General features: G+C 47.0%; 2 protein-coding genes and 7 long non-coding RNA genes across 20 annotated transcripts in view; all 9 read left to right on the top strand.

The window, feature by feature from the left end:
* ARL8B (ARF like GTPase 8B) overlaps nt 1-4,110 on the top strand; it is a 14,375-nt gene extending 10,265 nt beyond the window's left edge. Inside the window, exons 5-7 of the mRNA XM_069027852.1 lie at nt 382-449; nt 682-752; nt 2,160-4,110. Coding sequence (XP_068883953.1) covers nt 382-449; nt 682-752; nt 2,160-2,209 — 189 coding nt within the window. The 3' untranslated portion in view covers nt 2,210-4,110. The remainder of the gene's footprint in view (nt 1-381; nt 450-681; nt 753-2,159) is intronic.
* Nucleotides 4,111-9,010: 4,900 nt separating this feature from the next.
* EDEM1 (ER degradation enhancing alpha-mannosidase like protein 1) lies at nt 9,011-22,104 on the top strand. Its single transcript, XM_069027851.1, has 12 exons — nt 9,011-9,447; nt 10,160-10,232; nt 11,764-11,867; nt 12,678-12,849; nt 13,961-14,144; nt 14,659-14,833; nt 15,337-15,457; nt 15,869-16,039; nt 16,627-16,700; nt 17,429-17,525; nt 18,233-18,418; nt 19,321-22,104. The coding sequence occupies exons 1-12, from the start codon at nt 9,068-9,070 to the stop codon at nt 19,408-19,410; spliced, it is 1,827 nt and encodes a 608-aa protein (XP_068883952.1). The 5' UTR covers nt 9,011-9,067; the 3' UTR covers nt 19,411-22,104.
* Nucleotides 22,105-27,230: 5,126 nt separating this feature from the next.
* Nucleotides 27,231-35,260, top strand: LOC138117785 (uncharacterized). The gene is made up of 4 exons (XR_011154856.1): nt 27,231-27,318; nt 27,831-27,936; nt 31,717-31,819; nt 34,192-35,260. It is a non-coding gene; the product is annotated as an uncharacterized lncRNA (long non-coding RNA).
* Nucleotides 35,261-42,981: 7,721 nt separating this feature from the next.
* On the top strand, nt 42,982-48,702 carry LOC138117783 (uncharacterized). 3 transcript variants are annotated; one of them, XR_011154855.1, is made up of 8 exons: nt 42,982-43,103; nt 44,073-44,160; nt 44,564-44,643; nt 45,520-45,672; nt 46,182-46,385; nt 46,589-46,680; nt 47,194-47,370; nt 47,626-48,702. It is a non-coding gene; the product is annotated as an uncharacterized lncRNA (long non-coding RNA). The 3 variants fall into 3 exon arrangements; XR_011154853.1 differs by lacking the exon at nt 42,982-43,103 and adding an exon at nt 43,566-43,656; XR_011154854.1 differs by lacking the exons at nt 42,982-43,103; nt 46,589-46,680 and adding an exon at nt 43,566-43,656.
* Nucleotides 48,703-77,462: 28,760 nt separating this feature from the next.
* Nucleotides 77,463-109,866, top strand: LOC138117357 (uncharacterized). Of its 2 annotated transcripts, XR_011154620.1 has the most exons (5): nt 77,463-77,649; nt 77,765-77,839; nt 107,714-107,793; nt 108,114-108,187; nt 108,822-109,866. It is a non-coding gene; the product is annotated as an uncharacterized lncRNA (long non-coding RNA). The 2 variants fall into 2 exon arrangements; XR_011154619.1 differs by lacking the exons at nt 107,714-107,793; nt 108,114-108,187; nt 108,822-109,866 and adding an exon at nt 92,435-94,995.
* Nucleotides 109,867-115,504: 5,638 nt separating this feature from the next.
* LOC138117360 (uncharacterized) lies at nt 115,505-159,447 on the top strand. 3 transcript variants are annotated; one of them, XR_011154622.1, is made up of 8 exons: nt 115,505-115,630; nt 121,253-121,396; nt 124,979-125,139; nt 145,070-145,282; nt 149,049-149,137; nt 152,201-152,277; nt 156,207-156,447; nt 158,965-159,447. It is a non-coding gene; the product is annotated as an uncharacterized lncRNA (long non-coding RNA). The 3 variants fall into 3 exon arrangements; XR_011154623.1 differs by lacking the exon at nt 115,505-115,630 and adding an exon at nt 120,694-120,805; XR_011154624.1 differs by lacking the exon at nt 149,049-149,137.
* Nucleotides 159,448-167,563: 8,116 nt separating this feature from the next.
* LOC138117359 (uncharacterized) lies at nt 167,564-178,957 on the top strand. Its single transcript, XR_011154621.1, has 3 exons — nt 167,564-168,067; nt 170,369-175,876; nt 177,390-178,957. It is a non-coding gene; the product is annotated as an uncharacterized lncRNA (long non-coding RNA).
* Nucleotides 178,958-190,714: 11,757 nt separating this feature from the next.
* On the top strand, nt 190,715-243,459 carry LOC138117701 (uncharacterized). Of its 7 annotated transcripts, none has more exons than XR_011154807.1 (5): nt 190,715-190,793; nt 190,874-190,981; nt 219,267-219,375; nt 220,430-220,526; nt 223,963-224,591. It is a non-coding gene; the product is annotated as an uncharacterized lncRNA (long non-coding RNA). The 7 variants fall into 7 exon arrangements; XR_011154809.1 differs by lacking the exons at nt 190,715-190,793; nt 223,963-224,591 and adding exons at nt 232,089-232,266; nt 242,841-243,459 and having other exon boundaries at nt 190,818-190,981; XR_011154808.1 differs by lacking the exons at nt 190,715-190,793; nt 223,963-224,591 and adding exons at nt 232,089-232,262; nt 242,841-243,459 and having other exon boundaries at nt 190,818-190,981.
* Nucleotides 243,460-275,154: 31,695 nt separating this feature from the next.
* On the top strand, nt 275,155-275,812 carry LOC138117832 (uncharacterized). The gene is made up of 3 exons (XR_011154883.1): nt 275,155-275,240; nt 275,394-275,457; nt 275,703-275,812. It is a non-coding gene; the product is annotated as an uncharacterized lncRNA (long non-coding RNA).
* Nucleotides 275,813-281,668: the final 5,856 nt, after the last annotated feature.

Consider the following 281,668-nt stretch of genomic DNA (forward strand, 5'->3'; position numbering starts at 1 on the left):
CAACTGAAACTGTAGTTTAGAGGATTCCACAGTATGAGTTTGTGCTCTTGACTAAAGGTTAACCACAGTGTAGTACAGAAGAGTAAGTTTGGGGAATCTCGGATGAGTGTGCTGCAAATGTTCTCAGATTTATCAGCTGATGTGTTCTCGTGCTTGCTCGTTGCACAGAACAGTTTATTTGTACCCCCTCTTTCCCTGGGACTAGGTCTTGATCTGGTTTAACAGTGAATATCTCATTCCATTAGATTTAACAGGCAGATGCAGACTGCTCATGAGAGTCCCTTGATGTTTGTTGGTTTTCTGGTTTTCGTTAGGGTTTTTGTCTGTTTGTTTGGGTTTTTTTTAAGCAAAGCTACAGCCATTTCCTTCTCTGGATTTCAGGTTCTAGTCCTTGGAAATAAGAGAGACCTTCCTAATGCTTTGGATGAGAAACAGCTAATTGAAAAGATGTAAGTCTAACCCTTCCTAAGAAACATTTCTCTTAATAAATTCATGTACATAGGGTTGTTATTAGATCAGGAAGCTCGCATTCATGAGTGGAAAATCCAGCAACAGGAGGTAACTGAGCATTGTACAGAACAAGTTGTGTGGGGAAGGGGAAGGGGAAGAGGAACAGTTCAGATTGTCAGTAAGAATCCTTGTGTCAGTGAAATGTGTGCGGAAATGTTCTCTCTTTCCTAGGAACCTTGCTGCTATTCAGGACAGAGAAATCTGCTGCTACTCTATTTCTTGCAAAGAGAAAGATAATATAGGTAACTATTAACCCAAAATGCTGAAAATTATGAACTGCTATCAGAGGATGGATTGGGAGGGATTGTAACTTCTTAAACACAAGCTTCCTGTCTTCAGGAAACCAGGAACAAATCAACGACCAATGTGTGAGTGCACTGGTTAAATTCTGCATAACTCCTGATGGCAGTGAGGATGCCTGACTGGTGTTAGAGTTGTAGGGGTTGTAGTTACCAAAACATGTCAGTCCCTGTGAAGCCTGCTCCTTTCTTCAGTTAGTTTGCAGGAAATTGCTGTCTAGTCTATTAGCTTGGCCTAAGTGATTTTATACTTCTGTCAGGTGCTCTCACCTCTGCCTCACTGGGTGAGGATAACAAGTACTTACAGCAAGTTTTTCCTCAAGTCATTCCCTTGAAATAATCACCTTCCCTTGCTGTCTTATCAGAGCAGTTTGTGTTGTGGCATCTGCCAGTCCCTGTTCCCTGCAGCCAAACAGTGCCTTTTTCTGGCACAGAATCAAATGCTTTAGAACTTGTGGAGTTCAAAGGCAGAAACCATGTCCTGTGTAGTATCTGGTATTTGCCATAAGCTTTATAAGTAAATGGAGTCATCTCAGCTGAGTGAGAACAGAATTTAACGACACTTTCCATCCTTCTCCTGATGCCTTCCATGGCTGCTGTGGGATTAACACTGGTGCATTGCCAGGGTAACAGGAGTTTACTGATGAGGGTGATGCTCCCAGGAGAAGCTCTAGAGGATACCAGGATGGCTTTATATTAAGGATTCAGCTTTTTTCTAGGAAAATTAAACAGTCTGTGGAACAGCTGTGGCTTTCAAGAAGCCCCTGTCACCTTAGCATCAGTAGGAGGTTCAGACATGATGGATAGAAGCAGAGACTCCTTTCTGTGGAGATGCACACAAGGCTCCCAGCACAGCTGAGCATCACTGAGGCTCTGGGGAAGGAGCTGATGGAGGGGAGCCAGGGCCTTTCCCTTCCTTAGGAGAGCCCCTTCCAGGCAGGGAGGAGCTTGATGCCTTGTACCAAAAGGCTAAACTGGCTTTGCTCTCATCAGGTGAGGAGCTGCAGACTGGCTGAATAGAGCAATGCTGATCTAAAGCTAATTATTGGAGCCACAGTGAAGTACCAGATGAAGGGATGTCTTTTTCCTAGAGATGGACAGAACTGAGGAGCCAGGATGTGTGGGGCAGTGCCTGTCATTGTCACTTCCAGGATGCTGGGCAGTTACATGATCAAAGCACAGACAGCAAGCATCCTTAAAAAATCATTCTGTTCATCTGCCCTGGGCCATCCTCTAGAGAAGGGCTTGGATATTCCTGTCCTGTGTTTGGGGACACTGGAATACCAAAGCTTTGCCACTTACACCAATACAGACACTTGAACATGGAACTTCTCTTCTCTCTCCCTGTAGATATCACGCTTCAGTGGCTTATTCAGCATTCAAAATCTAGAAGAAGCTGAAGTCTTCCTGGAATCTCCAGTACCAGTTGGCCATAATCTCAATTGTCCACTTCCCTCCATAATGAGATACTACCCAAAAATCCTGTATCAAGAATCTGCCTTTTCACGGTTCATTTCTCATGTGCACTGCTGAAGACTTGTATTCCTATTCTGTCACAAAACAACTAGAGTTGTCATGATAAAGTCAGCACAAATATTTATTTTACAACCATCTGTGGTGGGAGGGTTGTGGGGGGGGCTTTTTAAAAGAATATCTCTACCATGTTAACTATGATGGTACACTCTGTTCTGGTTTTTCAGGGCCAGGTTTTTATATGATTTTCAGCAAGTGTTTTATTTCTAGTGTTTAGTGGCTTGAAGATGCTGATGCTTGACAGCATTAAGATTCTGTAAGATGCCACATACAGTAGTTAGAAAACATTTAAGCGTGAGTTGTGGGATACTGATTGATCTCACAAATGCATGTGATGTGTGTATGTAAGCAGAGAAATGGAAACTGTTTGCAGAGGGGAGCACAAGGCATAGATCAGCATCACTAATCTACAGCTGAGATCCTGTCACTTGAAAAAGAAAACTCTCTTGATGAATTAGGAAAGTCATGTGTTTAAAATCATTCTGTTGCTTCTGTTTAACATTTATGTGGGGGATGGGAATGGACTGTTCTGTCAAACTTTCAAAAATTGGAGTATTCCAGCATGAAAACAAACTGCTAGGAACATCAGGCTTTGTTCAAATACATTTTTCTATCTCCAGATACTCGTGGTCTCTCTCTGAAACCAGAACATGCATTCTGAGCAGCTGCATGACACCCAAATTACTGATGCTCTTGTATCGAGGCAGTTGTTGACCTTTAGCACAATCTGTGTGTAATTGTCAGTGTCTCTCTCCTGCTCCTGGAATGGCTGGGCACAGTTTCACCTGGTGCTATGGAATACCTGGGCTATTGTGACAACTCTAGACCCGCCTGCTTTCTTGATGTAACCATGTGCAAAGCCTGTCAGATGCAATGAAATGTTCTGCTGTGTCAAAGCACAAGAGAGCCAATGAATTGATCCTGTCTCTTGACTAGCTCCTGCAGCTTAGGGAAGTGTGTACAAACTCAAGATTGTAATGTTTCTGTAGCTTTACTTTCTCAATGACTTCAGCATATTTAAAGGGACAGCCTTGTTAAGACTGGTTTGTTCATCCAGCAGTGTCAGTGTAGCTACTCGTGTGTGCAGATCCATGGTGCAGCTGCTTGTGTTGCCTCACACTGTGTGTGATTCCTCACCTCTGTGTGGTTTGCATCCCGTGGGAGCCTCGGGTTGGGAACACCGTTCAGTCCCTCTCAGTTCTGACAAGCCAGTGTTAATGCAGACTGCCATGGCCTTACTGTTGTGTCCCAGCTCTGGCACTGTTGCACAGACACTACACGCTGCCTGCCTTCGGTCTGAAGTTGCATTTTAACTTTTTGTCCCCTTTCAGTTCTCTGAAGCATGATTTCAATTTATCCATACTCTGGTGCTGTAGAGGAGAGGGTGTATTAACTTGCTACTGTAGTCCTGAGTTCGCCAGAACTGCTACAGTTACTTTTATTTAGCAAATTTGCTTGTGCCTATAATAAGGAAACTAAACTAGAATGTGTGAATCTTTGTGGGGGACCAGGTCACTGTTTAGTTAACTGGCCTATAGCTAAACTTGATGTGTTTGGTGTTTATCTACTTCACTGCTTTCAGCGTTTATGGCATCCAAACACTACCAATTGTTAACCTGTGCATTACTCTCTGCATGTGAACAACTTATACAATTACTGAACTTTGTAAATACGTGAATTTTTTTATTTAGGTGGATGCATATGTTGGTTTCCTGCTCTTCAGCTTTACTCAATAAACTTATGTTTTGAGGGTTGTATTGACACTTAACTGCCTGACTTGAATTGATGTGGCTGAACTCATGGAAAAACACGATGGGATGTCTGTCTGCTCTGCCAAAGATTACAGTGGGGGAAGAAAGATTGGTAAAAACCTGAGCTGATTTACATTCTGTGGTTCAACTGTTCAGTGAAATGCTCACACAACTACATTTGAGGCCTGGGGCTTGCTCACCTTACCTAGCAAGCTCAGATAGTCAGTTTGAGCAGATTTCAGGGCTTTTTTATGTGTGTGAAAAGCAATGGTCAGTGAATGGTCTGAAGTAGGGGTAGCCTTCTGCAGCTCTGTTTTCAAGAGAGAAATGCATGTGACTGCAAGCTTGGTTCTTGTGTTGAGCCTAGAGTAAAACATTTGTTTTTCTAGCACAAGTGTCAGCTCTTGCAGTGCCTGATCCTTCAGTGCAAATTAAAGCAGAAGGATTCTTATCTCCGTGGGAAGTGAGGCTTTTGTTGACTGAGGTCTTGAACAAAATCTTTGCTGTGAATTTAATCTGAAGTTTCACTGACTGTTCTTCCCAAAGGTTTTTGTTGTATTAATTTCTCTTAGGACACTGATTATTTTATAGGACTGTCTGTCAGCATCTTCCAATTAATGGTAACAAATTGGATGTCTTGTTTCAGGCTTGTCTCCATGTAAGCTTTCAAACTTGCTGAGCTGTATCAGGTTAGTTTGTAAGCCCTGAGTGCAGGTCTTTGAGCATCCTTCACATGTAACTCAGCTGGTGGGAAGGACTAGTGAACTGTTAAAGATCATGTGCCTATTTCTTTGGGAGTTTCCTGCATGCAAAACCAGCTCCCTGCAGTTCACAGTCAAAGTAAGATGCCTCTGGACGCAAATCTGAGAACAGTGTTAGTGCACTAAGCCTTGTCAGTCTGTTTGGTGTGATACCAGTACCAATCACAAAGCGGCTGTGGTATGAACTGGCCCACAGCTCTTTGCTTGGTGTGGTATTTCAGTAACAGTTTCTGTTTCTGTGTGTAAACAGCAGGGAGAGACAGAGGCCTCCCTAAGGTGTGTGTGCTCTAAAACATTTGCAATGCTCCCCCAAATGCCCCCAGCTGGGTTTCACAGCTCTTCTGGTACTGCTCTTCCAGATGCCCTTGGTTATTCCTGTAGCAGAAAGGAGACCTCAGAGTGGCTGTTTGATTCCAGTGCACAGGGTTGCACTTGTTCTGTTTCTGGGCTTGAGTAACTTGCCAGATACCTCTCCTTTGAAACAAAGGAAGTGTAGGAAGTGTTTCCTCCTCAACACCTTTCAGCCTTGGGCTGAAAACAATACTCATCTGGCACATTATGTCCAAGGTTAAATATTTTCTGTCCTAAGAAAGGTGTGGAGCCCAGGACAGGCATTAGCAGTGGTGTTTGCTGAACTTGGATGCTGTAGCTGTGTTCTAGAAATGTAATCTTACCGTGATTACTTGTCTCAGGCTCTGTAGTGAGCATGGACAGTAAAAAGAGGCTGATTAAATTTCCAATTCTCTTAAAAAAAGTTGCTTTCGGGGATGCATTTTAGTTACATAAATTACTGCACTTGACATCAATAGCCATAGTCCTGAAACTCCTCTGATACTGGTCTTGACTGTTGGCATATTAAGAAAAGCAGCTCTTGTGAAAAGGCAGATACTGAGCCAGAGAGAACTCATGATGGTGAATACATGGAAGTTAGACAGCAAGTCCTACCTACCTTTGTGACCTCGTGGGGTGTGGGCACTGGGTGCTGTCCTGGGGTTTGAAATCAGCTCTCAGTCCTTGGTGGTGGCTCTGTTCAGTGCGAGTGGTCCTGGAGCATCAGTGATGAGATGAGGAATGTCTGTGCTTGCCCCCACAGCTCTGGCTGTGGGACAGTTTTCCTTGGAGTGTCCATGTCCTCCCAGCTTCAGTGTGGATGGTGGTTCCTAAAGTGCAATTACAGAGCAGGGAAGTTCTCATCACCCAGGGACAGCTGAGGGGCTGGGCAGCTGCACAGAGCAGGCCTGTCCCACCACTTGGCAACAGGAAAGATGCACAAATGTGGAGCTGTTCCATGATTCATGGAACAATAATCCAGTTTCTCAATGGTTTATGTTTTCTCTTTGCATCTTGATGGAAGCAGGTTGGAAGGATTTTGGGTGCTGACATACCAAACTGCATAATCTTCACCTTCTGGTAAAAGAAAAGGCCAAAGAAAATGCCTTAAACAGTCTCTCTGTTGAATCTAGGAATGTTGTGCAGGGATCTGTAATAACCTGAGATATGGCTTAGCAGGATTATGAAGCTTTTAACTTCCCTGAGGTTTCATTTCTCGTTGCCATGGCTGTGCAATGGCACGTCCTGGTTTGCTTTGTGCAGGAACTGTGCTCCCCCAGCATGCCCAGCACTGCTCCCCTGCCTTGCTCCTGCACTGACCCTGACTAGTGTGGATTCCAAAAAGGGGTGGAAAGCAGGATATTCAAGCTGTGTTTCTAAGCTGACACGGACAGTGAATCGTGTTAAAGGGGAAATGATGTGTGAGTGCCTGAGCTTCAGGGCTTTAGTTCCCAAAAAGTGAGTGCAGAACAGCTTGTCTCACCAGACCACAACCCTTCAGAGAGTGCTCTGCTGCTTTAGGGCTGCAGATGCTGGATGTTAAAGTGTCTTGGTGAAACAGAGGGGTTTTCTCTTATGTGTCACTCCAATGGCAAACACAGAATGGCACTCAGAGGGGCTTTGCACATACTCTTTAAAAGGAGAAGTGAAATACTTGATGTTTTTATTTCCCTCCCAGTGGAAGGTGGGTAAGTAGACCTTTGTGCCAGGATTAGTGCCTTTTAATTACGACATGACAGGTTTTATTCTGTTAAAGGCAACATCTATCATTGTGATAATTTTGAAGTGCTTCAATAAAGTGTTGTTGAAAACCATTTTTTTGCATATTCATCTGTAGTAGGACAACTGCTTTTATTATTGTTAGAAATATCTAAGAACCTTCATTACCTAATTGTGGGAAGCATTTGGGTAGCTTTAACTACGTAACTTCAGCTGGACAGTGCCTGTAAACCTCGTGCTCAGCGGGGGCAACTTTGAGAGGTCAGGCTGTGAAATTCCCATTTCTGATTATTTTTGCTCTGGTACTGGAAGCATTGGTTGGTCTCATTTGTGTTTCTCTCTGAAAAGGCCCATTGGGTTGAAGTTCCTAAACCATATCATTTAACAAACAGCAAATACATCACTAGAGCAAGAAAATGTTGTGGTGTGTGAAGTTTAAAGCTGAACTTGGTTCTCACAGGTCTCAAGAGTAAGTAAACTGCTATGGTGCTTTTGTGTAATTGTGTTAACTTGGGGTCTGGATACTTCAGCCTTTGCAACAAGGAGGAATTTTCCTCATTATTTAGAGTAAATAATGAATCCCCTTCTTAGTTTGAATAACATTTAAAAGATCCATGAATTCTGCAGGCTGAGGAAGGGAATTGAAAGATTGACCAGGCTAGAGGACTTTGTCCAACGTCAGTATACAGAAGTGTGGATGGACCAGTGAGTTGTGATACTTGTTCTGGTTTGGATTTATTCATTCTACTGTTTCTGTTACAATAATTGGAAAACAAAGATCTGACTTCCAAACTACTCTACAATACAGGTTGAAGACAGATCATTATTGTCTGGTTGTCTGTCTATGCATAATAAGTCCTTTATTTTTTTCCCGTGTGGGCATTTTTCATATTCTGTGCCATTTCCTTGGAACGGATCACACTTTGGTAAAAGGATGCAACACCAGAGTGAACAGGGCAGCTCAGTTCAGTGACAAGTGACCTGTTCACAGCCACTTACTCGGATGCTGTTGAGGTTGCTGGGGTAGCTCGGAGCTGGGTCTCCCCTTTACTTCCCCCAGCTGTGGTTGCTTTCTGTTCTTTCGCTTATCTTCAAGGGGTTTGGCACTGCCAGCACTGCCGGAGTGCGTTCACTTTCACACCTACACCTGGCATTTGTCGGCTCTTCTATTGCTGCAGCTTTCCGACCCGCAGCTGCCTCGGAGCTGCTCCGCTCTTCCCGAGCCCGTGCCACCGGCTCACCAGTGCTGCGGTCACACCTGATGCTCCGTTTGCCACGTTGTTGTCCAGTCCGTTCTGGCACTGTGCGATGGAAATCCCTGTGGCCATCTCCTCCACGATGCTGGCCCGGCAGCGTGGCTTGGCTTCCTCCCACCCCAGTTCCCTGCTGCCCGAGGAACGCGGCTCCTGCCCTCGCCGGGGCTTGTTCCCTGCCACGTTCTGTGGCCCCAGGGTCGGCCGAGGGTCTTCTAGTGCCCCGCGTGGTGTGAGCGGGGCTGGGCTGCAGGAGCTGCGGGTCACGCGTGTCACAGAACCGCAGGATCGCTGAGGCTGGAAAAAACCCAAAAGATCATCGAGTCCCAGCTGTGCCTGACCCGCACCTTGTCCCCAGCCCAGAGCACCGCGTGCCACCTCCAGCCCTTCCTTGGGCACCTCCAGGGATGGGCACTCCAAACCTCTCTCCCCGGGCAGCCCCTGCCAAGGCCTGAGCGCCCTTTCCATGGAGGTAAATTCCCCCGCTGTCACCGGCACTCCCGGGGCCTTTCCCAGTTCTGCAGCCGCTCGGCCCCAGCCCGGAGCGCGCCGGGGGTGGTTGTGACCGCAGGGCAGGGCCCGGCACCGGAGCGGCGCCCATCGCCCGGCTCTGTCCGGGGAGGCCGCGCCGCTGCCCGGCCCCGCCCTGACCCTGCGCCCGGGCGGAGCCGCGGCCGCGAGCCGTGCCACGACAGCCCCGCGCGCCCCGCCCCTTTAACGCGGCGGGCGCTGCCCTTGAGTGGCACACGGCGCGCCCTGTGGCCGGCGGCCGCTCCCCCTTCCGCGCCGGCTCCACCAATAGCAGTGCGGCGTGGGCGGGCCGTGCGCCGCTCCGGCCCGTGGTTCCGGTCCGCTCTTAAAGGGGCCGCGGCAGGGCGCGGGCGGCGCCGCTGCGCTATGCGCGGGCGGCCATGCGATGGCGGTCGGTGGTGCTGGGGCTGCTGCTGCTGCGGCTGGGGCTGCAGGCGCTGCTGACGCTGCTGCCCGCGCTGGCCCGCGGGCTCTGCCTGCACCCGCGCCTGCCCTGCCCCGGCCCGCGGCCGCCCGCGCTGCCCGGCCCGCCCGTGGGCTCTGCGGGCCGCGAGGCCCGGCTGTGGGGCGCGGCGGCGGGCGGCGATGAGTACGAGCGGCGCTACAGCGGCGCCTTCCCGCCGCAGCTGCGGGCGCGGCTGCGGGACGCGGCCCGGGGCATGTTCGTGTTCGGCTACGACAGCTACATGGAGCACGCCTTCCCCCGCGACGAGCTCGACCCTCTGCACTGTCGCGGCCGCGGGCCCGACCGCCGCGACCCGTGAGTGCGGCCGGGGGATCGGGGCCGTGGGCATGTCCGTGGGATGCCGGGGTGGGCTCGGGGCGCGGGGCTGGCACCGCTCCGTGAGTGTCTCCCAGGCGGCCAGGCTGGGCCCAGCCTCCTCCCAGTGCTGCCCTGCGACAGGGCAGTTGGTAATGGCCATAAGCTAAAATACAAGAAGTTCCACCTCTGTATGAATCACGGGATGGTTCGGGTGGGAAGGGACCTTAAAGCCCACCCAGTGCCACCCCTGCCATGGCAGGGACACCTCCCACTGTCCCAGGCTGCTCCAAGCGCCGTCCAGCCTGGCCTTGGACATTTCCAGGGATCCAGGGGCAGCCACAGCTGCTCTGGGCACCCTGTGCTAGGGCCTGCCCACCCTCCCAGGGAACAATTTCCTGCTAATATCCAATGTCAACCTACTCCCCTTAAGTTTGAAGCCGTTTCCTCTTGTCCTGTCACTCCAGTCCCCTCCATATTTCTTGTAGTCTCCCTTCAGGTACTGGAATGAACTTTTTTCCATGGTGGGGCAGAGCCGTGGAACAGCTGCCCAAGGAGTCATGGAGCCTTCCCCCCTGGAGACATTCCAAACCCACCTGGACACATTCCTGTGTCACCTGCTCCAGGTGACCCTGCCTGGGCAGGGGATTGGACTGGATGATCTGCACAGATCTCTTCCAACCCTAACGATTCTGTGATTCTTCTCTTCCAGCTCCAACCTGAACATCAATGATGTGCTGGGGAACTACTCCCTGACGCTGATCGACGCGCTGGACACGCTGGCGGTGAGTCCTTGGGGTGAGGACACTGCCCTGGTCACCCTGGGACCTGCCCTGGTCGCCCCAGGGACTGCCCTGGCTGGAGGTGCTCCCCAAGGCGTGGCTGGGTGCGTGGTGGCAAATAGCTGGATCACAAGTTAACAGCTGGATCACAAACCAGCAGTGTCATACAGGGGTAAGAGAATGAGAGTAGCTGGAGATGTGTCAGCAGAGATTTCCAGAGGAGACAGGAAATTTTGAAGCTCCTCCCCAAGGTTCAGATGAGATGTCTTTTGGGATATGCCGTTGTTCTGGTGCTCAGGATGGGTGGATTTGAACTGGGACTGCTGTGAGTTGCTGAGAGCTCCATCAGGAGGAGGGCTCCTCATGTACACAATAACTGGAAGAGCTCTGGTTGTTTCACTTGGCAGAGAGGGCCTGACAGACACACAGATCTGTGTGAAGAGTGGTGAAAGGAAGGAGGGCAAAACCTATAAAGCTGCTTGTCCCCTGCATTTCTGATAAAACTGGAAGATAATGTGAGGAGCAGCTCAGTTTTGTGTTGGTAGTACCAGGGTCTGGGGTCATGAGGAAGAGCCCCCTCCCTGGGCATATTCAGTGACCCCAGTAGGTTTCATTAGTCTCACCTGTGCAGCCAGGGCAGGTTTGTGCCTTCTGGAGTGTCGGCGCTCACTGGTGTGCTGGAGCCATGGGGGATGTGTATCTCCTCTGGTGCAGAAGGTGCTTTGTGCACTTTGGGATATCAAACCCTTCCCATTCTACCCTGGGACTGCAGTAGTGGAGGAGCTGCTTGAGCAGGGCAGCTCGGAGCAGAACTGAAAGCAGAAGTGGGGGAAATGTTGGGTTTTACTGAAAGAGAAGTTTGGGATCTGTGATCAGCTGTGTGGCTGATAATGGTGTCTTTCTGTCCTCCACCACCTGTGGGGCAGTGCCTAAGTTCTTTTCTCAAATATAAAGCTTCTAGTTGCTCAAGTCTCTTGTGTTTGAGAAGCTGCTGCATGGGGGAAGCCTGTTCTGCTCCTCATTGCTCCGATCAAACATGTGGGGCTTCCCCACTGGGTCTGGTAATGGGGAGAGCTGGCACCTGGTGCTTTGGTTAAAAATCTAGGTATGGTCCCTGTAAACCAAGTGTTTTCATGAACTCAGGCAAGCAGGAACCTGTGTTTTCATTCCACATTGCTGCTCCCTTAAAGCTCAGGCTGAATTTACATCTGTCTCTGGATGCAGTGGAAATCACTTCCTAGGTTAGACCTGTAGGAAGCAGGCACAAGGGAACCCTTGGATGTGCAGTGTTGGGTCAGGAACCTGAAAGGACGGACTTGCCTTTGGTCAAATAAATATCAAATCAGACTTCATTGTTCTGCAAGTTATGTTATGCATTAAGCTAAACTTAACTCTTGGATCAATAGTTCAGGCAGTTTGAACACTCAGTGTGCTAAATCTGACTGCTGGTCTAAGATGTGAACTTGCCATTCTCTTCTCCAGCCCTCTTCCCCAAGCAGCAATTGTACAAAATAGCTTTGTTTTTCTGTAAAAGGTGATGGGAAACTCCTCTGAATTCCAGAAGGCAGTGAAGTTGGTGATTGACACAGTTTCGTTTGACAAAGACTCAACAGTCCAAGTTTTTGAGGCAACAATCAGGTATGTGGTGCTGAGTTTCTGTCTTTAAAGCAGTAACAAGGTTAAAGACCTGGTGTATGTAATTCAAATAATGTATGTAATTGAAATCATTGATTATGAGGTCTTTGGCAGGCTTTAGTCCATAATTGTTCCTCAAGTAAGCTGTTTCTTAATCTTCTATGAAAATCTTCCATCCTTTCATATTGGAAACTATTTTAATCAGTGCTGTGTGCCCTGGAGCAGTGAGTCAGTGGTTGTCTCTGTGCTTGCAGACTCTGCTTTTTTGTTGTTGCTCTTGCAGCAGAGACTCAGATCTGTGCACAACAAACAACCCTGGGACAGCTTTTCCCGGGTCTGTTTTTCTTTCGTGGACTCCTGCTCACTTTCGTTTTAGATGCAAAACAGACCCATCTGTCTTGGAAATGGGTTTAGATGCTGTCTGATTTTAAAAGGTTTCATTTTCTGAGTGTCTCAAACAGTGTTTATTCCTGCTTCACTTGGCTAGGCACTCTTTTTGCTGAGTACTAAGTTTATGTAACACCCTTCCTGCCATTTGCAGGGCCAAGGAGCTGCTCACTCCTAAATAGCCTTGTTACAAGAACTCCTGGGTTAGGTAAATTTTGCAGAACCAGGTTTTGGTACACTGTGGCTAACAGCATGACTTCTACGTATTTTCACTACTGGTGGGGGAAAACCCACCATGGATCATTTTCTGTAGTGCCTGTAAGGAGCACAAAGTAATAATTCTGACAGACATGACACCAGTAAGGTGTTTAGGTGACGAATGAGGTTCAGAACAGACTGAAAACCTGAATTTTCCTTTTCCCACAGGGTTTTGGGAAGCCTGCTGTCTGCCCACATCATAATCACAGACACCAAGCAGCCCTTTGGTGACATGACCATTAAGGATTATGACAATGAGCTGTTGCATTTGGCTCATGACCTGGCAGTGAGGCTGCTCCCAGCCTTTGAGAACACCAAAACTGGCATTCCCTATCCTCGGGTGAGTGGACACAGCAGCCCTGGGGGGAAACAGACTCAAAGCAGTTTTTCACCTGTCCTACAACTTAAATTTTGTGCCCTTTTATGTGCACTTGGGGTATTGAGCCTGCTCTAAGTTACTATAAAATGACACAGGGGAAACTGCCCTAAGTTTTGGTGACATAGGCAATGCAAGTTGCTCCTTCTGTCTAGTAAATGTTTTCCCTGGGCTGATTTTTCACTGTGTTTATTGTTCCCTGTGGGTCAGGAGTCATTTGGTTCTGTGCTGTTTGGCTGCCCCGTGTCACACAGCAGCAAACAGTACTGGCATTAACAAGAAATACTGTAAAGGCAAATAGCTGAGGAAAGTGACTTTATTGGTGACTTGCTACTAAAACAATTGTATTGGAATAAAACTCTTCTGAAATATTTATCATACTGGGCTTGGAACTTATAATTTTCCTGAGTGCTGCTCAGTGGGTACTCAATACTTTGGGATTCTTGGATGCTGCAGCCTCTTGTTTTAAGCAGATGCAGTTGGCAAGGAGAAGGCTGTCACTTCTACTGGAACAACCCTAAACTGCAAAACTGTAATTAGCTCTTGCCTGGCTGCTCTTAATTTCTGGAGACAGCAGCACTGCTTTTCCTCCAGACCTGTCAGGCTTTAGAAACATGAATTTTCACTTCTGTTCAGGGCCTGGTAAAGCAGATGAGGGCGGTGTAACTTCCCTTCAGCACTGTGTTCTGTGGGGAAGGGGAGGAGCATCCACTAAGGAAGCTTTTGGTTTCAAGAGCACCAACTGAGGGGCAGCAAAGAAGGAGAAGCCTGAATGTTTAGGGGAAAGCATGAAAAAGTGGAGTGGAGTTTGCAAGGCTTAGCAAGTACAAGAGAAAAAATAGGATTGCCCACTTTAAGCATGATGCTATAAAGCTATGAAGAAGAATTTCAGGAATTCTACAGGAAAGCTTTCCAAGCAGCAATGGGCTGGTTTTCTCTCTCTGTGCACATTCCATGCTGCATATTGTGCAAAAACTACCAAAGAGGCTTGTTCCTAAGTGTGAGGGTGCAGCTGTGAGCACAGCTGGCTGAGGGCCAGCCTGCCTGTCCCTGTTGGCACTGTCGCTGTTCACAGGTGAACCTGAAGAAGGGGGTTCCTCCAGACAGCCACAATGAAACCTGCACAGCAGGAGCTGGATCCTTGCTGGTGGAGTTTGGCATCCTCAGCAGGCTGCTTGGTGACTCCACGTTCGAATGGGTGGCCAGGAGAGCTGTGAAGGCCCTGTGGAGCCTCAGGAGCAATAACACTGGACTGCTGGGTAATGTCTGGGGGCTGCTGTGTCCACTGGCTCCACGTTCAGCCTGCCTCAGGCTGTGCCAGCAGCCTGCAGTTCCTTCATGTGTCCTAAACTTTGTCCTTCTGCACCATCTGTAGCTGTTCAGTCACTTTCTCCTTGTGTGCCCAGGGGCTGTGTTGAACAAATGGCACTGTGGGGGTTTGTAAGAAAAATGGAGTCTCTGAATGACTCCTTAGGGCACACACATTTCAAATAGAATTTTTCACAAAACTGGGAGATGGAACTGAAGGCCCTGATTTGTGTCCCCATTAATGTAATTCAGATTGGCAGATGACTAAAAGTACTTAAAATAACTGCATGTGTGTGGGTGTTCCTCAGCTGAATCCACCACTGTAACACTTTATCTGATGTTAATCTTTGATTCTTCCTCCTTGGGAATTTCTGACTGTGTAATATTCCCCCCAAGTCTTGACTGGATTGGTTTTCTCTGATGTACTCAGCAGCCTCAGACTAAACTTTTTGTTTGTTCTGAAAGGAAATGTTGTGAACATCCAGACTGGTCACTGGGTTGGAAAGCAGAGTGGACTGGGAGCAGGGTCAGATTCGTTCTATGAGTACCTGCTGAAGTCTTACATCCTCTTTGGGGAAAAGGAAGACCTGGAGATGTTCAACGCTGCCTATCAGAACATTCAGAACCACTTGAGGAGAGGGTATGTGATTCGTGTCAGCATCAATTCCTGGAGCAGTGAATCCTCCAGCAAGATGAAACACTGTTTATAGTGCTTTGTGTCATGCCCCAGAAAATCTGTGTTCTCTTTACTTTAAGAAGCAAAATCTCATTTTCGTGGTAGTCCCCTCACTCCTCAGCAACCGATCGGGTGCAGAGAAACCAAGCTGGTTCCTGTCCCATTTATAAATATTAAGGCTGAGAAAAGTCTGGCACTGCAAAGGAAATGTATTAAATTGGCTGCTTTGTTCTTCTGAAGGCCTGATCTTGCCTAGCATGACTTTCTGGTAGAGATTCTGCTGGCAGAGCTCTAAGATAGGATACATCCCTTTATGAATTAACTTCTCTGAGAGCATGACCGATGTTTTGGTTCCTTTCAAAATCAGCCCAGCACAGCAAAGCAGTGGCTCCTTGCCTTTGCTGGTGGCAGTGCACTGTGCTCTCCTCAAGCAGAGGCATTTCCATGTTGCTCTTGTTCCCTGGCAGTCGAGAGGCCTGCAATGAAGGAGAAGGTGACCCTCCCCTGTACGTGAACGTGAACATGTACACGGGCCAGCTGATGAACACCTGGATCGACTCTCTGCAGGCCTTTTTCCCTGGACTGCAGGTAAACTTTCCTGCTGCTAAAGGCCAAGGAGAAAGGCTCATCCTACTCCTGGGCTGGGAATGAGTCTGAGCAGTTCTGAGCTGAGCTCCCACCTGTGGGTTTGCATCTGGTAGCTCTGATAAGAGTTCGGTTCAGCTCTGCATTAACTCAACAGTGTGGGGAGGCCTGGCCTGCTCCCTGCTGGATCTGAGAGACTCTCAATTTCCCTCTTTTAACCTCAGATTTGTATTCTGTGCTGTGAGGCTGAGCTCTGCTAAAGCTTTTGCTGCAAAGAATGAATACATTAGTACTTTTTTGGGGGGGTTATTTTGTGTGTGTTTTATGAGGGGAGAGTTGTGTTTGATGCCACGTTCTCATCTTTGCTGGCTTGCAGCATTAAGTGTGCGTGTCTCTGGCTGCTGTTGTGCCCAGGTGCTGATAGGAGATGTGGAAGATGCCATTTGTCTCCATGCCTTCTATTATGCCATATGGAAACGCTATGGAGCTCTCCCAGAGAGGTACAACTGGCAGCTGCAGGCCCCAGACGTTCCCTTCTATCCACTGAGGCCGGAGCTGGTGGAGTCCACATATCTTCTTTATCAGGTATTTCACTTCTCTGAGTTACAAACCGTGGCTTGGCCAAAATGGTTTTGTTCAGAAGGTCATTTTTCCCCCCCTGACCTCTGGCCAGCTGAAGTTTGGCAGCCCTGGAGCTGCCTGTTGGCATGTGGAGGTCTCTGGGCAGGCACTGCGGTGTTGTGCAATGTTGTTGCTCTGCTGATTGCTTCAAAAAAAGCCTTTTTTCTAAGGCAGGCAAAAACAGCACTAAACAACCTTTCCTAAAAGGTGCTGGCAGATTTTTGCAAGGCAGAGACTTGTGACTGCTTAACCAAAATTGTTGAAGTAAATATAACAGCTTTCCTTGCAACACTGTTCAGGCACACATACAATAAACTAAAATAACTGTCTGCCTACAAGGAAGGTATCAGAGAGTTTGGATTTACTGCAGGTTTAGGATTTGCACTAAAGCAAATGTGAGAAGCTTGCACAGGCTAATCCAAGTCATGCTCCTATAAAGATAAATTTGCTGTGTGATACACAAGACTCTGGTACCAATAGGCCTTTGTTGTGTTATTTTTACAAGATTTCAGAATTGCTGACTCTAACTCTTGTCTGTCTTCCTTATTTAGGCCACAAAGAACCCATTTTACCTTCATGTGGGAATGGATATTCTGCAGAGTTTGGAAAAATATACAAAAGCAAAGTCAGTCTTCAATGTTTTTTTCTTCTCTCAGTGCTATATACCTACATTTTATTATACAAATATTATATAGAATCCAGTCTGCCACATGTAGGTAAACCAGAAAACCCAACCCTCCCTGAAAGCCACAACTGGTGATTTACTTACTGAGCACTTCTTTCTTTCCCATCTGAAAATGAAATTACAGTCCAGTGGCAACTTCGTACCTTCAGAATTTTGTAACTGCCTTTCAAAATGCATTGTTGATGATCAGCTGCTAAAAGCTGCTGAAAATAGTAGTTGGGATTTTTCCTAGGGATCCTGCAAGACTGTTTCTCACCTCGTGGTGTTTAGCTGAACTGAGGGATGCCCCCTAAGCCAGAAGCTGTTGCATATCAGCTTCTAGTTCAGGACAGCAGCAGTGAATCCTGACTTTAATACTGAGTAGCTGAACTTCTTGCAAGACTCAGAGTGAAGACAGTGAATTTTTATTCCTTATTATTAACTGACTCATTTTGTAACAAATGTGTAATGATTGGCCAGGTCAAGCATTGCAGCTGAGTGGGGTTCAGGTGATCACAGACCCCTCAGGACCCCAGAACCAATAAGCAATGAGTGCTTGCACAACACAATTGTTCCCTTTGAACTTCACCCCTGGCAGTTGGAATGGTCTGGAGTAAAGGAATATCTGGGGAGCAGTTTGGGAGCAGGACAGCTGGGAATTAAAGCCAAACCACTGTTCCATGTTGCAGGTGTGGCTATGCCACGTTGCACCACGTGGTGGAGAAGACGAAGGAGGATCGAATGGAGAGCTTTTTTCTCAGTGAAACCTGTAAATACTTGTACCTGGTACGTGTGTGTTCCTCATTGCCAAGATACTGTGCACAGACATGCTAGAGTGAGGAGGTGGGAGGCTATTGATTATTGATTATTAATTAAACTAGGTTGGGTTGGGGGCAGGACATCATTAATTACAACCTGCTGGGCTCTAGGGCTTGTGTATGGGAGGGATTCAGGCTGTGCTCCTCTGCTTTGAGCTCACCCCAGTCTCTGAGGTTGGGCAGCTGCCCAGCTGTGGCTCCTGAACCTGGAGTGCTGGAAAGGAGAGGGGACAGGACTGGAGGAAGCTGCTGCTCAGCTCTGAGCTAACTGCTGCTTGTAGCCCTCCTGCCTGGAGCAGCCTCTGCTTTCTCCCCACCGGGCTTTGGCACTCCCAGGAGAAAGCATTGCCTAAGCCCCTGCTCTCAATCTCCCTTAGTGCAGAAAACCAAATAAATCTATGACTGAGTGGGTGCCAGCCTAGAAATGCCTCACAGAGCAGCTTAGAAAATAAGGGCACTTCAAGTTGTGTGCAAAGTTTTCCTTCTGCTCTCCTCTTCTAACTGCTCAGATCAATCCCTTGCATTAAGACGATTTATTTCCATTTGCTCCAGCATTATTTAGCACTAAAAGGTATTTTTGTGTGATCCTTCAACGCCTGAGTACCTGTTTGCAACTCCTCGGAGATGAAGGGTGCTGCACACCAACAATGACTGTCTCTCCCATCTCTCGTTCAGTTGTTTGATGAAGAGAATCCAGTGCATAAATCTGGGAATAAGTTCATGTTTACTACTGAGGGCCACATCGTGTCTGTGGACGAGCGTTTCCGGAACTCGCTGTGGGAAGACATCCTCCCTGGAGAGGAGGACAGCGCCGAGAAAACCAAACCCACCGAGCTGAAGGCAGCCAACTTCAGCTCCAACGTAAGGAAGGCACAGGTTGCTCCTGCCTTGGGGATGGAGGAGGGGCAGGCAGGACAAAAAGAGCCATTTGGAAGTGGTACCGTAGACAATTTCCTTTAGGAATGTTAAATATCTGAGAAGCTCCCGTGAAAAGCACTTGCAGCAGCAGCAAAAAAGGGATCATGTGAGGGATTGTGGTGAGAGTGAAATCTGTCCCCTTTGAAGTATTTTGCAGCAAATTTTTTGTTCTTTGTTAATTTATTTCCAGTTATTTTTCCCTTCCCCTTTGCCCTTAAAACTCTGCAGTGCTGCTGTCGGGAGGAGAGGGAGAAGCAGAGGGTCATTTAAACCAAGCTTTGTCTTCCTCAGGGTGGTTTTGGGGGTGTAAAGGGGACCTTTCTTAGCAAGGCCTCAACTGAGCCCAGAGCTGTGAGCTCCAGTGCCCATCACCAACCAAAACAGATCTGGTTTTAATCAGAGAATCACAGAATGGTTTGATTTGAAAGGACTTTGAAGGTCATCTCATTCCACCCCCATGGGCAGGGACACCTTCCACTAGAGCAGTTACAGAACAATGTTTTTAAACCTCTGCTGGTAGGTTCTGGTGTGGTTCCTTCCCTCCTCCCCCCAAAGCTCCAGAAAAAGAGCATTATTTTAGACATTCACAGTTGTCATAGTGAAGGAAATCTCAGTTGCACAACAAGCTGTGCTGTATGTTTGGAAGCTGCAGCCTGCACTGAGGAAACACTTGCTGCTCATTTATGGGATTTGTGGGGAAGTCTGCAAAGAATGAGGGAAACTTGGGATAAAAAGTGTTATTTGATACAATTTTCTGTACTGGGAGGATCTGAAAGGATTGCAGAGGGATGGGATTGCCTGGGTTTGGATTTGAGATTTTAAAAATATTTAAATTTTCTTAACAGTGTAACAGAGTCCCTGATGAGAGGAGGTACCTGCTGCCCCTGAAGAGCAACTACATGAGACAGATCGACAGGATGGTGGGACTGATCTGAGGGACTCTCCAGGGAAACTTTGGAGGAGCCTGGGATTCCTCTGCAGACATTTCTCCCCCTTCAGCTGCTCCCTGCACAGGCTGAGTGCCCCAGGTGTCCCCTGGGCCTGTGGTCAGCCATGGACACAAAGGAGATGGAGCTCAGTGCTCCGAGCTGGGGTAACCTCCTGTGCCACCCGAACACACAGCTCTTGTTTCAGGACTTCCTATGAAAAATGTTCTTGCAAATGAAGGCTGAATATGTTTTAAAAGAAAAAGAAGGCAAATTGGCCTGTGCCACTTAGCTACCTCTTTGTGGCTGTGTTACAAATGTCCCTCTAGAGAAGGGTCTGGTTTTTAATTTGAAGTGATCTTGGCTTGGGGAAGGAGGGGGAAAGTGCAATTTTTTACACCAAGTTGAATTATTGAATTTTTCTGACTAGCAATACACAACCTTAAGGTCTACTCAGGTAGGAACCCACTGGGTTTGCTGAAACAAAACTGCTCTATCTACTCTTGGAAAGATAACTCACTCCTGGTGGTGTAAAAGCTGTTGGTAGAGTCTGATATCCCTCACACACACAGCTGATAGAACAGGCAGGGTTGTGAGAGCCTGTAGCTGCAGAAACCAGTGATCAAACCAATCCAGGTGCCTTTTTGGAAGGGAATGGGGGGAGGGAAGGGGGAATTGCAGAGCCACTCAGGCAGAAGTTCCCAAAGTTTCCTTGTTTGCCATGTTTTAGTGCCTTTTCAGGAGAGATGCTGCTAAGAACTGGTGTCACAGTACACGAAGAACAAACTGTTCCACATTCCTGACAGGATTCGTGTGTTAGTGCCTTAAGTTCTCTTCACTAGCAGGGAAAACTGAGCTTCCTTGGGAAGATGGAAAAGTATTTTAGATGAGCTGGTTGCAAAATACAGTGGAGCCCAAAGTCACTTAAAAAGAGATGATTTCCCTTTTTTGTCTTTTAAGATCCTGGAAGAATATCTGTCTATGAACTTTTGGGAAGAAAGCAGTTAAGGGCTTGAGGGATGACAACAAACTGAGGCCAAAACAACATTCTTAAATATAACAAGTTGGGGTTGTTTTTTTTTTCCAGTGGTTCCCCGTTGCTTATATACTTCTAACTTTTGACTACAGTTGAAATAGTAAAATGTTATTTTTGGGTTAATGACTTTTAAATTGAGGCTTAAATACCAGGGCAACTTGATCTGCTGTATTTTCACCTTCTTAGAACAACATTGGTTTTCATAAACCATGTGTTGCAACTCAAAACATTTCTAATAAATACGAAGTTTGTGCTGGAGAGGTTATTGTTGAAATCTTTTAATGTACAGATGCATCTCAGGGACTTTGTTATAGATCTTCTGTTCCATGATAGTTGAATCTTACGTTCAGGCAAAAAAAAAAAAAATCATCAAGTCTTCTTGGTCTTAGTGTGTGTGTTTGAAGGGCTGAAGGGTTGGAGGGGGGAGAGGGAAATAGGTTAAAATTTCCCAAATTTTTGCAGTAGAATGGGTTGCCTTGGTGTTTGAAGCAGCTGGTGATTCCAGCTCCTGTAGAATTGGCTTTGTTAATGTATTATTGGAGTGTCTGAGTCGCCTGTTTAAAGGAAAACAGGAATTCAGGGTGGTGTGATGCAGAGAGGTGTTGGGAGAGGTTCAGGCTGTGCTTCCCAGCCAGTACAGGGTGAGGAAGGGCAGGAGGATGGACAAAGGCAGGGGGGACCTCTGCTCACCCAGGAGGCCCAGGGATCTGGGCTCTGAAATGCTGCTCCTGGGCCAGCAGGGCTCACCCAGCTCTGGAATGAGAAGTGGTGGGGTGGGAGCCCAGCGCAGCATCCCACCCTGGCTGTGTAAACTCAGAGTGGCAGTGCTGGGATGGACAGGACACAGGAAGGAACAGGACACCAGGACAGACACACCCAAAGTGTGGTGGTGGCTTCTGGTCCTGGTTTGTCCCTGACTCCCAGTTTAGCTCCCTGAATGTGTCACACTCACCACTGTGTGTTTGTGCCTTCTGAACTCCTGAACCCAGGGGAGGGTCCCAGCCCAGGATCATGCACAGAATCCATTCCAAAGTTTTCCAGAGAGAATTCCACGACTGTGAGAAAGTTGCAGAACAATTCTGCCATCCTTTTTTCCTTGTTTTTGCCAGGAATAGTGAAAGGTGGCTGAGAATGGGAGCAGCCCAGCCAGGAATTGCAGCTTCCAGCCAAACATGGTCAGCTTCCCTTGGGAATTGCTTTGGAATTTCTGTTGCCAGGTGATGTGACAGTCATCTTTCCACAGAAATGCTCTTTATCCTCAAGGAAGCTGGTGGTAAAAGACTCTGTGTTCCTTCAAGAGCCAACTTTTCTCCCTCTTTGCTCTAAAACTGCTTGGATGCATTTTTACTCTGTAAGGACAGGGCTCCTGTTAACGCACTAAAATGAGAGCTTTTGTACAAGTCAATGGCATCAAAATGGAACTGATAACAGTGCTGGAATCACTTGCTGAAATAGACTCTTGTATTTCTTGGTATCATGTGCAATATCAAGTTTTCCTAACTAAAAGTGCCATGTATGCTCAATTGTTATTTATCCAGGAAGTATTTAACTGAGGAGGGAAACTTGGAAGAGGACCAAATGTGCTTGCATGAAATGTCCTGAATTTTCAACACTTGGCTTGCATTTTGCAGATCCACATTAAAAAGTAGCGTGTTTGACTACTCTGATGTGTGTTTGTCTTGTAGGGTGGTTCTTGCAAGGCTTGCAGGGGATCTCCCTGCACCTTCTGTGCACTGGGATTTCACCTGGTTAGAGCTGGGATGGTTCCTTCCTGCAGGGCAGTAAACCCACCCCAAAACAACAGGGCTCTTTCTTCTCCCCCTGTTCCCCTTTCTGCCCATGAGGATTTGGGGGCAGCTGAGAGCAGGGAGTGATGTGGGATAAATGAAGTGTGGCAGCACCCAGCCTCGTGAGCAGGTCCTGACCTCCCTGCTGTGATTCCCAATCCTTTGTCCAATCAGTCCGTGAAGCACCTGGTTCAGGTGGGAATTCTGCACCAAGAGCCTTGCTGGGCTCTCTCCAGCCTGTGGATAACCACCCTGGGAAACAGCTCATGCTGGGTTTGAGAACAGGAACGTGGAAATTCACTGTCTGGCCATCACTTTGATTTATGGGTTCTCTTTTGCTGCCTTTTCCTCCTGGGTTTGTTTTCTCTCTGATTGGCATTATCTCTTGTGTTGTTTCCTGGTTTGTAGTCCTGGTTCAGAGACTGCTGGAGCTGACAGGACGTTTGCTGTATCTCCTGATCAAACTCCACGTTCCAAGGAAATGTCTGTTGAACATCACTGATGGCAATTTTGCAGTGGTTTTAAAGTTCCTCTGGGTTTTTGGATAATGAGATCTTTGCCTTTTGTTACTTTTGTTGCATTCAGACTTCTAAGTGTCAGTTCCAAAGTGAGTGTAAAGGGGCTGAAATCCTGATTTTGGGGCAAGCACCCCAGCTCTGATGTTTTCACAGTGGTTGCACATTTACCAGTGGAGTCACTGCCCTGAGCTGCTGTTTACTGTCATCCCTTATCTTGTCTTGCTGCCTTATCTGCTCCCAGAGGGTTGGTCAGCTCTGAAGTGGGACTGAGTGCTTTGACTGCAGCTTTTCCAGCCCACAATTAACAAATTACCTCAAAAAAGCCACTCTGCCATTGTTGCTGTCCTGAGAGATTGGAGTGTAGCAAGATCGTTTGTGACACAAGATGTAAAATCCAAAAATGCGCACAAAACCTCACTGTTTGGGGGTAAAATGCATCGGACTGACTGGGTTTTAGAGCAGAGCAGAGGTCTGTGCTGCTGTAGCTCCGGTTTGCTTCCAGCAGAGCCCTCCCTTGTGCCGCGGCTGAGGTTTGGCTGTGCCACAGCAGCGCAGAGAGCTCGGTGTCCCAGGGCGGAGCGCTGGCAGAAGCAGCTTTACAGCTTCCCGGGGAAAATGCGGGATTATCCCTGTCCGGGGAGCTGCCAAGGGTCACCGAGTGGGAGAGGGGAAATGGCACTTCTCACTCCTAGAGATGTTTACCTTTATCCGGCCGTGGAACTGCTTTCAGGGAGGGATTTTGTGCCACTGATCGCCTCTTGAGTGCTTTATTCGCCTAAAAGACCTCAGCAAACCTTCCCTGGGAGCTGCTTTGTGCCCCTTCAGCCTCGTTTGTCCCTCGTTGTCCCCACGCTGATGAGAGGCCATTGGTTTGGAACCATTTTACTGAAAAGCGCCTTTTCGCCCCCAAAGATCTGGGATTTCTGTTGCCTTAGTTCTGCTCGGCTGTGCAAGAACAGCTCCGGGGAGCTGCTCCAGCCCCGGCGGAGCATTCCAGTGGCCAGAGCTGGTCACTCCCAGTTTCCAGGGGGAGGCAGCAGGACTGGTTCTTCCAACAGCAACCCTGGGAAGTTATTTTCCATTTAGGTGATGCTGATAAGGGGGGAAAGGCACTGGTATGGCGCAGTCCTCAGCTGGTGAGGATGCTCTGACCTCCTGCACAAGCCACAGGTGGGAACTGCCCTGGGGACTGGGAGAACTGGGAGAGCTGGGAGCAGCCCCAGTCCAGCCTTGGTGATCAGGGGTGGATTTAGTGGGTCCAGGAAGGAGCACCCGTCTCCATGGGGAGCAACTGGTGGGACTGGGAGTGCCCCAGTGCCCCCCTGCCCTGGGGAGAGCAGAGATTGTGGGGAGCACTCCCTGGAATTCGGAGGTAGTGGGGAGAATTCCCTTGGCTTTTGGAGATCGTAGGGAGAGCTCCCTTGGCTTTTCCACACTGGAGGCAGGTGCTCTAAAAACACAAAAAACCCCCAGACAAATTAAATGGAAAAAAAAATTTCAGTTTATTAATACTTTTGAATAATTGAAATTACTCGCTGGGTAAGGCCCAGAGGCTTTCCAATAATGGCAATCTGCATACTGTTAATTATTTATAATGTTCATTTGGGCTAAGTCATTGCTAACATGAATAGCTCTTGGAGAGCTCCATGAATCATCATCCTCGTGGTGTGACAGCAGTGTGGTTCTGTCACAGAGCTGTGTTTTGTTAACTTCACATGGAATACAAAACTCGTGAAAGAACACTGCTTTTCCCCCTCCTCTGTTCCAGAGGAGAGGGATTTTTTACAGCAGCCTTCAGGAGGAAAAATTAACTCTAGAAGGAGTATTTAAATAAGCATTTTTAATAGATCAAATATCCCCGTGCTCGCAGACGCTGCTTAATGAGAAAACAAATTATGTGGGAGCTACAGATTCTCTTTTTTTAATATTTATGTGCAAATTATTCCCTCTCCTTTCCTTTTGCTTCCCTCCCTGCAGCTGAGTGCACGGATACACCACGGCAGAGCCAGGACCTGGGGGAGCTGGTGGAGGGTAGGAAGGATAATGATCCATAATTTGGTGGCAGAAAAATCAGATTCAACAGAGTTGGGGCTGTTTGGTTTTTTTTTTTTCTTTTTTTTTTTTCTTTTTTCCTTTGCTTTATTTTCCTTCTTTTTCCCTTTGCGTTATTTTCCTGCTTTTTCCTCCCTTCTTCTCTCCCTTCTTTTCTTCCATTCTTTCCTAATTTCCTTTCCTTTTTTCCTTCTTTTTTTCCCTTTCATTTTTCTCCTGGCTGGGAATGTGTGATAAAGAGAAGGAGAGGAGGTCTGATGTCAGATCTGAGATTCCCTGGAATTCAGGCCTTTGGGGTGTGAATGGAGGTCACAGAGATTTGGGGATAATCCCCTGTGTCCCAGTCCTGTTTTATCCATGGCCTCCTCATCCTGGGAAAGTGCAGATGGAACACAGGGGCAGAGCAAGGATGGATCCATCAAGGGGGTCTAAAAGGTACATTGAAAACCTCAGAAATACCATTAAAAATGTTTAACTCATTATTTTAATTTTATTCCTGCACTCTGTCAGCTGGACTGGCCATGATCATCAAAATCACATTTTGGGGGACAAAACCACGCTCAGCCCATCCTTCTCCTTTCTATTCCAGCTTTCTCTCCAGCTTTAGCCTGGAATGATTTCTCCTCAGTGCAGAGGAATGCTTCAGCTCGGTGATTAATTAGTATTGCTATTAATACAAGATGCAATTGCATTGGATTAATCTATCTTATTGGTCAGGCTTTAATTAATTAGGTAATAAAAGCAACCCTTAAAAAGCCCCTTTGAACGCTGGTTAATGAAACCCATGGATCTACTTATTAAGAATTAAAACCTTCCTCTCTTTGATACTTCTCTGCTTTATTAAACTCTGTTGCTTTGCGTGGTTTGTCCCATCAATAACGAGGCTCTTTCTTCTGAATTGCTTGGTGTGAGCCAAGAAATCCCCTATTATCTAATTGGGGACAGCTCTGCCTGCACAACAAATGCAGCAGCAGCAAAAGCCATTTGTTCCAGGCATTTTGTGTTGTTATTGTTATTAAAAAGCTCCGGTCTCGTACACCCCACACCTGTTTCCACATTAAAAAATCTTCTCTGCAGATGAAGAACTGGTTCCACCCCCGGGCTGGGAAGCCTGGGGCAGCTGCAGGCCCCGGTGGGACACAGCCTGCCTCGATCCCAAAGTGCTGGAGGAGAACACCCTTCTGGGGAGTTTGCTCCGTTTGGATGCATCCATCCCCTCCCTCCTCTGGATTCTCTGCTCCACCATTATTTTGGTCCCAACAAGTTGTGAGCAGTGGATGGAGCTGTGCTGCCTCCTGTGTTCCAGGAGGGGTGGGATAAAACCATAAACCAGGCTCCTGCTTTGTTTCCTGCCGTTGCCTTGCCTTCCTCCTGCCCAGGGATTCCACTGGGATTCGCTGTGAGGAAAGCTCAGGGAATTCTCCTGCAGGGGCAGCTTGGAGGTTTTTAATGCTGGAAGAACCCAGGGGTTCTCTGTTTGTGTTTCACCCTCTGTGTCAAAACATTTCTGGTTGTAGCGTGGAAGGAGCTGTAATTCCATGATTTCTGGCTGTGTCCTCAGTGATTCGCTCCAGCTGTTCCCCTGCCTGGCTTCTCCAGCTTTTCCAGCTGATTTAGCCTGTAAACCCATGGTTTTCCAAGGCAGAGTCAACCCCATGCTTTGCCCATTAGGACAGATGGTAACAGGAGGTGCAGGAAAGCTTTTTCTAAGAAACAATGAATTTAGAGAAAGCCAAGGAGGCACAAAGTGATTCTCAAGATCTAATTATTCCAGGGAATGAAAGCCAGCCAGGCTGCTTGAACTTGCCTGCTCAGGGTTATATTAATATGAAGCGTTTAATCATTAGGGAGATGGAATTAGTTCACCCAAATTGATCTCTAAGCTGAGCTGGAAAGTTGGACACAGTAATAATTCCATAAACTTCCTCAGAATAATAATTTTCCTGGACAATTATGCTGAAGGACATCACCTTGAGGGGCTCTGGTATCCACGTGTGCTGCACCTGGGAAGAGAGGTGGAAAATGGAGCTGCTGGTTTTGAGAGAAAAGAATGGGAATGTTTTGTCTCCCATGCTGAGGCTCAGACCTCGTGGGAAGTTTTCCTGGATTTTCAATGTTCCTGCCTCTTTTTTTTGTTGTTTTTAATTGAAGGTTTGGTTGGGGAATATTTAAGGGAAGTGTCTTTCATCTCTCAGTTTTTAATTTCCAGGCAGGAACTGTGATTTTAGCAGCTCCTCTTTAGCTTCTAATCCCAAGTGTAGTCAGGTTCAGCTGCCAGAATTTGTCTGAAGGATGGAAAAAATCGGGATAATAATTGAAGAAAATTGTTGGAAGTTTTTACAATGAAATAATGAGAACCAGGGGACTGTGATTAACAAGTAATTATCACAAGGTCTTTGCAGGTGGTCAGGACCTGCCCTTCCAGATTCTCTTGGTTTGAGGGACTTTTTATAAAGCCTTTTTGGGTGAGATGTTGTAAAACTGTCCCTCGCCACTGCTGCTTGTTGCCATCCATCTGATACAGGTAGACTTGGCTGGACTCTGCTTTTCCCCACCTAAAATTTGGGAATATTACTCTGAGCACGGCAGATTTCAGAGCCTTTTACTGGCTTCAGTGGTTGAAATGGTGGGGAGGAGGGGGTGAAAATGGTTTGGAAAGGTGGTGGTCAGACAAAGGCTGGACTCGATGCTCTTGGAAGTGTTTTCCAGCTCAGTGAAATGGGAAGTGGTGCTGTCCATCAGCCAGACCTGGTGGTTGTGATCCAGGGTCCAGATCCTCACTGGCAAGGACAAGGACTGGAATTCAGGGCTGGCCTCACCTGTGTGCTCTGTGGATCAGGAGAGGGCTCCCAGTCGGAACTGGGAACCACCCAGTCTGCCAGTTAGGAGCAGAGCCTGGTGGTTACCTGACTTACTGAAGTGGTTTTCAGACTTCTCAAATGTGGAGATGTTCGGTTTTTCCTTGTTCAGTATAAGGGGGAAAAAAAAGTCATTTATAACCTAAAAATGACTCAAAGTTTTAAAAAATGAATGCAGGAGAATGCAAACCAGAGCTGGAAAATAAGGGATGCTGTTGCTTGCCGGGATCCCTTCAGGAGAGAACAGCTGTGCAATCTGCAGCAGCAGCCAAAATGGACCCCAGGTGATGCTCTGGAAGAGTTTCATTGCCACAGCGAGTGAGTTCAGGGAAAAAGGGAATGGTGGAGACAGAGCCAGGCACCTGGCTCAGAGGAGGCAGCCCTGGTGAGTGTTCCAGGGGATGTTCTTGTGTGGAGCTTTCTGGAGCAAACAAAGGAAGTCTGTAGCTGGCTATTGCCAGATGACTCAGGGTAATGACAGTGGGAGCAGTAAACAGTTTTAATTTATACAGGTGACATTTAAAATGCAAATCAGACCTTAAGATAATTGCTGGAAATAAGGCAGCCTCTGTTGGTTTAGGGAATATTTCCAGTTTCTATGGAAATTATTTATAATGCAGTGAGATCAATGAAGGAGCCTGTGCCTCACAGGGCTTGGCTGGAGCTGCTCCTCCGTGGAGTCACAGGATTTGTTCAAGGGGAATGCCTGGGGACAGGAGGGGGTCAAGGGAGTTTCTGGGGTAAAAATACTCAAATCTGTTGAAAAAAGATAATTTTTTTTCCTCTTGATGATGCAGATGGACCAAAGTGAGGTGATGTCACCATAGATGTGAGTGCCTAAAGCTGCTCCTGGGGTCTCACGTGTGTACCAGGGCTGGAGGGACAGGACAGGGGAACAGCTTCCCCCTGCCAGAGGGCAAGGTTAGGTGGGATACTGGGAAGGAATTCTGCCCTGGTGGTTTTTGTTGTTCAGTGGATTTTTTGAGAGCTCTGCCCTGACCTCCTCCAGAGCAATCATTTCAGTGAATGCCACCAGAGCATCTCCTGGGGACCTCAGCATCTTTATCTGATTTACAGGAGATTTGTGCTCTCTTTACAACAAACAAGTCTTGTTTTCTTCTCTGATTCCACCTTCCTCTCCTGGAGCTGGACTTCGAGCCAGCGGCTCTGAGGATTTTTTGATGGGAATTATCTGAGTGCTTTTTTTCCCCGATTAACCTCCCACAAACCCTTTAATTTACCTGCTATTAATCCCCCTTTGTACTCAGCTTCCAGGTCTGTTATTCCCTGTTCCTGCACACTCACCCAGCTGCCTGTGAGATGCAATCTCCTCCTTCCCATCTGAGCGGTTTCCGTGGGTGGGAATGTGTAACAACGGATCTGGGGCTGCTCCCCCACCGTGGGTGTAAAAAGAAACCTGTTGGCTGGAGGGAATGGATGCAAATGCAATTCTGGGTTGCAAAAGGACGCCTGAGGTGATTTGGGGCTGCAGTTTGGGGTGTGCTCAGTGCGTCTGGGAAGTGTGAGGGGCGAGGGGCAGCTGTGAGCGCACATGGAGCGGTGCCAGGGCACCTCCTGCGTTCCCTGCAGGAGACAGGGATTATCCTGCTAGGGTTCCACAAGTGGCTGAATGATGCCAGCCTCGGGTCTCCCTCCTCCGCCTAAGCCCGTGCTCCCATGGCTGCTCTGTGTCCCTGGAGTCCCTCTGGGGGTGGCAGTGCCAAGGACACAAAGGCACTGGGAGCTGCAGCTGCCGCCCAAGGAGGATGTGCTGGGTGAGCCCAGCAGGGGCAGAGGGACCAGCCCGTGTGCCCACGGGGCTGGGGGACACTGTGCTACTCCAGTGAGGCCTTTAGGGTTGAATTCCCTGGGAAAAACCCATTCTTTTCCCTAATTATTCCTTTCCCAGCTGCTGGTGTATAAGGAAACACGAACCGGTTCTTTTCCCTTGTTCCTGTGCTTGTGTTCCTCTCCACAGCCACTGACACAACAGGTTCCCCTGGATGTCACCCCCTGGATGTCCCCCCTGCCCCTTTTCCCACCTGGAAGCTGCAGCTCAGCTCCCACCTGTGGCTCTGCCTGACCTGAGCCCTCCCTCACAGCTCCTCCATCCCCCCAGCACTCCCTCAAGTTCTCTTCGTCTCTCTGGGGCCAAGCCCCCTCTCAAAGGTGTGAATTGATGCAATTCCTTAGATTTAGTTTGGCTGCCAGCCAGCGTGGGCTGGAACCTGGCAAGTGCAAGAGGTTCTTGATATGTTATTAATTTTAATGTTATATTTAATTCTTTGTCTCACCTATCCCGGAACTACAGCACAAGCTGTTATGACTTCTCTATCTTTAATTGGGCCTTCTTAGGAGGTTTGAATAGGTTTTCATATTCAGGTTAATAACCTGCAGTTGCACTTCAGTTGGATGTTTTTATTCAGTGATCAGTTGTTGGTGAAGGTTTGAGGACTCAGCAAATCCATAAGTTATTTATAATAAACCCTGTAACCACCTGATAGCTATTACGGACTCTTTAAAATTAATGCCACCCTTATTTGCTCCTGTTTGTGCCAGCCCCAAGTCCTTAACCACTGATAAATAATGCATAAAAAGCAGTGTAAGGAGCATATTGGTGTCTTTATGCACCTCTTCATGGCAGCCTGTGCTGGGGGCTGTGGCAAAGGTGGGGCTGGTGGGAGAAAGGCTCTCCTGCCCCTCGGTGCCAGGGAGGGGCTGGCTGGTGTCCCTGTCACCCACGTGGGGTGGTGCAGTGGCTGCAGAGCCTCCCTGGCAGCCTCAGCACGGGCACAGCTCACAAGGGCAAAGGTGTTAAACTTTGATGTGAACTTTTTACAGTGAGGGTGGGCAGGCCCTGGCACAGGGTGCTCAGAGCAGCTGGGGCTGCCCCTGGATCCCTGGCAGTGCCCAAGGCCAGGCTGGACATTGGGGCTTGGAGCACCCTGGGACAGTGGGAGGTGTCCCTGCCCATGGCAGGGGTGGGACAGCCTCTGGCCCTTCTGTTAGCACCTCTCATGGGCTGTGTGTCCGAGTTTCTCCCCACATGAGCAAAGCCTGGATAAAAATTCCCAGGGCTGGAGTAGGGAATGCAGCTGTCCCTGGCTGGATTTGGTGGCCCTGGCACAGGTGAGCAGCTCTTGGGTGCAGGAAGTGGAGCTGGCTGCGAGCTGCAGATGGGCAGGGGGGTCACGAGCTGAGCCCCAGCCCCAGCTGAGCCCCCCTGCCCCTGCAGGAGCTGCCAGGGCAGCACTCAGGGCCAGGGCCTCCAACACCTCTGTTGTTCCTCTCAGCTGAGCACACACACTGCAAAAGTAATTTAATTCAGGCGTGGCAATTAAGGAAACAATTATCTCTTGTGTCTTGGGCTGATCTCCGGGTCATCCTAGCATTATCCCTTTTGATCTCATTATGAATTTAAAATATGTAATAAATTGGCTCTTAATTCTGAGGGAAAGGTCAGGCTTGCCTTCTACAGGAGACAGGGGTGGATTTAATGGGAAGATCTCAAGGACAAGGGAAACATTTGTTCAGGACTGAGGGAATGAGCACTGGCCCCCGCCCCCCCCCCCCCCCCCGGGAGTGTTGTGCAGGACTTCTGCAGGTGCTCAACCTTTCCATGGGCAAATCCTGCCTCAAGACATTCCCAGGAGGTAAAACCTGCCCCAGGTGGCATCTAAAGGTTTGTGCTTCATCAGAAGTTCCTCTTTGGTGATCCAGTATTGGGGCAGCCTGATTGGGTCCAAAACAGGGACTTGGGACTCAGGGATCCTCAGCACTTCATTCCCTCAGAGATTTTTGGCAGCCTGCTGGGGAAAGTGGGTGAACAGATGGGTAACAGCTCATTTAGTGGTCATTTTAAGGTTCCCAACAGCCTTGGCAGGTGCAGGAGATTCCACTGCACCCATCTGAGCTACACTGACTTACCCGTGTTGAATTCTGATTCAGGTTTTGTTTGGGGTTTTTTCACATATTTATACCATTGTGTCAAAATCAAAGCATCCACTCAAAGAAAGCTCCGTGTAAGCTATAAACAACTCTGTAACTTTGGTTTCCTCTCTCAGATGTGTAATTACAGCAGAGCTGCAGTGCTGGGCAGGAATGGGAGGGCTGTGGCAGCACCCATGGCATCCCCACCTGGCAGTGGCATCTCTGTGAGTAAAGCAGGTGAGACAGACTTGATTCTCCACCTGGGGGATGCAGAGCACAGACTGTGGCTGCCCCTGGATCCCTGGCAGTGCCCAAGGCCAGGCTGGACATTGGGGCTTGGAGCAGCCTGGGACAGTGGGAGGTGTCCCTGCCATGGCAGGGGTGGCACTGGGTGGGCTTTGAGGTCCCTCCCAACCCTAATCATTCTACAATTGGTAGAACATTTAATCATTTCAGCAATTGTGTTTCTCAGGATGGGATGCAGGGAAGAAAATGGTCTGGTCAAAGCTGAGGTTGATAAAATCATGTGTAGGGCTTGGTGGCTGCTGGTCTCCCTTGCTCTGCCTCCCAAGCAGAAAACACATTATAAAGAAAACCACACCAAGAAAGATTCTCTGGTTTATTCCTGCAAATAGAATTAGTTAAATAATAAATCCCACTGATCAAGGTTTTAGTGTGAGCATAAAACCCCTTTGAAGTGTAAAAGGTGCTGCTAAAATGCTGCATTTGTGTAACTGAGGTGAACTTCAATTTGAAAGAAGATGAGAATTTTTATCTTTTACTGGTTATTCTATTCACTTCTAGTTTTTTATGCTTTCCAGGAGGTAAAAAATAATTCAAAACTGGACTTACTGCAGAATTCTCTATTCAAACATTTTAATATACATTGCCTGGCACTGCAGAGGACAGATAATTACAGAGGCCTGCCTTTTCTGCAGAAATGGATTGTTTGGGTGTATGTTTTAAAAAGCACAGAGCACACAAAATCCTGGTGGGTGTGAGGAGCTGGGAGCATCCATCCCTTCCCAGGCCTGGCTGATGCTGGCTCTCTGTGGCTGAGCACAGTATTGATGGTGCCAAAGGTGTTTAGACAATTCTTTCTGGGGACAAACTGCTTTAAGGGAGTTAAAAATTAAACCACAGCATTTTTAAAAGGTTCACTTTTAACCACCTTTTACATAAAACCTTGATGCATTTCCCCAAAGATGGGGTTGAGCCATCACTGTCCTTCAGGGGTGGAAGCAGGTTGGGCCACAGCCAGAGGGATCTGCTCTGTGCCAGCTCCACAACCCCCTTTCCATAAATTCTTTTGAAACCTAATAATAATGAACAAACTTATTCAGGAGATGTTTCACCAAGCTGAAAGCAAGGGAAAGCAGAGATGTGTTCCTATAGTGAGCCAGCCTTAAACCCTGCAGGGACCCTGGGATTTTTATTTTTCAGTAGTTTTTCTCTTTCTTTAAAAAAACCAAAAATCTAGATTCCTAACAAGCTGCAAAGATGAAAAGCTTTCAACCCCCATATATTTATCTGGAGAAATGCTCCGTGAGAGAAATGAACCGGAACAGGCTCATGGACTCAGTTAGCGTTTTCTGCTGATAAATATATTTCTTGGCTGTGCCTGTGGGGGCTGGAACACCTCTTGCTGCTGCAGAGGGCTCAGGGGGCTCTCATGGGCGTTTGGCTCCATGACCACGTCCGGCTGCTGCTGCCGAGCTGCTCTGACAGCGGCTGTGCTTCACCCGCAGCCCCGGGCTGCTCCCGAGCTGAGCCGCGCTGGGGGCCGGGCTGTCGCTGGATGTTTGCTGTGATGAAAGGCAGCCAAGTGAGGAGTTTGCGAGGTGCTCCAGAGGGGAATGCTCTGGTTCCAGGCGCTGGAGCTGGATATGGGATCATCCAACACCGAGGGATGCGGCCGAGCATCCTCCTGGTGCAGCCGCTGAGCCCCTCTGTGCCCAGACCCCATTCCCGGGAACTCCAGGGTGGGAAAAGCCGGCACGAGAAAGGGATTTGATAGAATAGAAACACTGAACAGAGTATGCAAACCCTGTAGTGTTCTCCTTGTGGTTTCCAGGGCAAAAGGCAGGCGGGTCCTTCCCTCCTGCTGGGGAACGGAGCAGGAACTGGGCATTCCGGGGGGCCGTTCCCGTGGGGGTGCAGCCACCAGCCAAAGCCTGGATTGCTTTGAAATTAGGGAGAAGGGTCTGCCCTGCGGGGTACCCCAGCCCTGTGGGAGCAGGGGTCTTGTACTGGAAGGGGGTCAGCTCCAGGAGGCTCCTGGTTTCCAGCTCTGGGACTGTGGCTCTGAATTCCTTGGCCTTGGTCACATTTCTGCTCTGGAAATCAGAGAGCACAAATTTGTTACTGTTCTCAATAGGGTAATAAAAGTGGGCTTGCTCAGACCTCCAGGGGGCCCTCTAGGGTAAGGTGTCCTTTGTGTTAATGCAGAAAAATGTATTTATAATTTTAAATAATTTAGATATATTTTAGGCTCATACAGCAAATCACCCTGTTAAAGGTGGGGTTTGTTTTGCACCTGTTTAGCTTCCACAGAACTTCTGTCTCTCCTTTTGAACAAAATTAATTTTATTTTTCTGCTTTTTTAACAGACTTCTTGCCTCATCCTCACTTCAAACCACTCCTGACTCCAGCCTGGTGATCCTCAGGTGAATTTGGTGCTCTGTTTGTGCTGGAAATATTGCTCCCTCCATTCCTGTCCCCTTCCAGTGGAAAAACAGGAATGTTGGCAGTAAGAAGGAGAGAGAGCTCTGACATTTGGCCATAAACCCCCTGGAACTGTTTAGAGCCACAGCCCTGCACCAAAATGCCACAGGAAAATGAGAGCAGCAGTGGGTGACAAATATGAGATGCCTCTGTCCCACAGAGCTGAGTGATGGAGGGAGGATGCTGCCAGTAATTAGAGCCTCTCTCCCTGCTGCCTGGTGATCTGTGAGCCAGGGTTCCTGGCTGGGCTCTGCAGGGAAAATGGGAAGTTCAGCGTTCTGGTGCAAATCCTGGACACCAGACCTGAGGAACTGGGCTGGGAAACAGCACCTCAGGGAGGGCTTTTTTCACTCCATCTGCTTTCCTTGCTCTGCTGGCAGCGGCTGTCCCAGGGCTTGGCAGAGCAGGGCAGGAGGAGAACTCAGACCCAGCTTTGTGATGGATGAAGTTCTGCCTTCCTGGCATAATTCCAGAGGTTTCAGGGCATTTGGGGGTGGTCTCCTGGCTCCCACAAATGAATGTGCTGCTGAATTTCTGCCTGTTCCTCGTGGGTCTCAGTTCCTGGTGGGAATGAAGGGCCATGGCACCTTCCAGAGGGTAGCAAATACAGGAGAAGTCCAGGTAATTTCCATTCCAGGTAATCTCTGTCCTCTTCCTAAAATGCTCTGGGGCACATTTAAGCGGTGTCCCATCTGTCAGGAAAATCCACCAGCGCCAGAGGTTTATGTCTGAAAAGGAGACAGAGGAGTCCTTCAGCTTTATTCCAATAAAGGGAGAGGCCACAGGGGCACAACCCACGGGCCTTTCTTTCTCAGGTTTCTGAGGGCACAGCCTCCCTTTTATCCCAAACTCCTCTTGCGCTCTTCCTTCCCCTCTGCTGAGGTGCTGGGAAGGTGCAGCCTTCCCGATCCACCCACCCCACATCCCCCCTTGGAACTGGCATTTTCCGCCAAAGTTCAGAAGTTCAGGCTTGTGCAGACCCGTGTCTGGGCTCTGCAACCAACCTGCTGCCCAAAGGCACTGGGGACAGACAGACCCTTCCAAAGACCTTAACAGCCATGGCATTGTTTGTAAAGGCATCAGCACACATCTTTGCACTCAATCCCTCCTCTTCTCAGTTCTCAAGCTGTCTTTACAAACCCAAGTTATTATTAACTTCCCCCTTTTTAACCACCTGCAACACCTGAAACAGCCCCTCCCCACTGTTCCACAGCTGGTCCCTGCCCCAGGGCTGCCAAGGAAATGCAGAGAATGCAGGAAATACGGAGAACAAGGTAGACAATGCCAGCTCATGCTAGCCCATCAATCACTGGAGCTCCTTGTAGATCAGCTGTGGCTACTGAGAGCTGAGGGCTCCCATGTTTCCTTCCAGCCGAAAAGTCCAGAGCTCCGGGGTTTTAGAGGCCTTGACCCAAGTGTGGTGGGTCCATCCGTGTCCAGCTGTCCTGGCTGCTGTTCCTGCAGTCCTGGTTGGATGTTCTGGACAGCAGAGTCCAAAGGCAGCATCCGTGCTCATGGGGCTTCCTGGTCATGTAACCCCAAATGACCTCAAGTAACCCCTGGATCAATTAAAAAAATACTCAAATGACCTCAAGTAACCCCAATCAGGGACTGAAATGACCTCAAATAACCCCTACGACCTCAAGTAACCCCAATCAGGGACACAAATGACCTCAAGTAACCCCAAACACTGACTCAAATGACCTCAAGTAACCCCAAACACAGACTCAAATGACCTCAAGTAACCCCAGTGTCCTCATTTGACCCCAGATCAATTAACAGAGACTCAAATGACCTCAAATGACCCCTATGACCTAAAGTAACCCCAATCAGGGCCCCAAATGACCTCAAGTAACCCCTACGACCTCAAGTAACCCCAATCAGGGACACAAATGACCTCAAGTAACCCCAAACACAGCCTCAAATGACCTCAACTAACCCCAGTGTCCTCATTTGACCTCTGGATCAATTAACAGAGACTTAAATGACCTCAAGTAACCCCTGTGACCTCATGTAACCCCGATCAGGGACTGAAATGACCTCAAATAACCCCTACGACCGCAAATAACCCCAATCAGGGACACAAATGACCTCAAGTAACCCCAAGTAACTCCAATCAGAGACTCAAATGACCTCAAGTAACCCCAGTGTCCTCATTTGACCCCAGATCAATTAACAGAGACTCAAATGACCTCAAATGACCCCTATGACCTAAAGTAACCCCAATCAGGGACACAAATGACCTCAAGTAACTCCAAACACAGACTCAAATGACCTCAAGTAACCCCAAGTAGCCTCAATCAGACACTCAAATGACCTCAAGTAACCCCAGTATCCTCATTTGACCTCTGGATCAATTAACAGAGACTCAAATGACCTCAAGTAACCCCAATCAGGGCCCCAAATGACCTCAAGTAACCCCTACGACCTCAAGTAACCCCAATCAGGGACACAAATGACCTAAAGTAACCCCAAACACAGCCTCAAATGACCTCAACTAACCCCAGTGTCCTCATTTGACCTCTGGATCAATTAACAGAGACTCAAATGACCTCAAGTAACCCCGATCAGGGCCTCAAATGACCTCAAATGACCCCTATGACCTCAAGTAACCCCAATCAGGGACACAAATGACCTAAAGTAACCCCAAGTAACTCCAATCAGAGACTCAAATGACCTCAAGTAACCCCAGTGTCCTCATTTGACCCCAGATCAATTAACAGAGACTCAAATGACCTCAAGTAACCCCTATGACCTCAAGTAACCTCAATCAGGGACACAAATGACCTCAAGTAACCCCAAACACAGACTCAAATGACCTCAAGTAACCCCTATGACCTCAAGTAACCCCAATCAGGGACACAAATGACCTCAAGTAACCCCAAATGACCCCAGGTAACCACTTCCTTCCTCCCCTTTGTCAGGAAGATGCACAAATGCCAGAGGTTTATGTCCAAAAAGGAGACAGAGCAGTCCTGCAACTTTATTCCAATAAAGGGAGAGAGGCCATGGGGCACTGGGGACAGACAGACCATTCCAAAGATGTTCACACCCACATTCCTTCAGCCATGGCATTGTTTGTAAAGGCATCAGCACACATCTTTGCACTCAATCCCTCCTCTTCTCAGTTCTCAAGCTGTCTTTACAAACCCAAGTTATTATTAACTTCCCCCTTTTTAACCACCTGCAACACCTGAAACAGCCCCTCCCCACTGTTCCACAGCTGGTCCCTGCCCCAGGGCTGCCAAGGAAATGCAGAGAATGCAGGAAATACGGAGAACAAGGTAGACAATGCCAGCTCATGCTAGCCCATCAATCACTGGAGCTCCTTGTAGATCAGCTGTGGCTACTGAGAGCTGAGGGCTCCCATGTTTCCTTCCAGCTGAAAAGTCCAGAGCTCCGGGGTTTTAGAGGCCTTGACCCAAGTGTGGTGGGTCCATCTGTGTCCTGCTGTCCTGGCTGCTGTTCCTGCAGTCCTGGTTGGATGTTCTGGACAGCAGAGTCCAAAGGCAGCGTCCGTGCTCACGGGGCTTCCCTGTCAAAGACATTTCACAGGACACAGTATCCTGGCCACAGACTGGTTTAAATATACATCACTTACCTCCAACCCCCCACCACGCTGAGAATGTTAACAGGGTAAGGAATCCCAAACATTCCTTCAAAGGGAGATCACTGAATATCCTCTCTGAATCTAGCCCTGCAACCGAGCGGGAGCGGGGCGAGGAGGGAACCCGGCCCAGGACGGTGCACGGCTCTGGGACCGCGCAGTGCCTGCGGTGAACTTCCCACCTGCTATTCCATAGGGAGGCTGTCCGTCCTTCTGTCCATCTGTCCTTCCGTCCTTCCCTCCGTCCGTCCATCCGTCCTTCCGTCCCTCCTTCCATCCATCCATCCTTCCTTCCTTTCTTCCCGTCCCTCCGTCCGTCCTTCCTTCCGTCCGTCCTTCCTTCCTTATGTCCTTCCTCCCATCCTCCCATCCTCCCATTTTTCCTTCCTCCCATCCTTCCTTCCTTCCTTCCTTCCTTCCATCCTTCCATCCTTCCTTCCTTCCTTCCTTCCTTCCTTCCTTCCTTCCTTCCTTCCTTCCTTCCTTCCTTCCTTCCTTCCTTCCTTCCTTCCTTCCTTCCTTCCTTCCTTCCTTCCCTCCTTCCTTCCTTCCTTCCTTCCATCCTTCTGTCTGTCCGTCCTTCCTACTGTCTTTTCTTCCTTCCTTCCTTCCATCCGTCCTTCCTTCCATCTGTCCTTCCATGCGTCCTTCCTTCCTCCCTTCCATCCTTCCTCCCTTCTGTCCTTCCTTCCTTACCTCCGTCCCTCCTTCCATCCTTCCTTCCTCCCGTCCTACCTTCCGTCCGTCCGTCCATCCTTCCGTCCATCCTTCCTCCCTCCCTCCCTCCCTCCCTCTCATGACAGAGGCTATGGCTTTTTAGACACCACGTTGTCCAGGTCACCTCACAGTAATGTTGAGAGGCTCCATATCCAGTTTCCCACATTCCCCTGGGACCGCCCACACCTCTGGGCTCACTCCAGCACCACCAACTCACAGCCTCCCCCTTACGACCCCCCAACACCAACTCGCCCAGCCATCAAATCCCCTCCCAGGAAACCACAATCACCAGAAACTCACACTTTTCAAACCCATCTCACACATTCAGCACACTCTCACGGGTGTCCCCGTTTCACTTTTACACCGTTTATATACGTTCAAATTAACACACACATTCACCAGCAGTGGTTGAGTACAACACTCTTGCTCATCTTTCCCACTCATGAAAAGAACATTTGAACAATTGTTCCCCCTTTGGCATAAAATTCAAATCAGACAGAGAAGTTCCCGTGTCTACTAGGAAACACACTTCTCAGTCCAGCAAGGGCTCCAGTGTGCTGAGCCCCCGTACAACAGCACATCCTGACGCCCTTCACAATCCGTTCCTAATATTTTGTTTTACAAATGGTGCATTGGTTCCTTCCCAATCGCTGTCCTGGTGGCCACCCCCTTCCCTTTGGTCCTGCAGTTCCCTGCACCTTTTCCTGTCAGGGGTTGTAAAAACTGTGCCATTATCCTTGCCTGTAGCTTTAGCTTCTCCTCATCCCTTCTTTCACATCTTTCACACACCTGATGTGCCCTTCTAACCAGCTCCTGCAAGGGCCCACCCTGCCACCTCTCCAGCCCCTGCTCCCACTGCCTGTGGGCTCTCACCCTCCCACAGCCACCAAACAAAATCCCTTCTTGGATCAGGCCAGGCTTTGGTGACACATTGTCTCTCATACCATATACCAAAGCCGGTCCCTGTACCTCACACAGCACACCAGAGTTGGTTTTCCCTGTCCTGGAAGCCGGGAATCCAAAAGACTTGCAGCTGACCCTGTATTAGACTGCAGATTTTGAAGATAAGGCCAGTCCTCACTGTTCTTTACTGATCACGTAGCCTCCCGCTGCTATTTGCCTTAACCATATTTCTCCACACCCCCCTTTAACCAGTCCTTTCCCAAACCAACACCACACTGCCCGCTCTGGGTGCCCATGTTCCCCACACTGCCCACTCTGGGTGTCCATGTTCCCCACAGTGCCCGCTCTGGGTGCCCATGTTCCCCACACTGCCCACTCTCAGTGTCCATGTTCCCCACACTGCCCACTCTGGGTGCCCATGTTCCCCAGAGTGCCCACTCTGGGTGTCCATGTTCCCCACACTGCCCACTCTCAGTGCCCACGTTCCCCACACTGCCCACTCTGGGTGCCCATGTTCCCCACAGTGCCTGCTTGGGGTGCCCATGTTCACCACACTGCCCAATCTGGGTGTCCATGTTCACCACAGTGCCCACTCTCAGTGCCCATGTTCCCCACAGTGCCCACTCTCAGTGCCCATGTTCCCCACAGTGCCCACTCTGGGTGCCCATGTTCCCCACACTGCCCGCTCTGGGTGCCCATGTTCCCCACACTGCCCACTCTCGGTGCCCATGTTCCCCACAGTGCCCACTCTCAGTGTCCATGTTCCCCACACTGCCCACTCTCAGTGCCCATGTTCCCCATAGTTCCCACTCTCAGTGCCCACGTTCCCCACAGTGCCCACTCTCGGTGCCCATGTTCCCCACACTGCCCGCTCTGGGTGCCCATGTTCCCCACACTGCCCACTCTCAGTGCCCATGTTCCCCACAGTGCCCGCTCTGGGTGCCCATGTTCCCCACACTGCCCACTCTGGGTGTCCATGTTCCCCACAGTGCCCACGTTCCCCACAGTGCCCACTCTCAGTGTCCATGTTCCCCACAGTGCCCACTCTGGGTGCCCATGTTCCCCACAGTGCCCACTCTCAGTGCCCATGTTCCCCATAGTTCCCACTCTCAGTGCCCATGTTCCCCACACTGCCCACTCTCAGTGCCCATGTTCCCCACAGTGCCCACATTCCCCACACTGCCCACTCTCGGTGCCCATGTTCCCCACACTGCCCACTCTGGGTGCCCATGTTCCCCATAGTTCCCACTCTCAGTGCCCATGTTCCCCACACTGCCCACTCTGGGTGCCCATGTTCCCCACACTGCCCACTCTCAGTGCCCATGTTCCCCACAGTGCCCACTCTGGGTGCCCACGTTCCCCACACTACCCACTCTCGGTGCCCATGTTCCCCACAGTGCCCACTCTCAGTGCCCATGTTCCCCACACTGCCCGCTATGGCTGTGGATTGCCGAGACCCTTTCTTGGTGCCTCTTACTGCCCTCTCTGGGTGTCCATGCCCTTAACTGCCTCTGGGACAATGTGCAAACCATCTGAACATTCTCCCAAAGGACCCTCCGGAGGTATTTTGGGATCACCATCCCTACAGTGGAGGCCCTTTTTTGACTTTCCTTTGCTGCCCACCCTGGGCTCCTGGCACGTGTTACTGCCCGACGCTGCACTCACCGGGGAGATTTGCAGAGACGCTTCTCGACTTTCCCTTACTGCCCACTCTGGGGGTCCATGTCCAGTGGTCCTTTGCTGTGGGCTCTTCATAGATTTGGATTTGTTCTGGGGTGTTTGTGGAGTGTCATGCCAGCCTTCTCCACCTGGATTTGGCTGAAAAACAGGATGGAAACCCTCTTATCTCTGATACCAATCCAATTTTTAACGCCTAACCCCAAACTTCCCTTCATTGTCTATCCCCCATGTAGCACGACCTGCCCTATATTAAGGCACTAATTAAAACAACTTGTACAGCAATTTGGCAGAGCAGCGTTGATGGGCATCTATTTAGTGAAGAGCTCCAGTGTTTTCTCAACATTAATGAGTGATGGGAGACTCTTTGTGCCCTTTTCACAAAGGTCCTGCTCAAATCACTGCATTATCAGCCTTAATTACAGCGAGTTAATTTGCTGTTCCCTGCCTCCCAGATGTGTAGGCAAACATTCCATCGCTCACGGATTGGTGAGGGAGCCTCTGCAGCTGGCCAAGGGTGAGGGGACAGCAGTGCTGATGAATGGTTTTGCAGGGCCTTGCCAGCCAAATCCATCAGTGATTTGTGAATCCTCGTCCCCAGCTCTGTCATGGCCGTGTGTGCTTCTAGAAAAAAAAAAAAAAAACAAACCAAAACAACAACAATAATACTGATAATGATAAAGAAAAAATCCTACCACTGCACAGGATGTGTTCTTTACCAGTCCTGTGGCACTGGTGTGTCTTTGGGGATTCCTGCCAATGCAGAAAGATCTTCCAGCTATTTCTTGGTCCTGTCCAGCTAAATCATTCCCCATTCCAGTTCTGCTGTGTGAGATCCCACACATTTTCCATCTTTTCTTGTCCTTTCTGTGCCCTGGCTAACAGCAAATGGCATTGTGGAAAATCACAGGATCCCAGAACGGTTTGGGTGGGAAGGACCTTCAAACTCATTTTGTTCCACCCCTGCCATGGGCAGGGACACCTCCCACTGTCCCAGGCTGCTCCAAGCCCCAATGTCCAGCCTGGCCTTGGACACTGCCAGGGATCCAGGGGCAGCCACAGTCTGTGCTCTGGGCACCCTGTGCCAGGGCCTGCCCACCCTCACAGGGGAGGATTTCTTTCCAATATCCCATCTAAACCAACTCTGACAGTTTGAAGCCATTCCCCCTTGTCCTGGCACTCCAGGCCCTTGTCCAAACTCCTTCTCCATCATTCTTGTGGCTCCCTTCAGGAAAATCTCAAGTCCAGTTCATCTTGGGAGGAGGAGACCCCGCTGAGACATTTCCTGTTGTAAGTTCAGTGATTGTTTGATGAATGCCCTCCTGGGAGGGAGCAGAGCCCTCCTGGAATCACCTCCCTGTGGGGCCAGTGACCCTGCCTCTGGTGCACAGCCACCCACCCAGGAGGAATTTTTAGGGTTGGTTTTTCGCTGTGGTGGGAGGAAGATGCTCACCTCTCCAGGCCAGGGAGATGCTGTGCCTTGCTGGGGGCAGAGCGGCCACAGCTCCAGAGCAACCCCAGCTCCCGAGCTGCAACATGGAGCCCACACCTCGGGGAAAATCCAGCCCTGCCACGAGGAGCCAAAGGCTCCACGTGCTGCCCCTGCCCTGTGCAGCACCTCCTACAGGGAGCTCGGGCTGATAAAAGTCCAATAATTCACATTTACAGTCACTTTCCATTCCCTATTTGCAAGCCCCAGAGTATCTGTACGCTGAATTAATTGGCAATAAATGGCAGATGTGTTGCTGCAGGGCCCAGGGCTGCGGCTTGAAGGGGCTTTTCCCCAGGCTCTGGGTGTCAGGCAGGCAGGGGGTGGAAAGCTGAGGTAACAATGACAACTTGGCTGCTTTTTCCTGTTTTCCCCCTGTTCTGGCAAGAAGTCCTCTACATCTTGTAAGTATTCCCAGGGGAGAGGATGAGTGCTGTAGTCAGATTAAGTCAGCATGAGGAGAATCACATTTTCCGAGGGGTTCTGGGAGGCTGTAGCTCATTATAATTATCCAGAGGACACAGCCAAATTGTTTAAACACCCTGTGAGTGTCAGAGAATGAGCTGCGAACTCAAAACATGAAGACACAAATAGTGATAGCAGGCTATTCCGGACTTGTTTCCAGAAATGGATGCCCCGGTTTTGGAAAGGGGCTGTGTAAGGCTTTCATAATCCTTATTTAAAAGGGAATTTTGAAAATGCTTTCAAATAGTTACTGAGACTCATCTATTGATAATCATGTTAGTGAAAAATGACAATCAGAAGAAATCGGAGTTTTCCTGTGCTCTGGGAAGGGTGTAGGGAGGAGGTGGAAGGGATCCTCCCACTGTAGCCAGATTGGGAAACCACCAAGTACTTACCAAGGTGATAACAAAAACAAAGGAAAAGGGCTCGCAAGCTGTGCAGGCTCTCATCTTCTCCCTTTCATGAAGCGCAGAGAAGGAGCGGAGCAGAAAGGTTGCAGGCTTCAGTAAATCCTAATTATCCCTTGATCATGCCCGCAGCAGGGATGAAGTTTTCAAAAGTGCAGTTTCTGCAGTAATTCCGGAAATCTGGCTCTGTGGTTCCCCAGCCCCGTTCCCATCCCCGGCCGCGGGGCCAGACTCAGGGCTCCAGAGATGTGCGGTGCCTGAAAAACCAGATTGTACCGAAAATCTGCTCCGATTTCTGCCACTCTTTGAGCTGGAGGAAAGCTTTTTTCACCTCCCTTTTCTGCCCTGCCCCAGGCAGGAAACCTGTTCAGTGCAGGCAGTGTCAATAATCCTGTTTATTTAGCCTGGGATATAAAACTCCTCATTATTTCTGGTTTTCTTTTTTTTATTTCCTTTTTTTTTTTTTTTTTTTTTTTTTTTTAATCCTCCTCCTTTCTTTAGCATCCAGGAAACTCAAGAGCAATTTAGAACCAGCTCCGACATTTCTGTCAGAGGACTGAAGCTCTGAACTCTTCGTCTCTTTCTCCAGGTACTTGAATTCTCTGGGAATCAGTGCCCATCGCCTGTAAAATGGATGTTTCAAGGGTTCGACTGCAGTTCCCTCTGTTCTGGGTGGTTCAGCTGCCCCAAGTGCTCCTTGTTCGCAGCAATGTGGATTTTAGGAGGAACGGGGAGATGAGAGATTCGCTGTGCTCTGGCAGCCGAGGCGGGGATGGAATTCCCCGAGTTCTCCCTGCTGGAGCCCTTGGATTTCTGGCTTCGTGGTGCTTATTCCCAGGCAAAAGGCACAGAGACGCAGGCATCCTCTGCCGTCCTCGCCATCCTCTTCAAAGATCAGCTGCTCAGGCACACGGAACGTTGTCTCTTTGTATTAAAAAGAGAAAGTTTTTTATTAGAAAAAGCAAGTGGTTTATATGAATTTGATTCCCCAGGTTGCCCACAGAACGCAGCTGACTGAGATAAAAGTGCATCCTCCGTGCCCCCAGGGCCCACATCCCTCTGCCCGGCTCTGGTAAGGAATATTCCATAAAAATAATGGCATTGGCATATTTTTTACAGTAGGAATCACACAGAGTGGTGGATTGGGTTGGCTCCAGGAGCGCTGGACACTGTTCCCCATCTCCACTGGTTTCTTGCTTTGTTAGGCACCTCAGTTCCATGGGATTCCTGTGGCAGGAGCAAGATCGTGCCCAGTCTGGCAGCACCAGTTCCAGCACTAATGGAAGCAGTGCTCCGTGCAGGGCTCTTGATGAGGTTGGGTTTATTTACAGTCAGTGAAGATGGAAACAAACTGAAAAACCTCCTGGCACTCTTTCCACAGGGTTAAATAAATACATTCACTGCACACTTAAATGCAATAAACACGTACAAACACAGTTAACACATGGGATAAATACGAATTATCTCTGTCCACTGACTCCTCTGACGTCCAGGGAGTGCAGTCAGCTACTCAAGGAGCATCAGCACAAATAATACAAGTATTATTATAATTATTAGAGCAAATAATTACAAGGGCAGCGAGAGGACAAGGGAGAACGGTCTCAAACTGACAGAGGGCAGGGTTAGATGGGATATTGGGGAGAAATTGGGTTGGATGAAACAACCAGCAGCAGTGCCAGCTCCTGGGCTGCCTGGAGAGGGAGGCACAGCCTCAGGAACAGCAGAGCCTGTGGAGGCAGGAGCCGAGCCCTTTCCCAAATCTCTGGGATGAGATTTGTGCGGCTGAAAGAGCCTGTTGTGGGTACTCACCTCGGGCAGTTGCGTGTGCAATCCCTTCCCTCTGCCCACCCCCGGGACTCCACACCATGCAGGCTGATTCTGGCCAGTTTCCCCCTATCCAGCTAAAACAGCTGCTGGAATTGTAGGAATTGCCCCCTTTTCTCCACAGTGACCATTTCTGACCAGTTCAGCCGTTTTAAGGTTGTTCTCCAGAGCTGTGACAGCAGAGCTGAGCAAGGAACATCCTCACCCCAGCTCTGCCTCCGGTGTCCACAGCTGCAGCCAGAGGGAACGAGATGAGATGAGATTCGTGGGCAGCAAGGTGAGGGAGGTTTGTGAGGGCAACTTAATGGAAAAAATCAGTGCTCCGTGTGTGGTTATGTCCTGCTGGTCCTTTGATAATAAAAGGAGAAAGCAGAGCTTTTACATGGAGAAGGAAAAGGAAACGAAGGCAGGTTTGAGCAGTAAAGATGACTTTTTAAAATAAAAAAAAAAAACCTGTTGAGATCAAAATATTTTTGCTCAGTAATTAGGAATTTCATTTTTCCTGTAGCTAATGGTGTTTGCGAGGCAGTGCCTTGCTGGGTGATTTTTAATTAAAGGCTAGGACATGGAATCAAGCTCCAAAACTATCTTCTGTTTATGCCCATCCATTTTCTTGAGTCTTTCTGGAGATAATGAATCCTGCCTCCCTTCCTCACTGTCAAATTTGAGTTCGACCTTTTTGCTTGTAAATAGATTAGAAAAAATTAATCCCAGGCTGTAATAAGGTCTTTCATTATGCTGTGGGGAAGGTTATTCATGCTTTTAAGGCTTGTTCCAACCTAATAGGTGTGAAAGGAAGAGCACTTAAGCTCTCCACTGCTGACAAGGATGTTGCATCTGAGAAATGAAAGTCATGGTGGGTTCATCTCGCCGCTGTTATTTAAGATGAATATCGGCACCACATGCATGAACTGGAAGATATATCTTTAAAGATAAAGGAAGCAGGTTCTCCACTGGTTCAGACAGAATTACAGCTGCACATAATGGAGGGTGAGGAAAAGTGGGGAATTGGGAGGGGAGTTTCCTTCCCAGCCGGTTTCTGGCAGCTGATGCAACCAGCTGGTGGGTGCCTGTTTGCAGCAGCTCAGCTTCTTGTGTCATTTCCCCCAAAATAAGTTAAAGGATCTCTCTAATCTCAGCTGATCAGAGTGATTAAAGCTGAAGGTGAGAGACGCTGGTCCGTCCCTCTGCAGAAACCAGCGCCGGATGGGAAAGGGAGCGATGGGCACAGGAAAACAGGGAAAGTCCCAAAGGGCAGCGTGGGCTCGTGGCCACCCTGAACCGGGTGAGATTCGGTTTTCATGGAGTGGGAAATGTCTGTGCGCTTGGGAAAGGGGAGCGCGAATCTTTTAGAGAGGACACCTTGCATTGGGAGGGCAGCACCGGCCTTTGGCTTCCGGATTGAGCAGTAAAAGCCTGGCTTGGGGTGCAGAATGGACTGATGGTGTCACCCCTGCTAAAGTAACTTATAAACCCCGATAAAGCCAATTGCTGCCCCAGGGCAGGGGGAAGCTGAGAGGAGTGGAAGAATTAATGACAGATGTGAAAAAACCGTAGCCTGGCTAAGCCTGGCTTGGTTTGGTCATTGTGATTTCCACCAGCACTTCTTGTTTCCTTCACAACTATTCCTTTAAAAAAGATAATCGTCCTAAACTGTCTCCTCGAAGGAGAAAGGCAAGGCGCCCTTAACACAAACGTGATCTTGTCTCCCAAAACAAACCCCAAGTTCTCAATGGAAGCCATCAGTGGCCACTCACCACTCATTTAACCCCTTTTGTTGGGATCTCTCTGGGGGAAGCTGCAAAGTGTCTTTGGAAAGGTGAAGTCTCTGCTGACTCGGCTGCTCGGTGTGTTTTAAATTGGTGTGAGACGGTGCCTCTGCTGCTTCGGGGATGAGCCTCGTGTGCTTTGCTGGGGATTAATAACGTCACTGAGCGCCCATGGAGAGGAAAAAACAAGCCCTGCTTTATCTGGGGTAAGAAATGTATTTACGTCTTAACTGAGTTGTTTGGGTGTTGCTTAAATTATAATGAGTAAATTGAGGGTGCTTTATTAATATAATTGATGTCACCAACTGGAATTTACAGTTACTGAAGCAGTGATAAGAAGTAACTTATAAAAACCAGACAATACTATATAACCTTTGAGATTAGATGGGCTTTAATGTCGCTTCCAACCCCAACCGTTCTAGGATTCTCTAACCTTTGAGTGATTTGCTGACAATTTGCAGGCGTGCCACCCTCTGGATAACCGAGATGTGCAGTCCTCGGACAAGAACAAACCCTGTGGAAGTTAGAGCTCCCAGGACAGGCTGGCTGCCGCCACCGCCCTGTGTTTGTCACAGCTTACACAAACATTTTGGCTCCCAACTGCGCCCGGGTTGTTGCTGTCTGTACCACCCTCGCAGCTGCGGACAATGAGCCCCAATTAGGCTTCTACCCCAGGGCAAAGCCTGAGGGGGTGGCTGAGCACAGACTTGAGCCCAGCTGGGCTCGACCCAAAGTCCAGCTTGTCCTCTGCTCCTGTTCTCCTCGCTCCACACTGCGGCTGGGTTCTATTTATACCCACATTACTTGATTCATTACGAAATTTCTTCCCTGGCAGGGTAGGCATCTATCATTAAATCAAAATCTGTCTTGAAACAGAGACTCCAACTTCAAAGCCTGCGACTGCTTTCCGTGGAGCTCTCCTTGCTGGTTGCCTGGGAGGCTTATTTGAAATTATGCACGGAGACGGGCAGAGAGGAATGAGTTCCAAAGTCGTCGTAATTATGCCCTTGAGTGGGCGAGACTTGGAAACGCTCGGGTGCAGGAGGCAGCAGGGAGAGGAGAAGCTCCATCCCTACACCGCCAGCACCCCCAGGGAGAACCAAAACCCCCAGGGATGCTCCAAACCCTCTGTGGACACTTCCCACTCTCTCTGTCTGCAGACCACCCAACAAGCTCTTGCTTTATATCAGCTTTTCTTATCATCTTTCGCTGATTGGAGAAGGCCGGTGGGTACAGAGATAACAAAACGGTGCTGACAGAGTGCCCTTTACAGCCCTTTGCCAAAAACATCCTTGCTTTGTTACTACAGCCTGGAATCTCAGCCACGCTGTGCTTAAAAATACTATTAAAAGGCCATTTTGCCTTGAAACATTGTCACTTTTATAGCCTTAAACATCCAGGTCTGTGCGTTTCGGTTCACGTAATCACGACGCAAGGAAATGGAAAGTGATTAAGCCTCAGACAGAGTTTTCCAGCGTCTGGGAGAATTCGGTGCCTGGGTAAATACAGCTCAAAACCCCATCGGGTGGGGCTTGGGTCAGGAGGGTTTATTCCGAACAAGCTTTACGGAGCAGGCAGCTCTGCTGTGCGCTCCAAGGCTTTTTCTCTGGGATAACGGGGAAGGAGCCGGTCCTGATGTGCTCTGTGTGTGTTTCTGAAGGGATGACGCTCCTGACTTGGGGGATTTGTTGGGGAAGTGCTGGTCCATCGGATGCGAACCAGAGACTTCCCGTGGCTCAGCGGGAGCTCAGAGGCAGCGTTTGGTTCAAGGTTCAAGTCCATTCCTCTCCCTGCTGGGCCGCCTGGGAAGCTCTGCACAAAAGCAGCTCCAGGTTTTGTTGTTGGGACATTTATCCTCAGCTCCCTGGCGCGGGGCTGGCGGTGCCAGGGGGCGTTGGCAGCTTTGGGTGCTTCTTTTGTGCTTTTGAGCAGCGATGTGAGGGGAGATGGGCAGGTTTGGGGACTTCCGAGGTGTTTTAAAAGAACCATTAATGCTGTGCAGAACAGCACCGTGGCTGGGGACCGTGAGACTGAGTGACTGCCCGTTATCTCCCAGATAAAAAAGCACCACAGACCACTCCTGTCAGGGGTTTTTGATCCAGCCCAGCCTGCAAATGCTGCAAGCTCCTGATGCCATGAAGATTTTTTGCCTTTTCTTTCATACCGGTTATACCTTTCACAACTTCTGTATTCTTAGTGCTCTTTGCCTGCATTCTTGGACTTGTTTGTTCAGCCAGGAGACGAAAAATCTTAGACGCTTCCTAGCTAGAGATCAGTGTGCCCCAGACCCCAAAGTCCTCTCCAGAACACATTCTGTAAACTGAGATAGAACCATCCAGGGGAAGGTTCCTTGGGGAGGGGGGCTGACTCGAGCCTCTCATTGGGGAATCTTTGATAGATCTGCTAATTAGTAACACCTAGAATGTTGTACCCAATCTTTTGGGGGGTGGGCATTTGGCGGGGTGCATTTTGATGCATTCGACCTGGATGTGTGCACCTAAGGATCCTTAATATAAATACCAAGGTAAAATCCCTTTTCCCCTTCTAACCGTGTGTGACTCTTGATTTTAAGACCAGGAAAAGGCATCATTCCACGTGGAAGGGAAATGCTGTGAAATCTGTCCTTAGGCCAGCAAAGGGGTTGTAGCTTGCTGATACAACACGAACCTTCTCTGTACCTGTGCTTTCCTATTCACAATACACCTGTGCCAGCACAGAGGTTAACAATGGCTCTGGATCATAATGGAGGGCACTGCTGGGTGCCTTCCCCTCGCTGATCTGCTTCCTCTCCTTGTGGAACTGGGGAACTGTTCACAGATATCGAGGGCTCATAAATTCAACCAGTGATCCAAAACGTATTTTTTAATGTATACAAGCCTTTATGTCTATTGTTAACTGCCTGCTGTAACTGTGTGTGTACATGTTTAATTTGGTTTCCATGGAATCACAGAATGTCCTGAGTCCAGGGTCAGGGTCACAAGCCCCATGGAAGCAGTTCCACGATTTTGCTGGGAGTTTGTGTTGCTGGTAAACATTGGGTTTCCTGCAGCAGTGTGGCAAAAAATGGAATGGCTCTATCATATTTTCAGAGACTAATACACAGCCAGACACTGTCATCTAATTAATGTCTACTTAATTAGGCTCAAGTGAATGATTTCAGGCCATGAAGCCCAGTGGAGGGAGAGTTGATAACGGAGTTGTTTAGAAAAGCCAGGGTGTCCGAGTTTGCCTGACTCCATCTCCTCACAGCACAGATCCATGAAATCACTCTCCATAGGCAGGGATAAGGAGTGCCCGGCTCCTTCAAATGATCCCTGCTGATTCATGAGTCAATTCTCAGCTAATACTAAAGTTATAAGATATTTATTCACTCCTGGCTACTTGGGCTGTCCCCAAAGTTCACCTTGGGGGATTGTGCTCTCACTGAAGGCTTTGATAAAAAATTGAAATGCCCTTTTTGTTGTCCTGCAAGTCATTATGTTCACCTGATAAAAATGATTTCAGACCTAACTCCACCCATTAATCAAAAAGGTCAGTACAATAAATAGTTTTTATCTTGCCTGCCAGAAACCTTTCTTCCCCGTGGTCTTAGGAGCTGAGTGCAAGAGAAGATGTAGACGAAGAATAGGATCTCAAAGAGTGGCTGATCAATGCCATCCAGAGACATGAATTATTGTTGAGAACTTAGGGGAGAAATGGAGTGCTCTGATGCCAGGGAGAGGCAATATTGCCTGAGTTTTCAACCTCCAGGCACTAAGGGGGAATGAAGTAGCTTCATTCATCTTAATAAATTTATGTCCAGCATCTGGTTCTGAATGAGATGGATTTTGCTTTTCTGGAGATCTATAGGAGTAAGAATATAGAGATATAAAATATGTATATATCCCCCACACCATTGCTTTCATAAACCTGACACTCCTGACTTTCTCCAGTGTGTCTGGTTGCAAAGCTAGGCTCAAGATGGAGTTTTTGCTCCTGGGCTTTGCACTGATTATCCTGCTCAGTGCTGACTGAAACCCTCCCAGTCCCAGAGCTGCTGCAGCCCCTGGTTTACAGCAGGGTTTGGCAGGGATGTGTTCCTGGGACATCTGACCCTGCTGGAAACATGGAATTGGAATCTGCACCTCCTCCTCCTCCTTCTGTGGGCTTTGTCCTGTGCTTCTTTAATGTTTGCTCATCTGCAGTGACCCCCCCCCCCCCACCTCCATTTCCCCGGAATTCCTGGAAGGCTTTAGCAGTTTGGATATGCAGAATACCCAGCCGTGGCTGCCCTGATGGGACGTGTGAGCTGGAGGAAGAACGAGCTACTGCAAATGTCATGAGAAGATAAAATCCCTCGAGTGGCATTTACCTTTGTGATTATTCCCTCTCACCCCTGGCACGGGGTGTACGTTTCCATTACGGGTCTGTGTGTGACAAAGAGGAGTTAGATTTGCACTGCAGATGAATTTTCAAATGTCCCCACATCCTGTCCAGGAGCGGCTGTGCTCTCCTGACGCGGTGCCTGCCACCCCTCCTGGAGCACCACCTGCAGCCTCTCCTCTCTGCTCAAATGCCTCTCCAAATATCTGCTCTGCATCCTAAATCCTGAGGAACAGCAGCAAAACCGAGGCCACCCACACTATCTGAGGCAGATCTCCGTGTTCCTCGCCCGGCTGTGTGTCCCTTCATCCCCTAACAGGGTAACAAATCCAGTGCTGTGCTCAGGGCTCCAGTGCTGAGTAACTTACTCAGAGCAGAGAAATCAGGATGTGTGCAGGTGTCCTGATGGATGCAGCGCTGCTGTGGCTGTACCCAGGTTATCTGAGAGCAGCTTTCTGCTGTGAATGTAAAACACCAGCTTGCACTGAGCTGTTGAGGAACAGATGGGGTTTTTGCCATGTGATGCAGCCTAGAAAACAGATTTGATTTAGTGCACCATGCCTGTCTGACTTTTAAACTTGTATTAACAGGATTTCAGGAAGGAAGACTCCACATAAAACCCTCAGCTAACAGAGCACTGGGCAGGAGGTTACGGAGCTCTGAAAATTATCAATTAATTCTACTTTCATTCCAGAGGGGCAGATGGGGATGAATATTTATTTACTTTGACAGCTTTTATTAGAGGGGAAAAAGGTCTTCATTATGTGTTTTGATTTCACAGCACAATCAAGGAAATTAGTACAATGTATAAAACAGTAATTAAGGCTGTTAGATTTCTGAACTCACACTGACACGGGAGATCTTCCCCCTGTGCAAAGCTGCTGCTTTTCCTTGCAGTGCTCCTGGCATTCAGGCACCGAGATTATTATGTAATGTCAGTTCATCTCTCTTCAAAATGGATTTTGCAGGTTTAACCACTTATGAGCTGTCTGCAGGTACCCCGGCCTTGCAGCCTCGGGAAAGGCTCCATGCTCTGCACTAATTACCTGAGTTTTGGGAGCTCTGTCCAGACCTGCCAAAATAATGGCCAGTTTACAGATGTTTGATGTGGGGAGGCCAGTGGGTTTTTACATCGAGGGCTGATCCAGCTGGGCTGAGATAAATGGAGGGATTGCCCTGCCTTTGCCTGAGATGCTCATTTATTGGGTTTTTTGGGGATCCCTGTGGTTCCTGGGCTTGTTTTGCAGACCTGATGTGAGAAATTCTTATGTGGTTACACAGGCACTGCTCAAAGGGCTTCAGACCCAGCTGAACACGTGGTAAATATATTAAGGTAGACCATCTATATTAATTATCTAATATATTATGTATATATTTATTAATTAGATAGCTTCCCAACAGGAAAAATGGTGTTTTAGCAATAATGTTGGCAGCTGGAATCAGACAAAATAGGAAATTATCACTGTAAAAAAGAGAGAGTCAAGACCAGATCCTTTATTCTTTTGGACAGCGTCATATTGGGAATGCACCATATGTGGTTTTTAATGTTGCAGTGAAGTGGGAGAGAAGAGGAAGAGTGGATTGCCCTCGATTTGGCAAATCACAGGGCACCAGCATGACCTGTTTTTACAGCTGAGAACCTTCGGCCTGCAAAGTTCTTGTTTAAAGACTTTATCTCACTGACCAGATGGTGCAATTTGTCTGCCACGGACATTTGGGAATATCTGCTGAATTTTGCATAAGGACAAGTGTTTTAATCATCCAGTGTCTTGCTGTGCAAATCTCATTTGTCTGCAGTGACCAACTCTTCTCTCATCCCTGGTAATCCTGGACCTGTTCTGTGGGGGCTTTTGTACAAGCCCTTCCCATCCCTGTTTTTTCATTGTCTGTCCCTTGGGAATTTCTTTGGGTTTAACTCCTCCTGTTGAGGTGGAATGAAACACTATGGAAAATAAAGCAGATGTGTAGGAGCCTGGGATATTTAAAACCTCTCTCCCAAGTTAATCCTTCCATCAGAAGAAATTCTCTTAGAGATGGAAGCAGTAGAGAAGATTAGGGCAGAGGAGGAGCTGGGAAGCTCCTGGATACAAATGAGTAGGAGCTGGTGCATGACCAGTGCCCCTGGTCAGGAAGGACGGAAAACAAATATTTGGAGAAATATAAAAAAGCAGCACTGTGAGAGATAAAAGTCATTGACCTTCTAAGCATCATCTGAAGGAAGAAACTCTTAGTGAAGTGTCTGGTGCTTTCCCAGCTGTGGGAGGCTGCAGCTGCGTGGATGGGGATGCAGGAATGGAAGGGCTGGAGCTGTGAGCATCCCCTGCCCTCAGTGACACTCCCAGAGCCCTGTGTGGGGACAGCTGTGTCCCGGTCACACAGTGACCCTCAGCCCCCTCCTCCTCACCTGCCCATCTCTGTGTCCCCCAGAGATAAAGGGAAAAGCAGCTTTGCCCCACAGCCCCCTGTGCTGCCCACGCTGACCCATCTTGCTTTGGAATGCACCTTCCAGTTTTATTTAGGAGGTTCGGGATCAGGTTTGAGCCTCGTTGCAGTTTTAATTGCTGGGATTGCCTGGAGCAATTCCTGTGGATTGATACAGCACAGGAAAGTGCCACCCCTTAGAGCAAACCTCCTTGCCCCTGATTACAGTGGGAAGGTTTATTAATTATTATTATTTAATATTTAGGCTGTTGTGGTCATGCAAGGCAGGGAATCCTCTGGCTCCTGCAACCACATCCCAGGGCAGCTCCGTGCACGCCACAGGCAGTGGGGCTTGTGGAGCACCCATGGGGGACACAAAACATGGGCTGTGCTGGTGCTGGGGTGTTAAAGCAGCTCTCTCTGTGCAAAAGCCATGGAATTTCACGGCTGAGGATGTGTTTAATGCAGTGTTACCACTGGAAACTGTGATGGATTATGTGCAACAACTCTGGTGCACAACTGAACAAGCAGGCAGTTAATTACTGCAATGATAACACGTTATGGAAAGGAATTGCACTCGTGGCCATTCATTATGATGATGAATTTCCCACAGTTCATTACTGGTCATCTGCACCACTTGCATGACAAATGGGCAGAGTCCCACGCAGAAGGAAATCCCTCCCCTTCCCTTCCCCCATCCATGGAGGAGATGGTGTTGTTAATGTGACAGTGCCTAATTGCTCTGGCGCCCAAGCTCAATATTTATATTCATTTGTACATATTACTCACATCAGAGTGTGCTGTGACACACTGCAGAGCTGGCTTTTAGAGATGAATTTATTCCGGGCTTTCTCTGACCAGTTAAATACATAAACCACTGGTCTGAAATCTGGGGAGGGAGAGGTTGGGGCAAATTGCATGGAGCAAGCAAAATGACAGGGATTGGGAGGTGGGAGTATTGCTTGGTACAAGATCCTTGACTCTTGCTGAGTGATAAATTTTCCAGCACTAAACAGCTGGCACGTTACATTACACAGGGTCGATGGGTGCAAATTATTGGTGAGATTGTTTGGAGACGGAATGCCATTAACTGGAGGGGAAGGTGGCACAGGGGGAACCTCTGGGTACCTTGTGCTGGATTGCAAAAGCAATTGTGTGTGTTCCTGTTGGCATCCACACCAGAAAAGGCACCACCAAAGCTATACTGAAAGGGAAGAAATTGAGCTTTTTCCAATAAGGACCCTGATCACAGGCAGAATATCAGAAGGCCTCGTTAATTACAAACAGCCTGTAATCAATAGCTCAGTTTCCTGCTGCGCTGAGGTCCTGGTGCTCAAAAAAAGGGCTGCAATGATGTGATATGAAAACCTAAAGGGATAAATATTTTAGAGAGGATATTGAGCTCTGTGGTTCGACCAGTCTGTGAAAAATCAAGGTGAGACCTCCTCAAATGCTTGGCTGACCCCCTGCCCTCCTCATCCTTTGGAGATCCCTGCACCTCCTCTCCACGTGCTGGATGGCTCCCAGGAGCTGGTGCTGGGCCAGTGCCATGGCTGGGCTGGCTGCTCGTGTTTAGCCTTTCTTGCAGTGACCTCCAGAATGTGCAGCCTTCCCCAGCTCATCCACACACAGAGCCCATTCTCACGGTAATTTATTTTTGGCAGCCAGTGTGCAGAAATTCTGAACCCAAAAGATTAGCTCAAAAACGCCCGTAGTGTGAATAATCAGCAACAGAAAATTTTCCCTGTTCTCCTCCAAGCTGAAGAACGTGGGAAGTCACTGGATTTTCTCACTCCTGCACACAACCCCAGGTCTGTCCTCATTTCTGAAGGTCGGCGCCTCTAGCCCCAAGCAGGTTATTATCCCAGGGATGTTTTATTCATGCTAATGCCGCCAAATGGAAATTATCTTTTTCATGTTAATGAGGAGTAATTTGAGAAATTGGAAAAATCCTGACCTTTGGAGATGGAAAAAAGTATCAAGAAAGAGAAGAAAACGTGTCCTAAATGAGGGAGTCGCTGTTCCATGGATCAGTGGTTATTCAGTGGCGTGGGCCACTTTTCCAGGGCCCAGGGATCCAGGACAGGCAGCTCCAGCTGTTCCCAGCACAGGAGGATGCTCTGCCCAGGGACAAGCAGCTCCAGGCTCCGTGTGGGTTGGAAAAGAGACCGAGGCCACTTTTTCCTGACTCTCCTGGATGTGTTGTGCCAAAGGCACTGAAAGTGCACTCCAGGATGAATGTCCTGGTATCTCCTGAGTGCTAGAGGTTCATATTTATCAGTCTGCAGTCAGTCTACGCTTGGGAAGTGGCTCTGGGGTCTGATCTGTGCATAGGGACAGGAGTGCTCAGTGTGAGCCTGGCTCCTCTTCCCGCTCCAGGGCTTTGCTCTGTGCCCATCCCCCTTCCCAGGGCCGGCTCTGATGCTTCCCTGTGCAGGTTTTCTCCTTCCCAAATAATGCTGGCTCAGCTTCAGATGAATTATTAACTACAGAGCACGGTGGGCACTGGTAAAATGGATGGTTTTCTTCCCAAGAGGAAGCAGAGCTGCAGCATCCTTAGGCTCCCCTTGGACTGAGGAATGCTGCTGGGACTGGGGTCTCTGCTGCAGGACCTGCTGCTCTGCCGAGCCCTAATTACTGCAGCCATTTGGATTTTAAATAGAAATTTGAAATGGATCATAGGATTCCCAATTAAAGCCCCCCGTTTTCCAGAGTGCTTGTGGGAATCACAACATTCCATTGGCGAAGGAATGGGCATGGAAGGAATGGAGCCAATGGGTCTCTTGCCCAGTGATGTCAGCAGTGACCAGCTGGATCCCAGGGAACACACCTGAGGGTTTGTGCCTCCCTCAGACCTGGAATGGAGCAAGGATCCACAGAAATCCTCTGGAGATACAAATGAAGCCTGAAGGTGGCAGCAGAAGATGCAGCTGGAACAGGGCAGGTGCTCACGGCGTGGGGTTCTCCAGGGGATGGTACAAGGTGGGTGTGCAGGGAAAAGCAGGATGGGGGAAACCTCCTGTGAGTGCTCTGTGTCAGTATATCAAAACTATAAAATCTCTCCACAGCTATAAAGTACCTGGGAGTGACTCTCTGCAAAGCCAGAGGAGTGAGGAGCTCTCCAAGTGCTCCACGTCCCGTCTGGGACAGTCTCTGAGAATCTGTGTCCCCTCTTGTTGGATTAAGAGAGACGGTGACTCTGCCTGGCCCCACGGCCGGTGCCCCACTGCTCCCAAGGCCAGCAGCGGCAGAGCTGTGGCTCAGCAGCCCCTGAGGAGAATTCTCCTGGGGTTCCTCAGGCAGCAGACAGGAATTCAGCAGTGGGAGTGGTCGCTCAGAGGATGTCATCCCTCAGCCTGGTGCCAGCAGGGCTGGGCTGTGCCCACAGACACCTCGTGGCAGAGCAGAAAACCTCAGCCCTGTGTGGTTGTGCCAGGCTGCAGTGCTGGTGTTCAAAGCTCTGTCTGCAGTCAGGCAAACACTGCTTGGCGTCAGTGAAGTCTGGACTCGCTCCGTCTGCACACGGAGTTGGCCACGGCCGCTCCTCGGTGCCACCGGCGCTGCACAAACTGCTCAGACGCTGCGTTGGCTCTGACAGAACTTCAGAGATCATTTTTCATCTCTACACTCACTGTCTTGGGAAATCTCTGGAGCTGCTCAGACTTCCTGCATTAACACCCTGTGCTGCAGGAATTGCACAGGAGTTGGCTTTCCTGGGAAGAGGGCTGGGTAATGGCTCTGTGCAAAACATCTTTGGGGCTTGAGGAAAAGTGGCTATAAAATCCTTTCCTGCTGCTACAGCAACTCACAGCCACGCTCCTCAGTTCCAGGTTTTTAAATTGTTTCAGTAATAACGATGTTTAATGTTTTATCTTTCATTTCCTCTGTCTGTTGCACCGTGTGAACATGTGTTGCTGTTTGCAGCGAAATTCAGTGTAAATCTCTGTGACAGAGCATCACCGCTCTGCTCCTCTCTGCTGAGACAACCCCACCATGGCATGAAGGGACTGGAGCAGCTCTTTACCTGCCCCAGGTGGGCAAAGCCCACCAGGGTTACTCCAGCTCACACCCAAGTGAGGAGGGCTGTGTCACACACCTGGGTGCTCCCTCTGGTCACTGCTCCAGGCCAGCTCCCCTTGGGTGGTGTTTTCCCTACACAACCCACTAATGGTTAAATAATTCCCTCTTTTCCTGCATTTATTCCATGGGTGGAGCAGCTCTGGAGCTGCCTGGAGCAGAGCAGGACCTGGCTCTGCCCTTAGTCCTCACCCCTCACTGGTGCCAGGACCCACAGGGCCACTCAAGGCCACCAGTGAAGGGTTAATTACTGGTCAGACTAATTACTATGGGCAATGTGCATTCTGTTAATACCAAATAGAACTATAGAGGCTTTGCCTCAGGAACATTGCTTATGGCTCTTGTAAAAGGCAGCCTGTCTGCTGCATTAATTCCCCAATGGCACATTAATTCCCTTCCTTTATCATAATTACAGCCCTGTGCTCTGGGACTGTACAACTCATTTGGTCTCTCACTCCACGCCATGGAAAACTGCTATGTGACCTGCAGGCTCCATCAGCTCCAAGTGTCTCACAACTATTTCAGAGTTATAAACACAGAACTCAATTTATTGTTTTATTCCCTCCCCCCCCCCCCAGTTGAAATAGGAAAGGTGAATGGCAAATTAGGAAATTAGGAGATTTTCTTTGTCCAACATCTTATTTTGGTACCTAGACAGAAATTTAAGATTATTGAATTTCTTGGTCAGAAAAATAACTGTAGGTGCCCAGCCATCATAATATAAATATAAAATACATCCATATTAAAAAAAAAAAATTATATATATTAAGAAAATATATAAAAATATATCCATATGTATGTGCAGGTGTCAAGCTGAGGCTTTGGAAATGCCCAGGCTGTAGGACAGAGGCTGATTTATCCCCCCCTGTGATCAACACAGGTTTGGGATTTATATAAAAACCACCTCAAATGTTTATACAGAATGTATTAGAGAAGTCTCTCTGGGAGTACTGAAGGTTTTCCAGCCTTACTGGGAAAAGTAAAGCTTTATTTAGTAAGTCCTAAAGTGGGATGGTGTCCTACATTGGTGTGGTCTGAGGCCAGTCCTGAGAGAAGTGACTCCTCTGGGCAGAGCCAGGCTCGTTTTGCCAGACTTCATATCCTGAAAAATTGGCTGGGTTAGGTCTTTACCTGAAAATTGTTATGGTTTGAATGTTATTAGTAGAAATAAATCTCTCTGTTGGCATGAATGAGGTGTCTGTTACCAGCAACTCCTTAGGAGAGCAGGTGGAATTGATGCCAGGATGATTTTTTGCCTTTTCTTTCATACCCCTGTTATACCTTTTTTACAACTTCTGTATTTTTAGTGCTTTTTGCCTACATTCTGGGACTTGTTTGTCAGTCTGAGAGATTAAATATTTTAGAAGCTTCCTAGTTAGGGATCAGTGTGCCCCAGACCCCAAGGTCCTCTCCAGAACACATTCTGTAAACTGAGATAGAACCATCCAGGGGAAGGCTCCTTGGGGAGGGGGGCTGACTCGAGCCTCTCATTGGGGAATCTTTGATAGATCTGCTAATTAGTAACACCTAGAATGTTATACCAGATCTTTTGGGGTGGGCATTGTGGGGTGCATTTCGGTGCATATGAGCTGGATGTGTGCACCTAAGGATCCTTACAATAAATACCAAGGTAAAATCCCTTTTCCCTTCTAACTGTGTTTGACTCTTGATTATAAGACCAGGAAAAGGCATCAGAATATCAGAGTGTGTCTGCAGCTTTTGTTTTACGGCAGAGCCATGGTTGGTGCAAACAAACCTTGGCTGGGCTTCATGGGGTGGGCAAATGGCCAGAGGGAGGAGCTGGTCCTCACTGTGAGTGCACTGGTTTATGTGGGCGATGGAGCTTTCCTCCCGGTGCTCTGACAGACGATGTGCATCTCCTCGAGGGAAACAGGAGCACGCAGCACAGAACTCCTGGAGGGTTTGGAAAAGACCTCCAATACCACCAAGTCCAAGTTTTGCCCTAATACCTGCCCAAAACCCACAGGTATTTGTATTCACTGTGGCAATTTCCATCAGGTGTGGTGACACCCCGGTGGTGTAGGGGGGACTGTGCACAGGCAGGTACATTTTGCTTTCATTAACCCACTTTAAAAGGGGTGACACAGAAAATTTGAAGTTCATACCAAGGAATGGCCCCAGAGCTGGCTTCCCGGAGCTCTGGCATGACTCACTGTGCACTGCTTTAAAAGAAATAACAAGTGCAGTATCATTCATTCCCTCTGCTATTTTAATTATGTGGGGGAAAAGCCCTCATCTCAAACCTGCTGAAGTGGATGGGATGACTTCATTAATTTAAGGCAATTTCATTCTGTATTTCAGGGCTTTACATAAGAGCTGCCTACGGGCTCCCCCTCTCTGAACAGCTGGAGCCTGGCTGAGCACGGGCTCCCCTCGTGTCTCCTCTGGGTGAGAGGAGGGAATGCAGAGCTGGTGAATCCATCCTTTGGCTCAGAAAGGTTGGGGGAGTCACTGACAGGAGAGAGAGCAGTGGGTGACACCTCACTGGGTCACACCAGGCTGGGAGAGCTGGGGGTGCTCACCTGGAGAGGAGAAGGTTCCAGGGAGAGCTCAGAGCCCCTTGCAGGGCCTAAAGGGGCTCCAGGAGAGCTGGAGAGGGACTGGGGACAAGGGATGGAGGGACAGGACACAGGGAACGGCTGTAAGCTGAAAGAGCAGGTTTAGATTGGTGTTAGGAAGAAATTCTTCACTCAGGGAGTGGGCAGGCCCTGGCACAGGGTGCCCAGAGCAGCTGGGGCTGCCCCTGGATCCCTGGCAGTGCCCAAGGCCAGGCTGGACATTGGGGCTTGGAGCAGCCTGGGACAATGGAAGGTGTCCCTGCCCATGGCAGGGGTGGCACTGGGTGGGCTTTCAGGTCTCTTCCAACCCAAACCTTTCTGGGATTCTGCAATTCCAGAAGTTTTGCTGGTTCCAGATGAATACAGAGGACACGGTATTTTCCACATTTTTCAGAAATCTGACCTTTCAGAATCCATCCAAAGAAATGTTCTGCCTTTGATCTCTCCTTGTCCAGAGTAAGAGGGAATTTCTGCAGCTTTTAATGCGTTTTATTCCTCATGCTTATAAAGGAAAAAAAAAAAAATTGAAGCCTTTTGAACTTGTTGTTTGAAGAGTGAGGTTCATTTGAAAAATGACTGAGATTAAAACAGAGACAAAAACCTTGTGGGCATGATTCTGAGTCTACTGCAGAGTGGGGGGATTTAAAAGCCCTGTGGATGTGGCACTTGAGGACATGGGCCAGTGGTAACCTTGGCAGGATTTGATCTTAAAGGTCTTCTCTAACTGAAATGATTCGATTCCATGGCTTTATGATCCATCAAAAGAGTCCTGCCAGTCTTGCAGGGCTGTGGGAGATGGGATTGTGTCTGCCCGCGCTGATGTCTCGGGTGCTGGACTGCCCAGGGACACGTCCTGGCCCCGGGCCACTCCCAGCCAGCAGAGCTGGCCTGGGTTTGCAGCCACGGCTCCTGCGCTGCTGCCCCTGAGGAGTTTTGCACTCAGAGCCTCAGCAGGGCTGTGCCATGGATTCCCTCTGATGCAGGAGATATTTTTCAGCATTCCTCACGTGTAAACGGCTCCCCTGCTCCTGCCTCCGAGGCAGAGGGGATACTGCTGCCTGGGAGGCACAGAGAGAGGCTCGGGATGACTTCCACGTGAGAGATCCACTTGGATGGTTGCTGAGGTGGTTTCTAAATTCTGACTTTGTTTTCCACAAGTTTGCTACTCCCCTGCTCTAATTTCTTCCCTTTTCTTGGTAAATACAGATTGACATCTGCAAACTTTCTGCCTATGAAAATTGTGCCTCCATCAGCATCTCCTGCTGCAGGAACTTTGGTAATTTCTGTAAGCTCTTTGTCTTCCCCAAGTCTAATCTTAGACAATAAACAAAGCCAGACAAATGCTTTTTCAGTCTGGAAAGACACAAATAAGCAAACTGTACTTGTTAAATTAGGCACTATGAAAATGCTGAGCTTTAAATCATTGTCGCAGTAATTATTGTCATCACTGTCGTTATTAGATGACATAAGATTTTATTGCTGATAATTCGGAGGCTTGGATACATTTATTTGAACTGACTGCTCCTTTGGCTAAGAATAATTGCTTAAATTTCTCTCTTGGGCTTTTGCTTCTATAAAAAGATTGTTGACCTTGAAGCTTTTGCTTTATTTTGGATTCTTGTTCAAATGCAAATACTGAGAAAATACCTAGAGACAAAATGTAACTGAGCAAGCAGAACATGGAATTTGGGGACCTTGGAGAGAGAAGTCAGCTTTTGGGTTGCCAGAGACCCCCAGCTTCTCTCTTAATCCTTTTTATTATTATTTTAAGAGTAGAAAGTGAGGTTTGCTTTTCCATAAGCAGGTGTTGATGTGTTTGAGTGCTTTGACTGCTGAAGGTTTGCACTGGGGGGGGGGATGAAATTGATGGATCTTTTGTGGAGCTGCTCATGGGAAGAGTCCATGGCCAGGAACCTGCCCCAGCCCAGCTGTTTGCCCAGGAAAATGCTGTGTTTGGGGGATGCACCTATTCAGCTGTGGTAAGAACAAAGAATGAGTTAGGAAATAAATTAAGGAGAGAAAAAGAGCCAGGAAACAGCAACTAACGGTGCCAGGCAGGGTGACAGACTCTGGAGAGCTCCGAAATGTCATGGTTTCATGCAGTGTGCAAATAAGGATGAAATTGAAAACCAGCTCTTTTAGGAGAGGTAACTCTTAATTTGCATGAAATAATAATCAAATCATTATCAGGCCACCTTAAACTGCCACACTGAAGGTCACTTAACTGCACAGAGAGACACCACACAACAAGGTCTGTCTGGCATCCGTTTGGAAGGAGAGGAGAAGGATAATTACCCGTGGGATTTGTTAATTTTTGTGTCAATTAATCAGGAGTGTGTTCCCAGCTAATAACTGACTTTAGTCTGCAAACACCGACAATTCTTTGACTCTCAGGAGGTTTTGTAGGACTGAACGATGTCTTAGCCTGAAAGTGTGAGAAACAGAGGCAAAGTGTGAATGGCACCTGAAATTCTTCAATCTTTTTAATCAGGTGAGTGAAGATTAGAGAGCCCAAAGATAGAGACACTCCTTGTGGATAAAAGGCCAGATGAGTCAAAGAGCTCCCATCCATAAGTTTAAAATTCTCCATTTTTATGGAAAAGGGAAGAGGGCACCTTTGCTGCAGAGAGCTGAAGTGTTGAGAATTGAGGAGAGGCTTCCCGAGGGCCGTTCTCAGAGCTGTCAGCGATGACATTCTCACTGAGCTCCTGCTTCCCTGGCCAGGAAAAGGTTGCAATCTTGGCAGCACACAGAAATAATCATGTCTGGTCAAGTGTGGTACAAAGGAGTTGAACTCCAACAAAGGGGAAAGCCACCTGTTTTTGGATGATTTATAGCAATGGCAGGAGAGGGTCAGGCTCAGCTCCAGAATCAAAGCTGGAATAAGCACTAACCAAATGTTTTCTGTTTGTATTCACTGATTTAAACTACAATCCTTTATTAAGCTCAGACAGAAATGTGAGTGCTATCCCAGTAATATGGTCTAAGCAGTACATTTTCATTGTTACTCTTCCTATTCATGCCTCATATAATTTTTTTTATTGGGTTAATGGCAAATACTCTTGGGTAATAACTGGGGTGCAGGTTAATTATTCAGTAAGTGCTGCTAAAGACAGCAGTGTTTCCTCTTCTGCTACAAAAAAGCTTCATTTCCCACCATGTCATTAAACAACCTCACTTAAGAGGCCTGAGAATGAAACACTGCCTCTGATTTAGGATCATCAAAAAGCATATAGCTGCTGCCTTTATTTAATTGACTTGTGATTTAATGGAATTCACGTATCCCTGCTCTTAGATGTTAAAATGGAGCTTGTCTGGGTGATCTCTGAGCCAGTGGAACCCAGCTGGGGTTGGGTATCTCTGTTGGTGGTGATGTCCCACACAAATCCCAGGTGCCAGAGTGCCCTGAGAGCAGCACATTGAGGTGCACAATAAAGCCCATCCCTGTGCAGGTGTTAATTAAAAATCCCTGCATCCCTTCAGCTGTTCATGTTCAAAATCTCTATTTGGTTTGGTCAGCTAAAGGAAGAGTTGCTGTGTCAGGGTGCTAAAAGGTTGGACTTGAGGACTGAAGTTTGGACTTGATGATCTCAGAGGTGTTTTCCAGCCTTAATGATTCCATGACTCTGTGAAATGTGGTTTTCCTGTGCTGACCAAGTCCCTGGTGCCCATCAGTGCCTGGCTGTGTGCCTCTGGAGGGTGGGAGGCGTGGGGATCCGGCGCATGGGCAGAGCAAAAGCTGTCCTGGGCCAGCTCCCGTGGCATGGGAGGCCTTGGCATGGTGGGGATGTTGGATGGTGAGCCAGGAGCAGTGTTCTGTGGCAGAGGGGCAGTGCAGAGCTTGGGAGGAGCTTTGGAGGGAAGAAGTGGGAAATTTGGAAGAGAGAGAACTATTTGCAGCTCAGAAAAATGAATCAGTAAAACAAGAATGTAGTGGAAGTTCAAAGCAAGGTGTTCCCCCATCTCCCAAGGGTGAATTGTGCCCCTCAGCCCCACCACTGCTGACAGGGGGCACGAGGGGCTGTTCCATGCCTTCCTTTGCCTTTCCTCCCCCTGGTGTCTACACAAAATTCAGAGGCTGCAGGAGGTGCAACAGGGATTCTTCCCTTCCAGGGTCAGGCATTCGTAGCACTGTTTAATTAACAGTAACAGTAATAATATTAATAGTAATAATAATAATAATAACGGTAATGCTAATGGTAATGCTAATAGTTTTTAAAAATCCTCTCAACCCGCCTGTCTTCCACAGCTTAGCTGAGCATTATCCCACAGCCAGACGGGGCACTGGGGTTAATGAACTTGCTCTGGGCTGGTGCTCGAGCCAGAAGGGATCTTCTGTCACCATTCCTCACAGGCCTGGTGAACAGTGACCAGTGGCATCTCCAGCTCAGCCCCATTCCATCCCCAAACCATCCCATGGCTGTGTCTGGAGTGGATGACATTCCATGGGATGACGATTTCTGTTTCCTCCCCTGAGTTATTATCAAAGTGCAACATTTGTTCAGATTAACATCTCAACCCCCTCTTCTATTCTGGGGGGCTCTGAAAGCTTGGGTGATACATCAATGACCAAATGTAATTGCTTTCTCTAAAATATGGCTTTCTAAAAGGAAATCTGACTGGGATGCACGTAGTGAAGAATTTAATTTATGTAGAAGCAATGGGTCTGAAAAAGGAGGAGGAGGAAAAGTTGTGATATGGAGGCTGAATTCATCTTCAGTTATGAATAACAGATGATTCACTTGGGAATATTTTTTGCTAGATTTAAATGAAATCTCATCAAAAACATGATAATTAAAATGTATTTATAAACCTGCACAGCCCACTCAAGGGGGTTTTAGTAATATTGTCAATACTAGAGGTTAACCATAAAACCAGTCAGAATTTATTGTTGCAAGGAGTTGTACCCAGCTGTTGTAGGAATCCCTGGAAACTGAGGGTTTAACAGACTTCCTCATTCCGTACTTCTAAATGTCTCCCAGAAATTAGGAAGTGCTTCTTGGCTCAAAGTTGGGAAAACTTGATGAAGTTGGCCAACAGATTCAGATGTTTGTCATATTTGCCCTCCTGGTCAGGGAAAACCATCAACCTGAAAACACTTCCCCTGTGAGGGTGGGAAGGGTCTGGGATGGAATTCCCAGAGCAGTTGTGGCTGCCCCTGGATCCCTGGCAGTGTCCAAGGCCAGGCTGGACATTGGGGCTTGGAGCAGCCTGGGACAGTGGGAGGTGTCCCTGCCCACTGGAAACAGGATGAGCTCTGAGGCCTTTCCAACCCAAACCGTTCCAGGGTTCCATGACTTCAGTGTTCTGCTCCTGCCAGCAATGAGCTGCTGTGGTGTCCAAAAGGCCAGAGAAGAGAGAACAAAAGATTGACCTCAGCTTTCAACCTCAAGCACTGATCCTTCCCACGTTTTGTCCCAGGTTTTCTATGGAATCTCTTCCCCAAGTGGTACAGGATGTCCCACATCTGCCCCTGTTGCATTTTCCAGAAGAGAGTGATGGATATTTCAATGTGGTCTACAAACCTCTGGTTCTGTTAATTTGGCCTCTCTAGGTCACGTTTGCCTCATCTGCATGCAGGGAGGCACCTCCTCCTTGGTGTAAGGGCTGTAACATTCTCTGCTGATGAAAACACTTTGATAGGGGTTTTTTTTTTCCCCTCAAATTATCAGGTCATTTAAAAAAATGAGCTCATTTTAATCTAATTCTGCATGTGCAACTGTCTGGAGAGTTATTTTCAGCTCCAGTAGTTGCAGCTTGCAATTACTCTGCTTCCTTTAAGAAAAGAAAAGTAACAGCTCTATATTTTATGCAAATTACTGGCGATCTCTCAGAGCAACTTGTGTTTAGGATAAGTAATAGGAAAAATAAGAGGCCCAATGGATGGTAATGTGGATTTGAAAAAGCACAGGGGAAGCAGGGAAATATGTAAAGATCACTAAAATATTAACATTCGACCACTTAGGCAGGAATATTTCAATTAAAAGCTATGTAATTCTTATTGAAGTGAAATGAACAGTTCCTAACTAACTGTGGCTTCTGGTGGTGAAAAAGCAGCTTTTTTATTTCATTTCCTTAATTGCTGTGGTTCACGTGTGCACTCAGACATTCCTGCATCTCCCACAGAGGTCACGGAGTTGAAGTGGGGTGTCAAGGAGTGCCTCAAGTAACTTCATCCATTCCCAGCAGGGGTGTGGAGGTGGGAATTGGTATTTTCCTGTATTTACATCCACGTTTTGAGCCCTCTTTGAGTACAAGCTGCCAGTTTGTGTGCCTTGTCCACGTGCTGCCAGTACAGGCACGGCTGAAGGTCATGTCCAGTTTCAATGTGCTTTAAATTTGATGCTTATTTTGTGCATTTCCATGGAACCTGCACTGATTTGAACACAATTCAGCAGCATTTTGTTAGTTGATTTACTGGAAAAAAGCTGGTGACTGGAATATGTCCTTAAGGCTGCCTTACATGTCACAACTGTTGTTGTTTAAAGGGAAAAATCAGCTTTTCTGTCCCTTGTAGAAAAAGGTTCCTCCAATAATTTTTCCCTTGGATCCATGGTTGACCTCTGTGCCTGTTGGTGGTTCTGGCACAGGTTCCCAGAGAAGCTGTGGCTGCCCCTGGATCCCTGGCAGTGTCCAAGGTCAGGCTGGACGGGGCTTGGGGCAGCCTGGGATGGTGGAAGGTGTCCCTGCCCATGACAGGAGCTGGGATGGGATGATCTTTAAGGTCCTTTCCAAACCAAACCACTCTGGGATTCCATAATTCCATGATTCCATGATAGAAGTCTCATCCATCAAGCAGCAGCGAATCTCCTGCCAGGGGCCAGTTGTCACCTCCAAAGGCTGAGGAATGACCCTCCAAACAAGCCCCATGGCACTGATATTGCAGAGAAACCTCTGGAGCATCTGCCCCAAGCTGTTGGAATACTTGCAGAACCAGCTCCTGCCTTGCCCGGCTTTCCTCCCCCCAGCCCCAGGAACAGGGAGAGAGGGGATGTGAACACGAGGAATTAGGAGGCTTGGAAAGAAGGGAATGAGACTTTAAAGACTTGGGAGGTTTGGGGCTGCCACTGGAGGGGTTGAGTGCTGCAAACACAGGCAGTAAATACTTCTGGTTGCTCTGATGAGATTTAAGATTTACCGAGGAGGATTTTTAAAAACATTGTCTCTGGTGGTAAGGCAGAGATTTTTGATAGCAAAGAGGTACTTTGGGAAATTTAATGCCCGTTGTCACCAATCTGTCTGTGTTTAGCAGAGGGAGCGGGTTAATCCAGGGAGGACGAGACAGGAATGTGGGATGGGAAGTCCCAGAGCTGTGGGAGAGATGCAGAGCAGCTCTGGGAAGCAGAGGAGGCAGGGAAAGGCTTTTCTGTAGCTTTGCACGGGATTTTGTGGGTTTGCTGAGCCTGGGTAAAGCAGGTGCCTGTTCCCTGCAATCCCTCTGGTGCCTGGTTGGAATGTGTGTCTCTGAACTTCATTCCTGCTCCTGGATTCTGGTGCAAAGCAGGAGTTCTGGTGTAGAACTCCCCAAAAGCTTGGCTGCACAGGGCTCTGTGCTCTGAAAACAGCCTTACTGTCATCTCAGCCTGAGAATTATCCCCCCAGCTCAGCCATAACTAAGTCTATTTTTCCTGCATCTCATCCCTATTTTTCCTGCACCCAATCCCCCTGAATTTGGAGCAGCAGGGCCCGAGAGGAGGCTGGACATCCCAAAAATGAGAGGAAACTCCAGGTGTGACCCTGCAGGCACCACTCACCAGAGATCTCCTCATACACTTCATGTGAGCAGCAGTACAAATGAGCTGATGGTTTCTTAATTAGATTTGAGCATTCCGTTGTTAATTAATTTATTGGAATGTTTCAGGATGTTTTCCCCCCACATCCCTCTCCCTGAGGAGCAGCCAGCAGCAGTGCCACATAGCACAAATTAATCTTTACAACTGCCACATGTCATTCCCCCAGTTGAGGAACAGAAGCCACCATGGAATATTTGTTCCCTACAAAACACAAAGCAACGGAACATCTTCCTTAACAAATGAATAATCAAGTTTAAATAACAAGGTCAAAATACCCTTTTGAAAAATTTCTGTTTGCATGCATAATGGTTGTAAATTTAGTGCTTTAGTATTTAGTTTTTCCTGATGAGGAACTGGTTTTTGGGAGGTCATACAAGATCCCAAAGGTCTGATTTGGTTTTGGCAGGTGTGGAAGTTTTCCCCATGGCAGGGGTTTGGTATTAGATGTTTTTAAGGTCCCTTCCAACCCAAACCATTCTGGGATTCTGTGATCTAGGAGGGTTTTGTCATCTCTCAGGAGTCACTGCTTCAATGAAATGGAGTCTACAAGTCTCCTGAGCATCTCCTCCACGTTGACAAAATCCAACGTGAAAGTGTTCCCAGGAAGGAATTTCCCAGAGTTTCTGAGAGGATTTCTGGAAAGCCACTGTTCATTGCCCTCATTACTCCAACTCCAGTTGAAAATCAGGGCCATGCACTCCAATGTAGGAATAGGAAGTGAAATATTTCAAGGCCCTTTCTCTTGTGAAAGTTCCTGCTAAATCACCTCCTTGAAATGCAAAGACACTAATGGGCATTGAAACTCCTGCCCTATTTGTTTGATTTTCCTGTGTTCTTTTAGGCATGTGGCAAAATGAAAGGGTTTCAGGCAAGCAGCTCATACACTCATAGAATGAGTAGTTTGTTCTCTTGAGCTCTCCTTCCTTATCAGAAATTCCTGTGATAAGGAGAAATCCACCACCTTTATCTTTTGGGGAGCTGTTCTGCTTGTAGGAGGGGGTGAGGATGAGGAGACAGGACCCTTGCAGGAACCCATTTAGTTATGGGTGGTTGGAACTGGTCTGTGGCACAGCTGAAGGATTTGTTTGAGGCTTAAAAGGCAAAAGTTAAAGACACTGAAACTTCAGGATGCCACAGGACTTCAGGGGTGAGGATTTGGGAGCCTTTGGGGTAAGGTTTGGTCTGGAATCCCAAATGCAGGGGAAGGAGGAAATTTCATGAGGTCCAGCACTGTGACAAGTGAAAGGTTTTAGGTCTGACTTCCTGAGTTATGGCAACCTGCAATTAATTGTGAACTTCTATTTTAATTTACAAAAAACCCCAAACCAGTATTTTACAGCAGCAAGAACAATCAGAGAAAGGAAAATCCCAGGTTTGGTTTAGGACGACAATGGACAAGAAATAAGCAATTTGTGGAATTCTAAATGGACGAGCCTTGAGGAGGGGCAAGAAAATGCCAGAAAGGAAGAGGCTTTAGGCAAAGGAGATAATTGAACTGCGATGGATATGGGATTTTTTTGTGTATGTATCCAGGCAACTGTTTGCTTTAGCTGTAATGACTGCTATAAATCATAGAGTGAAGGCTCTCACCCCACAACGAGTCTGGGACAGAGCTGCTGACGCTGCCAGCTAATGGAGCAGATTCCTTGCAGGAACAAGAGTGCCCTCTCATTGTCACTCACCTGGTGGCACAGTGACAGATCATGCAGGGCAGCGTTCAGGACACCTGGGAGCAGCTGCACTTCCCTGCCATAAACACCAAAAAGCTGAAGGAACCCTATGACATCATCAAGCAAATTCTGTTGCCTACCCTGTGACCTCCAGGATCTGTGAGGGGTGCCTGGAGCCCGTTCTCTGTCCCAGTGCTTCGGTCTGGGCTCCCATTCCCCCGGAGTGGGTGAGGGATCCAGAGCCTGCTCCACATGGACTGCAGCAGGAGGGGGCGAGCGAGGCCTGAAGATGAAGGTTCTGGAAGAGAGGTGCAGCCACACTCCTGAACTTGAGTATTTTCCGTTATTATCAGGCCTTAACTCTCAGACCTGGATTGCTCCCTGGGTTCCTGGATTGCTGTGTGGCTTTGGGGGGAGCCAAGCCATGCGACACGAGGTGATGGATGCACGGGAAGCTCCACCTGGACACGAGGCAGAACTTTACCCTGTGCAGTGACTGAGCACTGAGCAGGCTGCCCAGGGAAGCTGTGGAGTCTCCTCACTGGGAATATTCCAGAAGCCCCTGGATGCAATCCTGTGCCTTGTGCTCTGGGATGAGCATGGGGTTTGGACCAGGTGGCCCCCTGTGGTCCCTTCCAACCTGACCCACTCTGGAATTCTGTGAACTTCCCTAGGGCTATCAGAATTTAAGGATTTCAGAGTTTCCTTTTTGGCACTATGCTCTGCCTGAATTTAAAAGACAAACAGCAGGCTCTGTGGCTACTCATAAAAAATACAATGTTCCTTTTTCTCCTTTTGTGTGTGAAAAATGAGTTAGCCATTGAAAGAATAGCGTGTTCCACACCACTACATGTGTTCATGCATATTCACAAAGAAGCGGTTTTGAAAAATACACTGCTGTGCTCTTGCTGCTGGAGATAGAGGAGAAAATTACAAATTCCAGTTTTTCCCTACTGCTTCACTTCTGCCGCTGTGTAAACACCGAGTGTTTGTTGTGCTGGTGGGATTAACTGGTGTTTGTTTAAGGTGGGAGAGGTGTTTTTAGAAAACAGATGGATTTGGACTGTTTGTTTCCCCCAGGAACTGGAGGAATGGAAGCTCATTTAGAATTGTTCTCTGTAATTTTTGCTGTTGGCTCTGAAGAAATGCTGAGAGTCTGCATTTACCTCTGTCCTCTCCACCTCCCCTGCCTCAGCTACAACTCCTGCCTGCTGCACGCTGCTTGTGGGGCACTAGAGAATGGTAAATACTCTGGAAATATGCTCAGACCTCAGACACCTCAGCCAGCTTGGGAGCATTTTTGATCTTTTATTCTGGGCTTTGGTGGGGAGAATAATATTACCTCAGCACACAGGGCAGTTGCACAGATAAATGCAGTGAAGGCATATGAAGCACTGAGATAAAGCCCTGACTGATGGCACAGGAAAAGGTCCACAGGGAAATTCCTCATTCAGAGCATGGCCAGAACATGAGGAAAGCTCTGGAGCAGGTGCTGAGCTGTGAGGATGCAGCAGGACTTGGCATCTCTGTGCTCGGCTGCCTTTGATTTCCAGTCCCCAGGTGTGCTGATCACCGCAGGTGTAACAGCAGCAGCATTGCCCGGGCTGCAGTCCAGGCGGAAAGAGCTCATTTTAAAGTTTAGTGCCCAAAACTCAGTGTTTGACTGACCACAGAGCTCGGAGAAAAACCTTCAGAGCTCTGTTGCTAATGTGCATCCACTGCCCTTTGGAGTCTTTAGGCGCCCCTTGGAGTTTCCCAGAGGTAAATCCACGTGTGAGATTAGGAACAAAAGGCCCTTTGTTAACTCATTTGTAGCAAAGTATTGAAAATATCCATGGTTTAAGGAAAAATTCCTTTCCAATGGACTAGGAGGGGAAAGCCCCTATTTGCTGTTTATTTTAATTATCGGGACACACGGAGGGTGGTGTTGGGATTACCAGTGACATGAGGAGCCCACAAATCTCATCCCATCCTCTCCATTTCCAGTACAAACAATGAAGAAAGCAAAGAAATAAAATTCCAGGCTTCAGCAGAGGAGACTCCAAGTGTCTCCTCTGTTGTGCTTTGGTTCTGCTCTGCCAAACGAAACAGCTCCTCCTCCTGCAGAGAGGGGTTGAGGGAGGCTGCACATCAGTTCTGGGGGAAAAGAGAGAGAAGTCATTAACAGCAGAGCAAGGGAAAGTGCCCAGAACTGCCTAACTTTTTCCAGCTTACAGATACAAAAAAAAGAGTTTCTTGGAGATTGATGGGGTTTGGATTGTCCCTGGGGATTTATTTGATGTATGATGTGACTGGGAGCAGGCAGGTACGGAGCAACACGGTAGATTTCGAGGGCAGTGGAGCATAGCCCAGTAATTCATGAGAAGTTTAACCCTAATGGGAGTTGGGAGTTTGCAGGAGGGGCATGTGCTGGGATCCCTGTGGGTGTCAGAGGTTTCGTTTCCAAGCCTGGAGCTGTGCTGCTCGGGCCATCGTCCCTGTGGGGCTGGAAGGGCTCTGTGCTCTGCAGGACTCTGCTCAACCTCCCCTGTGACCTGGCTGGCTGTGACCCAGACCTGCTGCCAGGTGTGGTCACCATCCCTCCCTGTGCCACGGGGGTTGGGGAGCTCCTGCAGGTGGCCAGAGGAGGCAGAAATGCTGAGTTAATTGATGTGTGGCACCTTGGCAGCCCCAGGATCAATTATCAGCACTGCCATGCAATGGCCCTTTGATTTTCCCTGCTTTTCCTGGAAGCTGTGCACAGGCTGGGAAGATTTGCTGCCATGTTATCGATTGAAAAATTATCAAAATCAGCCAAGCTGAATTTATCACCTGGTCTGGGACAAGAGTGCCCGTGAAGACTTGAGGGGTGTCAGTTCAGCTCAGCATCGCCCTGAGACTCAGGCCTACAATTTCCAAGGAAACTTCCTGACTCCTGGATAATCTGGGATCATTGTTCTGTGTTATCACCCAGAAGTGATCAGGAGGGAAGGGTTTGCCCGAGGAGCTGATTTGTGGCTGCTCTGAGCTCCAGCACAGCCCAGCAGTTCCCATTTCAATTGCAGGGAAGTTAAGAATGGATCATCACATCTGTTTAAACTCTGAGCTCTTCCAGGCACAGAAATATTTATGTTACATCTACATCCTGAGAGAGCAGGGAACAAGTCTTGACTGAGATTCCAGGGACTGTTCAGGAGATATGACTGAAAACCAGGTTTAAGGGAAATATTGCCATGGGATTATAGGCCAAGAAATCGAAGGCTTTAGAATTGCTTGGATTTTTTTTTTTATGAGAGCTTGCTAAGAAAATGGCACAAAAGAGTGCAAAATCCTGTCTTTATTGTGAGGAGAAGGAACATGTATTTTAAGGTGCAATAAGTATATTCCGACAATTCTGACTTTCTGAAATAATCATGTTACACTGGAGTGCCAGCCACCTGCACTTCAGAATTGTGTGTGAGGGTATCAGAGCTGGTGAGAAGTTTAGAACATTTATATTTCTGTGATCAAACAAGAAGATATTTTTAGAAGCAGGAGGGGGAAGGACTTTGTCCCTGTTTGGCTCAAGGACCGTACATTAGACAGATATAATTGTGCTCCTTCATTTAGACATGACAGCAATGCTGCTCTCACACTGCTAAAAAAACCTTTTTTATTTAAATGAACAAAATAAAATTTAAATGGAGAATTTTTTCCCCAATATTTCTTTTTTCTTGGAGAAAACAATAATTCTAAATCTATCCTGATATTCAGCCAAGTTTCTCTTCCTTCTCTCCCATTTCAGCAGAGCAGGGGACTACAAAGCTCAGAGAGAGGCACTTCTTTGATCACAAATACGAAGATGGTGCATGACAGTAATTAAATTTTTCCTCTCAACTAATTTAATTTGTTAGCCAAAGAGGGGGAAAGGCTTTATTGAAAATGGGAAGAGGCAGCTTCTTCCACCTGCCTTTACTTGTACTTGACTAACTACTTCATTAGAACCCAGGCAAGTCCAGTGACAGATCATTAATTTCCAGGGCTGTAATCTGGGAAGCCAAGATTAGTTGAGAGCTGCTCTGCCAAACCCAGCCTAACTGCATTAATGCTTATTAAAGCTAAGCCTTAAGTCCGCTTTCATGCTGCCTCTGTCATGTTACGGATTAATTGAATATATTAAGACAGCAAATGCAAAGAGAAGAGATCACTTTGGGTTATAATCAGAAGGATGTGGTTTCCTGCTGGAATAGGTGATGTCTGCTAAAAAGTGGGGCCGTTGCTGATGGGGGTCTGGGCAAAAGCAATTTTATGTTGTGTTATTTGGCCTCCATCAAGGTGTTTTTATGCCCTTTCATCCAAGTTCCCATCCCTGGAGATGTTTAAAGCTGTGTGGATGTGGCACTTGGGGACATGGACTCATGGTGGCCTTGGCAGTGCTGGGAAATGGTTGGATTCATGATCTTGGTGGGTTTTGGAGGCCCCACCCTCTGGGTTATTGCCTTTTTTCACTGATTCCAGCCCAAAGTCCTGCAGGACGTGATACCTCACTGATGTCACAGAAACCTGTGTAAGAATGAACAACTGTATTTAAAACTGGACACATTTATTCAAGACTGGACATAACATTTTTCCTCAGCCATCAGATCACTGGAGCCTTTGCTTGTTTGTTTTATTGCAGGTCCATTACTGCAAGCTGGGAAATTGGTGCTGGCACAACCCTTCTCTGCAGTTACCTGTTGCTACAACCCTTTTTATTTCAGTTTGAAACTGTTTTTTCTCTGCCTTTATTGCCTGTGCAAGGATCCACTGCAGCTGCCAATAAACCCCTCAGTCGGCAGCGTTGAAAGGTTGTTTGCACAGAAGAGAACACTCTGCCCAAACATGCTGTAAAATTAGGACAGATGCATTGTTTCCTGAAACACACAGACATGAAATTTGATGGTAGCACTTCCAGCTTCATTAAGTTCTTTCCAGGGTCTGATAAAAGTGGCATTCATGGAAAATGCTTTTGGAGGAGGTCTCATTGTTTGTTTCAGTGGGGGCAGTGTTAGAGTGGGGTAGCAGGGGCACAGCAAGAAGAAAATAACATTATTTCATGCACAGGCAATGGGTGAGGCTCTTTAACGTGAGGCACAGGAAACAGGGAGCATTTTGCAGGATTTTTACATCTCACAAGCCTTGCCAGATATTCACACATTCAAAACCTGGAAAGCTTTACAGATTTTTGATGTTCATTGATTTAGGCAAAGTTACAAAGGCCAGGAGAGGAAAATGTGAATCACTGGGGATTCAGAGAGCTTCCATTATTTCCACAGTCATGCAAACCATAAACTCATGGAGAATCCGACAGGTTTCGAGGTCTCTCACCAGTGGGAGGGCGGTTTAAGTGCTTTACAAGATTGCTCTCAAAATTGTTATAAGATTATGTGTGATAGAAGCAAATCTGGTGCCCCCAAAGACTGGGGGTAGTAAACATAATTATGTTTAGTGTTCTGCAGCTTCACAAAAGGATTTGTTGATTCCCACAGTGGTTACATTGATTTTATACCTTTCTGAGCACACAAAATAGCAATTAGTCAATGCTGTACATTGTGTTTCTGACAGGTATAAAATTATAGTGCCAATTATTTTGCACAAGTTGATGAACAGCAGTAGAGGCTTCTGAACAGTCTCTAAGACAGTGCTGGCAGAGAAATCTGTCACTTTAGTGTTTGAAAGGTGTGACTATAATTTCCAATAAAATTGAATAAAAATCTTTGTGATGTGTACATGCTGTACAGTTGTTATTATAATGGTGGCCACTTCTTTGCTGACACATAGTAACATTTGTTAAATCTTAACCACTGCAGAGTAATTTAGCAGTGACTGCGGTCTCTGACTTTCCCCTTCCCAGAGGAATAATGTCGAGAGTTCTGAGCTTCCTCTTTAACGACAATAAATTTGTATCACCTGAGCACAGAAAATCTTTACCCATTTCTGGCACTTATTTCACTTCCAGGCAGCTGAAGCAGAACGTTTTGCTCCAGGACAAGTGGAATTTCACGCCTCCAAAAAGGTGGGGTTTGCATAGAGGCTCAGTTTAATCTTTATTTAATTTGAATTATTTCATCTCTTTGTCAAACGAATAAATGACGAGTCCAACAAGCTCTGCCCCTTGCTTGGGTTGCTGAAAGACAGCTCATGAGTTGTGCTCCGTCCTTCAAGGGAAGGTGGCATTTTCCAAGCAGGAATGCATTGCACGGGAAGCTGCTGAACTCACACACCTCTCATTGTAAAGTTCCATCAATTACAGCAATTTTGGGAATTGCCTATTTCAGAGACTGCCCTACAAGTTTGCTGCTCTGAGAGCAGGGTTTGACAGAACACCGAGTTCTGCAGGGCTGAGCTCTGGCTCTGAGAAAAGCATGCAAGCAAGACACGTGCTAAAACGTGATTTCCCAGAAAATGTGGGGAATTGCCTTTATTTCTCCTGAGGAAGTGAGACACAACCGGGCGTGGTGGCAGAACAGCACTGGAGAAAGCTCCTGAGGTCTTTCTGCTGTGGGGTTGTCCCAGTACAGGGCACTGAGAATTCCCTGCACGGATGTGACCCAGAGCAGGAAGGAAAATCCTGCCACAGCTGTGGGATGTCTTAACCAGCGGGGAGAAATGCAGGTGGTGGTTCTGCGTTCTCACTGCTCAGGACCTTGATTTGAGCCCCCTGAATTCCTCTGTCCCTGGAATCCTCACCCAGCTGGGCACAAACTGTCCAGCAGAAGGTGGGGCTGGATCTCACGGAGAGCTTTAGGTTGGGGCAACTGCCTGTTCTGAGTTCCAGGAGAGGAATGGAGCACGTTCCTGCCCTTTTTCCTGCCCAGGCTCCACGTGAAAGGCGTCTTGTGGTCGGAGAAATGAATTGGCAAAAATATTTGGTGTAAAAAATACAGAACATGCCATTTTTAGGACTAATTTCTCTCCTAAGGTTAAGCTCGGTTTTACCACCACAACTGTTAAGGGCAGAGAACTTCGTTGCCTTTAAAGTGTCCGATTTTGTTACTGAGACTTTGAGTGCTCAGGATAGAACTACCCCACAAATGGTATCGTTTCCTTTTTGCAAACGAGGCCATTAGAGGCAGGATTCGGGATTACTCCAGAGGGCTTCCCTGGCTGGAATTTCTAACCACAATGCCCAATTCTGATAAACTTCATTAGATTATAATCAATGCACGTGTGGGGCGGAGCGACAAGGGATGTCTGATTTCTCATTCTCAGCTGTGCGTGTTTATGAAGGAGAATTTCCCTGGCATGGCAGAGATCCCGAGGAGCAGCAGCGATCCCACGGGTCAGAGGCTTGTTCATCAAGGCGTCATTAACGCTAATGACGTTTAGGTGAACGCAGTTTAACAGCAGCTTCTAAAGGTGCTGGAAATGGGGAAAAATTCCTGCCTGGTCTCTGGCAGACACTCTGGGACATCCCACGCACTCCCAGGTGTTGCCCATTCCCTTCATTGTCCTCACGGGATGATCCCTCCCAGGGGTGGAGGCAGAGCCAATTTCAGGCTCCTAATTTCCTCTTTCTCATGCTGGATTGGGACCTTGTTTGCTCCTTCCCTCTAGCCAAGGACCTCACCCAGCTTCTTCCAAAGGTAATTTTTTTAGGTCTTGGGTTGTGTCAGCCAATCCAAGTTCTGGGGTGGAATTATTTAACCCAAACTGAACAACAGCATTTAATTTCTGTGCTTTCAAACTCCATTTTTACAGCCTGAGGTTTACCCACTTTGCTACCTTGCAAGCAGCTCTGTGGTAGAGGTCACCCTTCAGGGAAAAGCAAAAGAGGTCCTAAAACTTTCTTTTTTCTTGATGAAGTTTTAATAATTTGATAAAAATGTATTAGGTGGGGAATTTGGGCTGAAAATAGAGATGTCTCCTAAATGGAAGCTTTTTATAAATCTTTAAAAACCTGAACTATGCCCAGCTGTCACCTTTTGGTTAAGGGGAAAGTTTCTCTTGTGCTAATAAAAGTAAATTCTCTTTATTCCTGTGAGGAATGAGACAACTCTTTGTAGAAATTAAAACAATTTATTAAAACAGAAAAAAAGTTGAAAAATTGCAAAAAACTAACAAAATATAAAAATTTGGGATCCAGATGGCTCGAGAGATATGCCCCAGGAGCGCAGGGATTCAGGAACTTTAGGCTTAAGACAGCTCTGAACCTCAGGTAGAGAAAAAAATAAACTTGCAGTTTAGGCTGGTCAAAAAGAAATCTATTTCTAAAAAGCCCCTAGAAAGGGGTAGGCTTCTCCAGCACTGCCTTAGCAAGCTGGAGAGGATGGGAGAATGAGACCACGTGTCTTTCTTTTTCTTTCTTTTATAGCTTTTGCTCCGCCCACAGTCCGCCCACAGCCCACCCCTTTGGTTCAAGGTGATTGGTGCTCTCCCTTTGACAGACCACCTCTGTCCACCAATGGCTCCTCCTGGTCAGAGGGGTGATATTAGTTGAGATAAGGGTCATGTGCTTATGAGGGCTGGGCTGTTTGTTGCAACCGGGGTTTTTAAAATCTGCCTTGAAACCAAGATACAAGTAAAACAAAAAAAAAAAATACATCCAACACATCTTAAAACACTTGTAAAGGTATACAGTAAACACAGGAAGATCATAAAAACTTGATTAGTGTACCTGGGCTGATGGATTGATTTTAACATTCAATTTAAAAATATTAAGCTCAAATTAATTAAGGCACTTAATATGCAAAGACCAAGCACAAATAGGGATTTCATGTATGACAAGTCCCCCCTTTTTCTCTTATGCTCACATCTTTGGTCTTTGCATTTAAGTGGAGGTAGATAACTCTTCAGGGATAGATTCAAGCTCTTTAAAACTGTCCCACACTTGCTGGGCAATTTTTCTCTCCTTTCTAGTTTTCTTATTGTTACTATTATTGATGTGCATAATCTTTTGAGCGAATGGTGGACGCTGCTGTTGTCCTTGAAGATCCTGGATCAGTGGCATGCTTTGGACGACAGTGGTGATTAGACGGATGAAACAAGGGATTAAACAAGGGAGAAAAATAAGTCCTGTAAGGGAAAGTCCAACAATAATTAAAGCTTTCTTCCACCATTGTCCTTGGAAAATATTTTCCCACCATTCAGAAGTGATCAAGGGCTGCCATTTCTGCACTGGAACATGGGCTAGTTTCCTGATGTTTTGGGTAATCTTGGTGATGGCTTCGCCGTGATCATCAATATGGATGCAGCAGTCTGAGGTGTTAAACTTGCCGCATACTCCACCTTCTTCAGCTAGTAAATAGTCCAATGCCAGCCTATTTTGGTACACGGCTGCTCGAGTTTGCCCTTGCTGTGTGTTAAGTAGTTCAAGAGCAAGAGAGGTCTCATTAGTGATTACCTCAATTAGTGCTTGCAGTCTGATGATCCGGTTTAGCATGTAGATGGGAGTTCGGTACCCCCAGCTCCCATCCTGTGCCCATGTTGCAGGTCCATAAGTCTCTAGGATCCTCTCAGGTGGCCACTCTTCTTCTCCCCATCTCTGGGTCCCTCCTATTACATGTCTCTTAGTACGGAAAAGTTCATCATAAAGGGAGATTCCAAGGTGGGCTCCAGCGTTTTCAGCAAGTAGGAAGAAGTTTGGTTGAATGGCTCCAAGAGTGCAGCTCCCTTTCCAGCGAGGTGGTAAGTTGGAATAAGCTCGGTTACCACAGATCCAGTAGAGGTCTTGTGGTGCTTCCCAGAAGTGGGGTTGTATACTTGCTGCTGTAATCCAGTACTTAGAAATTTGTGGCAGGACAGAATATGGATTTCCTTGATCCCAGCACTGCCAGAGTTTTTTAACAGGATTCAAAATGCAGTTTTTGTTTTTAACCTTTTCTGCAGACCAGAATACATCTGGTTCTTGAGGTATCCACCAATGTTTTTGCCCATCAGTTACCAGGTACCTTTTGCATATTGTCTCACCAACTTCTTCTAAAAATTTTCTTCCTTTCCTCCAGATGCATTCTTCTCCAATAACAGTATTGCTTAGCAGCCAGGTTTCATTGTCATGTCTGGTTGTGGGGGAGAGATTACTCAGTCGGAGTAAATCGGGGGGCCCAAGACTGACTCCCCGCCAAGGCCAACTCTCCGATTCTAAAGTTCCTCCGCACACCCAGCAATTTGTTAAATTTAGCTGTTGTCCAATCCTTTCTGCCAGGTCAATAAACAAGTTTTTCCTTGACATCAAAGGATTGTTTTCTTTTTGTTTTTCCTTTTCTTCTATGACCACCTCTTGGATCAGGTCAGTGTCATAGGTCTTTCTTTTTAACAAATCTTCTGTCTTGGTTATGTATCTAAAATTGAAACAGAGCCAATCATCTTGGGAGGGGCACTCTCCCTTCTGCTTATGTATTTGGGTGCCAATGTTTTTGCCAATCCAGTACTTGTGACCTTTTTCTGAGCAGATACTCAACCTTGTTATGTTATAACAAGATGGATTAACATAAGTATGTGCTCGGAAAAAGTGTCGAATTTGAAATGAGCCTCCTTCTGCCTGGTACACAGTCTTGTAACATCTGTTACAGCGGCTGTCGGCTGCTTGTGTAAAGGGAGGCCAGAGGACCCAGAGACAGATGACACTCAGTAGCAGGATGTTGCTCACTTTCCCCTTTTGGCATACCCGAGAGGAGCTGTCAGCATTTGGGTTGCCTCTGCTGGTGGGGGTTGTCATCTTTGCTTCTTTCGTCCTTTCTTTAGGCATCTCACCTTCAGATGGTTCTTCAGTGACCTCAGGCTTCTGGAAACTCATGGTTATTTTAGGGTTGGCCTTGTCAAAGATTAGAGTTATCGTGCCCATAATTTTGGAGTCTGATTGGACTGTTATTGGAAGAGAATGCTGGCTTCAAATGGAGCCTTACTATACAGTTGATGTGACAATATGGTTGTGTGAAGGCAGAATCTGTAAAAGGGAATAACAAAGAACAGAATTAACAGCAAAATATTTTCAACTTAGTTTAACAACTTGTAGCTAGCACTTATTACTGAGGTATAACTGGGGAAGAACTGGGAGTACAGGATTTTATTAACTTGGAGTGAGGGATGCTGAGTGGAGCTTTCAAACAGGGTGTTTAGTTTGATGGTTTGTCTGGAGGTTTCTTCTCTTCAATTGGTGGTGCCACCGGACCCTTCACCCTCTTGACATGCGTCCAGCCCTTTTCAAATGTCCGGACAGCTGTTTCAGTGGTTAGCTGGACCTGAAATGGACCTTCCCAGGATGGGGTTAATGACTTTTCTTTCCAGGATTTTATTAACACCCAGTCACCTGGATTGATGTGATGTAAATTAAAATCAAGTGGGGGAGTTTGTGGTAGAAAACCTCTTTCCCTTAGCAACTCTAGATTTTTGGCAATTATCTGTACATATTGTTGTACACTGGTGTTTCCACACTCTTTCACATTCAACTCTTGTGGTGTAGCAAGGTAGGGTAATCCATACAACATCTCATATGGTGAACAACCCAAATCAGATCTTGGCTGTGTCCTGATTCTAAGAAGAGCAAGTGGAAGGCATTTTACCCAGGTCCATTTTGTTTCCAGCATTAATTTTGTGAGGATGTTCTTGATTGTCTGGTTCATCCGTTCCACTCTCCCAGAGCTCTGTGGATGCCACGGGGTGTGTAATCTCCAATTTGTTCCTAATTGCTGAGCCAATTGTTGTACAATTTGGGAGGTAAAATGAGTACCTCGATCTGAATCTATGCGGTGGACTATCCCATAACGGGGGATAATTTGCTCGAGGATCACCTTACTCACTGTCTGGGCTGTTGCATTGACAGTTGGAATAGCTTCCACCCAGTGGGTAAGGTGATCAACGATTACCAATAGGTATTTCCACCTCTGGACAGGAGGCATTTCTGTAAAGTCAATTTGAATGTTTTGGAAAGGCCTGATTGCTAATTCAATTCCTCCGCCCGTTTTCTTTTTCATTACCTTTTTGTTAACTTTTTGACAGATTACACAGTCCCGGGTTATTTGGTTGGCTATTTCATAAACACCAGTGCATCCAAAGGTTCTGAGATAGTGATCCGCCAGAGCCTTTGAACCCCAATGATTGCTTTGGTGAATATTTTGTAGAATTTCTCGGGTTAAATTTTTGTTTAAAATTTGGCGTTTATCTGGTAAATACCAGCGGCCTTGAGAATCCTCATTGGCACCAATTAAAACTAATTTCTGTTTTTCCTGATCAGTAAAAATGGGCGTGGGTAAAATGTTAGTTTGTGGAATAGTGTCAGATGTGGTGGTGTTAGCTGGAAGTTGGTTTACTTCCATCACTTTTACCTCTTCTTCCACTGCTGCTTCTTTTGCTGCCAAGTCTGCTAGGTTGTTCCCCCGAGCTTCTTTTGTGGTTCCCGATTGATGACCTGGAATATGCACCACTGAGATCACCTGAGGCAGTTGCAGTGCTTTTAGAATTTTTAGGATCAATTCCTTATGTAGGATATCTTTCCCTTTGGTGTTTAGGAACCCCCTTTCGGACCAGATTTTTCCAAAGGTGTGGACTACGCCATAAGCGTATCTGGAGTCAGTGTAAATGGTCCCGATGCTTCCTGCTAGTCGGTGGAGTGCTTTTTCTAGGGCATAGAGCTCACAGACCTGAGCTGACCAGGTTGGTGGCAATCTGCCCTTTTCTAGCACACACATTTGGTGTCCATCGACCACTGAATAGCCAGAGCATCGCTTTCCATCCACCACTCGAGATGACCCGTCAATGAAGAGGATTTCCCCTTCATTGAGGGGACAGTCCACCAGGTCCTCTCTGACTTTTGTTTGGATGTCAATTATCTCAATGCAATTGTGTTCAATTTCTTTTTCTGATGGGGTCCCATAAAGGAATTGAGCTGGATTTTGGTGTGTACACACAACTAACCTCAGGTGGTCTGAGTGCATGAGAATGGCTTCATATTTGACTATTCTTGGGTCAGTTAACCACTCTGCAGCCCTGTGAGCTAAAATGGTTTTGATTGAGTGTGGTGTATGCACTGTCAAGTCTCCACCAAAAATGAGTTTTTGACTCTCCGAGACCAGAACAGCTGCTGCGGCGATGGACTGGATGCAGACGGGCCATCCTCTGGACACTGGATCCAGTAATTTGGAAAGAAAAGCAACCGGCTTCCTGACTCCTCCCCACTCCTGGGTCAAGACGCCATAGGCAACTCCCTTCTCCACATTAACAAATAGATCGAAGGGTTTTTCTAGTGAAGGAAGGCTTAAAACAGGTGCTTTTGTTAATTTCTCTTTCAGATTTTGTAATTTTTGTGTGTCTGAATTAGTCCAATTAAAAGGTTCTTCTTCTATTAGTTTTTCATATAAAAATTTGGCAGATTGTGAATACTGATCAATCCACAGTCTGCAGTATCCAAATAGGCCTAATAATTGCCGGATTTCTCGTTTTGAAGTTGGAGGTGGTAGATTTAGGATTCCTTCTACTCTTTCAGCACTGAGTTTTTTTGTGCCATGGCCAATTAGATGTCCCAAATACTTCACCTCCTGTAGCACAAATTGTAATTTAGGTTTTGACACCCTCAGCCCGTTCCTCCCTAGAAAATTCAGTAACTGAATTGTAGCAGTTCTTACCGTAGACTCCTGTTCCCCAGAGAGGAGCAGGTCGTCTACGTACTGAGTTACCTGAATCCCTTCGGGTGGAGAAAAGGAACTTAGCAAATCTTCTAGCGCTTGGCCAAAGAGTGTGGGTGCCTCGGTGTAACCTTGAGGCAGTCGAGTCCAGCGCAGCTGCTGCCTCCGTCCAGTGTCTGGATCCTCCCAGGTAAATGCAAAGATGTCTCTGCAATGAGAATCTAGAGGACATGACCAGAAAGCATCTTTAAGGTCAATAACAGAGAACCAGGCATGTGCTGGGGGTACCCGACTCAGGAGTGTATAGGGGTCCTGCACCAGTGGGTACCTGGTTTGGACTCTCTTATTGACCTCACGCAGATCTTGTACAAGCCGGAATGACTTATCTGGTTTCTGGACAGCCAAAATTGGAGTGTTGTAACTGGATTTGCAGGTCTCAAGAATTCCATCTTGTAATAAGTCCATGATAACAGGCTTCAGGCCCTTTCTTTTGTCCTTGGAGAGGGGATATTGTGGTACACGTACTGGCTGGCTATTTGGGAGCAACTCAATTGTTAGAGGTGTGATGTCCATTTTTCCCCGGTTGCCAGGTTTGGCCCACACTACCGGGTCAATGTGTTGCTCATCTACTAAAGATAAAACAAACAATTTAGTGGTCATTTTTCCACCCTGCGGTACCACCCCAACCCTCAGAGGTATTTGGAAGTCACGTCCTAAAAGATTGATCCCAGCTTGAGGTAGGTATAGCACATCCCCTGTATGGGTACGTCCTTGTATGGAAAGGATTACATTTTTAATTACAGGAACAGCAAAGCTTTCACCATTAGCACCATATATATCTAATGTATCTTGAGAAATAAAACATCCTGGAGGTGTTTCAGTGACACAGGTTCTTTCAGCACCTGTGTCCACTAAAAACTCCACTTGTTGTCTCTGGGGTCCAGCTTCTAATTTTATCAAGGGCTCTTTAAGATGTTTTTGCCCCAGAGAATAAAGCCCCTGACCCCTTCAGTTGTTCAAAATTTGTCCCTCCATTTGAAGGACTCCTTGATCTCTCTGCTTTTTAAAACAGTACCACTGCCCGTGGCCTGGTTTATTACAGTATGTGCAAATTAACCTCTCAGGTCTTTGAACAATTGGGTTAGGTTGTTTATTGCAAACACAAACCTGTGGCTGTTGCTGAGGGCAGATTTGGGTTTGCTGTTGTGGGATGCCCCTTTGGGAAGTTCTTTGTGTAGGAGGGTTGTGGATTGGAGCATTAGTACTGTTATTCATTATTCGGCTTTTAGCCTTCATCCTCTCTTCATCCCTCCTAACAAAGACTTTTTGGGCTTCCTCCAGTAATTCATCTAGTTCCCTCTCTGGCCATTTTTCCAATTTTTCTAATTTTTTCCTGATGTCAGGCCAGGAGTGAAGCACAAAATGTACCTTTAGCATAGTTTTGCCTCCCTCACTGTCTAAGTCAATGACAGAATAAAGTTGAATGTTATTCCTTAACCGAGCCATCCAAGCTGTTGGGGACTCATCCTTTTCCTGTTCCCCACAAAATGCTTTTTTCATATTATTAACTCGAGGAACAGCTTCTCTAATCCCTTTTATAATTAAATTTCTGTAGTCTTTCATGTTCCTCCTGCCCTCTTCTGAATTTGGGTTCCATTCAGGGTCTGTCAGTGGTAATTTTTGTTCTCCAATTGGGCCCTGATTAGAATTATTTTCTCTGTCCCAGACTGTCACTCCTGCAGCTCTAATCAATTTTCTTTCCTCAATGGTGAATAAGGAGTGAAGGATGGATTGTATCTCTCCCCAATTATAAATATTAGGGCCGAGGAATTGATCAAATTGGTCAGCTAGACCAATGGGGTCAGCCATCAGACTTTTCATTTCTTTTTTAAATTCCCGTACCTCAGATGAAGCTAGAGGTACAACTACATAACCAATTCCTCCTTGAGCATTTCCCATGGGTACCTCCCTAAGAGGTAAAATTTTAGACTCATGGGGAGTGCTAAGGCAGGTGGGACAGTCAGGTGTTTTAAATGATTTCTTTCTAGTGCAAGATGCTGGGCCATCCTGGCTAGAAGAAATCCTTTGTCCGGTTGTCTTTTTGTGAGAGCAGGAAGGAACAGAATTTTCTTTTTCACTTTCATTCTCATTTTCTGAGTCCCTTTCGATTGGGTGGCTTGATGAAGGAAGGACCCTTTCTTGTTCAATTTGGACCCTCCTTTCTGGAGGAGTTACTGGAGGAAGGTAGTCTAGGGGGTCCCACTTTGGTTTATTTAATTTAGGTTTTTGTTTTTCTTTCTGTTTGTGTTCTTCTGCAATGGAAAAAATTTGGTTTGAATTTTTATTAAGTCCAATTGAATTAGATTTAGTTTCCTCTTCCAATTCTATTTTTTTGCTTTGGTCCTCATTTTGTTTTTGCCAATAATTTAACCAAATTTTAGCATAGTCTAATTCATCAGAATGTTTTGGAGCTTTGTAATGTACATAAGAATGCAAAGCCTCACAAAGCCATTTTTCAGAAGACCCATACTTGGGCCATCTGAGTCCATCTTTGTTAATTTTATGTTTTGGCCACTTAAAAACACAGTACCTAATCATTTGACACTGGTCTTTTTCTTTAGTTAAAAGATTTTCTTCCCACTTTAGGAGCATTTGTCCTAACGGACTGTCTGGGAAGATTTTGTATTTCTTCATTAGGTCTTTCTTTTTGCTATTCGCTTGTCCCATTTTGTTACTGGGAAGCAAACAAGTAGCTAGTGCAGAAGAAAAAAATTTTTTTTTTTTTTTTTTTTTTAATTAAATAAACCAAAGTATTGTATTATATAAAACAATTAAAATATTGCATAAGGAAATAATATTACAAAATAACCTAAATTCAATACACTATCACAATAAAAAAATGATAATAAAGTTATAAGCATAAAATACAATACAACTAATGTAGAGAAAAGCAAGCAAGGTTAGTAGATATATAAGGGAATGAATGATGGCGAATCTGTGGGAAAATTAAATATGGTAGGCTGGTGAGAAACAAATATGTTGCAAGAAAATATTAGTTTTAATTATAAAAAGAATAATTAGTGAATATTTAAATTGTTTAAAGTATAACTGAAATTTAGATAGCTTTATACATATAATACTTAAGAAACAGGAGTTGTCTTTATTAGCAAAGGAGAGATAAATTTAAAATATTTATAATCGAATTAAAGGAAAAAGATTATAATGAATAACACAAGCAGTAATTCAAAATATCAAAGCAGTGTCTTATGATTAAAGCAGATAAAGCAAATTACAACTACAATCCAATAACCCAAACACTCCAAACTAACAGGAAGTATAAAGGTGCTAGATAGCACTAACCACAAGAGTGCAGCTAAAACAAGTTCACACATGCACTTAAAACGGCAAAGGGGTGCAGTTCAAATTAAAAGGACACAAAATGGCGGCCGACCACGTGGCGGCCCGAAATTTCAAAATGGCGGCCGACCACGCGGCGGCGCGAAATTTCAAAATGGCCGCCGACCACGCGGCAGCCCGAAATTTCAAAATGGCCGCCGACCACGCGGCGAAAAGAAAAAGAGAGGGGTTTAAAATGAGGTTTCTCCTCAGTTCTAGACCCGAGGAGACTGAGACACTAATAAAAATGAATTTGGGGCTGCGCACACCCCTAAAACGTGGAAACCTCCCCCCAGAAAGGCTGATCACCACACTCGATCTTCCCCTCTGTGTCTCTAAAGGGTGATCCCTCGTGGTGCCCTTAAAAATGAACCCTTTCAAGCACACTCACACACACACTGGGGGCGGCCAACCCCCCCACACACTCTCTCACAAAAGGAATTCCACTCGGAGGTTCCCCAAAAACTAATAGCCCTTAAAAAGGGTAAGTCCCTAACTAAGTTCCCTTTAAGAAGGGTTCAAGCCTTACCACAAGTCTTTCTCCACCGGAGGTGTCCTTTCTCTGCTGCAGTAATCCTTGTGGGAGCCCAGAAAATCCAAGGAGAAAAAAACCAAAAAAATCGCAAAAATTCAAAAATAGTAAAATTAACCAAAATACCTGGATTTTAGGGCAAAAATAGGATCCCGGAGAGCCCCCAAAAGAGTTGTGAGGAATGAGACAACTCTTTGTAGAAATTAAAACAATTTATTAAAACAGAAAAAAAGTTGAAAAATTGCAAAAAACTAACAAAATATAAAAATTTGGGATCCAGATGGCTCGAGAGATATGCCCCAGGAGCGCAGGGATTCAGGAACTTTAGGCTTAAGACAGCTCTGAACCTCAGGTAGAGAAAAAAATAAACTTGCAGTTTAGGCTGGTCAAAAAGAAATCTATTTCTAAAAAGCCCCTAGAAAGGGGTAGGCTTCTCCAGCACTGCCTTAGCAAGCTGGAGAGGATGGGAGAATGAGACCACGTGTCTTTCTTTTTCTTTCTTTTATAGCTTTTGCTCCGCCCACAGTCCGCCCACAGCCCACCCCTTTGGTTCAAGGTGATTGGTGCTCTCCCTTTGACAGACCACCTCTGTCCACCAATGGCTCCTCCTGGTCAGAGGGGTGATATTAGTTGAGATAAGGGTCATGTGCTTATGAGGGCTGGGCTGTTTGTTGCAACCGGGGTTTTTAAAATCTGCCTTGAAACCAAGATACAAGTAAAACAAAAAAAAAAAATACATCCAACACATCTTAAAACACTTGTAAAGGTATACAGTAAACACAGGAAGATCATAAAAACTTGATTAGTGTACCTGGGCTGATGGATTGATTTTAACATTCAATTTAAAAATATTAAGCTCAAATTAATTAAGGCACTTAATATGCAAAGACCAAGCACAAATAGGGATTTCATGTATGACAATTCCTTTCACCTTTACACTCCTTATTTTAGGAACTGTATTTAGCAGCTTGTTGAGTCTTTTGAGTTTTCTTAAAATCATTATTTTATTGTTCCTTTCACTTTGGGAGCATTGGGATTTTTGGGAAGAAAAATTCGTGCTTTTGGCCTCGAATGGTTGAATCGGGTCCTGAATGAGGTTGTGCAAGGTTTGGTTGCGTTCAGGGTGGGCTAAATTTGACCCCATTTGTCCGTTCCCAACTGGGGACCCTGGCGATGGGGTTCCTCCTCTGCTCCAAGGGGAGGGATGAGATGGGATGTTCCCCTCCCTCCTTGGGGAAGAGCTGCTGGTATCGCCCTGGGCTGCTGAGATGGGCATTTTAAATCCAATATAAACCAGTAAAAGATCTACGTGAAAAATAAACCCCTATGAAGGAAATGATAATTTAGAGATAAACAATACTCTGATTTTTGCTGTTGTTCTCCCGCTGCATTGATAACGTGACGCTCGATCCAATGCAAGCCCCAGCTATTGTTTTTCAGATAAACTTCTGATTTTAATGAAGTGGAATAAATGGCTTTGAATCGGTTATCACGCTAAGGAAAGAAAGGACGTGGAAGTATTGAGTTGATTTGACGGGTCAGGTGAAATATTTCACAAATTAGCAGCACATTTAACTCTAAGGAGGGATGATGAGTGAAATTTTCCCTGTGTGATGTTATCAGCTGGAAGGGAATTACACCAGCAGCGCTGGCAGAGGAAGGCGGCAGAAGCTGTAGCCTGAAGTTCTTGTAGGAGCAGAATAGAAAAGCCAGGTGCAGAAAGAGACTTTTCTGAATTAAAAATGAACCTGCTCAGTCTGGGAGATCTTAGCACATGTGGCTGTGGGATCGTTCGGAGCTGCAGCTGAGCGTGGTGAGGGCAAATGTCTGTGATTCCTTTCCTTTTGCGGTACTCGGGACAGAAATGAAGGAATTGGGGATGTGGTGTGAAGTGCTTTGTTAACTCGAGCAGTTTGCAAGTGCAGCCACCGGGGCCTTGCGTGGCTTCTGTGTGCAATCTTAGTACTTAATTGTTTTTCTACATTAACTGCAAAGAAGTTTCTCACGGAGCTTTGTTCTCACAATGTCTTTTGCCAAAACAAAATCTTGGTGGGGAACCACACAACGGGGTTTTTTTTACCACTTAATGTATTTATTTGTATTTATTTGTGTGTAACAACCCGTGGCAACACCTGTGCTTTGTCCTTGCAGCAGCAAAGGAAGAAGAGAATTGGCAGGTTGTTCCCTACCAACCCTGCCAGAAATGCAGAGTGTGGTGGGCACTTCGCTGCTCTCTCCAGCCACCAGATTCACCCTGGTTATGGATGTTCTTCAACCTCGTTAGTTGTATCATTTATTTAGAAGTTTCTCCTTTAGGCAGCTGCTGCTTTATTGCTGAAAAAGCGTTTGTTTGTTTAGATGCCCGGTAATCTGTTAAATCTTGTCCTCCTTATCCTCTGTAGGGAATCCAGAGTCTGGGTTCGCAATTCACATGAAATACTTGGGTCGGTGTGAAGAGAAACCGACCCAGGGACAGGCAGGGGGGTCTCTGACTGCAGCACCACCTTCCCAGTGAGGAGGGTCCCGAGTGCTCTGTTCCCTCTGGGGCGGGAAGGCCAGGAGAGGGATGTGTGATGTGGGTGTTTTTGCTGGCTTCCATCAGAACTCTCTGCTTTTACTGCATCAGATAGAAGCCTTCCCTTTTGTTTGCCGGGTCCCAGCAGTTCAATGTAAACAGCCTGTTCTTATTTTCTTAACAAAAACAATTTGAGGCACTTCCCAGAAGTTAGGGATCATGAATAATGAAAGATTTTATTTTTAATTTCCAAAACAAAATAAGGGGATAAAATGGTTAGAAAAACACTTGAATCCAATTAGGAAACAACTCTGTGAAGAAGAAAACCTTGACACTTATTCTGAGTATTTGATTCCCTACAATATCAATTTAAATGTAAATTGTGCTTTGGAGAAGAATGCTTCCATCAGGGGCTAAAAGCATGCGGTTTATGCTCAGTGTTTTACAACTGGATTATCTCAGACCTGGCTTTATAGTTACTGCCTGTGGGCAGAATTCCACCTTAGCACTTAGAGCACAGGCAGTAATACACTTGTGCATCTATTTTTCTGCAGATTGGTGATAGAATTGTGTGATTAAATAAGAAATTTTATTCTTTCTTTTGCCGTGGTAGATTGCAATCGGTATATTTAGGTTTGATTTTGGCTATAAAATTTGTAGCCTGAGAATAAGTGGGATAAGAAGTTGTAGCTTGAATTGTTACTGGCAGAACTGAAGTGCTGAGATCTCAAATATTTAAAGATTAAAGGTCTTGGGGGAGCCTTGAACCGTGTTTAGTGCAGGTGATGAGGTGTGTTCATGGCTGTGTTTTATCATCTCAGAACTGGGCTCTGTCCAGCTTGACCATCTGAAAAATTCAGTGTCCAGTGTTCCTCATGGCGGCTGCCTGAGATCCCCCTCAGGTGCTTTAGGTACCAGCAACAGCCCTAAAACTGCTCCAGCTCCTGCCTGGAGATCAGAGCAACCTCCAGGTAATTGGTGTTGTGAGAAATGTCAGAATGACTGCTAGGAGATGCTGTGCATAATCCCAGGAGCACGTGGTGTAGCTGGAGATGGAAGAAATGTCAAATAAAATGACATTGACTGTTATTCCCAGAATCTAACGAGTTTTTTTTAAAGTATTTCGAGTGTTTGACTGCGTTTCAGACAAGCTGTTAGTGCAGGGCTTGTATCTCTTCAAATCCAGGTCTCTCACAAGCCTGCCTGGGTCTGGGTGTTTTGGCTTTCAGTGGGTTCATGCAAATATTAAAGGTAATAAAAGCTCCTGTGTAGCTGCACGTGAAAATACGAAGTTTCAATAGTTGATATTTCATGTTTCTGGTGTGAAATCTGAGTAGGCAATGCCATGGCAGGACAGGGTGGTGACCTCTGCCATGAACTGAGCAGCACCAGCCCAGAAATCTCCTGACCATGGATGTGTCTTGTGGACTCAGAGGAGATGTAGTTCTTTTTTTTTTTTTTTTTTTTTTTTTTAATCAGTGCTTTAAGCCTCGGTTTTCCTTGTAGTTTCCTTAAGACCCTGTGGCTATTGGACAAAGGCACAGGTGGAGCTAAATGGGCTGGTTTAGAGCTGTTTTACAGTTCAGGCATTGCCTTGTGCTGCCCTGCAAACAGGAATTTGTCCCTTCTTATTTCCAACGTGAGTTTGTTGTGCCCTTGGATTGATGTGTCAGGGCTTTTTCTTTTCCTTCAGAAACTTTTCTATCTTGGCATTTGGCAACTTCGCACTTCAGCCTTGTTGTTCTGCTCTGTTCGTATTTTTAAAATGTGTGCTCTACATCCAGAAAATAAATTCTGAGGTGTAGGGCACCCGTGTGGAACAGCCCCATGTCAGAGGCAGATAAAAAAATCTCCCACTCACTGACAGCATTAGATTTTTGTCACCCTGTTAATGCTGGTTCCATATCACTCAGGAGGAGAAACACTTTGCTTCTTGATTTATGGGCCCTGACAGGGAAGTGTCCAGGATGATTAATTACAACCCTAAATGACAGTGCCCTCATTCACACCTCCCTGGCCTGGATGATTGAAATTAATAAATATATCTGTATGGGTGTGGAATTTGCCATTGCCTGTTCAAATATTTATACACTTGACATTCTGGGAAGGGATTTAGCAGAGGCAAAGCCTTGTAATCAGTACCTTGCTACATTTAATAGCAGCGTGTAGGGAGGGAAAGATGCAGAAGATTCTGGAACTGATTGGAAGGTTATGAATAATTTTTGGAGAAAACGTTACGACATTTCTTTGGCAGTTTAAGCCATCACTTTCTGCAAGCATTCTGAGGATTTTGTCTTTATATTTGTCATTTATTTTTGAAAACATTGGCTTTTAAAGTCTATAAATTACCTTGAGAACTGTATTTTCAGGGACTGTGTCTGGCACATTGGGACTCTCACAAAGCTCTGCCTTGCCAAGAGGAGAGCACAGTTACTGGAGCATCCAGAATTATCTGTTCGTTGTCTAAACACCACCAGACACCTCCATTTACCCTTGTCTGGGTGACACTGATGAGATTCACTTGTCCCAATGAATTTGGATGTGAGAAGGCTCTCAGTGCATGAAGAAGGAACAGAATTGTGTTTGGTGACAGAGCTGGGGAATTTGTAATGACACTCAGGGCTGTTCACAGCTGGGAAGAAGTGCAGTCCCACCTCAGGAGTCATGTTTGGCTCCATTTCTCCAGCTCTTCCAGGTTATTCTCAGAGCAGCTCTTGCCCACGCTGGGTAAAGATTCAAACTCCTGAAAATTTGCAATTTACACATAAAATTGTTTGTTTTTCACCAACAACACTGGGGTCAGTTAGATGGTACCTCTGCCATCTTCTTGATTGCACCAGGGCTGGGAAGGTTCTATCAGCCTCTTTACTCTGGTGATGAAAACATGGGAAAGCTGAGGTGTGGTGATCCCGTCAAAGCATGGGAGCCCTGGAATGGAGCCGCCTCAGGGGTGCTCAGTGGATCCCTTGATTACCTGAACTTGGAGACTGAAGTTTGCTTCTTTATCAACACTGAAACCTTTAGCTTAGATCCCTTAATGTTGCTTTTTTGGGCCTGCTTCACTTCAAATTCCATCTGTGCATGGGAAGCCCTGCATGGAACATCGAATGTGTGGCTGGTTTTGACTGCTCTGAACCAAACTCAGAGTTTTCCAGCTGGAACTGTTAATCCAAGCCTTCAAAGACTAAATGGAAGTTTTCTGTGTTCAGCCTGGTTTTTCCAGCATTCACCTGGAACCTGTGTGTGTCCAGCTCCTCCTCCTGTGCCCTTGTGAGAGGCAGCGCTGCCTTCTGGAGCTTGTTTAAACCACAATATTTTTGTGGAGTTTATGGCCAGCTTTCCTTTCAACTTGAACTCTCTGCCTCAGCCCCCCATGTGTGAAGTGGAGATAATTCTGCTGCCTTACCTTGTCAGTTTAATTAATGCTGTGGAGCATTCAGATAGCGACAAACAGCTGAGAGAAGCCCAAAGGAAATGAAAAATTCTTTCTTCGGAGCAGTGTTTGGACAGTCGGCAGGAGATAAGGCTCAGACACACTGAAAAATGAGGCAACCCCAAAATATTAAATCCAGGCTCGTTTAGGAGGAAGGATTGAACTCGGTGTGCTCAGGGAGCAGACACACGTGGGGAAGGGCTGATGATGTAATTAAAGACTGTAAATCAAGGAGGTGCAGGTGGGGCTGACAATGGAAAGACAAAGTTAAGCCACATCACTAATTTCTGTAATTATTGAGGGCCTTAAACGAGATGTTCTGGCTGGTTTTGCCCTGAGCTTGTACTAAAATCACTAAAAACACAAACAGTTCTATTTTTTAAAAAATTAGCCACTTTAACTTCAATTAGAAAAAATATTTTCCCATGAAACTCAATCTATTTTCTTACTATTTCTGTGTGGCTTCTGATAGGAAAATGTCTTAGATTACAGGGCCAGGTGTTTTATGGGGAAAAAAATATATGGTTTCTTCTCAATTTAATCTTCAAAGAGAAAAAGCAATGTAGACAGGCATTAAACCTGGGGGTTTTGATTGGATTTTCTTTTTATTAATATGAAAATATCCCCTGATGTGCCTGAAAACCCACATGCTTCAGGATGAATTAATCAGCCATGATTTTGTCCCAGTGACATCAGGGAAATGGTGTTCAGTACTCTGTGGCTTCCAGGAGGATTCCAGCAGCTGGGAGGTGATGGGATGAGTGGCTACCACATGTGTTAATTCCTTCCTTTTATTGTCTGCTGGAGCTTCTGGAAGCAGCTGGCAGCCTCGTTTAGATGACGGGGAGGGGGAATTGCAGCATGATTAGGTAGAGGTCGTGTGTTGCGGTGAGCCATGGCTCTGGCCAGGGCGTCCTGGGCCCCGCTGGACAAAAGGCCCAGTGGTTTAATTCTCATGAGGCCCAGGAACCCTGAGACAGCCGCCCGCCACGACACGGCCCCCTCAGGCTGCGGGGCGGGAAAGTTCGGCGGCCAAGGCGGGAAAGACGTGACAGCCGGCGCGTCTGCAATGGCCGCCGCGCCCCCTCCCCTGGCCACCGCCTCACTCGGCCATTGGGCCGTGCTCACCCTCTCCGCCCACCTCTCTCTCCATGGGTTAAGTGGTATAAATCCCCGCCTATGTAATGCCCCTTGTCTGTTCTGTTTTTGGGTGTTCCATGATTGCTCTGCCCTGAGCAGGGGGGTAGAAAACCGCCTGTTAGAGACTTTTTTTCGCTCTTCTCGGCCCCTCTCTCCTTGGTTTCAATAAACCCGTTCCTGTCCTCCCAAGAAGAGTCCCTCGTTGCTTCGTTTCTCCCTGCGCTTTTCTCCATCAGTGGCTAAAGCGAGCCTTGCTTGGACCTCGCTTAGCCTCCCGCTCTCCCTCGGCACCCGTTCTAGGCTACTGTGGCAGGCATGGCTATTGCCCGGTGCCCGGCCCCGCGAGCTGGCCACCCGGCCCCCGAGCTAGCGATTGCCCGGCCCCCCGAGCTGGCCACCCGGCCCCCGAGCTAGCCACCCGGCCCCCCGAGCTGGCCCCCCGGCCCCCGAGCTAGCCACCCGGCCCCCGAGCTAGCCACCCGGCGGGCACCGCGGCAGTCGTCGGAGGGTAAAACTGAACATGGAAGTTCATGTAAGGAGTCCTTGGTGTGGTAAAATACACACCCAGAGCCGTTGTCCTTCATCAGGACCCTGCAATGCACAGGGCTTCTCCTGGAGGGGAAAAAAACCCTGAGATTAATTGCAAATTCCATTCACATCGCTCCCCAAATGATTTTTAATTTTCCTTGAATGACAGGCAATTACGGCCTTTTTTTCAGGGGCTGCCATCGGGAGATAAAATGTCTCTCAAATTCTTTCAGATATATATATTGTTAAACTGTGTTCATAATTGAGGGCTACAGGAATAAGTGTGAAGTCTAATTGTGAGTAAAGAATAAAATGAAAGATGCTGTTAAGCATCAGAGCTGTTGTTGAATTATGTGGGCTTAAATAGTGTGTGGCACTTTCCCTCAAGAACTTGGGAAAATAATATGGGAGAGACTGTAAACTGTGGAGGAATGGAATGAGGTTGTGTGGGGTGGTTTACATTTGTCTTGCAGGTCTTGGAAAAGACAAAATTTGAATAAAAGCTCTTGCTGAATCTCCTCTTTCTTCCGGGAGCCTTCCTGCTGCTCTTGCCTGCACCAGCTTTAATTCCAAGCAGAGGCTGGTTCAGCAGTGTGTGTGGGACAACATAAAGCAATTGGCCATCCTCGAGCTCTCCAGGATTTGGGGTTGGAGGGCCCTGTGCTGATAAAATAACCCTTTTCTAACAGCAGCAAATGTCTGAACTCTCTGTCGTTCTCAGCACTTCTCATTTGCATCTAGACACGGAAGGTGATAAATGCCAGGAGCCCAGTGTGGGATTGCTGTCACAGGAGAAGGAATGCTCTGTTTAGAGAATAGATCTGAAACGCTGGGGAGAAATCCCTATAAATCTGTACCTGTTCAAATGCACCACCGTGAAGTGACAGACGGCAGGGAAGGTAATTTAAATACTGGGTACATCCATATGAATGGACTCATTTACATCGTGCTATGAAGTAATAAATTGTTACAGCACTCCCAGTCCCACGGCCTTTGTGTGCTTGCCAGCAGATCTAAGGGAAGGAACCCAGCAGCCTCTGGATTGACTTAGGGAATGAGGGCTTTCATTGGAATGATGAGGAAATCACCCAGGAGGGGCTAACGAAGGAGTTAATGGTGGCTCCATTCTATGGTGAAGCTCTTTGGTGAATGGTGTTCACTGAATGAATTTTTATGCCTTTAGGTGCTGTGATCAATGAGATCTACTCTGACGTGATTTGTGAACTGTCTGAGTCAGTGCAGGTGTTCTCCTTTGGCAGAAATACAACCTCAAGGAATCTTTTCAGGCAATGCGTGTTACTCCTCATTTATCCTCGTGTGGGACCATTTGATCAGCAGAGGTCGGATTCCGCTGTAAATTACGATTCCTCAGGGACACCGAGTCGGATCTGTGGTGTCTGCACATGGCTTCTACTCCTCACAGTGCCTGTTCTGCCCCACTGGGGAGGCTGAACTCCCTCCAAAAATGCTTCACCTTGGCCTGAACAGAGGACTGTGCTCACAGCCCAGCTCCAGCACACAGTGACCCATCCTTCAGCAGAGGAGAGCAGTGCAGGGAGCAGGGTCCTGGATTTCCTGCAGCCTGCTCTTCTCTTGGCTATCCAGTGCTGGCATCCCTGCTCCTGCCAGTGATGGGCCTGGAATGAGCCCAACAGGCTGCACCCAAAGCACCCAAACCCTCCTGGCCCAGAGGAGTCCCTGTGCAGGAATTGTCTTCCTGTAATTCCTGGGATATTGGAAAATTTGATAATTTCCCAAGAGCTGGAGGAAAACAGGGCTGTCAGCCACTGCCCCTATCCTGTGCTTGGGAATTGCTGCTGGGATAAGCAGGAATTCTGGCTGCTGCCTGGTTTGAAGGGGTAGGGGAGGTATTTTCTGTAACTTCTGGTACATGATAAATTGTGCTCCAAGGGTGCCTAGAGAGCAAGTGAAAGAGGGGAAATGGAGGTTATATCTGTGAAAGAAATTCCTCCCTCTGAGGGTGGGCAGGCCCTGGCACAGGGTGCCCAGAGCAGCTGGGGCTGCCCCTGGATCCCTGGCAGTGCCCAAGGCCAGGCTGGACATTGGGGCTTGGAGCAGCCTGGGACAGTGGAAGGTGTCCCTGCCATGGCAGGGGTGGCACTGGATGGGATTTAAGGTTCCTTCCAACCTAAGCTATTTATGATTCTAAATGTAACTTCTTGCTTTCCCTGTCAGTGCTTTCACATGTTTGACAAACAGCTCAGCACCCTAATTCTTATTTTTACAGTTCACTGCTGTTTCATACTGACAGTATCCATCTCTCCCTCCCTTTACACTGAACCTTTCATTGCTTTATTGTGATGGTTCTGTAAATCCCTTGTGAAAGCACAAATAATCTCTTGGCATTTGACACACCTTTTAATTACAAATAAGTTAAAGAATGGAAAATGCCTCAGAAGCAAAAAAAAAAACCCAACAAAAACTATAGTTACATCTTTTAGAAGAGAAAAAGTAATTGAAAAGAAAAGGAAGAGTCTGTAGGATCATAAAGGAGCTTACTCTGACTTGTTTATTCCCTTCTGTGCCTGATGTGATGTGTCAGTGAAGCTGAACTCGACATTTTATGGATCTCCTCCCCTGGATTGTCTGAGACACATGTCCATAAAACCCTGCTGTGTTACAGAAGTCTGAAGAACATCACTCCTGTTGTTCTGCAACTTTTAAATTCCCTAGTTCCTCTGTACAAACCAGCATCACCTGTGGTTTGGGCCTTTGGATGGAGGTGGGAACTGGAGCCAGGCCCTTCCAGGGATGGAACTGAGCCAGGGATCATAGAATATGGAATATCCTGAGCTGGAAGGGACCCAATAGAATCGTGGAAGGTGCAGCTGAAAGAGGTCCATAAAAGTAATACCAGCCATAACTGCCCATTATTTAGCCCTGAACTGATACGCAGGGAGCTGGCAAACAAATGCAATTACAAATTCAGCTTGCCCATAGTTACAGAGTACAGCTCAGTGCTGCTCACGGTGCTCCAATGAGCTCTGCTGCAGGATAGATGAGGCTCTCCCCTGCTGAGACAACATTTGAGCCTCTTAATTGTCCTTTTAGAAACAAATTTCCTTGTTGTTGCTCACCAGTACTCCCAGTTATCCTATGCACGTTCCTGGATGGATGGGAATTCTCCTGCTTTGGTGTGATGTCTGCTGTGAGATCAGCACCTGCTCTCTCTTCAGGGAAATCATGGGGAATTTCTCTCTGGTGATTTGATATTTTCCTGAAAAATCTGCACATTAGGAGAGAGAAAAGAGCCCTGCTATAACTGGTTAACAGGTGCCTCACAAAATAATTCCTAGAACTTCTCTTTTTCCATCAGGAAGTTGCTGTCAAGGAAGTTATCAGTGAGGCAAAGTGCCCTTGCTGCTTCCATGAGCAAAGGGGCCTCAACATCTCCCAGGAATTCCGACTGAAGAGGCAGTGGGAGGGGTTGCTCTGGGCCTTCAGAAGGAATTATAGCAGAAATGATGGAGAATGTAAGGAATGGGGCCTTCCAGCTGGGAATGGAGCCTTCCAGGTGGAGGTGGCAGGGAAATGTGATGGGAGAGGGACTGCAGGGGGATGAGTGGGATGAGCAGTACAGGAGGGATCCACAAGGAATTTCAGGGATGCCCTGTCACCAGCCCCTTAGTGCTGGATGAAATCTTGCCCTGCCCAGCTCTGGGAGCAGTTTGATGAAAAATGTGCCCCACACTGGGGCTGAGATGCTGAATTTCATAGCCTGGCCCAAACTGACACGCAGCAAAGCAATTAAAAAGGATGTCAGTGAGAATGACCTGTCCCCTGGAGCTGTGGGATGGGATCAGAGAACAACCAGCCAGAATCTCTGCCAGCTGAGCTTTTCCCTTCTGCTGAACAGGTATTATCCCATAAACAGCCCAGGGCTGAGCACTCCTAGGTGTCGGTGGTGCCTTCATTAGGATTTTGGCTGATCTCTGGGCTTTGTTACATCCCTGCCTTTCTGCAGAGGTAAAATGGACAAGTAATTCCTACAAAACCTTGCTTAGGTATTTGATCTCTCTGCTGTTCCTGACTGCACAGGGTCACTCTGTCAGATATGAGATTCTCCAGCATTTTCTATCTGTAATTTGGAGTCAAACTGAAAGTCAGAAACTTGTGTTGTTGCTTGGATGAGTTTCTCTCTCCTAAGCAGCAGGTTTTAATCCCAGCCCTGCAGAGACAGGCACAGTTTTGCTGTGTAAATAAATCCGTGAGAAATCCCAAAAGTCCACAAAGTCCTGTCTGTCTGGAGAGCCCAAATCCTGGATCACAAATCCTGGGATCCCTCCTGTGCCTCAGTTTCCCCTAACACATTTACCTACCCCTGTGCTTGGGAGGTGAAGCTCAGCATGGTTTCCAAACAGTTTGGGACTCATTCACTGAGATAAATGAGCTCCTATAAAGATAACCCTGGTAAAATGAATCGTGCCTGGGAGGTCCACAAAAAATCTTTATAGACATACAAGGTAATTAATTAGAAATAGTCCATTACTGGGGAATTGGTTTAGGATTCAATTTTTAATTTAATATTAAATTGCTCAGGGACTATTTTCTTCTACATTTTCCTTGTATCCTTAGCTTAGTCCATAATTTTGGTACTCTGCTATCCTGCCATTGGAGAGCAGCCCCAAGCCTTGGACTCCCAATATGGGAACAAGTCGGATCCTTCCTTCTGGAATTGCTCTGGGCTTTCATCCTTCCTGCATCTGGGCTCCTTAAATATCTCAGTGAAATATGAAGGGAGAGCTGCGGATTCTCCAAGGTCTTTCTAGAGCTTGCAAAAGACAAAGCTCGGTTTTCATACAAAAAGGAATGGTTTTCCTGAAAATGAGCTGGGATAGCAGGGCATCCCTGAGGTTTCAGGCTGTGTTGGTCCAAAGAAAATGTAACTTGGTAGAGTCTTCTTTGTGTAATAAGTTTGACTCCCTTGCAGTTAAATCAATGTATAATTAAGATGACCCCTGTTCTCATTAATTATCTCTGCTCTAGGTTGTTACAGGGGAAGAACTCACAGGGGCCTGGCTGCTCAGTCAGTTTAAGTCACTTCTTGGTATGAGGGAAGATGGCAGAGAGCTGGAGCAAATATTTTCCCATTTAATTGTGCACCAGAGCACAGGAGGAGAGGAATTTCCAGCTCAAGTGAGTCAGGCTCCATCGCAGGCAGCAGCCTCCCCCTCCGGGGGGTCCAGCTGGAAACCAAACACTCCATGCCCTTTTCCTGCAGCCCTCACTGCCTGAGGGTCAGGTGTGCATGGGCAGGGAACAGCATCCAGGAGCATGCCAACACTCCCGCAGTTGGCTTTTGGAGGAATACAAGCTGGGAATTTTCACCTTCGGTGTCAGCTGTGGGTGTGCTTTGTGAGCTGGGGAGGCTGCAGAAACCAAAGGTGATCGTGGTGTCACGCAGACGGTGCCACCAGGTCATCCCAGCTGAGGGAGGAGGTCAAGTCTGCTCAGGGGTGGGAAATGCTGCTGTTCTGGAAGCTCTGCAACAACATAAAGATCCAACAGAATGTTGAAGAGAAGCAAAAGTCCATCTCTGTTTCCTTAAGGGGTTTTCTGTTAGAAAATTTAAACAGCTGGACACGATTTAAAAAAACCCTCAGCAAAACAATCTTGATTAATTTGCGTGGGTTTTAACACTATCATGGGCATGTTTATAACAATTAGAGTGATAAACTTGGCTAAAATATCACTTTTCACTCCCACCAGTTGCTGACTGACCTCATGTGACATCTCACTGCTGCAGTTCATGGTTGCATTTTTGCCAGCCACTGATGGTGCAATTGAAACCACCGGACTTTTCTGCTTTGGACATTTATATTTATATTATAAAAGACATTCATAGCTGCTGCTTCGTGTATTTGCTTCTATTTATTTCTCTGTGACAGAGGGGAAAATCTTTCCTTCTCTTTGGGCGTCTCTCCCAGGTGAAAAGGTGGGATAGTAGCTGCTTTATTTTTCTCAAATGGTCAGGGGTTAATGTGTTGGTAGTGTCTGCTAAACAGAAAAATACTGAAATTTGGTCTAGGCTTAAAAGTTCTCCCAGTATGGGAGAGCTCTTAACTGGGAATTAAGATTATAATGAGGATAGCAGTGATGCTGTGCTTTGCATTTCTATGAGTGGAATTTATGCCACCAAAATAATTGTGTGTATGGGACTAAAGAGGATTTAATGGAATACCCCAAAATACACATTCTAAGTGTAGACAGAATGTCCCACTGTAAAGATTTTGTGACTTTTTTTGTGCTCTGGGCAGGTGGCTGGGCAGTTGCTGCCCTGGGACTCCCTCTCAGGGTATAAAATGCATCCCTGAGATGCCTCAGGCTGAACATTCCACAGATTTGTGGGTCCAGAATCATGATTATATTTGAGCTAGAAACTGCTCTGCTCATTTATTTCTGGGTGATACTGCAATTCTGGAGGTACAGCACCATTAACATTTCCTACAGATCCCCTTTCTAATCTGGAGGAGCAATAAATGTGGTCATGAGCTTTCCCCAAGATGAGGTATTCCACGGGATATAATTGCATGAAGCTGTGTCTGGATAAGCCGATCATGTGCTGAGGCAGGGCAAATATTGGGATAATTGCACTGGGATGCTGAGAGAGGCACGGGGCTCCTCCACCTGAGTTTATGTGGGACCTTCAGAGAGGCCCAGGCAGCTCTGGGAGAAGCAGTAAAAGGGAATTACTCCCGGCTGGGGATTTGGAGTCACACCTCATTAAATTCTCGGGTGTAGTACAAGTCATTGTTTCATTGTGTGAGGCCCAGGCAGTGCTTTGCTGGGGCTGGCTCATGTGGCACATGCAGTTTATCCCAAGATTTCCCTTTGGAAACACCTGCTCAAAGCTGCCAGGGGTGCTGAGGGGGCTTTGGAAGTTATTATGCAACACCAGAACTTAGAGAATTATTCTCCTTTTTTTTCCTCCTCTGTATTGTGCATTATTGTCATTAATAAATGGATTGATGTTTTCCTGGAAAGATTGATGAATGTGGCTGGGATTTAACGGTAGGTTTTAATGCCGTTGTAAAGCCATACAAAGGTTTGCTTTGGAAGGGACCTAAAAGATGCCCTAATTCCAGCCCTCAATAAACACAGGTATTGTGTTCTGGCTTTTATGACAAGCCACCAGATTCGTGGCTCCTCCCCAGACTCCACTCCCCTTCCCTGGGGAGGACTAACAAGGTGATAGCTGTAGTTTTACTGTGTGCATTATATTTCCTGATATAAAGCTTATAAAAAACGCCAGGATCTCCTGGCACAGTGACTGCACAGGTGCCACCTGGGGCTGCTGGCTCTTGATTCCTCAGCCTGGGGCTGGGGACTGCTTGGGCTGAGTTTAACTGATCACAGCCCAGCTCGAGGGTAGCAAAGCTGAGCAGTTTTCCTGTTTAAAACATTGATTTTTCATTCCTGGAGCACCCACAAAGGGAGTCTCAGCATCCAAAGTTCTGCGGGATCCACTCTGTGAGTGATAAGGAAATGTTCAGTGGAGGTGAACAATTAATTTATTACATGGGAAACCCCTAACTCGGGAGATGGGATTTCTCAGGAGAATAAGAATCATGGAATGATTTTCACACCCTGTGGCAATTCCAGCTCTGAAATCTGCCACTGTGGCCTGTTGCAGGTTAAATCTAAAGTGCTTTTTTTGATGAGTCTTTAGTAGCAGGTTGTTGTGATGCTTCTCAATTCCCAAATACTGAAAAAAAGCAAAGCCCAAACCTTACCAGCAGAGTTTGTACATAACTGTTATTGGCAGGGCTGGAGCTGGCAGAGCAGTTTTAAATTCAGATGTTTTATTTAATATAAAAGCTATTTCTAAAGCATCAACAAAGCCACAAGCAGAACAATCCAGCATTCCTAAGGAATCCTAGTTCTAAGTACAGACTGAAACTTTGGGAGGGAGGCAGACACAGCTCTGTGTATGTAGAGACAAATTCTCCTCTTCTGCCATTCGGAGCCAATTGCTGATTATTTGGGGTTGTTGCTATTTCTGTCCCGTGGTTCCATCATTAGTTAACTGACAGAAAATTGCCTGCTCTGTCTTCATCTTTTCATAATTTTAAATGCTTGGATGAAGCTGATTCCAACCCTTTTTATCAAGGCTTTTCCTTCAGTTCTTGAGAAAGACTAAACCCCAGACACTGCTTTGAACCATCAGCTTCATCCTAAATTGCAGTTCTACGTGGGGATAGAAATAACAGGAACAATCTACCAAAGAGGCAAATCCAAAATTCAGCATTATTTCCACACCCTGGATTTATATTTTGTACATAATGTAATTTAGAGTGCAGCTCATTTAAACTGTAGAACACACATGGGAGCTGCTTAACACTTGATTGGGTTTTGAGATCAACTGAAGGAGTAAAACGGAACAAATAGTGCCAGTTTGGGTCGGGAGAGTGGCAGGGTGATGTTGCCTGTGCTGCTCAAGGATACAGAACTTCAGCATTAATAATACATAGCAGGCAGCTCTAGGAATAAATCCCTTTTTGCTGTTCAGTTCGGTGGCTCCTCAGCCTGAGCAGATTAGCTCTGTAAAGGTGTTCTGCAGCGGCGTGGAAATGATTACCTTTGGAGTGCAGTCCATTTACTGGGAGCACTGGGCAGGGCCAGGCTGGGCTCTGGCAATAGAGGAGAGCTGGAGGCACAGGACACGTTATCCTGCTGCCACAGCTCCCAAAATGAATACAAATTGCAGAGGAGCCCATTACTGTAATGGAGCCCATCCATGGATCCTGTCGGACTGGGCAATAACAGCACAAGGTACCTTATTCCTTGTTCTGCTTCACGCTCCTCTGAGCAATGGAGATGGGCTGGATTTGCACTCCTTGCTGGGATATTGATACAAGCTGCTAAAACGTTTTCTCTGTGTTTTATTCAAGGAGCCGCAGCACGTTTTGGGAGGGGTTTGTGTGAGGGGATCTCTTAATGAATCCCTTCTGAAGAGATAATCAATGATTTCTGAAAAATCAGCGGATGGAGCGGTCACGCAGCGCTTAGGGCATGGAGCTGCGATCTCTCCCGGGCACAAATAAATCACCAGCAGTGCTCTTAATAAAGCTGGATTGTGCTTGGCAGTGTCCCCTCAGACAGGGCTCAGCTCTGCTGGCCTTCTGTGGCAGCCACAGAGGACTCACAGGGAATGGGGCTCCCGGGACAGGTGATGATGGAAGGATGGATTCTATTCTTTATGGAAGTCGTGAGGTGCCCACGGGGGTCACAGCTAGGGTTGTCCTGCCCCATGGTTTGGTGTGGTAGTGCCACCTGTGGGAGCTGGGAGAGCAGGGGAGGAGGAAGAAATGTCCTCTCCAATCTCTCTGCCTCCTGCCACTTCGAGCTCAGTGACTTCCAAAGCTGGATCCATATGGATTCAGGGATGCTTTGGACAGCAAGGAAATCCCCTTCCACAAACCTCCCCTCTGTCCTGTGTGGCTCAGCAGGGGCTGGACTTGCACATCAGCCACTGAAGTTCATCCCTTAGAATGGGATGATTGAAAATGTTTGGCAAACCCTTGTTCCAGCGGGATTTTCCACCATCCAGATGAAGCTGGGGTGTAAACTGCCCTTAAATAAACTCTGAGCCAGGGGCTGGCAGCTCCTGTGGGAGTGGGGGAAGAACCTCACCTCCAGCCCTTTGGTGTCCCAGCATCTGGGATTGCCAGAGTCTGGATCTGATGCTTGGAAATCTTCCTGCTGTTCCCTGGCCCTGGGATAGCCCAGCAGCTGCCATAGCCAGGACTCCAGCTCTGCTTCTGTAAGGGAATTTGGAAACATGGAGATGAGTTTACTGTTTTCTGAACTCATTTAGAAACTGAGATTTTTCTTTTCTTAATTTTTCTTTGAAATGCTGTAGTTCTCTCTTGGTCTCAGTTCTTGCTTGTGAGCTGCAGCAATTCCAGGGGAAGGTTTTATTGGTGATGCTGTGGTGACCAGCAGATTCTCATGGGGGTCCAAAGGCCACTGCTACATCCCAATAACGTGGTTTGCTTTGCTGCTCTCCTGAGTCTTTCAGGCCCAGCCTTCTCCCTGTTGTGTCCCCAGTGCTTTCCCTCCTCCTACTCTGAGCACCTCATGTCCTGCTCTTCTCCTAAAACACAGGGCACACCTATTCCCATGCTGTTTATCTTGGGGATTGGAATTCCAGTTATTCTTTAATGACCTTTCTACCAGTCAGACCCATTTTTGGTAAGGTTTAGAGGGTTCAGAGTGAACCAGTGCCATTGACAGGTGGGATAGGCTGAGGGGAGGTGTGGGCTGAAATGCCAAACATCCTTACAAATACAACCTTTGAACTCCCTGTGCTAAAGAATTCCTACCACAGTGTTCTGCACAACCTGCTGATGCCAGGGGCACTGAAAGGCCCTTCTGGAAGGGTTAGTCAGGGTAGAGCCAAAGAGCATGAAAATGTTTTGGAAAGAGCATTGCAAAACACAACAATCTGATTTATGAATCAGCGGAAATGGAAGCGATAGGCCGTATTTTCACTGAGAAATATCATAACTGTCAGAGAACAAAATTGTCTTTTGATTGTAGCAATATGCATTGAAATCACTGGTAGGGAAGTTAATCTCCTCAAGGTTATGAAATATTTTTTTGGCTGAGGAGATGCTTCTAAAAGTTGTGTTTTTGTTGGGGTTTTTTCCCCATCTAAATTATTTAGGAGTGAAATGAAAGGACAGAGACCTGGGTGCCCTGGTGAGGTGTTCCTCCAGGAGCAGCAGGAGAGAGGGCAGCCTGGATAACGACCCCTCTGCCTGTTCCCTGTAAATCCTTGGATCTGGGAACTTGTTTATATCCTGTTATCTCCACACTGGAGAGTCAGGAGAGCAAAACATGCAGTGGTTTGTGTTGAGCAGACTGATCCTTGTAGGTTTTCCTGCAGGACTCCTCTGCAGGGGTTTAAAAGCCTCAGGGATGTGGCACCTGGGGACATGGTCAGTGGTGAGATTGGTGGTGCTGGGGATGGTTGGAATTGATGACCTTGATAATGTGCAGGGGAGCTTATTTTTAATAGAAATAACTTATTTATATGCTTAGTTTGTTTATCACCCTGTACTTTAGGAGACTCTTAACCAGCTGAACTCCGAGAAATTTGTGTTCACCTGGCTTTGGAGGGCTTTTCCAACCTCAGTGATTATTCCATGCCCAGGAGCAGTTCCCTTCAGGACTGTGGGGGAAGTCCTGCAGCACCTGGTTTTACAGGGGTTGTTTCTGGAGGCCAGGGCAGAGCCGAGGATGTCCCAGCGCACACGAGAGGGATTTGTCCCCTTCCAGCCCATGCTGCTGCCTCATCCCAGCCTGGGGCACAGGGAGAGGTTCCAATATTCCATTCTGTGCATCCCTGACCGAGTCAGGACTGACTGATTGTTATTCAACATGGAAATTGGATTTCCAAGTGTCTTCAGGAGTGTTGCAAGGAGGCAGCTGGGCTGATGGGGAGATAATTCTGTGATACCAGTGCATGATGGAGCTAATGAATTAGATCCAACCACCTACAGTTAGATCTGTTTGCTGTGTACAAAAATGAACAGGAAAATGAGGCTTTTATTAAAAATATCATAACTATTTTTTTTCCCTTCAGCCAGAATAGGCAGCACATCAATACATCACCCACGCAGTTGTAAGGGTGAGGCTGTTATACCACAGACATTTCATCTAAATAGCAAAGTTAATATTGAAATATTACTTTTACCAATGACAGGGTGTTTTTAAACAGTCCATTGGTATCAAATCATATGAACAGTGTCCAATCCAGCTCCATTTTTCACCCCTTCAGGCAGGTGGGGGATTGTCAGCCTTCCCTTCAGGATCTCTCCTCCCCAGACAGGGATGGGCTATCAGGTCTCCTTTCCTCCTGCATCATCCCCATCTGCTGGGTGTCAGGAATGCAGGGGGATCCTGGCAGTGCCATTGAACCTCTCACTCTCTGTCTGGGTTTCAGAAGTGGGAAATTAAATATATAAAGGCAGCTGAGGCCTTTGTGTGTTCCTGGCGAGGCAGGGAAGCTGTCAGGAAGGCAGGAACTGGGCTTGGCTGGATGCAGGGGAGCTGGAATGTTGCTGTGAAGCAGGATCCACACATCAGGGGGAAGAATCCAAACAGGGCTGGCTGGGATGAGATTTGTCCAATAACCACTCACAATTATATTCCCATTCCTGAAACATCCACTGGGAGTGAAGACAATGATGCTGCAGGGGCTGTAGGGCTGTGGACATGGTACAGAGGATACCCAGCAATCCCAGAGGGGTTTCAGAGGCTGACATCAGGACTTGAGCTCTCACACGGGCAATACCAGGAATGTTTCCTTTGGAATCAGCAGTGTTGGAGGAATTGAAGGTTGAGAGAGCAAAGCAAGCAACGGAATGATTTTTTTTTTTTATTTTACAAGAGGGAATGCAGGGTGAAAGAATTCTTTTGCTCTCAGTAAAATTTCATTTGCTTATGGTATATTTTGCTGGAATAATCACTGTGGGTTCCTGATATATATATATATATATGTTTGTTTTTTTTTTCTCAGCCTCAGTGACAGAACAGCGACCCAAAACATCTGGATGTAAACAATTGTTTTCCTGAACAGTTCTGCTGTGAGCTTTCAAGGTGTGATCAGACCTATTTGTGTTGTATTTTATAAACAAACGGCTGTGTGGGACACTTTGTGTTTTATTCTACTGTGAGGAGTAAAACAATTATTTTGCTGCCAAGGACTTATTTCCTGGGCACATTTTATATTAACGTGACCATACCCACAAACATCCACTGCCAGCTCACCACTGACTCTTTCCAGTGCCTCTGGCCACTGTGTTCAAGGGGGATATTGGAGGAGATTTGGGTGCTTGTCCCATAATGTGCTGGGGAGCTTATTTGTAATAGCAATAACTTATTTATATGCTTAGCTTGTTTATCACTCTGGGTTTTAGGAGACTGTTACCCCTGAGTTTTCTCTTAACCAGCTGAACTCTGAGAAATTCATGTTCACCTGGGCCCCAGCCAGGTGAGAATTCTCCTGTCTCACGTTATCCTGCTCAGAAACATCTCCTGACAGCATTTCACAGTCTCCATCTTGGTGTGGTTGCATGGAGGTGACAGATGGGCTTTGCCTGGAGGCTGGACATGAGGCTGGGGACAAACCTCAGCGTGGCCTCCAGCAGGACGTGTCCCTCCAAGAAGGTGTCCTCTCCTCAAAGAGGTCTTTCCATCACTGCCCAGTACCAAGTGCAGATGAGAAGAGCCTTCAGAATGTTCTTTATTCCACTCCAGCAGTGCAGTTTGTTTCAGGGAGGGTTGTTTACTGTTGAACAGCAGCAGCAGAGCTTCCTTTCTAATTAACCTGGGGACCAGGAGATTTGCCTTTATCTCTCCCCAGACAGGTGCTGAGACCCCCAGTTCCTCTCTGCCAGGAAAGGTGTGCAAGTGAGGACACCAAATAGCCAGAGAAGCCTCTGACTTATTAAAATTCCAGCAGAGGCCTTGGTGGAACTAGCTTTTGATCAGATAACAATCTATTCTCAAGCTCAGTCTAATATCCCTTGATGGCAGCTTTTTCTTAACTCTCTTTTGTTTTTTTTTTTCCCCTCTCTTATTTTATCAGGCAGTTTTCTCATAAATTTTCTCTTTTCTCCCTGCAGGACCTTAAACATGGAGAGGTTTTGTTACAGTGATGATCTTAAATAGGGAGCTGGGGGAGCAGCAGTACCAGAGGAGGAATTTTAACTCATCCTGGAGCTCAGCCTGCAGCAGCTCTGTCCCTGCTGCCTCTCACAAATGCACTGACTGGGTGTTCTGGAGATGCAAAACCTTTCCACCTCCCAGAGGTCTCCAAACCTTTGCTTTGTACCTGTGCAGCTCCACCGCATCCAGCTGAAGTTCACGGTCTCAAAAGCAGGGAGTGATTTTGCCCAATGTTTGAATTTTATCCGACACCCCTGCCTGGTGGTGTTCCCTCAAACTGCTCCTTCTGATCCAAAGGTCCTGGTGCATCCAGAGGGACAGGCTGGTGGGTACGTAGACAAGGCAAGTGTGTGGCTGCCATGGAAACGGACTGAAATTAGGGAATCAATTAAGGCTGAAAAAAGTGTTATCACTTTGGGAGACTAAATGCTTTTCTGTATCTTTTCTCTCTCTGTAGCATCTCCATTTTGACTTGCAGGTAGTTGAAGTTTTAATTTGTTACCGTGTTCAGGTTAATGACAGAAGTTCTAAATGAACTGAATTCCCTCGTGTCCCCCGTGGTGCGTGTATGCGGCAGTGGAGAGCTCCAGCTGCTTTGGGAAAGGCTGTTGTGGCACAATCCCCTTCCTGTGTGTCTGAATTCCTGGAACATTTCGCCTCAAGGGCTGACTTTTGAAATGAACCTGGGAAAAATGCTCATTACCAGGCAGGCAGAGGGCATCCATGACCTGTTAACAACTCGGTCAGTCTGCAGAACAGTTTGGGATAAAAGAGGAATTTTCTATTTCTGCTGATTTAAGGAAAGGAAGCACATGCTCAGCAATGGCAGCAATTGGCTGTAAGCAGGCAGTGATTCCTTTATGACCTGTCTGGGTGTGGAGTATGGAGCACAGGGAGCCCAGCTGGGATTACCCCGAGGTGCAGCTGCTGCGCCTGGTGCGTGGCTGGGGGTGCTGCTGCCCTGGGATGCAGCTCTCATCCCTCCCTCCCCTCCCTCCCCTCCCTCCCATCCCTCCCTCCCTCACTCCTGCTCCCTTTGGCACTGCTCTGTCTCACTGCCCACACCTGCACAACGGGAGCCTGCAGCAGCAGCCTCCTGGTTATCCTTTTTCAGTGGGTTAACAAACCCCCTGGCAGATATTCCTGGTTCAAAGAGCAGTTTTAAATTAATGCAGGAGCTGGAATGTTTGAGGACCCTGCAGGTACTGAAGGGCAGGTCCAGGTGTAACTGTGGCATTCAAACCTCAGCCAAAAGTTGCTCCTCTTTGGCTTCTTTATTGGCATTCAGAATGGGATTTTCACCTGTCCCGGGAGATCAAGTTCTACTGACTTTTACACTCCTAATGACTGAAACACCCTCAGAAATCCCATCTTTAGGGCTCTAAATGACTCTCATTTTCAGAAGTACTCGGTGGCTGTGGCTGGAAGCTTCTCACTTCTACCTGAGCCTTTCTAACTCTGCTCCTTTAAAGGTGAGGAGAGTGCTGGGAGCTGTGCTTAGGGCACACCTTTGGGGGGTTTAAACTCCATTTTTAAAATACTTGATAAACACCTAGAGCGTAGAGATGGAGCTTTGCATTATTCCCCCATCCCTCTTTGTCAAGTTCTCAATTCCCTGTTTGATCTCCAGGATCTAAATAAATCAGCATGTTTGCCTGCCTTGCCCAGTGTCTAATTAAATATGGAGATTGCAGATATGCTTGAACTGAACAATGAATACTTGATATATTTTCCTTGAGATCTGGGGTTATAATGAAATTATTTATTACTTCCAAATTAGAAGCATTAGAAAAAGTCACAGTGTTTGTGTTTGCTACAAACTGCTTGTATTTGGCATCTCATTTTTTTATGCCAATGCTTTCTGCCTTTGGTCAGAGACTGCTCTGACATGATGATGTTGCCCCTTTTTTGACTGAACCTTTTTCAGAGAGAGCAGTGCCTCAGGGAGAGGCTGAGCTTTAATCTCTCACATTTCTGGTTCCGGTAGCTGAACTCAATCTAAGGCTTGGAATGCCACAGTAAAAATAACATTTGGGGCTGCTACAGCTCTTTTCTTGCCTATAGTTTTAACTTTGGCTGACTTCCATAAACTTAATTTAACATCAGTATTTAGTAGGATATTTTTTCAGGAGCATTTTTCAGTTGTTCCATAGCTTTAGAAAGTGTGTGGAAGCAATAAATGAGGTTCTTCCCTCCCCACAGAGTTGCTGATTATGATGAAATGATAAACTTGGTCATAAATCACAATTTATCCTCATGGCAGTGAGATCACCAGGGCAGAGGGATGGGACCAGAGGCTCTTCAAGGTCCCTTTCATCCTAAGCCATTCTGTGATTCTGAGAAGAAAAAAATACATCTGAACACTGATGGGGAAAACCCTTGTGCTGCTCACCTGGAATGGAGAGCTCAGAAGAGCTGAGTGTGAGTGTGAGCATGGCCAGGATGTGGAGCTTTATTGCTTGGAGAAATTCAGGATTGCAGAAGAGGAAGACAAGGCTGTCCTGTGGGAGCAGAAGGCGTCCCTGCCTTGCAGTTCTTCTCATTATTCTGAGGCTTTTTCCCCTCAAAATAAGACCTCCTATGAAATAAATATTACAATTACCAGCATTAGGAGAGACTGCAGTCAGTTCTGTCCTGACTTCCATGTGTTATTTGCAATGTATACTGGATAGCTGACAAATGAAATCAAGAAAAAGACCTTCTTAATTTAATTAAAACCCATATAAATTGTGGAATATATTAGTGAAAAACAGTCCTTGTTGTCTTTGCTTTGGGTTTCCCATGATCTGACAGAAAAATAATGTGCAATGTAAATGTTTATACCTTGGTGGATCTCGTTAAGCCATTTAAAGTTAAGTAATGTTTGCCTGTTTCTAAACTTTAATTAGCATTTAACAAGAAAGCAACAGTCTAGCCAATTAGAGATTTAAGCAATAACACACACTCACTTCCATTTTCTAGCAATTAATTGATAACTAGTTTACTGTGGGCTAATAATTAAATGAGGAAACATTCCGAGCAATTTGAAAGCATTGATGCAAATGAGTTCTGCATTTCTTCTTTTCAAATTCACTGACCACGGTATCTAATCTGCCGTGAACAGAGGAAGGCTGAATCATCCCAAATACACGCTCAGGCTGGCTAACCAACCCTTAAAGAGACATCAGGCACTTTGGGGGAGCTTTAATTGCTTTGCTGAGGGAGTTGTGGAGCGGAGCTGTGTCGGAGGCCGCGGCGGGACGGGGAGCTCGGATCCCCGGCAGGGAGAGGAAAACAGAAGCCAGCCAATATGGTTGAAAAATCCACTCCCATTTATTAGCAGTCTAAAGGCACTTATATAGTATACCAGCCTGTTAACTCCTAAGTGGTTTAACGCTTATCAGGACATATTTCTATTTCTACACAATCAGACTACATTGGCAGTTTTCCACAGTCTTGTTATGTTCAAAAGAATTTTGTCCTTGCCTCCCCATCGCACCTGCAAGTACAGCACTCCCTGAAATTTCTCAGGCTGAAACTGTTTTGCTTTTCACAGAGACTTTCCCACGGAAAGTGTCTCACACAGGCCCAAAAAACCTCCAGCTCAATAGCTTGCACAGTTCTTTTATTGATCCCAATAATTCCATTCTCCAACAGAGCTGGAGTTGGCCATGTGGTGTAGAGGCATGGGCTGGCTGGGCTCTGGCTCCTGGGAGTGAGCTCCTCTCCCTGTGCTGGGGGTCAGGGCAGGGGGCACATGCTGTGGGGTTGCTGGGGCTCTGCACCCACCTCTCCCACCTGGGGTGTTCCCGAGGGAAGCTCAGCTGTGCCCGAGTCCAAGCAGTCGCGGTTCTGCTGTGAGCAGCAGGCCCGGCTCTCGCTCCTCCACCGACGGCAAGAGGGATGGAATGTTTAACAAAGAGGGATCTGAGTTGGCAGAATCACTTGGTACATTCTGGCCGTGGAAATTGAAGGCATTTTTCTCCGGAATGTGGCGGTGATCACTGGGAATAGCTCCTTACAAACAGGAAATATCCCTGGCTCCCGCACTCGAGGTGCAGCAATCTCCCTGGATGGAGGAAAAGGTCTCATTTTGTCTCGGAGCTCACCCATTTATGAGCTCTTCTTCATCTGGACGGGCAGTGAGGTGAAATTGCCTGAGCTCTATTAAGCTTTAAACACGAGCCATCCATCCCAAGAAAACACTCCTCAAAGGATTGTGCTTCTCAATTCCACTGCTGCCTGTTGCCCACCTGCCACGTCAGTGTGTAGGGAATAAACCCAGACCATTTCCACTGCTTTTCCAGCATGATGGAGCTGTAAAACTGGGAGGTGATGCCAGCAGTTCTATGGACTTCCCCCTGCGAAATCCCCGTTTGTTTATCTCCTCTAAGTTAGGAGCTGCTGTTTGTCCAGTGGGAACTCAGTGTATGGGACCTCCTGACAGTACTTAGAATACAGTCGAAAAAAATCTTTAATCTAAACAAGTATTGCCCGAAATACTCATTTGTGTTCACATTTTAATGTATTGTGTTTAATATCTTGTGTTTTCTCTCACTAGACTGGAGACGATGGAGAAGTAAGAATGTCAGCTCTGTCTAATGCCAGGTTTGAGACCTTGTGTCCTTCTGCTTTCCCTGTGAACAGAGCCTGGGGAGAGGAGCTGAGGAGCAGCCCCAGGGGTGCCCATGGGAGGATGATGAGCTGAAGGCCTGCTGTGAGTGACCATCACCTGATTCCCCCAGGTACCTTCCCCTCGGGATGGGCTCCCCTTTCCTGGCTGTTTAATCCCAGAGAGCTCATCCCCAGCTTTTCTCTCGCCTGCTGTAAATACAGTTTCTCCAAGGGCTGCTGTGGCCATTCCTAGATGAGCTGAGGGATGGCCTGTCCCTTCCCAGTTATTTAATAACCAGCATTTACTGGGATCCCCAGTAAGAGTCTCTGGCTCTCCCTGAAATGCTTTCTGAGCTGAAAACCAGATAATACTGGAAGTAACTCAGACATTTTGGGATATTTCATGTCACAGAAATAGGGTAGAATTACACAAAAAGTATTGATTCCCATTTATCACTGCTTCATAATACTTTTTTATTAAACTTTATTTAATCCTTGCTTTCCAACTCATTCCATTGTTGCCGGCTGTGCCAGACATTGATGATTTATTATGTCCTCTTAATAGATATACATTTGGAGTTCCAGAGGGGAGAGCCATATTAGTTCCTTCAATCTTTTCGAGTGCCCAGAGAGGATTGCTTTGGGAAACACTTGCTTAAAAAGAGCCTTCCTAAAGCTCATTTCCAGTTGGAAGTAATTCCAGTGATGGGTTCAAAGCAACTTGAGCCAGGGTTTGAAGAAAAGGTTCCTGTTTGGGAGCCTGGATAAGTGGAAATTTTAGAATGTTTTGTTTTCTCTTCCTCCAGAGCGTCACATCCCATAGGATCAGGGACTATGGGGTTGTTTTATGTGGAAATAAGGACAAAGCAAACCTCATCCTTACAGTTTTTCCCTTCTTCCCAGCAGCTGTTGGGAACACAAATATTACCCTGCTGTATATGCACAGCTATAATTTGAAATTATAAATAGTGCCTAATTTTACTGGTATTTACTCCACAGACATAAATAGAGCTCAAACTAACTGGAAAATAAAAATAAAAGAGCACTTCTATCTCATGGAGATGTCAGTGCTAGCTTGAATTTACTTTGATCTGATTAAGTATTGCATATAATTTTTCATCACACTGTATATTTAACAAAATCAGTCTGCGATTTAATGTTTAGAAGAAAAATAGTGACAAATATAAATGCTATTTATTAAGCAGCAAATAAGCATGGCCTGTCAGCAAAAGGGTTGCTTTTTATAGTAAGTGAGTGTCAAAGTAATTCAAATGGTTGGATATTTCAGGTCAAAATGTTTTGTTTGTTTTTTTTTTTTTAATGGGCAGATTGAAAATTCTGAAATTTGGCAAAATAATTATTAGCCATAATGCTCAAGAAGCAATTTATTCAAGAAGTAGAGCTCCCTATTTGTGGAGTTTTGAGACATTTCTTGCATTTATTCCTATATTACAACTTATTTATGATTTATTCAGATTTGTCCCCTCTGTGGAATGAAAGGGTGTTGTGCCACTGCCATGTGCAGTGGAGACTCCCCCCAAAATCACCTGTGTTGGATTCATTTATTGGTGTGATAGCCCCTGAATGCATTTTCTCTTTTATTTTAAACTTACTCATTTCTCCTGGAGACACAACTGAGGTTTGTGATAGTCATCACTCAGACTGCAGCGTTTTCCAACCCAAAACACGTCTTCCAATCATTTCAGGGAGCGACTGAGACAATTTGTTAACGAGCTGATGTCTGGAGTGGCTCCTCATATTGAGTAGCACCCTAGAGCATGGAAATTTTCTTTATTCCTGGCTGTTAATAAGTTATTATTCCCCCATTATCGTCACTATAATTTATTAATGGCTGTTCCAGTGCTTTGGTCATGCTCATCATCCTGGTTTCCAGCAGCAATTCCGGGATGTTGACGCTGTCCCACTTTCCCTCGGTGCCAGTATGACTCTCCTGCAAAGACACCCAGAGGTTACTCTGCTGCGAGCGAGGAGAAAATCCTGGCTTTGATCCTGGCAACTTCTGGGGAGTGGAATTTCCTGGGAGACACAGTCTGATCTGCTGCTGGGCAGTTGGAGTTGCTCCTTAAATTCCAGAGAGCTGCTGAAAGCTTGGAATCCCCCAGAACCAGCTTTAGCTCCTGGAGCTGTTCCTGGTCTGTGCCTGGAGCTGTTGGTAAGAAATGGCACAAGGTTTTAAAGGCTCTTGGGGAGAGGACATGGAAATACAGAAGGGATGAAGCTTTTTTGTACTTCTGCACCTCCTTTCTGGTGTTTATCACTCAGGAGAGGTTTGATCAGCTCCTGCCCCTCGCTGTGTGCTGCGTAAGGTGGGTCCTGCTTCAGGTTTTGGGTGAATGCTTTAGGAAGGCAGCACTTGGAGCTGGAAGGATGGAACAGCTTTGCTCCAGCCAGCAGGGCTTAGGGGGTGCTGCCTGTGGCTCACATGAGGGGGAGTTGCTCCCCTGGCATCACCTTCCTTGGTGCCTCCAGCATTTCTCGCCACTCTCCAGGATTTCTCCTCTCCTTCCAGCAGAGTGCATTGCAGCAGTGCTGTTCAGCTTTCCTAACCCTGCTCTCCCTGTTTTGCACTGTTGTTGATTTTATTTTTTATGTATTTTTTTTAAATTTCCAGTGGATTGCTTTCAGAGAAATGTTCACCAAACACACAAAGAGCCGTGGGGCTGTCCTTCCCATAAGATGTGCACAGCACCAGCTCCAGCTGAGATGTGATGAGCAGAAGCTGCTGCTGCCTCAGACAGAAAGAGCCTCTTTCATTCCACCTGTGGGAACCATTTCTCACGGTGCATTATGAGGCTGTGCCCAGCTGGGCATGGGAACAGGGAACAGGGATGGGGGAAAAGGGGGCAGGATGTGGGGGCTGCTCTCAGAAACCCCTCTGCTTCCAGAGCAGATGGACAGCTGGCAAATCAAACAGGGTCCCAGACGTGGTGAGTTCCTATTTACATTTATAAAAATTCCCCACTCTTCTGCCTTCTGCTGGAAATTCTCTCGGTAACTCAAAGCTTTTGGTGAAACTGCTGAGGTTCCACATAACCAGAGCTCCAGGGGTGGCTATCCCCTCCTGCCCAGCCTTGGATGCCATCACTCTGCCTTTCCAACCAGAAATACTTGTTTAAATAGCTTGATTTGTTTCTGCTGACTCACAGCTTAATGGGGTTTTAAATCTGTTTGTCTCGGTGCCTCGTTCCAGTCTCTGGGTGTTCCCTGGGACAACTCCATCATCTCCCAGGGCATCCATCCCAAAGGGCAGGTCAAGGTCCATGGGCAAGGACCCAGCCTGCAGGGGGGAACAAGGGCATGGATGGGGGGAAGAAAGCATGGATGGTTTGTGCTCTGCAGGAACCTTTGCAAGGCAGGAGATCTTCTCCCAGGTTTTTTCCTCTTGACTGCACTGGTTTTGTATGGAGGGGAAAAAACCCAAGGACTTTTCTATGTTCTGTGTTAGTTTTTTAATAGCTCAGCACTTGCTGGATCTTTGCAGTGTTCAAGACCTCATGAATTTTTAAAAGAAACCCGACTGAAAACACAAACAGAACATGTTTGTACCCGGGAGGAGCTTTCACACCTTTTCTGGCTGTTCTCTGAGTTCCTTGGGGTCACGGCTCCTCCTGCAAGGCTGGAGTGCTCCCTGTAAATCCCTGGGACATATCCTTGGTGGTTTGGGCTGTCCCAGGAGTGTGGCATCACTGGCTTTGACCTCGCTGATGTGAAAACTCAATGTGGAGTACTTGGGACTTGCCAGCAAAGCTGGGATTTGCTGGGGGCCACTGAGGGTCCCTCTGAGGGACACCCCAATGCTGTCATCCATAGTCACCCTGCTGGGCCAGCACTGCCAAGCACACAGGAGCAAGGAATGTTTCTTCCCATTAACCAGCCTTGGTTCCAGTAACAATTTTGGTGGTTTCCTCCAAGGGAACTTCGGTTCAAAGGAGATAGTGGTCTGTTCAAAGGGTTTCATGTTATGTGAGGCCCAGGCCCAGAGCAGCTGGGGCTGCCCCTGGATCCCTGGCAGTGCCCAAGGCCAGGCTGGACATTGGGGCTGGGAGCAGCCTGGGACAGTGGGAGGTGTCCCTGCCCATGGCAGGGGTGGCACTGGGTGGGATTTAAGGTTCTGTCCTATGATTCAAGGTTCTCCAAGGTTGTACCTGCACCAGGCAACTCCAAGGCCTCTCCTTTCCCTGAAGCAGTTCCCGTATTTCTGCCTTATATTAGCATTCTTCAGTGGAGAACATTCTCTCTTTTCAGCATTCTTTATGATATGGTGTTTTTTCTGTTCCCTTCTGGTCCATTTTGTGAGAAAATTGAAGCACGTTTCAGGACATGTTGCTTCAGTAGAAGGGAAATAACCCTTTTCTTCCCTGGTGGAAGCAGCACTGTCCAAACTGGTGAGATTCTTTCCCTCCCAGACATTTCTGTGCTCCCAGAAGGGAAGCTGGGCAGTCATTCTTTTGCCACATGGAAAATGAGAGTTCTGGTGTTGGATTTCAAAGCAAGCACAGCATGTAGATGCCTACATGCCACGGGAAAACAGTATTGCAAAATCTGCTACAAAAAGCACTTCAGAAAAAATTGCCCGTGACAAAGGACAGGCACTTTTAATCTCATTTTCAGAATTTACAGAAAATCTGTTGTGTGCCTTAACTGCCTTCTTGGAATACATTGTCTTGTGCCAGAGTCAGGGAGAGTGTAGGAAGGAGGAGGGGCTAAGTGAGAGGTGCTTTGAAATGCAGCAGTTCAGCTTCTCTTTGGGTCTCGGGATTTTCAGAGATTATCATCTTCTGAGCCAGATTCCTGAGGTGGAAGTTAGAGGATGCTGGGCACTGCCCAGGCTCCCCAGGGCACGGTCACAACCCCAAGGCTGCCAGAGCTCCAAGAGCATTTGGACAATTGGGGTTGCTGGGGTGTCTCTGCAGGGCCAGGAGCTGGACTGGATGATCCTTGTGGGTCCCTTCCATCCCAGGATACTGTGTGATTCCAAACCTTTCCCAGTTCTCCCTCCATCAGTAATTCTCTGCAGGAAAGAGTAAAATACTGCACTGATTTCAGGTGAGGTGATTTTTTTTCCCTAAATATCCCCAAATCTTGCACCAGACACAGGGAAACCTTGTCCCAGTGCAGCAGCAAGTCCTGTCTCTGTCACGGTGTGTGGATGTGCCTTGCTCCTGTCCCTGGGCTGTGCCAGTGGCTCCCCAGGGGTGACACAAAGCTGCTCCTCCTTTGTTCCCTTCAGGGAGCCCTGCACTCCTTGTTTCTCTCATCCTGGGACTGCACAGCCCCTGGAGCCACGTGCCAAGAGCAGCAAGTAGGACTGGAGAGTTCTCATTCTTAAGCAATTTAATCCTACAGGCTAGAAACTCCTTGGGATAGCAAAATCCAGGAAAAATACAGCTTTTATGGCCTTTAAATCAAAGATTCCTGACAGGCTAATAATGGGCTGCTGTGCTCTTGGTGACAAGAATTTTGCAGTGGCAGCGTTAGGAATTGCCTTTGTCATTGCTCCTGGCTGGACATGGACTGGTTTATATATGGATCCTTCCCAGGGGTGGTGCAGAGCAGGAGGAGCAGGAATGCTGGTTAAATAAATCCAACCTCCGTGCCTGGGCTGGAGTTTGGAGCTGTGGAGCCTTGGACAGGGTAATTACAAGGCAGGGCATTGCAGAAGTGTTGAGCAGCAGCTCATTAGCACAAGGGCTTTATGTCTGTAGTGTGATGTGAGTTAAGTTCTCCTCCTTGCCAGGACTAATTGTTGAATATTTCGATAAACATTAGCTCTGCAGAAGGAAAGGGGTCAGGATCAGCTCTTCAGGGAGACGTTATGTTAGGAAGCTGCTTTAACAGGCTCCCTTGTACTTCTGAGGCTTCAGAAGGAAAGGCTGGGGATACTTCAGCCTTGATCTCCTAAACTGCTTTGTAGTCCTGTTTACAGTGGCATTATTTGTGTGCTGGAAATGATTTGTGTGCTGAAGTGCTCTGCTGGACTGGGGCAATGGGATCTTGACAGGGAGAGGCTCCCTTTTCCCAGCAGCTTTTAAGTTGTTTTTATCAGCTCCCAAAGAGAATCTTGGTGAAAAGCTCTTGAATCTTCGCTGGCTGGGAAACAAACAAACATATATTTAGAATATATGGTGCTGTTGAAGGGGGTGAAAGGAGGGGATTCAGAATTTGTGTTTTGGCCCAGCCTCTGTGTGTGGGAAGGGCTATGTGTGGATGGGGAGGAGTGAGAAAGTGCCTCAGCCAGGTGTGTTTTCCAGGCCAACTTTGGAAAGTCTCCCAAGCAAACTCATTTATCCCATCGCATTGTATTTCTATTTCAGTGTGCACTGGAGGTGACGTCAGGTATACATCAAGCAAATGGCTCAGAAGGAAACTGTCGGGCAGCCATAAATTAAAGAGAGTTATGGGCGAGTTTGTGGGTTCTCAACTCTTAATACACCTTGCAGCTTTAGCACAGCAGTTGAGCTCACAGTGAGACAAGAGTTGACAGGATTATATTTTATTTTAAGAAGTTTATATTTTAAGAAGCCCATTTGCTGCTTTCTTCCTCTCCTACTTCAGTTTTTGTCTTGGAAACAAACGATTATGGAACTTGGGCTTTCTTGTCACTGTCTGAAGTGCCCCCTCAGGTCACTTTTTTTCAGTCTTCCCTCTTTTCCTGCACATTTAGGAGCATCTGGTCCAGAAGATGAAGTGTGGAGTTCTGTGGGTGCTGTGTGGGATGCTGGGGCTGGAGCTGGCCTTGCCCTTTCCCATGTACCTGCAGTGTGGAAGGAGGGCATGGAACAGCTCAGACCTGAGGTTAAATGTGTGCCCCATGGCATCTTCACAGGATAAATCGAAGTATCTAAATGGCTTCATGATGTGTTCTAAAATAGATGTCTATAAATATCTTCATTTTTTTATATATGCATAGATGGAGGGAGGTGGTTCTGCCCCTCTGCTCCACTCCAAGGACTGCTTACAGCTTTTCATCTTTTCTGAGGAGAAGGGGCAGAGCAGGACAGGGTCTTGTCCCAGGGGATCCCTTCTCTGCTGGTGCCTGCAGGTGTGCAGGGCTGCTGGGGCAGGATGGCTCCAAGCCCACCACTTGTCTCCTGACAGGCAGAGATTTGGCACTCTGCTCTCATGGCAGGCTCCAGCTTCATTTGCCTGTGCTTTCAGCCACTTCTGACTCACTGGAACATCCTGAACAGCAGCAAAAGTGACAAAAAAAAAGGACAGAACCCAAGGACTGTGTGTGGTTATTTACCCCAGTTTGTGCCTGGGGCCCCAAAGAACTCCAGCTTTCCTTGTTTCCTTCAGCCGGGCCAGCTCCTTGCCCCTGGCACAGGTGAGAGAGGGCAGATCTGGGGTGAACCCTGTGCTGGGGGATGTGCTGGCCCCGAGCACGGGGTGACCCCTGGGGACACAGTTTAGCAGCTGCTGTGAGCAGGTCTGCCCGTGGCTGCTGGCAGATCTGCCAGAACCAGGAAAGCCTCTTTGCTGCTGCCTTTTGCTCTGTGGTACTCTGCTCCTCACTGCCAAGAAATGCAGTCCATTTTTACAGAAACTGTTTTGAGCCATAACAATATCCTGTAGAACAGCAAGCTCTTGGGGGTAGAGAGAAAGCAGCATTTAAAAAAAAAAAAAAATGTATTCAACTAGAACAGTTTATGGTTTTCACATTCATTTATAATAGAGCAAAAGGAAAACGCCATGAATTCACCTTTCTGTGTATTCCTGCAAATTGGAATGCCTTGTGCCTTGTTTATTTGCAATTCTCCCCACATTTTTGCAGGATAAATCAGCTTGGATGCAACAAGAACCAGCCTCGTTCCTGCCAAACCCTCAGGGACCTGGGGACAACTAAACCGAGCTGGATCCTGCAGGATGGGCAGAATTTAGAGGCAGAATTTGGTCCTGCTGTGCAGCCCAGCCCAGGGTAAGTCAAATGTTGATGTGGTCCAGCTCTAGTTGGGAACAGATCTGATCTGTCCTCACTCACTCACTCACTCACACTCACTCACTCACTCACTCACTCACTCACTCACTCACGGCTGGTCCTGTTTCCCTGCTCCCTTCCCTGCTGTGGACAATCCTGGGAGTGCTGCAGTGGGATTTGGCAGTGGAGGAGCTGCTCCTGCAGGGCTGGTGTGGGTCACTCCCTTCTAAGAGACCTCCAGAGTGCTGCCAGATCCCTGAGCCAGGCTCTGGGGCTGCTGGAGCTGAGCTGCCCCATCCAACATTAGATGAAAGGTTGGGGTAGTGGTGCCTTCAGCCCGGCCCCTTGCATAGCTCCTGGTCCCTTCCAGTCCTGGCCAAAGGGCTCTGACCATGCAGGCTGTGGGGCTGGCCCTTGCAGGCTGACCCAGCCTTGCCCTCAGTCCCCTTACACTCACATTTTGTGCTGTAAATGATGTGTAAATAATTACCCAGAAATGCAGCTGCTCTGGGTTACAAATGGGAACTTCAGCAAGTCCCTGGTCCCAGTTGAAGCTTCTGAGCAGTGCTCTGGTAAAACCAAGGAGCAGTGCAGGAGAAGAGGGTTCCTCATCTTCAGTATCACACTGGCTGGTGACCTTTTTCTGCCAAGCCACGAGTGAGGGATGCTGCCAGTTCCCAAATAAAGTGCTCCACAAGTGGATTTGCAGTCAGGAATGAACGGGGAATGTGTTAGAGGCCTGTCAGTGCAGCTGTGTGGTTTCTGTGGAGAAAGCACTGGGTAATGTGTTAATTATCCCATTTTTATCCTGTGTGGCTAATGCCATTCGGAAAAATAAAATCCTGTAAGGGGAAAAGAGCCCATGGAGAACAGTGTGTGAAACATCTCCATTTAATGTATGGCCCAGCACAGCCGAGGGGAATGTTCTTGTGTGGTACTGGGCACGATAATGATGATTACCTGGGTGAGAGAAGCAGGAGCTGCTCCTTTAGCCCGTGTTTGCTGCCCGCCCTGAGTTTGAGGGAGGAGCTGAGCCCTTCCCAGCGTTGCTTTGCTGTTGGGTACAAATAAAAACTGAATTAACAGCAGAGCCTTCCCCAGCAGCTCCCATTTGTGAGGATGTCTTTGGGAACTCAACGGTAAATCAGTAATTGTGTGTTGGGACATGGCAGAGACAAGTTTATACACATTTGTTATGTAGAGAGACCTCTCCAGGTGCTCCTCTGCTCTGCCATTACTGTAATACATGGTTTATTTTACCAGCTTGTGTATCTCACTGAGAAATGGATCTATCAATTTATGTAGGCATTGTGGTCCTCTTTCCATTCCTGTAATAGCTGCTGTATTTCAGCCATTTATGTACTGCACTAAACTCTTTTTTTTTTGTTCAGAAAGTATTTTTGCCTTAAAACACAAGTTGCAGCAGATACAGTTATAGAAATGCCCCATTCTCTGGGAGCTTTCTTGGGAGTAAAAAGCTCATTTTAGCTCAGATTTTTTGAGAAGTCTCTGAAGGCAATTAAAAAAGCAAACCCTAAAATTCTATGGAGTTCTGAGTGCCCACAGTGGGGGTTAAAGTGATTTTTAGCTGTGCCTGGGGTTTTTCTTATCTAGGGGTATGATTGGCTGATTTTCCTGTCTAGTCAGGTCTGATGCTGGTGGGTCTGAAGTACCCAAGGCCCTTGGGGAGGTTCAGCCCTGGTGCCCCTTAGACTGACCACATTTCTCCCATTGAATTTTTCCATTTCAAATTTTTCTAGGCCCATCCCAGCACAACCCTGGGACTTATTTTGCTCCAGTGACAGGCACAGTTGTAGAAGAGTCTTCAGAAATTGAGCTAGAGATGTACAAAACTGAGGTCAAAAGGATTTTGGTGGAAAAGTGGGACGTTGGAGTCCTTTAAAGAGAGCCCTGAGAAAAGATGGTCTACCCAGACTTCGTTTGTTGTCTGTCTAGACTTTGCAGCCCTCAGGATGTTTTTGTTTCTGCAGCTCTGAATTACGAATGGCCTTTAATTTTTCTACCTCACAATTCAACAAAAGAGCAGGAGGAATAAAAGAGAAGGAGGAGTAATGGCAGTGGGAAGAGGTAGAATTGTGGCATTCAGGGAGTGTGACAATCCAGCCAGGACGTTTCTGTTGTCTCCAGTGAGTTACTTCTAAGGAGACAAAGCATGGGTGCAGACAGTGACTCCAGGCTGTCCAGCTCCCTCTGGATGCATCCCTTCCCTCCAGGTGCATCCCTTCCCTCCAGCACCACCCACCTTGGTGTCCTGGGACACCTGGAGAGGGTGCCTTGATCCCACAGTCTGTGTCCCTGTGGAAGATGTCAAACAGCGTCAGTCCCGATCCCGAGGAACATCCCTGGTCACTGCTCTCCCTGCACATGGACAGCACCTGGAGCAGACAATTCCTTATCCCCGAGTTGTCCATCCACCAAATCCAGTCTGTCCAGTCTGGAGACAAGGATGTCACGTGGGCAGCATCCAGTGCTTTGCACAAGTCCAGGTAGCTGACGTCAGTCGCTCTTCCCCTCTCCACCAACGCTGTGACTCCGTCCCAGAAGGCCACCAAATTTGTCAGGTCTGATTAACCTCCTGTCTCTTTCTTTAATCTCCCCCGAACAGTTTTGGGATAAAAGATGTGCTCAAGATGAAAGAAAGAGCACCACTACACAAAGGCATTAATGCTCACAGAGCTCAGCAAGAGAAATGGAATCTTTTATCCCAGCTGGAGCATTTCTCCCAGTGAAGAAGTGACAAACTCGTGATCCACTCCAGCACCCTCCCTGAGGAGCTGGCCAAGCTGGCTGCAGCCATCCCAAGCCAGTCACTTGGATCAGTTTGGGTTTGGCTGCTTTGTGAAATGCAATAAAATGACAATAAAGTGGCTGTTGCAGGAACTTGAAGCAATTCCCAGGGGATCTCTTTAGAGGCTGCAGCTCGATCCCAGGTGAACAGGGCTGAGCTGACAGAGCCCTTCCCCTCCATGGAGCACTTGTGCCTTGCCCTGCTGCACTTCAGGAATTCTCTCTGTCTGCCATTGCTGCTGCTTCTTCACCTTTGGGCACACCCAACGCTGCTGGGATGCTCCACTCACCACAGTTGTTGCTTTGGGGTCTTCCCCAGTAAATCCCTACAGTACCAGTGCTCATCTTTGCCCCATTAGCTGTTCAAAAAGGAAGCGTGATCCTTGGAAAATGGGGAATGTGGAGTTGTTGGTGTTAGAACTGGGGCTGGAGTTCACTGCCCCATCAGGCAGGAGCTGTATCCAGACACAGCTGTCCAGCAAACCCCTGGAACTGCAGGAGATGGGGAGAGGTTTGGAACAGTCACTGTGGTAACAGCAGGGACTCAGGATTCAACTGGAATAAAAGGTGTGTTTAACCCAGGGAAGTGGATCACTCTCTTACACCAATATTTAACTAGAGAAATAGATTCCTTCAGGAATGTGTGTAACTCAGAGCTGTCTGACAACATTTCAGAGCTGAGGGATCCAAAAGCTTCAAAATCTGTATATAAATAGTGTTAAATAGTGGGGTTTTTTCTGTAAATTTAACTGATTTTTTTTTCTTTGAAATTAGGGGATGTTCACAAGGCCATGCACAAAATAAGTATGAAAATTGTGGATATTTCAGATGAAAATCATGGAGATACTTTCTCAATGTGGAAGTGGTGCCCTGAAAACTATTTGGGAAAGTTCCTGCTTGCTCTCCATGGAGGATTTTGGCTGCTGTGCTTAAGAGTGACTAGAGCTGCTTTGCCAGTTCATTCTGAGTTTTAACATGGCAATGAAAAAATGTTTTGAATGATAACATTCTCTGATGGGGTCTTAACTTCCTTTGTATTGTTAACCAAAATTAAAATCTGCATTTTTATGCCAGCAAAGTCTCCACAGGTAAAACTTTAATGTACAACATATGGAATATGTATTTTAATAATTCAGTGCAATTGTGATGGAAAAGAAACCATTGGTGCTGGTATTTGAGCCTTAATGAACATTGTGGTGCCTTTAATCACCTTGATCTAGTTGGCATTTCAGAAGAGCTGGGTCTGGAAGAGATGATTATAATATTTTAATATTAACATCAAATATTCATGAAGCAACAGCAGTAGTTAGTTCTCACATATTACAACTTTGGTATTGTTTTAGTACTTACTCCATTGCTCTGGAGGTGATGATGGCTGGACTCATGATCTTAAAGGCCTTTTCCAATCTTAATAATTCCATGATTTATGACACCTTCTAAAGCATTGCCCTGATCCCTTCACTCAGTTCTAACAGTCCCAATGACATCTGTGGATGAAGTTGATTTATGTTTGAGTGCGAGGTTCGAAGAGCAATCAAACAGATCCTAAATAGTGATCAGTTACTCAAGAAATACCCATGGGTAAATAATAATAAATAAATTAATAACTGGTTGTTTTAATCTTATTCTCAGGTAGAAGCCAGTTATTCTTTATGGCTCATGAAACAAATGTGGCTCAAAAAACCTCAAACACTTGGTATAAAAAGAAATACATTTCACTGATTAAAGAAGAATTAAATTATAATTTGATTCTTTTGGACTTTGTGTGCTGTACTACAGGTGTAAGACTAGGAGCTCCTTAGTTTACATTTGTACCTCTCACATTGTCTCTTGGCTTCTGAGATGACTTTGTTATTCAGAACTGCTCCAATCAGTTCCTGATTTTACTGTCAGCCTGAAAGGAGCATATTTGAACTTCAAAAAGAAGAGTCGAGGCGGGAAGAAGTAGATTCAAAAATAGATTCCTGCAGAAAGTATAATCAGGAGTAATTTTCTTTTTGCAGAAATACTGCAAAACAGACTCTGCTTGTTCTAAAGCAAGGGAAATATTGGAAGATCACTCTCTAGTGGTAGCAGCCAAATAGGTTTTTGAAAGTGTAGCGAGTCCACAGCAATTTTACATCTAATTCTGTGTTTTCCTCATAACAATTTACTGTTTGTTTTCCCCATCTTTTCAGTGTCACTCGCAGGGCTTGGTGGAGCAATTTTCCCTTAAACAGCAGTGGGATTGTGGTGCATGTCAAAGGGAAAGGAGGGCTCCGGGGGAAGTTTTGATCTCCAGAGCGAGCTCTGCTCCCTGGGATCAGCTCCTGGCAGGGAGACCTGGCACCCCCTGAGAGCCTCTGGGGCAGGAGCTCTCTGAGGGGGAGCAGACTCACAGAGCAGCAAGGAGATGCTCTGAGCCTTTGCTGTGAAGCCATTGCTCTCAGATTTCATTTTATTAATTCATTCTATTACTTACTAATAAAGTGATCTTCCATTGGAAGGTGGAGGGAAGGTGTTTATTCCGTGAGGGTGGATCCTGAGTCTTGTTCCAGAGCTGGCTCTTGTGGGAACGTGTTGTGCTTGCTGCCAAATTTGGGGGGTGAGCACTCCATCTCCTCCAAAGTGACATTCAGGGGTGCTGATTTAAACCAGCCAAAGCTCCAATAGTCTTTAGTCAAATGTGATTTTAATTCGCTGTGCCAGGCTGCCTCCTTGGGAGGCGTTAATTGCTGTATTTGGCCTGTGAATTCTGCCTGGGTGGATAATGGGAACTGATGTTGGTCACTGTGAGTGAAACTGAGAAAAGATCTTTTCTGACACGGCTCAGTCCATACCTAACACTGCTGATGGAAATTTAAAGGAAGTCATCAAGGATTCCCAGTGCAATGAGAGAAATAAAGGAAACTCTGGCCACAATTAGGCTGGGATGGCAAAAGAGTTGGAGCCAGAAGAGACAACCTGTTTCCTAAGCACAGGACTTTTTCCAGGTATAAATTCTGAATTTAAACTGTAATATTTAAAGCAGTTTAGTCCTGGTGAGGAGCAGTTTAGTCTGGGAGGAGATTTAGATTGAACTAAAAGTTACTGCATTCATCAAACCAGCTCCAGCAGACTTGTTTTTAAAGGCACCAAATATAATTTCCAGAAGTGTTTATCTAATCACATCAATGGAATAAGTGCTTGGGCACTTCTCAAAATACCACTGGGAACTTCAGGAAAAATATCTGAACTGTCTGGGGCATGGATAGCTGTGGTTTTTTATGGTCATTAATACTGGGTTTCATACCACAGGAGCTGCTGGCATTGCTGATTTGTCACAATGTCACATTCTTGTTGTACCCAGAATATTTAAGGTTTGTGCCAGTGTCATTGTGGACACCTCAGTTTGCAACCTCATTTCAGATTCCCTTTGTCCACTGCCCGTCAGTGAAACATCTGCTGCTCATATGAAATGATTCAGTCACTTAATCACCCCAGAGCATTGATCTGTCTATAACCTTTTTTTAGAATAAAGATTTAATGTCACTCTTGGAGGTTGTAGCTGATACCTCCAGTCTGGTCTTGCTGCAGTTTAGGAAAGCTGTTAACACATTCTTATCTTTTGAGAGTTCTTTTTTAAATAAGAAAGGTGAGCAAAAATATCTTTTATCTCCATTGTCTTAGCAAGTGTTTAACTTGCTGTTGAGTATTTCAGTAAAAAGGAGTCAGACATTATGTTGAAGACACTGGTCTGCTTTTAAGACATAAAACTGAGTAAAGAAAGATGGTCAGACACCCAGAGCAGATCCTGACCCTTTCTAACCAGTGAGGAGGTGAAGTAACAGCATTCCCATTTCCTTCATTTTCCCTGGAGCTGCTGCAGGTTTGGGATTAGGATGGTGCCCAGCACTGGACTAAAAGGGTTTTGTGGAAGGCTCCAGTTAATCACTGGGATCTAGGGCACACTTTTCAAGGCTCTGCAGCCTGGGAGAATCACCTGCATTCATCTCTGTCTCAATAAGGTCTGGATGGCAGAATTGCTCTGCTGCCCTTCAATTGAGTTAACTTGACAGCCAGAGTCTCATTGTTATTGGCCAATACCATTAATTTTGATGTGACATATTTCTTGCTAATGGGAACATTCATATTATCAGTATTTTCAAAAGGCAGGAGGAAGGAAAAAAGCTCTCCCACAACACTATCAATATTTCCTGGGCAGGCAGTGCAGGAGGGAACATTCTGCCTTCTAGAGCCTTGCTTTTATTGATTGCTAGAGGTCTTAAAAACATTTTCACCTTTTTTTCTGCATACTTTCCCCTTCAGAGGCTGCAAATGCACGTGAAGAGGAAATCTAACATAAACAGATAAAAAAACGTGGAAAAGCAAAAGCAACTGTGTTTCTGTGAGGAATCCTGAAATACCAGATCTGTTTGGGCAAAGGGAGCACTGTGCAGTAGAAACAGCTCAGTGGGGAAGTGAAGTTTAAAGCAGACTAAGGAATAACTCCTGGACACAGGAGTTATCTGGATTTGTAATGGGTTGGAGTCCTGCTTTTCCTTGATTCTTGTGTGCTGGGAATAACTGGGCTGGTTTCTGTGGGTGGCAGGGGCTGCTGTAGAGATGAGCACAACTGGGAATTTAAACCCCAGAGCTGCACAGGAACTGTGGTTCCATAAAAGACCAAAGCAAACCTTTCCTGCTGCTGCCAGGCAGGGGCTGGGGTGGGCCTGATGTTTATTCAGCTCCCAGGAGCATCCAAGCAGGAATTCTGCTTCAGAATGCCCTGGCAGGTCTGTGAGCTGATCATGTGTCCTTCCCCCTGAAAGCTCTTCCATTAACCTGGGCAATGGATTTGTTCTCTGCTCTTGTCTCTCCTAAATCAGAGTGGAGGTGACCTGGGAAACACCAGAAGAGGCTGGTGAGTCCCAGCAGGGAAAATGGGAACAGAGCTGGTGTGTGGGGCTGGGAGGTTCAAAGGAGCAGCTGAGTGAGGCTGTAAGTTGTGCTCTCCATCCTCAAATAGAAGGGAAAGGAAACTTTAATACTGAAAGAAAGCAAATTGACTGAAAAGGGAAAACAAAAAGAGGCTGTGCTAGGAAATACCCCAGGGAGCAAGCCTGTGGTGTTCTCTGGTGGTGGGGAGGACAGAGGCTTTTTCTGGACAGAGGTTTGCTCTGGGACCAGGTAATATGGTCACTGGCATGGGTCTGATTTTTAAAGAATAGTGCACCTGCCCCACATCAACTGGATCTGATTTCCCAGCTCTGGACTAGCTCTTCTTAAAATCAGGTAATAACAAAGCAGCAAACTTTGAGTAAGAGGAGTAATAAAGTAAGTAAACAGGCAAAGTGAAGGAGCAAGGTGACTTTGGAGCAGTGTGAGAACAGCTCTTTCTCTGCTTCCTTCAAAGGAAGTGCTGTGTTTTGGTGAACGAAGTTTATGAAAATAGGTTTGAAAGACACCTAGAAATCCTAAAAGGCAAGGAGACTGATTCTTTAGTTATTTTTATTATTTTCTCTATTTATAAAATTGGTGGTGGCTGATTTCTGGATTGATAAATCTTCATAATGATCTTAGATAAACAGACTTTCTCTGCCCAGTACATTTTAATTTTGCAAGTACTGCTGAAGTTCCAAATCTAGGCTGACTTTAGAGGCCCAACTTCCCTGAAATAAGCCATGACAAAAAGTTAACACAATCCAGCCAATCTCATACAAAACACCTCATCTGGGCTGATTTCACAAAGCTGAAGGAGGGAATAATTCAGTCCTGTGGGTGAGTTTGGGCAGAGATTTCGCTGTTATTTCAGCCTGTTATTTCTACCTTAGGTTCTCAGATTTGCAGTTACTTTATGCCAGTGTGAGACAGGCACATTTATTGCAAGTGAATGGCCCCTGACTCTGCTGTGTCCCCGTGCCACACCCAGGGATGCTGAGCTCTGGCTCCCAATCTCCTCGGAACAGCGTGGGAGCGCTCTGTGCTCTGGGAATGAAAGGCTTTGGCAGGGCCACGTGAAATCAGAGCACTTCGTGTCATGCTGGTGGAGAGGATTGTTATTTTATGAAAGGAAAACCCATTTCTCAGCAGAACTAAAGTTAACGTGTGACAGCAGAAAAGCCATGGTGAAGTTCTGCGTTGTAGTTTGCTTTCAGAATAAGATTTTCTAGGAAACATCAGTAGACGTCAAAGCTGTAGAACAAAAGGCCCTTCAGATGGGCACCTCCACACGTGTCAGGAAAAGCGTCAGGCAGGTCTGGAAAATGTTGGAGAAGCCCCCAGGCCTTGCAATAGGTCAGCCTGTGAGAAATGAGACAACTCTTAGTTAAAAATTAAAACAATTTATTAAAAAAGGAAAAATTGAAAAATTACAAAAATTAGCAAAATATAAAAATTTGGAATCCTATGGCTCGGTAGATGGCATACCCCAGGAGCGCAGGGATTTTAGATCTTCTGGCTGAAACAGCACTAGACCTCAGGTGGAGAAAAAGGACTTGCAGTGCTAGGCTGGCTTTTGGCTGGTCCAAAAGCCAAAAAAATTACTAAAGGTTCCTTAATAGGAGTCGGCCTTCCCAGCACTGAACTCCACCTCAGCCGGCTGGAGAGAAGGGGTGTGCCTTTTGCTTACTCCTTGTTTTATAGTGCCTTTGCTCCGCCCACAGCCTGCCCACAGCCCGCCCCTTAGATTTAAAGTGATTGGTGCTTTCCCTTTGACAGATTATCTCTGTCCACCAATGGCTCATCCTTGTCAGAGGGGTGGTATTAGTTGAGATAAGGGCCATTAAAATTCAGGATGCCATGGAGCTTACAGGGTAATGGCTATGGGGGCTGGGCTGTTTGTTGGAACTGGGGTTTTGAAATCTGCCTTGGAACCAAAGTACAAGTAAAAACACTTAAAAAAAAGTATTAAATACATCCAACATCTTAAAACACTTGTAAAAGTATACAGTAAACACAGGAAGGATAACTCTTATGGTGTACAAGTGATTAATGTTTGAAAAGGGATTTTAACTGGGGAACTTTTAACTGGGGATTTTTTACTGGGAAGGGTGCAAATAAACTGCTTTGAACAAGTGAAAACCATAATAATAAAACTTGATTTGTGTACCTGGGCTGATGGGTTAATTTTAACATTCAATTTTAAAATATTTAACTCAAAATTAATTAAAGCACTTAATATGCAAAGACCAAGCACAAATAGGGATTTCATGTATGACAAGCCCCCACAGGCTGAGGGTCTGTGCCCCGACTGCCTCTGCTCAGATCGTGCTTTGAGCTAAGGATCTTTAAATGCTTCATCAAATTTTGTTCCATATATATATATATATATATATATAGTGTGTCTTGAAGCTCCTTTATGAGACAAGAAAACACTGAAATACCCAGGGATGACCTTCAGTAGCTCAGCTCAAATGTATTTAAAATGGCCAGACACCACTGCAGAAGGGGCCAGCACTTTCCCAGCATCATCTGATTCTTTCCTAACCTTTGGCAGCCCCTGCACTGCTCTGGTGTGAAAACATTTTATATACTCAGCTTTTCCTAATGCTCTGCCTTAGCTGGCCAGGAGAGAACACAGAGTGGACTCTCATGGAAAACAAACTCCCAGAGACATGCAGGGCATCCCACATCTGTGCTTTGTGAGAGCAGGGTTTGGGATATGGGACTGCACTTTGCCCTCACTGCTCCTAGGGGTTAATCTGCCTTTGTTTTAAAGCCTAGCTTTAGGCGTTCCAGCACCTCTTCATGCTGGTCCCACACATGGAATGACAGCACTCCTGGTACCTGTTCCCTACAAAATTGTGTGTTGTGAAAGCCTTCTAAGGATTATGATTTACCCTTTGATTTTTTTCTCCAGTGACAGCTCATCTAACTTTGTTTTCATTAAATAACGTGATTCTGTGAAGTGCCTGGGAATATTATTTTTGAGAGACTGCAGGTTAATTATTGAAAATTTCAAAAAGGAAATATTAATCTAATTATTAAATTAGAGTTGATTATTAATCCGGGAGAGATAATTACCAAGGCCTGAGGCAATTTGTCTTCTGTTTGAAATAGATTCTCCCTTGATTAAGTTGTATTTGTCACTTAGTCCCATAGTTGTTACTGCAAAGGACTTTATTATCCTGCAAAGTAGAAAACACTTCTCTGAAGTTGACCCAAAATATTTGGGCAACTTTTGAGCTGAATTCTGTGCAAGGGCACACCAGCATTGGGGAATAATCTGTCCTTGCTCCCCTCAAAGGCAAACTGCTTCTGAGTGAGTAGGAATTCCACCACAGCAGCAAAAAAGAACAATTTATATATGTAAAAACGCATAAAATGTGATTTTGTTTCAGAAACCCACAGGTAATATTGAGCATTAAATGCACATCTTGTAGTGTAATCAAATGATTGTAGTGAGACTTAAAATCTGCACTGGTAAGAGACAAGATAAGTGATGTTTGCTCTGAGGCACCATTAATATTCTGTCCTTGAGTAATGCAGTGGCTGAAGACGTTTTAACCCTTCAACCCATAAACTGGGAATCCCAGTACATTAAATGGATTTGATTGCATTATTCTGGATTTTGTGTTGGTTGGACTGTGTCACGCTAAATACAAGGGGTCTGGGACTGTTCTGAATGTTTGTGCTTAGATGTGGGTTTAAATCACTTGTGAAACAGCTTTTCTGGATGTTTGAGTCGTAAATCTCAATTTGGTTGCTGTGGAAATGATGGTGAAGCACTTTAGAGCTACGTGGCTCCAGGAGGGCAGAGCCTGTGGGTGCCTGGAAGATTTTCTGTGCTGTGGCAGCCCATGGGTTTTTGAGGAGGACTGCAGAGGACAATGAGGGTATTTTCTCTTTCATACTTCTCTAGCAAGGTGAAAATGTGCCCATGTTTTCCCTAAAGATGAGTTTTTCAGTGCATCCAGCACAGAGAGGATGAATGTTCTCTGCTTCCTTTCCTGAAAGAATCAGCTTCACAGAAGAATCATGATTCTTGTGCTCAGTGACTTTTCATCCTGGAATTCAAAGAGCATTATTCATAACCCCCTTCTGGAAATTCACCAAAAAGTGCTTCATTTTCTCCTCAGCTTAATTTATTTTGCTGTATGTACAGAAACAGTGAGGATGCTCAATGTCCATTGTGTCCTGTCCCTGCCATCCCTCCCCAAACCTGAGAGGAGAAACATTTCCCTCTGGGATCTGTAACAAATGCTGTTTGTTAGCTCAGATTGAGCAAATCCAGGTTTCTCTCCATGGACAGCATTTGTGAGGAAGTGCTGCAGTGGAGAAATGAGGTGCCAAGAAGGCTTAGATGGACAGGTTAGAGGAAAAATGGAAAAGAGTATTTTACTAAAGAAAGCAGAATGCTGTTTATAAGGATTCTGGCCTGACTTTACCTTTCTGTGTTGGCAGCGACCAGCATTCCTGCCAACAGGACAAGAGGAAACAGCCTCCAGCTGTGCCAGGGGATGCTCAGGTTGGACATCAGCAGGAATTTCTCCATGGAAAGGGTGGTCAAGGTTTGGAAGGGACTGCCCAGGGAGGTTTGGAGTCCCCATCCCTGGAGGTGGCATTCAGTGCTCTGGGCTGGGGACAAGGTGGGCATCGGGCACAGCTTGGACTCCATGGCCTTGGAGGGCTTTTCCATCCTTAATAATTCTGGGATTCTGTGATTTCTAAATTAAAAAAAAATCCTAATCTAGAGTTTACCTTCCATTCAAGGACATCTGGCACTCAGGGCAATGTGCCCTTGACTCCTTTACGTGTCTATATTGTGGGAAATTCATCTTCATTTTCTTCGTGTGATGACACCACCGAACCCCTTTTCCATGATTTAACAGTCCTGGATTAGGGAACCTCCCAGCGGCCATTTGGAGCACAGTTTACCTGAGCTTTGCATTTACTGCTGTGCTGCTCCTCCAGTCCAAGACGATTCCACACTTGGCATTCCCACAGACAGCCAACAGGCTTGAGCTTATTAAACCTCCCCCCAGCTGTGGGAGGGAGGCAAATATTTATTGTCTCATTTCGTGGCTAAGGCAACACGAGCTAAGACAACATAATGATAAATGATGAGCAAACCTGCTGTGGTACCTGCCAAAATACAGCCAAGCCAAGGAGCTGGCAAAGCTCCCACTGAGCCTGAACTGTGCAGAATCAGAGCTCTGCAAAGGGCTTGTTCTCCTCAAGAGGTTCTCTTCAGGTGTTTTAAGTCCTCTCTGCATGGGTCTCAAACAAGATTTGGAGAACAACATAGCTATTTTTTTATACTTTACAGACATTGAAAACCTGTTGTTTGGGTTTTTTTTGTTTGTTTGTTTGTTTTTGTTTTTTTTTTTTTTACTTTGCTGCTTCATTCTGCTGTGGTAAGGATTTTATATCTTGGATCTTCCCAGATGTAACTACACCTGATGTAGTCTGAATCAATCCTTAGAGGAGCAGTTTTGATGCCCTACGGGGCTGGGCCTGGGCAAGACAGGAGCTGTTTGTCCCTCGTGTGCCAGCAAACACAAGGCACCCATGGGAGCAGCCGGGACAAAGCCGGGTGGGAGCTGGCAGTTTTTCCCTCTCGGAGATAGCAGCGGTGCTGTTGTTAATAAACCTGCCCTGCAAACCTGCTCTGAAGGGAGAGCAGAGCTTTGTTCATCAGCATTTATTGCCCCAGGCAGTGCTGTGTCCCCACGGACACTTTGTGCTTTCCTGGGGAGAACACACCGAGCCCAAATTGCTGCCGAGCTCCCGTGGGACGGAGCCGCGGGACTGGGCTGTGCTTCGGCTGCTCTCAGCTGCCAGCTCTTGAAAAATAACAACACAAGCAGCCAGGCTGGGGAAACAAATAGGATATTATAGAGTTTATTCCTGTGTGCTGCTTCCACCCCATTTGTCAGCATTTCATCCCACCTGCTGCTGGAAAGGATTCTGCTGCTCGGAGATGCCTGCGAGGCGTTGTCGGCATCTCGTACTACACGAGAATATCAATATCTGCTTTGAATAACCTCAATGTATTTTAAACAAGACATTTCCAAATGGTTGCACTGTAGCTGTGCGTGAGCTCTGTGGAGCTCCAATTAAGAGTCTGTCAGCATTTGCAATGTGATCCATTGTGAAAATTTATTCTGGGTGGAAATTTGGCATGTAATAACCCAGACCTGGAATTCTCTTTTCCCTTTTCTTCCCTGTTTCACTGGTTTTCTTCCTTTTCTGTGTTGGAAAACAAAATCTGATACTGTAAGTGCTAAATAATGGAGATAAAAAATTGCTCTGCATGAGAGGCCAGAGCAAGGCAAGGGAATGGCTGGTCCAGGGGTTCTTTGACTCAGTGCAGTGAGGCAGAATGGAAAGGTGGTGTTTGAATATAAAAAGTTTCTTATGAAGTAACAAATAATGGCTTTAAGCTGAAGGAGGGTAGATTTAGATGGGATATTGGGAATTAATTCTTCCCTGTGAGGGTGGGCAGGCCCTGGCACAGGGTGCCCAGAGCAGCTGGGGCTGCCCCTGGATCCCTGGCAGTGCCCAAGGCCAGGTTGGACATTGGGGCTTGGAGCAGCCTGGGACAGTGGAAGGTGTCCCTGCCCATGGCAGGGGTGGCACTGGGTGGGCTTTAAGATCCCTCCCAATGCAGCCATTGTGGGATTCCATGTTTCTAAGTTAGCACATAACAGCAGAGGTGCCTGCAGCTGAAGCAGAGCATCAGAGGTGATGCATGATTGCTGCTGTAATGATCAGACTGTGCTGCTGTGAGTGGGACAGGCCACGATGGGACATGCACTTGGTGAAGTGCAGCTGGACTTGGATCCCCAGCCCTGTTGGGTGCTGTGCCAGGCTGTGCTGCTTCTCCTGGGGGAGCTTAGTGCTGGGCTTTATCCCAGCTCTGTACTAAGCCATGATCTGTTGTAAAAAACTGGAGCTGATCTCACTTGAAGATGTGAACTTTTCCTTCAAGGAGCCCATGTGATGCTCCCCTGGGATTGTCTGGCTGCAGAGGAGGTTGGATCCCAGTGCCAGCCTTTTTGGGATGGTTGAATGGCCTCCAGTCTGCTTTGTGTGAAGACTTCCAGCTCGTACTTTGCCAAGTTCATTATCCACCTTGGATGGCACTTTGCAAACTGCAGCCACCCGTTATCCCAAAATGTTGCTGCTGGATTTTTCCAGGTTCTCATCACTGGTGAGCGCTTACAGAACATCTGCAAACAGCGGGAGGAGCTGGCACAGTGTGTTCCACTGGCAGATGACATCTGTAATGCTGGCACAGGAGAGCTGTGCTGAGCTCCTGGACAGCATCCAGAGAGCAGAATTCAGAGAGATCACCTCTAAAATTCAGCCAGGGTGCCACAAGGAGAAAAGAAATCCTGAAGAGAGCTGGCCTGCAGCAAGGTAGGGCAAACATATTTCAAATAAATGAGGTCTTTTTCTCCAGCAGCAGCAGCAGCAAAATGGGAAGGTGATGGAGAGAGGAAGTGCACGTGGAGCTGCTGCAGTTGGGTCTCTTCATGGCCTCCAGTGCATCTGCAGTAAATGTTTGATCTGTGTTGTTAGAGGAGGGCTGTGAATCTTATTATGCACCTCAGAACCAAGCTCGGCTCTGAAATTTGCAGTGAAGAGTCCCTGATTTCCTCCACATTCAAAAATTAATTTGCTTGCATGCTGTGCTTTTAGATGTGGTAGATCTCTGTGGGGGTGGGAATAATTCTGTCTGAGAATGGAATGGGCATGAAATGGGAAACTTGTGTTGAAAAACTACAGTGTACTCCTTTATACCCCAAGTTCCTGTTTGCTGCAACCATGGGTGCGTGGAGGTCCATGGATACTGACCTCAGTACAGGACTAGGGCTGGTGATATGTCTGGTTTTAACTTCTCACCACTTAAATGATAATTGGCATTTCTTATCAAAATTGTAGCAGCTGTGGAGGGGTGTCACAGTCAGGGTTTTTGCAGGTATTCTTTTAATATCTCTGAAATCTCTCTTCTTGTTACAGCTCCTTCCATTCTGTCCTTGTGTGTGCTCCTTTGGAGACCTGAGATACGCAAAGGATGCCCAGCGCTTTGTGTATCTCAGGGTGGTTTGGAGTGCTGGGATTTATGGCTGGTGGCTGCCAATGCTTTGCCCTGATGCCATGAAGATTTTTGCCCTTTCCTTTATACCCCTGTTATACCTTTTTACAACTTCTGTATTCCTAGTGCTTTTTTGCCTACATTCTTGGACTTGTTTGTTAAGCTAAGAGACAAAACATTTTAGAAGCTTCGTAGCCAGGGATCAGTGTGCCCCAGAGCCCAAGGTCCTCTCCAGAACACATTCTGTAAACCAAGATAGAACCATCCAGGGGAAGGTTCCTTGGGGAGGGGGGCTCACTTGAGCCTCTTATTGGGGAATCTTTGATAGATCTGCTAATTAGTAACACCTAGAATGTTATACCCAATGTTGGGGAAGGGGAGGGAGAGGTGTGGAGACAGAAGACGAAGACACAGATAGACTCAGCAGGGTGCATCTCGATGCATATGACCTGGACGTGTACACCTAAGGATCCTTAAAATAAATACCAAGGTAACATCCCTTTTCCCCTTCTAACCATGTGTGACTCCTGATTTTAAGACCAGGAAAAGGCATCAGCCCCACCAAAGAGCTCTGTCAGGAAGCTGTTCATGTCAGGCAGCTCTTCTTTTCTGTGGCTCTCCAATCTCAGCTGAGCAAATTGCTGAGAGAAACAGCTCTGTGCTCCTGGGCTGCCCAAGGACAGGGTGGTCCTCTCAACTGGACTCTGCACGAGGGGCTGCTGCTGACCACACCTTCTGGGTGGTCACCTCCCTGGTCTCAAATTGGCTTTGTGAGTTGTAAAATAATCCCTTTGTGGTTTTCTTCCTGACATACTTGGTATAGTGTTTCATTCCATGAGGTAAATGGATCAGGAATCTGCTGCCTGTCATGGCTGAAAATCCAGTTTAACTTTTACTCCCTCGAGGTAACTTCATAGGTTTTAGAAATACATTTTATACAAGGGAGCTCTGAATCTCTTGGCTGTTTTCTCTGAGGTTTGTCATGCCCAAAGCTGCCATGGCACCATATCCATATGCTCTATTTGAGGACAATTCCCATCCTGCGTCACTGGGAGGAGGAAGGCAGAGGTCTCATGTGAGCAGGGCAGGTTCAGTGATGGAACACCTCAGGGCTGAGCTGCTGCAGAGACTGGGCTGGTCTTAGGGGTGCAATTCCTCCTAGAGCTCTTTTCCTCTGCAATTCTACTCTTATGAAACCAAAAATTCTCATAAAATAACTTCCAGTCATTTGTCTGTGGGGAAAATGTACAACAGCAGGTGGTCACGGAGAGCTGAGTTAAATGTCATGGATTTTGCAGAGAAGACAATGAGATTTTAATGCCGTTTCCTGGTTATTATTTTTATGATTTAGATTTCAGATTGAATAAAGGGAAATTGTGGAGGAAGATAAGGATGCAGACCTCTAAGGATGTGGTAAACATCTAGAAGAATTTATTGTATCTAATGACTTGAAAATTATTTAATGTACTAAAAAGGCAAAGGAAAAACAAGTTAGAGAGAAAGGCAACAGAGCATTTACTACAGAAAACTTTGTGTAATGTATCTACAGGCACAAGTTTCAATAATCTTAAGGTAGAAGAAGAATTTACTGGTGTTTTTAATCCTATGTAACCTTCTGACTCTGAGCTTGGCGCTATTTAAAAAGTCCAAAATTTCATGTTGTTAGAAAATTGGTGTCTCTGTCACAAATATATTTACAGGCATGCTTGTCTTCCTTTTTCCCTTTTTAGCTCTCAGGGCACTGAGGGAGTTTTTGTCCCTTGCAGTAATTGTTTAGGGCAAAGTTAGGTCTGCAATTTGTTTAGGGCAAACTTAAATACAGGTTGTGTAAGTAGAAGGAAAACAGAAAAACAAATCAACCTCAGCCTCTCCTCACAGCGAGGATGCTCAGAAAAGGAACAATTCTCAGCTCCTCTGTTGTCTGGAGCCAGAGGTGCTAAATCGTGTCCTTGTCCCTTGGAAGGCCGGGCAGAGGGATGGCCTGGCAGAAATATGGCCCAAATAGGCTCCTGAATCTCTAATTTGTGTCTCCTGAAGGCATCAGCCTCATGCTGTAAAATCCTTGTCGGCGTCCCTTGCGTCGGAGCGGGGCCTGCGAGCGCAGCGAGGCTGGCTGAGCCCTGCGAGGGGAGAGCAACCATAAATCTCTGCAGAGACATCCTAAATGTAAAAATCCCTTCCCTGCAGCTGGGGAGAGGCACAGCAGGATTATGTAGGAGCAAATGCGAGGCGTCGGTGGAAGTGACAGCAGGAAGCAGAGGGCCTGACCTGCCGTGGCTGGAAATTCATCACGGCCTGACGGCGCCTCCGCTTTCATTTCTCATCGCTGCTGGGTCTGGCCTTTGTGGGGAAATGCTGCTCAGCATCAAACGGGGTTTGCTGAGCCCAAATGTGGTGCAGGCTCAGCACAGCAGGGAGGCTGTGCTGCTGGAACTTGGAAATGGGAACTTGGCACTCGTTCGGATCTGGGGAAGTGAGGGCAGGTCCTGCCTGCTCCAGGTGAGATGCACCTGAGTACCTCTGATTAAGGAGTGAAAAGCTCCAATCTGCTTTCATGCTGGCTAAAATACCCCTAGTAACATCCCCCAGGGAAAAAACACATCCCAGTGCTACCTTTGAGACTCTTCTGTCGATCAGCAGGAGACTGAATTCAGAGGTTTATCTGCTGTAACTCCGAGAGCATCAGCACACGTCTCTGCCCCAGCACTGTGTCCATGAGCAGAGCCAGGACTGTGTGCATGGAGATGGATTCTGGTCCATGTGTTTATCTGATCTCTTCCTCAGCCAAGGTGAGCCCTGTGGTGGTCACTAAGAGATGAGTAAAGCCCTTGTCCAGCATCCCAACCCAAACCAACATCCTTTCAAATAAATGGCAGAAAGCAGAGGGGTGGCTGAGCTGCAGCAGCCAGCAGGGCTGGGCTCCAGCTGGGGATCCTGAGGGTGTCCAGCAGCTTGGCTCTCCCCCCAGCCTGGCTGGCCCCAGGTCAGGTGCTGGCATCTGCAGCACTTGAGTTTTCATCAACTTCTGTTAAGTACTCTTAGCTTAGACAATTTCTGGGGAGAAGGCATTTGGACATCAGCAATCTGGACACAGAAGTTTGCAGTTCTCATCCCTGGAAGAAGATGCCAGGAATGCCCAAAGCGAGCTCATTAAATTTTTCATGTTACTGATGGGCCCTCAGGGGCCCGTTCTTTGTAAGCAGCTGGTGGTTCCCAAAATCAGCTGGAAGACTTGGCTAGGTTTGATTGCTTGGCTTTGAGGATATTTAGATCAGACTGATGCACTTTTGTTGCAATCCAGTGCTTTTGATTTCTCTTGGGTTCTTATTTATTTCCTCTTATTAATTTATGTTTCAAAAATTGTAGCCAGCATCCCTCTGTGCCTGTGGCTGACACAGGCTCTGTGTGTGTCCCTACACTGATGTCTGGGTACAGCTCACCACAAAGACCTCCAGAACCCCAGACTGGTCTGGGTTGGAAGGGACCTTAAGGATCTACCCCCTGCCATGGCAGGGACACCTTCCACTGTCCCAGGCTGCTCCCAGCCCCAATGTCCAGCCTGGCCTTGGGCACTGCCAGGGATCCAGGGGCAGCCCCAGCTGCTCTGGGCACCCTGTGCCAGGGCCTGCCCGCCCTCCCAGGGAACAACTCCTTTATAGAATCCAATCTAAACTTACTGTCTTTCAGTTTAAAGCTATAAAACCATTTTCTTTTTTTTATTTCCTGATGCCATGTTTCAAAGTATAATCTAAAGCAGCAAAGGTTTTTTATTTGCATTTTGAATATTTGTGGGAGTGCTTGTTTTCCCAGAACACAATGTCCCACTGGGAGCAGCACAGGTGTCTCAGAGAAGAACAGAGAAACCCACTTCAAGTGCAGTTAGTCCAAGGAGAAGAGGAAACTGTTGCCTCTGCATAATTCCATTATTCACTATGCTGAGTAATACTTCATTATGAGAGGCTGTCCAGCATCCCTGGGGGTGTAATGGTATTATCAGCTTAAAGGAGCTATAGGAATAATAGCTTACCTTACATTTATAGAATGCTTTCATTTGCAAATGCCTTGCAAACATCAGTTCCTCTTCTCCTGCCATCTGGAATGCAGATAAAGGTTATTGGATCTATAAAGCAGCGGAGGAAGAAAGAGGGAAATGTTGAGCTTTATTTAATATTAAATACAATGTGCACAATCTCAAATCTGCTGTTGTTCCTCAGAGCTATTCATGTCCAAGACCAGGTTTTATGTCACAGTGGAAGGCTGAGATCAATGATGATACAACAGCAGAGTTTCAAAAGTGCCCAGATGTCTGTGCAATCACATGGAATTTCTCCCACCAGTGCACAAACCCCTTTGAAGAAGGGGATGTAACTATTGCCACAATTGTTAAAAATTTATGTATAGCCTTCACATTAGGCACATTTCATTTGGAATTCCAGAGGTAAACTTTGGTTGCACTTAGCAGAGCAGTACTTGCATGTGTAGCTGCAAATTCAGCTTGACCCAGTGTTTGAGTTCCAAAACTCTTGGGCCCCTCTCTCTCTCGGATGTGCTGAGTGATCCCTGGGAAGCTGCTGCTCCGATTCTGTGTCAAAGCTCCTTCCCAAGGAACAAGTCAGGAACTCCTCAGCAGTGCCTTGCATGAAGAAGGAGTGATGTGAAGGGCTCAGGCCTTACACCACCATGTCCTATAATCCTGTCTGGCTGCATTTCCCTGAGCAAACACTCCTCGGGAAGGCTGGGGCTGTGCCAGGTCACAGAGCTCTGGAATTGCAGAGGTCTAATCCATAAAACATCCTAAGTGCTTCCCGAGGGGAGAACAGGACTCAGGCCTGGGGTGTCCAATGGCCAGACACATTTCTGAGCAACTCCCCCAGTGAAGAGAGCAATATTTTAATCAAGTTAAATTTAAGATACTGCAAATTAATACATCAGGATTTTATGAGCTGGCTTCCAGGCACTTGGGAATTTCTGTATTATGAGAGAGACACTTCTGTGATACAGCTATTTATGTGTATGTCTATGTACATAAATGCATTTCTAAATATGTATATGGTGTGCCCTATCACACAGTCCTGCAGTGACAGGACAAAGGGGAATGGCCTGAAGCTGATGGAGACCTAGATTTAGATTTTGCTGTCATTTCTGTCTCGCTGAGAGTTGGTGACTTTTCCTTGTTTAAGCACAAAAGAGGAGGGGCCTGGTTGTTGTCTTGCTTTAGGTTTTGTGTGCACTGAATTGAGTGGTAGCTCAATAAAAACCAGGAATACTTCTGAGCTAGCAGCAGGTGTGTCTTTCAGGGACACCATTACATTTTGCAAGTCTCATTACCCTGGCACTAATTCTGCAATTAGCAGCCATTAGTAAATATTACATATTATTCATATAATCCAGCCCTTCCATGCTGGCAGGAATGTTTTCAGGAAAGCTATTCAGCACCATGGAGGATGCTCAGTTACCCGTGGGCGGAACAGGGACTCGGTGCTGTCACCAGCCCAGTCTCCAGCACCCCTGTGTGCTTTTTCCCCTCTGACCCCAGCACTATTTGCCAGCCCATTTGGAGTATGGCTTGCATGGTTTGGATCCAGCCTTTAGCCAAGGTCAGGCCTGAGGGCCAGCCCAGCTCCCTCAGATCCTGGCCAGCTGCAGGGAAAAACAGATTCCTGGTGGGGCACAAAGCTCAGGGATGCAGAGGGAGCAGCCCAGCACAGCCAGACACAGCTCTTTTAGTGCCTGTGAACACTCGTATCTCACACAGTGTTTGTGCAGCTTTGCAGCATTTTAGCCCACTTTGAGGGTCCCACTCTGTTTCCTTCAGTTGACAGCCAAAGTTTCCAGGAATTCCCTTTGCCAATGCCCTGATAATTTGAATTACCTGAATAATCTGAGCAAGCATTTGTTTTGAAAGCCAATATTTAGATACAGAGCTGCTCGTTTGGATTTTTTTCCCCCTGAGACCTCGGATGGGTTTGTTTGTCCCAGAACTCAGCCCACACCCTTTGTCCTTGTCCTTTGCTGCTGCTAATCCTCAGCCCTGGGACCCTGGAAGCTGGGAATAAACAAACTCAGTAAGTGCAAGCAGTGTTTGCAAGGTGTTTCCTTCTGTATTTACCTTCTGCAGGACATTAAATAAGCCTGCAGTTCTTCACTGTCAGACACCTGTGTGGGATTTAAAGGTGTGAGACTGTGACTGCCTGGAAAATAGAAGGCTCCAGGGAGACCTCGGAGCCCCTTCCAGGAGTTAAAGGGGGCTTGGAAAAAAGAAGGAGAGCAATTTTTTTCACAGGTAGAGAGTGACAGGACAAGGGGGGATGGTTTTAAGCTAAAAGAGGGTGAAAGGGAATGTCAGCAGGTACCAGCATTTGTCCAAAAAAGCGCTTAACTCATGAGAAATAAAGACTGGCAGGAAGGTATTTGGGAGCTCAAATTGAAATCATTATGAGTTAAGAGTGAAATTGTTGCTTGTCAAGATTAATTACTTAATGCAATTCCTAGAAGACTATTACAGATTCCCTTTTCCTAACATTTTCTCTCTCTGATAGTTACACATTAATTTTAATGACCATAATGAGAGTATAATGCAGAAAAATAGTTTTTCCAGTGTGATCTGGAGATGTGATGAATGCTCAAGGTGCTTTTAGTTTTTGTCCATTTCAGGTGAAGTTTACCATGTATGTTTGCTATGAAGGCAGAACTCCTACTTAATTTGCATGTTATTAATTTACCAGTGTTTAATGCACTTTATTCAAACTTCAAAATTTTAATGCAGTTTATTTTTGGAACCTCATTAAGTAGATAATCTTGGCATGGTGTGTTACTTCTGGAACACTTTTCCCAGTGCCTAAATGCCTAATTTCAACACTTTTAAGATTCCTATCCAAAACCACATTTAATTTCTCCAGTTTCAGAAATAAAACCATGTATCCAAGACTTTCTTTTTTTCAGCACTTTGTAAAGTAAACTTTGAATATTTTCTTTAGTTCTTTATGGGTTTTTTTGAGTTGCCTGGTGAGAAGATGCAAATGTGGCACATATAAAAGATCTTCCATTTTAATTTAATTGCTGAACATTTTCACTACAGTGCAGCCATTATCAGTTTGGCTTTTATTGCCTTCTCCAGCAACTTCCACCAGTGAGTCAGCGAGCCCATAACAACAGCAGGAATTATATCCCTGCCTGTCCCCTGGGCGTGCTCCTGGATCTGAGCTCAGCGTGTTCATGGAGCTGATGGAGAGCTTTAAGCACCATAAAAGGGGGTGTTAGAGAAAGGATTTTTTTATATTTTTTATTATTCTTTTAAAGAAAATAGAAAAATTTTTTTAGGTGTTCTGAAAGCGGTAGTGAAGAGTTCACTGTCCCTACAGAATAAAAATGCCTCCAGCTTCACTGAGGGCTCCTGGCTGGGGAAACAGGGGTGAAATGCCTGGATTCTGCATCCAGCTGGGCAGTCCAGGGAATTAAATATCAGATTTAAACATCCCAGAATATCCTGAGTTGGAAGGGACCCACAGGCATCCTCCAATCCCCACTCCTGGCCCTGCACAGGACGCCCCAAGCACTTGCAGCTTAAATCCACTGACATCAGACATGAACAATTGTCTCCATCAGATGTTTGCTGGAAAATAAATGTGCTCAAAAGTAATGAAAAGAAATTTCTTTTTTTTTGGAGCAATACTTGGGCTTGGTCCTGATGGTTCTTTTCCCCTTAAAGCCTGAGCTTTGTTTGTGCCAGTAAGAGAAATTGTGCTGAAACATTGCAGGCAGCTGAGATTGTTCTTCACAAACCAGTGCAGAGAGCCCTGTGTCTCTGTTGTCCTCCTCTTTTTACCAAATTGATTAATTAATATATATTTATTCATTTACAGGCACAGAATAGAGAGTTTAAATCAAGAAATCCCTCCTCTTCCTTGGCTTGGAGTTGGCTGTGTTTATCTTCAGTTTTCAAGGGGAAAAAAAACCCCAACCCGTGGATTTTGTGCCTTTCTAAACCATTCCTTTGTGTGGTGATTTCACACCAGAGCAGATCCTGTTTCTCCAGAGGGGCAGGAGCAGGAATTGCTGGTCTGCAGGAAATTTGGGTGAGTACCCAGTGATACACGGCCCTGTACTGGGCTGGAGTGAGTCTTTTCACAATTTCCTTGGCAAAGTGTTGCAGTTTGGGGGAGTGAGTGATGTCTGGGGGTTATAATATTATATTTGATATTTAGGCCAGGTTGGATGGGGCTTGGAGCAACCTGGTTTAGTGGGAGGTGTCCCTGCCCATGGCAGAGAGCTGGAATTAGATAATCTTTAATGTCCCTTCCAGCCCAAACCATTCTATGATTCTGTTATTCTATAATTTTCCTGTTTGCTGTTCCCACCTGCCCTTGTTAAGGGAGACCAATATAAATCCCAGTGAATTCCAGTAATAATTTGTAGTTTTATGGTGGTTTTATTTTCCTGCCCCGTCCCTGAGCAGTTGCCAAGCTCTTGGCACATCAGTGCAGGCCTTCAGGAGGTGCCCTTGGTGACAAAGGAATGCCCAGTAACTCCTGGTTGGAGCAATGTGGGGTTTTGGTGGTTGCCCAACCTCAAATACACATTCTCTGATCCCATAAGAAAGTCTCTGGTGACTAAAATATTCTTTGGGTTTTGCTTCCTGTGGTGTTGGAATCCCCAGCTGGATTTGGGACAGTTTGGAAGGGGTTATTCCAGACGGGGCTGAGTTCACACACAGTTTTCCCGTGGCTTCAACAGGTTATGGGTGCTCTTAAATCAAACCCCAGTGACTTGCACAGCCTTGCAAGGGTTCTGTAAATTACAGCAGCACTCGGAGGAAACTCTGACTGTGGGCTTTTATACCTGATTTATTGCCCTCCTCAGGAGAGCACAATGAGGACAATGACTTTCACATGCTGAGTCAAACAAGAAACAGCCCAAACTTTGAATTGTTTTGCTCTTTGGCTACTCCAGAAAATCACAGCACATATTATGGGCCTGTCTGGGGTTCATATCTCTTACCTGATAGATGTTACCTGGTGAGAAGTGATGTTCTGATTCAATAATGACTGGAAATTCTGGGCTGAGCCCACTCTGAGCCCCTGCTCTCTGCAGGGTTGTGTTTTGATTTGCTTTTTTAAGCTGAAGCTGCTCCCACTTGTGATGTCCTCTCCTGGCTCCAGCAGCATCCCTCGTCCCCAGGTGCTTCCCCTGACCTTCCAAATATTTTATGGAATATAAAATACATTTCTGTAATGTAGAGCTATTTTAGAAGGTTTATTAACATTTTATATAGTGTACAATGTATGAAAGCAATGGTCCAATTATTTATGTGACAAGATGACCCTGAAAATGTTCCTATCTGTGCTGTTTTAACAAGGCACAAAAAAATACCACAACCCTGGGCTGCTAATGCCTCTCTGGGTAACAGCCCTCAGTTACAGCCATGCTGCAGTTTCATTTAACATCTGTACTACATCTATTTTGTTAAGGTTTTAAGAAATATTCTTAGTGCAATTAAATAGCAACATTAAATCACAGGGACATTTTTTTTTACACCCTCTCCCAGTGAGAAGTGCAGTAACACAGCAGAGAATGACAGGGACATGCTGCTGCTAACACTCCATGTATAACACCTCTGACAAGTGTATTTATCCAGGGGAATGAGGACATTCAGGATCAGGGTCATTTGGAGCATGTGTGGCTCAAATTGGTGGAGTTCCCATCCCTGGGGGTGGCAAAGAAGGGACTGGAGGTGGCACCCAGTGCTCTGGGCTGGTGACAAGGTGGGAACTTGATGGTCTTGGAGGTCTTTCCAACCTCAATGATTCTGGGATTGTATTCAGGGCATTTTCACTAGAAAAGGTATCAGGTGATATCAAAGGTCAGCTTTTTGGCCTGCTGCTCACATTATGTTGCAAAAATATCACTATTGTTTTTTTAAAAAAGCCTTTTTTCCAGCATCTTCAGCAATTTGGAAGTTGTGTTATAACATTTTTCCTCAGGCAGTAATGGGTATGTTTGTTTATTTCATGCACAGTTGGATAAGTACCTTCCACCTGGCCAGAGGAGATAAATGCAGGCGTTTTTGTCTGAAAGTCTGAACATATTAACCATGAGAAACACCACATGGAAAACTGAGGAAATCATTTTAAGTTTGTCCTTATAAATGCAGAAGACTGTGAAGGTGCATTTGTTTGACAGTGAGGAGATGAATAAATAAATGAAATGTAGTGGGTACTGATGGTGGACAATGAAATGATTTTGAAATGCTCTGAAAGGGATTCCTTTAAGCTCCAGCTTTAAAAATAAAGTGAGGAAAACTTGATTTTTTAATATATTGTGGAGTAAAAAAAAAAGAAAGAAGCAATAGCTATTAAATGCTGGCAGATAGCTGGTGGGCTTGTGTTCAGGAATCAATCTGGATATCTCAGACAAAAATGAGCTCTGAAGTTATTCTCGTTAATGGATATTGGCAAAATCTGCAGCAGTTTTATATCACTGATAAAGGCAAAGTAAATGAAACACCTACAGCTCAATTAGCTATGAAAGGGTCTCCTGCACTGGCAGGAGGAACTGGCTCTGAAGAAAGTGATTGCAAAGTTACTGATTGGCCTCTTGCCTTTGGTTTTCGGCATTGTCCCACTGGGCAGAGGGACCTCGCAGAGCTTCTGCTCCATCTGGGAAGGGCCTGGACCTGAAGTGAGGGAGAAGGCAGGGAAGTAAGAGAGACTTGCTGCTGTCTGCTGCCCTCAGGGGAGGAGATTGGCATTTCTCTATCTGTGAGAAAGGAGGAAACACTCCCAGAATGGTTGGGGTTGGAAGGGACCTTAAAGCCCATCCAGTGCCACCCCTGCCATGGGCAGGGACACCTCCCACTGTCCCAGGCTGCTCCAAGCCCCAATGTCCAGCCTGGCCTTGGGCACTGCCAGGGATCCAGGGGCAGCCCCAGCTGCTCTGGGCACCCTGTGCCAGGGCCTGCCCACCCTCACAATCCCTTCCCAGTATCCCATCTAACCCTGCCCTCTGGCACTGGGAAGCCATTCTCAGGAAATCTGAGGATGGGGCTGACAAATGTGGGAGATGGGAACAGTTTTCCCTGCTCACTCCTGGCCTCCCTGTGGTCTGAGAAACATCTCTCAGAAACAGGAGGGCAGCACTAATAAATTATCCCCACATCTGGAAGGGGCTCTGCACCAATCCTAAGGCCATTTTAATCTCGTGGGCGGGAAGCCTTTCCGGGCTCTGAGCAGCACCAGGGGATGCTCATCCCTGCCTGCAGCCCTGGCAAGAAGGTGAAGCAGGAATAACAGCCCGGCTGCTGGTGTAGCACTGAGCTCTGGCCTTCCCTGGCTGAGCCGTGTTCCTTTAGCGCTGCCTGGTGCCAGGCACCGAGGAGAAAGCAAAGAGCACCGCTCCACTTCCTACAAAACCTCATTTTGTGCACTGCTAATTGGCCTCATCCTGGATTTACTCTACTGCCATTAGTCAGCCTGCCTAGGAAAGAGGAAAATCAAAGTCCATCTCACCATTTTGGGGCTGTACTAAGCAGTGGAATTAACTGTGAACAGGAGTTTTAGTGTCTGATCCAAATCACTTTTAAAATTTAATGAGCTCGCAGCTGTCCCACCCATGTGCTTGAGCCACTTGTCCCTTCCAAAAGTTATTTTTGTCCTCAGAGTCTGGTCAGGGAACAGCTGCAGGAGTGGTATCTCTGCACTGAAATACCTGACAGCTGGAATTTTAGCAATATTTAACTGAGGATATTGGGGAGACTGACCCACACTTCTGAAGGTTTCAGTGTTTAATAAAGAACTACTGAATTTAGGATTGCACAGTGATTTTTTTTTTTCCCCCCCTCTGGAGGTTGTTGTGAAAATCTGATCCTGAAGTAATTTGAGTGGTTGTTGTAAACACCATAATTCCATGTATGATGGTTAATGTGAGTATCTGAGGTAAGTCCATAATTCTGGTTATTATGGGAAAGTAGTGCAGGTAAGAAGTATTTAAATGAGGCAAGTAGAAGGACAAATGCTAAATTTAATCAGTTAGAAAAAAGTAAAGACATGAAAGGGAGTTAATATGAAGTCCTGGCTGGTCTAAATGCAGTAAATCTTATTCTGAGGAGAAAAGCTGATTCTCTGAATGAGGGGCATGAACTAAGGCAGCTGAGTAAGAGCTAAATAAGAACCCATTTTCCTGCTTATAATTTGAGTAAATTCTGCAGTGTTTTCTTCATGTGGGAACACGGGAACATCTCTGGGTGCCTGACACACACACACACAAAATTCACAGCAATATTTGTGGCAGCAAATGAGGATTTCTGTGAGACACACTGCGTATGAAGCTAAAATGGATTTTTCTGTGGTGATCCAAGGCACTACTCTGGTGTTAGAATAATAAAAGGACACTCCTGTGAGTTGCCAATTAGTTTAAATTTACCTAAGGGGAGAAAATGAGAAGTTACAATGTTATGGGAAGGGATTTTCCCTCGCTGTTCCTGTGCAGTAATGTGCAAATGGCAGCTGGCCCTGGGGACAGGACACAGAACCTCTCAGCAGGCACCGGGAAGGTTTGGCAGCTGTAAGAGCTGAACCTTGGGTGATTTGGAGCACTCTGCAAGTTTAAGTTTAACACAATTTTGGAGAAGTGTCACGTTGGCTGTGAGTTTGTGACCTTCACCTGCAGGTTTTGCCTCCACTTCAAACCAAATGCTCTGATTTCTGTGGCTCTACAATAAATCAGGACAAATGCAGTCAGACCATATCACAGCTGTTTAGAGACCTGATAATTCTATAATATTATCTGGTTGCACGTAAGAATAGAATATTTGGAATGTAGTGTTTTGACACTGGAATCTGTTACATTTCTCTTGTAAATTATCATCCACCTGGCTGCTTTACAAAGCAGTAATTTCGTTATTACTGGATTATTGATGATATTCTTCCCTTCATTTTAACCATGACATTGACCATAAAGAAAAGCCCAAATCAATTATTTGAAATGACTCTGAAATACTTACAGTGCATTTGTTAGCATGTTTCTGAGACCCTTTTTGTGGGCTTGAATGAGATGTCCTAACCACTAATAAAGTGTGTTTTCCCAGAAGATATCACAGCAAAAAAAGCAGCTTGGTGTGGTAAAAATATCATCTCTGGTGGAACACTGGGAAGCTTAACGTGTTTAAAAGTGTGCAGCAATTTAAAATCAAGTTACAAGTTAATCAGGTAACATCAGCTTTGCCTCATTTCAGTCCTGGAACAAGCACTAAATTGGGGATTTGAAACAAATGCGAGCACACGTCTGCAGCAGGTAATGTCCAACCTGGACATGTGTTCTTTGGCTCCATAAAACTTTCATAATTTCCACCTGGATGTTGTTTTTATTGGAGCTCTCCCAGTTTCAGTTTGCTGGCTCCATAAGGGGGGGCTGATTGATTTTTATGCTAATCCTAGGTGAAAAGCAGCTGTTGTAGCCACGGCTTGCACTCAGCTAATCCGGCTCATCAGGGCTGTAAACAGCCAGATAAAGCAGGGCTGCTGAGAGGGGATTTCAGTCTGTAAGGTGCTTATATCCCTGGATCTGGGGGCTTTCCCTGGTGTTCACCTTAGCAGGGATTTGCACCACTGTGGCCGGGCTGGGATGGGGCGCTGCTCAAATGTCCCGGTGCTGATGAAGGATGGAGAGAAAGGATGGAAGGGCTTTCCCAGCCCAGCTCTTGCAAAGGAGGAGAATTCCAGTGGGATGGGAGGGAAGCACCCTGTTCTTTGTGTTCCCTGGCTGGCATTGCTGCTGGATTCCTGCTTTTTTTTGGGCGTGTCCCTCCTGGCCTTCTTTCCCCAGCCAGAGCAGAGCCATGCCATAACGAGGGAGGGATTTACAGCCCGCTCTAAATTTGATTTGATGCCACAAACATTGTATAAAGAGGAGCTTGTTCTTTTATTAAATACTCCCAGCCTGAGGGCACAGTTTATACAACATCATTACACCTGGTAGGAATGAGTCAGTCCTGTTCCCTTTCAAGTGATGGATGGCAGGGGGGGTGTGTATCCAGGAGAAAAGGGTTGTGCTGTTCATTCATCCACCAGCTAATGAGTACTAGTGGATTTTTTATATAGATGTATAAATAAATACATAATTTGGTGATATGCTGATTAACCTGGTCTAGTGGAACATTCCCTGAGTGTGGAATGGTGTTGGAACTAAATGGTCTTTAAGGTGCCTTCCAATCCAGTCCTTCCTATGATTCCATGATTTTCTCTGTGCCAGACTCATGGATGTATCCCCACACCCCCTCCTCTCCCCTCCGCTTAATTACCTCTGCATTCACTCACCACCTCTAAACTGCCACACACAACACTGAACGCAGAATTAACTTCCTTTAGTGCCTATAACAGAATTAAACCCCAGCTTAAGCAGGGCAGACTTCAGTTATTAATCCTCCCATGAGCAACTATAATTATTTTTGCCAGCACTAATTTCATTTGCATATGTATTGTTAAGTTGCAGATCACAGGGAAGCAAGAGGGGCTTTGGGTGCTTTGCTGAATGGAGCAGCTCTGTCAAAGCACAGAAGCTGGGGGGAATAAAGTGCTGATTTAAAGGAGGGGAAAAGCAGCAATGCACTGACATAAAAAGGTAGATTAACAGCTCTGAGTGTTTCTGATCTCTCTGTTTGTGAGAGGATTCCTGGGAGAGGTTGTTGTCCTACATCTGTCAGGAGTGACTGAGTTTGACAGTGAAGGTGACAGGGTGGTGGGGCTGAACAAACACTGCTCAGTGTCTGCCTTCAAACCAGCAAAAAGAATCACTAAACACTTCAGTTGCAGGTGGAAAATCAGTTTTATTGGGCTTGGCCTCACATCGTGTGTGCCCAGAGTTTTGAGGTGATACAAACACCTGGTTGTTGGCCAAAGGACTGGAGCAAAATTTCATTTGGGCCAGTGGATGTGCCACAGTTTTTTCCTTCACAAATTTTGAGGAAACTTCAATCTGTGTCACTTTGCTTTGTTTTGCAGGTTGTTGTGGCCTTGGCTGTCAGAGCGTGGGGGTTTGTTGGTGATAATTCCTGTTCCAAGCCGAAAAAAGCGCTCACGTAAGTCAGCTCAGATGGTTCTTCCTCTCCCTCCTTTTTCACAACTTATTTTTGGGTGCTAAAGTTGTCACTACCAGTTGGATGGGACAACACAGGCTTTGCATTTTCCTTGTGCTGTGGTAGGAGAAGCGATTTCCATACTTTTTGCTGGGATTTGCCTGGAAAATTATTCTGTGACAGCTGATGAAGGAAGGGTTTGGAAAGGACATGGGTTGGCTGATGTGTGTCCACCCTTGCCCCTGTGGGCTGTACAGCAAATAACCAGGTCCTCCTTTTCCCTGGAGCCCTGAGATTCATGGCTGTCTCTACAGTTCTTGCTGATAGTTATTTCTGGCAAACCATCTCAGCACCGAGCTCAGTCTTCTGTGCTCAGGGGTGACCTCAAGGATCAAAAATGTGAGAAAAGAAGCTGCAAATGCAACAGTGCTCACTCACCAAACCTCTGCAGGGCACCCAGTGAGCACTGTGACACTGAGACACTGTAAAAATATTATAAAAATAGGCATGTTAATAAGGGAGAAGTTGCCAAGAACTTGGGAGGAGAAGTGGGGAGCAGCAGTATCTCAAAGCCACAGCTGGGAGTTGCACAAAGCTTTTTTCTTGCTCAACAGGCAGAGTGAAATAAATTTATTTTATTAATGGAAATCTCTTTTTCCAATAAGAGAGCTCAGAAGGCAGAGGGCAAGAAAAGGGAACGGTCAACTTAAGTTCTTAATGCATAGCATTTTAAACTCCTTCCTTTTTACAAATGTTTAATTCATCACTAAATGTTCCTCTATTTAGTGGTGCTGAAATGGAGTCAGAAGTAAGAAATCCTCAAAGAGCTTGGTCCATGCAGTCATAAATGTTCCACATGATTTGTGTTTAAATCTTCAGTGCTGGACAACTTTGGACATTTAATATTGAACTCTTGATTTTCCAGGTTGTTTCCTAAACTGCACATTATTTTTAAGAATTATCAGGTGGAGATAATTTCCACAGGGGTGGGAAAGGCCCTCTTGTCCTGGGAAGAAAAATGTTACCTAAGGACCAGAAAACAGTTGTTGGAGGTGCTGGTCTCATGAGCATGGGAACAGATTTAATGGGTCAGATGAAGTCATGGAATTGTTAGGGTTGGAAAAGCCCTCCAAGGCCATTGAGTCCAGGTGTTATCCCAGCACTGCTGTGGAAGTTGTGGCCCTGCCTGGCCCAGCAGCCAGCAGGAGTCATCCTGGGAAATGGGGAAGCTTCCAGCAGTGCTTCCAAGTGTCCTCTGGCAGCCTCCAGCCAGCTGGTTCTGAATTTCTGTGGACTGAGGGTTTCAGGCTCTTTATTTCCTCAGAGCACTTCCCTGCCGAGGTGAGCAGCCCAGCCCAGCCTGCTGGGAGCAGGAGGGGAAGGATGGCCACTAAATCTGTTGGATTGTGAGCAGGCCCAGGAGGTGTCATGGGGACACAGAGTGTGTGAGCAACTGCAGCTCCAGCAGAATCGGCTCCAGCGCTCCCGAGGTGTGCCACCTGAGGATGGCATCTGTCAGGGCTGGAAGGGATTGAGGAGCAGGAACGGGCACTGGCTCTGCTCCCTCACATCCCAAATTAGCTGTGCTCTGCACTGCACAACTTCCCTGCTCTTTTTTTTATCCAGTGGCCTCATCTCCTCCAGCACTAACTCTGTGAGGAGGGAAATAAATGGGGCAGGAACTGACTCAGGTGCACCAGGACAACTTTAATACTTCTGAGTGTTTTTATACCTTTCTGTGCCAACAAGAAAGAATATCAATGAAAGCTATGACTTGCAGGTGCCTGGAAGTGGCTTTGACATAGATATTCCAGAGTAAACACAGCTGGGATGTTGGCAATACAGAAATCTGTCCTAGCTGGGAACAGATGTGGTGCTACAGGCACCTTGTAGAGAGAATCAGGTGTAGGTGGCACAAGGTGAGACCCCACTACAAATACAGGGGGCAGAGAGATTTGTCACATTCAGGGCAGCTGAGCTGAACTCACATGTGTTTTGTGCCTAAAAAACAGCTCCATTTTTTGCTCAGACTATTCTATCCATCTCCACAGTGGGAGAACAACAAGGGGAGGAGCAGCCCTTGGGAAGGTCCCTGTCCACTACTAGAGAAGGTTTGTGTGGCTTGCAATGAAGGGAAAAAACATCGTGGATGCCCTGGTCCAGGCATATGTGAGATCCCTGGAGATCTGGGGCCATTCCCCATGAAATGTTCCCTCTCTGAGGACCTGTAGCATTCCCGGCCCAGCTCCTTTCTCTCTCAGCCCATCCTGCACATTTTCCAATGGCCTCTTTCTTTCAGTCCTTGTTCCCACTTGGATTTATCCCCAGCTCTGTGGGCAGCAGCTCAGTACAAATATGCAACAATTCCTCCTTTTACCTGCTCTGCTTGGATGGGGAGTGTGAGTGTGAACCCAGCAAGGATGGGAGCTGTTCCTAAATAACCCAATCTCCTGGCTTGCAGCTGTTTGAAGTGACAGACTTGGTATTCGTGTCACTGTGGGGTGGGTAACGCTCGGAGTGCTTTGGTTCAGCTCTGACAAGACAAATCTGAACATCATTTTTCACTGGACGTTTTCTGCACAAATCATCTTCTGTGAATTCCCTGCATGCTCTGGGATGACAAGAACGCTGTCACGATCCCCAGGATGTGTTCTGGAACAAAATTCTTCCACAAATCTCAAACATGACATGACAGAATACAATAGTGGTGATTTCAAACCTCTGTTACCAGCTGCTGCTCTCATGAGGCTGATGGAACAAGAACCCTTCAGGTAGAAGTTCTTCCTGGAAAGGGCTGTCAGGCATGGGAAAGAGCTGCCCAGTCCCCATCCCTGGAGGTGCCCAAGGAAGGCCTGGATGTGGCACTCAGTGCTCTGGGCTGGGGACAGGGTGGGCATCAGTCAAAGTCTGGACTTGATGGCCTTGAAGGGCTTTTCCAGCCATAATTCCATTAGATATTTGAGTTTATGTGTCACTCCAGTTCTGCCACACTGGGTCTAAGTTTATCCAGTTAATTTGCTCAAAGCAAAATGTTCAATGTCTGGAGAGGTCCTGTTATTTAATTGAACACCTCCCTTCTATATTGCTGCTCGTAAAGTGAATTTAACATTAAAGCAAGGACCACCTTCTTTTTATCCCAAGAGCTCTCCGTGGTTTCTAGAGCTTCTGAGTCTGCAGTCTCCTGTCACTGTGGAACCAATTAAAACACAATTAACCCATTTGTCTCAGGGGTTCAAACAAAGACCTGGTGTGGGCCCTGAATGTTGGGGTGGAAGCAGCTGGTGATGTGAAGGGAAAAGGGGAGAGGAGGGTTGGGCAAGGGGAAACAATGACAATAATATTGTGCAGTAAGATGTTAATGAATTTCAGGTGATGTTTACCATGTTTGCCATGACTGGGTTTGGCTCTGGGATGGGTTTCCATCTTCCAAGAAAACAGCCAACAATTCTGCTGGCCCATCCCTCATGGATGATTGACTGTAAAACGGATGTCCCAGCTTTAATACCCCAGAGCTGCATGTTAAGTGGAGGATTGTTCTCAGGCTGAGGAATTAATAGCAAAGTTTCCCTGGCAGAAAGAGCCAGGCATTCATCCCACAGCAATTGTTCCCAGAACTGGCAAATACAAATTAAGGCACTTTGCTGCTGCATTTGTTTTTTCTGTGGAGGTCTTTATTTATGACATTTGCTGTTTAGGTTTGAAATCTCAGCCCTATATAGAGTTACACACAAATTACACAGGAAAGCAAAATGTGACTGGAGACAAGAATAAACATTACCACCAAGAGAAATGATTGTTTTCAGAAATACATCCAACCCTACCCTTTTTTCTTGTATAAAACCTGATTTTTACTCCTCAGGACCTTTGTCAGACTAAGTAAAATTATGTTCTGCATTAACTCTTTTATGCTGAGGTTTTTTCCTGTTCTTAAGGGAGGGAAGAGGCTGCACCCTGAACATCTCCAGAGAGCCACACGCGTCGAGGGCCAGCGCTGGCGTGTGGAGCACCATCCCCGCTGTCTGAAGAGGGCACAGGGAGACTCTCACCCTTAATAAAGGGTTCTTTGGAAACCTCTCCAACACAGCTGAAGCCCAAAAATTACTTAAAGTGCTCCAAAACTCCACTTAAGGGGCCATAACTCAGCTGAGACTGAGAGCTCCTGGTTTCTCCATAGTAAGTGGGAGTTGTTCGATCCCACCACTTTTAATGACTTCAGAGTAAAAGGAAAGTTACTTTAAAGTAAGAAAAACATTTTCCCCAGTGGGAAGCTTCCTGGCAAGGTCTAATTCATGGTTTGAATGAGCTCTCTAGACCAGAGCTCGTTGAGGTGTCTGCTGGGTGAGGGTAGAGGGGAACAGCTTTGAACTGGAAATAGCTGAACTTTGGTATCAAATCTGTATTTGCTGTTGCCTTCTGTTGAACTTCAGTGTGTGCCAGGCTTGGAGGGACACTGGAAATAGAAACACACATCTGAAACCAGCAACTATTAAAGGTAACAATGCATTAAAATAATAACAGGTAAACATTGTGCAGGAGGAGGAGATCTCTGCACCAGGGACTGAATTGCTTCTGATGAGGTTAAAACTGAACAAGTGACAGGAGCTAAACATTGTCATTCCTTGTTCTTCAGTGACAGAGGCATTTGTTTAATTTTGGACCTGAAGTAACAATTAAGTAAGCTTTTCTAGTTTTTGCAGGAGTCAGTTTTTCAAGTCATTTTAATTAATGTTTATTTGTCTAAAAGTGCCAAAGCCTGGCAAGGAACTGGCCATGCTAAACCACCTTTCTTATTTCCTTAACTCGAGGTGTAGAGGCAGCAGAGAGAACCTGTCTGCCCTGGTTAGGCTGATCTAACACCAGGAATCTGAATTTAGCTGACACACAGAAGACACCCACACCCAGCTCTTCCCTTCCCCACAGTGCTTTTTTCCATCTGTTTCTGAGGAGAGGAAAAGCAAATCAGGTGCTGGGTTGGTTTTGTTGCTGTTTTGTTTGGGAGAGAGCAGGCTCTGCTTCCTCCAGGTGCAACATTCATTTGCCAAAGCAGACAAAATTTATATTCTTTTTCAACATTTAGAATTTAATATGGGGTTAGAGGCAGAATTTCATCCCTGTAGTGCTGTAGTTGTGGGAGCAGGAGCTGCACAGGGGTTTCAGCATCCCCTGCTGGAAATTCTTTATGAATATCCAGGTTCAGGTACATGTGTGGTACATTGGCCACATCTGGACACGTCACCTCCACCTGCACAGGCCTGAGGAGCATCAGTTGGTCATGGGTTTAGCAGAAACACAAAACAGCCCAAAATAAAGGGATTTCCAGGAGCCAGGGTGGCCCTGCAGCACCCAGCTCCCCCTGTCCCCTGCACAACCTCACCGTGAGACTTGGGAGAGCAAATACGAGGAGAGGCTTGTGAATATCTCAAATTCCTCTCTGCTGATCCCCAAATTTCCAGTTCTGGTTATGCAGCACAGGGAAAATCCCAGCCTTTATGCAGCACTGAAGAAAATAAGCAAACCTTTATATTCCTAAACTGTTAAAGTAAGAGCTGGAAATCCTGGATGTGCTCCATACACTCAGAAAATCCAGGGTTCCATTTTTGTATTTTTCTGATTGGTGCTGCACTTTCAGATGCTCTCATTTCACACGTGGAAATTGGTGATGAGCAGATTAAGGGATTTCCTACCACCTGTGGAGTTACTAGAAAGAGCAGGTGCTAGTAATGCTGGAAATAGAATTCTAGCTTGGAATTTAGACTTCTTTTATTTGCACACTTCTGAGAAATGAAACATATGTGACTCCTAATGATCTAAGTTATTAGAGAGAAAAAGAAAGCTTTAAGGGATCTGGCCCCAAGACTGTGTCCTATTAATTGTAAATGTAAAATAATTTCTCTGATGACAATGGAAAACTGCACAGTAATTACAGTGGCCCAAGAGAAGAAATTACTGTGGAGTCTCAAGTTATGAAACAGCTCCAACCTTTTTTAATATCACAGAAATGCTCAGACTTCATGCAAGAAAAGCAAAATACCCCAAGGTAGTCTAATTTAATCTCCCAGCAAACAGAAATCTTTTTTTCTCTATATGCAAATCCATTTTTATTGCAGCAAAGAGCAATGTGTACTTTGTTTTTTTTCTTTTAGCTCATTGGAAACACAGCTGATGTAATTGGACAATTGATGTAATTGCAAACGCAATTGCAGTAATTGCACATGCAAATAAGGGATTATTCTCAGGGCTATAAAACTTCTGGGAGCAGGTACAATGTACTCCTGCATTGCTTGGCACATAATTGTATGGGTATTTTGCACCAAGGTTTTTATGCAGCTCCTGCCTCCTTATTTATTTGGGAACAGCTCCGTTCCCTAAATATGAAATATCCTTTACACAGCAAGCAATAAAAATAATGGGTTCCCCATAATACTCAGGGCTGGGAATGCATTATTTCTAAACTGTGGTGCCTTTTACTTTATGGAGAGTGAAATAAACACTTACGGGAGATAAAACCTCATTTAAGCTCCACAGCCACCGGGACCATCGGGAATGTTTGCTGGTCCCGATGGCAGTGGAAAGGGGACGTGGCAGGCAATAGTTTATGATGTTTTTTTAAACCTGTTGTTGCTAATGATAACATTTTAAATGTAATAACTTTTCCTTTCACTCCTTATCTTTCCGTTTCCTTGGCGTCAGGAGCTGCTCTGTGGTAAAATCCTCGTTTGTGTGTGAGGAGAAGCCACGCGTTAGTGCAGCCCAAGTGTTTCATAGCTCTGCTTCCGAGCTGCTGGAGTTCAGCATGGAGCTGTGCACACTCAGGTCATTCCTTGGTGTTGGATAATACCTCTTTTCCTTGTTTTCCCCTCCTTTTTTACCTCCTGACTGCAGTGGAGGCACCAGCAGAGTGTTCCAACAGCACCAGGCTTTAAGGGAGCTGGTAGAGCCAGATCCAGGTAACATGTGCTGAGTACATTGAATTTATTACTTTTATTGTCTTCTGTTCCAGAACAGGAGTGTCTGCAAGCTCCACATCTGCTATTAAAGGAAACTTTGAATTTATGAGGCAAATAAAACTCCAGACTGGGATATCATTGTTGGTAAAAGCCAGTGGCACTACAGGAATAAATTAGAAACCCCAGTGATGCCTCCTGACATTGGAGAGGGCCAGGCAGGTTTCTCTTGTGGACAGGAACATCCAGGCAGGTGTGGCAGAAAGGCAGGAAGGGAACAGTACCTGAGGGAGAACAGGGCCATGTTCTCAGCTGTGAGGATCAATAGAGATAAATTTCAGTGTACAGGAAATGCTTTTCCATACAATCACAGAAATATCTCCCCCAATATGTATTTAAAGCCAGAGGGATCCCTAGGAAGAGCAACAACACTTTATTTCCAACAGTTTCCTGGGCCAAGAAAGGGGCAGGAAAAAGCACTTTCCCATTCATATAATTTTGGCCCAAGGAATTAATTTTTCAGATCAAGCCATCGTTTTTATTGTGGTTCTGTGGTGCTGTGGTTCCCAGAATAGCTCCAGGACTGACCCAGGGGTGATGTGAGCCCACTTCCTCCTCACTGTGAGGCCAGTTCCTGTATTTGTCCATGTTCCTGCCTCAAACTCCATGTTCCTCATCACTCTCTGAACATTGGAGTGACTCTCTTGGGAGAATGGTAAAGAAGAGGGAATTGGATTCCCAAAGGCTTGTGCTTCTCATAAATTCCTCTCTGTATAGGGTGGTGTCTGTATGAAAATTATGGATTTTTGCTTTGCAGAAGTATTGGTGGCCCGACACTGCCAGAGTCTGGGTTATTCACACTTTTACCTCAATGCAGTCTGAGAGTTCCTGTTCCAAAGCCACGCTCTGCAAACACAGAGGTGCCCAGAGCCCCGAGGTTTGCCCTGCACAGACACAGGGGCATGATCCACAGGGCAAGTAATCCTGGGAATTACCTGTCTCAGGTGGCCAGCTCCAGCTCTGGACAAGGGAAGGGTTGTGGCACTGCCCTGTCTGCAAGAATTAAATTTGAGAACAGGATTATTCGCAGGTTCTTGCTGTTTAATCTCCCTGAGAAGGCCCTGCCGTGCTTTGTTGAACAAACACTTACGTGAGATGGGAGCTTGATCTTCACATGACATTTGTAGCTTGATAGGAAGAACCTCTGGCTTAATCTGTTCTACTCAGAGATGGGGATTTATTTTATTTATCAAATTCAAGTATGATCTTAGGGTTAGTTCTTCAGCTGATGTGCTTCAGTGTAGAATAGTGTGTTGGATCTGGTGGAGAAATTCTAATGCAAGTAAAGGCTTTATGCTTCTCTCATTTCACCTTCTCTCATTTTCTTAATTCCAGTAGAAAGACATTGTGTTTTACCTTGGTTCGTGTTTATTCTCAGAGAAAGAGCTTTCACTGCTCGCCCACTGCTGTCCATGGATTGGGAATGCAGATCCTCTGGGTCCAGGGTATCTTCACACTCCTGATGGACAGGTGAGCTCATATTTCCATAGAACAACAGAATAGCAGAATGGTTTGGGTTGGAAGAGACCTTAAAGATAATCCACCCCTGTCATGGGCAGGGACACCTTCCACAGAGCAGGTGACAAGATGAGGGAATAGAAGTCAGTGACAGCAGTCCTTCACCTGGAGCAGAACTGAAATGATGTTCCAAATCCACAGAACTGTGTGTCACACAAACAGATGAAACACAGGTTTAGCAGTAAGTGCAGATTGTTGAAGGGGAAGGTGATTTGAGCCCTTTGTGGGACAGAGCTGTTTCTGTGTCACAGTTCCCAGTGTTGTTCCCCTCCTGGGCTGTCCTGCAGGGCCCTCTCGTTCCAGAGGCTGGGCTGAGGCTCCACGAAGGTCTATTTGCAAAACCCCAAACAAAGCCTTGTATTAAAACCAATCCCCCATATGGTGGCAGCCTTTTGAAAGAGATGGGGGAAAACTCCTTCCATTGAATGTTTGTTTTAATGCAGTCAGAAAGAAAAACAGATCATGTGGAATGGCTCTTCTCAATTCCATGGGGAAGAATGGGCATCTCTGAAGCACTTCCACGGAAACCTGAGAGAGGGAGAGGCTGCCTAATTCCTTGCTAACAAGATTATTTCGATTCTTGACCTTATATCAAGACAGGAGTGGTTTTAATAATTTCCATCACTTCTCAAATGCTTATAACAGTCATAGTCTTAGATAAATATAATTTTTACCTTTGTATAATCTTCTGTATTTTCATAGAATAAAACTACATTTTAGGCTAAAAAAAGAGGTGAAATTTCAAATGTGCAAACATGCAATTTTAATGTACTGAGAGATATCAGGATGTAAACCCATAAATATATCACTAAAATCAATCAAACATGTCCTCATGGCACAGACATGAAAAATGTCAGCTTCATTAGCAAGGTGAAGGCTTTGTGTGATTCCCCCTGGAGAGCTGCCAATCTAACTAAATACAGTCAATGGTATAAATATAGGTCCCAATATAAAAAATAGAGGTCCCACTTCTGCTATCTGTGTTGTTGTGAATGCCTCAGCAGAGGCTGCACAGTGACTTGGTAGAGTTTGTTCCTCTTCCCTGAGACATTTCTGCTGGTGTTCAGCAAATTCCAAAATTAGGTGTTCAGCAGAGTCCTCCTCGTTCCCAGCAGCTTTTCAAGAGCAGCGAGCCCTGTGCTGGCAGCTCCTCTGCTGCTCCTGGCAGGGAGCTGTGGGCAGGGAAAATCTATTTGCCTGAGATTTAAGTCCTGTAAAGCAGGGCCGTGAACTGGAAAGCACGCCGGGGAAAGTGGGGCTAATTCCTTTAACTGCCCCGTTAGGCTTTGCTCCTCACTCCTGCAAGGATCCGATTGCTGAGGAAAAGCTGTTTCCTGGGAAGCTGTGCCACCACTGGAGGCTTTGGGGCTTTCCAGAGGGCCTGCTTGGCAGCAGTGCTCCGATGGAGGAAAGGCTTCAGTTTGAAGTGACTCAGTGCAAGGAAGAGCTTTTTATTTTTTTCCTCCTTTTCCCTTTGTTCCGTGGCTGCTGCCTGCCAGAAGCACTCGGCTCAGACAAGCAGAGGCGTTTGGGAGGCAGGAAAATCCCAACACCACAGCAGAGTGACACTGTTTGCCCCCAGCTGTGGCAGGGAAGAGCAGCCTCTCTGTGCTGTGGCATCTGGGCAAAGCACCAGGAGAGCTTTTTTGGGGGCAGGTTTAGAACCGTGGTGGCTGACAGTGTTTTGTCTTTCTCACTGCTCTGAGTGAGGCTGCTGTGCTGCCCTCAAATGACCCGCTCCTGCAAGCTTTCATCCCCCAGTGAAAATAAAAAGGAGAAGGACAGGAATGCACCAGTGACCCACAGGTGTGAGGGGATCTGCAGTACCAGCTCCACCTGCCTGGCACCCTGGTCCTGCAGGAGCTGTTTTCCCAACAGCAGCTGTGAAGGCAGGGCAGTTCAGGAAAATACAGTTCAGGAAAGAATGGAGAAATCCAGGAAAGATGGAGAAGGACTTTTTACAAAAGCATGGAGTGACAGGAAAGAGGCAGATGGTTTAGAGATGAAAGTAGTAGGTTTAGATTGAATGTTAGGAAGAAATCCTTCCCTGGGAGGGTGGGCAGCTGGGGCTGCCCCTGGATCCCTGGCAGTGCCCAAGGCCAGGCTGGACATTGGGGCTTGGAGCAGCCTGGGACAGTGGAAGGTGTCCCTGCCCATGGCAGGGGTGGCACTGGATGGGCTGTGGGATCCCTTCCAACCCAAACCATCCTGGGATTCTATGAATATCCTGAGTTGAAAGGAACTCCCAGGGATCACCAGCAGTGATGGGCCCCCCACCCAGGTAATGATTCTTGTCCTGGACCCCTCTGCCCCTCTTTGTGCTCAGCCCAAAGTCCCCTCTGTGCTCAGGGGAAGGGACTTGGTTTCTTGGCCTCTCTCTACCCCTGGCTCTTGGAAATGCAGCGTCTGTGCTGACTGACAGCTCGGAGAGTCACAGCCTGCTTATTGTTTTAGAAATAAAGATATTAGCATGCAAATGACTCTGGGAGGTGTTTCTTCTCATTAGAGAATGGAGATCATTTGATAAAAGATGCAGAGCGCTTCATCTGTAAAAGGGTTCAGCAAATTTGTCTTGTCTCCACGGCTCTCTCACCATGAGAGCTCGGGGAGTGCAGCGGGGAAAGCTCAGGAGACAAATGGTTTATGACACTCAGGTTACCTTTACTGTGCAAGGTGGGCGTGAAATGTTTTATGGGGAGACAAAAAAGATGATGGGCAATTAACTACAAACTCATGCAGCAGGTTTATCATATGCTCAGCTCATCCATCTGTGTCTCAGTCTCCAGCAGACTCATGAGTTTCATCAAGAAAACCATTTTCAAACTGGCAGAGCAAAACCGATCGGTTTTGCCTCCGAGCTCCATGGAGGTTTGCAGTGCTTTTATCATACATTTATGGTTTACAGATGCAAAATACACATGTAAGGGAAAAGAGGGGGGCAGATGCTTCTCCCCTTGCAGGGGGCACGTTTTGAAATATTTCTCACCCAGGGACCAGTTCTGCAAAAGCTCGTGTGCATGTGAATGGCTTTACTCAGATTAATGGAATCCTTTGGGTTGAGATGCTAAACACGGTGTGTAACTGCATTTAAATTCCAGCCCCTGTCCTGTGATACTGAAAGAATGGCTCAGGGAATGAGGAGAGGAAGGATGAGCTGGTGGTTAATGACTGAATTGCTCTGGAAAATGTTGGTGCTGGTTTTGCCTCTGCTGCAGATGGTCTGTGTGACCCTGGGTCAATCACTTGGTCTGGATGTAACTCAGTTTTGGTCTGTAAAGTCACAGAATCATGGAATGAGTTGGATTGGGAGGGATCTCAAAGCCCATCCAGTGCCACCCCCTGCCATGGGCAGGGACACCTTCCAGTCTCCCAGGCTGCTTCAAGCCCCAGTGCCCAGCCTGGCCTTGGGCACTGCCAGGGATCCAGGGGCAGCCCCAGCTGCTCTGGGCACCCTGTGCCAGGGCCTGCCCACCCTCACAGGGAACAGTTCCCTCCCAGTATCCCATCCATCCCTGCCCCTGTCACTGTGAAGCTATTCTCTCTGGTCCTGTCACTCCATGCTCTTGTAAAAAGTCTCTCTCCAGCTTTGTTGACTCCCTTCAAGTCAGGATAGTTGTTGTTTTTTCAGTCTGTTTGTGCCAAGTCAGTTAATATTTCACAATTGCCCCTCTCAGTATTATGCCAATGAATATCTTATTGAGACATTTAAGTACTAATCTTACATAAATAATTTTTTCCTTTAACTAATTAGCTGGACACAGTCTTGCCAGATTGTTTAAAAAAGAAATTGATTTTCGGAATCAAAGGTAATTATTTTTATCCTCTAAATCTTCAAGGGCCTCTTCTCTTTTCAGCCTCTAAATGTAACTGCTCCACAAAAAGCACACAGCTCTTCCCTGGAGACCAGGTTGGGGAGGGGATCAATAAAGTGGGAGCTTGGGACTAATCAGGGAGTGCCACGAAGCCCTGGGATGATCTCTCTCTCTCACCCTGCATTAGGGGAGGGTGCTGAGCCCAGCTCACTTGGGAATAACCCTAATAAGTTTGATAAAGAATTAAGTGGTGCAGGTCCCTGGGTCTGCCACAGGGTCACAGGTGCACAATCGCCTCCCTGTGTGCTTCCAGCTGTACTTTCCCATGCCATGCTCCACTTTCCTTACAGGAAAACCACTTGAACAAAGCAGTGCCCTAATTTTTTATTAAGTTGCCAAATCAATGTGCATTCTTTATTGCTTTAGAAGACTGCTGTTGATGGAACACTGTGCAGCAGCGAGGGAAATGCTGCCTTTAAATTCCCCTCCCTTGCCACTCGACGCCGCTGGAGGAAGGGAACTCCTGGAGAAAGATGTTGGCCTTGTGGACTTTGCTGACAGCCCATAAATCGCAGTTTTGTCAGCCCAAAGAGGTGCCATAAAGGGAGCAGATTAGAAGAGATTAGTTCTGCCAAGTGGCCTGAAGGGAGAATTTACAGCTCCCCTCTGCCTGCCCCGGGCAGCTGTGCGATACGGGGGCTCAGAGGTCGGGAGAATCCTCCTGCTCCTCTCACACCAACAGGAGAGCTGCTGTCCTGGGGGAAGGGGAAAGGAGGGATCAGGAGAGGCTGGGGGTTATTTTTCCCTCTCTCTGTTATTTTTGGAAGAGGCTCATTTCTGATTTTTGTCACAATGTTTGTCCTTGATAGAACCAAACACTGCTGGGATGAGATGGGTTGGGAGGGGAGGGACCTTAAAGCTGATCCCATTCCACCCTGCCCTGGCAGGGACACCTCCCTCCATGTGAAATGTACCCAGGTGATGCTGATTGATCCCTCAGGACACTCATGGGATGCCCAGAAGAGTGAGGGGAGGATGTGAAGGCAGAGGAGGAGAGCTCCCCAACAACCACCAGCTCAGCTATCAGTCATCAATGGGATTTAGCTTAAAACATCCCAGAATCAGTGCTGCAGTTGGTTGTTGCGGTACCCTGGAATCTGGGCATCAAAAAAGTTTTGGAAAATTGAAATTCACTTTGGGAATGATAATGGGGCATCATCACTGGATTTCTGCTGGCTCATAAAAGCTTCACGAGCCTGGTTTTCATGGCTCAAACTCTGGATTCAAACAGGAGCACCTGGGAAGGGTTAAGTGTGGTCCCTGCCAGAAAACACCTGGGATAAAATAGTCAGGAATTCTGAAGGAATGAGGGAATGGAAAGCTTTTACTGCAGAGTCCAAGAGGGAGTGAGGCCTACCACAGATTTGCTGGATTGAAAGTGCTTTTAGGTCTGGCAGAGCAGAGGGGCTTTAATCCCTTGGCTGGGACAGGGAGTGAAGAGCCATTAACTCATGGAGCCATTCCCAGCTCAGGTAACACAAAATGTGCCTTTCTTCCCTGCCTGCTCCACAGAAAGACAGGAAAACCTCGTCCTTTGATGGCCAGATTCTAATCATGCCTTGTATGATGCACCAGGAATCCGAGCTGTTTGTCTGCATTCCTAAACAGTGAAATAAATGTATCTGCTGTAATTTCACCTGAATTTGCATGGGTAAAATGCCTTCCATCTCAGTTTTTCTCCCTCATTTTCAACAGCAGTTTCCTATTTTCCAATAGAAATGTGGATATTTTAGAAGTCCTTATAATGTGATCCTGCAAATCTCTCACAGTAATGAGTTCTCTGCAGTCTGGAGGTGCCTCTGTGGTTCTTATTTTGATCACGGGATGCTACAGAGAGAAAAGGCACTGTGGAAGGCACTGTGAGAAAAGGCACTGCTGGAAAAAGGCACTGTGAGCCTGTGGGAGAGCACCTTTCCCATTTTCCTGCTTCCCTCCAATGTTTTTTGTAAATTCTTTGGAAAATCCTGTTTTATATTATTTTAGAAAGGGATACGAGGTGAGGGCATGGAAGTTTAAATGCTTGTTTTTAATAAATAAACATGAAAATCAGAATTTAAGGAGAAATATCATTGTGTATCCTATCATTTCAAAAAAGCCAGTTTATTTCTACAGTCACTTTGGAATAGTTTGAGATAGTTTTCCTTTAATATTTTCCATTTCTAGTCTATCATATCCATGAGAATGGTTTGATAACCTGAATTTCCCTGTGGTTTATTTATCTGTGGAGGAACTGGCCTGGAGAGAACAAGTTCATCTAGAAGTGTCTATTTTACTTGATGGGACATTTGCTCCCTCCCAGAGATGGAATATTCTGTCCCCGTTTTGTTCACTGAAGAAAACAAAATGCAAAATAAGCAGGGAGAGGGGAGCTGTGCTGATAAAATATGAGACATTTGTTAATGTGCATCATGCACATGTTCAGAGCCTTCAAATGGGGCCCTAAAATTTATCTTAATTCTGCAGTCAGTGCTCCCTCATTCCTAAGGAATAACAGCCTGTGCCGAGCCAGCAGCACAGAGTAAGGTGGGAAAGGTTCCCTCTGTGCAGGCAGGGCTGCTGTGAACAGAAATGTGACTTTTGGATGCAAACTCAGAGGGGCAGGGCTGGGATTGTCCTTGAGCAGCACATGGCCCCTGCTCCGTGCTTTTGGGGTGTTCTGGGCAGTTCTGGCACAGGATGGGGAGTTTGGCTTTTATCAGGAGTGCAGGGAGCAGCCTCGTGCCCAGGAGCACCAGTACCGGGCACTGGGGCTGGTTCAATCGTTTAAAATTCAAACTAAGCAATCAACCCATTGTCAAGTGGTCAGGTGAATGTATTTTAAAGTAATTAATTGCTGGTTAATTGCCATGCAGGTTACTATGCTGGCCAATAAAATTCCTGGGTATGTTTGTTGCCACGATGTGAGTTTTTGTGGCTGGACTGACAATCCTAAGGCAGCTGCACAGCTTCTGCCTGGTGTACAGATCTCAAAGAGGTGCTCATCAATTTTTTAAAACATGAGCTGGCACTGGTTCAGTGAAAGAATTGAATTGAATGAAAATCATGAAATTGGGAAGCTTAATTAAAATAGCTGCTGATATAAAGTGCTAAGGGACAAGACCTGTCATGATGACAATAAAAAAATTAGAAGTCTGTAAAAGAAACTTTCCATCTTGCTGGCCACTGGCTTTTCCATGGTCACTCCAGCTCTGGGAATATGTCACTGAGTGTTTGGGCTCTGGTAGCCATGCTGGAATAACTCTAAAAGAGCCTTCTCCAAGATGTGACAAACCCCTGATGTTTCAAACTCCTCCTGAAGCCAGGAACTGCTCCCCAGGGAAACTCTGCTGACACCGAGGAGCTTCTGGATGGAGAAGACCACGGTGGAGCTCCAGGGTGTGAGCCTGGGCTCCAGCACAGGTAAAATCCAGTCTTCCCTCTGGGATGGAGCCTTGGCCATAGGGAGGAGCTGTGCTCTGCCTGGGGAGCATTGAGAAAAGAGAATGCAGACATTTTAAAGCCAATTCTGGTTGTTTTTCAAACCTGAGCTGTGCTTTTGTATGTCCTTGGATATTTGAAAAGCCTAAATTAGCATTCAGAGAGCTGTTGGCAATTTGGGGGCCAGATTTTACTCTTATTTCCCTTTCTACAAAGCAGGAATGTGTAAAGAGGAATTGGCAGCGCACCCAGGACAGATTTGAGCTTGTTTAAACTGAGTTTCTAGAATTGCTTTGCTCTTCTTCAGGCTGTGTGAGCTTCCAAGCCGGTGCTTCACTGGGGGAGTGATGGCTCCTCTGGGCCCTGCTCTGAGCACATCCCCAGCCCAGCTCCCGGTGACTTCCAGGGTGAAATCCTCGCTCCTCTCGCCGAGTCCAGCCCTGCCTTACTGCCAGCGATCCGGTGTTTAATGCTCCCCTCGCTGCTGCCGGCTGGGATGGGTTCCAGGCATTCCTGTGCCTCCTGCCAGCTTTCCAAGCCGTTGCTGAGGGCACAGCAGCATCCCTTTGATGAGCTGCTGCAGGGCAGTGCTGGCAGTGCCGCGCTGTCCGGAGCCTCCCGCGAGCTTTTCCTGGGCTGGGCTTGTTCATTCTGTGTTTGGGCTGGAAAACAGAGAGAGGCTTTAGAAGCGAACTAAATTGCTGCAGCAGAAGGGAAATGGTGGAAGTTTCCAGCACCTCCATCCCTGGCAGTGTCCAAGGCCAGGTTGGACGGGGCTCGGAACACCCTGGGATAGGGGAAAGTGTCCCTGCCCGTGGGTGTGGGACTGGGTGGGCTTTAAGGTTCCTTCCAACCCAAACCATTTTGAGATTCTACGATTCTATAAAATCAAAAATTGCAGGTTGTTGAGCTTTTTGGCACCTCCTTTGTGTCTTTTCCTTTCCTGTTTTGCTGCAAAAAGGATGGAGGATTTCTAGCTGCTCCTGGCGGAGGGGCCAGTGTGGAAGGGGATGGGTTGCAGTTTGGCTCCAGGCTCCGGGGAGGCTGTCACTCACTGGCAGTTGCACAGATTTGGAATTATTTTGGAAAATGTTTGGGCTCTGAGACCCAAACCCAACAGACCAAAAACCTGTGGGACATGGAATGAATTTAGAGCCCCTGAGCTGCCGTGGGCAGTGCCAGCACTCCCCAGCCTGCCTGCAGGGAACACCAGAAACGCTTTGTTCCTCAGGTTCCTCATCAGGAATTAGAAACATTCCTCCTTTATAAGTTAATTTCCATTGTTCACAAGAAAGGGATTAAATGTTAAGTTCATTACCACTGATACTCATCTGAAGCGGCTTTAAAAATGCACATCTAGAACCAAAGTGGGACTAAGGAAGTTTGTGTTCAGGTCTGGATTATTTCTAATAATGGAAGGGAAAAATAGATACTTTCAGTGAAAATATTTCAAAATTAATGTTGATTTGGACACTTTCCCTATATCAAAGAGCCCCCAGAAGAAAATACTGCTTGATTTGGTTTTTTTTCTGATGGATTTAACAGGTATTTAACAAATTGAAGCCGTTCCCCATACTGTGATACCTTCTGAAGCATCCCATATGCAACTCTCAGTAAGGCTTGGCCGTGTTTAACATAATTCACGTTTTCAAGACACAAGGTTCTGGAGTAAATGTTTATTTTGATTTTCCTTCCTCACTCTGCAGCTTCTAGAATATGACAGGAATTAGCCCAGACTCCACCTAAGTGGAGCAAAAGGCAGAGCCATTCTGTTTGATGTCTGTGACAAAAAACCTGGGATGGAGGACAAAACTATCAAAAATCAATATTTCAAAATCTCTGTCTTTCAGAGAAGATTTCAAAGCCTCTTCCTCTGAGGCTTTCCTGAAAGGCTTTGTTTCAGGGGATGCCATTTTCAACGAGGGGCAGGAGAAAGCTGGGAGAAAAAAAATGGAATTGTTTTCCCAGTTCAATCATCCTGGAGAGGAGCTCTGTGGGGAAACTCTGCCTTCAAAGGCCAGGGGGAAGCAGGACAAGTAAAAGCATTTGTTTTCCCCCATAAAGGCACCTGTTGGTGAAAACATTGACATATTTTGTTTAAATTTAAATATTCCTTTGGAGCTTTGGGATTGTGGGCAGAGTTTTAACCCCCTGCCTTGGCTCATGAGGTGCAGTAACTGAAGCTCTGCCTCTAATTTGTGTGGTGTTTAATTGAGGAGTGAATGGAGGAATTTCTTTGCCTTCTTAACTCAGCCTGCCTTGCATTTGCATGTTTTCCCCCAGGAACTGCCCATCTTGCACAAAAACAGACAAGGAGAAATGTCATTGCAATGGGAATAAATGGGAAATGGTGGCATGAAAAGGGGCCTGCCATGAACTGCTCGTGATGTCACCTGAGACTTTTCAAAGGAGTGGCTTGAAAATAACGACTTTCACCAGAAAATGCGTATCAAAATGCAACCTGAAAAGTGTATCAAAGAAAATGTAATTGCTGGGAGTGAACTGAGCAGAGAGACCTCCTACAAGAGAGGAATGTGAGCTGGAACATGCAGGAGAAGCCAGGTGTTAGTCTCAAGGAAGTTTTAATCCTTTTGTGGATGCATTTTCTCCCTGGTTTCCTGCAAAGCCGAGGCTGGTGCCCTGGCACGGTGTCAGAATGGAACAGCTGCGAGCAGAGCTGAGCATTCCCAATGTGCAGAGTTACTCCTGGTTTACTCCTTTAGTAGGGACCCTCTGCCACCTGTCCTTCACCACTGCTTGTGCCACGTGGCCCTGGGCAGTCACTTCACCTGTCCTGCCTTAAATCCACCTCTCCTGAGGGAGGGAGTGACAGGGCTGGGCACCTCCAGCTGGGAATTGTTCTGAAGTGCCAGATATGATGAAAGGAAAGAAAAACCTGTGGTGGTTTGGAGGTAAAGCTTCTCCCTGGGTGTGTATCCATGTGCCAGTTCTCAGTCTAAAGCAAACACTTCAGGTGGTGGGGAAGGTCCCCCTTCCCTGTTCCCTGCCTGAAGCCCCCAGGCTGGGAAGAATTCCTCTGGAAAGATCTGCAGGGTCTGGATGCCCACAGAGCATTAAGGCTGGAAAAGCCCTCCAGGATCATCCATTGGCTGTACAGAGAAAAGGAACTGGGGATCTCCAGGGGGTTTTATTTTCCTCTAATTTTTGCCCCTTTATTGTGTTCTGTCCTTGCAAAGCAGGGATTGTCCTGCAGCAAAAGTCACCTTTTTATCAGAGCCTCACGTGAAGCATTTCCCTACTGCAGACACAGGGCTCACGTTCGAGGGCTGGGGGCACTCCCAAAGCGAGTCCTAAACCAAGAATTAGTGCAAGAAATGGATCATTCTTTGTTTTAATGCTAATAGAGGTTGTGGCTCCTCTGGGTTGTCATAAAGTGCAGTGACTGAGTTACACCCTTTCCTATAGTTTGATTAATTCTGGATCAATTGCTGCTGTGTTTGTATCTGTAGCAGCTTTCACTGGAGGAAGGAGGTTGGGGAAATACTATTGTTCAAGCAGTTTAGGATTAAAATGGGATGAATAACATTTATGGGAGAAGAATAATAAGTTTAATTTTGAATTTGTTATTCCTTGGGCTTCCTGCAGCCTGCTCTGCTTTCCTCCCAGGTTTTGTGGGAGAGGGAGACAAGAACTGCAATATCTCTTATGATTAATGGCCTGGAGGAACCTAATGGCTATGGAATTACTGCATGTTTGAAGGGTCTGACATGGCAGATAATTTCTCCCTGCTCCCCCTGCCCTGGCAACACAAGATTTAGACTTGCTGATGCTCCCGAGGAGCTGTCCCAGCCCCAGCTGCAGAGCTGAGGCCCAGAGATGGTGGGGATAAGGTAAATAACCTCTCTGGCCACGGGCAGCTTATCTAAATGAAAACCCAGCTCAAACCCCCTCGGAATCTCTGCCATCGCTCCTGCAAAAGCTCATATTTAAACTAGAAAATGAAATGTTGGAGTTTTCAAATTCAAGTGGGTGCAAGTATTTCAGTTCCAAAAAAATAAAAATTAGATGGCAGATTGTGAAAAAAATAAATGCTGCAGTGTCCAAAAATGACAGAATGCAAAATCCCACATTTTATTCAGAGCAAACAAAACCAATCAAGGCCTTTCACAGGATATGAATGGAAGGGACCCACCAGGAGCTCTGAGTCCAACTCAGCCTGCACAGAACCAGCTCTGGAGTTCCACCAGCACCTTTGTGGTAGGAAATGTCAGAAATACCATTAAAGATGTTAATTCCCAGCTCCCTGTTTTCCCTGGGATGCTCCCCAATTTCCTTTTCCCCACAGGAGCAGCAGAGTGACCCAGGTATCCCCAGCTCCCACGAGGGAAATAATTGAAGAATGGATTTTTAACCTGAATCAAACTTCTGTTATTTCCAGACTTGTCTGGGGCATAAATTGGAAATCAAACACCCAACAAGTTCCTTCCATCCCTGCTGAAAGGCTCCAGGCTTCATTTAGTCAAGGCTCAGAATTAATTTTCCTATTAAATGAATGCTTTCTTAAAACGAAGGGGGAAAATGTTTTCACTGATAAGATTGTTCTGTGAACCATTCCTAATGAGCTGCTGTGTCATTCCCTTCTGCCTCCTATTTATCTTGTTTAGATCTCTTCAATTTGAAGTATTCCAGTCCTTTGCTGCCTGCTAAGAGTTTGTTTTGTTTTATTTTAACGGGGAGCTTCAAATAATTTTTAAAAGCTATTAGAAAGTGCAATATTTTATTTATTTCTTTATATTGGCTTTTTTTTTTCAGGTGAGTGGATATAACATGTATATTATATAAATATATATATAAACTTTTTATCTATTTCTGTAAGGTTTATAATTTAAATTTCCCTTTTAATACATAGCCTTGGTTATTTCCCAAGCACATTTTCCTTCTTGCCCTGGGAAAGGGCTTGAACTCTGCAAGGATTTTGGAGGCCTGGCAGCTGTAGGACCACTTGTGGGGCTGCCTTTAAGGTGATTTTTATATAAACAAGTGGTTTTTGCCCAGCAGAGGCAGGTTTTTACCTGTTGTGCAGGAGGAGCTGTGTGGTGAAGGGTCTCCAGCATCACCACCACCCAGCAGTGGGGTTTGGCAGCTCTGCATTCCTTTCACATGGTAAAACATTCTTGTGGATTAAAAAATATACTTATGACTTCTGAGAAAATGTTTTTGGAGGTGCCTTTAAAACAGGAGAGATGAACACTGAGGGGGAAAAGAAATCCCTCAAGAACAAATCGAGTCATTTTAAAACACTGCAGGCCAAAACACGGCTTTTATTTTGTGACTGGCTAATTCAAGGTGACTCCCAGGGCCCTGAGCACCTTCAGACACTGCTGGGATTGGGATTTCTTTTGGACAGGGATATTTTGTGAGTGTTTTGGGGCATTCACATGGCCAGGTTCTGTTGTAGGGGGAGTACTGCTATTTATCCCTGTTTGTCCAGGCCAGTGCACCCATTTCCCATTCTGTGGGAAGAGCTCAGGCTCTTGCTCTGGGCTGTTGGTGTTTATTGGATACCACAGCATCTCCTCCCTCTCTTTTAATCCCAAATTCCGCATGAAGCAGCTGTTTCACAGTTCCCACAGGGGCCCGTGGGTGCAGGGGGGGATCGCCTGCAGGGTCCCTGGGTGGTGAAGCCCAGACTGGCTGGGGGACCACCAACAGCAGCTTTTACCTCACTGAGATTCCCTTCTGCCTCCATAAATGTCAGTCAGAGGTTTTCAGCTTCCCAGTGTATTTTAAGGAATTGAGCAAATTAGAAAAACTATTGAAGCAAGAGCTTGCCTCTGCCTCTGTCAGGTGACACCACACTCGGAATTTATATAAGAAGAACTTTCACAACCCAGTGATTCCACTTTTTATTCTTTCTACACTGTGAAGTATCATAATATTCTTTAATAGTGTCATACTTATATTTCACGGTCTAATCCACTTTTCTTCTCCATTCCCATTGTATTTTATCCAGTTGGAAGTCTGGAGCGTGCTCACGATCAGCTGCTCCCGGCGCCGCGGGGCTGAGGCAGCGCTCAGCCTTTCATCAGGAATTGTCCCCTTTTTATACACTGAAACACTGCAAACTTTGTGCTGGAAAGAATTATAATGTCCTGTGCATAATTGTACATTTTCTTTGCCTTTTCCATTATCTACCTCACAGGAGAGCACATTTGTCACTGGTTTTCTTTCCTTGTGCCTTAATGACAGTCTCAGGTTTGGGAATGTGCTGGGTCTGTCCTTTGTGTCTAATCTGTGCCCTCTATTTCTCTCCCCCTCTTGGAGATAAAAGTGCATTTTGCTGCTGTTGCAGTTCCAGATGAATTTGATCAAGATAGAGGAACTGACTCATCACCTTTTCCTGAATCTTTAGGAGCTGCTCTGGCACACGTGGTCTGGAGGAGCCGGATCAGCACCGGGCAGCGTCTGCCGGGGCTGCTGATGGGGAACAAGAGGCTTTATTGTTGTTTTCACCCACAATAAGTCTCCTTTGGATCCTGGCTCTCTTGATTTTCTCTTTTATAAATGGAGAAGGAGGGAAAAAGCTGAGCTGATGGCTGGGAGAAGGACATAAAGTGTAAAGCTTTCTCCAGTGTTTTCCGAGCCTAATGGGCTGGGACAGCAGTGGCTCTCTCCAGGGAACTGTGTTGGGAGCTGTGCTTAATTCTCTGTCCCAGGCAATGCTGGAGCTGCTGCAGGCACTGCTTTTCTTCTGGCATCATAACAGGGCTCATAACTCCAGCTTCATAATTCCCTCGTAACTCAGCTGGGATCAGTGGGAAGTTTCTAAAGGCCACTCAGTCACTCCAGGGCACGGGGAAGCAGATTTAAACAGAAATTTAAATCGGAGTGTTAACCTGAGGAGGTGCTGCTTAGCAAGCAGAGCCACTTCTCTGCTGCAAAGCCATCTCTGCGTGCAGGAGGGGGTGGCAGAGGTCAGCGTGGATTGCCAGGGAATTGGGACTTGGATTTCGGCAGAGATTGTTTTTGAGCACAGCTCCACAGCAAACAGCTCCTTTTACAGCCTGTAAACAACACATTCCCCTCTCGTTCTCAGCAGCAGCTCCTGGCTGGCATTTCCTGGGGGTCTCGTTGGCCCTTTCCTGGGGGTCAGGAATGGGGGAGTTTCCTGCAGGAGCACAGAGTGGTGGAGCTGCTTTGGGCCAGCCCCTCCAGCAATGAGGAGAATTGAGTCTCATGCAGGCCTGCAGGGATGATTTGCTGTAGAGCAGAGGTGTGTTAGCTTTGGGGGGCGTTCACATGTCCATGGACTGCAAGGAGAGGGTTTTAGAGCCCTTTTTACATTCTTGTACAGCCAAGCATTTCCCCTCCCTTCACTCCCCTGAGCTCTGGGTCTGTGGGCTGCCCCAAGCAGTGATCCCAGAGAACATCAGGACATGACCTCCCCATGCATCACAGAGCCATCCAAGAGTTTGCATTGGAAGGGAAAGTTTTAACTTGTTTGGATTCTGATCTTCCCAAGCTAACTGCTGAGTTTAAATGCATATAACTGGAATCTGGCTTTAGTGGGTCCATAATTTGATTTTTTATCCCAGGTCCCATTTGTTTTCCTGCTCCCCACAATGGGTATTTTCCTGTACTGCCATGGCACTGGGTTTGTGTCTTCTTTTTTTACTTTATTCCTTTAAACCTCATCCCTGCTGCTCTAATTTTATAAATTACTGAAATGATATTTTCTGTACCCGGTGCTGGGGCAGGAGGAGTTTCTGAGCATGATGATGTTTTTCTGTGGAGATGAAGATCCCATGGTTTAATTACTGCTCAGGCCAGGTAAGCTGATTTGGGGTTTTTCCCAGGAAAACAGCCTTGGCTCTGGCAGTGCTGCTCTGCTCCCCGCCGTTGCTATGCAGCACCCTCCACCTCAGATGTTTTCTGATTTTATTTTGGGCAAACTCCTTGAAATCCAGAGATTTTCCTTCAGTTTGTTTTTCTTTGCTGGGTCAGGGTTTATTGCTGCAATCTCTGATACTGCAGGGAAATTAAAATGGGGGTTTTCCCTCCTCCTGCAAAAATCCTGTAAAAGAAAGTGTCTGTGTGGAGGGGAATTTGGAAAGGGAAAGGAAAAGCTGTTGTGTTGCAGAAGAATTTCCTTGTTTCTTTTAACTGCCTCTTGAGATTAGAATTCTCTGCCTTTATTTTTAGCAGTCAGGCTGGTGGCAGGAACAATTCTTTCCCTTGGCTTTGTCAGTAGGTAAATACCATTTTTATTTTATTTAAAGCAAAATCTGGATGCATAGGAAATGCACCAGTCCTCTGAGGAAAGCATGGAGAGCTGGAAATGCAGGAACAGCTTTCCTGCACTCATAATATTGCCATTAACACTGAATTCCTGAATGCCATTTTATTTAACAGTAACTTCGTGTTTGAACAGATGGGGCTGTGTAATGTAAAGACAATCAATTCTCATACAAAAATGATAAATGAAGAACAGAAAAGCGTGTCATATTTAGAAGAAGTTTTACCATATTTATCTCTGTAACAATGCAGGTTCTTCTAATGAGTAATTGCAGATTAAAGCAGGTTTTATCACAAGTGAACTGTTTTCCTCCCTTTCCTCTCCAATAGGTAGAGAAATGTTCTTTTAGTTTTGATTTGTCCTTTTCTAACCCACCAAATCCCACTTGTGACTTGTGCTTTTGCTGAAGTAGAAAAGGATTAAGTGACATGGTGGAGCTTTAGATGTGCACCAAATCACACTGTCACAAACTGGAATAAAAACTCCCAGGAATGTGAATTTACATGGAGTTGGAGAGAGCTCTTTTGGGTTTCAGGGTTTAAATATGATTATGGAAGGGGGTGGAGAGAGGCAGAAAGAAAGAAGAGAATCAGAGGAATGCTGGGATTTAAATTTGGGTTATTTTCTATTTAAATCTGCAGGCAGATTCTCCTGAAGGAGAGCCCAGGCAACTCTGGCTGAGCCCATATGGAAACACTTCTTTTTCCTCCCCACGGGAATGTGCTCTCCAGCAATTCCCAATATTTATTGCCAGCACTGAGGGAATGAGTACAGGTTAAATCAGGCCATGGTTTCTCAGGCAGCTCCTGCAAGGAGGAGGAGGAGGAGGAGAAGGTCCCAGCCCCAGGAGTGCCCAGGGTGCTCCCAACATGCTCTGAGGGGACAGGAGGTGACAATCTGGGAATGGGGGCAGGAAAAGGTTGGGATGCACCAGAGCAGCTTGGGCTGAGCATGGTCTGTCTTGCTGAAATGTGAAATCAAACCACTCAGCAGGGCAAACGGGGTTAACTCCCCTGAATATTGATGATGCCTTTATCCCACTTGCAGGAGGGGAAAGCGTTGGAAGGAAATTCCCTGCCGAGGTCACAACAAATGTCAGCCCTGTGTGTGATGTCCAAGTGCCTCCAGCACAAGGAACAATAAAATGCAGGGCCTGGAAACTCCATTGCCAGTGCCATTGGTGCCATGGGCACCTGGAGCTGGGGAATGCATTCCCACTGAAAGGCTGCACCTGGTGAACCCAAGCTGATCCCAAGTTTTCCTATTAACTTTTGTCTCACCTTTGCAAAAATACTGATTCCCTGGGCACACCTGACCTTGCTTTGCACTTGGTGTCTGAAATTTAGAGTTCATACCCGGCTGCATCACAGAATTGTGACAAAAGGGATGAAGGTTTCAGTGGTGATATAAAATCCTTCAAAACGTGTGGAGCCTCCACTGGCAAGCTAAATCCAAGTCAACATCCCAGTGTCTTATTAATCAAACAATTTCAGCTCCCAGCTCTTTCCATTGGGTTGGTTTTGTGGAGGCTGAGAAGACAGAATTGGAAATTCCACCTAATTTCCCCCATTTTGTAAAATAAACAAGCAGATGCCTTGGATGTGATGCTGTGTGTCACATCCCGGTCTCAGCTCGACCTCCTCGGGGTGGGGACCCTTTGATGTTGTTCTGGATTGTTCCTCTCACACAGCTTTGTCTGGGAGGGGAATTCCTGCCTGACAGCCACTCACACTCCCACATATCCACGCTGTCAAAATATTACATTCTGCCCTAAATTATTTGGTGGCAGTGGGGAAAACACCTGCTTGCTGAGAACGCTTCTCCCTTTTAATTATCCGCAGGAATTTGGGGGAGATGCATTATTTAAAATGGTAATGACAGCCCTGTGCAGGAGCAGGTAATTTCTGATTCTTCTTGTTCCACTCCTTGACATTGGTGTGCTTTTTTCTGATTCCCTTTTCATCGTGTGGGAGCAGCTTCCCGAGGTGAAGGAGATATATCCTGTTATTTATCCATTACATCTCTGTAGCATATGATGCACAGAACCTTTTTGGGCTAACTGTGCAGCAAAGGCTGTGTTTTAATTATAAATACACATCAAATATGCAGGAAGGCAAAATTGACAGGAGCAAAAGGAGAGCAGGAACAGGAGGAATGTCTTGGAACCACTGTGCTGTGAGAATTTTGGAAAATTAGTGTTATAATATTCAGAGGTGTGTTTTAATTTGATTGAAAACTGTGACATTTCGATTGACAGGCAGTGCTATTCTGAAAAGGCATTTTTCTGTCTGACTGTCTAAACAGTTGCTATGTAATATTTATATTTGTCATGTGTTTTTCTAGATACAGGAGTTCTTTAGATACTTAAATTTATCACATGAAAACCCTCTTAAAATTCTTATATGTAGGTTTCAATAGTATTTGGTGATTTATAGGGTTGGTTGGGGGTTTTTGAGATGATTTTTTACAATATGATGGTGTCTGGAAAGTGAAATACACAAATGGGGCACTCTCCTGCTTTCCTCGCAGATCCAATCCAAGGGAGGAGCTGAAGTGGCCACGGGGTTTTTTCCATGGCTGTGTTGGGGATGTCAGGCAGAGCGTTCCTGCCAGGATGATGGTCCTGGGTGGGTGGGAAGGGTGGGAATGGGGGGCATGCTCAGCATGGAGCTGCCTCGTGTCACCCACGGAGGGTCCTCTGTCCAGCTGAGAGTGACCACGGCAGGACAAGGAGGGTCAGGGTGGCCTTGGAGCTGCCCAGGCCGGGGTCAGACACACGTGGGCTGATCTCCAGGGCTGTCAGCAGCTGGAGAGGGGACCAGCACCAGAAGTGGCTTGGCCAAACCCCAGCAGAGAGGGAGCAGCTCCTGTCCCTGTGCCAGCCCCAGCTCAGCTGCGACAGGCTGGGCCCACATGGGGACACCGAGGTGCTGGACAGCCTCCCATGCTGGGAGACACTTCCACTCCTTGTTCCTCCCAGCCTGAGTGACTCCATTATCCACAGAGCTCTCCCTGTCCAGGAGGAGAGCGGCTCAAAGCAGAGCCTGGAGTGAGGGGTGGGAGCAGCTCCCGCTCCAGTGGCAATGGAGATGTTTTTATGACATCTGGTGGCCATAAAATCTCAACTCCTTTGAGTGAAAATGGCACTTCAAAGCCTGTGGAGAAAAGAATTCCTTGTAGGACACAAATGAATATATATCTGGATATGCAGCTTTCATTTACGCACACATATATATATTTATTGTATTGGACTTTAACATTCCCCCCTTCTATTGCTTCAGGACTTTTGCATATTTATTATCTGCAGGTAAAGATGTGCATATTAATAAAAAAAAATCTATAAAATATTAAAGATGTAGAAAAAGGAATATTTATTTAGCATGGGGATTTATTCAGTGCTAATGTGAAATATATGTCAGCACAAAGATGAAGTTATTTGGCCCCTGTTCAACAACGCTTGAGGTTACACCACCAATTTTCACTGCCAGCATTGGCTGCATTCAGCCCCAAAGCAGGAGTCACACTGCTCTTGTGCCTTTGGAGTCGTTATTTGAGGAGTTTCAAACCAGAAGGGGATTTTGATGCAGGCTGCAGGCCCTGGGAGGGGATGTGGCAGGGTGGGTTTGGTTTATTCCTGGCCCCAGGAAATGCAGATTTGCTGCTGCCTGATCTGATGCTGTGTAACAGTGCTTTGGATACGGGGACAATTAGCTGTGCTAATTAAAAATGCTTCTAAGGCTTCATCAGGCTGAAATAAATGGAAATATTGGGCCAATAATTGACTTGAGCTGGATTGGGCTCATTGTTCACCGCAGTTATTACAAAATACCTACTCCAAACCTAAAGGCTTTGTAATGCTCATCACAAGGGCTTTGTAGGCAAATGATATTGTTGGTTCTTGCCTGACCTAAATTATTCTGATAGCAAGAAATGCAAAAACCCAAGTTAAATTACTCTTTAGCAGAAATTTCAGGCAATGGACACTTTTCCATGAATATTTCATGGCAAGCTATAAATAATTCTGTTGGATTTGGAAGATCAGAAAGTGACTACTCGGATGATGTAGGGCATTTATGTAAGGCTGATCGCCTCGTGCCTGCTGCAAGAGACAGATCCATTCATGGAATTCAAGTCATGTGTGGGCAGATTGGACATTTTTCCCTAAATTTCTTTGCAACTGCTCTTTGTTTCAATTTTTAAGACTGGAACAGACAAACACCGCCCTGTCATTCACCTCTGATGGTACCTGAGAGCAAACAGAGATGTTTCCACAAAGCTTTTCGTTTCAAGAATGTTTTATTCAATATTCCAGTACCAGTGCTGAATATATTGTGCTGATAAAATACAAGTTTGGTGCGTACTGAGGTGTAGGTGCCTCTGAACCCTCACTCACATGTAAAAATCAACCCCACTTGATGGAATGATCTTCCTTGGGAATGATTTGGATGGGTTTTTTTCTGAAAATGCTGGGGATCTCTTCATGCCAACCAGGGGAAAAAAGAGAAGAATTAGAATTGTTTCTTCTATATGTCATAGGATGAATCTTATGCAAACAAACAAAGAAATCAAAATATTGTATCAATTAGGGTGGAAAGGGCCTCTAAGATTAGAGTCCAACCAGCCCTGCCAAGGCCACCACTGCCCCATGTCCCCAAGTGCCACATCCACAGGGCTTTGAAACCCCTGCAGGGATGGGGACAAAGCCCTGGGCAGCCTGGACAACCCTTTGGTGAAGAAACACAGTTTAATCCTTCTGTTCTCCTTCTGGTACATATGATTTGTTCCTGCTGAATTTTCACAACGCTCATCCAGTTCACTTTTCTTTTCCTCTGCTTAAAATCTTGCCCTGGTAAAACAAGGCTCATTTATCCAATTTCCAAGCTGTATTTAATTCCCCTTTTTCACAATCTATATGGTCCCTTTTGTAATGCCAAAAGTGCTGCTTGTCCATGAGAAATCTGGAGAGCAGCAAAGAACTTTCCTGTCTCTCATCTGTTCAGGAAGAGCCTGGAGCGCGTCGGGCCTCGCATACAGATTCAGTGGATACGGAAAAACAGGAGAGAGGAGCAGGAAATCAAGAGGAGATTTTATATCAAACAGAAATTCAAATAGCTGGGAAAGCACATGGGGATGCAGTAAAACATTCCAGGAGGAATCTGGATGGAACCCTGAGCTCAGGTGGGAAGGATCCCTCCCCTGCCAGCTCCTCCCAAGGTGACAAGAGGAAAGCAGGAACACTGATGTGCTGGGATCGCCATCCCTGGGATTAAATTCTTTTCCATTCTTTGCTGTTGCCATTCAAGCTCCCCCTCTGCTCCTTTTGCAGCTGGGGTGTATTTGCCTGGCATTGGAGTTTGCCCAAATTCCGGTTTTTCCAGAGTTTTTCTGGTTTATTTAGAGCTTTTCCCAGCGGTTCCTTGTAGATGTGGAGCGCTTAAATGCTGATAATCCTCTCCATCAGGCCTGGGAGACGGTGACTATTCCTGCCACTGTGTGACTGAAACACCAGGCTGAAAGGCAGGAATAACTCTGGGACCAAAGCACAGTGGATGTGTTCTGGATCTTCTTTAGGGAGTACAGAAGGAGTTAAATAAACCAGAGCTGGAAGGACATTTCCAAATCCATAATGCGCAAGATTGGCATTCTGTCTGCATACAAATAACTTGGATTAGCAGGATGTGCCGTTGCTTTCACCATAAAAATACCCACTCTCACATTATTTTAAGATACTTTCAAAATAGAGTGGAGTTAAAATATTTGTTTTAAACTATCCAGGGATCCCTGCACAGTCTTTTTGATTGCTTTTTATAGCCCTTCTCCACCCTGAGTCATTTAGCAGTTCCCTTTCCCAAAATACCAGTGGTAACTCTCTCTCCAGTCTCTGTGATGGATGTTTGTGTGAATTCATTTCCCTGCTCAGAGTGAAGCCTTTCAGCACTGCCTCGCCAGTTTGGGACAAATGCAGCCTGAACAGGGGATTTTAGTCAAAATATTGGGGAAATAAGGTTATCCAAGGCAACTGAGGCTGCCCTTGGATCCCTGGCAGTGCCCAAGGCCAGGCTGGACATTGGGGCTTGGAGCAGCCTGGGACAGTGGGAGGTGTCCCTGCCATGGCAGGGGTGGCACTGGATGGGCTTTAGGGTCCTTCCCAACCCAACCCATTTGGGATTCCCTGATCACTCGCTGTGGGAGGTTTTTAATTTACCACATTTCACGTTCCATACCCTTTCTTTTGGACCTTGGCATTTAACTACTGATGCAGAGGGCTTTGAGTGGCAGGAGGGACTGAATGAAGCTCTTTCCACGCCACTCATAAAAAATGGGAGCGTGTTTGGGAGCTGCTCCTCTGTACCTGGCCCTGTTCCCATTTCTGTCATAGCCAAAGGTAACATTGCAATGTGTTCTCTTCTTGCTTTTATAAATTGAATATCCAGTTCTCCCCTGCCTTCCCTCAGGAGCATCTGAGTGAAATTGTTTTCCTGTCCTGCAAAACACTTCAGAAACTTTCCCTCCCCAAACTGAGGCTTTATTGCTGCTTTTCCTGCAAGCAATAGGCTCAATTTGCTGGGCATTTCAAGGCACTTTGATCTGTATCAGCTCTGAATTTTAACTTCCTTTCTTTATATTTTGGAATGAAATGAATTTTTCAGCTTTGTGTTCTTCCAGTTCAGGACTTTTTGCATCAGCCCTTTCCCACAAACAACATTGGCTTGTGCATGTTGGATTTTTAAATGAAAATATTGGGTTGAAATTGTCACAGGTGTTTTTTGTACTTAAGCCCTCCCTGGCAGTTGAGGGCCAGAGTATCTCCAGCTGTGGAGATCTTTTCCTTGGAATCTCAAGGATTTCCATTTGATTTTGACCTCTAAAATAGTTTCAAGTTCCCTTCACACTCTTATTTTTTCCCTTTTGTCTGTTCCTGTTCTCCTGAATTTCATTTCTGTGCATTTTCTAGATTTCCCTCTTGTCCTGGGTTGTTTTCCATCTCTTTTTGACACTCGGAGCTCTGGTAAGAGGTTGGTAAACTCTTTAAACAGCTCAAAGAAATTACCACTTTTCCCTGCTTTCCATCATCTCTTAAATCTTTACCTTTTGAGCAGTGTAGAATTTTCTCCTCCACCTGTCAGGCTGTGTGTAATTAATGCTGTGCTCCTGTTCTCCAGCTCCCACATCCCTTCCCTCCCATCTCTCCATGGCTCTGTTTCCTTTGCCAGTTTTAAAACACCGATTATTCTGCCTAAGAGGCACAAGGAGTTCAAACTGTTTTTCATGTGACAGCAGCAACATCAGCTGAGTTTTGCTTGAAAAGTGCTGCAATATTGCCTGAGAATGGATGGAAACTTTTCCATTCCAGTCCTCTCTGGGAGATGGACCTGGAAGGTGTCCATGGCATGGGGTTGGAATGAGATGGGCTGTAAGGGCCCTTCCAGCCCAAACCACTCTGGGATTCTGGGATTCTGGGATTTTAGACCCTGCTCCCGGAGGGAAATGCAGCCCCAGCCTGGTCCCTGGAGGTGGGGACAGTGCCCACTTCCCTGCTGCTCTCCTGCAGGACCCAGCTCACATTCCAGAGTATTTTGGGATTTGGAATAAACTTGCAGGTGCTGAGTGATGAGGGGTAGTAACAAATCTTCCTTTGCAGTATTTATATGAAATTACTGCAGTCCAAGGGGCAGGGAGCTGAAGCTGGGAGTTGGTTTCAGCTTTAGGCTTCTGAAAGAGTTTTTATTTTTTTATTTTTAAGAAGTCCACAAAAATAGGAATATTTGGATTTTACTTTTGACATGGGTGTTAAAGACTTCGAGCAGGGAACCCATTTCTTTGTGAATCCCACAGTCAGGAGCTGCTGTGGCACTCGGACTGTGCAAACCCCAAAGTTCTTCACTCATCTGCCATCGCTGCCGAGGGCGGGGGGTGTCGCTCTGCAGTGGGATGGAAAAGGAAAATCTCTTGGCAAGAGCAGGCTTTTCCTTATGTTTTCTGGTTTTCCAATATGTTCTCCGAGTGTTTCCAAGTAAAACACTTCCTGACATGTCTCCCAGCAAGCAGCAGAAAGGACGTGTGCTTTCAGTGCACGTGAGGATCAGGCCTGGGGGGAGATGCCAACCCCAGAAACAAAGGCAGAGTTGGGCACTCAGGTAATAAATTCTCATTGATTGTAGAGTGTGATCATGGCTCCAAACCTGCCCGAGCTCCAGGAGAACTTGGACAATGCCTCAGGACACGGTGGGATTGTTGGGGGGTTGGATTCTGATCCCTGTGGGTCCCTTCCTGTGGGGTATGCCCAGCCCCTGTCCTGGAGGGATCTCTGCTGAGGTAAGAGATTTTGAAATCGCCCAGCAGGATTCCCTGGAAAGGCAACCACTTCTTTGGTCATGGCGAGAAAAGACAGACCCACAATCCTTTAGGAGACCCTCTGCAGATCCTTTGTAACCCATTGGTCTGTACCCATCCCCTGTGTCCCTATAAAAGCTAAGCCCTCTGCCCCTGTGGGACTCAGAGAGAGCTCTCGTCCCTGGCTTCCCCCTTCGCCGGAGGGGACCCACAATAAAGCTCCTTCCATGAGGAACCAGCCACACAAACCTTCATCTCTCTCTCTGGTCTGGTTTGGCCTGGGGGTGCCCTGCAGAGCTGAGCTGGAATCACGAGCTGATAATCACTAAAGAGCTGACAGCCTCTGCAAGGGCCCCTCTGCCAGCAGCTGAGGGAAGACACCGGGCCTCGGGAAGGCGATTCCTTTCGGGACCATCTCCCCGGACCGGTCACCTCTTCCTGGGTCAGAGCCACTGACCCATCACCAGCTGTAATACCTTCCCACTCAGGATATTCCCTAATTCTAGGAAAGGCTGCTTGCATAACTTGCACCTCACTCCTGAGTTTAATCCACCTGACTCAGCTGCAGATAGCAGTTGTCCTGGTGTCTCCACATTCCTGGTTGTCCTGGACATATTGGGAACACTTGGTTACTTACTTTGTTCTATTAATAAACATAATTCTTGCCTGTGTGAGCAAAAATCCGTATAAAAGCCCAGGCAAGAGCTGCCCCCTTGGCTGGACTCCACATGGATCAGCTGTGGGGGTGCAGCCAAATCCTGCTCTGTGTCAGCACCCAGGGCTTTGGGCAGGGATGGGAATTCTCTTCCCTGCACATTTTGGTGCTGGTGAATGAGATTTGTGGTTCATGACAGTGGGAAGTGTCTGGAGTGGGCCTCAAAGTCCCTTCTGCCCCAAACCATCCTGGGATTCTGTTATAAAACCATTATTTTGCAAAGAAAAGGTGACTAATTCCCCTGCTGGAAAGAGGGGAAGAGGAGAGCAGAGCAATCTACCAAATATTTTTTCACCAATTGTTTGCTCTGGTTCTGCTTTCCTGGACAGCATTGGTTACAGTCCCGGGATAACAAAGGGGGCAGGAGCTGCAGGGGTGCATGGGCATTAAAACAGCTCAGAGGAGAGCAAAGTACACAGAAGATTTTGGAAGGGCACTGGGGAATGTTATTTCCTGCGTGGACAGAAGAACAAAGGCCTTGAACAGTAAATGCTGGTGACAAGAGCTCGCAGGACAGGAGGTACTGCACTCCTTCGGTACCTCTGCTCTCTGCTGCATCCCTTGAGTGACACTGGTAACCCATCACCCTAAAGTTGTGCCCAGTCCCAGCTCAATGCCAAGCAGAAATAATAAAAGCAGAAAAAAACAGGCTGGAGTTTAATGAGGAGGGGAAACCTAATTATATGAAGATATTTAATTTATAAATGCAACATCAAGGTAGCAGACACTCTGCTTCTATCAATGCAGAGTTTGGTATCAGCTCTTATTTCTGAGCACTGAGTGCCTTTGCTAGGGCTGCCCATTATTTGCTGGGGATTTGCACCAGTTGTGCTTGAATTAGAGATGAAAATAAATTATAACCTGGGTTTTTGAGCTTCTTGTCCTCTTGAAAAGGAACAGAGAGCAAAGCCCCATGCAGGCAGAAGGAGTAAGGCTTGAGTAAGAGTCAAGTGCTGTGTTCTCCAAGAGCCTGGCAGCTGATCAGTATTGATTAGGGCAAGGTGACCTATTCCAGCACAATACAGTTCTCAGGAGCTCAAAATAAAATTAGATTAATAGAACCAATTTGCTGCTGCCCAGTAACACTGTCATACAGATTCCCAGGATGGGGTTCACACTGGAAAATAAAGGAATAAACCACCAGGAGTGCACAGAGAGGAATTTCCAGAGCAATGCCACCCTCGAGTTCTTCACTGATGGGAGGTTACAAACCCCACCAGCAGCTGATCCCAAGTGATCCCATGTGGTTCTACAACATTTAAAGAGCTGCCACAGACTCTTCTCCTGAGAGTTCAGTGTGTTCCAGGTGCACTTTCACTTTTGTTTTCTGCATCTGTTGCTCAGTTTGCCTTTGGTCAACTTCTGCCCACATAAACATCCTCACACCCACTGGGTATAAAATCAAAATCTCTCTGGTAATTCTTCAGAGAGAAGAATACATTTTGACAAGTCAAAGGGGGAATGGCTTCAAACTGCCAGGAGTAGGTTTAAATGGGATATTAGGAAAAAATCTTTTATCACGAGGGTGGGCAGGCCCTGGCACAGGGTGCCCAGAGCAGCTGGGGCTGCCCCTGGATCCCTGGCAGAGCCCAAGGCCAGGCTGGGCACTGGGGCTTGGAGCAGCCTGGGACAGTGGGAGGTGTCCCTGCCATGGCAGGGGGTGGCACTGGGTGGGCTTTAAGATCCCTCCCAACCCAAACCAGTCTGGGATTCTATTCTATGATAAGAAAGACAAAATGGGAGGTTAATGGTGTGTTGTGATGAATTTCCAGCATCTGAGAGATGAATTTATCAGGACAGATTTTTATTCTTGTTAATTTGAATAAAACAGAGAACTTGTGGTGCTCTCATGCTTTAGTAGTTAATATAACCCCACTTGGGAAAAAAAAAGGCACTCTCTATCTTCTTAGAACCCTCTTATTTTTAATCTTATGTAACCTGCTCTCATTTCCCTGTGTTTTACACCCATTTCCTCTACCGGATTTCACCACCTCCCCTGTTTATGGCCTCTGGAGTGATGTCCACAGCTCATCAAGCAGCAAATGATGTTCTCTGAAAAAAGGGAAGAGAGCTCCTTATGTCTAATTACCTTCAGTGGAGCCTGTTGGACAGGCAGGGAAGGTGACCTGCGGTGTCCAGGGCAGGGCTGGGCCACGCCGAACCTCTCCCACACGGCTGCTTTGGATGAGCAAACAAAGAGGGTCGGCCAAGGTGGCGGTAAACAGAAGAGCTGAGGGATGCTGCGCCTGGGTAAACACGGGATCAGCTGGGCACTGCTCATCCCCTCACCTGCAGACCGCTCGAATTACCCTGGTATTTAAACCTCCACAGCTCAGGGAAATGCACATTGACGTTCCCCCCGGGAGAGCCGGATCGCAGCGAATCGCTGCTGAATTTCAGGGGCCAGGCTCCGGCTGTGCGTGCCCGGAGCCGGGGTGGGTGCCAGGGTGCTCTGCCCCGCTCCCGCTGGGATGGCACTGCCGTGGCACTGCGATCCCCAGCACGGGGGCTAACCCGGCCGAGGGAACAGGAGTCACGCGTGAGCAGGGAAGGTGCTGTGCCAGCTCTCAGCCTCATTCAGGCGAGGCTTTTAGGCTCAGCTTTTAAGCTCCTGGAGAAAGGATCCCTTGAAGCCTCTCATGCTGTGATTGCCTCTCATTTCCCTCTGCTCCAGCCCTGCGAAGAGGCACCAAGTGACACCAGTCCCAAGGCTTCTGCCAGTGCTTCACCTTAAAACTGCAGCTTTCCTCCCCCTTTGAGGTGTTTGTCTATACCTGTCGGTTTGGGAGAGATGCAGACTCCGGGGAGTGATGTACACACCTGGCACAGTGAGCAGTCACTGTGATGGGCAGTCACTGTGATGGGCAGTCACACATCAGGCCTCTCCTGAGCAGATCCTGCTGCTGGGATTTTATTCCCTGGCACATTCGTGTTTTATCTGTTTGCTTGGGAAAGGTGACAGACAAAAGGGAGGGAGAGGGAGACAGAAATTTAAATAAATGCAGGTTATCTAGAAGACATTATTTCATATTCACTTCAGGCATATCAAGATGTTCCAGAGCTGAGAACAGTACAAAGAAAGATGTGAGTGTTAGGAGCACTGATAAATTAATTGTACACAGCACTGAACCCAGCGCTTCAGCTGATTTTTTTCTGTAATTCGTGTTCTACAAGCACAGGGAGAGCCATGAGAACTGCTGCTGGAGCCTGAAAGAGCAGTGAATTCTCCTGTAGCAGCAAGTTTGTTATGTATGGAATCTCCTCAGTGCAGGAATCATCTGTTACATTACATTTGGCCCCAAAGGAGCTGTGAGCAAAGTATGACACAGGAATCTCCCCTGCAAAGGCTGCTGTGGACTAAATAACAACGCTGTGATTTAGGGCCTGTGCCGTGCTCCTGGTGTCCAGAGCACAAACGAGGCTGAAGTGCTTTGGGCACAGTAATTACCTCCTTTGTCTCAGCGTGCTGGAGCTGGGAGAGGATTTTGTGTGGCCGGAGTTCATAAATCATTCCCGGGGAGTGTGGAGCTCTGCTCCCTGCACGACATCATTAACAGCCTCACCTGTGCCTGCAGCAGGCCTGGCTGCACGCACAGGGCCTTAATTAAAAGCAGGATGCTTCCAGTGGCTCCGAACTGTTTAGGTTACAATTCCAAGCATTTGCATCCTGGAAGGTTAATTTGGACTCTATAAACTGGAAGTCTTCAGGGGGATCACAAAGTCCTGTATCCTGAGGCAGAAATGAGAGATCTGCTTGGACTCCCCTGGAATTTTGTATTTCTGAGCATGATTTTATATCCCAGTTCAGCGTGTGTGGGGAGAAGAGGAAAAAGTATCAGTGCAGTTCTGTACTGAAGCCTTGATGTCACAGAATCCTGGAGTGGGTTGGGTTGGGAGGGACCTTGAAGCCCATCCAGTGCCACCCCCTGCCATGGGCAGGGACACCTCCCACTGTCCCAGGCTGCTCCAAGCCCATTCCAGCCTAGCCTTGGACACTGGCAGAGCCTGCTCACCCTCCCAGGGAACAATTCCTTCCCAATATCCCATCTAACCCTGCCCTCTGACAGTGGAAAGCCATTGAAGTGATACTGCAGAATATTGCTCTATTTTATGAACAATTTCTATTCAAATGCTGGTTTATTGGACACAGCAAAAACGGGGTTTATGTGTTAAATTTATCCAGGGCTCTCTGCTAGGGATGACTGATTTTTTTTTAACAAAAATCGCTCTCTTGTGTTTTCCTGCCCTCTGCCTCCGTGTCCCTGCTCTCCCACTGTAATTACTCCGTTACTGACTCTGCACATCAGGTGTTTCATGTGGAGGAGGAGGGGGCCGAACAGTTCAATTAATTAAGGCAAGTTGTAGCAGATCATCATCATTTTTCAAGGTGTCAGTTGAGAGATCTCTGGGAGAGATGCAGATGAGCCGGGACCACCTGGGAATTCAGGCTCAGTTCCCATCACAGCATTTCCCAGCCTGTGGAAATTCTTGTCAGAGCTTCAAGTTAACCCCACAGTAGCTATAAAGGATATTTGCAGGAGTGTCCTAAAAGTCTTCATTTCCATCCCTGTAACACAGAAAAGCCCCAGTGAACCCCAGAATTCTTTGCTGTTGTGCAGAGAGGATTCTTGTGGGGCTTTGGAAAAGTCAGTTGTAAACTAAAAATTTTAGCAGTAATTAAACCATGGGATGCTGCAGTTACAGCAGGAAAGGAGAGGAAGGCAGTAAAGCAAATATCTCATATTTATCTCATAGAGATAAATGTGAATTCTGTGGGGTTTTTTATGTGTAAGAAAACTCTCAGGGTTTCTGCCCAGCTCGATTAATATGAAGCCATACAAATTTCTGGTTTGCATCTCTGCTTTATCACACCTGAAACCAGTCTGGACCCCAGTCAGTACTTGCTGGCTTCTAAAAAGCAGCAACAGAGGCATTTCAAGCCCTGTGGCTCTGGAACTGGAGAGGTTTTATGAGGTGGCTGAGTGCTCACACCTTGGAGTGCCCAGAGAGCTGAGGGACACACACGTCCCCTGCCTGGGCACAGCTCGTGTCTGCCTTTGGTGTGTTAAGGACTGGAAAGATCCTTAATTCATCCCAGAATCACATGGGAAGCTCTATAATCTGTAAGGTTCAGCTCTGCTCCCTTTATGGAATGTTTCTGCACAGCTGTTTTTGATTATTTTGTAAATAAAGTGTTATTTTATTGTTTATTTCTGTCTGTGAACGCCAGGAGTTCCCGCAGCCCCCGAGGCAGCCCTTTCTCTGTGGGTTGCACATCTCTGTGACACGGTGCTTACTGAGTTTATTGCTCTATCACCACTTACCCTGCAGCTGTTCGTGGCTTTAGCACCATTTATTCTGCAGCTGTTGGGTGGCAAATCAGGGGCTGGCGGGGCTGAGAGGTGGGGCTGGGGTCTGCTCACCTGGGAGGAGGGTGGGGCAGCCCAGGGATGCTCAGCTGGAGTTTGGGATCTCTCTGCAGTGAGGAGGGTTCTGGCCAACACCCCGAGGTCACAAAAGAGACTTTCCTGGGTCTCTGGAGGCTGCTGGAATGAGCAGACAGCGTGACCAGAATGAAGATAACAAGCAGGCAGGTTTGTTTATATGCTTTAAATATATTTTATCTTAGTAGAGTGCATTTTTTCCTCTTTGGAGAGTTCTGTTGTGGTGGTTTTCTGTCGTAACAGAAGAGACAGGAATGTCTTTGATGTCTTTCTATAAAGTTTTATCTCTGTGCCCTGGCTGACTCAGAGTCTTGTCACAGTGACTTTTATTTTAATTAACCCAGTATAGAAAGATTGGTTTGCACATCCTGAGGAGAGCAGGGCTCCCTGGCCGGGGGCTGCTTTAGCAGGATCAGAATTTGTTAAACTGCACCCCACTGGGTCTGAGCATCGCCTGCTCCTGGCTGGGGCTGTTTATCTGATCCCTGCTACCAGGTGTTCCTGCCTTTTAGGGCTGGGTTTTTCCAGATATGACACATTTTATCAAAGCCTTTTTAATTCGTGGGCTGTTTTCTGGTTTCAGCATTTCACCTGCCTGGGCTGGGCTGTGTTTGTGTGTCTGTCTCTGCACCCACCTCCAGGAGCAAACAAGGAGTTCCAGGGGAGGCATTAAAAGGCCATAATCGTCCAGGTTTGCAGAGATTCTGTGTGTGCAGACAGCAGAAATGCAGGAGTGAAGCAAGGGGGGTGACCAATGGGCCTGGTCACAGAACTTCTTCACTCCCTTCCTCCTCCCCACACTGTGATGTTTACTCCAGGACTTAATTTTTGCCATTGTTAAAAACCTTGAGTTTTCACCCTTGGTTCTCAGCCAGTTCCCTTTTTCCTTTGTGTAACTTTGTCTTACAGTAGAACTGTTTCTTCCCTCTTCCTTATTTATTTACTGGCACAAGATCCAGCTAATTTCCTAGGCTAAATAAGCAATTTTGTTTTAATCTCATCCTCTGTTCCCACTTCTTGATCATCCATGCAATCCTTGTATACACTGCAATTCATCTGTCTTGAGCAAAGATGTACAAAATTATACACGAGATTGAAAATTGAGTTCTTTGTGTTTCTGCCTATTGGAAAAAATGATGTGTAATAGGATTTAACTTTTTTAATTGCAAATTCCCATTCTATGTAAAGCATGCTTGGTTTCCTCTTCTTTTACTTCTGAGTTCCTGGTATTTAACAGAAATTCTTGTTGTTGCCTCCAAAGAGCAGCATCTTTCACTGAGCTGCAGACAGGTTTTTGTGTCTCCACACAGAGCAGTAAAACTGAGTCACTCTGTGGCTTGGCATTGTGGGGTTTGAATTGGATTACTTGGGTTTGGAGAGGAATATTCTAATTGGATTTGAGGAAAATCTCATTTCTGCTGATTGCTGCTGCTAACCTGGTGACTGCAGGGTTTGTGCTGGGTGGGGAGAGGGTTCTGCATTTGGGGTGGGCCTTTTCAGGGATGTGTGAAGTCTGTAAGAGCACAGGAGCTTCTGGGCTGGAATGATAGAACTGTAAGGGTTGGAAAAGAGAAATGCAGGATGTTTACAAAAGAGAAGAGCTCTTCCAGTATCCCAAGCAGCTTTGGTTTCTTGCCTTCTGGAAAAGGTGTAAACCAGCACCTACATTAAGCATTTAACAAAGGTTTAGTTCCTCCTGTGTGGTCTCCTGTTCCCTCCTGGGCCAGACCCTGCTCTGGTCTCCAGCCCAAGGACCAGCTAAGCCTGGCTCAGGCTCCAGGACTGTCCCCTGGAGTGTTACCAACACGTTTTCTGTCTGCTCCTTCCCAGCCCATGGGATAAGAGCTCACCTGTTCTGTAAACATCTTGCATTTCTCTTTTTATTTGCAAACGGTGCTGCTCAGTCACTCCCTGAGTGCTCAGTGCCACCAGCTCCCTCCTCAGAGAGGTGGAAATCTGCTCATCTTGCATCTGCAAAGGTGTCACCTCAACCCTGAAAGGGATTTTGCTGCGATTATTCTCCATGACAGACTTGTGAAGGAGTCCCTTGGCCTGTGACTCAGGAGGATCTGTTCTGCTTCAGCCATGGGTTTATTTGCTGCCTGGCAGTTTTTCACCTTTAATATTCTATTGTCTAATTGTGGTTCTTAATCTTGCTCATTACCTTAAATCATGCTCTGCCAGCCATCCTTTCCTTCAGTGGGAGTAAGGGGTTTTTTTTCTCCTTGGAAGGTGCTTGTAGTTGAGTATCAGTCTCAGTAATGAAGATTTATTGGCTCAGGCCACACAGGGCTGTGTGGCTCTGTGGGAAAGCAACACCCGGGGTTATAAAAGCAGGGAGAGAAAAGTCAAGGCCTGTAAAACACTTCAGTGATGGGGATGGCAGTCAGTAGAACTTTAAATTTCTGCCTCAACCAGAAATTGAGGGTAAGCCCTTGAATGAAAGGCACCAAGGGCTGCTGCTGGTACCTGGCTGACAGGAGGAGCAGCAATTAGCACATCCAGTGCTGTGTTTGGCTCCTCCAAGGCCCTCCCACAGCAGTCAAACCTTCCAGGATTTCCCATCCTGAACGCTTGGATGTCATTGCTGATCAGCTGGCCCATCACCATATTTATTAATGTGTATCAGCCTGGTCAAACGGGGTTCCAAGCCTTGTGTTAAACAGGGGGGGTGTGAGGCTCTCCAGGTGAATCCATTCTGGCCCAGCACAGCTTTCCTGCAGGCTTTGGGATCTGAACAGCACCTGCACGGGTGTTTTTGTACTTGTGGTGGCACAGCTGGCTCTGAGGGTTCAGGTAATTCCCATGAAGTAGAAAATATTTGTGTTTAGAGCAGATACTGAATGGGCACACACTGCAGAATGCAGATTTGCCTTGGGAAGATGAGAAGAAAGAATTGAGAAGTCACTGAAAACAGAGTCAGGCTGTGATGGGACAAGTTAGCAGCAATGGGACTTGTGAGGAGATGGCCAAATTCTCTCTTTGATCATTAAAAGTGAGTGTATAACTGCTGGAGTTGTAATCCCTATCGCTGACTCTCCACATTGTGGCACAAATCACAGCTGTCTTTTGCATATTGGAGAAATAGTTAGGTTTTACTCAAAGAATTAACATTTTCTGTCCTGTTTTATGGGGATTTCTGTTCCTTTGAATAAAAGCCATGTCCACTCTGAACCTTTGCTTTCTGGTGAATGGATCTATCTGCTCTTCCTTCTGGAATTTCTTGTTCCCACACGCCCCAGTTTGTGCACCCAAATTTGTTTTTCTGGCTCCTGGCTCGCTTTGGGCAAATATTCTTGTTCAGTGCATAAATAAGCAGAGATATGGAAACTTCCCTGTGCTGGAGCTGCGGCTGCCCTGCCTGGGGAGGGACAGATTGACAGGGGCGCTGACATTTGGGTTAATTTGTCTTCAGGACCTTTGATCATTATGGGCTCAACCTGTGTTAAATGTGAATTTTTGACTCAGGGAGAGGTTGGGAGAGGGAGCCATGGATAAGGGAAAGCTGCTGGTTGGAGCACAGGCCTTTCCCCTCAAACCACTGAGGAGATGATTTGGGGAACTCTGGATTCCCCAGGACTTAAAAGCTTTTTTCCTCTTCATTTATTCGTTTTCCCAACACCTTCCACTGCAGATAAAAATCTGTTTTGAGGGGAGCTGTCTCTGCGTTCATTATTTTATCATCCAGCTGGAAAACTGCTCAGAATTTTCAGTTCTCAAAAATCACAAAGTCTTGAGGAATTTCCAGAACAGTCAGTTTTATCTGTTTTCACTTAGAACAGAACCTCTGAAAGAAATGTGTTGTTTCAGAAAATGCCTACATATTTATAGTAATAGGAAATGGTGTTGGGAGGAACACAGGGACCATGGAAAGCCTCCCTTGACTTGCTGGAGGGCACAATATGGCACTGGAGTAAAAAAAAAAAAAGAAATCTAATTGTTAAGTGCAGCTAAGACAAGGCTTTGTCTGCTTCTTAAACTAAGAAAAATTAGTTGAACCCACAGCAAATATTGAGGTTTAAATGAAGTTGAGTCAGGAGACTTCCCCAAAGAAAGATCAACTTTTATTTTTGGAATTATCTTGAATTCTTATTGAAGATGGGGGTGATTCCCTTGGGATTAAATATAATTTGTGTTAGTCCCAAACTAATAAACAGCTACAGATTTGAGCAAGAACTCGGGTGTTGTAGACCCTGAATTCTCCTCTGCCAGTCGGGAAGGTGCTGAGCTCCCTGGCAACCTCTGCAGCCAGTGCTGCCCTTTGGTTCTTCCACACTTCTGGACATTTGCTCACCTCGTGGTTCTGCATTATAAACACTTTGTCAATAACTTTTTTGACTCTGTGCAAAATGAATCTCCTAAATTACAGGGATCTGGTAGAGTTTTCAATTAGACATTACACAAAAGCTAACAGCTCGCTCCTGTGATCCTCTGCATCCTCTCTCCTCATAAATCCTGGGATCCGACACGTCCTTGTGCAGACACTCTGCTGCTTCTGAGCAGGAATGATGTAATGGGGTTACTAAAAAGGGCAATAATATAGATTTTCTTTAGCCATTGTGTCATCAGAGGAGTGTAAATCTGACCAGTTTGAAAAATCCAAATCAATTTATTGTGCATTATGAAAATTCTCTGATATATTTTCTGTATTGCAGAACATTGTTGCTTCCAAGTACCCTGCTTTGAAAAACAGAGCTGTTACTTGTGAAGAGATTTTCCTAAATCAAAGCGAGGCCATAAAAAACAGAAGGTGGCAAAGGATATAATTTCCCCCCCAATTTTGGATCAGACATCTTGTATTTTAAGAAAAGGAGACAGTGGAGAAATGTTTCCCCAGCGGTGATACCCATAAATTCTCCAGGAGTTATGTGATACTTGACTAAAATTATTACTTTGGATGACCAAAAAGAATCATTGCAAATCTCAGTGCATCTTGTGTTACATGGTCAGAACCCTGTGGCAGATTGTGGAGCCTTCAGAAAATGTCATTTTCCACTTTCCAGGGTGGATTGGGATAAAATACACCATGTGAGGAGTGTGTGGCTCTGCAGGTGTAACAGGGGTGATGTGGGGACAGCCCTGTGGCACCAGGAGGTGCAGCCCCCATGAGCCCTCAATAGTCCAAGTGTGGCTGAGTTCCCTTTGTCCCTGAGATGTGCTGGCTGGGATGGAGCAGCTGGATCCTGCCTCTATTCCCCTCTCTCCATGTCCCTTCCCCCCTCAGTGCTGGCTGGATGAGCAGGGCAGTGAGTGGAGATTACCCAGGATTAGGATATTTTGACAGTCTGGTCTGAGAAAGGAACTTGAGGTACAGTCAGGAGTGTTTGTGGTGTTTATGGAGCCTGGACAATCAAGTTTTCCTGGTTTTTTTGCATTTCCTCTCCCACAGCTTTGCAGCTGCCCTTGTTCTGTGCTGTTTTCTGGGGCAGTCAGTGGTGGCTGAGCTGAGGCACGAAGGATAATTTGCTTGGCATCCTCAGAAGGTGGGAGAGGAGAAGTCAAAGCCATGGGCTGGCTGGAAGTGTCTGTGAGAGGAGCTGAAGAGCCCAGGAATGGCCAGGATTTTGTAGCTCTTAAGCTCCAAATGACCAAATTGCCCTGGAAATAACAAAGTAATGGAGCCAGCCCAACACCAGACGTGTGGAGGCTGATCACAAGCTCCCGTTTCCTCCTATGGGTTCCAGCAGCCATTGGGTTTCTTTTTGCACCAGGTTAAAGTTCCAGTCCAGCAAACTCTCAGGTGTGGCAGGAGACTCACAACACCGAAGCGTGACATCATCCTTTACTCAGGGTAAAGGTTTTAGTCTAGTTAATACAGGAATTTCAGAATAGGCAGAGTTTTGAATGTTATTTAGAATTTTCCAACAATAAAAACGTAGTTTTGATATATGGAAAATCCTGGCAAAAATTTACAGCATCACCATTGTAACAGTGATGTTATTGCAGTAATATTGAGGCAGCTGAGAACCCTGTTCAGCAGTAGGTAGGACTAATGAGCAAAAGCCTGGATATTTATCCATAAATTCCGTGACAGCATTTCCAGCATTACTTGTCTCAGAGATTCCTAAATGAATATTGATTTTTATTGCCCAGGAGTGTGTTGCTTGTTAGCTGTGGCTCCTTTCACAGCGTGTTGACAGAGTCTCGGTGGGCTCTGGGAGTGGAGCTGGGCTGGCCTGCGTGCAGGGTTTGGCAGTTTGAGGCTTTATAGGAGCTTTATAAATTATCTTCCGACGGTGCACTGAGCCTTGGCCCCGCTGGAAGCAGCTCTGGTGATTTCCCTCGGAGTGCTGGCCTGGAGCTCAGGGATCTCCCCTGCTCCAGGTGCTGCAGCCTTCTCCCAGCAGAGGAACGGTGCTGGGAGCGCCAGCTGTGACCACGAGGGGCAGTGGATTAAAACAAGGCACTTTTGAGTAGAAATTATGGTGTTTCTGTGAGTTGTTCCTGGAGGCATTTGGAAGCTGGGTGGAGGTGGCCTTGGCAGTGTTACGTTAATGACTGGATTCCATCTTAAAACGATCCCAACTCAAATGATTCCACGATCCTCTGGAAGCACCGGTTCAGGAAGTTCTGCTCCCAGTGAAAATCCTTTAGGAATGAGATTTGTGAATCCTGGGGTGGGGGGGTTTTATTGCATGCTGGGGAACTGAAGGTTTTGAGGAATAATTGAATTTCACTCCTGGTTTCCCATCTCAGAACCAAAACCATCCAAGAATCGAGTGGTGATTTCTGGTTGGATGGGTGCCCATCTCACAGCTCCATCTTTTCACTTTAATATATCTGCTTTCTCTTCTGCTGTGTTCTGTGCACTGGAAAAAATGGGATAGGGAAAAAAGTTTCCAAGCTGTCTTCTTAGGTGAACTCCTGAATGTTTTTTGTTTTTTTAGAAGATTAGCAAAATAGGTTAATTCCAAGAGTTGCTAACTGATCAGCAGCTTTTATTGACAATTTTTAAGTTTTTCAACTGTTTTGACTACCAGGCTTTTCCATTCCTCTGCTGTTTGAAATTATTTTATAAGGTATCTACTTAGGTGATTACTATAAGCTAATAGTTATTATGAACTGTTCACAATTCAGATTTCAAGGCTTGCAGATGGAATTTGAATTAAGTGATGAAGGATTTCTACCATGTAAGGATAAATTGGGGGGGGGGGGAGAAAAAACCTAGACCCATCAAATGAGATATTAATTGCAAATTATTAACTCAGATTTAATCAAAAAGGATTTTTTAATATCGGAAGAAGAAAGTATATTAATCTAGTTTTTAAAACTGTCTTATGGAAATGAATACAGAAATATGTTCTCAATGGGAAATTGTAATGTTTCAAGAATACTGTGTTGAGAGAGTAATGAATACATTATGAAAGAGTAATTGCATATTTTAAAAGAATTATCCAACTAATCATAAAATTCCTGTTGGAAAGAGTGATTAGGACAATGTTTAGATTTATTTAAGTACAGAAATTGCAAAGTGACAGCAAAGGTCAGAATCCCCTGTAATGAGGAATATTTGACTGGAGGGTGACCCTTAGGGTTCCATAAGTAACTTTTAAGACTTGTGTTTGAAGATGGAAACTGAAGAATCCATTTCCTTCTGTCTGGCACAGCCTGTGAGCTGCACTTGAAAGGTGAGGGAGGGATGAACTGGCAATTTCCTTGGGAAAATGTCAGTGCCCAGCCCAGGCTGAGCCTGCCTGGGATGTGCTTTGCCCTACTTCCAGTTTAAGATCCTGTTTTCATGTTCAATTACCTCCTCTAAGATGGAGATAATTTCCAGCCCCTGATTGCAGTGAAGGGCCTGGCACAGAGTTCTGTACCCCTGGCACTGAACCAGGGCTCTCCTGGAGCTCTCAGTGCAGATGCTCCAAAACCTTTCATGGAACTGCTCTGGAATTTGGGGAAATTATGTGTCATTTTCTGCCCTAATGGTTTAATTGCCTGCTGGTGGCTGCTGTGATGGGCAGGTAAATAACCTGTAATTTTTGCTTAAAGAGCTATTTTAAAAGCACGTTCTGTGTGTATTATGCATGTGTGTATTTCACTTGTGCATGGTTCATCTGCATGTGCTCCCTAAAACCATTCTGTGTCCCTCCCTCACCCCACCTGGTGGGAGTGGAAATGAGGTGTTTAAATATTGGGGTCAGGCCATCTGAAAGAAAAGGAGGTGAAAAAAAGGGGAGGGGGGAGAACAGGGCTCACACCCCCAAAAGAATATTGAGTATTGATTTTTAATTGAATTTTTTTTGGCTACTTCTCCATGAGTGGATCACTCAGGAGAGGATCAGAAGATGAAATTCAGGAGTATCCATCTACAGTGCTCATAGAATAGCACATTGTACAATTTGGCCCCAGGACCAAGCTCCAGATGTAGTTCAGAGCTGTCAGAAAACCCAGGAATTGGCTGGGATCATATTCACTTGGCTCTTATCTACAGCTTTAATATGGTCTAAAGTAACCCATTTTTTTAGCACTTTTGGAATGAAGATTCTAATTTAATTTCCTCTTCAAGAAGTCGGGTTGGTGTTCACCAAAACTGCTCTGCGCCTTGCATTAATGCCTGGTAATTGGGATTGATGAGAGGATTTGTTTCTAATCCACTCTGGCTCTCTAATCACAGCCCTGGTGCATAATGAGCCTCATCAGCTGCCACCGAGGTGCTCCCGATGAAAGACAAAGTAATGGCTGTGGGTAGTGCTGGGATTTCCTCAGGTCCAATTAAACCACCACGTTTTGAGATGACAACTCACAATATTAAAGAGGTTTAGCAGAGGACTGTGCAGTGCATTAATTGGGATATTAGAAAGCATTGTCCCCACATGGCTCAGGCAGTGGTGCCACTTCTCACACTGCCTTGGCTGCTGAGAGCCTCCCCTGGCTGGGCTCTGGGGGAGTTCCTGGGTGTTCTCAGGGCCATTCCCAGGAAATACGGGCTCAGGAATGAGGTTGTGGAAGGGAATCTCATCCTCCTTTGCCACCGTGTGTCCCCACAGAGGGTTTTTATTTTTCATTCTTCCTCCTGTGACCTGGAGACCTGATCCAGGGTGCTTTGTCACTCTTAGTGTGGGTGACAGGCTGGGTGTGGGGGTGGCTCTGGGGCACCAGTGCAGGGATTGCCATGGTGATGGTCCCCACCGTGGCTGTTGGATGTAACATCCAAGGCCGTGGGACTTTTTTAAGCCTTTGTATTTGCAGGATTTTTTGGGAAGCACCACTTAACACCTTTCCCTCCTGTGGTCTGATGGTTGGAATTTTAGCTTGGATGGAGCTCTGAGCACCCTGGGACAGTGGAAGGTGTCCCTGCCCTGGGAGGGGGTGGGATGGGATGAGCTTTAAGGTCCTTCCAAGCCAACGCATTCCATGATTCTGTCTACACTGGGCCTTGCTAATCCCCAGAATTAACCAAATTCCATGGTAGGCCTGAGTTTGCCCACGTAGCATTGCGTCATGGTTCTCTTTTCATTCCAGGCTGGAATTTGATCTCTCTCTCCCTAAAGTGAATTATTCAGCACTGTCTCCTGAAGCTCAGCAGTGTGTGCTGCTGTGTGCTCAGTGCTCTCATTTGAGAAATGCCGTGGCATTGTGGAACAGGCAAGTTAGGAGAAATCCTTTGATCAGACAGCTTTGTTGCTGAGAAAAGAGAGCAGAGTAAATGCAGAGTAAAATAACTTTCTTTTTTCCTAAAAATTTGCTGTCTTTCCAGATAAATTTAAATAATTCATTGCAGTTTGCTGCAGATTTTTATTTAGAACTAATTAGAATCACTGGTTCCTCACATGTGCTCTACCTCAGAACAGTTTCACCTTCTTCATGAGATATTTTTATATGAGTATTTTTGGCCTGTAATTAATGTGGATTTAAAAAATATTCACTTTAATATTCTCTGGGTAAAGCTTAAAAAAAATGGGTGGTTTTTGTCCCCACGGACTCAGTGCTGTGAATCAGGAGCAGCATTCATTGGTGAAAGGTTAAAGCCTTTAAAGCTGTTCATGGGAACCTCTGGGACACCTCTGGAGTCCTCAAAGTGTCTATTTCTGTACTCGCCTCTTGTGACATGAATTTGTTAGAGCAGGCTGAGTTAATAACCTCCCAAAGCAGCCTCATTTGCTGAGCAGTACATCCTGACACATTTTTATCAGCAAAAGCAACACTTCAGCCTTGTTTGTTTGCACACCGTTGTCCTGTTTCAAACCCCGCTCTGCACGCACCGTTGGTGCTTCCGTGACTGAGTTATTTCCTGCACCTCTTGGAATCCAGAATTCCAGAGCTGGGGCTGGGGCTGGGAAGGTGCACAAGGGGCTGCTCTGTGTGGCACTGCCGTGGTTGTGTCCTGCCCTCCTCTTTCAAAGGATGGTGGAGCCAGGTGGGAATCGGGCTCTGCTCCAAGTCACCAGCGATGGGACAAAAGGGAACAGCCTCAAACTGTGCCAGGGAAGTTTCAGTGGGACATTAGGAAACATTTCTTCATGGAAAACGTTGTAAAACACTGGCACAGCTGCCCAGAGCAATGTGGAGTCCCCATCTGGATGTGGCACCTGGGGACACAGGTCAGTGGTGGCTTTGGCAGTGCTGGGGAATGGTTGGGCTCAGAGGGCTTTTCCAGCCTCAACGATCCTGTGATTCCAAGACTCTTTTGGGTTGGGTGTTGCTGGTTTTATTGTTAGGTACTGTCTGGGAGTCCAGCTGAAATTCCTAACTTCTCCTGAATTCTGATAAACCCATGTAATGCATTTATTCATTTAATGTATTTATTTAGCTCAGTCTTCTTGGTAGCATAGGATGAGCTCTGGTGTCTAGGTCTTTATTGTCCTTACAAAAGTAATGTTCACTCAGTCAAAAATAGGAGAGTTATGTTGAATAGAATTTGCTTCTCAAATCAAAGAGCAAACGATAAAAAGGGAGCCTGTTCTACCACCCTTTTTCATTGCTGTCCCTGTGCAGTAGGAGGTATTTCCCCACTTTGCTCCCTTTTTAACAATTACTGGAGTATAAACCTCGGGCTCAATGCTGGATGTGCTGTCTGGGTGCAGGAGCCTTTGGATTCTTGGATAAAAGCAGAATTCCATCAATGTGCATTTCCCCTGCGTGAGACTGGTGCCGCTGAACAACAATAATCCACTTTCATGGCCAGCAGTAGAACAATGAAATTGTTCTATTAAGTTTATTCAAGCGTAAGAACTCCTGCTAATAAATTAGAAAAGGAAAACGAAAAGGCTCTCGTGGAGGATGTCCAGTGGAACCGAGGCCAGCCATGTCTGAGGTTCTTATGGGCTCTGAACTGTGGGGTTTTCAGGATAAACTATTTAGTTAAACTGCTGAAGCCTGGACTGAAAATGAAAAAGATTTGAGCATCACCCTGGATTTTTATTAAGAGATGGGTGGAAACCTCCCCTGAGCACTAATCACAGGATGGCAGCCCATAATGTACGTGGTGGATTACTCAATTTATCCAGCATTCCCTGGATAAGGAAATGTTTCCAACTCAGAGCTTCAAACAGCCGAGTTAAGGCCCGAGATGTTTTGTAGTGTTTATGGACTTAGCAAGATCACACGTGGGGAGGTTTTCTGTGACTCACCAAGTGTTATCTTGGTTTGTATCATTTATACCTTAATGACCAACTCACCAGTGTTGTGTAGCTCTAACCTTTGATAGTGTCCTGGTGAGACAGTCTGAGATAACACCTGCTATGATTTATTTCCTCCTGTCTGGTTATCATACTCTAATTCAGGTACCTCTTAATGTATAGATTTTGCTTCAGGAAACTACAGAAATTTTAGGGGGAAATTACCTGCCAGAAAGGCAGGGAAATTCCAGGGGACACCTGTCCTCTCCCTCAACTGGGTGACTAAGGTAGAAGAGTTTTCATTGGGTTATGAAATAAAGCAGCCATCTCCAAAGGGAGAACACTTAATGGATGTTGGGGTTTGTAATTTTTTCCCCCTTTTTCCTGTTCTCTTGTTTGTACTTGATTGGGAAAAGTGCCTTGAAAAAGTAGACCTCCATAACTTAGATTGGATTGCTCGTCCTCTAGCAAAGAATGTGCTCTGCAGCTCCCTGGGGCATTAAACAAATAAATAGAGAAAGATTAACACCAGCTTGTGTGGCTACCAAGAAGTTAAAGCATTACTTAAAGCAGTAAAAAGGATGTGAAGATTTAGTGCCGCGGTGCAGTGCCCTAAATAACAGCAAATTAACTCATAAAACATGTCAGGACTTGGTACTTCAGCCACTCCATCCGTGTGGAGCTGCCCCTGCAGCCAGGCCCCGGGAATGTGGCTGGAGGCACCTTGGGAGGAACTCAGAGAGGCAAAGTGTTTGTAGGAGACTTACGTAAGGCAGAGATGGAGTAACTGTAAAGGACTTACTCCTTTTTACTTTTTAATTTTTTTAATGACCTTACTTGAAATGGAAGTGTCTGTTCTCCATGAGAAAGATTCTTAAATCAGGACTGGGAGAAGGAAAGAGCAGGAAAACACTTCTCATGTCAACTTGAGGTTTGTTGTATAAATCCAGCTCCTTGGCAGGTTGTTAAACACCAAAGTGATGGCTGTGGCTACTCCTACAAGAGCTGTTTAGGGTGTTTGGAAACTTTCACTGTAGTGTAGTTTTTCTAAAGTATTTTCAGGCTTTGGGCAGCAACACAGCTGCTCTTCCCCTCTCCTGCCTGCCCTGGTGCTGTCTGAGGGCTGCAGTAACTGCAGCAAGTGTGTTATGGCTGAATTTGTGTATTTTCACAGTATTTTAGTGGCTCTTGGTGGCATGGTAGGAGAGGGGATGCTGTTGGCTTTTCTTCTTTTCTGAGCCACCATGATCCTTCTCCTTTTGCTCCAGTTCTTGTGCTCAGTGTGCTTCTTGTGCTGTGCCTTCCAAGCCCTGATTCAGGAGCCTCTGGTGCACAGAGGATCCTACCCCTCATCTCCAGCATGGACTTTCCTTCCACCTGGAACATGGACTGGAATGTTTGTGGAATATCCTGTGGCTGCCCCTGGATCCCTGGCGTGTCCCAGGCCAGGCTGGAGCAGCCTGGGACAGTGGAAGCTGTCCCTGCCCACTGCTCTGGATGGGCTTTAAGGTCCCTTCAACCCAAAGCAGTCTGGGATTGTTTGATTTTCTCAGTGTCACCTCAGGGCTGAGAAATGTTTTTATTTCTGTTGTGCTGAGCAATTTGACCCACGGGAAGAGGTGTTTGTGCAGGCTGCAGCTGCACCCACAAAGAGCTTGGCTTGTCCTTGGCAATGGCAGGTGGAAGGTGGCTCCTGGCTGGGATGGCCGTCAGGCAGCCTGGCCCCCACAAGGACAGGGCGGACACTCAGCGTTCCTGTGCCACAGTTACTCAGGGAACTCTGCTCCAGGTGGGCAGAAAAGGGTGGGAATTGTTTGGATGTGATCTCAAATTGTGTGTTCATTTGATGTCCATGTCGGTGTGAGCCCCATGCTCTGCAGGAGCAAATAACAGGGAGGGTGGTTGTGCTTCACCTCAGAGAAGCTGATTCACCCGAGTAATGAGATTATTAATTCCCTACCAACTGGAGGTTATTTTGTTCAGCCAACTGTGGCCACTTGTGTGAACTCATTCTCTTGTCTGTGAATGTAAACACTCTCCTGTCGTTAAGTAATCCTAAAGTATTTTTGTGGTGATAAATTTTATTTAGGGCCAAAGGCAAACTTCACAGACGCTTTGGGTTCATGATTTTCAATGTTTTGAGTTTATTTGTGGTTGGGTAGAGAAGCTGTGAAGGATCTTTGCTGCATTTTAGGATGGTTTATTTGCTGTTGGAGTACAGAGGAGATGGTCTGAGTGACCTGGTAGACCTTTCATCTCCTGCATGGGGACAAATTTGTCCCAGACCATCCCAACTCAGAGTCCTAAAGATCAAGGCAGTGAAGCTTTCATGGGAGTCTTGAGTTTGCTCAAGGCTTCGTGGCTCCCTGTTTAAAATTCTAGAGCTTTGCTGTTTTTCTCCATGGGATGTCAGATCCTATTAATGTTGTATATGAGCATCTTATTAAGAAAGCAATTCCCGGTGTCTGTGTGGCACCACAGCTGTCCTCACAGCACCCTGGCAGGGCACTGCTGTGGCAGCTGGGGAAACTGGAATAGGAAGGGTTGGTGACAAAAGGATTTTGGGGGGCATTTATGCCTCTGTGCCCAAAGTTGTGATTATAAAAATCCCTTCCTGGAGGCGCCTGAATTTGTGAATTCCTTCAGCCTCAGAGGTCCTTGTGTGCCTCCAGCTCTTCTTCTCCCTGCCCTGCCCAGGTCAGTGTGGACACTGGGACTTGGGCAGTGGAGCTGAGATATTGCAGTGCCTGCTGAGGGCTGGGCTTCAGGCACAAAGCAAGGGGGATTTTCTCTCCTTTTAACCAAGCCCACAGGTCTGAGTGGGCTCCTGGCGATGCTGCTGGGACAGGTCCCTGCTCCTGCCTGCCTTGGCCACCTCCCTGGGGAGCACCAGCCCGGGGCTCACGGGGCCCTGCTCAGAAGGATGTGGAGGGGTTTCTCCACTCCACAGGCAATTATATTCTAGATAGGAGTGAGCTTCCAGTCTCCATCCATTCTGTTCCCTGGGGTTTCAACTAAACGGGAAGAAGGATAAATTATTTTAAAACTGAAGAAGTTTATCTATGACATTTAATTAGTGTAAAGGGACTTCTCCTGATCCATGAAATTCCCAGTGCAGCGTAAGCATATCCAGCCCTCATCGATGATGAGGTGATCCATCAGCTCACAGACTCTTTTCTATTACCAGAAGTTTATCCTGAAATCTGGCAAAGGCCATTCATAAATTCATTTGAGAGGAGTGTTGTTTGGAGCTGCTATTATCCTGTGTAATTCCACAGCTCCAAATCAAGCTGTGATAACAGCTCTCTATCTGACAGACCAAGCTTTCAATCACACTTTATCACCAGTGCAGATGTCTGTACAGGAACAGGTTTTTCTCAGAAACAATAGAGATAAGCAAAGGTGGCTGAGGAGTCATTTAGAGAGGGAAGAGCCTGGGAGACATTTCCATTTCAGTATCCAGAGTGAGGAAAAGCACACAAACCCCTCATATTAGAAATGGCTCGGAATAACTCAATAAGATGATTTTCAATCCCTTGGTTGTTTGCTCCAAAGTAGAAATAAAGGAATTAATGCCATGTCAGTCTTTTGCAGAGGGACCTGCTGCGAGGGTTGGGGAAGGGAAAAATCTCCCTTTTCCATTCTGGAGAAAGGGATGCTCCAAGGGAAAGCAAAATGTGGGTCTCCAAAAGCCAAGGAGGGTTTTATTAACATGGGCTGACCCCCAAGGGCTGCACTCTCCAGTCACTAACCTGCACTGCCCCTCCTGTCACAGCTGCTCCCTTGGGACTGTTGCTATTTTTGCTTCCCATTTGCTCCACGTCTATGGAGGTTTGTGGGTGCTGAAGTTGGCAAAGGAAATAAATCCCCCCTTATTTTGTTCTGTTAGAAGAGCAACTTTTGAACAGAGTCAAATCTTTAAATAGACATGCAACAATTTCTGAGGCCTATTTTTTCTTAAGTCTTGAGCTGGAGTTTGAAATAATGCAGAATTTTTATTGCTCTAAATTAATGCTGTTGGTAGGTTGAGCCCTGTGTTTTCAGTGTAAATTTTAATTCTTCTGATGTGCCTGTCTCAGTTAAGCTGAAACTGTCCTGGGTTCTTCCCATGACCCTGGGGCTCCTCAGTTTGCATGTGGCTGGGGCTGTGTTTTTTGGGGCTTTGATTTTGTGATAGATCATTTTGCAGGCAGAACCACCTTTACTGGGTCTGCAGCAGTTGCTGCTGCATTTAAATCTGGTCTTGTGGGACCCCTGGGTTGTACTTGGAGTCCAAAGAGCCACTCAGGAAATCGTCTCTATTGCTGAAAAGTGAACCCAGCCCTATTTTTTGTTTGCTTATTGGAGTCTGAGGACCAGTTTAGCTCCTGCTACAGTATCTGAGAATTACAGTGTGGTAGGGTTGCCTCCTTATAGAGGAAGGAAAATATGCAACAATTGGAAATGTATGGATCCGCTGGGAAGGGAAGCCCTGGAATTTCTCTAATAGAGCCCAGGAAATCCCATACCTGTGTCAGCAGATGAGGCAACAGGACATTGTCCAGGGCTTAATGCTGGCAGCTGTTGGGTCTGGAGCCACAGGCTTTCCCAGGAATCTGAATTCAGGCCTGATTTTCTAGAAAAAATGGGAAAACTGCCAAATTTTTGAGAATTGAATGTACACTGCTCAATATTCCAGCATTCCTGGGTCACTGAAACGTCTCTAATGCGAAATGAAGAGTGAAGCAGCCCCTGGAAGTGAAAGAAATGTGGTTTATGCCTTGGGAGGGTGAGTCAATATCCCTGGCTGAAATATGGACACATCCCGTTAGTGCCCATCACTGCAGACCTGGACCTGCCAATGCACTGCCCCAGCCTTGGGGTTTATTAATAAGAAAGGCAAAATTTATAAATCACATCCTGTGGAGAATAAAAGCAGAATTGGTTGCAGAACCTGAATCAGAGCAGCATTGCCAGGTCACCTGCTTAAAAAAAGAGGTGGTTTCATGGCAAATGTGTATTTGCACAGAATCACTTCAAAGTGCTTTTCAGGAGAAATTTAACTTCTGTATAATTTAAACAGGGAGCTTTCCTTGGATTTAAATAGGAATTGAATAATGCCACGGGCACTTCTGTATTCATACATGATTTAAGAGTTATTAAGATGGATTAACACCTTTACAAACGCTGGTAAGAGGTGCCCAAGTCACGAGTAATCATCACTGGCACACAGAGCTCTGTAATTGATTTCTAATTATTGATCAGAGCAGAGCTCCTTTTATACCAGAGCAACAAATGTTAGAGGATAATTTCTATTTAGAGGATAATTATTGCCCAAACCAATGCTGGTGTGTATACAAATATAATCTGTTTAAACCCCTTTGTGCTTTACGGAGTGGAGAGTATTTCTGAGGTGCTTGAATGTGGTCTTGTCTTGATCAGAACCAGCAGCTGTTCAGATGCTTTAGTGTGGCTAAACAATGATATCTCCAATGCCACAGTTTTCCATATTGGGTTGATTTTGGGGGTAGATGTTGTGTATTCACCTGACCTGATGGCTGCAGTCTCAATTGCTGATGAGGCTGTTTTGGGGTTGTTTTTTAAGCTCAGTTGGTGCAGGACTCTCAGCCCAGCAGGGCAGGATCTCTCCTCTCACCATTGCCCAGGCTGTGTTGTCTTTCTGGGCAGAGCCAGTTCCGTCTTCTCTCCCTCTCCCCCCTTGTCAGAGAGACCTGGGAGAGCAGAAGGATGATTCTGGAATATTTTTCTCCTGATTTCCTGCTTGCTGTCTGAAAAAAAAATTAAAAAATTATTGTCTTAATGTAGAAAAGGTTGTGATGCTGAGAAATTGCAGAAATGTTTGATCCTTTCCGTGAAGAAGGACAGAGCTGGATGGGAGGGGAAGAGGAAAGGGGGAAATTCCCATCGCCTGTGTGGGAATCGAGACAAGCTGATTGAGGGGGAGAGAATGGAAAACAGGGTGGATCTGGGAGCTGCTGGAGCTTAGAACTGAGCTAAGAAAGAAGCGTTGGAATGGAGGTGTTGGAGTGGCAGGAGCCCATCTGGAAGTGGCTCGGTGGTGGCGGGGCCGGGGGCATCCCCGCGGGGGCTCCCCGCACCTCCCACGCCGCTGCCGGCTCCTTTTCCAACCGGACCCGGGGGAGGAATTTTCCTGGAGCGTGGCTTCCAGCTGGCTGTGGGAGGTGGTGCTGCACCGCCATCTGCTCAGGAGGTGGGAGAGAACAGAAAGGGCTTTTTCCCTGTGCTATTTCAAGAAAGGAAAAAAGGGAATTCATGTGTTTCTGTGTCAGAGTTTGCAGCTTTCAGTAATCACAGCAAAACCCCGTGGAACAGCTGAAGAAGTTCTCATGTAATGGGAAATAATTATTACAGTCAATTCTTTCCAAGGTTATTGTTGCAGCATTTTCTTTTCTTCCAGAGCAATGCTCTGTTATGGATAAAGAGTTAAAAGTCGATTCTGGGCTCCCATACTAAAAATGTATTATTATTGCTATTATTGTTACTACTTTGAATTGGAATTGTTGAGCCACAACATAAAGGAAATGGCAAACAATCAGTCAGTGCTGCTCCCAGGCAAAGGCAACGAGTCCTGCAGTGAAGGGATTCATCCTTCCAGTGTTGGAAATGGGGGGAGCAGAGAGGGAATCTTCACCAGGAACTGCGGAGACAGGACATGGAGTAATGGGGGAAGCTGAAAGAGGGGAAATTTAGGTTGAATATTAAAGATAAATCCTTCCCTCTGAGGGTGGGCAGGCCCTGGCACAGGGTGCCCAGAGCAGCTGGGGCTGCCCCTGGATCCCTGGCAGTGCCCAAGGCCAGGCTGGACATTGGGGCTTGGAGCAGCCTGGGACAGTGGAAGGTGTCCCTGCCCATGGCAGAGGTGGAACAAATGATCTTTAAGGTCCCTTCTGATCCAAACACATTCACAGAAGCTGGGTCTTTCCTTCCGTGGCCACCAGAGCCAATGGTGACCAATATATCCCATTAAAAAAATCACACCCTGTTTATCTGCTCCTAACTGGTCTCTGAAAATCTGGTCATTGAGGCTACCCAAAACTTCACTGAAACCATTTTGGGTTTGTTTCTGCGCTTGTTTTTGTGTGGATGGTTTGACACAGTGAAAATTATTTCTGCCTCAGTACAACTGGTAATATTTGGAATGATTTTTCTTGCCTTTACTAAGTCCTGGTTCCGCAAGACTTTTCTGGAGAAGGGACTAGAACAGAGGTTTGGCTTAAGTGCAGAGTGGTGATGGTGATGTTAATGCACTTCACTTTTTATTTTCTAATCCTAGCCTCATTTTGGGTACCCAGATAATGGCTGGATATGCTTTTCCTGGCAGCACATTTGCAGTGCTCCATTGTGATGTTCTCATTTCAAGGTGACTATTCCCCTGAAATGCAGCACTCCGGGATGCCCATCTCCCCTGGCTCAGCCCTGCTTGCCGAGGACTCTCATTTCAAACCCAGGGAACCGGGGACGGAGCTGCTGAGCCCGCTCCAGGCAGCAGCGTGACACCACCCGAGTGGCCTCGGTGACATCGTCATTTGAGCTTCTGCCCCTCTGGGAGCCGCAGCAGCTCAGTCCCCGGCTCCCTGCGGCTCCCAGTCCGCCGTGCGAGCCCGGTGCGATGGAGCGGTGCTGGGCGTGACTCCGGTGCGATGGAGCGGTGCTGGGCGTGACCCCGGTGCGGGTAACGCGGGCGCTCCCCGCCAGCCCGGGGGAAGCTCCGCTCTTCGCGGTGTTAGAGCTCTGCAGGTGTTTGAATCCCTCCGGGAACATTCCCGGTGCCGTGCTCGCGGCTCGGGCTGCCGGGGGCAGGGCTGGCAGCCGGGTTTGTGCGGGGTTCTGTGTCAGTAGGTGTCACCATCCGGTTGCTGTGCGCTGGAGCGCTGCTGGCACCGCGCCCGCGGAGCTCCTGCCAGGCGCTCCCAAGCCCTGCCCCGGGACAGGATCAGCCAGCCAGAAGCTTCTCGACACGCAAAGAGGAAAAGATACTCAAAGCTTTACTCGCTGTCCAGAGTGATGCTCTGCAAAGGTGAGCACCTGGCTCTGCCGCCTGGCACAGGTGCCAGTGCCACCAGTCCCGGCCACAGAGCTGGGGCTCGGCTTAGCAGGAATCAGCTCCCGTTACCTCCTTCCCCTTGGAGAGCGGAGCTAACTCCCGGCTGAGCTTCTGGGATAAATCTTTGCCCAGAGCTGCAGCTCCCGGGGCTGAGCCTCCCTTTGCAACCCCGCTCCCCGGGCTGGTAAACCCGGCTTAGAGCTCGGCTGATGGGCTGGGCGATGAAGGAGGGTGGGAGCTGGAACCGCTTCCCTGGGGATGCTGCAGTCCCATTAGGGCAGTGAGGAGACTTCCAGAAGGGGTTTGGAGGTGCTTCTGAGCAGACACTGTCTGGGAGAGTGCAGGGGCAGGATTATTGCTGTCCTTGCTGCTCTGCCCGCTCATCTGCAGCAAATCCGAGCGAATTCCTGCTCCGAGGAAGAGGAGGACTCTGTGCTGCAGAGCCTCAGCTTGGGCCCCTTTGAGCAAGGGAACCCCATGGTCCCGTAATGACCCTGGAAATGACACAGGTACAGGGCGAGCTCTGCTGGCAGCCCAAGTGACACAGAGAAGCTCTTCTGTGTAACTGTGCAGAGTGTGAGCTGGGGTTTCACAGGTGCTGCAGCTGTTAATGCTCTTAAATCACCATCCTGATGCTGTGTCTGTGACTCTGCAAATGCCCAGCCCTTGGTAAAAGCTCCAGCCATGACCCAGGGTCCTCACCTGTATGGCAATTTGGTGGAACTGATTAATTTTCTCTGTGTAAGTGGCTTTGTGAGGAGCAGAGGAGTCATCCAAACTCAGCTCCAGTGCAGCCACTTTCATATCCACCCTAATACTGTTTCCTCCAGTAGAAGTGGAGATTTAAGCTAAATCAGAAAGGCTCAGATATGCTTATACTTTCTATTCCTTCCCTCCTCTCTCTGTTCCCATTCCCTGTAACTGCTGACATTAGTTGAAACAGCAGGTAATACTTTTTCCACAGAACTGGTGTGCAAATGACACGGGATTTATAAACCTAAAGAGGGTTTGCTGGCCTTCCCAGGCTTGCAAACTCAGAAAAAATTCACCTCAGCTGCAAAATACCACTGCAAGAGGGATGTGTATCCAGAGGATGGTGCAATGCTTGGACAGCCCCCGCTGGTGGCTGCTCCTCTGCCTGGCCCTGGAAGTGGATGAGACCTCACATTGGGTAGCAGAGCCCAAGGCAGTGGCCCTCAAGCTTTAAGGTTTATGGTCCAATTCAGTCAATTCAGGATATTTTTGTATCTTTTCTCAGGAAAAGGTCCTGGACTGGGAATCACTTTTCTGCCCCTTTATTCCCAGTGCTAAGGTGGATTTGCATGTCAAGAAATTCCAGCCTTGAGGGATTACCCCAAGTACATCCCCTGCCCTTGCCCTCCCAGCTCTGTTGGGGATGCAGCCTCATCCCATCAACCCCAGTCCCACGAAGAATTTGGTTGTCATGCAGGTAAAACGTGAGGGCAAAAAGTGGAGTTAATCGTGTGGCAGAGATGAGACAGTGCAGGGATTCTCATCATCATTACTCATTTACAAGATCGTTGAAGAACAAAACAATTACCAAACCATCCTGCTGCAAGAATGGAGCTGGTGCTGGCAACTAATGTGCTTGTAGGCTTTTGTGAAAAATGCAGGATTATCCCCTTCGTTTCACCCGCTCAGCTCGTTTCTAACTCATTTTGCTTTGCTGTTTCTCTAAAGAATGCCAATTGTAGTTCATGGCTCCATCCCTTCCTGGCTGACACATTGATCCTTCCTCAGGAGGCTCCATAGCCTGTTCCTCAGTAGCTCAATGTTATATTTTAACCTCAGTCTAAAGATTTCATTTAAAACACTGAGACCTTCTCCTGCTGCGTACTTGAAACCTGTGACATTTGGCTGTGGTGCTGCTTTGCCCTGAGCAGCCCAGGGCAAGCTCAAGTGGCTTGGGAACGTGTGCAGGATGAAGTCTGAATGGAACCGGTATTTTTAGGAGGGAACACAACAGGGGTGTGTCCTGCTGCATCTGGACTTTGCCACTGAGCTCCCTTTCTTAAATACCCTCCAAGGAAGAGGAGAGAAGGGCCCCGTGAGCACAGAGATGGGAGGGGTGTTTGCCAGATTTAGGAGGCTTTGTGTCCCACGGTGGACTGTGCTTTAATGAGTGTGAAGACACTCCTGACTCCCTGCCTGAGGACGAGAGGTGTGTGCCAGGTTGTGGCTGTGAATGACAACGCGGTTTTGGTAACAATCCACCAGTTTTGGCAAACGCTTTGTGATTAAATTGTTTATCGCACAATAAAACCAAAGTCATGTGCAACTGAACGTGAGGAAGTCAAAGCTTTGAAAAGAAGTGTGGGTTATGATTTGGATTCTCCATTTTCTTCAATCTCAAATTGGTTTATTTATGCTTTTATTTATTTATCCCTTGTTTGGCAGTTACAGCTGAATCAAACAAGTGCTCTGTTTGTGGGTTTTTTTCCCTTTCTCTCTTATTTTCACACAGTGAGAACTGGGAATTGGGCTGGGTTCTTCCCCTGCTGGTGATGCCCCCTGGGCTCACTCTCCTTGCAGGGATGGATTCCACCTTTGAGGAGGACAATCACTGACCTTCAAACCTGTAGTAAATGGAACTAAGCCTTGGTTATAACCAACTTCACAGAACTGGAGAGGAGCTGCTGCTGTGTTTCCTTCTCCAGAACCCCAGAGTCCCTCGAGGTTCCTCAGCAGCTCTTCTGCTGCTCCTTGAAACACATCACTTCTGTGATATGCTGGTAAATCAAAAGAAAACTGAACAGGGACCTTAGAGCCAGAGCTGTTGTGAGCTCTTGTGGCATTTCCTCTTTTCCTCCCTCCTTCAGTGTTCTGGTTGTTGATAATTTTTGTGCTTTCCTAACCTTGCACAAATGCTGGTGGTGCCTTGGGTTGGTGCTTCTGCATTGTTATTTCATCCTGTGCTCCTCCTTTCCACAAGCAATTTGCTGGCACGTGATGATTTGCTTTTCCTGGCACCCCACTTACATTTCACTTCTCTTATCAGTTGATTTACTGCCTCTAGACAGAAGATGAATAGTTTGCACTTTGTACTCTTAAATCAAAATGGAATGGGAGAGACTGGTTTAATCATATTTTATTCCAACCCCACTTATCTGTATCACCTATTGCTTAGCCCTGTCAGGAGTGATATGTCTGCAATTTCCTATCTTTGCTGCTGGCTCGGCACAGGACCAAGGCTCTGCTTATTCATGGCTCCAGCATTGTTCTATCCCAAAACTGGGAGAGGCTCTGAGCAGCTCCACACGGCCCCCATGGCTCAAACAGTGAGGCAGGGCAAAACCAGCCCAAAAATGGTTAATTTTGCCATTGAAACCACATTTGGAACAGGGCCTGTAAGCTGGGGCTTAGTTCAGCCTGACATTTATATCTGGGCTTCACATTAGACTTATTCCAAGCATTCCAGTCACATCTCTGTTTTACATGGAGGAGTAGCAGCCAATGTACCTGAAGGAGTAAAGTCCACTAAGCATTGGCCTAATGGTCACTTCACCGTGGCCTGATGTAACTTGTGCAATCTGGGGCTAAGTGCATGAAGCTTTTGATTTCTGGTTTGAGGTTTATTTGTTTATTATAAGAGTAAAAAATTAAAGCAACTTGGTTAAAATATTTTTAACTGTATATAACACACATATTTAATGCACCTTTTTTTGGTGATGTAGTATTTTGTTCTTAAAAAAAAATGCTTGGACTGTTTTTTCAATGGACTTTGAATTTCATGGTTCAAGCTTTGTGGATACACCTCCCTAATGCTTGGCTAGTGCATGTGGAAACAAGCAATGCATTGCTTTCATGGTCAAAAATAAATCATTAAAACGATTCCCTGTAGCCTGGCGATGCAAAATGGCTTAAATCTCAAAATACTGCAAGGTGAAAAAATTAGATTTGAAAATTCCGTCCTGGAGTGAGTAAGTTTCTCTCCATACCTCCTGTATTTGTGTGTATGTGGAGCATTCCAAGGAGTTGTATTCCAAGGGGAATCTGCTGGAGGCAGGTGGGGGCAGGATGGGTTTTGCTGCTTTTCTCTTGAGCTGGATGGGAGCTGACGGGGTGTGTGAGGAGTTGCTGACCTTTTCACGGGGCTGCTTTTCCACCTGAAGCACCTGACGGTTTCTGCTGGGCTGTGCTGAGCTCTGCTGTTACCACAGAGCAATTAAAGGTATCCTTCTGTTGATATCTGGGTGCAGTTTTCATTTTCCTCCTCGCCCGTTGCCAGAATCCAGAATGATTTATATGGCTGGAGCAGAACCGTGCGTGCTGTGAGCAGTTTACTCAGAATTTCCCATTGCTTCCCCTGGAGGGGGCTGCATAAAGGATACTTTGTGGTTTTAACCTGTTTGCTACTTTATTGGCTGGGAATCAAATGATGGAACAGCTTTTGCCTTCGACTTCCAGGGCTTGGGCTCAGGACAGGCTCTGGGTCATCACTTAAGGCTGTGCCCCTTTTAGGGGACCAAGCTCAATTGATTTGTATCTTCCACAAGGCTAAAGCTAAAACCCAGAGTCCTGGCTGAACAAGGCTTCTCCAAGTCATGCAGTTCACTGTTCTGTTTTTTTTTTAAATTTAATAGTATCTTTACAGCTTTTCCCACAGTCCAGTTAAAAATCCCATTTCTATTTCATGTTGTTATGTACAAATTCCCTTTCAGCTGCCAAAGGAAGTTATTGTAGTCCAATGATTATAAATGATCACAGTGAATTATGGAGATAAAATCCAACTTCCAGCTCAGGGAGGCCCAGTGAGACATTGCCCCCTCAGCCTGGGGGCTGTGGGGAGATCCAGGAGGAGCTGAGGGGTGAGGAGAGGCAGCTGGAGGATGCCCAGCTTCTGAGCAGCTGATACTGATTTGAACTGAATGCAGAAGCTTGTTTGCATCCCAGGTCTTGGCTTGCCCCATCAATAACATCCCTTTCCCTTATTTTTTTAACATTCTTGGGCTTTACTCAGCCTGAATTTGTGTTTGGAGCCGGGGGGCTGCTGAGGCTGCGATCCCACTGCTCCGCTCAGTGCCCACACTCCAAGCCAGGCAGGGCAACCTGAGGTGTTTTCCTCTCCTGAGTCAGTTAAAAGGTTCTAAAACACACCCAGCCACCCTGGCAGCCTTTGGGAAGAGCCCCTGGGCTGTGCAGAGGGCAGGGCTGTCCAGCCCGGGGTGCAGGCGCTGCTTGGAGGGACAGAGGGCAGGGCTTGCACCACCCAAAGCTCTGCTCAGGGGATGCTTCTGGCAGGGGAAACTGAGGCTGCTGGATGGACTGGGCTGCTTGTGCACCCTGAGTCCGGTCCCTGTAATGTGTAGGAGCACCCAGTATCCCCCTGGAAGCACCAGCACAGCAGGAGCTGTCGCTGCTGGGACAGGACAAAACTCAGGGCATCGACAGGCATCTCCTGTGTCCTTCACTCTCACCATGGAACCGAGCTGCTGCTCTTCCCTTGTGCTTTGTCTCGCTGGATTTGTTACTTTGAAGATTGATGTGGCACCGTGTCTTACCTGGGGATATCAGGGAGATCTTACTGAGTGTTTCAAAATGGGGCTCATCCTTTTGGGCTGAGCTTTGCTTGGGCTCCCTTGGTGATAAATGAGGGAAATGTCCTCTGGTGGGGCTTGCTTTCCCCGGGAATATCAGCCTGATGGTGCTCCAGCAGCTGTGACTAGGGTGAAAAACATCCTCCTTGCCCAAAGGCCACAGCTGGGAACGGAGAGTGGTGGAAATCGCAGGTGGCCCTGGGAATTATTCAGCCCAGGGAAGAAATCTGCCTAATTTGCATCAATTCCAGTCACTCTTGCTTTCTTCTTTATCGGGAAAGCAACAGTAGCTGCAGGATCCATGGCTGGTTTGTGCTTGCTGTCTCTGGAAATAATAGAGGACTTATGGAAATCTCAGTTAGGAAAGTGGCAGTTTTGAAGTGAATCCCTTCGGTTCAGTTTCTTGCAGAACACATTTAAAGAACTCTCAGTGATCATTTTCATGCTAAAGCTCAAATTGTCTTGTTAGATTGTTGCTTTTGAGTGGAGAAATGGATTGACATTGATTTTTTCCCCCCTTTTACACTGATATTCAAGTTTTTTGTGTCAGTCTGATTTGACAGAAACTGAGATCTGTCTTTATTATTTTTAGGCTACTGACAGCTCAGTGTTTTTGACAGATAGAAGGATATTTTACACCCTTCTGATAGGGATTACCCTGCTTAACGTTCGCTCTTCCCCGCATTTCTCTTGAATGCATTACAGAGTTGCCCAGCTGGATCCTGGTTAAGACATGCAGAGCTTTAAAACATTTATTTATTAATTATCCCCGTGATTTCTGGGGTTCAGGCACCACACCCCTGACCTTCCCCAGCTGTGGCCACAGCACCACCACGTTCCCCAAGCTCCTGCTGCTCCTCGGTGCTGTTGGGACCATGGACACCGAAATTCCTGCCAGTGTGCACTGCCAGTGCCCTGGAGCTACAATCTTTTTTACATCAAAAAGTGAAGGCAAGGATCCCAGGCCCTCAGCACAGATGCATCTCTTGCAGTAAATGTGTCCCAAATGGGGTAAGAGCATTGCTGGTAGGTTTTAATTTTCTCTGCAGGTAAAAGCCATTTCTGTGCTGCTTTGGAATGAAACCAAAAAGAAATCGTGCCTGAATAAGCTTTCCCTGTTAGAGCACAGCTCTGGCTGACAGAGACCTGAGGAACTGGAGGGAGCTGAAGCTACACAGATATTTTTTCTGGGTTTTTTTGGTTGCTTGGTTTTTTGGTGGTTTTGGTTTGTTTGTTTGTTTGTTTGTTTCTTTTGGCTTTTTTTTTTTGTTTGGTTGGGTTTTTTTCTTGTAATTCTTTTTCTTTAGAGTTATTGAAATTAACTTGTGAACTTGCTGTGGTCCCTCAGACTGACCCAGCTCTGTCTCTGTTCCCGTTCCATGTCCTGTAACTCAGCAGGGGCTAAAGCAGCCACAGCTTTGCCCTGGGTTTGGCAGGGTTGGGATGTCACCTGTCCCCCATCTGAGGGCAAAGCCAGGTGGCCCCACTGCCCAGAGCACTGGGGTGGGAACCAGTTCATCCATGGGAAGTGACTTCTGAGCAGCCTTGAGGATGTGACTGTTTTGCAGTGTGAAAATGGTTTGATTATCCCAGCACTTTGCACTCCCGGTGAATGAATATTTACAGTTAAATGGAGATATACACTCGGTGTGACTGCCCAATAACACTCAGTGCAGTTCCCTTTTAATTTAAATATCTTCTCTTGTGCTGGCCTTGCTGCATCCCCAGTGGGGTTATTCTGGAAAGCTGAAATTACTTTTGCTATCTGTATCACTCTTTTTTCACCATTATAAAGGCTCTGCTACCTCTAATATTTGACTTTGCCATTGCCTGTCTCCTTCTCTTTAAGGTGCAGTTACCACAGACTATTTCAGATTCCTCAGTGTGAGTTTGGAAGTACAGGGGAAGTGTAAATGTGATTTAAACTGCATTCCTGTGGTGTTCATTGGAAACTGGGCTGTCAATTTTTCACTAGTCCCAAAACAAGCAAACAAAAGCTTTCAGCTGGATCTTATTCCCATGCTTGGTGTGGAGACATTTTGATTTCAATTCTCAGTTTGTCTGGTGTTGCCCAGACACTGAGGTTTTCATTGAAAACACCAGGCTTTCCTACCACCTCATGCACCCTGGTTTATGTATGTACTTACAGGAACTTTAGTTATATACGTTTAGATATTGGGGATAAATCCTTCCCTGTGAGGGTGGGCAGGCCCTGGCACAGGGTGCCCAGAGCAGCTGTGGCTGCCCCTGGATCCCTGGCAGTGCCCAAGGCCAGGCTGGACATTGGGGCTTGGAGCAGCCTGGGACAGGGGAAGGTGTCCCTGCCCATGGCAGGGGTGGCACTGGATGGGCTTTAAGGTCCTTCCAACACAAACCATCCTGGCATTCTTCATTTGCTTTGTCTAGGAGCCCTTTAAAGCACCCAACCCTTGTGTCCATCCAGTCCCCCCATTCCTCATGGACAAGCTTGCCACAGAAAATGGGCAATGTCCTCTTTGACTGAATTTTTAATGCTTTTCCTTGGCTTTTATGCAGTGGCTGAACGTCTGTCTTGAAGCAGGGAGAAGGGGATGAGTCTGTTTGCAGGGAGATGCAGACGAGGCCTTGGGGTGTTAATTAGAAGAAGGCTGTCACTGTGGAGTCATGGGCTCTCCCTGCCTCCAGCCATGGCAGCTCTGGGATTTCCCAGCCCTTTATCCTCTCTTTCAGTGCTCCACTTAGCTCAGAACAGCTGGGTTCATTGCCCTTACTCCTGCACCTTGATCTTGACCCAGAAAGACAATTACTGAAAATTCCAGGGATCTGTTAACCTCTGCGCCCTCCTGCAGGCCAGGAGCTGGAGCTCAGCCATCTGTCCTGTAGGAAATGCTCAGGAATCCAAAGGGCACCGGTGGATGGGGAGCCAGGAGTGATTCATGGAGCTATTTCTGCACTTGAGGTCTCCTTTCAGCAGGGCCGATGCCTTGGGAAACACGGCTGGGAGTTTGTGTGCTTTTTGTCCCAGCCTTGGTCATGGAATATCTCAGCTATAAATCCAATCCAGCCTTTTAGTGATTGGTTTGACATCTGGGGCTGGTGTTAATCCATGCCATAAAATGCTGTCTGTCTGTGCAAGGAGCTGTTCCCTTGTCTGGTGGTCCAGCTCTGCCTCAGTCTGATCCGAGTTACATCAAAACCTGTCAGTGTTAGCTCTTCTTTTATGGAAAAGTGCACTGTTTCCTGTTTCATTTTATTTTTCCCTTTCTAGACCAGACTGAAAGATGTATTTGACTACCAGAAGTTAATTATTAAAGAAGGAAGGGAAGATTCATTCCAGAAGTGGATGGTTCTTAACGCTCCTGGCGAACTGGCAACGAGTGAGTTTTCCTCAGTCTCACTGGACCTCTATCCAAATATAGCTAAATAACAAATGAAAGGAAGAATGGAAAGAAAGTTACCTTAACTATTTTCTTTTCTGAGGTGGTAATATGGCCTTTTTTTGCCATCCCCTTAAGGAAGTTTTGGGATCCCTTTCTGGATCTGTGTCCTTCACTGATTTCCAAGCCCCGTTGTTGTATCCATTCATCAAATTAAAGCCATTCCCACAGGGAATAATGCAGATCAGTATAATAGAGAGCAAAATTTACCAAACCCAGGTATTTTGTGCAAGACAGCAACATATGTAAGTTAGTAAACGTAGGTGAAATATTCCTTGAAAGAATAGAGTGATCTAATAGTACTTTGCTTATGGAAACTGTATTTGGTGTAGGGGGAAATAAATAATCTGGACTAAATGTGCTCCTTACTGTGCTTGTGCTGGGAGTCTTTGATAGGCTTTGGATAAAACTCCCAATTCACTGCACTCCAGATGAGTTTTGAGTCTTTCAGGGCTTTCACTTAAAAGACTCATTAAGAAATATCCATTCTAGGCAGAGCTCCAAGTAGCTGGAATGTTGGCTGCCAACCCTCCCAGAAACAGGATTTAAGGCCTCTCGTGTGTTTGCAAACCAACAGCTCCAGATCTGTGGACTTTCCTTCCCTCCCCCTCCCATCCCACCTTAGGCATAAAAATATCAGCTATTTAATCCTAAAAATTACTGAGGTATTTTGAATTCTTGCTTCAAACTCCCTTTTCCTGGGAGAGCAGCATAAGGAATGGGTGCCCCCATTGCTGGTGCAGTTCATGGGTGGCACCTGCAGAAAGGTCCAGCCTGGGCTGAATTCCAACCAGGCACTGCACTTCAGCAATAAATACAATTCCCACCTTGTTAAACACCCATCTTGAGTTCAGCTCATGTTTATACATATATGGGACACTTAAATGTTAAGTGGGATTAATTAAAACTGGAAGTGTTTCTGTCATAGGCAGAGATATAATAAATAAAGGGTTGTGTCTGCTTTTAATATGGTAACTATCTCACTTCCTTTTAGAATTTGGGGAATCTCCCAGGGGAAAAGAGTGTCAAAGCCATGACAGTTCTGCACAACCAAATATTTCCACCTGATAGTAATACCCATGGAATCTAAGGTATGTGACAGAGATGTCCCTAATGCAGTTTTCTGCATGTGAACTTCGAGTCAGGTTCAATGTGTGGACTGGAATTCTGGTTGTTTTAGTGGCAGTTTTCTAAGGAAGCAGAGGCTGGGCAGAGGGTTATTGTGCCCAGCTTGTGTCCCCATGTGTCCCTGTGGGTTTGCCTCAGTGCCCCCAGCACTGTGGAGCATTTGGAGAGGAGCTGTTTGGGAAGTGTGATCCCAAAAGCTCCATCCTGGCTACAGAAAGGGATAATTCATATTTAACAGTGTGGAGACAGAGCTGGTGTTCACTCAGACAATTAAAGAGGCTGAAAACTCTCTGCCAGCCCCAGTCCTTAAAACGCTTCCCTGTGCCGGCTCCGTCCTGTGCTGTGTCAGGCAGGTCTCAGAAGGAAGAGGGGAGGGAAATCTTCTCCTGTTTGTTTTTCCTGTCTTTTAGACCAGAGAGGGTTTTTGTTCCATTTCTGTCAGCCCCTGACAAGTGTTCTTCCCGCAGCCCTTCAGAAGTGCTTTGGAACATCTGTGCACTGTTGCCTTCCCTGGTATTTTCCTTTAAAGTTTTAATTTAATTGGGGTCCTGTGGACACAGGTTCAGTACTGAGCAGAGTATTCCTGCCCTGGATGTGCCCTCAGGACAAGACTCCAGGGCAGGGAGGTGTGCTGGAGACCCCTGCCAATCACAGGGAATTTCCCTTTAAATCCCTTCATTTGCAGCTGGGTGAGGGATGTGTGGAACCCGTGCCCTCTGTGGCTCCTGCACTGACAGCAATCGAGCTCCTCTGCCCGGTAACTCTGCCCCATGGGGCCCTCTCACAGAGAATTTTCGGCTTCAAAGGCTCTGCTGTACCTTTAGAAGTGTAGTTTGCACTAATTTGCAAGAAATATTTGAACTCTCTTCCACGAGTTAAATTTTTTAAGCCAAAAATTGGGAAAGTCTGCTCAGAGTTATCAATTAAGTCGTTTCTGATTGATCACACAGACATGCTCCCAGCCAATGCCTGTGCAAAGAAGGTGCCTCAGTTTGGGGTGATTTATTCTACTCAATAAAAGCTTTACAAGTAGCTTTAAGGATCAAGCAGCTTTAAAGATCATGTTAGCTGATAACTGTTGTGTTATTGTGTCAGAATTAGGACATAAAATCATTTAATTGCCCTATTCTGTGTGTTCAGCTCCTCAGGATGTTTTCCCTCTCCACCTCAGGAATGAGCACATTCCCAGGTGGATTACAAGGTATAAAATATAAAATATCCCTGTCAGAGGTGAGGGGCCTCAGGGGCAGGAGAGGATTTTGGGTGGGAGGGGGCAAAGAAAAACCCAAAGTAGAATTTGCTATTTCTCTTTCTTTGAATTTGTCTTCTTTGAAGCCAATTCATTTATGAGGCAGAACCCTTGTGGAGAAAGGTAATGAAGAATATTCATGGAAAGTGAGTTTTAAATTCAAACACGAATATAAATGTTGGAAAGTTGAATAAGTGAGTGGTTGGTGTTTAGTTTTTGTTATTTTGGGGGTTTTTGCTAACGAAGATACAGCAAACATTCAACTGCAACCTAAACCCGACTCTGTGCAGCAAAACTGAACCCCACTGTGAGATGGGAGAACAAATATTTGCATTTTAACTGCTCGTAAACCATGGCTGCCATTTGGTAATGGTAGTTAAATCCACATACTGCCTAGTAAATCATACATTTAATCATTTTTACACGAGGCAGGGAACTCGAGGAGGGAAAAGGATTGCTCATACACTACTGGTAATCAAATTCATTATTATTTCACTCAAATAAGAACTATATTTTTCTGTCCCATACAACTTCCATGGCTGTCCATATTTATTCCAGCTGTCTGTGCAAACAAAAATAACTGCTTCAATCCAGTGCAAACAGATTTGGGGCTTATTTGGTAGCTTTTTTAAAACTTTACAAATGGAGTCACACAATTCCAGGCTGGTTTGGGATGGAAGGACCCTTAAAGCCCCATCCAGTGCCACGGGCAGGGACACCTTCCACTGTCCCAGGCTGCTCCAAGCCCTTCCAGCCTGGCTTTGGAGCTGTTGAAATGTGATATATGCAATTAGGCCAAAAAATGAGCCAAATCTCTTGTTGGTCCTTCAAATGGAGGCTTAAGAGAGGAAAATTGGTCTGTGGAAAAATGATTTAGATTAGAGTTAAGAAAGGGGGAATGGATTGGTAACAAGTCCAGCAGCCGCTCCTTCCTTTGGTTTGTTTGTTTTGTTTTAAGAGCTGCTCCTTTGGGAGCTGGAGTGACATTTCAGGGTGATAAAATCACTTGGTCAGGAAAATTCCAAAGCCTTTGTGCAGGCAGCCTGGCCTCCTGCCCCTGCCCCACCACGGAGCTCACAGGAAGAGCCTCTCAGTTCCTCTTGACAGCTCTGGGGGTTTTGTCTGTCTGATTTTTGACACAGTCAGGATCCGTGTTCCACCACACTTCCTCATGTCTCAGAGCCTTCTCCAGGGACTGCTCTGGCATCCAGCAAGGTGGATGATTTATTTTTATGGATAAGCAACCAGAACTTTCGGCAGCATTTTTCCTTTAGCAAAAAATAACTGCCTCAGTCTTGTGCTGCTCTGGGGAGGGCTGGGACTCCGAAGCTTGTCATGGATCATCCAATATTTTCAGGAGTTCTTGGGGAATAGGGGGGCCCTTGTAATTTTTGACCTCTGAGCATCCAGGAGCCGGGTCCTGCCATGTGAATTATGGGGATAAAGCCACAATTTAGCACCAGGCTGTTTCCACAAACTGCTTTGGGAATACAAATGATTTTTTCACTACGGAAAACAGCCCAGCCAACAGTGGGTGGAAGGAGAATGATCCTTTCCTGCAGCTGCAGATGTTTCTTGCTTTGAGTATCTCGGGGATACACAAAACCATGGAGGTGCCCAAGCATCCAGGTGAGAGTGTGCAGGGACTCTGTGTGTGCTGGGCTTTGCTGTGTGCCCTGCCCTTGCACCTTTGCACACTTGAGATGGTCTGGAATGCATCCTGCTGCTTCCCAGGCTGGCTCCTGAACATTCCTTGGCAATTTCAAAGGTGGTCAGATGTTCCAGGCCACACACAGAGAGCCCATGTTCAGATGTATTTTTACCTAATAAATACATTTGCCTTTGGTCAGTGGAGTTGGCAATTGGGGTTCACCAGAGTGCCTGAAAGAAAACTCTCAGCAGCAGTGGAAAAGTGATTTTATAGCACAAGTGGGCTTGCTGGGACTGAGAGAGAATTTGGATTGTTATTTTCTCAGCGGAATAGACTGATGTGACACCTGAAATGACAGTCAGGAATAGATTCTGAACTGCCACCTTCATCTCTTAATTAGTACAAGTAATTCTTTTGAACAAAATATGGTTATCATCAAGTTCATCCTGTCCCAGTGAGATTAAAGAGTGCTTGAAAGTCTTTTTTTTTTTTGTCCCAGGGGTGGGATAATCCCTGTAATTACCTCATATTATCCACTGATTTTCATGTATCATCTCCGGTGATACTGGGATCTTCTGCAGATCACTTTGAATATTCAAACAAGTCATGCTGAGACACTTCTCTTTCAACAGCTGAAGATTCCTCTGGTGGAAATGGTTACTTTGATATGAAACTCCTCTCACTGCTTGTTAAAAACATGAAAACGTTGTTAAATGTTGGGTTTTAAACTCATTATATTCAAAATATTTTAAGTAGCAGGATTTCAGTGTGTATAAAAAATTGTACCTATTTGTTGTTCCCATTTTGAATTTAGTGGTGCACACGAAGAAGTCTTTTCACAGTGGGCTTTAATCAGAGCAAGAAGAGAAGGGAATGAAGAGATTTTCATTATTTCATGAAGACCAGGGAAAGGCTGCTTTGTTTCATGTATGGCCAGGAGATTTTCACCTTTGTAGAGAGAGAAAACAGAAAATGTCATATATGCTATGAATTTCAACAAATATTTCTCTCTGAAACCATAGTGTTCTTCTCACAGTGGGTGTCATGTGAATTCCTCAGGAAGGCCTGGAAGTGTTAAGCTCATTTCATGCTGGTGAAATGTCAACATGTTCAAACTAATAAATCCAATATGTCCAGTCCAGACATGGGCACTGTGGTGGATGAAGAGGTCGAGCTGCTTCCCAAGGATTTGAAGGTGTGTTTTGTGTTGGAAGTGCTCTCATTTTTTTTTTCTCCAAGTTCTGTTTCTGACCTGCCAGGTCTGGGTTTCCCCCAGGCCCATCACTCGTTGGGAATGGGGCTGTGGATGTGCTGGTAACCAGATAACAATTCTCAGCTGTTTGTCAGCCTGGCTTGTCCTGCACATCCATCACCAAAGGCTGGGGGAGCTGGGCTTTGCTCTGGGGTGTAACCTTGCTTTGCTGTCCACGCAGTCAGAATGGATCTTCTAAACTCAGGGAGAAGGATCACGCTCCTGTGATGGCAGCCCAGGAGAGGCACCCTGGGATAGGAAATTCATTCCTCAGAGGTATTTTTGCACTGTGAAATGGGATTTTGCTGTGATGGATCCTGTATGAAAACCAAATCCCTCTGAAGGCAGAATGGAACAGTACCCAGGAGTGGGAGGGTTGTGGGGCTGTGGGTGGTGCAGGGTGGTGCAAGGAGGAGCTGGAGCAGGGCTGGAGCTCTGGGGAGCAGAGTGGGGTGCCCTTGCCTGAGTTCCCAGCTTTCTGGAGTTCCCAGTTCCCAGGAGGAGGCTGCACACCCAGCATGGCTGCACACAGGACTATTTTCCAAGTTGTGGTGTTTTCCACGGGGCACATGAAGGGATTAATGCCTGAGAATCCTCTTTAGCTGCTCTGGGGATCACAGCTTTCAGAGGGCTGCTGGAATTTCTCAAAACCTGTGATCAAGTGCCAAAGAAACGAGCTGGGAAGTTGTTGGGCTCTGCTGGCCGTTCAGGAGGGAGTTTTGCAGGGCAGCTCAAGAAGCTCTGAGGGATGGTGTCACTGCTCCAAGGCAGCTGCCAGGGCCTGCTGCTCTCCTCAGAAAGGACTGGAAATCTGCTCCTGAGACAGCAGCAACCAGAGTGTGATGGGCTGGGCCATCCCTGTTTGGTGCCTCATGGGGCTTGGGAGGGCAGCAGGCAAAAACCTCCAGTGCTGCTGCATCAAACAGCGAGGGAAGAGCTGCTCTACCGGTGTGTGCTAGTTTGAAAACAAACCAGTGGGAGGCACCAAGTCAGAATAACAATTTAATGGAAATTAAAGAAAAGGAAAAGAAAGTAAAAGGAAACACTGACAGAGTCAAGATACAGCCTGAGTCCCTGTTAGGCAGGGTGGTGGTAGCAGTCTGGTGGAATGGTGGCTACAATCCTCTGAAGTGGTGATCCTGTAGTAGAAGGGGTCTGCTCTTCCTCAGAAAGTCCAGTGGTGGCTGTGGAGCTCCTGTCCTCTGGAAATCCAGTGGAAAGAGTGTCTCTGGTGTTCAGAGTCCCAGATTATATCCACAATGGGATGCTTGGTTCCTCCCTCTGGGTGGAGCATCTCACAATGGGGTAATGAGTCATGAGGCCAAGTGTTGATTAGGCTCATTAACAGAAGATGGTCCAGAGGGAGTTATCTGGGAGTCATTAACAGAAGATGGTCTGGAGGGAGTTATCTCTGAGTCATGGGCAGGACAATGATGGGCCATTAACAGCAAGATAGTCTGGGGGGAGGAGGCAAGGAAACACTGCCCCACCTGATTTCCACAGCTCATGAGGATGGTAATAGAATACACCTCAACCCAGGACACGTGCCAGGAGCGATGCCAGTGGTTCTGGGGCTCCCTCCCGTTCTGCAGGGGAGGGGATTGGCCATTTCCAGCTGCTGCAGGAATGTCAGAGCAACCACCCCCCAGCAGGGGATAAATCAGCACTTCGTACCCTGCCGAGCTGACCCGTGTCAGTGGGTAACACACCGGTGTGGAGGGAATTTATCACACACAGGGGAAGGATGAGGGGATAATCTTGGACAGAGCTTTCACCTGTGCTGCAAATTAGTAAAATTTCAGGCTGGAAATTTGATAGTGACCCTGCCACCCCCAAATGAGTAAAAGGGATCTATTAAAATAAATGGGATTTAAGGCTGTCAGCACAACAGGCACTCAAGGATCCCCCCAGCCCTGGCACAGCTGGAGCGTCCACACTGTCCAGCCTTCTCCAGCAGTGTCTTTTCTTCCCCCTTCTCGAGCTGCCAGAGATTCCATCCAGTTCCACCCATCCCCTCAGCACTGAGTGGGGACTGGGGCAGAAATGAACTTCATCCAAAGGCTCCAGCTCTGCTGTGTCCCTTGAATTCCCAAAGGAAGCCACAGCGCAGAGAGGCCCCTGTGAGCACTTCCCACTGCGTGTCTGGGATGGACCTGGGGATTATCCATGGATCTGAGGGCTCCTTGGGCCTTCTGGGGCAGCAGATGCACGTGGAAGTGTCTGCAGGAGTGTCCCTAATGTGGGGTCAGGAGTAACTCACCCTGCTGGGGATGGGGTGACCCAAATCCTGCAGGGAGGGCAGCTCTGGGGTCAGAGCTCTGTGCACTGTGCTGGGCACCTCCCATCAAAGGCAGCCACAGATGTCACAGGTTACTATAATTAGGCAAATGTTAAAATAACTCCTTCCCCCTCCTGGAATTAGCCTGGCTGCTTTTAAAGGATGGTTAGATAAGAGTGCAAGTCACAGAGACTCTTCGTACGCAGTCGCGGCTGCAGAGTTCAAAGAGCTCTGTCAAAAATGGGATGCCCAAAATTATGACCTACCTTTCCTTCCGTTTCACATTTCCAGGGAGTTGTTAAAAATTAAAGATGCCTTTAAGGAGCTTCCCAGAAAACTGTGAAATGTAGGACATAGTGTACCAGTGGGTTACAGAATGAAGCAACTTTTATGCAATACATTGTGCTGCAAAGCAATTTGCGTCCAAGTGTCTCAAGTATTTCAATTAAGAAAAATAACGATCAAGGACAAACAACATTTTAGTAGGAGGGGATTGGATTATTTCTATGGTTACAGTGCTGGAGCTGCAATTGGAATAGAAGTTTTAAGATCCAGGTTACGTTTATGTTTCTTAAAATATTGATGTTAATGGCTATTTTTTTACATACACAAAAACTTTGGGTTTTTGTTTATTGTGGTTTTTTTTAAGGGTGGACAGCTCAAGCTATAAATTAACTTTATTGGTTTAAAGTTTGTTTCACTGCTTTAGCATCAAACAAAGGGAAGAATTTTGATTATTCCACTCTTCTAACTTAACACATTTAAATTGTGATCATACGCCATTGTTTCGTTGGTTTTTTCTCATTGAAGTGAAACCCCAAAGAGCAAAGAAGGATAAAAGAAATGCATTCATCTACCCTCCTCCTGAACCCTTGCATGAGGGCTTTGAGGGTTGTTTGGCTGTGTGGGGGAAGGATGTTTGTTCCTTTTAAAGCTCCTTCTCCGAGCATCGCTGCCCCCGCTCGCAGGAGGGTCACAAATGGGCTGGGTTTGCTTTCCTTCCTGCAGCAGAGCCAGAACCCATCCCCAGGTAAGCCAAAAATGCTGCTTTGGCCTTATTTCAGCAGGGGAATCAGAATTGCTGTGCAAGTGGATCTTGCAGCACCTCGAGGAAGCTGCTGCCTCCCCTAAAAGCAGATTTATCTGTTGGAACAGAACAAGGCGAAGCAAATTGGGGTGGATTTAAAACACTTGTGGGTTTCTGCAGTCGCCCAGACTGCCAGTCTGCCAGGAAATGGCTTTTCAAAGCCACGGGCTCCTCTCCCCACGTGTTTTCCCAGAGCTGTGGTGGAGTAACCACGATTAATAGAGGGGCATTGCCAGTAAATGGTTGTTTCTTTTTAGGGGCTGGGGGTTGACATGGCTGCAATAGCTGTGCTGGAAAATATCTGAAAAAGAATACAAAATAGGTAAAATTCTCGCAGACTGTAAGGAAAGCATTTTAGCAACGTCCTTATTCCTCACCTCTCCCTGTCTGTGGGATTTACAGCAGGAACTGCATGGGTGCAACACTGGAAATAACCAGAGCTCCCAGGCTCTTTGTGAACAGAGGAAATTCCCTGGGCTGGGGGCTGCTCTTGTGCTAAACGAGCAGGGGCACAGGATGGAGAGCACAGAGGAACAGGGAGTGTGTTTGTGCTGCTCACCCAGCGCCTGCGCTCGGGCTCAGCTGCTGAGGGACGAGCTGGGCTCCAGTCTGGACTCACTGCCCCTCCTTGGGTGGTCAGGGCACTGCTGAAGGTTTTACCTCAGTCAGCAGGAGCAGCCTTTGCCTGGCACAAAGGCAGAAAAGATACAGAACAAAAATTTAAAAAAAAGAAAAGAAAAAAGAAAATGGAAGGATAAAAGAAGGGGGAAGAACAGAAGAGCCCAGATCTTTCCCTCAGGCACTTGTCAGCTCTCAGCAAGGTGGTGATACAAGGACAGCAAAGTCCACTTTCTTCTCCTGCTCTATTAAAAGTTTGAGGGACAACATTTGTTTTCAGGTTTTTTTAGGAGAGGTACTGAAGTGTGGTATTGGTGTAGCAGCATTGCCTTGAGATGACTCTGCTTGGGTTCGGCAACAATTTGCTGAGATTTTCTGTCTCCTCAAGCCTGAGAAGGTCTCAAGATCTCATTGCTCTTGCCCCAGTGTAGCCCAGCCTCAGCAGGAAAGAGCCAGGAGTTCTGCCCTGATGGCATTTCACATTCAGATTAACTTCATTAGAGCAGGGCGTTGTTTTTACTGAGCTACTGGAACTCATCCATTTCTTTCTGCCCCTCTTCCACAATTTAAAATTAAAACCATTTTCTTGCAATCACCACACCTGATTTGCAGCTTAATGTGCAGCTTTAGGTTGCCACAGCCTGGCCAGAAGCTTCAAGGCAGGCTCAGTTTCCCCGGTCTGGGATTAGGGTGTTTGGCTGAATTAGAACTGGTACTAATTCCGTATTTACCCAAGCACAAGCCTCGTGGAACCATCAGCTCCAAAGGGAAAAAGGGAATGGAGCTGGAAGCCACCCTGGACTGGGAGGGTGGGCCTGGGGAGGTGGGGACAGCTCTCTCACCTCCAGGGCTTGGGGACCCTCGTGACTGATGAAGTTGAATGTGGTGCCCTTTCTCTGAGGGTGACCGTGACCTGATGGAGAATTTTTGGTACCCAGGGTGTGGGACTTGTTCTGCAGGTTTTCTGTGGGAATTTTTCCCAAAAAGGATTGGGAGAACCTGGTTCCCTCCAAGCTGGCGAGCTCTGCTTGTATTTTGACAGTTTGTTTATTGTGGGTGCTCAGACTTGTCAGAGAGACTCAGGCAATGTTTCTTCTCTCTCGTCTGGCTATGAAAATTATTTGGATAGGATATTTGGGGGTTGGGGTTTTTTAGTATTCTAGTCAAACTAAAATAAATAAAAAAATGAAATTATAACAAACTAGGGGATTAGAAGATGTTCTTTGGAAGGTTTAGATAAGAAGTGGCAATTTCTGCCTTGCTGCAGTAGCTGCACCTTCCAGAGCACGCTTTCCCTACCCTGGGAAAACAAGAAATGGTGTCATCATCCCTGCACAGTTCCATTACTGAATTGTCAGAGCAGCGTCAGATTCCTGCCAGCAATGATCCAACTCCATTTTCGCTTCCCCACGGCTCAGCAGCGACCTTGATGTTCTCGGGCACTGCTCGTGCAGAGCTGGCTGGGCAGGCGCAGGTGCCAGGCTCTGGCAGATAATTCCCTGACCAAGTCTGGGATCTGGGTGTGGAATTGGCTGCTGCTCTGCCCAGCACAGCTACAGGGGCCTTGGCTGAGCCTCCCAGCTGGGAGTTTTTAATGACCAGCGAGCCCTGGGCCATCTGTTCGTGCAGAGCTGTTGTTGAACACAACTGTTGCTGGTTTATACACTTTGGGTGGTCCTCCCAGAAGTGCTTTAAGTGAGACCTATTATCTAATTTTTCAAATGGACTGTCAGACAAAGATGTATTTTAATTAGTGGCAAAGGTGGGATCATTATCATGCAAGAGAACAGTAAAAGGCAGAATTGCCTGAGCAGAGTCCAGCAGAGCAATCTGTACCCACGAGTGGTGCTGGAGCTCCCTGGGGATGCAGGGATGGAGCTTACGGATCTCCCTCTCTCCTTGCCCTTGCTGCTCCCTCCATTAATGCCTGGGCTGCTGCCTGTGGGCCCATTAATGCCTTTCCCAGGGAGGTGTGCTGGAAAGGAGCAGAATGATGGAATCATTAAGGCAGGAAAAGACCTCTGAGATCACCAAGTCCAACCCAGCACCACCATGGTCAGCACCAACCCATGTCCTCAGACGTCGTATCCACGTGGCTTTTAGGGTAACACAGTCTGCAGAGTCTGGCTTTTAAAGTCTTGTTTTTCTCTTCAATTTCTTCAACTTGTTCATGAAGTTGTCATTCCCCACATCCTGGGTATAGAGGGAAATCTGGGGGGCGTGTGAGATGTGTTCATTTTTTATTCTCCCAGTGCAGAGATGTCACAAATGCATGAGCCAGAGAGGACCAGGACTCACTGTCTGTCAATGTGTGAACAGTTCCTTTGCTGGATGTCTTATTAATTACACAGGGCTTTCAAAAGCCATCTTTGACTGGTGTCATTCAGGTGTGGGACAATGATTCATGGACTCCTCCCAGAAACAGCCACTACTAAGATAATCACACGTGTGCCAGCTTGGCTTCCCCTCCTGCTCCCCGTGGTTTTCCTCCACGGTGTGAGAAATTCATCTCCTGCAGGCAGCAGAGTGCTCCTCACAAGGGCAGCTTGGGGCTCTGGGTGATGGGAGCAGCTGAATGCCCTGAAAGATCTTTGCCACACTGAAGTGATATTTCCATCTACTACCGCAGGTGTTTGATAATAAAGCCGGGCTCTGCTCTGTTTTCATTGGGATCTATAGACCAACAAAGTGAAACAAATCCAGCAGTTTACTGATCAGAGCTGGAGCCCTTTCTGGGTGCTCCTGGCAGTTACTGCCTCCTGTTCCCATCCCAGACATGAGCTGCTCTATCTCAATAACAGACATGGCTGCGCTCTTTAGTTAAAGTTATCGTTTCAGAGCCATTACTGCAAGCATCCCTCTCTGCTTCTCACTGCCAGGGACGGCCCTACAGGGGCAGATATCACTGAGGACTGGTGCCTGCACACGGTGATTCAGCAGCAAATTAAACCTTAGAACACTTAAATGGCTGTTTCTTTGTCAATTCCATACATTTGGGATGGTGATTTCTTTCCTTCACTGAGGACCTGCAGTAAGAGAATTCCATACCCAAAACCTGTGTTCTGGGTTTTCCGGTTTTCTTTGTTGGTGGTGACACAGCTGCAGGTGAGCCGTGAGGCCTGAAATCAGCCCCTGATGCAGAAGCTTTTGTTGTTTGGTGGTTTCTTGGTCTTGTGGAACCAGCTCCTAATCTCTCACCATCATTTAAAAGGGTCACACCTCCGAGTGACCACTTCATTTCTAACACAAATAAAGTGCAAGTGTTACTTAAGTACCGTCGATGAATTTGTACCCAATTAGTGCACAAGAGCTGCATACAGTAATGTTTATTTTCCCCTCTGGTGCATGTGCAGAAATACTGATCTGTTTGTGAATCCCTTTAACCCTCAGGTGCAGCAGCAGCTTTCTGTGCCTCAGGGGATGCTCTGAAGTGCTTCAGGCTTTTTTAGAGGACGGGATTCTCTGGAGCAGACAGCCAAAACCAGGATCAGCTTCCTCCTCCACCCTCTGCACTGGAAGTGTCTCCCCATTTCCCATCAGCTGGTGGAACTGGAGTGAGACAAGGCAGGTACATGGGGTTTAAGTGTGCTTTTCATTTTAGGTTCTGGAAAATTCCCTGCAAGCAGCTGCAGCTGTGGCCGTGCTCAGTGGCCAGAGCTGAGCCCGAGTCACTGTGATGTTCTTTTCCCTCTGAGCTACCAGTTATGCAAAGTGAAGCTTTACCTGAGCAAGGATTAAGATTTTCCATGTTTAGCTCAAAGCATTTAATGGAAAGTGATCTATCTGGGGAGAAAGGAGGGGGAGAAAGCACAATCAAACCCCCTTAAACACAAGCATCTTATTTTAGTGCTGTGTCTTTCATAAATCCTAAAGGTTGTTTTGTTTCTGCCAACAGTGTTTTGTTTAAAAGCTTATGTTTAGAATACAAGAAGGAGGAGAAAGAAGAACCAGATTCAATAATTTTCTTCTGCTTCTGGTAGTTGTTCCTTACTTGATTACTTGCCAAAGTGCCAGAACTGACAAACTGTGCAATGCCACAAAAGTGAAGGCAGCACTGCAGCTGCTGTAAAGCTGCATTAGTTTATAAAGTGTCTGTGTTGTGCTTCAGAAAATGAATAGTGAGCATTCAGCAAACCTGTTGCAGGTCCTTTCCCCCTTTCTTTCTCTTCTTTGCTTTTGGGCACTAAAAGGAGTGGAAAGTTACACATTTATTTACTTGTCAGCAGAGAGGAAGTCCTTCAAAAAGAAAAATTATGTGCTACCAAAACCATTTCAGGATGGGGAAGGGGATACATTGGATTTCCAGCCTGCCTGGTGCTCCTTTGGGGAGCTGATTTCCTGGGGTGAGGGGGCAGAGGGCTTGGAGGCTGGGGATGTTCAATACAGTCATTATTTTCCAGAGGATAACACCGAGATTTACTCAGTGAATTATTAAGTATTATATCCTGAATTATAACGAGCAGCTGATTTCATACTAAGCCTGGAATATGCCGAGGGCTGCTGCAGGAAAACACAATGCATCAGAGCTGGTAGCTGAGGTTTGCCAGCGCTTTCTGCTTGTTGTTATTCGTATTTTCTCTGCCGTGCCCCGCAGGCCCAGCTGCTGTCCCCTGTGTGGAGGTGTGCGGGTCTGATGTGCCCTCCTGTGCCACACAGCACGCCCGGGGAGAGCAGCATTCCCGAGGAAACCGCGGCCCGGGGGGGAATCCCAGCCCTGAGCCGCAGGAGGAGCTTTTGGGATCTTTTATGTTTTGCTAACTTCGTGTTTGAGGGAGGCTGAGCCGCTGCACAGGGAGCACAGAGAGAGCCTCAGCGGTGCAGGGAGGGAGCAACATTCACTGCTGCTTTTGCAGCAATAAATACATCAACATCGATGCACGTGGGAAGCACAGCTCCAGAGCAGGGCTGGGGCTGAGGCTCTGTGCTGGGCAGGGCAGAGCTGCACCTCTGCAGATGGAGAGAGGCTGTGAGAAACCCCACGGAGCTGCGTTCTGCTCCCAGCAAAGCCAGCCTCGTGCTGGCCCAGCGCTCTGCAGCTGAATAGTTATGCACGACCTTGTGGCGTGGATACCAGCAGGAAAGAGCAAGAGCAGGTCATGGGGAAAGCACACAGAAAGCTGCATTTATCACACAATCCCAGAATGGACTGGGCTGGAAGGGATATTAAAGATATTTCATTCCCCCTCTGCCACGGGCAGGGGCACCTCCCACTGTCCCAGGCTGCTCCAAGCCCCAATGTCCAGCCTGGCCTTGGGCACTGCCAGGGATCCAGGGGCAGCCCCAGCTGCTCTGGGCACCCTGTGCCAGGGCCTGCCCACCCTCCCAGGGAACAATTCCCTCCCAATATCTCATCCATCCCTGCTGTGTGGCAGGGGGAAGCCATTCCCTGTGTCCTGTCCCTCCAGGCCTTCCTCCATGCCCTTGAACGAGTGAATTGAAGCTGCTGCACCGTGTGCCACTGAAGGTTCACCCAAATCTTTGCCTGCCCCTCCCTGGGTGTTGTTCCTACCTGTGAGTGACACTTTGCAGTGCCACCAATGTGCCTCAGTGCTTTTATGCATGTGCCTACATAACAAGGCACCCAAATTAATCCTCAATGTGCTTGCTTACAAAGGAGCAGCATCGCAGGGTTGTTAATTAATCGGCCCATATCAGCTGGAGTGTCCTGGTGTGCAACAAAATTAATTGACCGAGTTACTCCAGGAACTGAGCCCACACGGTGATGGAGCTGTGAGAGCTGCCAGGGCCACCCTGCAGCCTGCCAGCACCTCCAGCACGGGCAGCTCCAGGCTAATTCTTTCTCCAGGAGCTGCAGAACCCAGGCAGGGTCAAAACAGAGAGAAGCCCTCAGTTGTTATGCTCAGTCATTTATATTTAGCACCTCTTTGGAAGACGGGGGAGACAGGCACGGTGTAATTAGGTGTGGTTTATGCTAAAAGCAGAGCTGCACTGTAGGGCTGGAGTTATTAGAGCTCATTAGGAAGGGCTGGGAGGCTGGCAATGAGCTGATGGAACCTGCAGTGCCACAGAAGCTGCGAGGAATTGCTGGTGCAGGGGAGGTTTGGTGGATGGGAGGAAGGATTTGACTGGGAGGGCTGCAGTAATGAAAATAGGATGGATAACAGTAAAAAGGACAAGATTACGTCCTTAGAAACTTAAAAATTACAAAATTCTGCCCTAGCTGGAAAATTACAGTTTTAGATGAGAGAGGAAGAGAAGGACTTTAATGTCCTTGTAGATCTTTGCCTTATAAACCAGAACTCAGAGCAGCTCTGCCAACCCCAGCATGGAGAATGTGGTTTAACACTCTGGGCACAGCAGTTCAAAGTGAATGTTAATCAGAACAGGTGTGGAAAAAGCCTTTCTATTCTCCTCATCGGCAGCACAGCCTGGCTTTCCTCAGGATCCCAAAAGGAGTTGGTTAAAACAGCCCAGCAGGACAAGAATCCCAGAACGGTTTGGGTTGGGAGGGATCTTAAAGCCCATCCAGTGTCATGGGCAGGGACACCTTCCACTGTCCCAGGCTGCTCCAAGCCCCAGTGTCCAGCCTGGCCTTGGGCACTGCCAGGGATCCAGGGGCAATCCATGCCCCCAGGAAAACTCTCCAGAGATCAATTTTTTTTCTGCAGATAAATCAGGATGGAACAGCAGAAGTGACTCCAAAACCGCAGGGATGGTAACAAGCACAAATCTCTCCTGGGGGAATGGAGACCAAAATTCCCAGAGGATGAGGACCTGGAAGCCCCATTCTGTGGGAACAGACTGTGCCAGGTCTGCTGTGCCCTTCTGGGGGCTTCCAGCTCTGCCTGCCTGTCTGTCCCCTTCGTTAGCAGCAGAGATGTTTGTATTTAGGAGAGGTGTGGTCTGTTTTCTCCACATGGATTGAAAAGCAGGTAAGACAGACGTGAATAGAAAATCTCCAGGTTTCTCCAGGGACTGTGGCACTGGAAGGGGAGGGAAAAGCATCGATTTTTGGTTTTTTGGGGGGTGTGATGCATTTCCAGCACTGGTGTGGCTGAGTCCCTGAGGAGAACATCAAGCAGGTGAGGGTATTTTGGGGCTGTGTGAGAGCCACCACATTCCAGGGCTCTGGGAAGAAATCAAGGAGGCTCTGGCTGACGATAGCTTGGCAAGTGAGCAGACATTTTAAAAAGTTCCCTTTTAAATCTGTGCAAGACTGGAGCTGCCCCTCAAAGCGGCCCCGACCCACAAGGAGATCTCCCATTTTCTCCTCACCGTGTAATTTCCCAGCAGGCTGATTGCTCCTCCACAGCATTTTCATCGTGCTGGACGAGAAAGGAGAAAATTACTGACAATTAGCTGAACTCTTCAGGCTTCACTCAAGCAGAATCCCGTTGCCTGCAACTGGGAACGCTTCCCAGGACTGGATTCCAACTTTTCCCCCCTCTCATCATTTAGGAGAGGGCTGAAGAGAACCCCTGCAGGGCCCAGCACAGTGCTGGAAGAAAAGATCTTTTCCTTCTTGTTACTGGATGCGCTGAGAAATATTTCTGGAGAATGTGGTGTTTTGATCAGGGAGTCTATCACACCTGTGAATAGGTGTGATTAAAGCAGGATTTACCCTCAGCAATGATCTGGAGAGGCAGATGTGGGAGCAGCACCCAATGAGTGATTGGGAAGATCATTTCACTGGAGGTTTTCACTTTTCCAGTAGTTTTTTTGCAGAGTGTCTTTCAATGCACAATGTGAAGAAAGCACCGAATCAACCAGCACTGCTTAATTCAACTAAGCAAGTTGTAATGGGAAGGAGAAACAAACACACCTGGATGGAAAAGAGGATGGGATTTATTCTGCTACTGTGTAGTCAGAGCTAAATGCTTTGAGAGAACCTGGTTGTAAAGCACTTGAAAAGCATTCATCCAATAAACCTCTGAGTGACAGCTTCCCACATCCTGATGCCTGATGCATTTGGGATTTCTTGTCCACAGGGATTTCTGTAGGTTGAGTAAATCCTCTGTGATAACTTCTGAAGAGGGAAGTACCTGAACTCCTCAAGGAACAAACAGAAGAGCCTGGGCAGGTACCAAATAATAACAATTTCTGAAATATCGAGTCCTGCATCCTGGGAGGGCTCGGAGGGGGACCCTGCATGCCCAGAACAGGGCTCATTCCATCCCAGAAGTGTCTGTAAGGCTGTCCTCTCCCCAGGGAATTGGAGCCAGCTCCATTTTAAGCCCTGACCCCGGTTTTACCCTTGCCCTGGGGAGCAGAGCTGCCCATCTGCTGCCGAGCTGCCAAGGTGAGTGGGATTTTCTCCATGTGTGGATCCCTCTGCCCCCGTGCCAAGGGCCTGGGGATGAGCCAAGGCAGCTCCTGCTGCTGCGAGCCCCCCCCGGGAATGGGAGCAGCTGCCTCAGCCCAGGCTCTCCCTGGCACAGGGGGGAGCTTTGGCAGGCTTGGGTTGTGCCAACACCCCCGTGCAGCCCTGGCAGAGGCTCAGGGAGGTGCTGTGGGGAGTGAGCTATGGTTCCTACCCCAATTCTCGGAGCTATTGTGTTCAACAGGGTCCCGGTGGGCTCCTGACTCAGCTGACTCATCCCTGTCATTCTCCAAACCTTTTGGACTCCCAGGGTAGGTGCAGTTCAGAGGAGCCTGCGAGCTGCCAGCGTGGGTGCCACGGGACCAGAGGGGAGTTTGGGACAGGTGAGTCCCCCTTGGGTGCAGTCCTGCTGCTCTGATCCCCTGCCAGCTCCCAGGGACAGCGACAGCCATGTGTGCAGAGCTGGGGCTGCTGGCTGGGGCACAGGTTTGCGTTTGGGAGGGCACCCAAGGTCATCTGTTCACAGGAGCTTGCTCTGGGTTTCAAGTGCTCAGCCCTGTTTGACCATTACCTTGTGGTGGAGTGCCCATCCCACCATCCCTGGGGGGCTGTAAGCCCCAGTGGGGACATGGGGTAGTGGTGGCTTTGGCACTGGAGATGGAACATTTGGACTTGCTGGTCTTAAAGGTCTTTTCCAGCCTGACTGATTCTGTGGTCCCTGATGGCTGGGGCACACTGGGGTGGTGTCCCCACACCGGGCAGGGCTGTCTGGGGGAGTGTACTAGTTTGAAAACAAACCAGTGGGAGGCACCAAGTCAGAATAACAATTTAATGGAAATTATAGAAAAGGAAAAGAAAGTAAAAGGAAACACTGACAGAGTCAAGATACAGCCTGAGTCCCTGTCAGGCAGGGTGGTGGCAGCAGTCTGGTGGAATGGTGGCTGCAGTCCTCTGAAGTGGTGATCCTGTAGTAGAAGGGGTCTGCTCTTCCTCAGAAAGTCCAGTGGTGGCTGTGTAGCTCCTGTCCTCTGGAAATCCAGTGGAAAGGGTGTCTCTGGTGTTTAGAGTCCCAGATTATATCCACGATGGGATGCCTGGTTCCTCCCTCTGGGTGGAGCATCTCACAATGGGGTAATGAGTCATGAGGCCAAGTGTTGATTAGGCTCATTAACAGAAGATGGTCTGGAGGGAGTTATCTGGGAGTCATGGGCAGGACAATGATGGGCCATTAACAGCAAGATAGTCTGGGGGGAGGAGGCAAGGAAACACTGCCCCACCTGATTGCCACAGCTCATGAGGATGGTAATAGAATACACCTCAACCCAGGACAGGGAGCTTTGTACAATTTCCTGATTAACTCTGGTGCTCTCTGCCCTCAGCCTGGAGCACTTGTCCCTGTGCCTGCCCTTTACCCCATCCCTCACCCTCCAGCCAGTTCTCCCCAAGATACTTCTCATGGCTCTTGCAGACAAATGAAATTTGTCTCTTCCCCCTCCATCTCCCCACTCTTCCTGGTGCTGGGGCAGGCTGAGCTGGGCTCTTCCCTGAGCTGAGCTCAGCTGGGCCGAGGCCATGGACAACAAGCACATCCTTCAAACAGCATTTCTCCTGCAGCAAGGAGCATCCAGCCCTTCCCAGGCAGGCACAGAGCGCTGGGTCAGCTCTGCTGAGGGGCAGCAGCGCTGCTCTGGGAGGTGCCAGTGCAGCTGCACTCCCAGTTTAACCTCTACTGAGCAATGGGGAACAGAGTCTGTTACAGTAAATCTCTGTCACTAAAAAAAACCCCAGAGCCTGTTCTGCTTTGTCTTCAGACAGAATGAACTGTTTCTGTCACAGGAGATGTTGCCTCACCCCTACCAGTTAGAACATATTTGACTTTTCATTAATTTAAACTTAGAGGAAGAGAAATCTCTTTGCTAAGCAAAGAGGAATTTGCAAACATGGGCATTTACAAACAGCTCCTCTTGCCTGCTCCAGAGCTCTGTGGTTTTTTCCTTTCTCTGTTTTCGAGTAAAAATGACAGGAAGGTCGCCGTGACCGTGGCTTAACAATTGGGCCTGTGAATTTGACAAATGCTGCAGCCTCACATGATTGTGCTTCCATGAGTAATTTTTTTCTTCCACCAAGAGCTCCTCTGGAGGAGGAGAAGGAGGAGGCTGACCCCGGAGCCCTCCCAAAGGCGCTCTGATACCTCCTGGTTTTCCCCTTCAGCAGGGCCATTTGTCTGGGTGCTTGACATTTGTCCTACGTTTTTGTGCCACCTACTCCAGCTGCCTCTGATTGAATCACTGCTGCTGTTATTATTGCTCTGTTCCTTGACTTTTGCCAGTGAACTGAAAATACTTCCATTCTTGTTTGCTATTGATCAGATAATTCACAGGTCTGAGCTGCTCTGACGTGGCCAGGACTGCGACTTCATGTGTCGGAAAATAAATACATATAAGGAATAGTTGACGCTTCTGTCCCTGTTTTTACAAGATGTTTTAATATTTGCAGTATGTTTTGGATGTGTTACAATTGGCAGTAATTCCATTACAAGGCATTTATTGTGTGTTTCCAGGAGGGGAATTGTACCTGGGAAAACAAAACAACTCAAAATTCTTTTGAAATTACTCAGCTCTGCTTTTATTTTAATTTTTTCTCCTTTAAAAAAAAAACCCTGTTGTAGATGAAATAATTGCAACTGGTGCTTGCCTGAAAATTCACCAAGGCTTGGGAGTGTTTGCTCCTGTCCTCCTGCCCTGCTCAGCAGGGACTCCCCAGGAGCTGCTCCCACTCCCTCTGGAGTCCCTGGGAGCAGTGGGATTTGTGATAAGGGGGGCAGTGGGATTACCTTGACCTTAGAATTTGGGCTATTGATTAAACCAGGTGTCCATGCAAAGCAGTCTCTGAGTTATTTATCTCAGAGATCACAAATAACAGGATAATCCATAACCTATTCCACTTTTTCACGCATCTTCAACCAGGACACAAATATTTCTTTTTGCCTCCACCATTATTCCCACTCAGATGACTGCAGGGATACAGAATTGTACAACTATTTGCTTCTCCAATCATGCTGCATTTTTCCAATGTGATTTATAGACCTGTGATGAGGAGACCTTTCCCTAATAATGGATTTTTCCAAATGAATTTGCATCGTTTTCACAGATCATACTCCTCACTTCAGTTCCTTTGCCTGCCATTTGCTCTGGCTGTTAAACAGCTTTAAAATTCAAGTGTGATTATTCAGAAATCACTTCATAAAACATCATATGCCAGGAGCCACCGGGCTCTCCCTTCTGTCTCACCCGAGGAAAGAGAAGCTGCTGAGTTTGAATGAGCAGTGGAAAGTTCATTAGGGATAATTGTTGATGAGATAGGGAAGTGAATTACAGAAATGAGATCAGAAACATGTAATTGTCTCCACTGTGGGCAGGATGCTCTGCAGAGGAGAGGATGTGCAGCTCCAGGGTTGTGGAGGCTCTGGGGGTGGGGAGGGACCTCTGGCTAGTACAGCCTGGCAAACACGGGCCAAATCGGGGACATTTCCCTCTGCTCAAAGCACGGTCCCTGGGCTCAGGCCCTGGGAGGGAAGGAATCAATGGGAAGTTGTGGATTTGAAAGACAAAGAGGTGTTGGTGAGGCCGCAGGGGGTGCTCTGAGGAGGAGCAAAGTGGGGCTTTGGCTGTCACAGGTTCCCAGAAGGGTTTGGATCGGAAGGGACCTTAAGGGTCACCTCATCCCACCCTGCCATGGGCAGGGACACCTTCCACTGTGCCAGGCTGCTCCAAGCCCCAATGTCCAGCCTGGCCTTGGGCACTGCCAGGGATCCAGGGGCAGCCACAGCTGCTCTGGGCACCCTGTGCCAGGGCCTGCCCACCCTCCCAGGGAAGGATTTATCCCCAGTATCCAACCCAAACCTGTTTTCTTCCCATTTGAAGCCATTCCCTGTTGCCCTGGCACTCCATGCCCTCTAAAAAGTCCCCCTGTGTGGATAAACAGGTTTAAATCATTCCTCTGACATTTCCTTCTCCAGGCTGGTCTGACACTGTTGGTGTGATGATGAGCCTCAGGTGAGGGACAGGGGCAGATTCCACACACAGATCCCAAATGGGGCTGGCTTGTGGGAAGTGCTTTTATGGAGCAGGAGATTGTAGTTACCAGTGTCTGTTTTCCTCAGAATAATGAAATGCTAAAATAACAGCACCAGTCCTGGCTCTCGGTGTCACTATTATTTGTTTTGCTTTGAGCACAAATAGTGGAGTATGAGATGGCATTTTCTTATCTGAGGAGAGTCAAAGAGTGAGAAACAGATCTGGAAAAGGATTTTTTTATTTGGAGTTGGATGGTAACGGATGGAAGAAAAAAGAAGGAATCACAAACAAAACTTGCAGTTAGGGGAGAAGGAAAAAACCTCATTTTTGTGCCTTTATGTAACTGAGGCACTGAAATGAAGCATTCAGTAAGAAGTGAGAGGGATATTGGGAGCTGGAAAAGAGGCCAGGTCCTCCAGAGCATAGAAATGGGGAAAGGGAATGACCAGCCAGTAAGAGTGGAAATACTGAAAAACTAAAGGTGTCTGTGGGGGCTGCAGAGTTAACCTTGAGGAGGGAACGTTCTGCTGGAGCTCTGTGCAAGGTTAAACCTGGACGTATTTTTCTCGCCCCAAAGTCTGCTCTGCTCTTTCCAAGCCTCATTAACCATTTTGCTGAACATTACAATCATTTCTCTTCTGCCAGGTTAGATCACATTTTTCAACCTTTTAGGTACAAGACCTTAGAATTATTGATCCAATGAATCATACTGGCTTAGGTGCTGGCTGCTGCTGTAAGCTCCTGGAGAAACCAGGATGTTGGCTAAATACTGAACAGATTTCTCTGAAATTCTTCACGTTGGGGGATGTTTTTCCATGTGGAAAAAGCAGCAGCAGAGGGACATCACCTCTTTGCAGTTCTTAGGGTGCTGCATGATGTTTAAGGCTCCTAATGATGTCCAAAGACCAAATGAAAAACCCAAACAGGGATATTTTCTTTGTTATTATGAGGTCTTTGTACCACTGAGGCATTCTGAGCATGGGGATGTTATTTTGGTTTTTATTTGACATCTGGGTTCACTGGGTGTGCAGTGGGATGGGCAGGAGCAGGTTTGACTTCTTGGGTCTGCAACCTTCCGCCAGAGAGGGTTTATAAGGAAGAAATCTTCCCTGTGAGGGTGGGCAGGCCCTGGCACAGGGTGCCCAGAGCAGCTGGGGCTGCCCCTGGATCCCTGGCAGTGCCCAAGGCCAGGCTGGACATTGGGGCTTGCAGCAGCCTGGGATGGTGGAAGGTGTCCCTGCCCAGGGCAGGGGTGGCACTGGATGGGATTTAAGGTCCTTCCAACCCAAACCATCCTGGGATTCTAAGAATTTTCTTTCCAGTGTTTCAGGTTCTGCAGGACCAGCAGGGATTGCAGCTTTTGGGGAGGGCAGGACCAACCACCTCATCCTTGGAAGAGCCCCAAAGCCAGGCAAAGCAGGGGAAGCAGGGAATGCTGCCTGCCCTGCCTGTGTTTGAAATGCCACAGGGAATTCCTGCCAGGGATAAGAACAGGACATCCCGAGCCTCAGACTTGTACTTGAACATCAGGTTCTTGTCTTCCAGCTCAAGTACTTCACGTTTGCTTTCTTTAAAAAAGCTTCTTAAAACTGTCAGAAAAATCCCACCTGGCATCCCAAGTGCTTCAGCGTTAGACAGGAATTTTGAGTATCCCCCAAATAACAGAAATGAAATACAGTCTCTTAATTAGATAAAACATAATGATGTTTGTAAATACCAAATCATTATGCCAATATCTATTGGTAAAAATACCATTACTAATTATATTTCCTTTGGTGTTTACAGAAGGAAATGCATCATTCATGAGCCTCACACCAAACTGGGATTACAAAGCTGCACGTGGATATTTAGTTTACCACAAAATACACACTGGCAACCAACTTGAGGCAATGCATCCTGGCAGGTCTGAACTGCTCTCTGTAAGCTTCGAGAGAAATGAGCTGTGTGATTTAATTTGTAGAAAAGTGTTTTGGTAGAATTTGATAATCAAGGGTGGACTTGGAGATTTTGGAGGCCTTTTCCATCCGTAATGATTCTATAATATTGAACAGAAATTCCCAATTCACTTCTCTGTTTTGTAAGACTAAGGAGATGGAAATAGTTAATAATTTTGAATAAAACCAACTTTCCTTTAGCAAAGCAAACAGCAACAAAAAGCTGTGGTAATTCTCTTGCAGCCTTCCAAAGCAATTATGCTGTAATGACTGCTGAAGAGATTTTCATGTTGTTTCAAACACTGGTTGGAGCAACTGGAAGCTACAAATTTTTTCTCATTGTGACTTTATTATCTGAAAGGAAATGACTAATTTGGAGTTGGTTATTATTGTTTTATAGCCCATGAAATATAAGTATCTAAGTAAACATTTCCATGAATTTAAATATATAATACACATAATGTGAAATACATAAGCCCTCGGCTTCTGGGCCAGATTTTACTGTATTATTATTATTATATTTATGCCAGAAAATAAATGTTCTCTCTTCCTAGGCCTGTTTTTCACAGTCACCTCCTCCCTGAGGTCAGATGTGTGGTGAGCAGAGGAGAGCAGCACAGAGAATCGTGGAATCCCAGAGAGCCTGGGTTGGAAGGGATGTTAAAGGAGGGCTCATTGCATCTCCCACCTCTGCCTCCTCCGGCCATGAGCCGCCCCTGGAGCAAAGGTCTCCCTGGGGTGAAGCTGCTGCCAGACAAAGCACTGGGCAGGTGCTGTGCAGGTAACACATTTTATAAAGCTGGCCACCACCAGTGCTGGTTCCTCCTGCAAAACACATCTCTGAAACACTATAAAAGCCCTGGAATTCATTCCGAGCCGCCCTGCCTTTAGGGATTGCTGGGTGCTGCCTTGCAGCGAGGCAGCTACCCCGGAGCGGTGCCTTCTTCCCGGTGGGTGAGCGAACGGGGGGAGCAGCGCTGTCCTCGCCTCGGAGGGCTCTCGGATAAAGCCCATCCATCCCCTCGCAGCGCCGGAACGAGCAGCGCTCCTGCCCGGGTGCATCCTCTGGCCCGTGAAGAGCTCTGCGTTTGCAGCACAGCCTGTTCCCCCTGGAAATGCCGATATAACCCTGCTCGTCTGCGTTCAGCCCCGGCTCCAGCCCGGCCCCTCCACGGCATCCCCGATCCCTTCCCTGCAGCTGCACTGCCCGGCTCCCTGCCCACAGCCACCCCCAGGTCCCCTCCTGGCATTCCCCTTCTCCTCCCTCACTGCCCGTGCTGCTGGCCCTGAGCTCTGCTCCACAGGAGCTTTTCCAGGCTGTTTTGGCCCTCATCCAGACCATGTGGATTTCCTTCCCTTCCGAGCACAGTAAATCTGTCACTGGAAGCAGCCATCCGTCCCTGTCGATCCAAAGCCCCATTTTCCCTGGAGAAGCTGGAAGAACATGCTCTCGATCCCATGTCCTCTCTGCCAGTGCTTCCCCTCAGCCCTGGGCCTGCCTCCCTCAGCTCCCTTTATTCCCTCGTGCACAGGCAGAAGAATTCCCGTCACTTTTGTGACCTGCTCTGTTACCCTTGGCATCCCTTTGGGAATCTCTGCGTGCCCTGATGGCTGCAGCTCATCCCTGCTTAGGGAAATGACAAGCTCCAGCTCCTGTTCCCTCTCTTTTCCCTGTCCTGTCTCCCAAACTTTGCCACACTCTGCTTTTCCCTCCTGACCATCCCAGGTTATTTGCTCACCACCTGTCACCTCTGCTCTATTCCTTACAATGCCAAGAAAAGTGGGATCCTGACTCCTAATTTCTAGGCTGGACCACAAAGAATCAGGATTATGATCATTGGTGCCATTCTGATTTATTCTGTACCAATATCTGTTTATAACACAGGAGCTTCATTGTGTGTAACAATGGGGATAAATTTTGGCCCCTTATTTTTCATAGCCATTTTCCAGCTGTATATCATCAATTTGCCTCTCATTTAGATACTTGCTCCTACTTCAGGAAAAATAAAAATATCCCAGTTGTGTAGGTAATAAAGCTGGAGAAACAAACTCGGAAGGGCATTTTACAATGGAATTTGATTGTGATAATTTTTCATGTGTTAAAAAAGGAGCACGCTGGCTTTCTCTGGGAACTGTTTGGGTTTATGCTTTGTTGGGTTTTTTTTTTCCATCCCCAGCTTGTAGTCACATGGAAAATCTTTTTTTTCCCCAAGGGAACAGAGAAGCATCTCTGCATTTATTAGCTGAGTTCGTTGAAGGACTGTATTTTATAATTTAACGAGGCTCAAAGTTGCATGGGTATCAGCTGAAACAAAAACTTTAGGCAGTGTGAATTCAAATTTTGGAAGTGCACCTCCCTGCAAGTCTGTTGTAAATATCTACAAAAAATACTGCAGGTGAATGGCTTGGCTCTCACTCGTTTTTGTGCCACAGAAATTCCCTGGTTCCTTTGGCAAGTTGGAGTGGGGATCAGCAAAATTCTTAGAATCCCAGAATGGTTTGGCTTGGAAGGACCTTAACGTTCACCCCATTCCACCTTCCACTGTCCCAGGCTGCTCCAAGCCCCAGTGTCCAGCCTGGCCTTGGACACTGCCAGGGATCCAGGGGCAGCCCCAGCTGCTCTGGGCACCCTGTGCCAGGGCCTGCCCACCCTCACAGAAAGGGATTTATCTCCAAGATCCCATCTAAACCTACTTCTGTCACTATGAAGCCATTCCCCCTTGTTCTGTTCCTCCATCCCTTGTAAACTGTCTCTCTTCATCTTTGCTGTGCCTGCTTCAGGTCCTGCAAGGCCACAATGAGGTCACCCCAAAGCTTCTCCTCTCCAGGCTGAACAATCCCAGCTCTCCCAGCCTTTCCTCCCTCTCCATCCCTCTGCTCATCCTGGAGCCTCCTCTGGGCTCTCTCCAGCAGCTCCAGGTCCTCCCTGTGCTGGGCCCCAGGGCTGGGGCAGCTCTGCAGGTGGGGTCTCACCTGAGGGGGCAGAGGGGCAGAACCCCCCTGTCCTGCTGCCCCCCCGCTCAAACAATCCTGTCAGATATCCCTGAGGAATATCCTGTGGCTCCCCTTTCCCCACCTCCTCTTACCTCTCCTTTCCCAGTCAGTTTACCTGAATTTACCAACAAAATGCTCTTTTATTTACTTTGTATGAGAGCCAGGAAATTGAAGAACTATTCAGATAAGCTGGAAAGGGCCCTGTTGCACAAGTGCTGGAAATGATCTGTGTGGTGGCTCTGGGATATTGTTCCTCAGCTGCAGTCCTTGGGAGCTCGGCACAATTGTTCCCATTCAAACAAAAGCAGCCTAATGAAAGTATTTTAATTTGCTGATCATCTATTCAGAGTGAAAGGAACGGCCCTGCAAGGTGTCCTTGGAGACTGGAAGTGAGTGTGGCAGTGGGAATCACACTATTCATACTTACTTACACTTCTCAGCGAGCTTCTGTGTGGGGAATGTTGCCAGAGGTTTCCTCGGCCTCACATTTCCTTCCCTCCACCTCCCAGAGCCTTTTCCCTGGGCTTTTTGAAGGTCTCCAGGTTTAGTGGTGCTGCTGGTCCCGATGTCCCCAACCAGGAGGCTCCCTAAGCTCCCTGTGTAGCTCAGAGTGAGAAGATCTGCTGGAGAGTCATTCCAAGAAGTTTATTTAGATGCCTACTCTGCTAGTCAGAGAACCTTTCTGTTGGTGCAGCTTTTTAAAAAAGGAGTTGTTTAAAGAGCTTCATTTCTGATGGGAATCCACATTTCAGGCGTTTTTTTGGTAAGACCCCCAAGCGCACAGCTCCCAGCAGTTTGTGTCAGGGCAGCCAAAAACCAGGACAAAAACTCCTTTAGGAACAATGAGGGCAAATCCTCTGCTCCTTCCTGCCATGGAATGAGGATGCCTTGGGTGTGGGAACCACACGAGGGGAGATGAGGAGTGGATGTGGTTGCCTGAAGATAAGGAGAGGGTTGATCCAGCTTTGAGGTGGTTTTCAGCTGTACAAATCCATCAGTAATCAGAGTTGTATTAGTTAAGAGCAATTAGCTTCACCCACATGTTCATAGCAACAGTACGGGAAGAAGGTTTAGGGAACAAGACAAAGTATAAGACAAAAAGATTGTATTGAATTTCTGTTCCATGTTGTGATCAGAAAGATGAAATATTTTTCACTGCATTTATTTTCTTACCAAAATTATATATTTTTAAAAATCTTTTTAAAACAAATATACAAACCAATTTCAAGTAAATTCCCACCATCACATGTCAGACTTTGAAGGTGATGCCAGAAGAACTGACAATAACATCTTTTGCTGATATGATTTCATACACATATCAAAGTACAGCAGAGCATGTAGAACTCGAAATTAAGACAAGCTGAGTCTTGTTGAGCACTTTCATTTCTGTGTCATTCCTCCCCCCAGTGCCCTTCCTGCAGTGCCAGAGCTGCTGAGCTGTTGCACCAAATGGCCGGGCAATATCACTTTACCCGAGGAACACGAGGTACTTACAGGAAGGAAGATATTTTTCTTTTGCTGAAATAGATCCTTAAAAAATATATTCTGAAATAAGTGAAAAGAAAGGACACACACTGCAAGAAAATGTCCATGTTGAGGATGTAGATTCTGTTCCTGCTTTGTCCCTGTAATGCCTGAAGTCCTTGTGCTGCTGTTTGTGGTAAATTATGTATCACCTCTTTCCTGACTCTTTTTATTAAACTCCTGTTACCTATTCTTCCTTACCCTACTCATCATCTTCCCTCCTCTTCATAAAATGTTCTAAAAGAGAAAATTACCAAGCTGGAGGGTCAGATGAGAAGAAAATTATGAGCTGTTGGTCTGTGTGCTCAGCCTTCGCTTGTGATTGCATCTGCTGCAGGTGAGGCCAGTAATTCTGGGAGCCCTGGAACAGCTGCCACGGAGAGAATAAGTTCTGATGGATGGTAAATACTTTGCCGGTCATTTTGACATTATTTTCCAAATTCTGGGTCAATTAATACTTCTTGAATGGATCAGAAAAAGAGACACAGAACTCCTGGCATTGTTTATTCTGTGTATGTCTCCCTCTACATATTGTGGAATATGGAGAGCTGGGGTTTGTTCATTTTCTTTAACAAGGAAATGAGATGGGTTCTGTTTCCCCAGTGGGGAGGATGTCTGGAGCTGCTGTTGTGCTGCTGGGGCCTGGCTGTGCCTGTGGTACTCTCAGGGCTGAATTCCAGCACTGCCCAGACCCCAGGGGGGACAGCTGGGCCAGCACCCCAGAGCCAGCACAGCCCCTGTGATCACCCAGAGACTGGAACATCTGTGGGCAGGATGCTCCTGCAGCCGTTTGAGGTGATGGTGCTGATGAACTCCAGGAGATGGAGAGCAGCAGCTCCTGAGTTTGCTCTGACAACCCCTTACAAGTCCACAGCTGAGGGGGTCTCACTCCTCTTCAAGCTCATGCTCCAACATTTCATGTCTGAGATATGAAGTGTCTCCTGTCTTTCCCTTTTAGAGAAGCACCAAATGCTGTAGCAGGGTTTCCATCGGGACATCAGAGGGGTAATTAGGGACACAGCCCTGTGGAGTGGGAGCCCTGGTGCTGGAGAACCCGTGGGGAGAGGCTGCACATCCCTCAGCAGGAGGAACCATCCCGTGGTTCCCGAGCACAGAACTCCCACAGCACCCCAGAGACGTTTGCTAGATGTGTGTAATGGTGGTGGAGCTGGGGTGAGTTTCAGGCTGCACTCTTTCTCCCCTCGTAGAATAAATGAAAGTTATTTTTTGGGGCCCTGCTGGGTGTTGGTGTGGCAGGCAAACCCTATTGATTGGAAAACAGGTTGTGTAGTGAGTGCTGGGGCTTGATTTGACTCTCAAATAACACAAAATAGGCTGTGGCTTTCCTTAGAGCATCTCAGACTGGAAGGGTTAAGAGTGAATTATGTGCTTTTAAAGGGATGTTAACTTGAGATAATGTACCTTCATTGAGAATCCTTGGAATACCCTTTATATAGATTTTGTGCTTGGTAGCAGTCTCAACTGTATCTTATTACAAGTGAATTGAAAAGAAAACTCCTGTATCCTCACTGGAATGCCCACTGGAGCGTGGCACAGGAATATTGCTGTTTGTGGAGCAGTTGCTGCCTGCAGCCTCTTCCTGAGGCAGAGACACCGACCTGGGGATGGCTCAGTCAGAGTCCCAGGATGCCCATGTGGGATTTCTCTTTCCAGGGCTGCGGACCCCAAAACCACCCTGAAAAGTTCTTTCCATGGTGAGTGCATTAAACCCCTCCTGTTTGCTGAGGATCACTGGATTGTTGCATGATTTGGGGTGAAGGGACCTCAAAGCCCATCCAATGCCACCCTTGCCATGGCAGGGACACCTCCCACTGTCCCAGGCTGTTCCAAGCCCCAATGTCCAGCCTGGCCTTGGGCACTGCCAGGGATCCAGGGGCAGCCCCAGCTGCTCTGGGCACCCTGTGCCAGGGCCTGCCCACCCTCCCAGGGAACAATTCCTTCCCAATATCCCATCTATCCCTGCCCTCTGGCACTGGGAAGCCATTCCCTGTGTCCTGTCCCTCCATCCCTTGTCCCCAGTCTCTCTCCAGCTCTCCTGGAGCCCCTTTAGGCCCTGGAAAGGGCTCTGAGCTCTCCCTGGAGCTTTCTCCTCTCGAGGTGAACATTCCCACGTAATTAACATTGTTTGCAGGTGGAAGAGTGTTTTTGGGATTTGATTACACACCTGTGATCCCAACCTCACCACGGACAGCAGGAGCACTCCCTGAGCTTTGCTCTCTCCCTGAGTTGCGCTGTTTGCTGTGTCTGCTCTGCATTTCTGCCTCTGTAACACAGCACAACCCCCTCCTCACTTCTGTGCCTTCACCCTCTTGGCTTTACTATTTGGGGTACTGGGAACTTTGTTTCTTCCTTGGGAGTATCCAGTGCAGGAAGGAAAGGCACCAAAAAGAGATGCTATAAAAAGAAAAGAGTGAAAAAAAAAAAAGAAGAAAATAACTCAGGAGATCTGTTTTTCCTATTGAAACACTGCCCGTTTCACGGCCTGACTGAATTCATCGTCTCAGGTAGCATGTTGTGTGCTGTACAGGAGGCGACAGCCATGCTCTCCCCAGCTCCCCGAGGTAAGGGTTTGTGAGAGCTGTCACAGCACATCTCGTGGGGAGCCGCTGCCCGCGGCGCTGGCGCGGCACGCGGAGAGCCACCAGCCCGCGCCAGGTACCGCCGTGCCGCGTGCCACCCACGGCTGCTGCTCCTGGCCATGGGGACAGCAGCAAGGCAGCAGAACCTCCTCAGGGTCACCGCAGAGCTCGGGGAGGGGAGGAGGAGCAGCTGGGTTTGTTATTCCTTCGGGCTGTTTCAGGAGAGGCGCAGTTTTTCCAGAAACCCCAGGAAATGTGCGCAGGGGGCGTTCCCTCAGGATTCCTGGGCCATGTGTGTCGTTCCTGCTGCTCCCAGAGGGTCATCCCGGCCCTCGTGGCCTCGGCGGTGCTGGGAAGGGGCAGTGTGTGCTCCAGGCAGGAGGGATCACCTGCTGGGAGCCCTTCTCCTGTGCTGAGAAAAGGGAGAGGAGTCTGCAGCCATGAGAGGAGGCAATTGTTCCACGTGCTCTGGGCCCTGCCAGGGCTACATCAAACGCGGCTGCTCTGGATCAAAGCGCGGCTCCGGGAGGGATCTGTCCCCGAGTCAGAGCCATGGCCTGGGATGACCTCTGCTCTCCTCGGGAAATGGGGGGGTCCTTCACCTTCCTGGAAATATTGCAGAACTGGCTTTACTGGGACAAATCACAGGGCCATGGAATCGCTGATGCTGGACAAGGCCTCTGAGGTCACCAACTCCAATTATTCCCCAGCACTGCCAAGGCCACCACTGACCCCTGTCCCCAGATGTCGCATCCACACAGCTTTTACACCCCTCCAGGGTTGGGGACTCCTCCACGGCCCTGGGCAGCTGTGCCAGGGCTGGACAGTCCTTTGGGTGCAGAAATGTTCCCAATATCCAACCTAAACCTCCCCTGGCACAGCTTGAGGCCATTTCCTCTTGTCTCTTGTTCGCTGGAAGAAGAGATGGACCCCTGGCTGCCCCCTTCTGTGAGGGATTTGTGAGAGTGAGAGGTCCCCTGAGCCTCTCTTCTCCAGGTTAAACACCCCCTGTCCCCCCCCACCCCGTTAGGTTTTGTTTTGTTCTACTCTAGTAGGAATTTAAACAATGCCTCACACCCACAAATTCGGGGCTTTTACATATTCCAGGCTCAAGTTCATCACTGTTTAGGCTGAACACAGAACAAATAGAGAGAAGTGACTTCATTACTTGCACTCTGGAAGCGACTTGACAGCCATTTAGAAAAATACTTAACATTCACCAATTTCCTTGGTTGCTCCTGTCCCCCAGGAGCAAGCTGGGAACAGATCCATCCATCTCCATCCCACCCGGCACCCTGGAGGCAGCTGCAGTGCCCGGGATTGGATTCCTGCAATCAATAATCCCAAGGCTTTCCCTGCGAGGATGGACAGCGTGGGGACCCAAGGGTGAGGGCTGGGGCTGTGCCCGGGATTGGATTCCTGCAATCAATAATCCCAAGGCTTTCCCTGTGAGGATGGACAGCGTGGGGACCCAGGGGTGAGGGCTGGGGCTGTGTGTGGCAGAGTGCCTGGGCTGCAGCTTGTGTTGTCGAACGAAGCCTCCAGAGTGCAACCAGCTGATAAACAGACTTTTAGTTTGCATTTCTTAAATCTTTACGTGAAAGTTGACCTTATTCTCGGTGGGAAATCTGGTCTGGTGCTGCATGAACAGAAATAGGTTTAAGCTGTGATTTATTTAGGTCTTTTAGCCTCCTTCAGAGAGAAGTTTATATTTGTTGTTCATTCATTTCCTGGCTGTTGGTTGGTGGAGGGTCTCGTCTAACCATGGGATTCCTCCAGCCCTTTGGCCCTGCTCCTCCAGCCAGCAGTGGCTCCAGGGAGCCCCACTCCTGTGGCCCTAAAGAATCCCAGGATGGTTTGGGTTGAAAGGACCTTAATATATTATATTTTAAATATTACAATATTAAATTTACATCTTTTGTGCTGGCATATCCCATTTCACAGCTCTAAGATAACACTGCAAGATGATTTTGCACCATAATTTGGAGTCCCGGTAATTTAAACACCTTTGCAGCCATGCAGTTTATGGAAAAAAGAAGAGGTTTTTACTGCCTTACGCTTTCTGTGCATGAAAGCTTTGAATTAGCATCAGACCCTGGTGCAGCCCTTCTCCCCAGCCTGGATTTAGTGCCTGCTGACAGCTGGTGCCCAGGGCTGCTGTCCCTGCCAGCCTTCCTGCAGCCACTGGGCTCCGGTGACTTGAAGTAAGTGCTGACAGTTTGAATTCCTTCCTGGAAGCTGCTTCCTTGTAATGCTCTCCCAAGCAACCCTTGGATACACTGGAGGTCCCTTACATTTCTATTTGCACTTCAGGTGGTAGCAAAATAAATCATCTGTGGCTGCTGGCAGTGCCAGCAGTGAGGGATGCTCTGCTCTGGGGCTGTGCTGGAGACTCTTGGTCCCAGCAGAACAGGAGTGCAGTGAGCCCAGGGCCTGCCACGTGAGCTCCTCCTGCTCAGATGGAGTTATCCTGCCTGCCTGGGAGCCGAGGATCCCAGAGGTCTTTTCCAACACAAATCAGTCTGTGATTCCATGGGTTCTACCCTCACCTCCAAGGAAAAGAGGCGATTTCCTCTCCTGGGCAGCTGAACAAACCAATGTGTGTCAAACACTGCTTCACACGAGACAGCTGGGCTTTGAATCGTGGAGATTGGCTCTGCCCTGACTTCCAGAGCATCCCAGTGCCCTGCCCTCACCGTGCTGGGGCTGATGCCCTGGCTCCTCTTCTGCTGTGCTTTCAACAGATAAAATGAAGGGATTATTAAGATGTTAAAGACTGGGATTTCTCTGTAGCCTCTGTCTGGCTGGTTTGGCGAGGGTTGCTTTATCTGGCAGCAGAATCCTCAGCATCCCAACGCCTTCCTCGGGCACGGGCAGCACCCAGGGAAGAGGGCACGGAGATAACCCAAGGTTTGCTTTGTGGGAACAAACAGAGCAGGCTGCACCCTGCCTTTCTGCTGCGAGCACGAATAAAGGTTAATTGCCACGTTCTCATGTTTCCTTTTGTTAATTAAGTGTTGAACCTTCGGTGCTTTTCACCACAGCTCCTGGTAGCTGAAGTTAGTCTTTTTAATCACTGCAGGAGAGGGCAGGAACTCCAGGACAGATCCTGCACAAAACACAGGGCTTTTCTTCTCTGGGAGCGTGTCTGAAGCCAGGAAAAGCTGCAACAGTGTATTTGGAGGAGATGCATTCTCAAAACAACAGTTTCCATTTTGGTTTCTCTGAGATTTGGTTAAAAGTTCTGGGAACGTGAGGTGATTCCAGCTGAGGCTGTCAGGGGGGAAGCAGTGGTTACATCCCAAGCTGCACAGAAATTGTGTTCTCAGAGATTTTATTATTATGGCCTGCTCTGTTTGCTGCTGTTTCTCTCTGTTTCATGTCTTTATTGTATTAAGAAATTTCCCTCTTTCTCCTTCACGCAACAAAAACTCAACCAGATCTACATCAGTGAAAGAAATTGGGTTTTTTCAGACTCTCCCACGCAGTGCCTGCTCTGGGGGAGCTGGGTGGGGAAAGCAACAACTCTTCTGAGAGCTGGGGGCCTGGGGACAGCAGCAGCCAGCAAAGCGTGGGGCCACGAGGGCATCGTCCACCTCAACAGCTTCATAGTGCCCAGACAGTGAGCAATAATTGCCATGACTTCACTGGGCTGGATCATGCTGGCTTGTACATTAGCACAGTGAGAACACGCTTTGTTGTGTTAATAAATAACTGTTAAGTTTAAGAAATGAATTCACATGGAAGGATTTATTGTGGTCTACAATTAGGGCAAGAAAAATGACAAATTTGTTCCTTAGAGTGCCTTGAAATAATTTCTATCTCATCTGATTAGGAGAAAAGGCTGCTTTGTCTTCTTAAATTATTTTTTCTCTATTTAAATAAATCTGAACTGCTTGCATGCCTGCAAGAATTACAAACGGCTGCTCAGACCTAAATCAAGTGTTGCAGGGTTGCTGCATGAATCTTCCAAGGCAATAAACTTTGGGTACCTTTGACAAGTTTTATGATCCCAGATAGGTGCACTGTGCTAAGGGCCATATTTCACAGCAACGCCTCTGAATAGATCATATCAGTTTTTATATGCTAATAATTTGTTTTGGTAGTTTAATACCAAGAGCTATAATTCATAACTATGGCTTGCCCTAGACTGTGGGTAATTTGAGTAATGGTTTGGGAAAAATCACTTTAGGAACACTTTCAGGATTGCACTTTCCCATTGAGCCATTAAGGCAAGAATAGACCAGGCTGGAAATGTATAAAAAAATAAAATGAGTTGAAGCTCATCAGCTCCTGTTCAGGGTCATTCCCCCTGAAGTTTCCCTCTCCCTCAGTCACTGCATTTTCAGTTTGCTGAGTGTCTGGGCTCTTTTCCATTTCCTCTTGGGCTGGCAAATCAATCTTGTTATTTAGTCACTCTTTTTGCCTAGAACTAAAATCTAAATGGTTTTTTCCCTAAATTCCCTTCCAACTCCCGCTGATGTTCATGGTGTATTGCAAATTTCACCTGTTCTAGTCCGTGAGGTGTTGTGGGAGCAGCTGAAACTCAATTTTGCTGTTGCAAACCAACCAATGCTGGCAGCAGGAGCAGTGTGGGAACGGTGGGAATGCTGTGGCAGTGCTGGAAAGCTGTTAAGCCAATTGGGAACTAGCTGGAGGGTGGGCAGGCACTCCCCAAACCCTGTCTCATCTCCGTAGTTTTGTAGCTACTCAAAATTCCTCTTTCTAAACACAAGTTGTGCAAAGGAAAGGGCTGGAGCCTCTCCCAGGCTGTCTGGGGACAGTAGGGACCCCCATCCTCCCCCTGGAGCCAGCAGGATCTGTGGAGACTTTGCTGTAGCTGCTCGTGCTTTGGGGTAAGTGTTCCAGTCCTGCATTTAAGGCAGGCTGTGAAATAGTGTAAATTGGATGTTATTTGGTTTTCTGCAGCTCGATAATTGAAACTAATAGAAGTAAATAGCTAATATTTCCTGGTGGGATGACCTTGGGAGCAGGAGAGAGCTCCTTGTGTCTTCCTCCAGGGAAGAAAGTTAGAGGAATTACTGCCAAATAATAATAATAGCAGCAGCAGCACGGGCTGTAATTCTCCACTCTCCTACTCCAGCGACACCTGAACAGCAGCGGGAGGAAAACAAGTCATTTATCAGGGATAATTCCGGGTGTGTGGAGCAGGGCTGGGGAGAAATGGGCAGAGCAACCTCCTTCTCATCCCAGCCATTAAGGATCTTGTATCTAATTTTCCCATTTTGGCAATCTGTGCTTGCTCAGGCCCAGTGTGGCTGTGGACTAATCTGAGTTGTGAAGGGAGACGTCCCCGTTTCCTTTTTCAGGCTCTCTGAGGTGTGAGATCTGCTGCAGCCACCCCCACTTCCTAATGAGGGATCCGACCCCGCCGCTCTCCCCGTTCCCTGTGCCTCTGCTCCCCCAAATCACCCACCCCAGCTCACATTCTGTGCTATTTCCTCAGGAAAGCGAGGTTCGTGTGATACCCACAGAAATGCTGAGCATTCTGCAGCTATTTTGGTCTCTGTAAAATCAAGGAGATTTGACAGAGGGAGAGAAAACTCAGAGATAATGAAATACTAAAACTCTCAGTAAATGGAACTGGTTAAAGGAAAGGGCTGTCCTAAAGCAGAGCAGGAGAGAACGTGGGCATCAGCAACTGTTTGGCAGCAGCACCTGGCCAGGAAAGCAGCAGGGGGAGAAATCAGGGCATCAGGCACATCATAAGCACAGCTGGTGTGAGGGGGGGTTGTTAATTGTGGGGCTTATGGAAAAACGTGGTTTGGACTCCCTTCCATACAGAGAGTGCTGGAGGAAGAGGAATGGACTGAGGAGTTGGGCAGAAACCCCTCAGCACGGGAGAAAGAAGCGAGTGGGTGAGAGGCACCAGGTGATTCCTGGGTGATAGGAGAGCATTCCTTGCTAAAAGTGGGAATTCTGCCACAAATGAAGGGAGCTTGGTGTGTTGCCATCTGAAGAAGACTAAGAGCCAGAAGGTTATGCTGGTTTCTGGGGAAGGAAAGCAGCGAAATCCTGAGATGGCTGCACCTGGAGGGATGTGGGGGATGTGACTCCCAGATGTGACACCACGGCTCGGCCTGGGAGAGGGAGAAAAGGTGAGCAGGAGCATCCCAACAAACAGAACAGGCACACATGGAAAGGGGCTGAGTGGGTGTGGAAGCTGCAGAGCTGCAGGTCGACTCCTCACCTGTAGGACAGAACAGTCTGCACCAAGCCATAAACCCTGTAAACCTGTGATTAAAACCACTGAAGCGATCTCGGCTGTGATCTCGGCCGAGCAGGGCAGCAGGAATGAGCTTGGCACAGGAGCTGGGCTGCCCTGCTCCTGCCAGCTGGGAAGATTCTTCACAGCCCCCCTGAATTCCCACAGCTTGAGTGCTGTGCAGGAGAAATACTAGGGAAAAAATAAGAGTAAAAAATTGTCAAATGAGAATAAAGACAAAATAAGAGCAAAGGAAAGGATGAAATCAAATAAGAACAAGGGAGCCTGGTCCCTCATTATTAATCTACAAGCTGGAGAATATAAATAGCAAATGAAAGTATTTTTGTGGATTTGGTCCTGATTCCAAACTTGTATGAGATGGGCTCTAGGGAGTTCCTCTTGATTAGGGGAAGGATTAATGTAAAAGGTAGGGAAGTTGGGGCAAATCCTGTGTGAACAGCTGCCTTGTGCCGCAGAGTAATTAAATAAGATATTCCCAATGTATTTGTTGCAGTGGTTCAGTCATGGAACTGCTCAGTGGATGAGGTTTGTGCAGAACCCACACGAGGGATGGTTGTTTCTACACGGATTGCCTGTGAGTTTGTGATGTGTCTCCAGAATGGCTGATAAGGGGCTGAGGTGGCTGTCACAAGTTTGAAATGCCTTTGGACTTAACAGCTTTGCCACTGGACTCAGCATTTCTCCTACAAGTGGGAGCTGTTAAAGGCCTGAGAGGGCAGCACAACCTGGCTTGGTGGGAGTCAGACAGACCAAGGCTTGGAGGGAAAAGCAGGAGCTGTAAATGCAATTTCTCCTTGAAATCTTTATCCAGGACCAGTCCATCCAAGCAAGCTGAGACTGTGTGGGCCAAGGCTTGGAGTTCCCGAGGCTCTGGGCAGGAGTTTGCATCCCTGATGCAGCAGGATGTGGCTGTGCCGCACTCACAATTGCAGCTGGGAAGCACAAGAGTTTAAACCATCGTGAGGACAAGGCTGGCTTTGGACGTGAGTGGTTTTATCCTAATTTTAAAGCTCTGAAGGAGGGAATGTTGTTCTCAGGTACCTCTGAGAGCTGTTGTTCCCAGCAGCCTCCCCTTGGTCGGGGGACAAGGCGGGGCTGTGATGGCACCCGTTGGATCCATGGAGCAGAGAGGGGCTTCCAGAGGAACTGAGGGAATCAGCCACTCAATCCCCACCCATAAATGAACAGCAGCCTTGCAAAGATCCCTTCCCACAGCTGAGTAAGTCTCGGGTGAGGTTTATTGTGCCACAACACCCCGCTGAAGGGGGAACGTTCTGCGGGAAGTTTCCTGTGCTCCTGTTCTGGAGGAGCTGTGTCTGCTGGGAACAATAAATCCCCCAGGACCTTCTCGGGCTCCTCCTGCTCTGCTTGAGGCATTTGGTGCTCCCTGAGCCAGGGGCTCCTCTGTGCTGGAGCTGAGGGGTCTGGCTGAAGGTTGGAAAAGCCTTCCAGCCCATCGAGTCCCAGCTGTGCCAATCCCACCTTATCCCCAGCCCAGAGCACTGAGTGCCACCTCCAGCCCTTCCTTGGGCACCTCCAGGGATGGGCACTCCAAACCTCCCTGGGCAGGCCCTGCCAAGGCCTGAGCACCCTTTCCATGGGGAAATTCCTACTGATGTCCATCCTGAGCCTCTGTGCAGGGGGCTGATCTCTCCTGGGGAGGGCTGAACCCCTCTCCTGTGCTGGGCTGATGAGTGTCCCCAGGGCTCATTGCTCCCCAGCTACTCATCCCAGGATTTCTGTCTTGGTCCATTTCCCGAGCTGAGCAATTGGAATAAATCATTTAGCAGGAGCTGGGAAGTAAATCAGCTGGCACTGAGCACTGTGCTGTTTGTCACCTCCCCTCTGCTTCTCCTGAAGAAACACCAGATTCTCACCTTCACCAAGTCCTGTCTATTAAAATCTAGAGCTGAGTGATCACATGAAGGAGTCCAGGCCCTACAACGATGAAATGAATGTCTGGAGAAGCCAGTTGGTGACCTTTCCCTCTCAGCTTCCCTGGTGATTCACAGGTTTTATTTTTTGCTAAGCACAAAAGCATTTTCCCTGGCAAACACTCCTTTGCTGAAGGTGAAAATGAATAAAATAAGCCCACAACACCCTGAGGGGAGGGTTGGGTCTTTTCACAGCTCTCACTATTTATAACAGCCCCAGCTGAAGTGTGCTGAGCTGTCTGGAGCAATGCAGGCGATTCCCTGCTCCAGCCCATTCCCCAGGTAATTCCTGTGTTAACCATTGTTTGGCGAGTCCTGTGTTTTCAGCAGGAAGCTTGGGGAATCTGGGAACTTCACAGCCTGAGATAGCAACGTGATCACTTTAAATGATAGGTCTTCTCCTGGAGGGCATTTGGCACTTGACTCTATTAAAAAATTCATCCAGAATTGATATACTGCATTTTTCATTTCAAAAATCGCAATCAGGTAGCAAAGTCTGAGTATTCAGACGAGAGTAATATCTTTTCAACGTTCATTAATCTGAGTCAGTAATGAACTGCAGGTAAAATGGAGGGATAATTCAGAACAAGTAATTTATTTGGTTATTTTTCTTATCTTCCCTATTATTAAATAGCCATGAACAGTTTAATTGACCTTCCTGAATTTTTCATGCCACATTCCAAGGTTTTGTTGGTAGGTGGTTTGCAGGTGTTGAGGGGTCAGTGTCAGCTCCTGACCGGGCAGAGTGGGCAGTGGTGGTGGGGTCCCTGTGTCCGGAGCAGTGCTGGTCACTCACAGCTCTGCCCACGGCCTGGGAGGCTCCCTGGGATTTATCCTTCATCTTCCTCCCTCAAGTCATGCCTGATGGGGAGAACAGTTCATTGTTTGGTCTTTACTGTTACCTTGACTTTATTTTCAGTTTCTAAGCTCTTTCCTCAGTCTCTGGTTTAAGGCTCAGTTCCCCGACTTTGCTTCATCCACTGGAGATGTTTCCCAGACCTCTGATCTCCTTCCTTGCCCTCCTTTGATTCCCTTCACTTGCTCCACAAGTTCACTAGCACAGAGTGTATAAAGCAGATTATATTTCTCTAGCTAGGACTTAGTGGGGCTGAACCCAGGAGAATGATTATTTCCCGAATTTTGATGGTCACAATTCCGTTTGCTGTCCCAGAGCCTCTCATCCTCAGCTCCCTTCCCCACCCTGGAATGACACCATTGATTATTTCTGCTCAGGTGCAGGGTCTGCTTTGTCTCTCTTGAACAACAGGCGTTCTTTAAAGGTGATTTCTGCAATGGCAAGACTTTTCTGGATTTTAATCCCGTGCTCTCGTGTGCTCGCAGTCCTTCCCTGTGCAGTGCCAGCAGCCAATTTAACCAGCACATCCCTCCTCTGTCATGCAAGTCATTAATGAAGGAATTAATAATGCTGAGCTCAAGGCAGGTCTCTCAGCAACTTGATTAATCTCTTCATTTTCAGCAGAGCTGTTTCTGGAAAGGAATGGTCTCCCAGCAGCTCTGTAAGCTGTGGAGATGGCACCACAGGCCAGGGTGGTACAGAAGGCTAAAGCCAAGCTCTGAATGTGTAGTGTCCCATGGGAGGAGGTGCAGTTGGGATGGTGCAGTCCAGCAGTGCTCTTTGCAGCTGCCCACAATTTTGGTGTCTTGTTGCTTTTATGGATAGTTTTTCTGGGAATGGATGCCTTGTGAGCTGGGATGTAAAGCAATATCCTTTCCTTTTCTGGTGAGAGACTACTAACAAGAGCATGAGTGCCAGGACAAGGAGCAATGGCTTCACAGTGACAGAAGGAGGTTTGGATTAGAGATCAGGAAGGAATTGTTCCCTGGGAGGGTGGGCAGGCCCTGGCACAGGGTGCCCAGCTGGGGTTGTCCCTGGATCCCTGGAAGTGTCCAAGTCCAGGTTGGACATTGGGGCTTGGAACAGCCTGGGACAGTGGAAGGTGTCCCTCCCCATGGCAGGGGAACAAGATGAACTTTAAGGTCCTTCCAACCCCAACCTTTTGTGATTCTATAGATGTGGTTCCTTTTTCCCTGTCTTTCCCTCTCCGGCCTTCCCCAATAACAGTTAAAACACTGATATTGATTCAGACAGTCCTTTAAGTATGCAAAGATAAAGTTCATCAGCATAACCAATTTGCAAACATCTAAATTAGCCAGGCACTCTCCCCACTGCCTTTGGAGGAGATTATAAACTTCCCTCTTTGTTCCAGCATTATTGTGCCGACCATCTGCTCTCAGTTAGCCTTTTTATGAAGATTGAAGCAAGGAAAGCTTATTAAACACTCAACTTCCTTGGTTAATGGCTTTCCCGCTCCTTTTTCAGTTTTCCTTTATTACTGATGCACTTATGGAATGATCTCCTGTTAATTGCCCCCCGCTTTGTCCCTGACCTCTCTGCCCCCGTGGCTGCACAGCTCTGGGGAGGAAACACTCGCTGAAGGTTTTAAATGCTGGAGCTCGGGCTGTGCCTGAAATTCCTGTGCAGGAAATCCATGGAGAACCCAGAAGCAGCTCCCACCCTCCAGTGGCACTCGTGGGTCAGGACTCCCACGTGACAAAGCAGGGGTGGCAGGGTCCTGACCCTGCACCCAGGTGGGATCGATAGGTGAGAGAAGGCAAAGCCAAGGAAAGGAAGTTGTGGAGATCAGAAATTCTTTCAATAGGCAATTTGTTCCAATTTCATTAACTTTCTTCCCAGATTCCCCTCTCCTGACTCACCCTGTTCTTGGTGCATCATCTACATTATTTTGAAGTTCTTTAGAGTTCTCTGGGGATTCCCCCTTCCTGATCCCCAGTCCACAAGTAATTGTTCTCCTCCCTGATCCCTTTAAAACAGCTGCTGCAGCAAGTTTCACCTTTGGATGTGTGTGACCTCGAAGGCACAAGAAAAATCCTTCTCAATTACACTGGACAGCTTCTAAACAGATTTCCAAATGATTCCAGCCCCGTGTACACACACCAGGGCTTGAAAAACCCAGCAGTCCTGGTCCCCGAGCTATAGATCAAGAGAGGCTTCTGGGCTGAATCTGCTCATGGCACAGCAATTTAGATAATAGGATGGGGAACATAATAACATAACAGTTCAGCCTTGCAACTACATTTTTTTTGCTCTCACACCAGAGACTGAGGCAATGAAGAGAGCTCTGATTTGCAAAGCTGAATAAAACAAAAGCACAGAGGAACCTGGCTGGGCGTGCTGACCTTCTTTTCAGTTTTCAAGCAACTCAAAACTGAATCTTGCTCAGAACTGGCCATTATCCTTGTTTCCTCATGCAGAGCCATTAACCTCTAACTTACAGCAGCCAGCAAACTGTTATTTGCTGGTATAAAAAAAAACCCTGGCCTTCCTCATTTTCTCCTGAGACATCTGAAAATGGGTAAGCTTTGGCAGATCCTAATAGTTCCAACCTGCACTGGATACTGGGAGAAAATAAAAATGCATGCTGGGGGTTGCATAATGCAAAATGGCTGAAATGCAGCAGAAATTTGGACTGTCTAAATCCTTGGCAGCTGAAAACAGGAGCGTTGCTTGCAGGGTGCTGCCTTTTTGGGGGGAGGGTTGTTGGCCTCATCCAGCCCTCAGGTAACGATGTTTGGAGGCAGCTCTGGGCAGTGCTCAGGTAAAAACGGGGTTGTCATTACTTCCACTAAATTAAATGGAAATAATTTTTGCTTGCGAGCATTTCCCCTGCGTGGGGCAGTTCCTCACTGCATGTGATGCTTACATTGTGTGCAGCACCCTCAGGCAGGGTGGGGTTTTGGGGTTGCCCTGTGCAGAGCCAGGAGTTGGACTCAGTCCTTGTGGCTCCCTCCTGCCCAGGGCAGGGGCGGAGTCCTCATCCCTGGAGGGTTTAAAAGCCTTGTGGATGTGGCACTTGGGGACAGGGGGCAGTGGTGGCCTTGGCAGGGCTGGGGAAGGGTTGGACTCGATGTCTCCAAGGGCTTTTCCAACCTAAACCTCCTGCTGTGTCTCCTCCCTGCTCTCCAGTGCCCCGTTCCAATATTCAGATATTGGATAATCCCAATATTCAGATCCGAGCTGTGTGAAGGACAGCAGGGAAGGAGGAACCGGGGACCAGAGGTAACTTTCTTAGCTGCAGCTCCCACAAGAAATCTTCCCGTCCAGCACTGCCCACGGCTCCAGCCACTTGTAGCTTTTTCTTTCCCTGGCTCTTTCTTTGTCGCTCTTTGGTGGAGGAAAAGAAATGAAAAGCTTGGTCTGGAATCCCTAATGGTGAGCCAGGTGCCTGCGGGTAGAGTGCTCCTGATCGATGCTGTGGAGATGAGTGGATTTGCCAGACTGTTTCAGAGGGACAGGTTTGGGTAAGAACTGCAGCCAGTGCACTGCAAACTTCTGCCCACGGGGAGCAGCATTTAGGGGGCTCTGAGAAAGAGGAATCCACGGAGAAATCAGGTGGTGTTTTTTCAGCAAGTCTCTTTTTTGACAGAGAATTGAAATACTGAGCCAATTAAAATGCCAAGGACTTTTCAAAACATAGAGTTAACTGAGAAAATATGACTTTAGCAGTAGATGATGTAAGCAAATAAAAAATCCTGTTCACTGGCATTAACTAAAAGTGGTTATAAATGAGCCGGGTTTTTTTTCCTTCTTATCCATGGCTTCAAGCAGCCACTTGATAAAAATGTAACTTCCAGCTCAGTGATAAAGGGTTTAAGGTCTGTGTGTGGTGGTGGAAGGGGCAGCTTGGATGCTCCTATACCTCGTGGTATTTTCTCATATATAAACTGAAGAGCCGAAAGACAGGTGGTGGTCTAAAGGTCAGCACAATAAAATAGCAGGATTTACTGATTCCCCTCAGCGCTTATGATCCGAGGAAGATCTCTTGTTTCAATTGATAAGAGTTCCAAAAAGCTGCATTAAACTTTGAGGGAAGAGGAGGTCGCTGCGGGGTCAGGCGTGGTGCGATCCATCCGCCGCTTCCTCCGAGCTCGGAGAAATAATTAACCCAAGTCTGGGGATTTTTTTTGTGGGAACTCATTCAGGGTCAGGAGGAAAATGAGTTTTTCTCCTCCCCACAGTGTGTCACTGGGGATATTTGCAGGCAGTGCAGCTTTCCACCTCCAGCCCAGCACCGTGGAAATGCCACCGTGGGCGCCCCAGCGCCCGGGCTGTGACGAGACACGTCCTGTGCCAGACAAATGTTGTGGAGCCCTCACAGCAGAAATGCTTCTGAGTTGTCATTTGCCCTTCTCACCCTAGAAAAATAAAGACCTTTGAGTTATTTTAGTTACTGAATTGGAAACTGTTAAATTGTGCTGAGGCATTGCTTGAAGCAGGAGGAAAAAAATGGTTGGGAAAGTGGTTTGCTCAGTAATCACCCGAGCTGGAACTGCCTGTTCTCTGCATCCACCGTGGCCACCAGCCATCGAGAGGTTTTTCCTCCTGAAGGTCAATAAAAAAACCCTCACCTTTTTGCCAATTTTTAGTTTTATGTGATATTAGAAAAGCTGAATCATGGTTTAGTTCCAAAAAATCTTATTTAACATCTTTTGACAGGCGCTTAAGGCCTCCTTCCACCCCGTTGCTACAGGCCCTGGGTTTTTATCACATTTCTGCTGCCTCTGTTAAAGTCTTGTTCTCCAGGTGCAGGGGCTGCATGGAGAAGCAGAATGAGGTTTGTTTTCTTGTTTCCCTTGCTGCCAATGTTTTTACAGAGCTGTTGAACTACACTTGCTGGGTTTTACCTTGACACTTTCATTTGGAGGCAATCTAATCTGTTCTGACTGGAAATTTGAAAGTGGAAGTCCCAGTGCACGGCAGAAGCAAGGCATAAATTTCATCATTCGTGACCCATTATCAGGTTTTTTTTTTTAATCTGCCACTTTAGAAACCGTGTGTTGTTCCACTCCAGGTGTTTTAACAGCTCATTTTCCTTTGGCTGACATTGCTGTGTCACGGTTCATGTCTTTTCTGACATGAAGCTATCAGGTTCCTCCATTTACTCTTCCATTTTATCCCTGCTTACAAATGAGGTTTAGAGAAGCTAAAACCCCTCTGTGTCTGAGGTCTCTCATTTGAGCAGTGTTGCCCTTTGCATTTTATAGTTGCTGCTGTACAGCTTCACTTGAAGGACTGAACATCCTGTAAAATACTCTGAATAATTACTGCTTTAAATAAATACTAGAAAGCCAAAGCTGTCTCAAATACATCAATGAGCCTTTCATAGATTTATAAATTCCTGGAAAATGAAAATATTTCAAAATTTCTCGGTGCTCCTGTTATCTCCCAGTGCTCTTTGCCAGATTGGCTTCAAAGCTAGACCAGAATTTGGCCTGTCTATGGTTTTTTAGATGCTCCTGGTGTTTCCTGGTGTGTCCCCTGCCCTTCCCACCCTCTGCTAAAGGCAGGTCAGGAACCAGGTGCCCAAAGGCCAGGCTGGCAGCTCTGCTGGTGCCTTCTCCAGGCAGCACAAAAACTGGAGGTGTCACTGTCTGCATTAATATCCCCTCATCCTTGTGTGCAATCATCTGGTGTTTTTCACAAAACTCACATACATTTTATTTTAAAATGTGGCAGGAGCATGTTTTTCTCTCTCTGCACCCATAAATAGAGCGGGGGGGCTGGAGCTGTGCCCCCTCTCTGACTGATGCACCGTGCCACGGGCTGCGGAGGAAATGCAGCACTTTGTCACTTCAGCCGGTGACAGCGTGAGTCACCGAGGGCCAGGCTCCCCTCCACGAGGGAGGTGTTGGGCAGCCCAGCCCACGGCGGCAACTGGGACCACTGGGGGGAAAGGCTGACGTCACCAGAGAGAGAGCCCTGCTCCGGGAAATATTCCAACATTGCGTGTTTCTGAATGCGGCCCTGTCTGCCAGGCGCCGGGGAAGAGCGGCCACGCGGGCCGAGAGGTGGCTGCCAGTGGTCACCCCAGCCCTGCGTGGATGCCACGCAGCACAGCTGAACTGGGCCCAGCAGAGCTGAACTGGGCAAACACAGCTGAACTGGGCCAAGCACAGCTGAACTGGGCCCAGCACAGCTGAACTGGGCCCAGCAGAGCTGAACTGGGCAAACACAGCTGAACTGGGCCCAGCAGAGCTGAACTGGGCCCAGCACAGCTGACCTGGGCCCAGCAGAGCTGAACTGGGCCCAGCAGAGCTGACCTGGGCCCAGCACAGCTGAACTGGGCCCCAGCACAGCTGAACTGGGTCCCAGCACAGCTGAACTGGGCCCAGCAGAGCTGAACTGGGCCAAGCACAGCTGAACTGGGCCCAGCACAGCTGAACTGGGCCCAACACAGCTGACCTGGGCCCAGCAGAGCTGACCTGGGCCCAGCACAGCTGACCTGGGCCCAGCACAGCTGAACTGGGCAAACATAGCTGAACTGGGTCCCAGCACAGCTGAACTGGGCCCAGCAGAGCTGAACTGGGCCCAGCAGAGCTGAACTGGGCAAACACAGCTGAACTGGGCCCAGCAGAGCTGAACTGGGCCCAGCACAGCTGACCTGGGCCCAGCAGAGCTGAACTGGGCCCAGCAGAGCTGACCTGGGCCCAGCACAGCTGAACTGGGCCCCAGCACAGCTGAACTGGGTCCCAGCACAGCTGAACTGGGCCCAGCAGAGCTGAACTGGGCCAAGCACAGCTGAACTGGGCCCAGCACAGCTGAACTGGGCCCAACACAGCTGACCTGGGCCCAGCAGAGCTGACCTGGGCCCAGCACAGCTGACCTGGGCCCAGCACAGCTGAACTGGGCAAACATAGCTGAACTGGGTCCCAGCACAGCTGAACTGGGCCCAGCAGAGCTGAACTGGGCCCAGCAGAGCTGACCTGGGCCCAGCACAGCTGAACTGGGCCCAGCAGAGCTGAACTGGGCAAACATAGCTGAACTGGGTCCCAGCACAGCTGAACTGGGCCCAGCAGAGCTGAACTGGGCCCAGCAGAGCTGAACTGGGCAAACACAGCTGAACTGGGTCCCAGCACAGCTGAACTGGGCCCAGCAGAGCTGAACTGGGCAAACACAGCTGAACTGGGCCCAGCAGAGCTGAACTGGGCAAACACAGCTGAACTGGGCCAAGCACAGCTGAACTGGGCCCAGCACAGCTGAACTGGGCAAACACAGCTGAACTGGGCCCAGCAGAGCTGAACTGGGCCCAGCACAGCTGAACTGGGCCCAGCAGAGCTGAACTGGGCCCAGCACAGCTGAACTGGCTCCCAGCCCCTGTCCCTGCAGGTCACCAGCCCTGGGGAGCTGCAGGAGCTCAGCTCCAGAGGTGGCTTCACAACTCTGCCTTGGTTTCCTTCCATCCCAGATCCCCACAATTATTCCTGTTGTTAAAGTCCTTGTGAGAACAACTGGATTTTCTTTTCCGTGCTCCAGAGGAGTGGTTTATGAGACAAACAGAGAATTTGCACCTCGTGTGGTTCTGGAAAACCTCATTCTCTTCACGCCACCAGGAGCTGCAGAGACAGGATCGAGGACACAAAGCAGGTTGGGGTAATTTGATAGTAAAGGTGTTGTAGGAATGTACAATACATCATAATGTGTTCTCCCAGGAAACAAGGGACAGGATGAGAGGACAAAACCTCCAGCTGTGCCAGGGGAGGCTCAGATTGGACAGCAGCAGGAATTTTCCATGGAAAGGGTGCTCAGGCCTTGGCAGGGGCTGCCCAGGGAGGTTTGGAGTGCCCATCCCTGGAGGTGCCCAAGGAAGGGCTGGAGGTGCCCAAGGAAGGGCTGGAGGTGGCACTCAGAGCTCTGGGCTGGGGACAAGGTGGGATTGGGCACAGGTTGGACTCGATGGGCTGAGAGGGCCTTTCCAGCCTCAGTGACTCTGTGCTGTGTGCTGTGGTTTTCCTCTCACAGGACAAGCTCTCCATGGGATACAGGTGCAATACCAAGTCCCAGTGTGGGAAAGAGCTGAGAACTTGGCCAGGCTGCTGCCATGGGGGAATTTCCCCTAAAAGCCCAAGGTGAGACATTCCTTGGCCCTTCTGAGCTCCTCACCGGTGCCAGAGAGGCCTGGCCCCCATTTCCATGCTGCACCTCCAACTGCACCAGGAGTTACACTGTCGTTAATGAAATAAAATAATTTTATTTTGAATTATGAATATTATAGACGTTGTCTCTTGTCCTGTTTCTTTTTTTTCTTTTCATTTCTGTGAATAATCTGTTCGCTGACAGTGTTTGATGATCCTGTTTGCCTGCAGCTGGCTGTGCTCTCAGTGCTGGTAGGTTTTCCCTGGGAATTAGATATCACTGAGATATACAAGTGCTGCTCCAGCCAGTCCTGCCTCTGACAAAGGAACAGGAATGTAATGGAGTTTTTCAGTGTTCTATTATAACTCTACCATATATTACTTATACAGTACCTACCTGGGAGTAATATATTTATTTTATTCCCTGGCAATTCAAAATTGCCTGGGGAAGAAAAAAAAAGCTTTGTTTAAAGCAAAAATGATAAAAAATTGTTATTTCATCCCAGAATCAACAAAGTAACCAATTTGACCTCCCGTTAGATATTTCATTTTAGTTGCTAAGTAATTTACTATTTTTTAACACAGAAAAACATTCAAAATGAAATATTTGACACAAAGTATTTTGATGAGAAAGAAAAGTTACTTAAGTACTAAAAAATTAAGACAACTTGTGGCAATTGATGGACAGCTGTGCAGGATTTGTCAGCCTGCAACCGAGTTTTCTCCAAAAGAAGTTTTTTAACAAACTTTCCCCCAGCTCAAGGTCAGCCCAGCCACACACATATACCATGCTGAGCGTTCAGTCAGACCTGCAGAGATTTATGGGCTTAAGAGAGGAAATTTATCCTCAGTGCCTGCACTCCCTAAAATGTAGTAAATAGTAACCCCTGAGGAAGAGCTGCTGGGTGAAGCTCCAGAGGTGGAGACGTGATTTCCATCCCACCACCACCCCCAGCCACAGTTGTTCTTTATTTCATTTGTCATCAAAACATTGCTGTGTTTCCTTGGGGTTTTTTATGATCACAGAATCCCAGAATGATTTAGATCTTAAATTCTACCCCGTGCCACCCCTGCCATGGGCAGGGACACCTCCCACTGTCCCAGGCTGCTCCAAGCCCCAATGTCCAGCCTGGCCTCGGGCACTGCCAGGGATCCAGGGGCAGCTTCTCTGGGCTCCTTGGCTCTGTCTCCAGGTAGATTTACACCCTTTTTTCTCCCCTTTCAGCTGAGCCCTCTCCCCACCACGATGCAAATGAACACATTTGTGTGACCTCATCCATCAGGAGAGCGCTGACGTCGCCTCTCAGATGCCCCAAATTAAAACAATCCATTTTTGTGGCTGTGAATCCTCACCCAGCGTGCCAGGGAGGGCAGCTGGGGGGGAGGGATGTCCAACCCCCTGAATGGGATGTTTTGAAAGAGCCATCATTAAAATTGCAGCAAGTTGTGTTTCTCTCATAGCTGGGAGCTGGGACATGGTGACACCCTTAAAAGGAATTATTTTTCAGTGCTTGGGTATTTTAATGCTTTCTTTACATTTCCTTTTAAAACCGTATTTATAATTTAAAGCCCACCTCTGTGTGCCTTAATCCGAGACTCTCATTTGATTTTATTTTATATCTGTGATATAAATCTTTGATCCTTATTTTAGCTTTGTCTGGAATGCAACCACTAAGGAACATGCTAAAGATGTCTCTGATTTTCTGTCAGGATCAGGATTTTCACAGAATTCAGTGTAAGGTAATGCTTCTTCAGTCTAGTTCTCACATTTTAAGAATAAAAGTCAATGAAATGCCACTACAGATATATTTTTTTGGTGCTGTAAATTGCATTTTGATGAATCTTCACTCCTGAACCAGCCCTCCTTCAGCACTGCCAGGAAGCCTCTCTTGTTGCTTCTAGCAAGAATTGTCATGGTGATGCATTCTGTTGACCACATTTTTGAAACACAGATTGTTTCTAATTTTGTTTCTCCAATTTACTCTGGGTACTGCACCATCTCTGTTTCTGTCCTCACTCTCTGTTCTTTGGAAGATTTTTATCACGACAAACCATGAAAATCCACCCAGGAGGATCTGCCCTCGCCCTTCACGTGTGCCAAACGTGTGGCTGGGGAAGGCTCTGCACAGCCACCCATGTGAGGAGCGGCTGAGGGAGCTGGGAAAGGGGCTCAGCCTGGAGCAAAGGAGGCTCAGGGGGGACCTTGTGGCTCTGCACAAGTCCCTGACAGGAGGGGGCAGCCGGGGGGGTCGGGCTCTGCTCCCAGGGAACAGGGACAGGAGGAGAGGGAACGGCCTCAGGCTGGGCCAGGGGAGGCTCAGGGTGGGCATCAGCAGGAATTTCTCCATGGAAAGGGTGCTCAGACCTTGGCAGGGGCTGCCCAGGGAGGTTTGGAGTGCCCATCCCTGGAGGTGTCCAAGGAAGAGCTGGAGGTGGCACTCAGTGCTCTGGGCTGGGGACAAGGTGGGGGTCAGGCACAGCTTGGACTTGATTGTCTTGGAGGGCTTTTCCAACCTCAGCGATTCTGGGATTGCAGAGGGTCCCTGCGTGCTCCCCTTGCAGGAGGGTGACTCTGCAGCCACTACAGAAGATGCACTTGAGATGGTGAATTGCTCTCTGAACGCAGGAGGAGAAGGGGACAGACCAACAAGGCGGGGAGTGCAGAGCTCCTTGGCCTTCCAGGGCAGGTTGTGCCTCTTGGGGAGAGGCCAGGCCGTGCCCTGAGGAGCTCTCAGCCCTCAGAAAGGCTGGCAAGCTTTTCAGTGAGCTGAGAGCTCCACGAAAAAATTAAATTTGGCAGTGACAGTGCAGTACTTAGGTTCCTCTCAAGTAGTCTTGAGATATAAAAGCGTTTCTGTGGGAGTTCTTGGCTGAGTGAGAAGGCTGAGAGCGGAGTCCAGCAGCCTGTGGAGTGCTGCTGCTGGATTTGTTGCATCCTTGTGTCGATGGCTCGAAGAGGAAGGGGTGGCCTGAATTTGTGTCTGGGCATTTCTTGTGCATCCGCTCACAGAGCAGGGGTTCTCCTGAGGGGCTGCTCTGGAGCTGGGAAGGGAGCCTGGAGCTGCCAACACAGCCCTGAATGCAGAGGGAAACTGGGTGCACTGGGTGCTAAATCAGCAGAACTTCTGTTGGTGCTTCTGTCTTCCTCCTCCACAGCCCCAGACCTTTGGGATGGAGCATTTCCCATCCTGTCCTGATGGCTGGGATGGATGGGCACTGTGTCATGGAATCCTGGAATGGGTGGGGTTTGGAGGGACCTTAGAGACCAATTCACTGCACCCCCTGCCTCGGGCAGGGGCACCAGGCCAGGTTTTTAAGGAATGGGTAAATCAGATCATCCGGGCTCCAGGAAAGAGCTGCCCCAGGTCCCTGGGGATGGGGAGCAGGGAACAAGGGGAAATTTGGGCAGCTTCCCATGGGTTAGGATGTGCTTCTCACATCCCTGTCTCCACATGGCTGTTAAGGAATGTGCTGTGTCCAGCCATGGACAGAAACAGTGGAACACACCTGGGACAGCATTTGTGGATGTTGCTGAGAAAAACAGCTTTATTTCTGCATAGGGAATGTTATTTCTGGTCTCCCTAATCTCCAAAGGCAAAGCTGTCTGTGTTTTTCAAATAATAAACCCAAGCATATTTTGCATATTATATACCCAAGAATATTATGTTTTCTTCTGTTGTTCAAGCAATAACAAATTGAATTTGAGGAATGCTGTTCGTTTTGGCACAGTTTCAGAGAGAACATTCCAAAGGAAAGGAAATCCTTCAAGGAGAAGTGGAAGAGGATGAAAGCTGCTGGGTCCTTCTCCCCATTTCCACGTGCAGAGGTGTCCTTGCTCAGGGATATGGGGGACAAACCCCAGGGAGTTGGGAAGGCTGAGCTCCAGCTGCACGACAGGTAAAGCCAGGCTGTATGGAAACATAAATATTTTCTATGTGAATAGAAAAATTGAAGGGAAATCTATGAATATGTGGGAGCAAAGGCTTGAAAGACATCTCAGTGGAAACAGCTCATCCTCAGGCTGAAGAACAAGCACAGAACATGAGGAATAATGTCCCAGGTAATGGAGGAAATCTTGATTTATAAGAGGTGACAATCCCCTATAGTTTATACAAATGTCACCAAGTTTTTTAAAAGTTGGGAGGACATCTTGGCATCAGCTTGACAGAAATAGAAATTATTCCATCATTATGCACAGCCTGGTTTGCCAGCAAAGAGGAGTCTGGATGAGCTCCGTGTCCCCCTGAGCTCCTGGAGTGGTGACACGAAGTTCTGTGATTTTATTGCAGGAACGGTAAATTGCAGGAGTCATCTCGATGGGAACCTACCGACTCTGTGGCTGCGTTCCCTGTTTTCTCCATCCCGGTGAGGGCTGTGCCTTCACGCACACCCTGTAGGAGCAATAGGAGCTCTGCCAGGCCCCGAGGTGCCAGCAGCGTGCGTGCTGGGAGCAGTGCGGGTCTGTCCTGCCCAGCCGTGCCAGCGCTGCCAGCATTCCCTGCTGGGTGAGGCGGGAGCTGGGAGCGCTGGAGCAGCAGAGCTGCGTTTCCAGAGAGGAGAGGAGGCAGCCCTGGTGCTCCGCTGTCATGGCAACGAGGCCGGGAACGCCGGGGATCAACCGCATCCGAACATCCCAGCCCTCACTTTGTGCTGGGATGTGCTGCTCACTGGGATGGCCTCAGCTGGGAACTGGGCTGGGTGCCAGCGCTCCCCACCACGGAAAGGACACTGCGGGCAGCAGAGCTTTGGAGGGGAGTTGATGGCAGGGCTCTGCTCACCGAAGAGGAGCGGGACAGAACGCGAGGAGGGGATTGCTGCTGATGTGGGACCAGCCGCGAGCTCCCACCACCCTTCTGGCCATCACCAAACGTTCAAAACCACCTGAAACCCGAGGTTGTTAATGCTGGGTGCTCCTGTTCGGAGGTTCCTCCTTGGATCCTCCTGCAGCTGTGCCCAGCTGTGCCCCAGCCCCGGGCACCCCTCACCATCCCGGCTGGCATCGAGGTCAGGAACTGGGAATTGCAGGGGCTGCTGGGGGTGGAGGGGGTGTCACTGGGACGAGTCCTGGCTGCCACAGAGGAAAACCTGACCCATCCCTGGGCTGATCTGGGTGGGCCTGCCTGGAAATCCCCGGAAATAGAGAATTAACTGGCAATTCCATCCCTTGGGAGTGCTGGGACTACCATTAGGTAGTCCTTTAAAACCTGGTTTGGGAGCATTTTTTGTGATTCAAATAATTCTGAAGGACAATTTTTTTATATATGGCATTGTTTATATATGTTTATATATGGCATTTTTTTATATATGGCATTTTATATCAGCTTGTGGATGTGACAGCTTTTTTAGCGAGAATGACTTTTAAATTGAAAATATTGAAATGTTTGAGCAGTTGAATAATGGTCATAGTTTTCCCCACCTCCTTTTTCCTTTGATGTCACATTCTGTCCTTAGAAAATGGTTTAACACATTTTATTTTCTTTTTAAATATAAGTTTTTTGATGAAGAGAGCATCTTAAATATGTCCCAGTGGTGAGGTGTGAGACTTCTGTGGCTGAATGTGACCACCCACACCCCTAAATCCCCACCCTGGTTTCAGTTCCATCTTCATTCAGTGTGAGAGTACACTTGGATTTATGTGATACCCCTGAAAAAATGGGTTTATAGTGAGCACAAATAGAAACTCATCAGGAATTGATCCTTTCATCCAGAGCAGTCAAATCTTGTTCTCCTCTTTGCCTATTTTCACACCTTTCTCAGCTCAGAATTGAGGGAACCAATCTAAGCCAACCCAGACTGCCTCAGAACAAATGGCTTTTGTTGTCTCCAAGTCCTTTAAACCCAATTTCTAAAGCTGTTTTAAAATTTAGTTTGAAGCTGTTTTCCAAAAAGAAGGGATGTTTTAGGAAACTCCTGCAGATATTGACAAAGGAAGATTTTCACATTGTTGGATTTTACATCTGGATTGGATTTTATTGGATAACCACTATTTTTCCTAGAAAACATCCCTGCCTTCTGCCTGGTCCTTGTTTCCTGGTTTGGATTTTCTCACCCGTTGAGAAAGGAGTTGATGAAAAAATGTCAATATTTTAATTGTCAAAAGAGAAGAATTGGAAGTTTGTTGGGAGATATTTAGCACTTGCTGGGATGTTTTTTATTTGCTGGATGTTTCTATTGCTCTGTAAAGAAATTCCTGTTGGAGAGGTAACTCTGCAGAAGTGTGAGGAGCTAATTCACACGGTGATAAAATAGTTATGCAAATGAGATGGGGAGGGCTCATTTATCTGAAAGATTACTCGGGAATGGCATCAATCACCAGGATTGGATAATGAAGCCCTACTGGAAAAGCAATGCTGTGGCCCCTCATACCTGAGCACAGAGAAGGGGATTTACCAGCTTCCTGTGGGGATTTTATATCTGCTATAAATAGATGGCACCAATATTATTTTGCAGTTAGCTTTGCCTTTGTGCAGCATGGGCAAATGATTGGGTTTGCTGGCAAAGCTCGGTGCTCTGGAAAGGTCAGGACAACAACAAAAAAAACCCCCAGAAATTTGGGATGGAATTAAAAATAATATAAAGTAATATTTTAAGATTGAACATAATATGTATAATATGCAACAAGTAAATTAGTAACTCTGAGACGTAAATAGCACAGAATTCCAGGATGGTTTGTGTGGGAAGGGACCTTAAAGATCCTCACGTCCCTCTACTCTTCCACAGCTCACTGAGCAAAAATTGGATGGCAAAGGCCTGGAGCCTGGCCCTGATTTAGCTTTAGCCCATCCATCTTTGCCTACAAACCAAAGCAAAACTTGCTCCGTGTTTTCCATGACAAGGGCAGAAGCCCTGAGCTGGCACTGGGGACCAGTACAGCTTTTCTTTGGGATGGGGAGAGGCTCCAGATGTGGGGCTGTGCTGCCTCCATCCCTCCAGAGCACAGGAATGAATCCCCTGGCAGGGAAATGCAGCCAGAGGCAGCAGCCAGAGCTGTGGTGAGAGGGAGGATCCTGCCCCTGGCTGCAGAGCCTGGAAACCACAAAACTCAGTAGAACTCCCCTCCTCCTCAGAGCGTGGCAAAAACACTTGAGGGGAGATTTAGATTGGAGATTGGGAAGGAATTGTTCCCTGGGAGGGTGGGCAGGCCCTGGCACAGGGTGCCCAGAGCAGCTGGGGCTGCCCCTGGATCCCTGGCAGTGTCCAAGGCCAGGCTGGACATTGGGGCTTGGAGCAGCCTGGGACAGTGGGAGGTGTCCCTGCCATGGCAGGGGTGGCACTGGATGGGCTTTAAGGTCCCTTCCCACCCAAACCATTCTGGGATTCTGGGAAGTCTTTGTCTATCAGGTACACAAACATCAAGGGATGGCAATGAATCACACCAAACCTGTAAAGAGTGGATGGGATGTGCAGGACAGACCCAGCTGATGCACATGGTGTTTATTCAGTCAGTCATTAAACATCTGCCCCAGAGCAGCTCTGCAATACATCCTTCCTGCAGGCTGACACACAACATTAGCTCTGATTGCCTCTCTCTATTGCTTTTAAGCACCCCCCCCCTTTAATTTTATATTGTTATGGGTTTAATAATTTTAAATGTAAATTTTAAATAGGTTTAATAATTGGTTTAATTAGTTACACCTCTCCAGCTGTAGAGAGAGGGAGATGTGTGATTTTTCATTTTGTGCCACGCCATGCTCTCAGGACAGTCTGAGTGCTGAGGAGAGTCTCCTCCGAGATTGTTCTTTTGATTTTAATGCAAAACTCTGTGCTCACGTCACTGAGGAGCAAGTCTCCATAGCAAGGAGCTGTGCTGGCTCAGATCCCCTCTGCAGACGGCTTCAGGTGGAAAACAAGGCAGATGATCTAAATTGGAAGTAATAGGTAGGAATGTGGGATGCAAGAAGATTGCAGATGCACCCTGAACCTGCAGGATTAATGAGTTTGTGCAGCTGCAAAATTCTGCCTGGGAGAGCTGCTAAAAGCTCAGGCAATGAAAAGCACAGGTACTTGACCTTTAAGACCTCCTATTAGGTTGTAGCATGGCCAATGAGAGGGTTAAAAATGCTTATTTGTAGGCTGGGGGAATTTTGGCCTGAGATCTGAGAGACTTTCCTGGGAGGCCTGTGACAGCCTTTTCCCTTCTCCACTCTGCACAGAACCCTTGCTGAAGCTGTTCAATTCAGGCAGCCATACATCCTTCCTCAGTCTCTTCTTTTGAAGGTAGGTGAAGTTTAATATTTAAACTTACAGATATCTTGCAAAATTCAGACTTTCCTTTTTATGGCAGGGGAATCCCAGAATCCCAGAGCGTGGGTGGCCATCAAGCAAACCAAGGCAGTGCTCTGATTAAGTCCCAAATCCCCCGAGTGCCCCTGCCCAGCCCCGGGCTCCTCCTGTGGCTGGGAGCCTCTTCTCCCTGTTCCCTGTGAGGTGGGAAATTCTCCTTCTCACGTTTCTCCACGTAGGCCTTATTGATACCTGGCTGTTTGCAGCCCCATAATTTATGGCAAGCGGAGCACTCTGCTGGAAAGCCAAACACACAAACGCCGGCACGCCGGGCCCCGCTTCAGATGTTGTGCAAATACAGATGAGGTAAGGAAAGCCATAAAAGCTTCTGAGGCCCCTTAATTTTTCCCCTTTGAATCATCTATCATAAAACCTCGCCGGAGATGGGATGTGCTCACTCAGAGGTAGAGCTAATGTGCTCTTTGATGCTGGTGTTTGCGAAATCTCTGCCTTATTAGCAATAAATTCCGGGGCTGTGGCTGGCCTGGAGGAACGGAGACTTTTGCCAGCCTGTACATTGTAGGTGGCACTTGATAAATGCTGCCCTCGGCTTCGGGAAATGCAGGAATGCTCTGGAAGTGGTTGGGTGCTGAGCTTGAGGAGAGGAATCACCAAAAACTCGGATTTTGGGAGACAGAGTCTATCACAACAAAGCAGGGAACACGCTGCTGGCATGCAGCTCCTGCCAAGTATAAGCTGAAACCAAACTGGCAGAAACACCAGGGATTAATTTTTTTTTCAAAAAAAGCTCCACTCTTTGGGTGTAAAAACCTAGAAAATCTGTTTTTCTTGCTGTTTCCTGTTCATGGGACCTTCCAGGCTGCTCCTAAACGCGTGTGACACTTTTCCAGCCATGGGCGAGGTGTGATCCCGAGCTCACGTTTGGTTGTGCAGTGCAAACAGGGCCACAAGATTTCCTCCCACACAAATCTCTCCAGCTTTTGCTGTTCCTGAGCTTTCCCCAGCAGCATTTAACAACTGTGCAACGTCCCTGAAGCTACAAGGATTGAGATCCTCAATGTAGTGGAAGTCTTTCAGGGAGGGACGGAAGGGCCAGGCATCCCAGCAGTCTGAGACAGCTCAGGACAAGTAAATGAAGAGTTTTCCTCACTTCTTGCCACCCTGGCGGTTTTTGGCAGCTCTCAGCATCCCCTCACAGTGGGGGAACGTGACAGGGTGTCCTGCCCCAGCGGTGGATGTTTCTCCTTGTGCAAAATCTGGGAGAATTAAGGTGAGAACATCGTGCCTGACATTGAAGGGACACTCAGTCTACACTAACTGCGTTCCTGGAGGTCTCATTTGGGAATAAAAAGTATAAATTGGCTGATAAATAGTGATGCATTCTCAAAAAAAAGAAAAATCATACTTTTCTTGATTCAGCTCTTGGAATTTTTGGTTGATATCTGAGCTCCATGGTCTGATCTATCTCCGATTCATCCTTTCTTGTCTAGATGGTTTTATTAATTGCAACATCCTCAGCTGTTGTTCTGTTTAGGCAATAGAGAATAATTCAGCCTGAAGAAAATTAATTTTCCTTTTTTCACATGGTTTTGTGTCTCTTTTTTTGTTTGTTTGTTTGTTTCTTGTAGTTTTTAAATGAATTCTAGAAAATAGCAATGAAAATATGGGAGGGAAGTCTGAGGTAAACATTGATTTTTACAGTGCAATAATTTATGGTACCAACTTAATAAGTGGTGTGACACGAGCAGCTCACCCCCCATTTATCATGCATTGATAGTTTGATTCCAGAACTTTTAACACCACTGCTCGCTGTGACATAATAAAGGACCTGCCAACATTCCCATTAAAACCATGAGATTTTAGGAGTTCTGCTTCAGCTATAAATATCAGTATTTGGAATCTATGAATTATTTTGCAGAGTAACAACCTCGGAATGACTTGTTCCAGCAACTATGAAGAAATAAGACTTTGACATTTTTGAACTTCAGGAGGACATCTCCCCCTTCCCAGAAGAAAAGGCTCAGGGTTGCTTTTCATTATGTCCACCAGCAAAAGTTTACCAACTCAGAGACAGCTCCTGAGCTAAAATAAATCACTTTAATTCCACAGATGGCAAGGAGGAGACAGCAATTTACATTAAAAGGTCCTGATGAGAGCTGTCTGGAGCTGGAGCTGGCTGGCATAATGGCTCCAGGCTAATCATACACCTCCAGGAGCCGTGCTGTGGTTCTGGGCAGGGAAGGGAAGGGACAGAAATAGCAGCTGACTCCCAGGTCTGCTCTCCATGGCCCAGCTCAAGGACTTCCCAGACATTCTGGTCAGCAAGGTCACATGGGAGCCTGGTGACTGCCAGTCTCTCTGCAGATCAGGATGTCAAGTCCAATTATTTCTGCCTCTCACATCCCTTTCTGCTTCTGTAAGGGATGCTGTGGAGCAGAAGAGCCCCCCTGACACTCGGGGCTGGCTGCCCTCCCTGTGCCGTGCCGGGGAAGCCTGGCTGGCACACACAGCCCTGCTCCAAAGGTTCTGGGGGATAGCCAGGTGCTCCACACCTGCTTTTCCCAGGGAAACCCACTCCAGGTAAGGTGGGTGTTAATAATTCCAGACACAGGGCTGGCTTAGAGCCCAAGGGCTGGGAGTGCTTCACCTTCTGCAGAATCCTACTGGGACAGAGTCCCGTGAGCTCAGTGCTCGTTTCTCATGGAATCATGGACTTGCTAAGGCTGGAAAAGGCCTCTGAGATCAAGTCTAACTGTTGATCATCAATCCAGCTGTTGGGCAGCTGTGGCCATCCTGGTACCTGTGGGATTTGGTGGGGAAGTGTGAGGAGGTGGGGGTGTTGTTCTCACCCAATGGTTTCCCATTAAAAGAGTTTGTTTCCATGGAAATTCCTATGGGAGAAGATGCACTTGTTCCCAGAGCCAGCCCAGAGTAACGAGGTGCCCCTGGCTCCCTCCAAGGTGGGGCTGTGCTGGTTCATTGGCTCCTCACACTGCGGCTGTGGGGTCCACATGTGGCACAAATGCTCCCACAGGAAGGGGACATTCCTGGAAATCCACAGTGCTTCAGAGCACCAGGCTCTGCTGCCGGCCTTCACCAGCAGCACCACGGAATATTTCCTCTCCTTTGGCCTCGGACTTTGGTACTCAGGAGAACATGTAATAATAAAGGAGCACTTCAGCTCTTCAGCCCAAACCCCATGTCCTCCCTTCCATTCCTTCTGGAAAATCCAGAAATTCCTCTCATGACTGAGGGCTCAAACAGCTCCACCTGCCAGGTTTGTTGGTTCAGGAATCCCTCAAAAGGGATACATGGAAAACAGAACTTGTGGGTAATGGGATAATAATGAAAAATAAGTGAACTGGTGAGCTAAATTCTATTTATAGCCAGAGTTTCTAAAGAATTGTAATAAAAAGGGTGTGTGATTGTTTGTCTTAGCTTAGGCTGTAGGGCTTAATGTACATTCTATAAGTCATTAAACAATTTTGTTGGGGCACTTGATCTCCATGTTGATACTTTATTACCACAGATCACTTGGAAATGGGAAAGAGACCTATGAAATTGGAAAACAAATTACAGTTTGTTGTTTTTTTTTCAGTAACTAGCTCATTTTAAACCCCATTTTTAGCAAGAAATAATGACTTGCTTTATTTAGAGACTATTTAAAATGCTCTCGAGGTATCTATTGAATATCTTGACATCACAGATAAATCAGGAGCAGACTCAAAATTAGCCCTGCACTGTTCTATATTACAGTATGTTCTATATTACAGTTACATTATCCAGCCCTTGTACAACGCACCTCAGAGATGGCAGCAGAGATGGGGTCTGTTCCCAAAGCTGTTTCTAACATATGGTCATCCTTACCCCTGAAAACCTGCCAGGATTTGTCTCTGAGGCACAGAGTTGGACATTTGTGTGCGAGGGGGTCTCCAGCAGGCTGAAGGTGCTGGGGTTTGTGGTGTTTTCTGGTTTGGTGGTGTCAGTGCATTATTTGTATATCCAAAAGTAGCCAGGAGAGAGGTGGATGCTCATCTGAATTTTAGGGTAATTGAACTGACCTAATTCCTGTCAAAAATAATCAGGATAAAACCTGCACTGTTCCAAGATGGAAAACTGGGCACCAGGGTCTGGATGTTGGAGCTGCTCCAGGTGCTGCTCCCGTGACCTGGGGGGGCTGGTGGAGGGTCAGGATTTGCTTTGTGATGCCAGAACTGTTGAGCTGCTTCCTTGGTTAATTAAAATATGCACCATTAACAGTTGACTTTGTGCCTTCCCAGACTAGGCAGGTCCTTACTGGGATGAACGGGGTCCTTACTGGGGTGAACGGGAGCCTTTCCATCACTCCAGCGTCTGCTTCAGCTCTCGCTTCTCCGCTTTTCCTGCCCGTGATCCCTCATCTCCTCCAGGCTCTGGTGAGATTCCTCAACCCAGGGAACTGCACAGCCTTTGGGATGGCAGGGAACTTTGCCGGGCGTGGGTTTCCTCCCCGTGAGCACAGCGATGGGCATCCACCACGGCTCTCCCCGGCCAGCGCTTGTCCAAGAGCCGCGCCTTGGCTTCCCGAGCAGCTGGGTTTAGGCTGGGCTGAAGCAGCTCCCCCTGAGCAGGCCTGCAGGGTTAATCCGAGCAGCTGGGTTTAGGCTGGGCTGAAGCAGCTCTCCCTGAGCAGGCCTGCAGGGTTAATCCGAGCAGCTGACTCCGGCAGGAATTCTCGAGCGCTCCTCGTGTTTGCTGCTGGAGAACATCGGTAGTGCCGTGTTAAACACGGAGGGGAGCGGGAGCAGCCGGGCTGGCCCTGCTGGGCTGGCGAGCACCAGGCTCTGCTGCCGGCATTCAGCACCAGCCCCACGGAATATTTCCTCTCCTTTGGCCTTGGACCTTGTTACTCAGGAGAACATGTAATAATAAAGGAGCATTTTGAGTGATTTAGTTAGAAATCCATCAGACTGTCAGACAGTCTGGTGGCATCAATAATTCCCTATTAAGCCCTCTACACCCATTATGGTTTGTGCTTTTCCTTTTTTTTTTTTTTCGAAGTTAGTTTCCAGGCAACCAGTAAGAACTGAATTGCATTAAGCTATTAATTCAGCCTTGCACGCCAGCTCCAGCTTCTGCAGCCCAGTTCTTCCTCTCCTGTACAAGTTTCCTCCTAAAACCCCTTTCATTGATTTAACCTTCAGTGGTGCCCAGCCCAGAGAACTGGTGCTGAAATGGCAGGGTCTGGGTTGGGTTTGGGTTTCCATACTGGCTCGTGGGGGGTGGTTTTGAGCAGAGTTCTGAGGAAGGTTGGTGTTGGTCACCATAAAATACACCGTGATCCCCTGGTGTGTTCTTCATCACCACGTCAGAGATGGCCTCAGTAAGGTCTGAATTAAGAAGATTCTTGGGATTTGAGGGTGGAGAGGCCCTGGCACAGGGTGCCCAGAGCAGCTGTGGCTGTCCCTGGCAGTGTCCAAGGCCAGGTTGGACATTGGGGCTTGGAGCAGCCTGGGACAGTGGAAGGTGTGGGATGGGATGGGATGGGATGGGATGGGATGGGATGGGATGAGCACAAGCAGAGTCTCATTTTTGTAATTTGTAATTTGAACACAGGCAGATGTTATGTCAGAGATCCCTTCCTTTCAGGGGAACACGTGGATTTAAGAACGTGACTTATTAATTAATCCTTGTATGGGCAGTGCCTGTGCAGCAACAGTGGAACAGTAAAGAAGCAGCAGTAATGAGATGGAACCACCCCGAGCGTGACATGAAAATCCTCGCAGAAGCTAAAAAGGAGTAATTTGGGTGTTGTGCTGCAGAGTTAATGAATGTAGTGCTGGAGAAAGGAACTGCACTGGTAGCTTGGGAATGAACTTCCCTGCTCATTCCCTGAAGCAGGGCAGGGAGGCTGAGCCCACTGGTTTTCCTTCCAGGCTCAGCTGAGAGGAAGCTGCAGAAGTGGGATGGAGATCTGGGCTGCAATTGCAGTTGTGGCTGATAATTACAATGATGAGCTATGAAATCCAACCTGGAGTGAGCTGTGCTGAACGGTCAGAAAGGTCCCTCACCATTCCCCAACCTGTGAGCTTTGTCTCAGGCTTTCTACTGGGGTCAGTGACTTGTGGAAGTCACTGGAGGAGTTGTGCTGGGGATTTTTGGTGGGGCTACAATTAGAAAAATCAATCTTAAGTAAAAGAATTTG

Source organism: Aphelocoma coerulescens, chromosome 12 (assembly GCF_041296385.1).
Source record: "Aphelocoma coerulescens isolate FSJ_1873_10779 chromosome 12, UR_Acoe_1.0, whole genome shotgun sequence".
Lineage (NCBI taxonomy): Eukaryota > Metazoa > Chordata > Aves > Passeriformes > Corvidae > Aphelocoma > Aphelocoma coerulescens.

What these genes read in the sequence shown, in the direction of transcription:
- EDEM1 (XM_069027851.1), top strand. Translation starts at nt 9,068, where the DNA reads ATGCGATGGCGGTCGGTGGTGCTGGGGCTGCTGCTGCTGCGGCTGGGG. An exon ending in CCTGTAAATACTTGTACCTG is followed by an intron (nt 17,526 to 18,232) that starts GTACGTGTGTGT and finishes TCTCTCGTTCAG; the next exon opens with TTGTTTGATGAAGAGAATCC. An exon ending in CAGCCAACTTCAGCTCCAAC is followed by an intron (nt 18,419 to 19,320) that starts GTAAGGAAGGCA and finishes TTTTCTTAACAG; the next exon opens with TGTAACAGAGTCCCTGATGA.